Genomic DNA, 245963 nt, shown 5'->3' with positions numbered 1-245963 from the left:
TAATCAGACAATTTGGGGTTTGTCTTTTATCTTTGCCAGCTTTTACATGAAAAACGTCTTTACTTCTCTGTGCTTAGTGTTCTCTTCAATATGAATAATATTGTAGCTTTACTAATATGGTAGTACTGTGAGAAGTCAAGAGATAATACTGCATTTTCACATGCTAAGTACTCCAGAAATATTGCTAGGATGATGTCGATGGTAATGGAAAAGACAAGAAAACCAAGGTGGTAATGATGGATTGGAGTGCTAGGTGGCTTTGACAAAGAGTTGAAGGTGTGAGAAGACTAGAGATGGTCAGACACTTTCCAAAGGAGATAGAACATAAAATAATTAATTATGAGTCTGGTTAACTATATCTCCAAGAGCTCAGCAGTGTAGGTTTTAAAGGTTACTGGTACTTAAAATAATGAAAAATCAGACATTGAAACCTGGATGAGAGATGATGCATCCATTGGTCTCTATATTGGGCTCTGGGAAGTTTTAGATTCTGACAACACGCTTCGGGTCCTTAAAGAGAACGGAAAGTCTTCCCCTTCTTCTTTTCATTCAGCCCAGCTTACTTTGTATCTATTTAATGCATTTTGGTTCCATGTAACACTTTGTGGTTTTTTTAGGGAAAAAGAAAGCTTTTGCCTCAAAAAGATTTAGACTTCTCCATCTTATAAATCAAGAGAATGCCTGTATTTCTTGGAGGGCAGGTATTTCTGGGGATTGACTTTCTTACTCTCTTGACTCAGATCAATTGACAAGCATTGCAAACCTAAGACGGTACCCTGTGTTCTGATGCATGTCAGCCCTTCATTTAGAATTCAGGCTTCAAAAGCACATCCACCCTTTAAAAACTACACTCCATGGTGGGCAAGTCCAAGACAAGCTTCAACCTTTCACGGAGGATAAAAGAGGGAATTAAGTATTCAGTCATAACAAGCTGACTGTGTCCAGGGAGAAAATGACACAGGATATTGTTTCCTAAACTTAACTCCTGGGGTGTTGGCACCATTTGCAGTTTCTAGGCCTTCCTAATTATAGATGTGCTGGGTAACGTTGCACCTATAACAAGATTCAGCACTCAACATTATCAAAGACCTTTCCAGCTTGAACTAATTAATTCATACAATTCCAACCATCTGGGACAGATAGTATTATTATCTAGGTTTTATAGACACAGAAAACTTCCAAAGAGGTTTGTTTAAGGTCATATAGTTGTTCGAATGGGGCCATGAGTATATCTTAGAGGGACTAGATTTTTAAGTTCATTAGAAGTTGACATCCTTTCACAGATTGTTCAGATGTAGGGGAACTTGAAGTTTTTTTTAAATTCAGCATGCTAAACAGATACCTTGTTGGATTGTAGCTCACTGTTTGGTTTCTGCTGTTGCTCCTCTCCCAGAAGGGGTGATTATGCCCTCAGGACTTATCACAAACATCATAATTCTGCGAATACCAGGTAATTGTGGAGCTCTGGAAGGGGCTAACATATGCCAGCTGTTTTGTCTCTTTTGCTTTTCCCCTTTACTACATTACAGTATCTCTTTTCAGTTGAGTGATATTAGAACACAGAGTTCTTGAAATGTAAAAAGAGGCCTTAGAAAAGTCAGCTAATTATAAAATCTTCTCTGCTCTTTTCTGATGACCAACTAATTGAAATTCTTAGAAATCACACAAAGGAGGTTCTTAATAGATATATCAGCCTTCTTGTCACTAGTTTTTCTTTTTTTTTAAGTTAAAAATAGCCCATGTTACCCTAGTTACAAGAAAGTTAAATTTGAAACAATACTACATAGCTCACTGGTAGAAAATCACTATTCTCTTTCATCCTATTTTGGTGGCTCTGTTTTGAACATCTTACCTCTTCATGCATTTGCTCATGTTGAACAGGCAAGAAATCATGTTGTTGTTCTTTGTTTTTTTGTTCTGGCAGTACTGGGGTTTGAACCCAGGGCCTTGCACTTGCTAGGCACTCTGCCACTTGAGCCACGCCCCTAGCCCAATCATGTATTTCTTTTTAAACTTTCTTTCTAAAAAGTTGAAAGCAAATAGGCAATGATTGTGCAAAAATGAAAGAATACCAAATTAAAATGAAATATTAACAAGAGTTCCATGTTGACTCGGAGACCAGAAGGACCAAGAAAAAAAAAGAATAATTTGGAAAACATTCAGAATATGAAAGGAATTTGGTGAATGTGATTAAGGACTTTTCTAAACACAATCTTTTGAAATCCAGGTTCAAAGAACATCTATGTGTTGTTTGCATGTGAGTCACCACGCAGTAAAACGAGTAACTCAGAGGGACTGTGTGGGTTACACTCAGGCTGTTTTTAATATCAAGTTTAGGCCTGGGCCACTTAGTTTTTAACAAGTTCCATAAATCAACGTGATTCACTCCAAAGTTTGAGTATCCTTGGTGTCATTCCTCAATCCTTTTCACTAAGAGAAGCTGAGTAGTTTTGAAATTTTAGTTTCAGTTCATGGACAGTCTTCTAGGGTGAACTTGAAAGTGACAAAAGTTTATGTGAAAACTTTGGATCTGTATCTTGTACAGTTTTCCGAAACAGACCAATTCAATGGTGTCTGCAGTCTGCAGATGGTCATCAGGTGTGCTTCCAAAATGTTTCAGCAGCCTGTGGAGTATCAGTTACCTCAAACCAAGATGCTCAGACAGCTGGTAAGCAACCCACACTCATTCCTTCAGTCTGCAAGCCTGGATTGGACTGTCTGCCAGGGACCCTGAATGCTAGCTGTTTCATAATTTAACAAAAAGCTAATCCCTGAAGCTCTCTGATCACTTTAGTTTTTTTTCGTAGGAAAATATTCATCAAAGCTCTATTTAGGCCAACTCACCACTTATATTTATACCATTATCACTATCATCTGAAACTTCTTAAACAAGTATATTTAGAGACTAGAACTTTTCCTTGTTGGGCTCAGGGCCAGAGTAGGAAATTATTATATATATATATATATATATATATTTTTTTTTTTTTTTTTTTTTTTTTTTTTTTGGTTAAGGTGTGTGGCAGTCTATTTAGCCAATTTCAGTTGCCCTATTTTTTTCCCCTAGATTCGTAAATAAAATCTGCCAAAACACAGTTTTCAATAAATACCAAGATGTGACAAGTCTTCCATAAAGAATACTTTGTGGGTAGAGAATATGTTAAAAATGTAAATATTTTAAAATAAATATTTGTATATTGTACCTAAAATTTTGTTCAAATTTTCAAAAGTAACAGAAAATGCAAATGGCCTTCCTCTGTTTAGGAAGGGATTTTATGAACTGGTTGATTCCCCAAAAAGCTTCAGCAGTGATGAGATATGAAGATACATTTGTTGGCTTTTTCCAGCACTGGTGTTTATGAGTTTGGTAAGAAATTGGTACCAGACATGAAACATGACATGACATGTAGCAGACATGAGGCAGTGGGCAGCTATGACCTCTGTTCCATGGTCTTCGTGGGAAGATACTGTGGTCACTGTTTACAGAATCATCTTTGGTTTGTGCTGCCTCTCCTGCTGCACAAATGTGCATCTGAGTGACCACCTCTAATTTCTGGCTGGAAACTTTGTGGGTCTCTTCCTGCTGCCTCCCAGGCGGGCTGTTGTTATGAATTCACAGCGTGCATTAGCTTTCTCTAAGAGCTGCAAAGGACACCTTTTCTCACAGATCCAATCCTAGGTGATGTCAGGCTACTTCCTCTCCTTTCTTTAGACCTACATCTCTGAAGTGCTGGTCAGTTCCCTGGGACTCCCTCAGCTTTGGCCTGGGGCCTCTTGCCTTACCACTACTTAATATTCTCTGCATCAGTCTGCTCAGAGACTTCAGAGAGGCTCCATATGTGGGCGGGGCCAAGCTCAGTCACTGTGTGCCCCCTGGGAATTGATCACTAGATACCCAGTCCCTCAGGTGGACAGATTCTTTATTGTAGCTTTTCAGGTGTCGATTTACTAAGGTGCTAACCAGGCAGGGCTACAAGGCCTTCCCTTCCTTCTAAGGTTGTAGAAGTACTCTTCAATAATAAAGCAATAGCTTTATTCAAGTTTAACTTCACCAATGGGGCTTGTTTGACAGAAAGGTGGGCCCCATGCTGGCCGTGAGGTACATACCTGTAATCCCAGCACTTGGGAGCCTGAGGCAGGAGGAGCTCAAGTTTGAGGCTACATAGACCCTGTCCAAAAAAAGGAAAGAAGGAGGGAAGAGAACTATAACTTGATGCACCTTGAAAATCACATCAAAGATATGGACATGAACTTTTCCATTGCTCTATGTCATACAATGTACACTGGACCTCATTGTCAGAACTTGCTGCAGTAGTTTCTATTTACTATCAGTTGGAAATATTAATATCAAGGCTGAGCTGGAAAGTGAATAGCGAGTTTACAAAATCCAGTTGAAATAAGATCTTGAGGTATCTTTTCCTCTGTGATCAATATAGCAGTGATAAGCAAGGACTATGGATTAACCAAAGACAAATTAAGGAAGGACATGCTGCAATATAAAACAGAAACAACATGACAGGACCATAATCTTTGAGACTCCCAGTATTTAGTTTAAAGTCAGTCTCCTTGCAGTCTCCTGAAAGGCATGCTTGTGCTGTAAATAAGTTCTCTCGTCCAGAGTGTTGGCTGATATGCAACTGCCAGGGCAGCAGAATTCAACTTCCAGTATCAGGTTACCTTGGAGCAGACTTGTATATGGCTTCAGTCTTCCAAAGCTGATTTCTTTGCCATGGCGGGTGCTGACTCTGCATAGTAATCTATCTCTCCTCTTACATACTGTTTCCAATGTTGTATAGTTGCAGGTGCGTGCAGGGCGCACCCTCGACTAAGCTATCAGGTTTAACAATCCCTTTTCCTAATGTTCATTAGATTTAAGTCCTACAAATTTAGCTGAATGCTTTAAAGACAAGCAAACCTCGAGGAAAGAGGATGGGCTTATTAATCCCTGTGAGTCTTTGATATCAGAATTTTCATGTTACAGTGTACACGCTACCTTAAAAACACCATCAAGGGATTCATTCAATATTTATTCAACAAATATGTTTGAAGTATTATTAGATGCATTATTTGTCACTACAGTGAAACAATGAAAAACTCAGCAGCATTTATAATCAAATGTAAAATACAATAAAATACTTAGAATAAAAGCATAAAGTAATTAGAATATTTTTGCAATTTGACTTTTTAAAAAAAATTTAGCATGCTAAACAGATACTACTTGTTGGATCTTCCCTCAGTGTTTGGTTTCTGCAATAAAATACTTAGAATGGAAGCATAAAAATAATTAGGATACCTTTGCAATTTGACATTTTTTCTTATAATAGTTGTCTATACAAAACACTATAAAATCTCCAAAAGATGAGTTGTAATTAGGTGTGTCATGGGACAGGAAAAATTCAACTAGACAAAATTAATATGATATTAATTCACAAAAATTATGTAGCTTCCAGAAATAAGCTAATATGCTGGAATCATAGATAGAGGTAATAACACTCTAAACTTAGAGTGGTGTACCGGATTCAATTTGGAACCAAACTTAAAAGCATATTAATAAACCCTGAGCTGGTTCAGAATAGACCATCCACACTGGAGAAAGTAATGTTTGGCTCAGAGAACACTTGAGGAAACATGATAGCAGTTAGTAAGTATCTGAAAGGTTTTTGTTGTCTGTTTTGTTTTTTTGTAGCAACAAAGTTACATTTATTTCATAAGAATTTGAAAGTCAAGTAAATTAGTAAAACACACCATGGATAGAAATTGCACATGTGCTAGTTCTGAATAAAGTTAGAAGGAACTCCTCAAAGATCAGAGTTATCTAAAAGACAGAATAAATTGCTTTTTGAGTTGAATGAGATCCTCATGGCAGAGTTTGCTAATTGAGGGTGGAATTTTGTGGAGAATATTGCAAATGTACCTACACATAACCTGAATGGTAGAATAACCAATCTGTTATTCTCTTTCCAAAGCTTAGATTTTATAATTCAGGGTTGCAATATTTTTTTGTTGGTGGTGGTGGTACTGGAGTTTGAACTCAGGGCCTCATGCTTACTAGGCAGGTGCTTTACCACTTGAGCCACTCCACCAGCTCTTTTTTTTTGTGATGGGTTTTTTTCGAGATAGGGTCTCATGAACTATTTGCCTGGGGCTGGCTTTGAACCATGATCCTCCAGTTTGTTCTCTGTCTTCTGAGTAGTTAGGATTATAGGCAGGAGCCACTGGCACCAGAGGGGTTTGCAATTTTTAACATTACACATTATTTCCAAAACTCATTAGTTAAAGTAGATGCTCTGCCCTGATCATCAAAGTCCTCAAGTGACTGCAAAGAATCAGAAATAAACAGAAAAACATTAAGCACAGTGGAAATATCATTTCTGGTAAAACAGTCAATGTGTTCTGACAGATGTGGCACTGATATTTAGCCAGAGAACTCTCTGGAGCTGTGGAAAAGACCCTGGGGACTGCTCAGTCTGTGGGCTGCACTGCCAATGGCTGTCTCCTTCGTGACACAGATGACATTCATGGCGGTGCAGTGGAATGCCCAGCTAGTTAAGAAGTATAAGGAGAACATTTCAATAAGGAATCATCTAACAACCAAAAATAAATGAGTAAGAGAATAAAGAAGATTAGTGTTCTTTTTATCTGTTCCTTTTTGATTGTCTCATGACAATTGCATGACAGCAGAGGGAACAAATGAATAACCTAGCAAGTGACAGTCTTTTTCTTTAACTTCTTAATCCCTTGTTTTTGGACATGACAGCATAGCATACTATACTGAGGTCTTGGTAGCTATATAATGGAGACCAGCAACAATCTCCTCATTCCTACCACCCAGAGAATCTTACAATTCAAAACTTTCAAGGAAGATAAATACCAAGAAATAAACAAAGTAAGAAAGTTATTGTAGAGTGAAGCCTAGAGTTAAGACCAGGGGAGAAAGTGCATCAGGAAAAAACAGTTTTGGGGCAAAAAGCATAGGGGAATCCTTTAGCAGGAATAGGAGCACAGCTGACACTTAGCAGGGTGTTTTTGTAGCAGATGCTGTTCTAGGAGCTTTGTCTCTGCTTACTCATCCGTTCTCTCAGCTACTATATGAGCTAGACTTTGTAATAATCACCTCCTTTGATGAATCAAGAATCATAGGCACAGAGAGCCTAAAGAACTATGCTCTAGATGTTACTGCTAGTAGACTGGGATTTGAACCTAGGTATCCTGGGTCTAAATCCACACACTTAATAAATGTCTCTAAGCTGAGGAGAAGAAATGAGTCATGGAGAAAAGAAGAAAAAAATGTAAAAAGCTAAGGAATAATGAACAAGAAATTTTTTTTTTCCTTTTTGGTGGAATTGGGCTTGAACTCAGGGCCTACTGCTTGCAGGGTGGAAACTGTACCTCTTGAGCCACACACCAAATCCCTTGTTCACTTTAGTATTTTTTTTTGACAGAATCTCACATTTTTGCCCAAGGCCAGTCTTGGACCATGATTCTCCTTCCTTCAACCACCAGTGTAGCTAAGTTACAGGCTAGCATCACACCTGGCTTATCAAGCAATTTCAGTTCTCTAAATTCCACTTTTAAAAGAAAGGTAAACAACTATTCTACATAAATGTATTACATAAAACCAATAAAAAATGCCCTTAGCACAGTCCCAATTCTCTGTTATAATCATTTTATTAAATCCACTTTTTACTGCCCTGTAGCCACTTATGCCTTATGGGTCTGACCTAATACCCCAAAGATAAAAACCCAAAAAGATGGGGCCCTGGTGGCACACTCCTGTAATCCTAGCTACTTGGGAGGCTGAGATACAGATGATTGAGGTTCCAGGTCAGCCAGGGCAAAAAAAGTTTGCAACAAAAGAACAATGCTGGAGGTATCACGATACCTGACTTCAAACTATATTACAAAGCAATAACAATAAAAACAGCATGGTACTGGCACAAAAACAGACATGAAGACCAGTGGAACAGAATAGAGGACCCAGATATGAAGCCACACAACTACAACCAACTTGTCTTTGACAAAGGAGCTAAAAATATAAGATGGAGAAATAGCAGCCTCTTCAACAAAAACTGCTGGGAAAACTGGTTAGCAGTCTGCAAAAAACTGAAACTAGATCCATGTATATCACCCTATACCACCATTAACTCAAAATGGATCAAGGATCTTAATATCAGACCACGAACTCTAAGGTCGATACAGGAAAGACTAGGAAAAACTTTGGAATTAGTAGGTATAGGTAAGAACTTTCTCAACGAAACCCCAGCAGCACAGCAACTAAGAGATAGCATAGACAAATGAGACCTCATAAAACTAAAAAGCTTCTGTTCATCAAAAGAAATGGTCTCTAAACTGAAGAGAACACCCACAGAGTAGGAGAAAATATTTGCCAACTATACATCAGACAAAGGACTGATAACCAGAATATATAGGGAACTTAAAAAACTAAATTCTCCCCAAACTAATGAACCAATAAAGAAATGGGTAAGTGAACTAAACAGAACTTTCTCAAAAGAAGAAATTCAAATGGCCACAAAACACATGAAAAAATGCTCACCATCTCTAGCAAGAAAGGAAATGCAAATTAAAACCACGCTAAGATTCCACCTCACCCCTGTTAGAACAGCCATCATCAGCAACACCACCAACAACAGGTGTTAGTGAGGATGCGGGGAAAAAGGAACCCTCTTACACTGTTGGTGGGAATGTAGACTAGTACAACCACTCTGGAAAAAAATTTGGAGGCTACTTAAAAAGCTAGACATCGATCTACCATTTGATCCAGTAATACCACTCTTGGGGATATACCCAAAAGACTGTGACACAGGTTACTCCAGAGGCACCTGCACGCCCATGTTTATTGCGGCACTATTCACAATAGCCAAGTTATGGAAACAGCCAAGATGCCCCACCACTGACGAATGGATTAAGAAAATGTGGTATCTATACACAATGGAATTTTATGCAGCCATGAAGAAGAACAAAATGTTATCATTCGCTGGTAAATGGATGGAATTGGAGAACATCATTCTGCGTGAGGTTAACCTGGCCCAAAAGACCAAAAATCGTATGTTCTCCCTCATATGTGGTCATTAGATCAAGGGCAAACACAACAATGGGATTGGACTCTGAGCACATGATAAAAGCAAGAGCACACAAGGAAGGGGTGAGGATATGTAAGACACTTAAAAAATTAGCTAGCATTTGTTGCCCTTAACGCAGAGAAACTAAAGCAGATACCTTAAAAGCAACTGAGGCCAATAGGAAAAGGGGACCAGGAACTAGAGAAAAGGTTAGATCAAAAAGAATTAACCTAGAAGGTAACACCCACACACAGGAAATCAATGTGAGTCAATGCCCTGTACAGCTATCCTTATCTCAACCAGCAAAAACCCTTGTTCCTTCCTATTATTGCTTATACTCTCTCTACAACAAAATTAGAAATAAGGACAAAATAGTTTCTGCTGGGTATTGAGGGGGTGGAGGGGAGAGGGAGGGGGCAGAGTGGGTGGTAAGGGAGGGGGTGGGGGCAGGGGGGAGAAATGACCCAAGCCTTGTATGCACATATGAATAATAAAATAATAAAAAAAAAAGTTTGCAAGATTCCATCTCAACAGGAAAAAGCTGGATGTGGTGGCCTGCATCTGTCGTCTTAGTGACAGCAGGAAGCCTAAAACAGGAGGATCATAGTTCAGGCTGGCCTGGGCAAAAAGTGAGTCTCTATCTCCAAAATAACCAGAGCAAAAAGGGTTGGAGGAGTGCCTGCCTCCTCAGGACGAAAGCCTGAGTTCAAACCCCAGTACTGCAAAAAAAAAAAAAAAAAAAGCCCAAAAGATTCCCTCTGTAATCATCTGCAGGGACAAAGGGAAGGAAGGGCTGGGATTGCAGAGGTCCTTGACCCAAAAGGGCTCAGGAAAGGAATGAACAGACAAGACACATGAGGGCCAGAGGCTGATGACCAACTGGCAATTTTAAAATTTTTCTCAGCAAGCTTTATACAAAAGAGGAAGAGACTTAAACATCAAAAATTCTCTGACCTGGTTACAATCTTAGTACCAGTGTCCTTGACTAAGTATAAACTTCTTTTCAGTCGAGGGAAATCATTTAGCATTCCTTCCCACCATGATAGAGACATGGTGAACCTGCAGATTCCAACCTTGTTGGAATGCTGCTAAGCCTCAACAACTTTGTCAGATTGTGGGTCATGGCTCCCAACAAGGAAATATCTTTATTCATCATTGTGTTTGTACCAAAACCCAAACTCAGCCACAGAAGAACGAGGATTCAGGCATCTGCAGACTCAGAACAATTAGAAAACACTTTTTTTCAGTATTGGGGTTTGAACTCAGGGCCTACACCTGGAGCATTCCACCAGCCCTTTTTTGTGAAGGGTTTTTTCAAGATAGGAGGGTATCATGAACTATTTGCCTGGGGCTGGCTTTGAACCATGATCCTCCTGATTGCTGCCTCCTGAGTAGCTAGGATTACAGGTACTAGTCACCAGTGCCTGACAATTAGAAACTAATATGTCCTGGATGGGGCTAAGAATATTTACAATATCACAAACAATGTTCTGCCATGTAAGTGCTAATATGTACTTGATGCTGTAAGTCAAGATAATACCCTAGCTATTTCTTTCTCTGGATTCTAGCTATTTCTTTCTCCCTAACTTAGTATAGTTAGGGATATGGAAGAGAGGAACTTAAAAATATCCTTTGCCACTTGTACAGCTCTGCAGAAAAGCTGCACAAGCTGCTATGCAGAAATTTTAGGTGTTCCCTTCTACCTACCCACCAGGAAGTATCCTTGAACACGAGGGTGGGAGCTGACTGAGTGCAATTTATCAGATACATTTGATATGTCTCAGGTTCATTTTATAGAATGTAGCAACTTTTACACCAACATACTGTTATCATGTGTAGGAACATCACAAAAATTTTACTTGTGAACTTTCAAACAGTTTCTAAGAGTTTGTTAATTACAGTCCTTGGGTTGTATCCTAATCGCATCCCATTTAAAGCCACTGCCACAACAGGCAAATGAAAGCTGAAAGTAAAAATTCCCAGTCCAAATGCCCAATCTGTGTTCTGTTATGAAAGGCAGGGATCTGAGCAGCAGGAAGGTGGAGAACTGGCTCATGGGGAAGTCTGAGCAACATCTAAAGGCATCTGCAGTTCCAAAGCATGTGTCATTTATTTATACAACGTGTATTTTAGAATGTGGAAAACCATAAAATCTGACAGAAGCCCTTTAATAAGAATCAAAGCCAAGGATTTGTGGGTGCTGAGTAGGAGAAAAAGCAGGCGGGGTGGGGGGTGGGGGGCACATTCCCTCTTCCCCCAGGTTCTGACTCACAAATTTAAAGCTATTAGAGGCAAGTGTTTTCCAACAGACAGCATATTCACTGCACAAAAGTTATTTATTGTTCTCCCCAGATGTTCCACTGGTCATTCATTGCATATAATTACATGCTAATGCTACATTTAGCACTGCTGTATCAGTCTGATTAGACTAATACTCAATGTTTTTCAGACTTTTAATCTGCCAGAATGGGAAATTATTTAGTATGGACATATGTATTTCATAATATTAATCAGAGAGATTAACTTTGTCTTCTTAATTTAATTGAGGCTTAACATATACACAATAAACTGCATAAATCTTAACTTCATGCCTTAATGAATTTTAATGTGTACTCACTGTGCAACTACTTAAAACAAAATACAGAACAGTCCAGCACCCCAAGGATCTGTCACATAGCTCCCCAGTTACTGCTGCCTACCATCCAATACTATAGCAATTTCTCTTCTATTATTGTTTCTGTTCTTGAAATATATATATATATATATATGCATATATTAAGATATAAATATAGATGTAGGTAAAGATAGGTAAAGTCAGTCCCAACTATATATATACATCTAGCTGCATGTTCAGCCAAAAATTGAAAATAGTAAACAAAAAATACATCCATACTAAACATGTAAAGACATTTTTCCCCCTTGAATTTATTCCTTAAACGATACAGTACAACACTGATTTACATAGCATTTACATTGCTTTAGGTATTTATTATAAGTAACTTAGGGGTGATCTAAAGTACACAGGAGAATGCACAAAGGTGCTATGCAGGTACTGTGCCATTTTACATAAGGTACTTGAGCAGCTGTGGATTGTGGTACACATGAAAGGTCCTGGAGCAAAGCTCCTGTGAATACCAAGGGACAATAATATATGGATAAATGTGTGTATAAATAAATACACACACAGAGAGGGAGAGAGAGAGCAGCAGAGTGGGAACTCTGTGACTGGCTACTTTTGCTAAACATTATGTCGGTGTCTTCAAACTATACTACTGAGCTCTAGCAATAAAAACAACATGGTACTGGCACGAAAAGAGACATGAAGACCAGTGGAACAGAATAGAGGACCCAGATATGAATCCACACAGCTATGCCCACCTTATTTTTGACAAACTTGCCAAAGACATACAATGGAGAAATGACAGCCTCTTCAACAAAGGTTGCTGGGAAAACTGGATATCTACATGTAGAAAAATGAAACTAGATCCATGCCTGTCACCCTGTACAAGTATCAACTCAAAGTGGATTAAAGACCTTAGTATAAGACCTGAAACTTTGAAGCTAGTGCAGGAAAGACCAGGAAAACACTGGAATTAATAGGTATAGGCAATGACTTCCAGCTGTACAACTGGTAAGGATTAATAACCAGAATATACAGGGAATTCAAAAAACTAAACTTTCAAAAAACCAATGGCCCAATGAAGAAATGGGCAAATGAACTGAACAGAGCTTTTTCAAAGGAAGGAGTCCAAATGGCCAAAAAAACCCCAAACAAAACAAACAAACAAAAAAACACATGAAGAGATGCTCACCATCCTTGGTCACACAGGAAATGCAAATCAAAAACCACACTGAGATTCTACTTCACTCTTGTTGGAATGGCTACCATCAAGAACACAAACAACAACAAATGTTGGCAAGCATGGGGAAGAAGGAACACTGCTGGTGGGAATGCAAGCTAGTACAACCACTGTGAAAAACAATATGGAAGCTTCTTAAAAACTAAAAATAGAACTTTCATATGATCCAGCAGTTCCACTCCTAGGGACGTTTCAGAAGAAATGTAAGTCAGGTTACAATAGAGGCGCTGCATGTCCTTGTTTACTGCAGCATTATTCACACTGGCTAACCTATGGAAACAGCCAAGATGCCCCACTACTGACGAACAGATTAAGAAATGTGGTGTTTATACACAATGGAGTTTTATTCATCCATAAAGAAGAATGAAATTTTCTCACTTGCAGGTAAATGGATGGAACTGGAGAGCATCATCTTAAGTGAAGTTAGCCAGGTTCAAAGAGCCAAAGGCTGCATATTTTCTCTCATATGTGGAATGTAGACCTAATACAAACACAGCCTTATTACAAAAAATAGGTCATGCTAAGTGGAGGTCACATATGAAAGAGGGAAGGTAAAAGAAGGAAGTTAAGAAGTGAATATGGTTGATGTACTTCCTATGTAAGGGTGAATACAGAATTTTTAAACCTGTTGAAATCACCATAAGAAGGGAACTAAGGTAGAAAGGAGAAAAACAGATGAGATGAACCTATTCAGGTTATAATACATATACACATGCGAAGGTCATAAGAAAACTCACTATATACTTATCTTAAACAAACAAAAATGTCAGTTTTTGTTTTTCTTCTACAAAAATCAGAGAACAGAAGGGCAGAACAGGTCCTGCCTGGGTGGGCTGGTACCAGTGAGAGGGGGGAGTAGGTGGGAAAATGGTGTAGGAGGGTGAGTATGGTGCAAATACTGTGTATAAATATATGTAAATGGAGAAATGAGACCTGTTGAAACTGTTTGAGGAATGTGGGGAAAGAGGATGAAGGAGAATGATGGAGCTGGGTAAATTCAAGTATGATGTATTTGATATATTCTAAGAACTTTTGTGAATGCCACAATGTACCCTCACACAGCACAACAATAAAAAAAAAGAAACCAAATACATTTGAGCCTAATTAAATATGACTGCATTTGAACAATGCAGGGAGTGTGATTTAATTTGTTTAGGAAATGGATTTTTAAAAAGATACATCTATTTGTTATCATATGCATGAAATAACACTGGAAGGATACAAAACAAACTGGGAATTTTGGGTTGTCTCTAGGACATAGGAGGGAAGGTGTTAGGGTACAAACGTTAGGGTACCTTTGAGGCTTGCAGCCCACTCAGCCTGAAATCCGCCATGGCTAACATGACCCAAGCCACCACTTACTAGAACAAAGGGAGGTGGGACGGTTTCTGGGAACAGGGACTGTTTCTGGTTAATCTTGCTAAAATGATATGTGAGTCAATGAGTTGAGACACCTGGTGTTTACCAAATTCCTGATAAATAATCTTCAAGTAATCTGGCCCCACCACCAGGATGTGGGAGATATCAGAAATGTGTGACCCCAGGGACCATAAAAATTGCTGTGTAACCGTGACTAATGTCTAAAAAAATATAAAAGCAGCCTGAATTTTGTATTCAGGGTCCGTGTTGAAACCCACTGCGTCGGGCGGATACTCAGACCCCAGCTGGCTGGAAATAAACCTCGCTTTGTGGCTTACATTATCGTGAGTGTCTTTTTGTTCCTCTGAGGGGTGGTTAACTCTGGACCCCAACAAAGGGGAAATTTTTCTTTGTGTACACCTTTGTATTTTTTTATTTCAGTCATGTAAGTGAATTACAGACAAATCAAATGGCCTCAAATATAGTGGCTATCTTTGACATAATTTCTAGAGGTTAGAGGTTCTCTTTGTTAATAAATAAATGAATTTACTTCACATATTTAGAGAGGGATGACAGTAATCCTTCTCCAGGGCATTCTTCCCATACCTCATCAGGCATCAGAATCACTGGCAGCAACTTAAAAACAGATTACTTGGCCTCACCTCCCAGGTTTTCTGACTCAGAAGGTCTGGGGAAGAGCCTAGAATTAACATATCAAATGCCTTCTCAGGTGATGCTACTGCTGCTGGTCTGGGGACCAACATTTAAGAACCACTGTCATAACAGTTACATCAGCGAAGAATTGCTGGTGCTGTAAAACATTCCACACTTCTAAGCAGGAATAAAAATGTATGATAAGCCAGAAACCATCAGGCTATTAAAAACATAAGCAAGTCTTTACAAGTCTACAGTATAACAGGATCTGAAGATAATACCTCAGTTGTTTCACACAGTCTTCCAGGAGATTAGTAAATCAACACCATGACTGGAATTCTGCAATTTATTATGAAAAATATGATCACACAGGATGGTCCTCTGCTATCAAGAAGCTTTGGATCTCGTTTAAACTAATAAGAGTCCTTTTACATGGATAATCCGCTAAAATGTCTGTCCGCATACTGAATTACATAGAAGGTGTAAATCAAGGAGTTTTGTGACAAGATTTAGTATTCCTTGCATTTATTTCTCACTAACTTTTAACCCAATGTTCAGTGAATAGGAGACAATTCGCAATTTTGACATGGTAAATTGGAAACACATAAAATACAGATGTGGATTTGAAGATGAGCCTTACTACTAAGGCTATATAAACAATGTCTCTCATACTTTTTCTTTATTAAACTACCCAGTAGCTAGACAAACCACCCAAGTTTGGTGCTCTATAAGGGTAATAATAAAATCTAGTATTTATTGAATACTTCCTATATAACTTACATACATGAGGTTATTTATGCTCTTCACAATAATACTACAACATATGTCCTATTGCTAGCCCACTTTCCAGATGCAAAAAAGTGAAGCTTGGGGAAGTTAAGGAACTTGTCCGAGGTTAGTGGACAGGAAGTGATAGACCCAGGATTTGAATAGGACATATACGTGGCCTAATATTTTTAAAAAATATATCGCCTGGTATGAGTTTTTTTTAATGTGGAGAAAACACATATGCTTATCTGATTGTATAATACAGCACATGCCCGAGTTAGTAACGCTCTACAGAAGGCTGTCACACAGAAGGTTGTTACATTTATTATTGCAAAAGGTAAAGACAGAAGTTTACTGAACATATAATACAATTTTCTAGATTTTATTTTTTTAGAGCAGTTTTATTTTTTCATTTTTTTAGAGCAGTTTTAGGTTCACAGCAAAGTTGAGCAGAAAGTGTAGAGAATTCCCATATACCTCCTTTCCTTCCTATATTCAACCTCCTATATTATCAATATCTCCCTAAACTATTGTGCATTTGTTATAATCAATGAGGTGTGCATGTAGGTTCGTGGACACATCATTGTCACCAAAAGTTCATAGTTTAGGGTTCACTATTTTGTACATTGAATTTATATAGTGGCATATATCCACCATTGTAGTATCATGCAGAATAGTTTTCTTGCATAAAAGTCATCTGAGTTCTTTCTCTATTCATTCATCCTTCCATCAACCCTATAATTTTTATATTTTACTATACAAATCATATGTAAGAAAGAAGAAACATTTCATCCAAATAATATAGTATGGCCTGACCATATTTGTGTAGTGTACACATGAAAATAATTATCAAGAATGTCATATAATGCCTAAGGACTTAGCCAACTAAAACTAAAGGAAGTATTTCATTAGTCCACTTATGTCTTTATAAAAATTCTTTTCTTGGAAAATGAGCAGTAAACAATCTATCAAGCACTATAGCTTCAGAATGATAGGATGATCCTTCATGTATCTTATATTTAATCAGAAATGCATCCCCTTCTGAATATAGGTGAGAATTTCTTTAACTAGTTGCAAAAAACACTAACTGTAAAAACAAGATTGATAAATTGAATTAAAAATGAAGAACTGATCATCAAAAAAGAACAAGAAGGCAAGCTACAGACTAGGAGAAAATATTAGACAAACTTACATTCAACAAAGTCTTTTATCTAGAATACACAAAGAAAATCTACAAATCCTCAGAGAAAGACTTGATTAACACATACTAAAAGAAGAAACCCAAAGATCATAGTAATATAAGTATATGAAAAGGTGCTCAGCCTCTTAGTATTAAAACGAAGGAGCCAAGGCAGTCATGGTGGTGCACAGATGTAATCTCAACTACTTGGAAGGTGGAGATAGAAGTATGATGATTCTTGGCTAGCTTTAGAAAGTTACTGAGGGGCTGGGATGTAGCTCAGTGGTACAGCGCTTGCCTAGCTTGCTCGAGGCCCTGGGTTCAATCCCAGCACCAAAAAAAAAAAAAAAAAAAAAGAAAAAAGAAAGTTACTGAGACCCTATCTCACCTATCTCAAAAACAAGCTGGGTGTGGTGGTATACAGCTGCTCAGGAGGCAGAGGTAGGAGAATCACAGTCCAAGGCTAACCTAGGTGAAAGGATGAAACACTATGTGAAAATAATAATCATAAATAAAATTTTTTTTAAAAACGGAAAGAAAAAGGACTGTGGGTATGGCATAAGTGGTTAGCAAGTACAAGTCCCTGGTTCAATCCCCACTACCACCCCTGTTAGAAATGAAAGAGTCATGGAAGAGGCAGAGAAATGGATCAAATGCTAGCACAAGGTTTATTGTTTGGGAGCCCCAAGCTGCTTACAGACTTAGAATAGATATCAGGGAGTGGTCTGGAGGAGAAACCCAGCTGGGTGGGAATATTCTTCTGGAGTGAGTCAACCATGGCTAAGGGAAGCTAGGGGAGATAAGTGGTAATTAGGTAGATGAGTTGCTCAGCTTGGACCCCCTGGAAAAGTAATGGCTTTCCATTTCCTTGAGGCTAGATGTGTCCTTCCAGTGGGTGGTGGGGTTTCAGTAAGCTGCCTTGCAGGGTGGGAGTTCCAATCCTAAGGTGACTTCTTTTTGTTCACCCTAACATGCCCTTGCAAAAAAAGACAGCAAGAAAAAGACACAAAAAACATGTTAGTGATGATCTGGAGCAGCTAGAATTCTTGCTTAGTGCTCATGATGGCACAAATTGAAACAATCAATTTGAAAACCTGTTGGCAGGAATTACTAAATTTACACATAAGCCTATTCTGTGACCTGGGTACATATGCAAAAGGCATATAGAATAATGTTCCATGAATGTTCATAGCAGCTAAATTCGTGATGAAGCAAAACTGCAAACAGTTCAAATGTGTATCAAACATAAATGGAGTTGGGGGGCTGCAGCTCAGTGGCACAGCATTTGAGTAGCATGTGCTGAGGTTCTGAATTCAGTTCCCAGCATCACAAAACAGAAAGTAAGACAGGCAAGTAAGTTGAGGTATATACATACAATGGAATATGATGTAAGCAATAAAAACGGACTGAACATATTTACTGTTGCATGCAACAAAATGGATGACTCTCACTGACAAAATGTTTTTTTTTATCACTCTAGTTTGTTGTTATCTCCCCTTTTGCATTCCTGATTCTACTAATTTGGGTTTTTTCTCTCCTCATTTAATCAGGTTTGCCAGGGGTCTATCTATCTTGTTTATTTTTTCAAGGAACCAACTTTTTATTTCACTAATTCTTTGTATGGTTTTTTTTGGTTTCTATTTCATTGATTTCAGCTCTTATTTTTATTATTTCGCTCCTTCTATTTGTTTTGGGATTTGCTTGTTCTTGTTTTTCTAGGAGTTTGAGATGTATCATTAGGTCATTGATTTGGGATCTTTCAGTCTTTTTATATATGCACTCATGGCTATAAACTTTCCTCTCAGGACTGCCTTAGCTGTGTCCCATAGATTCCGGTAGGTTGTGTTTTCATTTTCATTGACTTCCAGGAACTTTTAATTTCCTCTTTTATTTCATCGATGATCCATTCTTCATTAAGTAATGAGTTATTTAGTTTCCAGCTGTTTGCATGTTTTTTGTCTTTACTTTTGTTGTTGAGTTCTACTTTTACTGCATTGTGATCAGATAGTATGCACAGTATAATTTCTATTTTCTTATATTTGCTGAGACTTGCTTTGTGCCCTAGGATGTGATCTATTTTGGAGAAGGTTCCATGGGCTGCTGAGAAGAATGTATGTTGTGTAGAAGTTGGATGAAATGTTCTGTAGACATCAATTAGGTCCATTTGATCTATTGCATATTTTAGATCTTGGATTTCTTTATTGATTTTTTGTTTGGATGACCTATCTATTGATGATAATGGGGTGTGAAAGTCTCCCACAACCACTATGTTGGTGTTTATATATGCTTTTAGGTCTTTCAGGGTATGTTTGATGAAATTGGGTACATTGACATTGGGTGTATATAGGTTTATAATTGTTATTTCCTTTTGGTCTATTTCCCCTTTTATTAGTATGGAATGTCCTTCTTTATGTTGTTTGATCAATGTAGGTTTGAAGTCTGTTTTGTCAGAGATAAGTAATGTTGACCCTATCCAGTATCATCTCTATAAAATTCTCATTGAGTACCTATAATATGTCTTCTTTTAAATTATTCTTGTGGGCTTCATTGGGTCCTTTGGCATAATTTATCTTCATTTTGTTGGAGTCTGGATCTGAGTACCTGTTTTCTTCATTCCCTCCTGGTTCCTGTACTAATTTTTTGCTGTGGGGAAACTGGTTTCCCTGTTTTTTCTGTCTTCCCATCATTGTCTTTGGTGTTGTTACTGTCCCTGTACTGTGTGCAATTAAGTATTTTCTAGCTTGTAATAATAACAATGGTAATATTTAGAATGGAAGGGTGAGCTGAGATGGAAAGCAAGAAGTTAAAGAAAAGGAGAAAACAAATATACAGACAAGAGGGAGAAAGCAGAACAAGGTATCAGACAAGAGAGTTTCAAAGGTATAAACAGGGAGTGTTAGTGTACTAATCGACAGTAAGCTGAACAGACAATAGAGAGACAGAGAGAGGATTGAAAATCAAAGATAAAAAAAAATAAGTAAATGAAAGTAATATCTATATATAAAAATGAATTAAAATAAAATGGAAAATAGAAAATTAAAAAAAAAACAAAAAACCAAAAAACTTCCAAGTTTATATGCAATGCAGTTTCAGTCTTAATAATTTGGGTGTCCATCTCAATCTCCAGTCCTGGAGTTGGTGCCTCAGATGTTGTTCTGTAGTTGTCTCATCAAAGGGGATGCATAAAGTAGAACAAAACTGCACACACACACACACACACACACACACACAAACACACAAGAAGAAAAAAAAAAAAAAAGCCCCACCAAGTGTCCCCAGTTCAAATGCAATACAGTTTCAGTAGTAAGTTTTTCGGCTTGCAGGTGTAATTCGGTTGTTCTCTCATCAAAGGTAGGGAGAAAAAGAAAAAAAAGCGTCTGGAGACAGTTCTGAGAGTGGTATCTGCAACTGTGGCTTGCCTGCCTGCTGCTCTCAGCCTGTAGCTGGCGGCGTTATTTATGCAGATCTCTGGGGTGAGCTAGCACTCACCTGGTCCCACAGGCTTTGTTTGTTCAGAGTTCTCCTGTGCGGGAGCCTCTGCTACAGGCTTTCCCCTTTCCAAGCACTGGGAAAGGTGACACTGCCCCGCGTTGTCAAGCCTTTGTGTTTATTTACAGTTCATGTGGGAGGTGGGTCTTCCCCCTCTCCTCTGAAGTTTTCCTCCCACTGCCACTTTCAGCAGCTTTCCTGCTCCTGCTTACTGGGCAGTGCAGCTGCTCCTGCCGGCCGCCATGTTTGTTTACAGTTCACGAGGGAAGTGGGTCTTTCCTCCTCCACTCTCACAAGCTTCCCCACTCCTGGTTGCTGGGCACGCGCCCCGCTCCCGCCAGAGACTCTCCGGCCTGCCTGGCTTGTTTATTTACAGTCCCTGGAAGGATTCCCTTCCCCCAATCTTCAGCACTCAGGGCGCCCCACCCTCTTTCCAGCGTGTCTTAACTGTTCTTACTGCTTATTACTCAGTTTCTCTCTCTTTTTTTTTTTTTCCCGGGTGGAGGTCAGTCTGTCCAGGGGGCTATGCTGCTCTGGCCCAGGCTTGTCTGTGGGGCTACCGCGGTAACGTGAAGCTCACCTGGTCCGCATCTTTCCAAGCCGTATGGGCGCCAGCCACTGGCGGCCCCGGGGGCCCTCCTCGTTTCTCCGTTTAATGTGAAGTGGAGATTCTCTGCACCGGCTGGAGATGTGGAGGGGTCAAAGTTATGCCTTTTCTCGGTGATTATGCCTGCAAAGTGTGTCTCCAGCGTCTCTCCAAGATTTCACTATAGGAGGGTCGCTTTCTGCTTCCTACCTCTAGCTGCCATCTTGGAATTCGTCTTTTGAGGTTTTAGATAACTCAGAGCTCTGTTTGTCAAAAGCAGCACCCCCAAAGCATCTTCAATTTTATTTTAATAACACATATTTTCAGATAGCATCTTAGTAATGAATTACTATCATTCAGGTCAATTTGGGGATAATTATGGCTCCACTTGCTTTCACCTTAAAGTATAGATTATTCCTTCTGATGTTTTACTTTATTGTAGCTATTTAAAAATTATCTGCTAAACATCCTACTACTGTATAGATTTAATTATTACCAATAATAATAAATTGGTAGCAATGAAGCAAGTTTAACAGTGAAGTATTAAGAAATGAGAGTAGCAGCACTACAAAACCGTGACCAACTTTTCTGTGACATTAGTGATTTACTAATTTATAAAGGCCCCTTTCTTTATGTTCTGGACATCTCACCAGAGTGGGTATAATTTGGTAAGACCATGGCAGGTAGGACCCATAGTAGAGGACAGAATTAGAACCCAGAATAAGCTGAATTTATTCTTATGAAAACCAAGCAGTGGTAGCTCCCTAGCAGGCCGGTGGTAAGTAGTTCTTTTTTTTTTTTTTTGTCCTTTTTCTTTTATTATTCATATGTGCATACAAGACTTGGTTCATTTCCCCCCCTGCCACCACCCCCTCCCTTACCACCCACTCCGCCCTCTCCTTCTCCCCGCCACCCCCTCAATACCCAGCAGAAACTATTTTGCCCTTATTTCTAATTTTGTTGTAGAGAGGTATAAGCAATAATAGGAAGGAACAAGGGTTTTTGCTGGTTGAGATAAGGATAGCTATACAGGGAGTTGACTCACATTAATTTCCTGTGCATGTGTGTTACCTTCTAGGTTAATTCTTCTTGATCTAACCTTTTCTCTAGTTCCTGGTCCCCTTCTCCTATTGGCCTCAGTTGCTTTTAAGGTATCTGCTTTAGTTTCTCTGTATTGAGGGCAAAAAATGCTAGCTAATTTTTTAGGTGTCTTCCCTATCCTCATATCTCCCTTGTGTGCTTTCGCTTTTATCTTGTGATCAAAGTCTAATCCCATTGTTGTGTTTGCCCTTCATCTAATGTCCACATATGAGGGAGAACATATGATTTTTGGTCTTTTGGGCCAGGCTAACCTCACGCAGAATGATGTTCTCCAATTCCATCCATTTACCAGTGAATGATAACATTTCATTCTTCTTCATGGCTGCATAAAATTCCATTGTGTACAGATACCACATTTTCTTAATCCGTTCTTCAATGGTGGGGCATCTTGGCTGTTTCCATAACTTGGCTATTGTGAATAGTGCCGCAATAAACATGGGTGTGCAGGTGCCTCTGGAGTAACCTGTGTCACAGTCTTTTGGGTATATACCCAAGAGTGGTATTGCTGGATCAAATGGTAGATCAATGTCTAGCTTTTTAAGTAGCCTCCAAATTTTTTTCCAGAGTGGTTGTACTACTCTACACTCCCACCAACAGTGTAAGAGGGTTCCTTTTTCCCCACATCCTGGCCAACACCTGTTGTTGGTGGTGTTGCTGATGATGGCTATTCTAACAGGGGTGAGGTGGAATCTTAGCGTGGTTTTAATTTGCATTTCCTTTATTGCTAGAGATGGTGAGCATTTTTTCATGTGTTTTGTGGCCATTTGAATTTCTTCTTTTGAGAAAGTTCTGTTTAGTTCACTTGCCCATTTCTTTATTGGTTCATTAGTTTTGGGAGAATTTAGTTTTTTAAGTTCCCTATATATTCCGGTTATCAGTCCTTTGTCTGATGTATAGTTGGCAAATATTTTCTCCCACTCTGTGGGTGTTCTCTTCAGTTTAGAGACCATTTCTTTTGATGAACAGAAGCTTTTTAGTTTTATGAGGTCCTATTTGTCTATGCTATCTCTTAGTTGCTGTGCTGCTGGGGTTTCATTGAGAAAGTTCTTACCTATACCTACTAACTCCAGAGTATTTCCTACTCTTTCCTGTATCAACATAAGAGTTCGTGGTCTGATATTAAGATCCTTGATCCATTTTGAGTTAATGGTGGTATAGGGTGATATACATGGATCTAGTTTCAGTTTTTTGCAGACTGCTAACCAGTTTTCCCAGCAGTTTTTGTTGAAGAGGCTGCTATTTCTCCATTGTATATTTTTAGCTCCTTTGTCAAAAACAAGTTGGTTATAGTTGTGTGGCTTCATATCTGGGTCCTCTATTCTGTTCCACTGGTCTTCATGTCTGTTTTTGTGCCAGTACCATGCTGTTTTTATTGTTATTGCTTTGTAATATAGTTTGCAGTCAGGTATTGTGATACCTCCTGCATTGTTCTTTTGACTGAGTATTGCCTTGGCTATTCGTGGCCTCTTGTGTTTCCATATAAATTTCACAGTAGATTTTTCAATCTCTTTAATGAATGTCATTGGAATTTTGATGGGAATTGCATTAAACATGTAGATTACTTTGGGGAGTATCAACATTTTTACTATGTTGATTCTACCAATCCATGAGCATGGGAGCTCTCTCCACTTTCTATAGTCTTCCTCAATCTCTTTCTTCAGAAGTGTATAGTTTTCCTTGTAGAGGTCTTTCACATCTTTTTTAGGTTTACACCTAGGTATTTGCTTTTTTTTTTGAGGCTATTGTAAATGGAATTGTTTTCATACATTCTTTTTCCATTTGCTCATTGTTAGTGTATAGAAATGTTAATGATTTTTCTACGTTGATTTTATATCCTGCTACCTTGCTATAGCTATTGATGATGTCTAGAAGCTTTTGAGTAGCGTTTGTTGGGTCTTTAACGTATAGGATCATGTCATCTGCAAATAGGGATATTTTGACAGTTTCTTTACCTATTTGTATTGCTTTTATTCCTTCTTCTTGCCTAATTGCTCTGGCTAGGAATTCCAGTACAATGTTGAATAGGAGTGGAGATAGTGGGCATCTTTGTTTGGTTCCTGATTTTAGAGGGAATGCTTTCAGTTTTTCTCTGTTAAGTATAATGCTGGCTGTAGGTTTTTCATATATAGCTTTTATAATGTTGAGGAACTTTCCTTCTATTCCTAGTTTTCTTAGAGATTTTATCATGAAATGATGTTGGATCTTATCAAAGGCTTTTCCTGCATCTATTGAGATGATCAAGTGGTTTTTGTCTTTGCTTCTGTTAATGTGGTTTATTATGTTTATTGATTTTCGTATGTTGAACCACCCCTGCATCCCTGGGATGAAGCCTACTTGGTCATGGTAAATAATCTTTTTCATGTGTAGCTGAATTTGGTTTGCCATTATTTTGTTGAGGATTTTGGCATCAATGTTCATTAAGGAGATTGGCCTATAGTTCTCCTTTTTGGAGGTGTCTTTGCCTGGTTTTGGGATAAGTGTAATACTGGCTTCATAAAATGTGTTTGGCAGTTTTCCTTCCCTTTCTATTTCATGGAACAGTTTAAAGAGGATTGGTATCAGTTCTTCTTTAAAGGTCTGATAGAATTCAGCAGAGAATCCATCAGGTCCTGGACTTTTCTTTTTGGGGAGACTCTTGATTGCTGCTTCAATTTCATTTTGTGTTATAGGTCTATTCAGGTGACTAATTTCCTCTTGGTTCAGTTTTGGATGATCATATGTATCTAGAAATCTGTCCATTTCTTTTAGATTTTCAAATTTATTTGAATATAGGTTCTAAAAGTAGTCTCTGATGATTTCCTGGACTTCCATGGTGTTTGTTGTTATCGCCCCTTTTGCATTCCTAATTCTACTAATTTGGGTTTTTTTCTCTCCTCATCTTAGTCAGGTTTGCCAGGGGTCTATCGATCTTGTTTATTTTTTCAAAGAACCAACTTTTTGTTTCATTAATTCTTTGTATGGTTTTTTTGGTTTCTATTTCGTTGATTTCAGCTCTTACTTTTATTATTTCTCTCCTTCTATTTGTTTTGTGATTTGCTTGTTCTTGTTTTTCTAGGAGTTTGAGATGTATCATTAGGTCATTGATTTGGGATCTTTCAGTCTTTTTATATATGCACTCATGGCTATAAACTTTCCTCTCAGGACTGCCTTAGCTGTGTCCCATAGGTTCCGGTAAGTTGTGTTTTCATTTTCATTGACTTCCAAAAACTTTTTAATTTCCTCTTTTATTTCATCGATGATCCATTCTTCATTAAGTAATGAGTTATTTAGTTTCCAGCTGTTTGCATGTTTTTTGTCTTTACTTTTGTTGTTGAGTTCTACTTTTACTGCATTGTGATCAGATAGTATGCACAGTATAATTTCTATTTTCTTATATTTGCTGAGACTTGCTTTGTGCCCTAGGATATGATCTATTTTGGAGAAGGTTCCATGGGCTGCTGAGAAGAATGTATATTGTGTAGAAGTTGGATGAAATGTTCTGTAGATATCTACTAGGTGCATTTGATCTATTGCATATTTTAGATGGTGGATTTCTTTATGGATTTTTTGTTTGGATGACCTATCTATTGATGATAATGGGGTGTTAAAGTCGCCCACAACCACTGTGTTTCATTTATGTATGCTTTTAGGTCTTTCAGGGTATGTTTGATGAAATTTGGTGCGTTGACATTGGGGGCATACAGATTGATGATTATTATTTCCTTTTGGTTTATTTCCCCTTTTGTTAGTATGGAATGTCCTTCTTTATCTTGTTTGATCAATGTAGGTTTGAAGTCTACTTTGTCAGAGATAAGTATTGCTACTCCTGCCTGTTTTTGAGGGCCATTGGCTTGGTAAATCTTCTTCCAGCCTTTCATCCTAAGCATATGCTTATTTCTGTCGGTGAGATGAGTCTCCTGTAAGCAACAAAATGTTGGATCTTCTTTTTTAATCCATTTTGTCTAATGGTGTCTTTTGATGGGTGAATTAAGTCTGTTAACATTAAGCATTAGTACTGATAGGTATGTGGTGATTCCTGCCATTTAGTTGTCTTAGTTGTTTGAAGGTTTGATTGTGTGTACCTAACTTGAGGTTACTCTCCACTGTCTTGCTTTTTCTCTTCCTGTGGTTTGGTGCTGCCTGCCTTTTCATGGTTAAGTTGGGTGTCACTTTCTGTGTGCAGAATCCCATGCAGAATCCTTTGTAATGGTGGCTTTGGGGTCACATATTGTTTTAGTTTCTGCTTATCATGGAAGACTCTTATTGCTCCATCTATTTTGAATGATAGCTTTGCTGGGTAGAGTATCCTGGGGTTGAAGTTATTTTCATTCAATGCCCGGAAGATCTCACCCCATGCTCTTCTTGCTTTTAATGTTTCTGTTGAGAAGTCTGCTGTGATTTTGATGGGTTAACCTTTGTATATTACTTGTTTTTTCTCTCTTACAGCCTTCAATATTCTTTCCTTAGTTTCTGAACTTGTTGTTTTAATGATGATATGTCTTGGAGTAGTTCTATTTTGATCTGGTCTGTTTGGTGTCCTGGAGGCCTCTTGCATCTGTATGGGAATATCTTTCTCTAGATTTGGGAAATTTTCCGTTATTATTTTGTTGAATAGATTACACATTCCCTTCGCTTGCACCTCTTCTCCTTCTTCAATGCCCATGATTCTCAAGTTTGGTCTTTTGATGGAGTCGGTGAGTTCTTGCATTTTCTTTTCACAGGTCTTGAGTTGTTTAATTAATAGTGCTTTGGTTTTTCCTTTAATTACCATTTCATCTTCAAGTTCTGAGATTCTGTCTTCTGTTTGTTCTATTCTGCTGGATTGGCCTTCCGTTTTGTTTTGCAGTTCTGTTTTGTTCTTTTTTCTGAGGTCCTGGCAGTTTTCCTCTTTAATGTTGTCTATTATTGTCCTGAGTTCATTTATCTGTTTATGCATTGTGTTGTCTCTTTCACTTTGATGTTTATACATTGCTTCCATGGTTTCCTTTATTTCTTCTTTTGCTTTTTCAAATTCTCTATTTTTGTTGTCTTGGAATTTCTTGAGTGTCTCCTGTACATTTTGGTTGACCCTATCCAGTATCATCTCTATAAAACTCTCATTGAGTACTTTTAGTATGTCTTCTTTTAAATTATTTTTGTGGGCTTCATTGGGTCCTTTGGCATAGTTTATCTTCATTTTGTTGGAGTCTGGATCTGAGTTTCTGTTTTCTTCATTCCCTTCTGGTTCCTGTACTAATTTTTTGCTGTGGGGAAACTGGTTTCCCTGTTTTTTCTGTCTTCCCGTCATTATCTTTGGTGTTGTTACTGTCCCTGTACTGTGTGCAATTAAGTATTTTCTAGCTTGTAATAATAACAATGGTAATATTTAGAATGGAAGGGTGAGCTGAGATGGGAAGCAAGAAGTTAAAGAAAAGAGGAAAACAAATGTAGAGACAAGAAGGAGAAAGCAGAACAAGGTTTCAGATAAGAAAGTTTCAAAGGTATAAACAGGGAGCATTAGTGTACTAATTGACAGTATGCTGAACAGACATTAGAGAGACAGAGAGAGGATTGAAAATCAAAGAAAAAAAAATAAGTAAATGAAAGAAATATCTATATATAAAAATGAATTAAAATAAAATGGAAAATAGAAAATTAAAAAAAAAACCAAAAAACTTCCAAGTTTATATGCAATGCAGTTTCAGTCTTAATAATTTGGGTGTCCGTCTCAGTCTCCAGTCCTGGAGTTGGTGCCTCAGATGTTGTTCTGTAGTTGTCTCATCAAAGGGGATGCATAAAGTAGAACAAAACTGCACACACACACACACACACACACACACACAAAAGCCCCACCAAGTGTCCCAAGTTCAAATGCAATACAGTTTCAGTAAGTTTTTCGGCTTGCAGGTGTAATTCGGTTGTTCTCTCATCAAAGGTAGGGAGAAAAAGAAAAAAAAAGCGTCTGGAGACAGTTCTGAGAGTGGTATCTGCAACTGTGGCTCGCCTGCCTGCTGCTCTCAGCCTGCTGTAGCTGGCAGCGTTATTTATGCAGATCTCTGGGGTGAACTTAGCACTCACCTGGTCTCACAGGCATTGTTTGTTCAGAGTTCTCCTGTGCGGGAGCCTCTGCTACAGGCTTTCCCCTTTCCAAGCACTGGGAAAGGTGACACTGCACCCGCGTTCTCAGGCCTGCGTGTTTATTTACAGTTCGTGTGGGAGGTGGGTCTTCCCCCCTCTCTTGTGCAGTTCTCCTCCCACTGCCACTTTCACAACTTTCCTGCTCCTGCTTACTGGGCGGTGCTGCTGCTCCTGCCAGCCGCCATGTTTATTTACAGTCCACGTGGGAAGTGGGTCTTCCCTCCTCTCCTGTGAAGTTTTTCTCCCTCCATCACTCTCACAAGCTTCCCCACTCCTGGTTGCTGGGTGTGCAACCCGCTCCCGCCAGAGGCTCTCCAGCCAGGCTGGCTTGTTTATTTACAGTCCTGGGAAGGATTCCCTTCCCCCAATCTTCAGTGCTCAGTGCACCCCACCCTCTTTCCCGTGTGTCTTTATTGTTCTTATTGCTTATTACTCAGTTTCTCTTTTTTTCCCTAGGTGGAGGTCAGTCTGTCCAGGGGGCTATGCTGCTCTGGCCCAGGCTTGTCTGTGGGGGTACCTCGGTACTGCAAAGCTCACATGGTCTGCGTCTTCTCAAGCCATCTGGGTGCCGACCACTAGCGGCCCTGGGGGCCCTCCTCGTTTCTCCGTTTAACGTGAGGTGGAGATTCTCTGCGCCGGCTGGAGATGTGGAGGGGTCAAAGTTGTGCCTTTTCTCAGTGATTATGCCTGCAAAGTGTGTCTCCAGCGTCTCTCCAAGATTTCACTATAGGAGGCTCGTTTTCTGCTTCCTACCTCTAGCCGCCATCTTGGAATCCCCCTAGAAACTTCTTAAAGAAGAGTTTTTTTTTTTTTACATTTACACTTAGCATAAACATATGTTATTCTAATGATGCATTTTCCTTTTAATTATCAAGTATCTCTTTTAAATGATCAAATATATAGAATTATCATCACTAGTTACTATTTCCCCTATACTATGCTTCAGAAGCTCAACCTTCCACAAATCCATAATTTTATCTTATAAAACTGATTTAATTTTCATCTTAGATTTGAGCCATGTGCTAGTCAATCAATAATGCTGAAATTTATTCCAAATTATGCTGAAGGCCACTTGCTTTTCAACTGCCATCAAAGATTTACCCTGAAACTTCTTTTAAAATTTAATTCTATTTTTTTCTCCTACATATGGCATAATGCCAATTCAGTTTTACCTAAAAAATACAACCATATTTTCCTTCTACTTTTTTGGTAATATTATCATTTTGACACTTGATCTCTGCAAGCAATTGTCTAGTTTCTTCAAGTCTCCCTTTCATATTCTTTAAAGGAGATAAAGCATTTAAAATAGCCCTTTTGTCTATACCAAAATGTTCCCAGCTGTTTCAAAATATGAACCAAATTATACCAAGGGGCTTATCTTTTTAAAATAAAACTCCACAGTAGTGGTTCTAGATTCCCTAACTTAGAATTCAAGGCCCACAGTATTCTGATTTTTTAGATATATCTCTCTTAATTAAACTTTCTGTTTCATAAAGATTGTTATATTTAGTCTCCTGTGTCCTACCCACATGCTAAGTGAGGTTCACAATGTGATCGAACCCCCTTTGATCTCTTAATAAGACTATTTCTCATTTGCACATGGGCATATATTGTCTTAGTGAGTTTCACAACTACCCTGTGAGATAAAAAATACAAGCACTATTATCCCAAGACACAGATGAGGAAATTGAGGGCCAGAGGTCCCCATTGTTCTGAATTCCTACAAGCTGCTCTACTCAACACTTATAGTATACTATCTCCTAATACAGTTTTCATGTGTCTGTGACTTACAACTAACTTTCTTCCTTCCTTCCTTTTTTTCTTCTCTTGTCCACAATTCAATTTCTTTAAAGCCTGATAGTTTACCTCATTATTCTTTGTATTCTCACCTGTGACTTAAACAGGACCTCAGTAAATATTATATGTTTGACTTTTTAATATCAAAGAATCATAAAATGTTGAGCTAAAAGGAGCTTTATAGGTCATTTAATAGATACTTGTGTTTCTTAAACATGTTTGACATTTGGATGGCCCTGGGGGCGTCATGTGTACAATACTATTAATTTTTATTAGAGTATTTGAAGTAAAATATTCTAGTGCTAAATAAATACTAAGATAAAATAGTATGGAATGTAAAATTAAAAATTTTAATATACAAAAGTTTCAAAGATGAAATATGAAACCTCAAAGAAACGAAAAAGAAAGATCAGAACTATAATTGACTATTTTAGGGTACTCTAGATTTCAGGAAGTGCATTTGGTGTTATTTCTATTGAAAGTGTTGAGAAGTTTGAAGTGTAATAATAATTGAGATCTGGAGAGGGTAAGCAGATTGCTCCAAATCACATATTAAATCAGTCAACATTGATACAGCACCTGTTACTAATTCAAGTACTAGGGTTACAAACATGAGCAAAACAGGCAAGGATGGTGACCTTAGAAAGTTGTGTGACAGTGGAGAGGAGGAGACAGTCATTAAGTTGATATTCAATATGCAGAAATGATATAAACCCGCCACTCTCTTGGTTAATCCAACAGAAAATACTAAACAAAAGCAACTCTAATTTGTATTGCAGTTCTCCGCAGAACACCCAAGAGAACGCACTCATATTGTACAACACAAGATCTTTGACACATTTTCCTATAGCTTACATTCTTAGTATTTCTCTCAGCAGTTGCTCCTGGTAACAGTTGATTTTTTTCCCAAAATTCTGCTGCCCTTGGACCAAGAAATTCCTACCTCTTTGAATTCCTACCTTTCCTTGCTTTTCATCTAATTTTATTTACTTTTTAGTTCTTCAATTTGATTTTTAATCTCTTTTTTCCCCTCTCTCATACTGTCTCTCCCCACCTCCCTCTCTCTTTCTCTATTCTTGCTTGTTTGTTCATTTTTGTTGTTGTTTTATTTTGAGACAGGGTCTCACTACATAGCTCAGGCTGGCCTTAAACTTTCAATCCCCCTGCCTCGCCCTCCTGAGTGCTGGGATTACAGTTGTGTACCATAATACTTGGCTTCTTCTTTCTCATTTTTTCTTTGTTTTAGTTTTTAATCTTTCTTCTTCCTCCTTTTTTCCATTTCCCAACCCATTTTTAATTATTAATTTTACCTTTGTTATTTGTTAACTTTTTAGTTTATTCTATATTATTTTCCTGGACTTTCTTTGTTGGGAGACTTTTTATTACAACTTCAATCTCATTGCTTGTTATCGATTTAGATTTTTTTTCTTGTGGTTCAAGTTTAGTAGGTCATATGAATCTAAAAATGTGTCCACTTCTAGAGTTTCCAATTTACTGATACATAATTTTTCAAAATTTTCCCTAATAATCCTATGGATTTCACTGATATCTATGATAATAGTCCCTTTTTTTGCCTTTGATTTTACTAATTTGTGTCTTCTCTCTCTTTCTTTTGGTTAGTTTGGCTAAGGGTTTATCAATTTTGTTTATCTTTTCAAAGAATCAACTTTGTTCTGTTAGTCTCTGCTTCATTTATTTCTGCTCTGCTTCTTCTTATTTATTTTTTTCTACTAATTTTGCATTTGGTTTGCTTTTATTTTTCTAAGACCTTGAAACCATCATAAGGTTATTTATTTGAGCCTGTTTGGTTTTTTTTTAGACAGTGTCTCACTATGTAGCCCAGGTTGGCCTTGAACTGACATTCCTTCTTGCCTCAGTCTCCTGAGTGTTAGGATTATAGGTATTTGCTGCCATACCTGGCTGCTGCTGTTTCTCCTTCTCTTCCTTCTTCTTTAATGTAGGCAATCACAGATTGCCTCTTAATTGCTTTTGCTGTTTCCCACAGGTTCTGGTATGTTGTGTTTCCATTTTCATTTGATTGTAGGAGTCTTTTGATTTCCCCCCAATTTATTTGATGATCCATTATTTGTATATTTTCAAAAGTATATTGTTCAATTTTCATGTGTTTGGAAAATTTTTGTAGTTTTTCTTTGTGTTGACTTCTAGTTTCATTTTGATAAGATCTGATAAGATGCAAGAAATTCTTTCAATTGTTTTGTATTTGTTAAAAAGTGCTTTCTGGCCTAAAATATGATCTATTTTGGAAAAAGTTCCACTTGCTGATGAAAAGGTATGCATTCTACTGCTATTGGATCAACTCTTCTGTAGATGTCTATTAAAATCCATTTGCTGTGTAATTTAACTCTGAAGTTACATTGTTGATTTTGTATGGATAATCTATCTATTGTTGAGAGTGGGGTATTGAAGTTTTACAATATTGTTTTTGGGAAGCTATGTCCTTGTAGTGCTAGTTTTATAACTAATGTATGGTGCATATGTATTTATAATCATTGTATCTTCTTGATGTATTGTTTCCTTTATCAGTGTATAGTAGTTTTCTTTGTCTCTCCTGACCAAGTTGGCTTGTAGTCTCTTTTGTTGGATAAAAGTATAACAACTCCTCTTGCTTTCAGATTCCATTTGCTTGGAATATAAGTTTCCATCTTTTATATTCACTCTATCTATGTCTTTGTGGCAAGGTGAGTTCCTTGCACCTAGCAAATTGTCAGGTCTTATTTTTAACCCAATCAGTTGCTTTCTCAATCTCTCTCTCTCTCTCTCTCTCTCTCTCTCTCTCATGCTACTAAGATTTGAACTCAAGAGCCTCATGGCTTGCTAGGCAGGCATACCACCTATTGAGTCACTCTGCCGGCCCTTTTTATGTGTTGTGTTTTTTCAAGATAGGATCTCACAAACCATCTGCCCTCTTTGAACATTGATCCTCCTGATCTCTGGCTCCTGAGTAGCTAGGATTATAAGCATGAGCCACAAGCATCCACCTAGTGTCTGTTTTTAACTAGAGAATTAAGACCAATTATATTCAGTGTTCTTATGGAAAGACACATTAGTTCATATCTTTTTATTATTTTCTTCTGATGATTTTGAATAGTCTATGTTTGTTTCTTTCTGAGTTATTTATCTTATTGATTTGATAGCTTACTGAATGAATAATGTTTGTTTGTTTTTGTAGTGCTGGAGATCTAACTCAGGGACTTGTGCATGCTAGGCAAGTGCTCTAACACTAAACTACATCCTCCTGATTCTTTCCTAGTTATCATTTTCTAATCTGTCCTTCTAGTGAGATTTACTCTTTCCCATGCTCTCATGATTGTTTTATCTTGCTGCCTCTTCTGAGTATACAATTCCTTTAAATGTCTTCTATAATGCTGGTTTAGTGATCATGATCCCTTTAGTTTACACTTATCTTGGAAGGTATTTCTCCTCCATTTCTGAAGGATAGCTTTGGTGGCAGTTATTTTCTTTCAGGGCTTTATTATATTTAATTCCATGTTCTCCTATCCTTAATAGTTTCTCATGAGAATTATCTGTTATTCTAATGAATTTGTCTTTATAAGTGCTTATTTTCTTTTTCAGATTCCAATATTTTTTTCTTGGTTCTGTGCTTTTGGCAATTTAACTATAATATGTAGTGTAGAGGTTCTTTTCTTGCCACATCTATTTGATGTTCTAAATCTTTCCCAAGATTTGATGTCCATATCTTTCCCAGGATTTACAAATTATTTCTACTATCATTTTATTGAATAGGTTTTGTTATGCATTTAGCCTGTACCTCTGTTCTTTCCTACAAGATATTCATGATTTTGGTCTTTTAAAGGTGTTCATCAATCTTGTACGTTGTTTTCTTTTTTTTTTTTTTTCTTTTATTATTCATATGTGCATACAAGGCTTGGGTCATTTCTCCCCCCTGCCCCCACCCCCTCCCTTACCACCCACTCCACCCCCTCTCTCTCCCCCCCACCCCCTCAATACCCAACAGAAACTATTTTGCCCTTATTTCTAATTTTGTTGTAGAGAGAGTATAAGCAATAATAGGAAAGAACAAGGGTTTTTGCTGGTTGAAATAAGGATAGCTATACAGGGCATTGACTCACATTGATTTCCTGTGCATGGGTGTTACCTTCTAGGTTAATTCTTTTTGATCTAACATTTTCTCTAGTTCCTGTTCATTAATCTTGTATGTTGTTTTCATAATATCTTTTTATTGTTGTTGTTGGCACTGGTGTTTGAACTCAGGGCCTATACCTTGAGCCACTCCACCAGCCCCCTTTTTTTCTGTGATGGGTTTTTTTGAGAGAGGGTCTTATGAACTACTTTCCCAGGTTGGCTTCAAACTGTGAACCTCCTGATCTCTGCCTCCTGAGTAGCTAGGATTACAGGCATGAGCCACCAGTGCCTGGCATCACTTTCTAATACAATTCATTAATATTGCCTTCAAGCCCTAACATTCTTTGATCCACTTGCTCTAGTCTATTGGTGAAGCTTACAACTGACTTTTTAAGTTTCTGTCATCATCATCATCATCATTTGGTGTTCCGTGGATTTGAGCTCAGGGCCTTGTGCTTGCTAGGCAACTGCTCTACACTTGTGCTATGCCCAAGGCCCTTTTGCACTTAATCACTTTTCAGATAGGGTCTTGTGATTTTGCCCAGGGCTGGCCTTAGATCACAGTCTTCCTACCTCTCCTGCATAGCTGGGATTACAGGTGTGCATCACCATAGACAGCATGTCTTTCACATAGTATCTCACTAACTTTTTGCCTGGGCTGGCGTCAAACTGAGATTCCTGTCTTCACCTCCCACGTAGCTGGGATCACAGTCAAGAGCCACAGGTATGAGCCACTGTGCTCAGAGGCTTATCTGACTTATTGAGCTTTCTCATGACCAAGATTCCTATTTAGTTCTTTTTTCATAATCTCTCTTTATTGAATTGCTCTTTCATACCCTGTACTGTATTCCTTCCTTCCTTCAGTTATTTATTTGTATCCTCTTTGAATTCATTAATCATTTTAAAAAAACAGTCTTTCAGATTCTTTGTCCAGTATTTCATCTACTTCACTATCTTTGGATTCTGTTACTGGTAGCTATGGACTTTTGGAGGAGTCATGTTGCCTCATATTTCTTGTGTTTCTACATCTGAGATTTACGCATCTCTTCCACTTTTATGTGAGCGTCTTCTTAGCCAGCAGCCTTGAGTGCTCAACCCCCAGTACCGCTCAGAGGAAGAAAACAAACCACAGTAAGAACAACATCACAGAAATAAACAAGATGTAGAAATACAGTGAAAACAAATTCAAAACAACTTCTACACTGACAGTAGAAAAGAAAGTAATGGAATTAACCAAAAAGTTGAAAATCAATGTAAATAAAATGAATACTTATTAAATAATAAAAAGAAAACAAGGAAAGAAGAAAGATAAAAATCTAAGAGTGAAATAAAAAGTAGAAAATGAGAAAGGAAGAGAAGAGAGAGGTGAAAATCCAGTTAAAGAATTAGAAATAAGTAAATAAAATTAGGCAAATTAAGAAAAAATAATGAGAAAGAAAAAAAAAAAGAGTCAAAAATTCCACCTAACTGAGCTATTTGGATAGGGGAAGCTCCTTTTCCAGGTCCTCTAATATTGGAACCTGTGTGGAGGGGAAGTGGGTCACAGCTGAGGCCTGTTGTAATTCCTCTCAGTTCCTGCCAAGCAGGTGGGTGCTGTATGTAGGCTGAGCCTTGAGCCGCATTTCCTGCCAAGCCAGGTAAGGGAAGAGAGAGTGAAGACATATGGATACATTTACACTTGTGTCTCATGTGCTTCCTGACTCTGGCCTTGTGAAGTCCTGCACCACCTCAGACTCTGCCCTTAAGAAGGCTATCACCAGATGTGGGCCCTTGATCTTGCACCTCCATAAATATGAGCCAAATAATCCTATTTCTTTTTAAAGTTGCCTGTCTCCGTACTTCATTATAGTAACAAAAACCAAACTAATATAGATGAGTTTTGATGAATGAATACTCCCATATAACAACGGACATCTCTATCAAAATTTAGAACATTTTTTCACCTTATATGTTTCCTTATACCTCTTCTTAATTATCACAGTTGCCAGAAGCAAGTGATCTTTTGGGTTCTTTAAAATCTTAAATCAATTTTTTTCCATCACAGATTTTCAAAATAGCTGTTTTTCATATAAATGAAATCATGGCATGAATTCTTTGTGTAGTTTCTCTCACTCATCATAATGTCTGTGATGTTTATCCATGTTTTGGGGATGTGTTAGTAGTTCTTTTCTAGTGGATAGTTTTGGGTTTTTTTTTGCAGTACTGGGGTTTGAACTCAGGACCTCATGCTTGCTAGGCAGGTGCTCTACCACTTGAGCTACTCCATTGTACCATTTTGTATTCCATTAATGAGGTATGAGAGGTCCACTTGCTCTATATCTTGGCCAATATTTATTATTGTCAATGTTTTTAATTTTAGCCTTCTATTTGGTTATGTATACAGCTCATTGTAGTTTTTATTTGCATTTCTGTAATGACTAATAATATTGAAGACTTTATCATGTGCTTATTAGACATGCATAACATTGACTTTGTTGTGAGTCTTTTATTTACTTTTTTCTTGGATTAATGCTTTTCTTAATGAATTGTTGCTGTTACTTGTATATTCTGGATATGAGACCTTTATCAGATAAATGTTTTATAGATATTTTCTTTAAGTTGATGAGTTCCGACTCATTTTAAGTGTCCTTAAATGAGAAGATTTTAATTTTGTTAAAGTTTAATTTAGCTTTTTAAAAATTTGTGATGGTTTTACTCACTGTTCTAAGAAATCTTTGCTTACCCCCAGGTTGTGACAGTCTACTGAAATTTCTCCTTTAGAGTAGTTATAGTTTTAGCTTTTATAGTTAGGTCCATGGTTTTCCCTGAATTAATAAGGCAGAGGTTATGGTTCTTCTGTTTCCATACCACTATCCAGTTTTCCTGCAAACTTCACTGAAGACTTTCCTTTCCTCACTGAGTTACTTCAGCACCTTTGTCCAAAATGAAATAACCATATAGGGATTGGTCTAGTCTACTCTTCATTCTGATCCTGTCTGTCCTTTACCAATATCACACATCCTTTTTTTATTATCATATTATTATACTGGAGGTACACTGTGACATTACAAAAGTGCTTGCAATAGATCTTAGTTAAATATATTCCCTCACACATTTTGATTCATTTAATTTATATTAAGCTTTGAATTGAATAGTATAAGTTCTCCGTCATCATCTTTTTTTAATTTCATTATTGTTTTGGCTATTCTAGGCTCTTTGCATTTCTACCTAAGTTTCAGAATCAGACCATCACCTTTATAAAAATGCCTACTGATATTATGGTAATGATCACAGTAGATCTCTAGATCACTTTGGAAAATATTGACAGCAATATTGGGTCTTCCAAAATATGAGTATGGTATATTTCTGTATTTACTTAGATGTTATTTAATTCTTTTTTCAGTGTTTGTAATTTAACATGGAGCTTTTACAGATCAATTTGCTCCTAAGTATTTTATTTTATTTTTGAGACTGAGTCTTACCATATTACCTAAGCTGGCTTTTATCTCTTGGGTTCAAGAGATCCTCCTGCTTCAGCCTTCCAAGTAACTGGGAATTGTTACTTGTCAGTATGTGCTGTTGTGCCAAGTTTGTTTTATGTTTTAATGCTGTTGTTGATGGAATGATCCTTTAGTTTGATTTGCAGAATTATTTAGTACTGCCCTTAAATTCTGAAATCTGAGTAAATTCACATATTATTTCTAATGACTTGCTCATAGAGTACTTTATGATTTTCTATTTTAACACTTACATTATTTGCTGTGTTAGTCAGACTTTTCGTCACTGTGACAAATACCTGAGAATGAGGAAGGATTTATTTTAGCTCACAGTTTCCGATGTTTCTGTGCATGGTCACTGGGCTCTGTTGTTTCTGGGCCCATGTGTGGCGAGGCAGAACTTGGTGGTGGGGAGTAGAGAGGGAACAAAGTGGCTCAGCTCACAGCAGACAGGTGGCAGAGAGCACTCACCTGAAGCACAGCATGAGAGGAGGCTTAACTAGAGCCTCATGTGACTACGTGGAAATAATTCACACAACTTTTTTTCTGTGTATGTGTTACTGGTGTTGAACCCAGGGCCTTATGCATGCTAGACAAGCACGTGAACCACGCCACAGCCAACAACTGCTTTCTTAAAAGCCACTATTGAAACATTCTTGAATGATTAGCTCAGGGAAATATACATTAGGACAATGTTCTTAAAAAGAATTTATTGAAGTTCTTAAGGGAAATGGAGTGAGAGAGGAAAATGAAGGCTATTTCAAGGTTAATTGCAATTTCAGATTACAACCATAGTAAGAAATGAATAGGTGAAGTCTAAATAATTTAATAACCTACTAAAAATAATAAAGTAGAACAAAATGTGTGTGTGTGTGTGTGTGTGTGTGTGTGTGTGTGTGTGTGTCTGTTGCGACTGGACCTTGCTATACGCCCAGGGTGACCTCTAACTTTTGATTCTCTTGTCCCAATCTCTTGAGTGTTGGAATTACAGGCATGTGCCAACACACCTGGCAAGGAAATGCTTTGTATGAAATTCAAATAATTATTTCCTCAACTCTTTTAGAGAAGAAACTACATTTTATACTTTGTTTTATGCTTTATGCAGTATATTTTAAATTAAAGTATGTGCATATAAGAAAGCACAAAGGAAGAAACAGGATCTGTTTAATAAATATTTTTGATTATTATAAAGCGTAAATAACTGTGGTGTATTTTTTCATAACAATAATTGGTCCCTTTTAAATATTTACCATATCAGATACATAACTAGTATGTCTGAGATTACAGTTGCACTGTTTTATTTAAGTCTGCTTAATGGAAGATAAGACACATCAGACACATGAGCCAAAGGGGCTCTCATAACTTGGATAAACCTGTGATAACCATCCTATAAAAAAACAGTTTGGAGCCAGTTTGGAAGGAGTCTATAAGTCTGAAGTACATGTTTAAGCCAGCTTTAGTAAGTCTTGATAAAGGAGATTTTTTAGCTAAATACAACTATTTAATTCTTTTCTTTAAGAAGGCAAGAATATACGTGAAGCCCTTAACTTCAGGCCATTCTGAGGACTCCATTCTTCATTGGTTGCATAACTTCCTTTTAAGGTGATTAAAACCATGTCTGGTAAAAGCATGGGCAGTTGCAGAGTTTTCTATTGTAATAGTCTTCTAAGAAGATCAGTTACCATTCAGAACAGTGTCGATTGAGGCCTTCATTAATAATACAGATAGCATAGACTAGGTGAAAAAACCACAGATCTAAGTTCTAATATTCTACTATGAAATAAGAAGAAAGAAGTGTATTTGTTAGTCATGAAGTAAGCCTAAGTATTATTCAAAACTATTAAACCTCCTAAAAGCTTTTCCTAAGGACAACCCAGAAATCAATACAAAGCAGTAAAGTGGCTGCTTTCTTTGCCTTCCAAAAAAGCACTGTAGACAATAAATATTTAATGGCAGACAAACTAATACACTGAATGTGTGTAAGGAATAATGCCTTGGAAAAGTAGATGGAAGGATTTTGTTACATTGGAGGATCAAGTGAATTACAATTAGGCTAATAATGAAACCTTTTAAGTCTTTGCTTTAAGGCTATTGTCCTGAAATACTAGCCATGGTTTTATTATAAATAAATCCCATGTTCATAGCCCACAGAGCTCATTGCAGGCACACAGATACTACATGTAATTAATTATCCATGCTGGATCCATGAGCCCAAGGTTGATTTTAACCTTATTTTCCTTGGCTGATCATTTTTACCTGAACACAAAACAGAAGACATGTTAATATTCCCGAGTACTATTTAAAGTTTCCCTTAACTATATCCTGGTTTCTTATTCACTGAGCTCTCTGAATGGAAGATAAGGAACAATCAGGATAGCATCAACAAAGGAGTCTGACAGGTTAGACTTGCCTAGGAATCAATGAATTTGTTGATGTGTGTTTTGAGAAATGAAATGGCAGTCTTTCTATTCTCCCCACCCTCAGGATTTTTTTTTTCTTCCCTGAGGGTTTTAACCTTTATAGGACAGGAAGCCACTTGGTGTATCTTAGAATTATTCAGGCTCTTGGGTGTGTGTCTGTGAGATGTTGAGTCTGGGAATGAGGAGACCATGATTTTATGTGTGTGTGTGTGTGCGTGTGTGTGTGTGTGTTAATTCTTTTGTCGGTTTTCTTCTTCTGTGATGCTGGGGATCAAACAAGGACCTTGAGCATGCTAAGCACACCTCTACCACTGATCTTTACCACCAACCCTAAATATTAAAAATTGTTGGACATTTGAACATTTGGCTAATTTCCCCAATTATAGGTAAAATACTGCAAGGAAATAGCTATGTGTTAGTTTTCTTTCTTCAGGGGCAAAGAATGTGTAATAGACCAAAGAGCATGTTCTAGCTTGTCCTCAAACCATGTAACCATTTTACATTTCTACTATCAAAGAATAAAATCTAACTCCTGACTCCCCCTCACAGAGATTTGTCAATGTTGGGTTGTACAATTTTAAAATTTCTTACAGTTATTAAAACTATGATTTTTTTTATTGTTCTGGGTGAAGGTACATTGTGACATTTACAAAAATTCTTACAATATATCAAATTTGTCATACTTGAATTCATCCCCTCTACCATTCTCCTTTGTCCACCCCTCCCCCTTTTCCCAGACCAGTTACAATAGGTATCATGTTTCCATTTACATACATGCTTACACAGTATTTGCACTGTATTCACCCTCCGATGACCTTTCCTCACCTCCTCCTCCTGCGACTGGTACCAACCCCCCCAGACAAGACCTGTTCTGCTCTCCTGTCCTCCATTTTGTAAATGAAAAAAAAATTACATTTTTGTTTGTTTAAGATAACTACACAGGGAGTTCCCTTGTGACATTTCCATGTATGTATGTATTATAACCTGAATTGGTTCATCTCCTCTATTTTTCTTCTTTCTACTTCAGTCCCCTTCTTATGGTGGCTTCAACAAATTTAAAAATTCTATATTCATTCTTGTATAGTGAGTACATCATTATATTCACCTTCTTAATTTCCTTCTTTTACCCTCCCCCTCTCATATGTGACCTCCCCTTAGTGTGACCTGTTTTTCAAATTTAAAATTGTGATTTTAAAAAATATAATGATAAAGTCTACCTTTTCATGACTGTAGATATTTTGACCACTCATCAAGTGGAAACTGGTTATTGACTTCCATAACCATTTATTTCCTTATATCTTTTGGGGAGAAAACTATTATCAGGTTATATTTGCAGCATATCTACTCTACACTAAAGTTTTCCTTTGAGATATTTTTCTTTTACATTTTGTTGCACGGAAGTTAAAAAATTTAGATGTATTTAATTATTCACTCTTGCTTTTTCTTCAGGGATTAGAAGTGCATGCTCTTTCCACATCTGAGATAAATAAGTCACCCTTCCCCCTTTTTTTTAAATGCTTTTACTTTGTTGATGCAGCTGTTCACTTGTATATATGTCTTTACATTAATTTTTTCCCACCTGTTAGTATCTGGAAGACAATTTTTATGTGGCTATCCCTTGCCCTGTGTGTATTTTCTCTTTTTATAAGTTAGGTTCTTACTTCAAACTATGATAACTCAAATATTGTATGATTTTGATCATTGTTGCACTGTGTTTAGTTTTCCAAATATGCTAAATCCATCTTTATTACTTAAGAATTTTTTTGGCAGCACTGGGGTTTGAACTTAGGATGTTGGCTTGCCAGGCAGGCGCTCTACCACTTGAGCCACACTCCCAAGCCTTTTTTGCTTTGGGTGTATTTTGAATAGGGTCTCATATCTGTGCCCAGGCCAGCCTGGACCATGATCCTCCTATTTTTGCTTCCTGCATAGCTAGGATGACAGGTGCACACCACTGTGCCCAGCTTTTTATTGGATGAGATGGGGGTCTCATGATCTTTTTGCCACACTGGCCTCAAACCATGATCCTCTGCCTCCAGAGTAACTGGGATTATGGGCATGAGCCACTGTGCTTGGCTCCTCAGAAAATTTTTTTGTGGTACTGGGACTTGAACTCAGAGCCTATACCTTGAGCAACTCCACCAGCCCTTTTTTGTGATGAGGTTTTTTCCAGGTAAGGTCTCATGAACTATTTGAACTGGGTTGGCCTTGAACTGTGATCTTCCTGATCGCTGCCTCCTGAGTAGCTAGGATTACAGGCATGAGCCATTGATATCAGCTTAAGTCATATATGTTTTAAGGGTTCCAAACTTTTCCTATCTTTGCCTGCTTTGAAAGGACACATTACTACCAGTGATATTCTCTTTCCCTTCCCAGAATCAAACCTGAATCTATCAAGCTTGTAGGGCCAGTTACACAAACTGGAGAAAAAGATAACCAAGGAGTGGAGGGATACAGTCAGCAAAACTTGTACAGTGGCGAACTCTACCAGGCAAATAAGCCCACTTCTTCAACAAATAAATTGCAAAGAGAATGAAAATAAGAGTGAGAGAACACATAGGTTAAAATAAACATTGAAAAAGAAGCAGGAAAAATTGTGTTGATTGATGTGTGGATGTTAAAACTATAAAGAAAGACAAGAAGGTGAATAACAATAAAAGCAGAATAGGTTTACTGTTAGGGATGAAGGAGAGGTCTTGTTTATCTATGTATGTATGTAATTATATTTCAGTGTTTGGGATCAAATCCAAGGTTTCATGCATGGTAGGCGAGCATTCAAACACTGAGCTACACCCCAGCCCCCAGGGTCACGATTAGGATAGATTGTTGGCCACCTTATGTATATTTCTTGACCAAGGTAATAGTTTAAAAGATGTTTACTTTATAATATTTATTAAGTTATGAATTTGTTTTCTGTGTCTGTGTTATATTTTCAATTAACAAGATTTTAAAAATTCACTTCTGTCTTTCTGACTACAAGTTTTAAATGAAAGTAATACTCAAAGTACTCCTTCTAGGTACATGACTGTTTGTTTGGTGGTATTGTGGTTTGAACTCAGGACCTTGTGCTTGCTAAGCAGGTGCTCTACCACTTCAGCCACTCTGCCAGCTCCCAGGTACATGACTTTTAATGGAAACCTATTGAGGATTTTCCCAGAATGCCAAAATGAATTCCAGCACTCAGGAGGCAGAGGCAGGAGGATCCAGAGTTCCAGGCAAGCCTGAGCTACATAATGAGTTCCATAATGAGTCTTAGCTAAGGGTGAGATTGTCTCAAAAAACAAAAACAGAAAGCCAGTCAACCAACCAACAGTATCAACAAAAACCAGACAACTGGGTGTTTATACTGGAGGTGATTTTCTTTGTATCTTCTAATTCTTTGCCAATGGAAAAGACTCACTAAAAGGCCATTCAGAGAGCAATGGATCATTTCTTAGCACCAAAGAGTATATGGAGAGGTGTGGGAAGAAAATACGAGTTCTACTTACCTACCTATTTTGAAATCTTAACCTTTTCTATTTTGCTGTACTTTGCTGTGTATGTAATGTATGAATTCTCAAGTGCTATATAAGATTTTAGTAGTGGTGTAAGCCTGCACTCCCAACAATTCCAGGGTTGGAGATAAGAGGATGGCAAATTTGAGGCCAGCCTGGGCAAAGTTAGCAAGACTTTATTTCAAAAACAGAATATGACTGGTGGAGTGAGAGGCTCAAGCAGTAGAGCATCCGCCTACCAAGTGCGAGGCCCTGAATTCAAACCCCAGTACCACAAAATAAATAAAAGTAAATAAATTAATTAAGTAAAAACGAATAAATAAAGACAAAACAGTCGGGGTATGGCTCAAGTGTTCAATCTCTAGGAGTGCTGGGGAAAAATTGGTCATACAAACTTTTTTTTCTTGTTTTGATAGAAAGTTCAATATTTTAGAGGCCTCTCATTGGTTCACTTGAGTCACAAAGCATGAACTGAAGTTCTGAAAGGCTGACAGCCGTGATAGATTAAAGGGAATTTTTTTAGAAAGGTGAGTCTTTGTACAACCACAGGTTCGTAGACCAATGAGAAAGGAAATGAGTGATCCCAGTGATTGCAAATACGAGATAACTCACAAATCATAAATATATTAACAATAACTCTTTGTGATTTATCCTCACAACAACCCTATTAAAGAGACCTTTGATCATGACAGGTCAAATCAATTAAAAAATATTGAGATGGCAAAACTAAAACTTCTAGTTCCAGTTTGTGTCCTCAGAGATAGAATAATAATGATGTCTTTGTATTTTATTCTCCCATTTAAGATTTGTATATACAATAACCATTTTGTAAATTGGTGGGATTAACTGTAATTTTGTAGGTATTTAAAAAGAGTCAGAAGTATACTTTCCCAAAAAGATAAATCTTTGGAGGTGTTAAATTACTTTCTGGATTAGCAACTGGACTTCTCAGCATCCTAGATGCCCAGAGGTAAGATCGTCTTACTTTCTGGTAACTAATCCAGCACTAATTTGCTAAATTGGCACACCACATTATGGTTTAGGTAAACATAGTCCATACTCACTGTACATAGAAAAGAATGGCGATGGTGTTTTCAGTGGCTCTTTCCTGAATTGCCAGCCTATGTTTAGAATAGTGATTACATTTTCAGGAATGCTGAGTAACAGCATGAGGACTAATTGCTGTTCATTTAGTTTAAGGCTCTTCCTGTATCATTATTGTTTGCAAAGGCTGTTAGAACACAGAGCACTTTGGTCCACTTGAATGCACACCACTTGCAAGTCAGAGTATATAATGAACCAGGACCAAAAATTGTGAAAGAAACAAACCAAAAGTCAATCAGCAAAGTCAACTTACACTGCAACAAGATCACAATGCACCAAGATTGATCTTAGTCTTTAGACTCTTTTCACTGTTTTCAGGTGATTGCTGATCTATCAGCAGGGCTTAAAGGGCTGGGGGCAAGTTGGAGGGCTACCTGAAACTCTCAGGGATTATATTTGGTCAAGAGAATCAGGCCAGAGGCATAAATTTAAAGCAAATTAAAAAAAAACTAGGTGAACTATAATGAAGTAGCATTCAGTCATAAAGAAAAAATAAATTATTACATTATCAGGAAAATGGATACAACTGGAGATCATCATGTTAAACAAAATGAGCCAGACTCAGAAAGACAAATGTCATGTTTTCTCTCATAAGCATAATCTAGATTAAAAAAGACATGAAAGTAGAAGGCAGTTATAGGATCGGGGGTCACTGGAAGAAGGCATGAGGACAAGAAGGGGAAAGGGGGGTAAATGTGATCAAAGTGCATAGTACGCAATTATGAAAATTTCATAATGAAACTCATTATTTTATATACTTAATTCAGAAAAGAAAAACATCTGTAATATGAAAAACAACTAATAATCTCAAAGGTATGAGATTGCAAAGCTATAGATCTGTTATTATTTGTCATAAAGCTGTAAATGCTTTGAAATTGAAAATATGTCCCCCTTTTAAGGGACTTCTCCATCTGATTGGAGCAAAGCCTCAACAAGTTCCAGTGTGACACAGTTATGATTCATTGTCAAGTGCAGATCACACAGAGCAGTAGTTTCTTTAGTCATGACATTTTAAGCACTCAAAGTCAACATTTTCAAAGTGGTTGCATAACAATCTGGTAGTGCTATATTTTTCTTAATTTCTTCCTAATATGAGGAGGTCCACAGCAGAATTACAGAACAACTTGTTTGCGTGTGAACTAAAATAATTTTGGCATCATGCTATAAGAACGTTTCTTTCTACAGAGTCTATAAATGGAACAGAAGGAGATGCCTTCCAGGGTTTAGGGAAATGGGAGAGTTTCTCAGATGTTCTCGGATTATTTTTGATAAAAGAAAGCTGTATTTCCTCATTATTGCTACTCCTGTGAACTCGCAACAAGAAACTCTTTCTTGAGATGTTTTATTTACAAATTGGTATACTAATGCAAGAATTACTCCGATAGTTACCCTTCTGGAAGATTAAGTAGAGTTCAATTGATTTTTCAAGCCTGCTAAGAAGAATAGGTAATCAGAAACTTGAGAGTTGTTTGTAAATAAATCAGGACCATTTACTGTGCTTCTGCTCTCACTTTCTTGCTATGGAGTCATTGCTACAACTGGTTGGTCTGTGTATTTGATCATGTGTCACCATTCTGGGATACAGGAATTAAAATTCATGTGGCTATTTGTAATGTACATGTTCTCTGCACCAAAATAGACAAGAAGAGTCATCAGCAGTATCTTAAAATTCCAACATACTAAAACTTTGTCAGAGATGAAAACAACTTCTCATAATTCTACACCTATAAAATGACTTTATGATTGGAAAATTTCTGGAATGTTGTATAAAGCAATTTTGTCTACCCCTGGGGCAAGAGATTTGTGGAGAGGTAAGAATTTTATCACGATCTTATTTGACTCTCAGAAGTATATCCAAAGGAGCTGTTAAACATACACATATCTATTTATAGCCAATCTCTGATTTCTGTTATAAGACTGGGATGAAATTACTCTGGTCCCTGACTGAGCACCTTTCTCCAGTTGAGTTTATTATAATAATAGTTTTTGTTTTTATTCAAAGCCACTATGAAAAAATATACAAAGATCCTTATAGTATTCTAATCACACACACACACACACACACACACACACACACTTTTCTTGTAGTACTGGGATCAAACACATTGCCTCACACATACATACTAGGCAAGTGGTTTGAGTTTATATATATATATGTATATATATATATACACAGATATGCTATACATACAATATACATATATATAATATACAAATACATATATATGTTTTTCTTATTCAGTAATCTTGGTCTGAAAAAATGAGTAACAAAAAATTTTCTTGGCATTCAATGCTGGGAAAAGTTTTGCTTCCTTTAAGGAACTATCACACCCTTTTGAAAATAGAAGTTATGTTACTGGTTGGAGCTCCTGGCTACTAGGAAACTCAGTGTCTTATTTGTTCCTTAACAGTACTACTCTTCCAGGGACTCTATTTCAAATAAAAAATTATTTAGCCTTCTAAATATTTAGTTTTAAAATCTGTCCTATCTTTTAGCTTCTTCAAATCCCTGTTCAATGAAGTGGTGATAGAAACAAATACAAAAAAAGTAACAAAAAGAGAGACCTGGATTGGGAAGAAAGTAAAATACAACTCCATGGAATTCCCATGGAATTATTTTTTCTCTATTCAAATAAATGTACTGGAGTTTCCCCTTGAGAATTAAGCCTGTGTTCTTTATGCCTTTCTGCATAAGTGTGACCTTGGGAAAGTTGGCTGGAAGCTTTACCTTGGGGAGATGTCACGCTTATAAAATTCTAAGGAATTTGCTGTAGCATCATTTTCACCACACTCACAGCAAGATTGTTACAGTTTTTGTATTAATGTCTCCCTGTTAAAATGAACTAGAGATGCAACAGAGTTAAAAGCATCTATTGAGCATTCTGCTTCTTCCCTCATTAATGCATGAAAATTTTGATCATTTATTTTATTTACAACTGAACTTCATTGACAGAGAAATTTAGCCAATATTGATAGCAAAACTTCAAGTGATGAAAAAACTTTAATTGGAATGGGTTTGTCATTTACAGGATTCAAAACACAAAAAGAATAAAATTATATCAAGTGAAAGTTTCCCTTCCAAATTTATCCTTCAGTGATCCAACACCCCTTCCAAGATGCAACCATGTTTATCATGTTTATTGTAATGATACAATACTGGTCAAACAAAAATATATGCATATGTATACAGTGTAAGTACATATAACCACTATTTAGTGGAAATAGTTGCATACTATTAGGTAATTGTTTTGTATTTTAAAAATTGTACATAGTGAAGCTTGGGGTTATTTCATAGTGGTATAAAGCATTTTCTCATTTTTAAGCTTTATACCTTATGGCTGTATCATGATTCTTTGTAGTAGATCCTTTATTAATAAGTTCTTAATTATCGAGCATTTGCACTGCTTCAAATCTTTCATTACTATAAACAATGCTGAAATAAACAAGGCTTTACATACACATTTCTCATGTGTGCTCAAGATAAACTCTTCTATGTAGGCTTACTAGCATAAAGAATATGTGCATTTGTAATTGTTAGGTCTTGTGAATTGTGGAGAGCACTATAATTTATATTCACATCTGCATCTGCCCTGTCTACACTTCTACAAGCACACAGTATATCAAATTTTCTAATTTTGACAATATGACAAGTAAAAAATGTTTTTTTAATATAGTTTTTTTTTCATTTCTCTCAGATGAAAAATATGCTTTTTATTTTTTTTTAAGGACAAAGGACCACAAAGTTATGTGGTGCTATTATCTGATTCTTAATATTGTAACAGGTCAGCATTAAGAGTTCAGAGATCAGGAACATGGCAACCTGCCCAGAACCAAGATGGAAAAAAAAGCCAATAGGCCCCATTTCAGGAATATTTGCCTTGACAGGGTCCCTGATGGTGTCCCTGGAAGATAATTTCTGTTTTTATGTGGATGCAATTGAATCTAAGTTTCAGATTTCCCAGTGCCCACAAATGTAGCTCTAATTACTTAGCAGAGGGAGTTTTCAGTTTTCTTTTCTTAAACTATCACATTGAAAAATGAAGTAAAACAGGTTTTATATTTATAGATATAACTAAACGAAGCAATAGAACTATGTGTGTGTGTGGGGAGGGGGTTGGACCAAATCATCCGGGTCACATGCAGGTTATACAGATTAAACAATGTGTTCAACACAAGGTGAATTCTGCTTGGGGAGGAGTCACATTGCTAATTATCATAATTGTCCCAAGGCTTGGCAGAAACATCAGGGCTTGTTTTGTGTGTGTGCTTTTGCATAAGGGAGAATCATCTGGTGGCATTTTAATGCTGTATATCTTTAAAACTAATCACATGCCTTTTCCTAAAGTCATAGATCATGTTAGTTACCTGTCTGAACAACAGGGACTTCAAAAGCAAGTAAGAGGTGTTACGTAATGGGTAAAAGATTGGGAGTTAGGCCTGCTGGGTTTGCCCTTGTCTCACCCTTCACTAGTTGTATGATCTTGGGCAAGTCACTTGACCTTTCTGAGCTTCAATTTCCTCACTTGAATAATTGAGATAATAATCTGACCTATATACACCTGGATCTCTTTGGGAGGAATAATGGATCATTGTCCACGTGAAATGGTTTTACAACTATAAACGGCAAAACGTTTATCCGGTATTCAGGGTAGAGGCAACTTTGTGAAATACGCCATCTTCAGGTGTCCTCTCCCCCTTCACCCCTCTTTTCACCCCACCATGAAGAAGCTTGCTTAAAATGACTTTAACAAACCCAAGTGCGATAATTAAACTATTTTTTGTATTTTTAAATTTAGGGCTCTGGTTTTCTGGCACTTACTGGTGCAGTTAAGTATCTTATAGCAGAATATCATCTTTGGGAAGGCTTTGGATGAAATTTGCTCAGTTTAGCAAAGAGCAAGGATTTAGTTTATATTTAAAGAAAAGTGAGGCAGGCCTACTTTCTTCTGCTGTTCTCCGCAACTTTCCACTTTTTATCTGAAGATCCAACAGCTGGAGTGCTCATTTCTTTAATCTTTAATAGATGCTCATTAATAAACGTCTTGGCAGTATGAAGACATCACAGACCGCCAGTGCGACCCACAAAGAAACAATCACTGCAAGTTCTTTGTAAGTCTCCGCCCTGACAATTCTGCAACCTTCCCACCTCCAAAGTACCCAACACTCTGGGACACCAGAAGCTCTGGGAAAGAGAACACAGGTGGCCAGAGGGCAGTAGGCAAAGACTGATGCCCGGGGGGCTCCAGCACTGGACACCCGCAGACCTTTGTTCACCCGCGTGGACTTGTGTGGTCTGGGGACGCCCGGCTCAGCCAGGTGCGCGAGCAACAGCCGGGGGCTCCGCGTTGCACGTGGCAACAGGTGCAGCACCAACGCCTGGGGCGTGGGGCGGGTCCGCACTTAGCCCGGGAGCGCGCGGGGCTTCGGGATTGGGACCCGGGAGCGCGAAAGGAGGGAGCGAGCTGAGCGAGCAGCGCGCGCCAACCTGCCGAGCGGAGCTCTGCACGGCTGGCGTCTCCCGAGCCAGTGCCCCAAGGTACTGCCTCGCGTGTCTTCCAAGTTTCTGGGGTGCAGCCCCTCGGACACCGCCTGGCCTTGGTCTCCTGCTGCGATACTCGGGAGGGGTCCGCTCAATAGAAGCTGCCGCGGTGAGGAGACCGAGGCCGCTGAGCTTTCCCACTTCCAAGTTTCCCGAACTCCCCGCCCCTGCTCCACCCCCTGGCGGCGGGAGGCGCGGAGACTGAGGCACCCCAACTCCGGGTTCTCGCTTGGCAGCCGCTGCCGCCGCTGGGGTGCTGGTTGGGGTTCGGGGCTGAGCCGCGCGCCTCCCGGGGTGCCCAGGGCGCGCGCACCGAGTGCGGGGCCCCGCGCCTCTGCGCTCCGCTCCGCTCCCGGGGGGCAGGGCCCGCGTCGGCGTGGAGACACTGCGGTAAGTGGAGCTGAGGTGACGGCAGCCGCCCAGCCTGGCGGCCGTGGACATCTCGGGAGAGGTGGAGGGAGGGCTGGCTGAATGCCACTGCCTAACCTGGACGGGACAGGCTTTTGGGGACGGGTAGGTGTCAAAGCTGGGGGAGCAAGTGGGGAGACAGGTCTCACGTGGGGTCAGCTGCAGAATGGACGAATGCGAATCTTGTGGCTGTCACCTTGAAAGTGACCGGAGGGTGGGCTTACTGTAGACTCGGTTTTGCCAACTGGTCAGCGTGTATCCCGGAAGCCGCCCACTGGGCACTTGACCCTCAGGGCTCTGCAGCCGCAGCCTTCTCTTAATCAGGGCTGAAAATGTGGGAGACCATGAATTCCTGCAGTTCCCTAGGTCCTCTCTCTGGGCCCTGCTACTTCCTGCTGCCCGTTGGTACTGCTCAAGCTCTCTAGAAAAATCCTTTTCTAAGGTCACCTTATTCACCACTCAATGGTAGTTAATGGATTTAAGGGTTTACTGACTTTAGATGAACCCTTTTGCCCTCTCCTTGCAAAGCTGCTCTCCCGCTAGGTTGTTTTGACTTATAATAGTTTACATGAGAGTAAGGATGAAGAGGTTAATTTTTCGTGTAGCCTGTGTAGTTGCACATACTCTGTTAAATACTATTTTAAGTTGTCAATGTTGTAAGAAAGGAAATCCAGTGTATTTTGTTTGTTTGAATAAAACCAGAGACTTGGGCAAAACAGGGGGAAAGAAAGCTTTCATGTTTTGCCAGGTGCTTGGAATCTTCATACTAATCTCAGTTCTGGGGTGGCGGTGGGAGGATTCCAGGGAGAGGGCGACTGCCTCTGAGTGAGAACACAGAGGCCCTGGATCCAGTGACCTCTTTAAGGAGTTCAAATACGCCCAGATAACAGTGCATGGATAACTTTCAAAGGAATTGCATAATCAGAGTTGCAATTCTGTAAACAAACTTTTTTCATTGATAAGAGCAGGAAATGATAGACTAAATTAAAGTGATATTTGTATAGTGCTTTACAGTACAGAAAAGTGCTTCTATCACAGGAGGAGGGGGTTCCCTCAATGTCCCAGTTTCCATGCAGAAATCACAGGTACTTGAGATTCATAGTGAAAAGCATTTCAAAGTGTCTCACAACAAGAAGTCTGGAAAGGTGGAAGTTTTAGCAAGGATTTATGTATAACAGGATAAAATTAGGGAGAAACATTCCCTGCTCCCCATTCAGGAAATGGGAGTAAAGACTTCAAGTGGGGGTTCTTATCTGTGGCCTTTATGCTTTCTGAGCTGGGATAATACAGGTGCCCATGTCATCTAGCAACTCTAAATCATTAGACATTGGTTCTGGGTGCCTGAGATGGGTGCAGTTTGGTTTTTCTAAAACATGGGGGCATGATCTAGGCCTACTCAAAACACAGGGAGGTTAATTGAGTTTTAGGTTCTTTTTGCCAAAGGTGCTTCCAGTTTTCTTTCATTTAAGGAGCCTTGCAGCTTCAGGAGAGAGGCAAATGCACATAGATAGCCCTTTACATCTCCCTGTTCTTATAACTTAGTCTCTCAAGGATGATGAGAGGTGAGCTTAATTGCTCTGTTTTTAGTCTTCACTTCCTAATTCTGATGTCTGAGTCTGGTGGTCCTTTTACTAATCAAATAAGATAATGATTTTCCTGTCTCCTCTCCTCAATCTGTCTTGCCTCATTTCTATAGAATTTTTCTTAATTGTTCTTTTCCATATGGATTTTTTTTTTCTTTGCTGGGCTTGAATTCACGGTCTACAACTTGAGCCACTCCACCAGTCCCTTTTTTGGGGGATGGGTTTTTTTTGAGATACAGTATTGAGAACTATTTGTCTGGGCTGTCTTTGAACCACTATCCTCCTGATCTCTGCCTCTTGAGTAGGTAAGATTACAGGTGTGAGCCACTGGTGCCGGCCTGTAAGGAAAATTATTACCTATCCTGCCCCTCCTGAATTATTTTCTTATCCTTAAAAAAGGAATGGAATTTGGTTTAAAATAACATACAGTTATTTATGTAATTTGCACTAGCTTTTTCCATCTGTTTTTTTCCCTTGTGCTGTGGATCAAACCTGAGGCTTGCATATGCTAAACTTGGTTTATCACTGAAGCACTCTCAGCCCCTTCACCTGCAAAAGTAGGTTTGTGTGGAGAAAAGTGTTGTCAAAGGTCTGTACCTTTACATTGTCGATAATTCAGGGTTAACTTTCAGAGTACTTAACAAGACTATGAAATTCTGCATACATTTCTTGAAAACTAAACTGAGGTTATTAAAGTGTTTAAGAAGCATGTCACTTAATAGCTCAGGGTTAATACTTCTGTTAACCCCATTGATTTCAAACGATGTATAAAGTGGGTAGATTCAGAAAAGTGTAAGTTAAGCAATCCAATCCAGAGACAATTGGTTAATATTTTCTTTATACATGTTAATATTCATAAGTCGGTTTATTTTCATAATAATAGCGTTTATACAAATATATTGTTACATGCCAGTTTTTGTTTCTGCTTAACCTATCATGAAAAACTTCCCATGGCATTAACTCTACAAAAATCCTATTTTAGTGTTTGTATAATATTACATTCTGTAGATGTGTCAGTTTAAGCATTGTTACAGTTACTTTCACTAAATACATGATTGCAGCAGTTACCCTTTAAAAAACTGTGTGCAGGGAGTATTTCTTTAAGGTAGAGTCCTTGAAATATAGTTCATGGCTCAAAGGTCTTGTGATACCTGTTGACCATTTGCTTTCCAAAGTGTTTAACTGGGGTGTGATTACTAGCGTTCCGAGAGTATTTATTTTTTTCTTGTCAACATGGACAATTATCTTTAAAAAGTATTTTTCTTGCCAGCTTTATAGGTGAACAGTGCTATCTCAATATTTAAATTTGCATTTCTCTGATTACAAATGATGTTGAACACCAAAAATTTGTTTTAATATATGTATATATGTATACACACATACATATATACATTTCAATGTAGTGCTAGACTTTTCCTCTGGAATATTATTGTTTTTCTATTTCATAAAGGCCATTTGTTGATAGTAAACTTCTGGTACTCCTGTCACAGATATTATTTTTCCCATTTTTGTCTTTGCCTTATAAACATGTTTATAGTGGTGTTGACATATATATATGTGTGTGTGTGTATGTATATATATATATATATATATATATATGTATAAAAGTTCTGAACTTCAATACTGCTGAATGTGTTGACGTTCTAAACAATTTTACAATTTTTTTGGGCAATACTGGGGTTTGAACTCAGGGCTTCTCACTTGCAAATCAGGAACTCTACTGCTTGAATGACACCTCCAGTCTTTTGCTCTGGTGATTTTGGAGATAGGGTCTCACTTTTTGCCCAGGCTGGCTTGAATCTATACCTGGGATGACAGGCATGCCACCACATCCAGCTTTTTTCATTGAGATAGAGGTTTGCAAATGGGTTTCCCCCAGGCTAACCTGGAACCAAGATCCTTTGATCTCAGCCTTCCACCACTGCTCCCAGCTATTGGTTGAGATGGGGTCTCACAAACTATTTGCCCAGGCTGGCCTGGAACTGCAATCCTCTTGATCTCAGCCTCTCAAGTAGCTAGACTTATAGGCATGAGACACAGGTGCCCAACTTCAAAACAATTTTTAAACTTCTAAATCATAGTTTAAGAACTGTTTGTGACTGTGGTAGACTTTAATTATTCCCTAAATTCTGAATTAAATTATTTTTAAATTCATTATAACAACTTCTGTGTCTTACAAGTAGAGATTACCTTAAATTTTTGGCATGTGTAAATTGTCAAGATATGTACCAATAGGCACAACATTCATTGAAATCAAAGCAGAATATTTTGGAGAAAGACCCACCTGCATCTTGAATGAGTGTCATCTTCTGGGCTTCTTTGGAGCCAGAGGAATCATATCAAACCATGGGTTGACCATGTATTCTTTGAGGCATGCTTTTATTTTATTTTCTGGAAACCTTGAAACTTCTCTAAAAACTGAATATGTTGTAGATAGACCTGTGATAAAACTCTTGGAATGTATTGTTAAGCTTGATACACCTCACTTCCACCAACCCTAAAGTTCATACTGTGATAAAAATGACACTTAAATCCTATGGATTCCCCCTGCTTTGCCCCCAACCCCATGTCTCTGTTCTATGTATTATGTCATGGTTATAACTCTAGCTACTCTGGAGGCAGAGATCCAGAGGATCATGGTTCAAAGCTAGGCCCAGGCAAATAGTTCTTGAGACCTTATCTCAAAAATAACCAACACACAAAAAGGGGCTGGTAGAGTGCCTGCCTAGCAAGAATGAAGCCTTGAGTTCAAACCTCAGTGCTGACAAAAAACAAAAAAAAAATCCCCAAATCTAGAAAGTTTTAAATCCAGGGTTTGAAAGTCTTTCAGATTTGTTGCTCTGTGGAGAATACGAATCCACATATCCAATGGTCTGTAGGGTTGTCACATTCTTTTTCTATTCATTATTGTAGTTTCATACTGAATTGTTGATATGAAACTTCTTGATGTCCAGATCAATGTATATGTAGTTTAAGATTTTTTTTTTTTCAAATCCATTTCCAGTGCTCCTCATAGATTAAGCTGTTCGAAGGAAGCAAAAACTTGGTGATTTCCCAAGCCTGAAAGGTCTTACTTAAAGGAGTGTACTCTCCATCGGATCCGGTGCCCCTTTTTTTCATTCTATCTTTAGAGCCCAGCAGTAAACCATAAGGCCATGTCCAAGCTGTGAGGAAGAGGTTGGTGTTCAGGGCTTATGTTTTGGGGCACTTAGAAATGGCCCCAGAGTTTATCTGGAAGCAAGTGGGCCTACAAGGAGGTGACTACTTAGCTTGCAAGTGCTTGGGCAGTGGTGATGGTGACCTCCAGAGGAAGTCAGCACTAATGACTGAGGATGAGTGATCCCACCTAGAGGAAAAGAGAGACTAAGTGGAATCATGACCTCAGTCAGCCTGAAATCTAGTTCTGAAGGATTTGCTTTGACCAGAGGTCCCCATGCTTGGCTTAGGATAGTCCAGTATGACCAGGAATTGGAGTAGACTAGTGATTTCTTCTTCTAAGCCAAATTTTATAAAAGATTTTCCTGATGATGCTGTTTTAAAAACGACCTCAGTATTCTTTGAAATCAGTTCTACCCTTGCATGTGGGCAGTTTTCCACAATAGTAGTATTTCTGCTTTCTCTGTTCAATTGGCCCAAAATGAAGAATTTTTTTTTTTCCATTTTGGGGATGACAGATTTGGGGGCTAATTTTTACTATATAGACAAATACAATAAAATTTCATTTTTCATAAGTTAATTTGCATCTTGTGATTGCCCTGATGTCTAAATGTTACACAGTCAAGAAAAATATTTGCTCTACAAATTGAGTGTAAATAAGATTGGACAGGGAGATTGACTCCACTTAATAGCTTTCAAGCAACTCAGAAGTATGTATTTACATATATTTAATTTACAAAGCAACCTAATTTGTTCATTGAAGCTAGTAGGCTTCCCTTGGACTACTATTTGAATTCCAAATTGAAGAGTAAGAAAAATATATTTAATGATAAAATGCATTTAAGTCTTGCAAGCAGTTCCATGTCTAAATTAAGAATGTTCATATGTACACATTACTTACATGAATAAAAGTAAGCAAAAACACATCTTGCCTCCATTGTAATTTAGAAAACTATTTCATTCTGAAATTGTAAAACTAATGACAGTTTTAAAGTCACTCAAAGTTTCTCTTGAAATATGCTTGTTTGAGTAGATTTGACTAGAATGTTTCTGAGCAGTGAAGGACGAAGTGCAGGTTTCATAAATTTCTCAAACTAGCTGTAGAGGGTCAAAGAGGTGGCAAAGACATGACTTCCAGGTAATGTAATTGTGTCTGAAATTTTACTGAGTTCATGTTCCGGTTAAAGGTTGTGCTGAGTGAAGGGCAGGCCTCTTGAGCCTCCCACAGTGCCAGCACAGCAAAAGGGAAGAATAGACTGGGAACACAGTCTTCTAGGTAAAATGCCTTGGAAAGTTGTTTGTTTTTCCCCCTTCTAGCAATAGTGTTTAAACTCAGGGTTTCACACTTGCTCTACTGCTGAGCCACACACACAGCCCTTTGGGAAGAATCTCTAAACCATTGCATTACCCTGTTATCATTCTTTTAAACATAATACTTGTATCTTGTAAATAAGTTGCATTTTAAGCTAGATACGGAAGACAAGAAAATTAATGTTTAAGTTTGCAGGCCAATCAGTTATAATTACCCTGATCTTCTACAATTAACTAAAACATTTTTGAAAATTTGTGCTCTAAATTGGCACCCAAAAAGGAATACTTCTGGGATATGCTCATAATTATCTGAGGAATGGGAATAAGAGGTATAAATATACTTTTTTTTTTTTAAAGGATGGGATGACTGCTTTATTATCAAAGTAGACTTCTCAGAGATGAGAGATACTTCCTAATGATTAAAATATTAATTCATTAGGAAAATGCAACAATCATAACATTAAAACAATTTATATTACTTACAGGTACCTAATAACAGCTTTGAACTTCATGAATAAAAAATGAACAGAATTAAAAAGGAAATTCCTTTTTAATTTTTGAATTAGATAATCCCACAAGTATTGTTAGATCTTTCAGTATTCCTACCAGTACACTGATAGAACAGGTAGACAGAATATTAGTAATGATGTAGAAGTCTTTAATAGCTATCAACTACCTTAAATGAATTGATGTATATACAATGCTTAATGACTACAGAATACATATTGTTATTTATTAGCGTATATTGTACAAAGGGATTTCATTGTGATATTTCCATACGTGCATGTAAATAAATATACATTCTTGTGTAAATAAACATGACTGTTTAACAGGGTACATTAAGTCTTAACTTGAGTTGTTAGCTTATCTTTACTTTTTTGGTGGATCTGGGGTTTGAACTCAAGGTTTTGTGCTTGCTAGGCAGTCTTACCACTTGACTCATACCTCTAAATCATTCTGGCTTTAGTTATTTTTCAGATAGGGTCTTGCACTTTTTGTCTGGTTATGTACTGCAATCCTTCTATCTCTGCATCCCAAGTAGCTGAGATTACAGCCAGGCTCTTCTATAGTCTTCATTGGAAGCTTGGTAATATTTAACTCGGGTGTTATTTACACACATACCAATTCTGAAGGAAGAGTCTATATTTCTTCACCTTGTTTCAGATAAAGCAGTTCGTAAGAGGTGTTTAGCAAAGTTCAGTGACGAATGAGAAATTAATTTTCTTTTATGTTTATCTTGTAGATTTTTTGGTGACTGTTAATGATTAGGATATCAAGTTGAAACTACGTGTCTTTTAAAAACATAGCTGCGTGGAATAAAAATAGAAACCAGTATAAATGTAAGCAATTTAAGAGATGGCATTAAAACATAGACCCAACCTTTTCCCCTACCTCTGTGTAAAGTTGGTTGAATTGTACTTACCAGAATACTGGTTAAGTCACCCTGTGCTATAAAAAAGTCTTATTTTTTTTTTATTATAAGTAAATTGCTATAATCATCTCATTCTTAGGCACATTATAGAATCCAACCATATTTGCCTGTCACTAGTAACCTAACCTAATACACTTTAATTAAACGGAGGATTGCAGAAATCTTACTTGCTGGTGACAGAGTTAAGAAGGATTGGAAAAACAAGAAGTGGGTTAAAAAGGCTGAATCGTAAAGGTTAGATCAAAAAGAATTAACCTAGAAGGTAACACCCACGCACAGGAAATCAATGTGAGTCAATGCCCTGTATAGCTATCCTTATCTCAACCAGCAAAACCCCTTGTTCCTTCCTATTATTGCTTATACTCTCTCTACAACAAAATTAGAGATAAGGGCAAAATAGTTTCTGCTGGGTATTGAGGGGGGGAGCGGGAGGGGGTGGAGTGGGTGGTAAGGGAGGGGGTGGGGGCAGGGGGGAGAAATGAACCAAGCCTTGTATGCACATATGAATAATAAAAGAAAAATGAAAAAAAAAAAAGGCTGAATCATGCAAGGGCATTCAGTCATTTTATCAGATCCTCAGTCTAGACCCCACATGTGGAACCAAGCCACTTAATACATGTAGTTAGGACTGTGTTTTCATGTTACGTTGTAAATACAAGGCATGAGTAAAAATCCTTGCTGTTAGGATATCATGCTTGGACTTCATCCATTTAAAGCTCCATATTGAGCACTTTTTATGACCTAGAGATACTGCACAAGTAGAAGGGGACAATATGGAAAGAATTTGGTCTCAGTTCTCAGAGGATGTTAGTATTGTATTCCTAGAACTATTCCCCCAGGTTAACATTCTACCATATGTTGAAAATTCTGCCTGCTATCTTGACCGAACTTAAGTAATAAGTTTGCTATAAAGAAACCTTGACCGTAATCTCTCCTTCTTTTTCTTCTCACTAGAAGAGCTGAGAAGCAAGACACTGAGCACTGAAGCCTGTGACTTTCTTAATTTCTCTGAATGCTGTTGCATAGTTGCCTTTTACAATACCTTTTTATTAGATTTTGTAAGCCTTTTGAGGATAGACTTTAAACCTGATGATGCTCGGGTGCACTTGTATTTTTATAATTATTCATGAATCTAGAATTCTGATGGCATGGCAATTTGAAGTTCTTTTTGTGCAAGTAGTCACAGCTGCTAGACAAAAGGTCTTTAAAACCATATATATTAATTTTCTTGCTGCTTTTCTCCACTTTCCTCCTCTCCTTCTCTTCCCTCACCCCTCATTCAACATTATGCCCTCAGCAAGTAAAGAATGCAAAGGCAGCTCAGCCTGTCATGTGTCCTAGAAAAAGGGTGCCATTAAGAGTGGAGTAACATAGAGATGGAAGGTGCTGGGACCTCTTCCTTCTGTACTGTTTTGTTATGAAGAGCCAATCTCAGAACATCTGGTATACCCATGTGCAAATACTTACATAGAATTAATTCCACTTGTGATAATTTATTACATTTGACATTTGTGCAATCACAAGTTGACAATTTCTCTTGAACAGAGACTTGAGATGTTTTTCTCTCTAGAAAACTATGTATTTACAGCCTATGGAGGAATTAAAATGACTTTCCAGACTAAGGTTCTTTCTCCTATTACATTTAAAATGATTTGTGTTTCAGAGCAGCTTTGTATTTCTGAAAAACTTTCGGTAGTTCTGTAAAATTTCTGATTATTGAACTGTAGTTAATGCTGTCAACTGGTATTAAATTTCGTATTTCATGTTTAAGGACCCAGACAGGACCTGCTTTGCCTTCCTGTTCTCTATTTTTTGAAAAAGATCTTTTTTGTTTAAGATATCTATACAGGGAGTTTCGTGGTGACATTTCCATGTGTATGTGTGTTATCCAAATTGGTAAACTGAACACTTAAAACATAACCTTGTAGATACATAATCAAGAGAAAATTATTTTCTACTTAGACAAGTCTTTATTTCGAAGGATTAGGTCTCTTTTCCACCCCCTCGTGCTGGAGTATTGCTTTTATTCTCTCCTCCTTCCTGTTTTTTAATTGAATTTGGACTAATAAAGCAAATAGAGGGATTTCAATATTTTACTAGACTTTGCTCATCCTGAAGTCAGCTATGAGACTTTGGAGATATATTTTGTTATAGAATTGGAAAAACTTATCAGTGTTGGTACAATTGGAACAGGAATATAATGGAGAGTCACAGTTAGACAAAACTGGATTTATGTCTGAAATTTTCCAAATTAGCTGTGTGATCTGAGGTAAGTTACTTCATTACTTCTGCACCTTGGTTGCCTCCTCAGTACTTTAGGAATAGATAGTACCAGTCTCTTGGGGTTAGGTTGCCACCATGCCAGATACATAAAGAGATCAGTAGGTGCTAATAACCTTCCTTTGTCTCCTGTTTTGTTTTTTTACCCCCAGTACTGGGGTTTGAACTCAGTGCTTCATGCTTACTATGCAGGTGCTCCACCACTTGAGCCACTCTGCCTTCTGATTCATAAATGAATGTTTCATGTAATTTTCATGACTCCATTTTGGGGGTGAAGATGTTGCTTGGATCTGCTGGTACTCTGTTGAGAGTTAAATTCTAGGCCCAGGAGACTGATAACGTTCCCTCTTCCTTTAAAATAACTGGTTTCTTCAAGAATATTTGACATTATTCCTTGACTACAGTTTTTGTCACTTCTTGGTTTTCTTTTAGTTTTGAACTTAATGAACTGATATTTTGTAATATGAATTTCTTTTAAAATCAAAGCAGATAATTTCATCTTTACTGAAGTGTGTAATTGTGTTGCCAGTTTGCTATCAGCCCATTCTAACAGCACTTAGTGTTGAATTGTTACTTTGAACTAACAACACACTGGTAAATTTTAAAGTGCTAAGGGCTCTGGCTCTAATTTTTTTTTCCCCGGGCTGAGGTTTGGCCTCAGGACCTCACACTTACTGGCAAGTGCGCTGTACCATTTGAGCCATTCCGTTAGTCCTGTTTTCGTGTTGGGTTTTTTAGAGATAGGGTCTGTGCACTACTTGCCTGGACTAGCTTTGAGCCACAGTCCCCCTGATCTCTGTCTCCTGAGTAGCTAGGATTACAGGTATGAGCCACTGGTCCCTGACCTAATTTTTAAATTTTTAATTGTGTACAAAACATTTATTTTTAATTCAATTGTAAAATATTACTACTTATATATTTACATATGAAAGCAATTCTGAACTTTCATCTTTGAGGCAAAGTGAAATAGCAATTCCATGTTTTTGGAAAGTACTTTGTAAATATAGCACATTGTGAATGGTTTCAACAGTTAGCCCATCAGTCCTATGAGCTGGGCAGAACAGATCATGAGAGTTCTGTTTTATATGTGAGAGTGTTGGGGAGCAGAACTAGTTGTGTAAGTGTTTTGTCTTATGGTGAATAAGTTAAATTACTAGGACTAGTATCCAAAGCTTCTATCCCTACTAGTAGAAGCAATAAGTCACTAATGCTAGGACCTTCTATGTATTGGTGCTGAAGTGAGATCAAAGTTGTGCAATAATTTGGATATGCAAAAGTTCAAGAGACATAGCCTAGAATTATAGTTTGCTATTTTTCCATTTTCTAACCACAGAACATAAAACAGAGTTTTAAGTGTTGGAAGCCATTTAAATTAGGAGCACAAAAGGGAAATTGATGGCTGTACATTATTACAACATATTCTTTTTGATTTTATTTATTTTTCTGAGACGGGGATTGCAGATGTGAAGCATCGTGCTCGGAGACATTGCACATCTGTGGGACTTTATAGTTTTCAGACACCTAGTAAAATTCCATATGAGCAATCTTTTGAATCACTTGATTGTCTCCTATTTTACAGATTAGCAGTCTGAAGTCTTGAGTGTTGAATAAAGACTTTTTTTCTGGAATATCTTTTTCTGTAACATTCTTGAAATTTTTTTTTATAAATTTCTATAAGATTCTATGCAGAGGAAGATAATTAGTGGGGCAGATGGGGGTAAATCACAGATGGAAATTTATTTACTTTTATTTTTTGGTGTAATGGGGTTGGGGTGGATTGCATTTCCTAGGCAAGATGTTCTACCACAAGCCACTCCCCCAGCTCAAAGGTTAGAAGTGGTTATCTCCAGGTTAATGGTGGGTTATGGGTGATTTTTATTTTCTTACAATGTTTTTCTTTATTTTCAGCATTTCCACCATGAATGTGCAATAATTTATTCATTTTGACTGTACTGGGGAAGTTGAACTGAGGGCTTCCTGCTTGCTAGGCAGGTGCTCTAGCAGATGGAAATTTAACTAGGAGATGAGGCTTGCTGTCAGTTGGAGCTGGAATGAAAGTAATTCCCATAAAACTGAAGTTACACCTGAGTCTCATGATTTCTGCCCCTGAAGTCATCAGTGCTGTTACCCAGTTGTGTTCTAAGGAATGTATGGTGTTAGGACTTTAAAAGTAGGCCTTTTGTTGCTTCTGTGAGTTGGATATGTACATATGTTGCCCTTCTGCTCAAGGACTTTTATTAGCAAATGGAAAGCCTGACAGGTAATCATTTTCAAATAAAGGGTACAGGAAGTTGATGTTTAAAAAAGATTGCAAGGTACAACGTGAGTGCCAACTTGCGTAACTGCACACATATTATGACATTTTTCAATTGGCCTTGGCATGATTCATATAGAAAATTATTTCCTTTTAGCTAAGTGGACTTTGAAGAGATGTGACTGCAAGTTTCTGAACAAGGAGCTGCTCATGGTCATTTACTACTTTCTGGAAAAGATTTTATTTTAGCTTTAAACTCTGCCCTGCCCACCTGGTCCACCCCTATTTATCTCAAACAACCTGTGCTACCTTTTAGGTAATTTCTGTAATGAGCAGCATACAGTACACAAACAAAAGGCACACAAAATCTTTATATCAGCTCATTTCCTTAGCCCTTGTACAATCTGCAACAACTTCTGATAGGCACTGGGTATAAATGACTTGGTTTTAGTTATTTACTCTCATAAGCACTGTCCTTTCTATACTGGCTTAATACTCTCTTAGACCTGAAGTCATGTTGTCTTGAGTGTCACATGTGTTTATTGATTTTTATGGAAAAATTTCTACTTTTTGATGGAATTGTGAAAATTTTCTACAATATGATGTAGTAGCCCAAAGAACATTGATTTAATTATTGAACTTTGTTCACCTCTGGACCAAGAGTATTTAGAATAATGCTATTTATTTAGTTGCCCAATGAATTGTTGAAAGAACAGTGACTGAGATTCTCAGAAGTCTGTTGGCTTGAGACTGTAGGCAACTGGTACATGATCCTGACCTGCTTTTCAAGGCAGTCTGTGACTCTAGTGCCCCATATGTTGTGGCCAGAGACCTACACTTGTAGGAGGGTCTAGGTGAAAATATTCCGGTGCAACAGTATAGCATTGCAGTTAGTAGGTATAATCAATATTCAAGGGTTTCAATTTGATGGAAAGGATTAGTTGGAAAGCAGATTACAGAACAAGAGCCAGGAAAAAAAATTCTTAGGTTCCAACATGAAATAATGGTTACATTCTCAAATATAGACTGCTGTTTACTAGCCATATGATCTTTGAAAAACTGAGATAAAATTAGGTATCATGAGAGTATATGTAATGGCACAAACCTGTGTTCCCAGCACCTGGAAGGCTGAGGCAGGAGGATCCTGAATTTGAGGCCAGTCTGGGCTACATAGTGAGACGCTGTCTCAAAAAAAAAAAAAAAATATCAAGTTTCATGAAGTGAAATGCATGCAGCTTATGTTTATAATTATGAGTTCTGATAAGTATACATCTGTGTAACCAACACATCAATCAAGATTTAAAACACATTCCCTCACCCCAGAAAGTTCCTTTGGCCAAATGAACAAGTCAGGAGTAAAGTGAGAATAATAGAAGGTTGTTAACATTATAACAATAGCAACTAATAATTGTATCTGAGTTACAAAGTTTCTAAAAAATTAATTTAACTCTAAAACAACCCTACCAGATGAATTGTTATTGTTACAACCATTTTTGTAGATGAGGAAAATGAGGCCAAGGTTATTTTTTGGCTTCCCAATGCAACCTGGTTACTGAGTCTTTTTGGGAGCTCCGTGAGTAAGGTATACTCCTATGTGCAGGTGGCTTTGGGGATGGTGGCTTTGGGTATTGTGGCTGTGTAGAGGGAGTTACCAAATGTTAGGTGATTCTGTTGTTTTGGAAAGAGATAGAGGTTATATGATTGAGCCAGGCATGTAGTATGTGCCTGTAATCCCAGATACATGGGCAGCTGAGGCAAGAGGAATGCTTGAGTTCAGAAATTCAGCCTGGGCAACAGAGACTCCATCTTAAATTGTTTTGTTTTACTGGCTGGTGAAGTAGCTCAAATTATAGTGTGCCTGCCTAGTAAGCACAAGGCCCTGAGTTTTAACCCCAATACCACCAAAAAAAGAATTTTTTTGTTTGACACATTTGAACTAGGTTTACTGTCCATTGCTGCAATTTATTAACTCTTTTTCTTGGGCAGGTACTACCCTTCTAGAAACATCAAGTTTAGTTTCTCTAAAAGGGGAGGAGGGACGGGGACAGTGACTGTCATGTGATCTAAGGGACCATCAGTGTGAGAATGCTTTGTGGTCTTTGGAGAGCTGTGCACTGACGTCCTTATCTCTGTCCATGGAAGAGTAGCTGCTTATTCCCCCATCCTGACCTAACACACTGCTGACCGTAGGCAGATAAGTGGAACTTGACAATGTGTCAGAGGTCCTCATTTGTCAGTGCTTCATGTACACTGTGTTTATATAGCTTTCTCTCACAAGTCCTTCTGATAGTCAAAAACTTCAGATCAGTGTTTAGCTATTATATCAGCCTCATGGCACAATATTTGTCAACTTATTGTGTAGGAGTTTTTTTTAAAATCTGTTTTTATTTTCTTTCCAAAAATCATATCCTTAAGTCAAGTTTTTTTTCAGGGCCTCACACTTGCTAGGCAGGTGTTCTACCACCTGAGCCACTCCACCAGCCCTCCAAAAGTCATATCCTTGCTAAGAAACAATATGTGTTGGTTCGAGGTAGGTGACTTCCTAAGTGATTCAGAAAGCTGATGTTCTGGGCCTGAACTGAGTTATCTTGTGCATCTTTCTTGAATTCCTGAAGACAAGCCTCTCCCACAGTGTGCTTCCGAAAGTCTTAATATTAAACATAGAACCCTGGCCCCTTAACAGCGCTTGGGAGAATCTATTTCTTCCAGCCCCAGTCATTCTAGCAACTACAGAATCAGTTTTAACACATACTTTATGACTCAGAAATGGAATTTGATTTCTTTATAACCCAGCTGACTCACAAGTCTCTGTTTCGTCTCTCTTGCAGAGAACACATGATATAGCAACCACACCATAATTTGGTTTCTTTGGTTTAAAAATAATTCTCAGGTAAAATTCACTTCCAATATTTAAATTTGGTCAGTTCAGACTTCATATCTGTGGCTGTCCTCTCGGTGAAGGATTGTTTTCCCCTCCTCACTACACCCTTTTGAGTTGTACTGGGTCCTGGAGGAACCTGATACATCATGGTGGTGGTGAGGGTTGTCTTGTCCTGGTACTGCTTCCCAAGTCTCTCTGGAGGCCTCTGCTTATGGACACTTTTTGGATACCTCTGTCCTTGTGCATCCCATGGGGGTTCTGTGCGTGTGTGCTGGAGAATGTGTCTGTTGTGGCTTCTACTGACAGGGTCAGCATACACTGTCCTTCTCAGAGTGTCTTAGGCCCTTTCTGATTCTTTGGCAATCTCAGTACTCTTCTTTGTTCACATCTCTCTGGGGCTCCTGCTTTGATTTTCCTCAAGGGTGGAAAACTGCCCTCTATACCCCATTGCTGCCTTTTTGCCTTTTCTCAAAGGTTCCAAACACAGATCTATTGAATCAGGGATGTTTGGTGACAAATGTTTACCAGGATGCAGTGAAGTGGAAAGAAAAAATACAGTGTACCGATTTTCATAAAGCAAAACTTATATAACCCAAACTGAAGGAATGGCCTTAATTCTCTACATTTGTTTTTATGTTAAAATGTCCTTTATAATGTGTTAATTATAGTAAAAAGTTGTGTCTGTGCACTTATGGTGAACTTAAAAGCTGGTGTCCCCATGTTGTCTCTCCAGTTTGGGAGGAAAAATTTTACTAGTCCATAAAAATTGGAAAGGCTCACCTGTCTGCCCTTTTATCCAAGGCTCAGGTTTCCTCACATTCGGGGAGCTACTTAACATTCTTTCCACACCTATCTGTTTTTTTTTGTAATTATTTGCTTGTACTTTGTCTTCTTGGCTGAATTGTAGGTTCTTTAAAGCTTCTTGAAGGCAGGGACTGTCTTGTTCATCACTGTGTCCCCAGAACCTGGCAAAGCAGCTGGCATGTAGTAGCAGGTTAATGAATGAATGAAAACTCTTGTAGATAGAGTTCTGTAACAGGGATCAGGAAACTGGTAGAAGTGGTGTGTGAAGAAAGCAACCTCCATTCTATAACCACGTAACTTCTCTGGGACTGTTTTTAGTGTTACTGTATAGTTATCTCCTTCCAGAAGTAATTGGAGGCTCTGGATATAATTAAAATTACATAAGAAATTTTTTTGCAGTCCTGGGAATTTAACTCATGGCCAGGTATTTATACTCTCCCAGTCCCTTTTTTCCCCCCTCAGGCTCTTTCCTGTTAACTTTGCCCCGGGCTGGCCTCCAGCCATCCTTGAACCACCTTTCTGTCTCTGCCTCCCAAGTAGCTGGGATTATAGGTGATTACAGGAGTGGGCCAGCAAGAATTGCTTCATTCTTGGAAGTTTCTAATATTAAGAGAATAGGTCTGAGGAGATTGATAAGGTTTAGATTGCTAGTTAAAATGTCTTTACATTTATATAGTGGCAGACAATAGTGTTATTCTCAACTCTAATCCTCACTGGATAAGGTAAAATACACTGTCATTTTGCCTCTAACAGCTAAACTAGGAAATGAGTATTCAAAAGGACAGATGTTATTTTATTTAACTTCTGTTGTGGGCAGGGGGATGGGGGGGAAATTACCCAAACATTGTATGCACATATGAATAAAATTAAAAAAACAAAAAAAAAAAACCCCAAAACTTCTGTTGTTTGTGGTACTGGGATTTGAACTCAAGGCTTCTACCTGCTAGGCAGGCACCCTAACCACCTGAGCTAGACCTCCAGCCCTTTATTTAACTTCTGATTAAAATAATTTACACAGGATTGAAATCATTTAGAGAAAGTCATGAGTGGATTATTCATTTAAAAATTAGAGATTTAGAGGTCAGGTGTGATGATGCATGTAATCCAGACTACTGGGGAGGCAGGGGTTTGAAGGATTGTGGTCCCAGGCTAGCCCACACAAAAGTGAGAGACCCTATTTGAAAAACAAAAGGACTTGGGCATGGCTCAAGTAGTAGAGTGCTTGTCTAGCAAGAATTAGGGCCTTAGTTAAAACCCCAGTACTTCCAATAAAAATTGAGGGGGTGGGTGTTCGGGGTGGGGGTTAGTTTTCTATAGTTCTTAATGGGGTAAGCATGGGTAGGACATTTCTCTCCCATCTTTAAGTGAAGACCTTTAGTCTTTTTTGGGGGGAGGAGGCAATATTGGGGTTGGACTCAGAGCTTTGTGCTTAAGAGTCGGGCACTCTACCACTTGAGCAACACTTCCAGCCCTTACTCTTATTGTCTTCATCTCTTTCCTTAAACTCTGAGCTGCCTTGTCATGCTGTCAGGAGCCCACTGATCTGTGAGACTGGGAGCAGTAGCCCTGGGCTTGGTCAGTTCAGAACTTGCTGGCCACAACTGAGATTGCCTTTAAGGATAGAGTCAGCATATTGTTGAATTGTTTTTGTTGAGAATATATTGTCAAGGTTAATTACTGATTTACTTTCATTTACCAGTGATTTTTAAAGACTATCATTTTTAGGCTGTCATATTAATTAGGAGCCAGACCCTAGGGCCATTTTCATGGAGCTGAAAGCTTTGAGTCAAACACATTGTCCTTAGAAATATAAAGCAAACAAAACCCAATTTATCAACTTCCAAATTCTTTCATAGCACAATTGCATATTAAATTTTTTCTTTTATAAAATTTTGATATTGGATCATTGATCCTGAGTTCATATCCTGGCAAAGTCAATGATCGAAGACCAAACCAGGAGTTAAGTGTAAAGCCAGAACAAAGTTTATGGAAAAGATAGCAAAGCTCCCTACATGGGAGGGACTTAGTGAAAAGAGCTAAGCCAAGGAATGACTGAAGTCTAGGAATGATATAGGGCTCCGCCTGACTAATTTTGAAACTAGTTTGTGATTGAATGTCATTTTAGTTGACTTCTCACTAAACACAACCACCTGCCCTCTCTCCCCCATCCTTATTGAACTGGACATTCCAAGAGGGTCTGCTCAGCTTGTCCTGGCCTTGAGGGCCATCATTTATATTTTATAGTTACCTATTGCTATCTTGGTGAGACATTTGCTGTTTTACTTTCTTTGAGGAGCCTGTTTCTCATCTATTTGGATGTTCATTTTCAGTGATGCTTCCTTGTCTCTCTCATCTAGTAGAAAGACCACTGTATTTGTTATATTGGTGAGAGGTCTGCTCCTCACTTCTCCTTAGATGTTACTTTTAAGGATGCCCTCCTGTCTCTCTCATCTAAGACAAATTTACTTTTGCCATTTGCTCCCTTCACATTATGACACCATTTATTCCTGCATGTATATTGAGGACAGATTCTAAGATTTGGAAGTTTCCTCTTCCTACACTCCCATCTAAGAAATGTAAAAAGTAGCCAGTATTGGAGCGGTGAGATTTTGTTCTGCTTATGAGGGTATGGGAGGAAATTTGGCTGGGTTTCTTGCTTCCTGAGGTCCATGTTATTTTCCTTTGTTCTCTCAGCATACTCCTACACTTAACAGTCCCTGGAAAAGCCCAACTCTAGAATAGATGGAAGAGAGGGTACCTGACAGGTAGAGGTGTTCTCATGTCAGAGCCAGAAACTCCCATAAGCAGATGTCAATTGCTGGGGCTAGGACCATTGAGTAAATCTTTAGTTTTTGGATCTGTAACTTTAAATCAAATATAAGAACTAATGTGTTACCCTCAACATTTTTTTTATAAGTTGTTCCTTCATTTAATGTTACCAGCAGAAATCCAGAGAGCAATTTTTTTTGATACCATAGAAAAGATACGTTACAGAAAAGATATTTCTTTTTAAAATACAGCTTAGGGATAAAAAAAAAAGATCAATTTTCATATGTGTAGAGGTCCTTAGAGGAAAGGTGCAATATGAAATCCATAAACTAATTTTTCTTTCCCATTTTTTTGGGATGTGCTCTTCCATGAAAATCTTAAGAGTTCAGGGCTGGCCTTGAACTCTTGGTGGTGCTGGGGTTTGAACTCAGGGCCTCACATTTGCTAGGCAAGCGCTCTTATCACTTGAACTACTCCACCAGCCCTGATTTTTATGATGGGTATTTTCAAGATAGAGTTTCACAAACTATTTGCTCAAGATCCTCCTGATTTCTGCCTCCTGAGCAGCTAGGGTTACAGGCACGAACCACTGGTGCCTGGCTGGCCTTGAACGCTTGATCCTAATGCTTCTTAAGTGCTGGCATTAAAGGCAAGTGCCAAAATTGAGCCTTAGTTTAAGTTCTTATGCTCATTTTAGTAATGGGACGTTGAAATCTTACAGGCTAGAAGACTTCAAATCATGAAATTAAGCAGTGGTCAAAGGCCAAGAGAGGACTCTCTTTTCCTTACGACCTCAGGGTAACTGTGGAGGTCTGATTAGATAAGGGGAGGCTAGTATTCTGCTTGAACTTACATTGATTTAGGAATGGAAGGTCTTTGATTTTTGGGAACTTTGCCAACCCAATATTCATATTGTAGTTATTAAAATTTATGTTAATGCATTTGTCTCTTAGAGAGGTACAGCAGTAGATCAGGGATAGTTTTAGCATCAAATGTTTTTAGTGTTTCTAGACGGCCTGTTCTAATTAGAAGTGAGGCAGTATATGGTTGTATTTGTAAATAGCACGGGATATTTAATGGGATATTTAACTTCATCGTCTTGGTATGCTCTTCTTTTTTTGAAGAGTGATGAAGTTTTCTTTGAACATTATTTTTTCAATATCTCTCTGCTAGGCTGTTAAACAAATCTGAAATCTCTGTTGGTAAAGGATATGAACACAAAAATCTCAACAATGAGTTGTTTTAAATTTTTTGGCACATGGGTCAAAATGCCTAAGTGAATAGCAAATCTGTTTTAGCTTTGATTTGTTAACTTGATGAAATCATCGAGGCTTTGTATTATACATTTCAAAGTGGGGCTCATGCCTTTTCTGGCCAGCTAAGGCCAGGGTGTCCTCTAACCCAGCTATCCTAGCAGGTCATTCTCCTCCTGTGAAACCCTTAGGAGATTCTCGCTGTGTTAGCAGAGGAGTGTGGCTAATCCTCCTGGGACTTGCCTGGCTTCGGAAGGGTTTCTCTCTAAAGACTGCTCATGATTTATTCACGGCTATTAGGAATCAGAGAGGAGCCGCTGGCCTAAAAATAGTCATAGCTTACAAAGAGGGCCTAAGTGGCACTGATCCACCACTGTCTTCCTGCTGCCAGAAGATGGTCACATGAGGAAAGGAAAGTAGGGAGGGAATGTTGTCCAAAGACAGGTGTGCGGAGAGAGGAACCTGAATGTTTTCTTCCTGGCTCACATAGGGGTAGGTGAAAGTTTTAGTAGTCAACTTTAAGTAATGAATGTTAAGGCTGTTCTTTTTATGATGCAGGGTTCATTGGGAAATATTTCTAGATGATTGTAATTTTCAAGAAACTCTTATGTTAATCCCAGTAAGTCTGATGAATGGAAACAGTAACCGGTCTTGTTTCCTATACTGCCTGGGAGTACAAAGTGAAGCATTGTTTGAAGACTTGCAGACAATAGGATATTTAAACAAAGGTCCACCCATACATTTTAAATGGAAGTTTATGGGAGGATCACTTCACATTCTTACTTATAACTCTTTGGATACAATATGGTACAAATTTTCTGTTGAAGTCAGTCACAAGGCTAAAGGACATCAAATGATGAAAATTCAGCAGTGGTCAAAGGCTAAGAGCATACTTTTTTCCCTCACAGCCTCAGCCTAACTGGAGGTTTGATTAGATAAAGGGGAGGGGAATATTCTGCTTGAACTCATATTGATTTAGGGATGGATAGTCTTTGATTTTTTTGGGAACTCTGCCATAGCATCTGAGGGTTTACTATTAGGGAGGGTGGCAGCAGGATTCCCTAGCCTTTGAAGTTGTTTCTTGTCACCTTTATCACAGAGGTTAATCTGTTGCTGGTTATTGTTTGTGTTAATCAGCTTTCCGTCACTATAACATAAAACCTTGTTACTGGGGTGAGTTATTGAAGAAGACTCTAATCCAGAAGATACCAAGTTTTTGTGTCACCTTAACAGAGAACTGGACAGAGACACAAGTTGCAAAGCAGTAGCAAAACTTTATTGAAAGAAAAATAGTAAGAGGAAGCACTGCAAGAGAAAAAGCGGTGGCCTCCTACCAGTGGTACTGAAGCATTGATACCTTTGTTTAAAGATCAATTTATAAGTTGTAAGGCTGGAAAAATCTGGTCAGTCCTTAGGGAGGGGCTAGGGTGGCTGGCGTGTTTAATTAACACAGCCTTATCACATAACATGCAGTATTCTGCTCCTGTGCTTATGCTAATTGTATGAGATGCAGCCAATATTCATAAGGTCTTAAGTAGAAGACTTTGAGAGGTCAAACTGGGAACAGATTTCCCTTTACCAGGCAAGCCTGGCTCAGAGGTGCCCCTTTGGACACTATCTTGCAAAGATATTTATGACTGCCTGGGTATTTTCAACTTAGAGGGGATTTATTGCTCTAGAGATGGCTCAGGTTGGTGCTAGGGGAGTAGTAAAAAAAAAAAAAAAAAGTCTAGCATAGCGATATCTGTTTGCCTAAGAGAAGGGAGTCTCATGACAGGTTATTTTCCTATTGCTTGCCTCAAGCTGAGGCAACTTAGAAAAAGTTTATTTTGGCTCATGGTTCTGGAGTTCTAGTCCAAGATCAGGTGGCTCCATTCATTTGGGCCTCTGGCAAGGGTGGCATATCATGGTGGGATTATGCGATAGAGCAAACAGTTTATGTTGTAAACCTGGAAGCAAAGAGAGAGGATGGAACCGGGTCCCACAGTCCCTTTCAGGGTCATGCCCTCAATGATTTAAGAACTTCCCATTAGGCCCCACCTCCTAAGGGTCCACAGCACCTCCCAGTCATGGATCCTGGGAATTCAGTAAGCTTTTAACACAAGGAACTTTGGGGAAGACATAGTTACACGATAATATTGCTGTAGATCAGTTGGTCCCTTTTTGTGGTGTGATAAGAGGCCATTTGAAGGCTTGGAGTGGAGAAAGGCATGAACTGAGTTATAATTCAGAAGGATCATTTTGGTTGCAAAGTGGAGAATAGTATATTTTAAGGAGGTAGGGGGATAATGGTTTGCACAATTAGTAATCCAGGAGAGAGAATGGTGACTTGGGTTAGGGGAATAATAGTGAAGGTGAGAAATAGTTGCATTTGTAATATATGTTTTAAAAAAATTGGGAATGTACTTTGAAGGTAGCACCTCTTGGAATTGCTTTTGGGGTGAGAGGGAAAGAAACAGTGAAAGACTCACCCTTTGATTTTTGGCCTGATCAACCTGGGTGCATAGTGGTGCCATTTATTGAAAATGGTAAGCCCGGAGAAAAGAGGGAAATTGGCAGGGGATCTAGAAGCCTGGAGGTCACTTTAGACTTGAAGTTTGAGATGCTTGTTAAATATGTAAATGAAGATGTTCAATGACAGTTGAATATTCAAATCTGGAATTCTAGGGAAGGATCAGGGCTAGAGGTTATGCTTTCAGGAGTTTATCAAACCTCGTGTATTTAAAACAAGATGTGAACTAGGAAGAGAAGAGGCTGAGGAGCCAAGACATGCCTTACTTGAAGGTTGGGAGTTAGAAAAGAATCTCACAGAGGCATTTGCTGAAAAGAAATGTCTGAGTGTTGGAGGAAAACAGGGTAGCAAATCTGAAGCCAAGAGAAGGAGGTGTTCTTGAGCTTGATCCCCATAGTGCAAAGACTTTTGCCGACCATACCTAGTGTGAATCTGTGTGGCAGAGATATCCATCATTTAGAATCTTTGATAAGCTGCAGGAAACCGTGGGAAATTCAGCAAAAACTAATAAGTACAGTAAACTTTTTAAAAAACACCAGAACATAGGATCTAGTTATCTTTAGGCCTCCTCATTTTAGGGAAATAAATACATTCTGTTAAATCATTTTTGATTTAACATCAAAAATCATTTATTTTGGGTGAAAGTAATATTGTTTGAAGGTCCCTAAAATCCCAAACACTTCTTTATATCTCCTGGTTACTGCCTGTAGTGCTGGTTTAAAATGTTTGTTCTCACCATGCTTCTTATATTTAAACAGTTGACTTGCTGTTGATGTAACAGGTACTTAGAAACTGCTTTTGCTAAAAATCATTGACTGCTTACTTGGGCCTGCAAATGTCCAATGGGTAACTAAATGTAGGAAAAAAGCTTGGTATTTCTGTTCTTTTTTTTTTTTTTTTTTTTTAATCTGTTTTTGCTCTCAGTCATTCTCTTCTGGGTCAGCTACCTTGGAATCTAAAAAGGATAGGACTGATTGATAACATCTTATGACAAGGATCTAAGCTACCACACAGGCAACAGTAACTTTCTTATAATTGTGACTAGGCCCTGCCTGACCAATTCTGAGAATTCTGTTTGAGGTAGGTGTCCATACTAGGGCTGATCTACTAGTTCATAGAGTAGAGCCCACCTCAGGGAGTAGAGGGCCTGTTTTCAGAAAGAGGAGCTTGTGGTGAACTGAGCCCATGTTCAAAACTTTCCATGTAAAGTAAGATAAGATAAAAATCCTTTCTCCCTCTGGTTGTTGATTATTTTCCAAAAGAGTGGTTACAGTTAGATCTTACCTGTTTGTTTGCTTACTTATTTATTTATTATTTAGAGAGGGGATCTTGCTATGTTTGCCCAGGATGGCTTTGAAATTCTAGGCTCAGGCACTCCTCCTGTCATGTCTGGGACTACAAGTATGTCACCATGCCCAGCTACAATTATGTCTTAAAAGAGAGGGGCCAGGGGGCACTGTACATATCTATACTTTAGATGCTAAAAATAATTGCCATTCCTTTCATTTTTCTCTATCACCTACAAGTGATACTTAATGAATAGCTAAGGAAATCTAATTTACAGTCCATGTTTATTGAATGCTTACTTTGTGTAAGCATTGTATTCAAGACATCTATAAATATAAATAAGTCTGTAAGACAGCTTTTTATACTGAGAATCACACATTCTTATTGAGGTTTATTTAACCTTGGATAAAGAGTTCCTTATGGGCCTGGAATGGGAATGTTTGGATTTTAAGCCACAACTGAAGGTGGCCAGACTGTTTAACCTGGACTCTACATCTGAGTTTTCCTGGGACTTGTTCAGTATCTGTTCCCCATAGGTCCAGGTGTTTGTCCTAATAACTTCTGAGTTCTAAATAGCCATGTCTAAAACATCTTTGTTAACAAATTTTCCCTTGATAATTTTTCTCTTCTCTGGAATCATTTCTCTTTTATGACTCTTAAGTTGGTTAAGTGACAATTTCAGGGAAGATTTGAATAGAAATTGGAAATTTAAGGAGTTTGTTCATATGTCCCTATGTATTCTATGTGACTGACTAGCTCAGAGAAGCTTCTGGCTGGTGCTGTCGTAGTGCTACCATAGTTACTAACAATGCAAAGTGCTGTGGTGTATAGCACTTGTAGGTTTAACATTGAGGTCTAAAATATTCATGAGGCAGCCCAAAGTTCAAGGACAGGTGGTTTAGTATTTTTCAATCTATCCCATAGGATAGGAAAATTCAGATATGAAGAAAGTCAAGCCAAGTTAGCTGTGGGTCTTTTAGTTTGTGGTGTTGCCTTTATAAAAAATTGTGGCAACATACACCTACCATAAAGTTTGCCTTTTAAACCATTTTAAGGGTGCAATTCAGTGTATTTAATTAAGCATATTTACAATGTGTGTGACCATCACCACTATTTCCAGAACTTTTTTCATCATCCCAAACAGAAACTCTGTACCTATTAAATAGTAACTTCTTATCTCCCCCACCCCAACTCCGGTAACCCCTAATTTACTATCTGTCTCTATGAAATTGATGACTTAGGAACTGTCTATACATGGCACCAGAGACAATATTTGTTCTTTTATGACTAGTTTATTTCACTTAACATAGTGTTTTCAAGATTTATGCATGTCGTGCATATAATGGAATTTGTTTTTTTATGGCCAAATATTTCATGTATGTATATACTACATTTTGTTTATTGTTCATCTGTTGATTGGTACTCTGTCTGCTTCCACTTTTTGATTATTGTGACCCCTTTTGCTTTGAACATGGGGTACAAATGTCTATTGGAATCATGGCTTCCTGTTCTTTTATGTACTGAAGCAGAATGCTAGAACACATGGTAATTCTGTGTTAGATTTTTGAGGAACCATAAATTATTTTCCACAGCTGCTTAACCATTTTTACATTCTCATCAACAAGAATGCCAGATTTTTCACACACTCACCTACATTACAATATTAGCTATCCTAATAGGTAGGAAATGGTACTCATTATGAATTTGATCTGCATTTTCTACAAGATTAATGCTAAGTGTCTTTTCATGAGATTTATCCTGATGCCTAGTGACAGTGCCTCTTCCTCCCTTCAAGTTTGAGGAAGAAGGAAAACTTTCTTTTCTTCTTCCTACCTTCTTCTGATTTCTGAGACCATGGTGGCAGGCAGAATCAAGTAGGAAAAGTAACTTCTTTGATTTACTTTTCCTATTTGGAATGTGTTCTACTGTAACAGCTCAGCTTCTTGGTCTTTACAGAGATTACAAGGGTTGTATAGGCTTTTCTGGACTAGTAGTAGCTGTATTATGGACTAAAGGGGTTTCAGTTTGGGGACGAGCCTGGGAACCTAAGCACTGTTAATAGCATTTCTCTAAGAAAATAAGTTTTGAGTTAAGATAACTCTCCATATGGTCTTTGCAAGATTACATGCTTATGAGTCAGGGATTCCCTTTACTAGCTTTACAGTTGAAGGTTGTGTAATGAGGTGATAGCATTGAAGTAGGGAGAATATGTGAGGGCTGTAGGGTAGAGAAGAGCATGGGCTTTGGAACAAGCAGGTTAGCATCCCAGTCTTAATTCCATATCATGTGCTTTGGGGCTAAGTCTCCACCACAGAAGTGCTAACTGTTGATACGTGAGTGTGGAGATGTGTGTAAGAGCTGGTTGCCAAAAACAAGAGTGATTGAGAGAAATGTCAGAGTTCTTTCTGAAAAGTCCCTGCTGGATTTTGGTGTTACATGGTAGTGAGGGATCTCATCCTAATTTTGTCCTTATGTAAGAAGGCCACTGACGTAGACACTGGGCTACCAGACTTGCTTCAGGGAACCCTAATATATCTCCATTCCAGGCTACCTCTAAGAACAGTGTGGCCAGTGTGACTCATGAAACCCTTCCCCTACTGCTACACCTGGATTTGGTGATATGTGACATTTGTGAAATGGCTTAAAAGTTTGATTCAGGAATGGACGTGTAGCTACATTTGCCTAGCATGCACTCAAGGCCCTGGGTTTGAGCTGCAGCTGCTCACCCCTCATCCCTCCCCCCCCCAAAAAAAGAAAAACTCCACCTGATTCAAAGACATTACCTTTTTTGGGGGGTTCTGATTCTTGATCTTTACATTCCTGGATCCTCACTGACATGTCAAAAGTAAACTAAAATAATAGTTGCTCAACCTAATTTAACTTTTCAGAAACACCTAGGTGTGTGTGTTTGTCTCTGTTGGTGTGTGTGTGTTGCACAGATTGAGGAAACTAGAAGGATAGTTTTGTTCAGAGCAATTGTTCTTATGAACTTGTCTTTGGGGTTAATCTTCTTGTGATTTTCTAATGTGGATTAATCAGCCTTGTTATATAATTCTCAAGTCGGTTCCAGGCAAGAACTTTCTCAAGGGCACCCTGTGTCCACTTTGTTTCTCTCTCTCCACTTCTTACCCTTTGCAATGACTCACAGGTGGTTGTGCAGTTTCAGGAATTGGAAGAACTACTCTGGCTGTTTACCAAGCAGTGGTCTGAAATGTTTGTACTTAAATCCCCAGATCATCTTCATCATTGAGTGATGGTAGATTATTAAAAAAAAGGTTGAATATACTGTGTCTAGTTTTTGGCCTGGTTTCTCTTTGTAGGAAAATTTAATCTACTTAGCAAGCCAGTAGAGTACTGAATGTACTGGTGTCTTATCTTAATTGGCATCATGGATTGTAGCTGAAAGTGCTTCCTTGGTATGACATCAGTGCAGATGAAGCTGCTTTTGCTGGGAAGCAAGACCAGATACTTTTGTTTTAGCAGACACAATATGATGGTCATAATTATGAATCCCTTTATTTAAATCTTCTGTGGTATAATTGGTGTATGGATATCAAGTTTGGATTATACAAATGAAATATCCCCACCTGTTTTTTACTTGTAACTTTGGGACACAGACCATTTAATATATTGATGTAGGATATCTTTTAATACATACATATGTAAATATATATGTGTGTGTGTGTGTGTGTATATATATATATATATATATATATATATATTTTTTTTTTATATTTGTAGGAAGTTCCACTAAGCAGCCCAGAATGGCCTAGAATTTGGGATGTTCCTGCCTCGGCCTCCTGTATGCTGAGATTACAGGTATGCACTACCATGCCTGACTATTTTTTAAATGTTGTTTTCTGCGGGCTTGTCTCTAGTTCTGGCTTTCCTTTTAACATCTATGATGTTCTTCATTTGGCATTTGACTATGCAATTCATACCATTTCACCTAAGGTAGTTAAGTGCACAGCATTAAGGAGAATAAAAGTTAGTTTTATCTTAAATGTACCATTTCGTTTTGTTTTCTTTCATACTTTTATGAGGAAGATGATGGTGAAACAAAGAGGAGGTGGGTGATAATTCTGATTCTGTCTCTAAGTAATTGTGAGGACTTGAAAGTCACATGGATGTCACATTGCACAATTCTCAGAGCTCCATCCCCTTCATCTTTAATGCAAATGGAACCCTGTGTGAGGCATGACTACCGGAGTTAAACAATGGAGGCACTGATAGAAACTCCAGCTCATTCGCCTCAGACCTCAGATTTTTCATTGTAGAAAAGGTGGATTATATTAACTGAACTTGGATACTCTAAACCCTGGGAAATGATTCATCATTGTTAATCATCTCTTCCACAAGTGGGCCCTGCTTACAGGAGAGTAGTAAAATTATCTCTGAGTGGTAAGAGTACTGTATTTCAAGAGAAGTTCTTCTGTTGAAGTATTTGTTTTCATGTGCAGACTGCAAGACTTCTTGGCATGCATTTGGTGTCTGAATCACACAATCTGTTGGAATTTGGCAGACTTTTTTTGTTTAAGGGACCACATTGACTATTTTGTAAGGTAACAGCTTTGTTTACTTGTTGTAGAGAACAGATTTGCTGGCTCACGGTTCTGAACATTTTTCCAGATCTTTTAATTTCAGTTCCTATGAAATCAGAAACTCCAATCCATATGTGTGTTATGCCATTGGAGCATAATTTTTTCTTGGTTTTGGTGGTACTGGGGTTTGAACTCAAGGCTTTGCATTTCCCAGGCAGGTGCTCAACTGCTTGAGCTGTACATCCAGCCCTTTTTGCACTGGTTATTTTGGAGATAGGTCTTGCTTTTTTCCCAGGCCTTCTCTATTTTACACTTGCCAGTGTGCTCCCCCATGCCCAGCTTTTTCCTGTTGAGATAGGGTCTCACAAACTCTTTACTTGGGCTGGCCTCAAACCATGATCCTCACTATCTCAGACTTCCAAGTAGCTAGGATTACAGGCATGAGTCACTGGTACCTACACTGGAGCATGTATTACATTTTTTTGATATTTAAATTTTCAAAGAAAATAGAAATGTATAAAGCAAATTTGTAATGTGGTAAGTCCCTTTATTTCCTTCCCCTACTTGAGGTGGTGAGCCATTGTTATTAGTACAGTATTTTCTAGAACTTTTCTGTATATTTCTTATACTTATTAAAAAGCATATTTGAGCATTCAGAACTTCCTAAGTTTAGAGGCTATGAAACGCTTCAAAATTCACTAGTATAGGAATTGAGACATAAAATTATAGACAGGTTAACAAAGATTACACCTTTAGTCTAAGTTCTAGTTGTGGAATATACTTGATACCTTTCCTTCAAAACTTTTGTATTCCCTGAGTCACTAGAATACTCTGGTTTCTTTAATCCAGAAGCAGTCAACAGCACCAGTGCATGCTGATTTACTCTGACAAGCAAAAGTCCCTCCTGTTTTCGGAGGCCCTCTGGATAGGCCAGTAAGTTGCTTACTTTATGGAACTTGTCATTTTGCTTTGAGTTTTACTGTAAGTGATGGACAGGATAACCTAGAAACATCTGGGAACAAGTTTTTAGCCTATAAAGCCTCAGAAAAGTCATAATGTTTTATTGGCAGAGTCTCCAAGGAAAATTCTTTAGTTTGGGGGGGGGAATTCATTACCCTCTATTCTTTTACTGCTGTTAGGCTGAACTTGTCTTCAAATAACTGTGGTCTCTAGAGAAGATTCATTACATGGTCTGGTGTTTGGATTTCTTTTGGTCTGGTCATAGTTTCTGTACTGCTATATGAAAGAAGAATGCTTTTAGGTATAGCCAAAAAGTCTGTTTTTTTTTTTTTTTGGGTCAAGTTACTTGAATAAGACATCTTATGCTGACTTCCACAGCTGCCGATTTTTACATTCTGAGAATGTTGGTAAGTTAACTGGATATAGTTGACTTTTTGCATTTAAATTAAGCAAAAATGCTAGAGTTGTTTAAGTTTTAAGCGACACTTAAAAAATAAACTTTCTTTTGAATCTTATGTACTTTCTACCCTCTTATGTTTTGTTTGTGGTATTTAATGTACTGAATTACTATTACTTCATGATAAATTATAGAATGTGTCAAAATGTGAAGCTTATTATGAACAAATAATATCTACTTTTGGAAAGGATAGTAGTCATACGTGGTGCTCTGCTTTGGGTATAATTGTTAAATACAAAAGTTCTGACTACATCAAGATTTTTATGTATTGTTACAGCTAACCATGATTACACTGACAATAGCATGGATTGTGGTAGGGGACACACACACACACACACACACACACACACACACACACACAAACTCAGATTGTTACATCATCTGAATCTTTAGTCACCTTCACATTTTGATTCTGGTTATAGTACTTTCTCTCTCTGCGTGTGTGTGTGTGCATGTGTGTGTGTGTGTGCGCGTGCGCATGAACACAACGAATGAGGCAGAATAGGAGGGGGAAATGGAAGAAAACTGGAATGACTTCAGTGTTTGGTTTAAAGTATCCTGAGCGTGTTTTACTTGGCAATTTGGATTTCACACTATTTTAGCTGCAAGAGATGAGGATTGGAGGAAACACAGTTTATATATGCTGCATTTTATGATGTTTAAAGAATGTAGGAAATCCTAAAGAATTTATAAAAGGACCAATGTTAAAACATTTTACTTTGTAAGATTACTGGCTAAGCTCTCAGGAATGCAGTTTGAAAAGTGTTAGAGTGTGTGTGTGGTGGGGGGTTCTTCATATGCTGGTTTGGCAGTTGTAGGAAGTTCTCAAGCCAGAAACTTCTGGAATAAAAGCATATTTTTGGAATAAGCTGTAGGAATCAGAATTCTTGCATCTCAGTAGGTCAGTTAGTTGGCTTTGCATTGACCTTTTATGCTTCCAGCAGACTTTAGCGAGGAGCTTTTTCCAGTGGTGGTGTCCTTGGCAAGTCAGCCAAGGCCTCCCTCTTTCCTGCTGCCCCGCTCCTGAAATAAAAAGGCTTTTTACTGTGAATTATGTAAAACTGACTATACTGTACCTAACAGAAGGAGTCAGTTTTACAGCACCAGTGCTCATTTAAATGCTAATAATGGGTTAAAAAAGTCACTTTGCACATGAGGCTTAAGGAGAATGTGATTATTAATGTAAAGATGGTTATTCCCCTTTGGATGGTGCTTTTATTTTTCTGGTGTGTTTTATATCCAGTTTAGAGGACTTTGGAATGCTATCTGTCCACCACTAGTCTCTCTTCTCTGGTCATCTTGTAATGGGTCTTTTTCCAGAGGTAACATTTGGTAATTTTTTATTATTCCTATAAAATATTTTAATTAGTGAAATGTATGTCCTTAAAGGTATTTTAAATATAGACTTCATTATATGGTTTTGAGGGTGGGTGGGGAGTGGGGGGGGTGTATGTTTTTGTTTTTGTTGAGATAGTCCCCACACACACACACCATGGCATAAACAGTTTCTGTAGTATCATTCTTTATTAAGTAGTATTTTCCCTAAAAATTCTTAAATTTGTGTTTTAAAAAGAAGTGAATTGCTTTTCCTTGGACAATTAAACTCAACAGTATCTGTCTTGTATTTTAATATATTGCTTATTTTAACCCAGATCTCTTTCATTCTTTGAGTCTCTCTTTTATTTGTTTTTTGGAATAACTGTTTATCCCCTACTTGTATGTGCAATTAATATCCTAAATTTGTGTATTAGTTTATTAAAAAGAGATCATAAAATTCTTCTAGTTTATCCTAAGAGCTTAAATCCTTTTTGTATCTACCCTTATATGTGATAGATTATTTATGCAACTTTCCTACACTATCTGCCATGGCTTCCTTCTTTAAATATTAATACAAGTGAAGTAATCCTTTAAAATGTTTAATTGAACAGACATTTATTGGGCACTTACTGTGTGGCATGCTCTCTGCTGCTTGGTGCAAAAAACACATAGGCAAGCCTTTTAAGCTTGTCTGGTTTTTCATCAACTTTTTCTCTCCATCAATGCGTTAGTTCAGATCCATCCCATTTCTTGCTTACAATCTCTCCTCATTAGTCAAGCCAAGTGTTAGTACCCATCTTCTCAGCTCTGGCAGACTTCCATTATCACATAGAATAGAATACAAACCCTTGAGCTGACCCCATGGCTACACCTTATCCCACCCACCTGCGTCTTCTTGTCTCTAGACATTCCAGACCCTTTTGTACATTAGACCTTGTGTGATTTCTTCTGGCTGCATTGCCTGCCTCTCCATTTGTACTTAACAAATTTGTCTCTAGATAAAGCACTTAACTCACTGTTATGCCTCACTTATTACGAATCTGGTCTGTAGCAGCTCCAGAATATCCCAGCACATGGTAGCTGTCAAATACACATTTTAAGTAGTGTCCCTTATTGTACTCACTGTGATACAATATTACCCATATTGCCACTCTTTATTTTTGAATTCGAATTTTAGTCCAAGTTCCAAAAAGCACACCTGCCATTAATCACACTTAAGTGGACCATTAAAGTGTCTTTATTCGTTGAAAACCAAAACTAGACTTAAAAAAAAAAAACTGGGTCACTTTTATAAAAAGAAACTCAATTTTTTCTGTACATCAAAATGGTTCAAAGTCATTTATGAACTTTCCTCCAGATCTGCAAGTCCGCCATTATGGTTATCATAACTTAGATGCCAAAGGACCATCCTTTTCGAAGTTCTTGTCCTATGCGCCTGGCAGGGTACCTTCAGAATAGGTCTGTGTTTAAGGCATCTTGGTTTCTAGAAAAACCTCTATCCAAGTGTAAATAGATATTGGGGTATGAATGGAAATGTACTGTCTTACTAGAGAAGAGCAGTTGAATAGAGCATTGATTGGGTCTGTGGCCAAGTGTGGCAGAGATGGCTATTTAATCCCCTAAATTCTGTTGTTTTCCTTCCTGTGGTGATAAAAGTACTGTACCTACAGTACAGGTAGCCAGTATTACTGTGATGCATATCCCAGCCCATCTTCTAGGCAGGTAGGGCCATGTGATTGAGCTATGGCTACTGGTGTAAGTGTAATGTGCTTGGTAGTAGTTTCTGTGCTCGTTGCCCCTCCACCTCCTCCTGTGTCCCGTGAGATGCACGTGATGCTATTTTGGCCCACAGGTCCAGGTCATACACAATAGGGGAATGAGAAAAGTAGAGCCTGGGTCCCTGTCAGCTAGCTGGGTGTGTTAATCCTGAACAACCTATGCAAACTTCATCATGAGACAGAAAACTTTTGTCTTTTGCCACTTGTTTGAGAGTTTTCTCTCATTTGTAACTAGGTGGCCTTTTGAATTCCAAATTTAGTCATGGTTTAGGACTTTGGTCAGGGACTGTCTAGACTGGAAAAGTACATCATACATTCTCTGGAGTAGCGATTTTTTTTTTATTAGAGACTAAAAGAGCATTAAAATGTTGGATTGGTATTAAGAGTCTGTAGATTCTTTAAGTCTCTTCTAATCCTGAGAGTCTGTGGCTTTGGGTAAATTTTTTTCAATAAACTATTTTTTAAAAATCTGTTTCTGGACTGGGGTATGGCTTGGTGCTAGAGTGCTTGCCTAGCATACTTGATGCCCTGGGTTTAACCCTTAGCACTGCCCCCCCCCCCAAAAAAAAAGTCATTTCTAAAGCACATGTTTTCATATTTTAATGCTTCTGAAATTAGGATATGCTTTATAATTCAGTCTTTAAGCTTTGGCATATAATTAGAGCAGAATTTGACATTTGACCTTAATGGTCTATAGGTGTATTGCCCAGAGTGGGCTAGAATTAGAAGTTTCCAGCATGAATGTTTGCTTAAAATCAGCAGGTTCCAGTAGCTAGCTCTGATTAATAGCATAGAGCAGCAGCTGAAAGAGCCACTGGTGGTGGTCAGAAAAGGTCACTTGTAGCCCAGGTTTCCCAGTTTCTTCACGGTACCTTGTCCATAGGCTCGTTGAGCATTTTCTGAGGCTTAGACTAGAAAAGCTAACCTGTTTGGGTTTTTAAAGGGCTAGGAATGTGGCTCAGGTAGAATGCCTGCCTAGCTTCAATCTCTAGCACTTAAATAAAATAAGATGCAAAGGATCCAAGCCAGGAGCCTCATTTGGTAAGGTGATTTCTAAGTGCAAAGAGAAAATAGTACAGAGAATAAAGGGTCAGTGTTATTCCTTTACATGTTTTTTTAAATAAAATGCTTATCATATGCATACAGTTTAAGAAGACAAGTTTGGGCATCCCTCTTGCACATTAGGGATCAATTCCAAGACCTCCAGAAGATACTTGAAACTGCAAAGAGTACCCAGTCATATATATGCTATGGTTTTTTTTGTTGTTTTTATATACACACCTATGATAAAGTTTAATTTATAAATTAGACACAGTAAGAGATAAAAACCAACTATAATAATAGTTATAACAATAAGTTGTAATGAAAGTTACGCGTTATATATTTCTGGAATTTTCCATGCAGTAATTTTGGACAGAGGTGGACTAAGGTTGACTGTGGGTAATTAAAACGGTGGAAAGTGAAACCACAGGTCAGGGAGGACAGCTGTAGGGCTGAGGGAATTCACACAAGAGCAGCCCACTCTTGTGCTCAGAGGCAGTTACTTTTTACTCTCTTCACTCTTTATTGTGTTTATCCCATATTTAAACAATATGCTTATGTTTCTAGCTCTTAACATCACTTTTTAAACATGTATTAACTTACTGTCATAGATGAGGTTTTTTTTTTTTTTTTTTTTTTTTTAATGAGACAGGGTCTTGCTGTGTAGCCTAGGCTGGCTTCAAACTCACCCTTCTCCCTGCCTCAGTCTCCCCAGTGCTGGTATTATAGATGTGAACCATTGTGCCTGTCTAGATGAAAACTTTTTTTGTTGTTTATATTCATTTATTCACATGTGCATACATTGTTTGGGTCATTGTGCGCCCCCCCATCCCCTCCCCCTCCCTCTCCCTCCCAACCCCCCTTGCTTCCAGGCAGAATCTGTTCTGCCCTTATCTCTAATTTTGTTGGAGAGAAAACAAAAGCAATAATAAGAGAGAGAAAGCATTTTTGCTGGTTGAGGTAAGGATAGCTATGCAGAGAGATTCCTAGCATTGTGTCCATGTACCAATGTGTTACATCCCAAGTTAATTCATCTCTTACTGACCTTTTCACTAGTTCCTGATCCCCTTCCCATATTGACCTCTGTCACTTTAAGGGTTATGTATTAGCTCCTCTGCAGTGGGGACATCGGACACTTTTCATGTTTTGGGTTTCCTACCTATTCCTATACTCCCGTATGTGCTCTCCCCTTGTCATGTGACCCAAGTCCAACAACACTGCTGCATTTGCCCTAGATCTAAAGTCCACATATGCGGGAGAACATATGATTTTTGATCTTCTGAGCCTGGCTAACCTCACTCAGAATGATATTCTCCAGTTCCTAAATGAAAATTTTTGACACCATTTAGTTTACCAAATTTTTCTGTTATAGCCGTAGACAACTTTTGGTGAGATTATATTGCTTTAGTTAATGTCACGAGCCAAGTGGTGTAATGATTGTTTCCTTTCTTGTACAACTATTTTTTTTTTAAGATTTGTATCATTCCCCTTTATCCTTCTATGTACTTTGTTTTGTTTGAATATCCTGTAAAAAACAATTTCACATTCTCCAAAAGCTTTCTAGGATTTCTCTGTTCACCTTTTCTATTTATTAAGACTTTCCTATATTCTATATTTTTTTTCTGGAGACATCCTTGTTGGACCTCTGATTTCTTGTTGCCCTGTGAGCTTGTGTAACACATAGCAATTACACAGCATTTCTCCTCTCTTGGATTCTTTGTGTTTTGGATCCCTATTTTGGTAGAGCTCATTCTCCACTATTTCTTAAGACAGTGTCTTGCTGTGTTGTCTTGGGCTCAATCTACCAGCCTCAGACTCCCCAGTAGCTAGGAAGGACTAGAGGCAATGTGCCACCAATCCTGGCCACACTCATTTCTGACTCATGGTTTGGCAGAGTATAGGATTTTAGTTTGAAAAAAATTTTTCTCTCAAAAATTTGAAGATATTGCTTCATGTCTTTAATGAAGCATGCCATGCTGTGATATTTGATCCTTCATATGCCTCTTATTTTTTGGAATTTATTTGTTTAGCATAGCAGTTAAAAGATGAGCACAAAACTTAGTACTTAGCTTTGCTGCTGCTTAACTAGGAAACTATGGCAACATATTTAATTCTCTATGCTGCACTTTCCTCTTGTGTTCTATTGAGATGATACAATGTTATACCTCTGAAGAGTTTGTGAATTATGTAAGACTTCACAGGGAGCACATAGAATAGCTCTTTGTGAATAATTGATGTCATCTGTTGACTATTAAGTGCTCTCAGAATTTTTTAATTCTAAAACATCACAGTGGCATGCATTTGAATCCTTTATAGCAGTTAATGAGTTTAAAATCAAAAAAGGTTTTGTTGAAACAGAATCTAAGTAGAAGTCTTGATCTTTTGACTTATTATGTTTATATCCATTAAAATTCTAAGTTGAGGTATTAAAACATACTCTTTAAGCACAGTAAATCTTTAAGGACCCAGATTTTCTGCTGATTTGCCTCATAAACTCCATGGAAAATCAGGATGTCATAATTTACATAAATTAGAATTTACCCCTAACCTAGGGGTGACATTTTTTTCTAAATTCCATGGGAGGAATGGACATCTGTACAAAGTCAGGTTTCTACTCACACAGGAAAAGGTAGAATGAATAATGGGTGAGCACCTACCAGTTCGTGGTATAAGGTCTTGAGTTACAGGAGCATGGAGACACAGGGCTCAGTGAAGGCTGGAGAAGCAGGAAGAGATTTAAACTGATGAATGGGACTTGCATGTGGCCTTTGTGATGGGTGGGAATGATACATTTTCCCATTTGTCAAGGATGGTGATTACTTGTGTACTGGGTGTACTTACATATGGTACTTTGTAGACATTTAATTACTTATTAGTTGCCAAGTTTCTGTTCCTGTCCTTAAAACTACACTGATACTGGTAAGATTTGTTTTTGCTAATAAAGTGTGCTTTCAGTTTTAGGGTGTCTGACAGCTATGCCAAACTTAAGCTTATTGATAAAAATTCACTGAAGGGGAGCTCAGTGTCAAATATGCTTAAAATGGCTCTAAAATCACAATTAGGCTTTCTTTTTACAAAGGTCAACTAATACTAGCACAAAGATCTCTTAATTTATAATATAACTTTATGATAATTTGACAATTGGTACAACTTTCTATTTTTGTTAGCAATTTAGAAGCCCTATTACACCTTTGTGGAAATAAATATTGTACCCAGAGAATTGAGTCTATGCTAGCCTTTCACTAAGATAACCTCTCTGAGTCAAGAAATAAAAAATGAAACAAAAAGAAATATATATATATAATATATATATATAATATATATATATAATATATATATATATATAAAATATATATTTTAAATCCACAAATATTTATTGAAAACTCTGTATACTCTTCCAACCCTGCTGGAGCTGACATCCTGGAGACACTGTGCAATGACTTGCAGACAGCCACTGCCCAAAACCCCATGTGCTTTGGTGGATGGCTACTGCTCCTGCAGCCTGTTATGGGTAATTCCTTGGACTTCCCCAGGGTCTAAAGGCAGAGGCCTGGCTATAGAAACCTGCTTCAGTGCTGTGGCCATCAAATCTTCAGGATCAATTCATAATTGTTTAATATTATTTCTACCTTTTTTCTTTCCTGATCACGAACTACTGTGGATATGGTTTGTGTGTCCTGCCAAGGGTTCGTGTTCCTGGCATGGAAGCTTGGTGTGCCCAGCAAGGCAATATTAAAGGAGTAGTCTTGTGGGAAATAATTAGGTCTTTGGGGCATCACCATTAGAAAAGATTAAGGTAGTTCTCGAGGAACGCCAGTTAGTTCCCATAAGAGGAGGCTGATATAAAAGAGTGAGCCTGGCCTCTGAATCTCTCTGGCTTCCTATCTCACTATGTGGTGTCACTGATCTTCCTTAAATTTGGTGACTCAGATTAATGCCTCTCTCACCTTGCCCTATTGGAAAACTCACTCCCAAGAGGAAATGGAAGATGTCAGGCTATTCTGAGTTTGTGCAGCTAGTTCTGCCTATATTTACAAAATCTGTTGTCATTTTATTTCTGAGTGAAGTGAGTAAAAAGACAGAGAAAGGGTAGGAGTGTTGCACTAATTCAGCTTCCTCCACCTGGAAGGAGTAGAGGCATAGAAGCACATTCCCCATGACTACACACATGTCTAGTTACTAGCTATCTGAGAGGAAAGTTCAAAAACATGAATTCAGCAGTCAAAGGTAAAGAAAGTTCATTTCTAGTTAGAGTAAGACATTACACAGTTGGATGTGAAGGCTGCTGGCTCTGACATCCACCAATATTATTGATCTGGTCAGTTCTTTTCTGGAGCCTTTTGCTACATTCTTGGTACTCCTAGGTGATACCTGGGCCAAAAGCATCACTAGCACCAGGGAGATGATAGAAATTGCAGAATTGCAGCATCCCTACTATGGAATCAAATTTATTTGATTGTATGTACTATAACATCAGAGAAGCACATTTTAGAAGAATAAAAAGCATATGGTTTCAAATTTGTATTTATTTTCTAAATTATTTAAAATATAACTCTGGCGTTCCTTCCATAACCTTCTATTTGTAATCCATTAAACCAACGCTAGCTTCTTCCTGTTCAAATGACTTCACAGGAAATCATTGTGCTTTAAGGAAATTGACTTTCAGTGTGCTTGTACTTGGCTTCTAGATGTATGGCAGGCTCACTAAAGTTAGTGCTTGAGGAGGTTGAGTCTGTTGAAAGGTGGGCTTCAGGAGTCATTCAAGAATTTAATCTTGCATTGTGAAAATAGTAATAAACTGAGGTTTAGAGGAAGGCTATTGACTACCTTGTGTGGTTTTTAACAGGCAGTAGAAAAATGACTATATTTTTAAATAACACATTTCTATTTGTATTCACATCTTAAGATTGGCAGCCTATACATTGACATAACTAGGAACAACAGTAAGTTCTATGTGACTATAAAGCAATGAAGCTTGTTTTTGTGTTTTATTTTTAGAAATAAATTCTTCATAATTATCATCTGATGTAGCAAATTTAGCAGTATGAAGTTCAAATGATAGGGCTAGATTTGGTGGGTATCAGGAAGATGTAGAACACATCCACTGATACATAAGCCTCTGTTGAGTTTATAGTTCAGTTGGCAAAAATCAGGCACACAACTAACTATTGTATAACCTAATCTGCTACAAATGATTTGACTGTATAATGTTTGTTTCTCAAAAGTTGTTTCATCATTTGTAAAATGAAGGTACTTGAATTGGATCTCTAAAATTTCTTCCATCATTAGTATGGCAGTGATAGTGAATTCAATTATATGATAATATAATGATTCAGTTTTTCAGATGTATCTACTCACTGTAAGAAATAATGAAACTTTTGTCTTTGGAGAATAAATATACTTTGTAAAAGCTAGGATTTAGAATGTAATCTAAATTATTATGGCCTAAAACACTTTTTCAAAGGCTTTCACCATTTCTTCTAGTTTGTATTTACCCATTCTTAACCTCGTAAGTCATGGGAGTCCATATTCTTGCAGCCTTTTTATTGAAGATGAGCTGCCTTACTGTATTCCCCAAACATAGTAGGTGGGGAATTTTTTCTCTCTTGTTCGAAATGTCTTCAAAAAAGATCTCTCTTCCAAGAATGAATCTCTTAAAAAGGAAACTTGATCATTCTGCTTTGTTCTAATAGACTACTGAAAGAGAACATGAAAAATTACCCCTTGGGGTGAGAATGATTTGTTCCAAGTTTTTCTTCCTCTTTTTAAACTCTCTGCTTTTGATAAAAATATTTACAAGACGGTAACTTTTTTTTTTTTTTCCTTCTTTGTAGTACTGGGGCTTGAGCTCGGGGCCTACACCTTGAGCCACTCCACCAGCCCTGTTTTTTGTGATGGGTGTTTTTTGAGACAGGGTCTCATGAACTCTTTACCTGGGCTGGCTTTGAACCATGATCCTCCTGCTCTCTGCCTCCTGAGTAGCTAGGATTACAGGTGTGAGCCACTAGCACCCAGCTAAGACAGTAACTTTTAAGGCTTTCTTTTATTGAGGCAAATTATATTGCAGCTGCAGTAATATGAAGAATTTGCTTAATGAATCAGGTGAGATTAAGTCCAAGAATGTGTGTCTAGCATACTGTTGGTAAAAGATTAGGTACCATTCTTAAAATGGGGGAAGATGAAATTAACTGACGAAAACTTTTAACAAACTTTTCAGGGAATGCTGGTCAATCCTTTAGTGTCTTGGCTTTATCTTCATGATGATTTGAAGGCACTGTTTTCTGTAGTGAATGGTGGCAGTTGACAGTGTAACTAGTCCTGGAACCTATAAGTTTAATTGTAGAACCATTTTGGTATCCAAATCTCTGCACCACAATTCTTATCTACAATGGCAGAGAAAACATCAGTAAATTTATATCATACTGAGACTCCTCACGTTTTTCTTATGCATGCATTTTTATGTATCTAGCAATAACTTTTCTCACCAGTTTGAAATTTCATTGTTTCTATATATTTAAAAAAGAAAAACAAGTAAAAATAAACCCTAGGGTACTAAACAGTCAGGTGAAAGTTGAATGCTTAATGAGCTCATTTTCTTCTGTAAACCACTGACTAGTAAACCAAAAACATTTAGTCTTGTCTTTAGAGGAATTTCACAATCTTTTGAAATGTTTTTATACTATATTAACATGGGAGAATTCTTGTGAGATAGTGCTGAACAAAATACATAAGCTTTAAAAGCAAAACTCAGGTTTTGCTTTTAAATAATATTAATATGTTATACATATTATTAATATTAATATGTATATTAATACATATATTTTTTCTAAGGAATCCTGTATCTTCATTTAACAATTTGAAAAACTATTCATTTAACAATTTGAAAAACTATGAATAGCCTTAAGCTATAATCATGTCCTTTGATTCAGTAATCTTCCAGAAAGATTCTTCAAAGGAAATGATCAGAAGTTGAAGGTCATAAAGATGTTTAGTACCATTTTTGGAAGAGAAAAACTAGAAATAAATATTGAATAATATTCATCTTTTATGGTTTTAGAAGAGGGAGCTTAGGTAACTAAATTTCCATTAATTGACTCTAATGTCCCTGTTTAGAAAGACACGTAACTTCTGTGATTGTCCTAATAATGCTTACATTTTCAGTGTTCTTCACTCATATTTGCTTATACCAGAATCTCATAAATGAGCATTGGCCTACACAGGAGCAGAAAGGTGTAACATATCTAGTGCTTTTGAAATTACAACCCATGTACCTAAGTCTGAAAATAAATGAACTTTGTAAAATTTAAAATATTTAGCTTGAATGCATTTTATGCCAGAGGCATAAAGTTCATGCTTCATAAAAGCTTTTATGAAAGTCCTAGCCTACAAACTATTATTTCAGTGTTCCTTTTAAGAGTTGTGATGAAAAAGTTGGCTGATTTGCACTTTCCATCCATATTTAAAACCACACAGCCCTTATTTTAGGATTCCAAATCTTTGAGTGTGTGTATGTGGGTGTGACATGATTATTTTGAGGCTTTTGGCATAGTTCATCAAATTGTTAAATGTTGCTGCTGTTGAGATAAACATTGTAGCCTTTCTTTACCCTATTAAAAGCTGGTTTCAGGATGCCTGGCCAGAAACACACAAAGCACTGTTAGTGAAGAATACTGATCTTGTCACTTTTCCATAGTTTCTATTCTGGTTTTATTCAGGTCACTGAAATTTGAATGCAGAGAAGAGATTACAAAATGGAAAAATTCAGAAATTTATAGGTCAAACACACTGTCATTTTTCCCCCTCATGGATATTTTATTCAGAATAGCACTGTGATATTTAATTGACATAGAATAAGAAAGCTCAACTGAATTTATATCTGTATAATTTGAACTTTGAACATTTAGACCTTTCTTAAGCATTTAAATATGATTAAAAGCAAAATTTTAGTTTTTTGTGAAATCCTTGGATTTGAAAGCTTTTATAGAGTTTTAAAGTTTTCTTTTAAGTACACAATTCAGTAGTTTTCAGTATAATTAATAGCATTTGTGAGACTATCAGCAAAATCTAATTTGAAAACATTTCATTGTCCCCAAAAGAAACACCAACCCACTTAGCAGCCTCTTTAGTCCTTCCCCCTGTACTCTTTTCTAGCCTTAGAGAACCACTAATCTGCTTTCTGTGTCTACAGATTTGCCTATTCTGGATCTCTCCTATAAATGGTATCTCATAATAGGTAGTCCTTTATGACTGGCTTTTTCATTTTCAAGTTGTAACACTATATCCACATTGTGCCATGAGTCAGTGTTGCTTTCCTTTCTATGCCTGTTGTGTCTATGCACATTTTATTATCTATTCATACTATTTGATGGGCATGTGAGTTTTCTACTTTGTGGCTATTGTAAATAATGCTTCTATTGAGAATCATGTACATTTGTTTATAAGTCTTTATGTGGATGTGTTTTTATTTCCCTTTATTAGATTGCTTATGAGTAGACTTGCTGGGTCATCTGTCATCTTAGTTTGCTTGGGCTGCCATAACAAAATATCATAGTCTTGGGAGGATTAAGTGACAGAAATTTATTTTCTCACAATTGTGGAGGCTGGAAAGTCCAAGATCCAGGTTTGGTCAGGGTTTGCTATCATGTGAGAACTCTCTTCCTACCCTGTAGAAAGTTGCCTTCTCACTGTGTCCTAACATGAGGGGTTGGAAAAAGTGAGTTTTGATGTCCCTTTGACTCATAATGGCATCAGTTCTGTTGGATCCGTGTTCTATCCTTATGATCTTACTTAACCTTAATCACCTCTTTAAAGATCTGTCTCCAATACACATACGGGAGGGTGGGCTTCAACGTACGGATTTTGGAGGAGGTGGCATAGTTCAGAATATAGCATTTTGTAACATTTTGGAGAACTTCCAACAGAATACTACTTTAACTCTTAAAATCAACAACTTTCCCCCTCCCCACTTTACTTTAGAAACTGCATATGTTTAAAATAGGATGAGAACAAGGGAAAGAGAGATGCTAATTCTCTAAATCTCCTTTGATTTGTAGCTAACTTGCTGGGCCTGCATGGTCTGTTTGGTAATCATTCTCTTTGGACACAGTGGGAACCCTTCTGAAAATGAAAAGGACATTATTATGAATTATTCTGGGGCAATAGACATAGATTGGGACTGTCTAGGGAAATTTGGATAAATGGTTTCTCTGTTAACCAACAAGAAGGAATAGCTGTTGTCAGATGTAGCTTCCTTCTGTGACAAGTGAGAGTCCTTTTGGAGTAGGGAAGGAAGCATGTCAGTTGTAACATCAGCACAGTGACTCAGTAGCAACTCCATCTTCTGTTGTACTCCATTCCCTCAAATTAAAAAATGATCTTTGAGCTAGGCACAGTGGCTCATGCCATAATCCTAACTACTCAGGAGGCGGAGATTGGAAGTATTATGTTTAGAGACCAGCCTGGGTAAAAAGCCATCTCAACCAGTGGCTGGATGCAGTGGTACATGCTTGTCATTCCAGCTGTATGTCAAGTATAAATAGGAGGATCATGGTCCAAGCAGTTGGGCATAAACTTGAGACCGTATTTGAAAAATAACAGAAGCCAAAAGGGCTGGTGGAGTGGCTCAAGTGGTAGAGCGTCTGCCTAGCAAGTGGTTTGAGTTCAGACCATAGTACTGTCAATAAAAGAAAAGTCTTTGAAAGGGGATGATAGATTAGCTAATGATACCTTAATTATCCACATTAAGATTGAGAACCTGTAGTTATAAGTTCTAAATGTAAAAATTAAGTGATATTAACATTAAATAAGAGTAACTTATTAATTTTTCTAAAGTTTACTTGAGTTAAATATTTTATTTCTTTCAGGGTACAACATATCATTTCAACTTCAAAGAATCTTGGACTAAAAACTTTTCATAGTGCTGAAAAAGTCAGGAGAAGAACAACTTTTCCTTCCCTCTCATTTGAGAGGAATTGAAGAAGAAATAAAATGGCAGCGGTTTAAAGTTTAATGTTCAGGATGAATGATGATAATTCAGATAAGACAAAAGATGAATTATACTCCTTATTTATTAGCAATAAAAATGGAAACACACATGAATACAACCAAGAGTCACCATCTACACACAGCTCCTCAACCAATCATGTGAGTTGGAATTCTGCCAACCCAGATAACATGGTGGTGGATTATGAAATGGACCCTGCTGTGGACAGTGATGAAAGTGTTTCTTTAAATCATCAGTGCGCTAAAGTTCTTGATCACCAAAAGTCCTCAAGAGATTTCACTAGTAAGCAGGTATTAGAAACATATGAACATTCCAAGTGTCAGCCTTCTGCACTGGTAAATACAGAGAATTCAGAATACCTGCATAGTCATTGTCATTCCGTAGAAGCAGTTCAGGACCAGAGTGTTAAACCCTCTCTACCTTTAGTGTGGAAACCTAATGATGATTTGAACTGCATAGACTACCCTACGGCCTTGGAGCTAAACCAAACATTTGACGTCACGGGGGACAAAGTTAATTGCACCTTTTTAACACATCATGTTATTGACAAGGATTGGGCTTCCCCTGCCCCTGGAAGTCTGCAACCAAACAGTGTGAGAAGTGGAAATACATCATCTTTAACCTGTTCCACTTGGACATCATCCCATTCTGCCAAGATGCCTGTGAGAGAAATTAATAGTAATAGAGAAAGCCTTAGAAACCTTCAAATCACACCATCAGACACCCAAAACACAACTTACACAGCATTTTCTCATGTGGTGATGCACACTGATGTTCCAGATACTGGGGATCAGTGTCAATATTCTTTAGGAAAGGTTACCAGCAAGTACACAGATGGGTCACTGCGAAGACTAGTTGGAGAAAGAGAAATACAAGGCCTAGCACCAGTTTCTGATGGCATGGAAGTCCCCAGTGGGTCTGTATTACAAGAGTTCTATTGTTTATCTAAAGATGAACCAAATAGTGAGACACAGTCACAAAGCTCATGTGGACAAAAGGAAATGGGCCAAAATCTAAAAGAAACAGTGTCCAATTGTCTTACTGATGATGAATGCCCTTTATTGATGCCAGCTTTTGATAAAAGTAAAGTCCAAGTGCTGGATTCAGAGCATAAAGTCACTGTGACTGAAGATCCACAAATTGCTTCCAATGATAAAAATTTGGGAACTCAAAATAATACTGTAGAACTGATACTAAGTAACTCACCAGGACAAAAGAAGATTTCATCACTTGAAATGACTTGGGATGCAAATGATGATTTGGTCATTCACACAAGAAACACAGTTTGTATGTCGACACCAGTTCTACAACAGCCAAGTGCAAACTTTACTTTTTCTCCTGTTGAAGTGACAGAGGAGTGTACCGAGGAGAAGTGTAATCGAGAACCTGAAAATTTACCAAACTTGAAGGGAGCACCTATGAACATGTCTAAGCCTAGTCTAGGAAAATCAGCAACCAAAGCTAACACCCTTATAGGCAGCAAAGTTAGAAAAACTGAAATTATAAGTTACCCAACACCAAACTTCAAGAATGTCAAAGCAAAAGTTATGTCTAGACCAGTGTTACAGTCCAAGGTCATAGCCAAACCTCAGTTGGCCAATGCCTCATTGCCCTCCTCACTGGCTTCCTCAAAACAGTTGACAGTTTTGAGCAAAATACCAAGATCTGACTTTACTGCAAACAAAAAAGCAGAAATTCTAACTAATAAGACACATAAGCAGCAGTTTAATAAGCTCATTACTGGCCAGGCTGTGCAAGTTACAACTCATTCTAAAAATGCTTCACACCGGCTTCCAAGAACAACATCTGCCATGAAATCGAATCAGGAAGATGTTGACAAAGCAGGTTCTTCTAATTCAGTGTGTGAGACTGGGTCTGTAGCTGCATTTTTTCAGAAGATCAAAGGCATACTCCCTGTTAAAATGAAAACTGTAGAATGTTTGGAAACGACATATGTTTCCAGTGTCGATCAGATTAGCCCTGAAAAGAAAGGTGAAAAAGACAATGGGACACCCATGGGAAAACAAGAGCCACAAAAAGAAACCATGAATGAGACTTTTGAATATGGTTCTCTGTTTATGGTAAGTGAATGTTTCTACATGCTTCTGGGAGTGGTGGAGAAAACTGAGATGTATTAGCAGATAGTTATCCATTAATAGCTAATCCTATCACAGAGCTAAATTTGCAAAGTTGTATTCTTTGTCTTATTAGTACATATTAGAGTTGATAATAGTCACAATATAATAAGCTTACATGTTGAAAACCTAATTTTTCAGTATTTTAAGTATGTTTTCTTGGTATATTCATATGTTAGCATAATTAGTTATTTGAAGTTAAAAACCTGAAGTAATCAAGTTGTTTTATTTTTCTGGAAAAGTTTGAAAATTTTAAGTGTATTGGTCTACATGTAAGAAGTGGCTAGGGAGTACTGATAAACATATCAACATAAAAATAACTCCTGGTCTCTTCTTGAGGAAATAGCTCTGGGAAGTTTCTCCTGTGAACAGGAGTGTTTGTGATTCTGCCTCTAACTAGCTAATATGACTTTGGGCAAGTAATTTTTCCAGACCCAAAGATGAAAAGATTGGATTTGTGGATGTCTAAGGTTGCTTGTAGCCCTAATGTGCTGATTTCTAGTACATAAACAAAACTCAATTTATTCATATCTAATGAAAAAGCAGTTTCCCATCACAACAGTTAAATGCCTAATGGGGCTTGATGGATCCATTTAAAGAATAAAAACTAATACACAGTTTAAGATTATTTTTCTTTAAGTATGCATATGTGTTTGGCAATAGCATGAAAGAACTGTTTTGTGAGTTTTAAAAACATTTGACAGGCTGTTGAGGTGTATGTGTCCTCACCCCTGTTTTTGGCAGTGGGGACTTATGTGTATTTTCAGCCCCACACAGGCTGTCCCTGGTGCTTGTTCACTGGGCCAGGAATGTATCTGGGTGCAGGGGAGGAAGGTGGATGTGACACAGCAGCCTGTCCCTTGGAGGGGTCTTATCTAAGAGGAATGGATCACAAAGTGTGGCCAAATGCTAAAGTGTTGAGAAGAATTTTTCAGGGTGCATAGGGCCACACAGGTGAGACTTATCAGGACCTTTTAGGTAATAAGGTAAAGAGAAACTGAAGATGTTCTTGAGCTGGGTCAGTTTAGAGATGCTTTGGCTTTAACACTAAATCAGTTGGGAAGAATGGTACACTATAGGAATTTCTAAAGTAATGAATTTGCATTGTTTTATGACTCAAGATTTTTCAAGTTCATTTGATGTCAAACTGAGGAAATTCATTTTATATCACATAACTTTAATATTTTGCTAAACTAAATTTCAACAACCTTAAAACTAATCAATGGTTCTTGTTTGGTGTTTATAGATGTACATAGAAATAGGCATTGATTCCTCCTTGATTTACTGGAGACTCTTATTGAATATCAATGCCCAATTATCAGAAAAAGTAGTGCAAAGTTTATTTAAATAACACTGGTTTTGAATATGAATTGGTTGCATAATTTTGAAACTAGAGCTCTTTTTCAGATTTGTGCATTTAGTCTTAGTCTTATTCTTCCCATGTTCAGAACAAAAGTCTGTTTGTCAGGTTCATGACACAGTATGGAAGTAAGGTAATAGAGTCATCAGGTTGAGATGGATCCTAGCACACCATGGAGAAGGAACATTTTGCACAAACTGAGGTATTTTCCAGTTACAGTTCACAATTAACTATGAGGTGCTTTGTTAGTCCTTAAGGACTGTCATATTCTCAGCACTGGCACTTTTACTGTCAGCAGTATAAAGAACTCATTCTTTTCTATGATCTTGTCTTAAAGTGCTCTGTCATTTGGCTTAGTTCACCCTTTACATATTTCCACACATCTCTGGGAGGGTAGGTGGTGAAGGCGCCAGACTGACTGTCAAAGCCATTGGCTGTGACTTACTGTAGACAGCTGAATGGGTGAGTGAACGTTTGCTTCATGTTTTACTTGAGCAGTACCCAGCGGCTCTGTCTGCCCTGGGTTTGTGAGGACACAGTTCTGGAGTGATGGTAATTTTCAATTTGCTCTGTTGGTCTTAGGCTAAATCAACTAACTCAAGGATTCCTACAGTCTCATAGCTATTTGGTGGCCTGAATTTATCTGAAACTTCAGAAAGGTTTTTATTTGGAAGAAAAAATTTGATTTTAATTTGAGATAGAGGGTTAAGTATAGTTAACCCTCCATTAAAGAAGTTATTTGTGAAAGTTTATTAGATGAAGGGAGTGGTAAATTATACAGAAAGACAGGAATTGATTTTATTTAGTACCTGTTCTAGACTAAGCACTTTGCTGAGGTATCTTCCATATAGGATGTCATTTAATTCTCCTAATAATGTATAGGAGAATTAAATGACATTTAATTCATTAAATACATTGTCATTTATTCTTGTCAGGAACAATGGGACAATTGTTATCTATGTTTTAATGCTTCAGAGAGGTTATTTAAAACACACCTGTTAAGTAGAAAAACTGAGGTTCACACTTGGATCCCTGACTCAAATCTGGCACTCTCCACTACACACATCACAGGATTTCAAAACTGTGGAATGTTGGCTCTGAAAAGCAGAACAGGTGATCTGCTGAAGATTTACTTTTGTAAGTTGATGAGAAGCTTGGTTTACTTTTTAAAAGAAAGTTTCTCTAGGGGATTAATTTAGGCAGCTTCAAGGTAGAAGTAGAGGATCCTTGTGAGTTGGTACATAATCTTTTCTTGGCCAAATCTATATTTTTCTCCAGTGCCAAAAAAAGGTAACCTGTTGTTCTCTGGGATACTGACCAATCATATTAGTTTGGTGTTCACCTAGTATATGAACTCAGCCATCTGCAGAGGAGTTTATGTGTCTTTATTGGAAACAGTCACATGTGATTTATTAAGCAAAGAAGGGTGATGGTGGGAATATGCAGCACTGAGGTTAAGAGCATGGATTTTGGAGTCAATTCAAATTATAGCTCCATCATGTAGCAAAGTGACTGCCTATGAGGCTCAAATTTTCTTTATGTCACAGGAGAATACAAATTGTAGCTTACAGTGTTGGAGAGTAAGGTTTAGGCTTCCATTTCCTGTATGTACAGTGGGAGCATTTATTGGGAGCCTGCTGTGTTCCACATATATGGCAGTGGTGGTTAGGACATGAAGGAAGACATAGTCACTGCCTGCATGTACTGCCTATGGTACCGGGCAGTATTAGAAAGTAAACCAGTAGGTCATGTTCAATACCAGGTTGGGAACATGAAGAGATCCTTGTGTTTTAGGTCAGGGAAAGGAGTAGTGGCAATGGAGAGAATTATCTGAGGGAAATGCCATAGTTATTTACAGGGCATGTATTCTGGGTGGAGGGAACACCACGTATAAAGATGGACTATAAGAAGGTACTCTGATTTAAGGGATTCCACATAGTGATGAGAGTTGGCAGAATAGAACCATGAGCAAGCAGTAAGGAATATACTGAAGACAATGCTGGGTCTGCAGTATCCAAAAGGCTCTGGTATACTTTTAAAAGAGTTGACTTTAGCTGGGCACTGGTAGCTCATGTCTGTAATCCTAGCTACTTGGGAGGCTGATTGGGAGGATCATGATTTGAGGCTAGCCTAGGCAAATTGTTCTTGAGACCCCCTCCATCTCCAAATTAACCAGAGCAAAATGGACTGGTGACATGGCTCAAATGGTGGAGCACCTTCTTTTTAAGTGCAAAGCACTGAGTTCAAACCCCAGAGAGCTGACTTTATCAGAAGGCAGAAGGAAGCCATTCCACCCTACTTGAATTTTAGATTCCTATGACAGGGGAGTGGAAGACAAACTGAAAGCTGAGACCAGAAAAATCCTAAGGGCACAGTTTCAGTAATCCTGGTGAGAAATGCTACTGGATTTATCCTAAGACAGATGGAAGTTAGGGATTTCGAAGTAAAACCAGAAATAATTTTCATTGTTTGAGTATCTGGGTATATTGTGAATATGAGAAAAATAAGTTCTGAGATGTCTGGGTAAAAACAAGTTTAATTTTAGAAGTGCTTCATGTTCTTCTGTAAAAAAGGGTATGGTAAAAGTACCAACCTCAAAGGATTATTATAAGGATTAAGTGAGTGATATACATATTTAGAATTTAGAGTGTTATTTTGTATAGGTAAGGGCTGTATGTTAGTAAACACCAGCAATAATTGAATTATTGTCCTTGTTAAATAAAGGTTCTGAGTGGAGAGGTGCATACAGAAGCCAATTTAGGTAAGAGTGGCAACTCAGGTGAGAGTGTTGGCTTGGACATGTGGATTTTGGATGCACCAGTGTAGAGGTGGTGGTTGATAGAGCAGATGAGATCATCTAGGGAGAGTACATTGTGAGAAGAAAAAAGGACCAAATTTGGGCTCCACTGAAGGCTAGCATTCAAAGGTACAGAAGATCAGGACCCAGAAAAGGAATAACCAGACAGGTAGAAGGAAAACTTCCCTATTGAAGAAATGAAAGATGCCAGGGCAGCTCCTCTCTGCAAAGGGACTGAACACTGTGGCTCAAATTCAATTTGTGGCATGGGTGGCCTTTGAATGGTCTCACTAATGAGGCCAAAGTCAGATGAAGGTAAAAAGTCCTTTGTGAAGAGTTTTAATTGTTTCATAGTAAAAATGAGAATCAAACACGTATCTCACATAGCCATTGAGACAAAAGTTTTCTCTCATATAGCTAACACCATAAGGAAATGGTTTAGGAAAAGTGTGATCTGGACCGAAATCTTAACTGTTTTTTTTTCCCCATAGGCTTCTCCTCCCAAAACTGCCACCACCTCAGGTAGGAATATATCCAAGCCTGACTCCTGCAGTTTGAGGAAAACACCCAGCTCAAAAGCCAAAGTGGGGCCTGCGGTTTCCTGTTTGAGGCGGAAGAGCGACAGTAGAAACCCCAATTCTGATCGAGCCTTATCTCCTCAGAGGATCAGGCGTGTGTCTAGCTCTGGTAAGAATAAAATAATTTAACTGTGCTCATAGCAGCTTATGAGCCGTTTGAATGTAAAAGTAGTCTTTTCAGAAAACAGACAGTTTGGTTAGAGCACTTAACATATTCTGTTAATAAAGCATGTATCTTCTGTGGTCCCAGCACCCTGTGCAGCAAAGGTCGAAAAAGAAGACCACAGCAAACCTTGTCCTCTGAACAGTGCAAAGCCTCCCTGGGGAGAATTTTGTGTGCATAAACTAACTACCAAGCTATTAAGAAGGATACGTGCATAACTATACACTTGGGTAGCTGTTTTCAATACGAATCATTTTTTTTAACAAATGATTAAAATGTTTATCAATACGCCAGGGTTAGTCAGGAGATCCATAATGTGCCCTTTACACATGTGAAGAGATTGGTTTTGTGTTTGAATTTTGCTGAAAGACAAGGTTGCAGGGGTATGAAAGTAACTAAAAAGTTAAACTTTTCTAATACGAGCTTTCATTTTTGTTGGCTTCTTTCATAGAAGTTGTAGTTTGAAAATCATGTTAGTCTGATGAGCTAGCTATTAAGAGTAGCTATTAAGTATCATACTAAATTTGGCACATGTACAGATTTCTTTGTGTTATGAATCAGAACAGGAAATGGAAAAGGCAGCCTTGTTTCCTAGAGACTTAAGACAAAAAGCCTGCTAACCATTCCAGCCAACTGAGAGCACTCTGCGGGGAACGCTCTTATTTCGGCAGGTACAGCTTTGAGCAAATGAAAAAACATGTCAGATAGATTTAGGTGTTCCCTTATAAAAATAGTGATCATTAACTGGTTTTTGAAAAATGTGCCTCTAAAGTTATGTGTCCACACATGTGAGAACATTTCACAGAAACAAATAAAACCAGCTAAATCCCAGAGGATCGCTTTACTTCACTATAATTTAGCATTTTTAGGTTTTGTTTTCCAATCCTGTCACAAAGCTGCTAGTGTGAGAAGCCTATGCAGTAAGCCCATCTTATTTGCAGATTTATTACATGTGTTTTTGACTAAGACTGGTAAAAAAAAAATAATAATAAATTTAAAAAATTTGAAACCAAAAATTTTGAATTCCCACACATACTACAAAGCTCAGTGGATGCAGAGAAGCTCTTAGTTAGTACCACATTTTCATCAGTTGTGTTTAAATCATTGCGTGATCTGTTGAATGTTTTCCTGCCTTTAATTTTGTGAAAACCTGCCTCTCACAAAGCAAATGCCCAAAAACAAGGCAAAAGTTAATGTGCTTAATTTAAGTAATCAAATAAAAATTAGAGATTTGTTGAAAGGCAGCATGGCCTTAGTGGAAGCTGAGCTGTGTTATGGGAAAAATGAATCAAGCATGCATAATACACTACTGAACTCTGCATCCTGAGTATTTGCAGTTTTTCCTCCACAGCAGTCTTCTTGGAACCATATACCTATAGATACCAAAGGTCTACTTAATGCACAGAAGTGTCTCAAGGGGTGTTTATTTACATTCATAACTAGTGTCAAGGACATGTGGTTTCGGGGAGAAGACTCAGGTAGAGGTCTGAGTAGAAGAGGTGGTATTCACAGCACACTTTCATTTCCATCCTCAGAGGGGCTGAGTGGAAGGAGGAATTCATCAGCTTGACATGTTCATTAGAGGGGAGAAAATCAGAAGAGAAGCTAAAAGATAAGGGCAGAAGCTATGATCCTTTTTTGGATATTGCCACAACTGGGAGTCAAGCATGAGTTAGATTGAAGCTGTGGTCCTCACTGTTGCTGCCTGATAAGGCTCCTGGTGTTTGCCAAGGGATGGGGAGCTCCTTTCCTACTTGTATGTTAGGAGTACTATGCGTGGCATGGTGGCCACTGGCATCCTGGCTTGTAGTTAGGAGCCCTGTGTTCTGGTATCACTTGGCACCAATGATGCATGGGCATCAGCCTTCACGTTTGTCACTCGAAAGGACTTAGGAGTCTAAGGCCCTGCCACCTTTTGCAGGCTCATCTTTCTAGATACAATGTGAAGTCCATCGAATTTTCAAGTCACAGTTGTTGCTGATACAATTCTCTGAGCATGATCAAATCCCAGAAAACCTAAACTTACATATTTTTCAGAAATTAGGTCAGCACCCAGGGTATATATTAAGAGATGGAATTTTTTATGTAGATGATCAGTCCAACCAAACTGTGAAGTATTTTTTCAAGTTGTTTTACCATGTGCAAGAGAAAAGGTAGATCCATCTAGTCCTAATGAAAAGAGAGGGAAAGCACTGAGCTGTTACTGTCTTGTGTCAGTGAGCTTGCTGCCTGTGCATTTGAATTTTTCATTCTGAGACAAAACTAAATTATATTTTACCAGGTGGTTTTCTGTATATGCATGGAAGATTTATTGAATTTGTGTTGGTTTTCTTTTTGGCAGCACTGGAGGTTTGAATTCAGGGCCTCACACTTGTGAGGTAGGTGCTCTTTCTGCTTGAGCCACTCCATCAGCTTTTTTTTGTGATGGGCGTTTTTTGAGATAGGATCTCATGAACTATTTGCCTGGGGCTGGCTTTGAACCAGTCCTCCTGAGTAGCTAGGATTACAGACATGAGCCACCAGTGCCCTGCTTGATTTTGAGTTCTATATTTGAACAGTTAGAAGACTTTCATGGACTGTTTGTGTCAGCCCAAATTTGTATGTGGAATCTCCCAACTTTCAGTGTATTTGTAGATAGGACCTGTGAAGAAGTACTGAAGGTTAAGTTAAAGCCTGAAGTGGGTCTCTAACCTGATGGGACTAGTGCCTTTATATGAAAAGGAAGAGATACCAGAGCTCTCTCCACCATGCAAAAAGGTGGCCATCTTCAAACCAGGAGGAGGGCCCTCCTTAGGGTTGGCACATTGATCTTGGACTCCTTAGCCTCCAGAACTATGAGAGCATAAATTCCTGTTGTTTAAACCATCCAGTTTATGGTATTTGTTATGGCAGCCTGAGTAGACTAAGACAGAAAACTAGCTTGATTATGCTGTACTCTGTTTCAAAAAAAAAAAAACCAAAAAACTAATAGCAATTAACTTGTTTGAATGGTCACAACAAATTGAAGCGTGTTTGTTGTGGGGGACAGGAAATGTAATCGGCACATAGTTAAAAGTAGAACAGAAAACTCAAGGAGCAAAAACAATGTGTCTTTAGCTCACTGAGAGCCTTTGGCCATTGATTGTACAATGAAGTGTTTGTGTATTTGAAAATTGAAACCACATGGATATCCACTGTACTCATACAAAGTTACTCTGCTGAAAGGTAAGCAGCAGGAATGTTCCAGCCAATGTAGAGTTTTCAATAAATCCTTTCAGAAAACTAAGTTGAAAAACAGACCTAGAGTTCAAATAGCCATTTTTTTTTGAAGCTTTAAAATAAAAAAAGAATTATAATTAAATCTAACGGAGTTCCTCCGGTTATGTGTCAAAATGTGAAAAAATATGAAACCAGATTATACAAGATAACATACTTATGTATGCACTTTTCAATGTGTTTGATTAAATAAACTGAGATAATGATGGAAATTAGTCCTAATAATTATTACAATGCCAATGATAGCATATACTATTAGATATATACCAATTTCCAAGCTCTCTTAATCATTTTACATCTGAATTCATATAATCCTCACAGTAATTTTCTCAGGCTTACTCTTATTTAATAGGTTAGGACACTGCCACAGAGAAGTTAAATGATTTGTTTGAGGCTATGCAGTGGGGAAGTGGCAAAGGTACGACATAGACCAGGCATCTGTGAGGACTCTGGAATCCAACCAACCTCTTAATGCTTCTTTAGACATAATGTGAAGGCTATTTTTCAGACAATTTTGAAGAAATTTAAAAGTCTTGTGCTCAACTGAATGGTTTAGCAATTGTAGTACTTTTCAGTACTTGTTTTAAAACTCTGTTTACTATGATGTACGTGGTTTTATTGGTTACTGCAAACTATTGTTGCTGAATAAATGAATTCTTTCAGAGGCAGTACCAGTTTTTACCAGGTTTTAGTTACGTGCTAAGTGCTTGTTTTCTCTCTGCACTCATGCAGTGCTTTCTCAGTGAGCATCCCGAGCCAGGTGAGATTTCAGAAGTGGGGGAGAATAGCCTCCCTGCCCTGTGGTCCTATCCTACCTATGGAGGGCAGCTAATACACCTTGCAAACAAACAGAAGCACAAAACTGTGCAGAGGGGTATGGAAAAGGCCTGGAACAGATAAAAGCCCTCATGAAAGAGATCGCTTTTAGTTTTCTTCTGGGAAAAGAGAAATAGCATTTCCAAAGGATAACTCTTTAATTCAGTTTATTGTGGGTTAATGAATTTCTTTCCAGACAGTAGTACATACAAAGCTTGTAATGACTTGTCTCCATTGTTACAAGTTTCTCTTCTTTCCTGCTCAGTTGTACAACTTCTTGGTTTATGTAAACTGATTTTTAAAAAATTTATTTAGTATTAAAAGGAATTTAAAGTCTTTTTCAAATTGCTTTTAAATCCTTTTCTAAAAGTTTGAGAGGTAGTGAGCAAAAGTAAATTTTTTCACATATTTCTATACATTATAAAAAAAACAAATTATCACAGTACATTATTCTGAAGGCTGTCTTTAATGTGTTGCTGATAGTGTTTCTATATTTATATGTACTAAGGACACACATTTTAGAGCCTGTCTTAGGATTTCTTTCCATAAAGACACTGGTAGTAGCTAATTTGGAGAGTTTATATTCTCATAAATACATAATCTCACAACTAGTGAGGAATAGGTACTGTGCATGAGACATTTGGGGGTTTGAAAGCCCAAGTAACCTGCCCCAAGTTACCCAGTTGAAAATGAGTGAAGATGGGGAATGGGCCAGCAGTCTGTCCCCAGAGTCGTCGCTCTCACCCCTGTTCCTCATTCATGCTGCAGCTCTGAGACACTCACTTTTCACTAAGGAATGTGAGTGTGTTATTAAAGGTCATGTAACCTGGCCACTATCTGGTGAGTGCTTGCTGGTGCCAGGAACTGTTCTTAGTGCTGGCGATAATAAAGTACACAAAAGAGACAAATTCCCATCCCGAGGGAGCTTAAGTTCTAATAAGGTCAGAAAATACATTAAGTAAACAAAATGTTTAGTATGTAAGATCCTAAGTGCTAAAGAGAAAAGGCAATAAAGAGTTAGATTTTAAAATAGGGTGGTCAGGAAAGACCTCATGGACAGCCAGGTGCTGGTGCCTTACACCTCTAATCCCAGCTATTTTGGGAGGCTGAGAACTAGAGGATTGTGATTTAAGGCCAGCCTGGTTTAAAAAAAATTGGTGAGACCCCCCCCCCACCATCTCAGAGGAAAAAAAACTGAGCTTGGTGGTTCATGCCTGTCATCCCAGTAACTGTGGGGAGCATAAAATATAACTTAGGTAAAAACTAAGACCTTATCTCCAAAATAACTAGAGCAAAAATGGCTGGAGGTGTCGCTCATGTGATAGAGCACCTGCCTAGCAAGTGTGAAGCTTTGAGTTTAAATTCCAGTACAACCCCCTCCTTCTCCAAAAAAGAAAGAAAGAAAAAAAAAAACCCAACTCAGTGAAAGGGTGACATTTGAGCAAACAGCAGAAGGAAAAGGGGGAAAACTCCTATATGTCAGGTTCAAGGGTTTTCCAGGCAGGGAGAACACTGAGTACAGAGATCCTCACCTCAGGATCTCTGTACCCATGGTACCCATGGGATCATGAGCTGACCATATGTGATGAGGACTGGAGAGTGAGTTGGAGAAGATGAGGCTGTAGCAGGTAGACTCTGCAGACACCTAGGAGCCAAGTGTTCTTCCCTTTGCTTTTTCACTAACATAATCACTGTGAATCCTTGATCTTTCTAAGTATTTCACCACAATTCTCAGTAGTAATGCTGAGATGAAATGATTCATAGACTATGCTGAATGTGTCGGTATGTAGTCTTTTTATCTGTTCAAGAAATGTTTGGAGTACCTGCTGTATGTTGGGCAGTCTACTAAAACTCTCAGAATACAAAATAGGATTCAGCATATTTACTCTATAAGAAGCTCAGTAGTTGGAGGATGAGGTAGAAAGGGGTGTCCCAGTAGATAATTACGATACAAGCTCTTCATTCTTCAGCTCTCAGCTGAACTGAACTCTCTTGGCCTCTGTGATAATCTGCAGAGTACACTCTACTGTAATGGCAGATTTTTTTTTTTTTTTTTTTACGTAACTGCTGCCAAACCGTGAGATGGGTAGGACAGAGTCCAGGTCTTAATTATTTTTGTATTTTCCAGTGTTTAGTACAGTGGACTAGTTACACAACATGTATTTAAGATGTCATTTAGTTTGACTTGATTGGAGACTTGCACAAAGCAGTGTGTATCCACAGTAAAAGAACAACACTGAGTTGGCCTAAGGGAAGACTGGAGAGAAGCGTGGACATTTGAACTGTCTTGGGATGTGCCTGAAGGAATTTTCCAGAAGATGTTTGCCAGCATTGCTAAGAGTACAGATGTAGAGTTGTGAAATGATGTGATATGTTTGGGTACCACTGAGGCCAGGGTCAGCAGCCTAAGAATCTTACAAGTTTTGAGGAATAGAAAGTAGAGCACATATTTAAAATATTTTGGAGAAAGACTGTGTAATCAGCTCTGTTGGTGGCAAATAGTCCTAAGTGTATCTCCAGATTTCTTTTTCAGATGGCTGGATAAATGTTGGAACCATGATGTGAAATGGGGAATAGAGAAGCAAGAACAGGTTTTCAGGAGAGTGACAGGTTTAGTTAAAGGCATGTTAACTTTGAAGATACTAAAAGCTGGGAAGCACCTCAAAAGGGCATGTGCATGTTTGAGGTTTAAGATAGTAAGATGTTGAGGAAGTCTGATAAGAGCAACAGGGATAAGCATGAAAACCAGGAGATGGAAGAATTGGAATGTCTCCACCATATGGGCAAGCACATCTTTGAAATAAAGAAGGGGATGCAGAAGTGTGTAGATGCAGGTGCATTTGGAGGTTAAATAGGGAAGTTTAAAAATAAGATTCAGAATAACAGCAGATGATGGGCCAAGTATTTTCTTTCATATTTTCTAACTTTTATGAAGATAGGTGTTTTCTTCCAAATGAGTCTGTGCAAATTTCATTGACCTGTACATTTTTGTGACATTAGGAAAGGAAATAAACTTAAGATAATGCTCAATTTCAGTCTCAGTGACTTAATATTCAGAGGAGCTCTGCCCATGAGCCTTGGTTTCTAGTGAGCTGGGAAGCTGACCATGCACCTGCCTTGTATTTTTGGTGTTGGGGATGGAACCCAGGGCCAAATGCATACTAAGCACCTATACTACCTTTGAGCTACCCCTCTAGCCTCTTCCTCCATTCTTACCAGGAATTCTCAGCACAAGTGCTAGATTAAATAAATTTGTTGATGAACATATAAAGGTCTTATTTGTTATCTTGGCATGGTAACTGGGGAAAGGATGCAGTACCTCCAAGTCTTTGGTTTATTATACTCTGAATCTTAACCATTCCCTTGGTTATGGGGTACTTTTTGCCAGACTTTGTGACTAAGGAAGTTATTTTTGTTTAATCTCCATCCAAAGCAGCAGGAATCTTGTGAACCGCAGAGGCAGGTACTGACAACACCACCATCAACGCTGTGCTTCTGTGTGATTCAAGTCACCGTGAGAACCTCGCTTTGTGGGATGTTCTTGTTTTTCTGTCAAATTACTGCTGTCTTGGGGCTCACTATGTTTTTGTTGTGATTCACCTGTACTGCTGTGGGTTTATAATATGAGGTTACACTTGAATGTAAGCAAGTGGTGATGGTTATAGAATACAGTTTCTTATATCCTACTAGTAAAGTACTGTAGTTATATAAGAATGCAGAATACTAAAATCACATTTCACAATATATAAATATGCAGCTGAAATTCTATGTTCTGGAAGGTAATTCATTCACTTAATATGTAGTTTGAGAGTGAGTATTATGTAGGTTATATGCCAGACACTGAGGAATTGTAAGGTAAGCAGGACATGGAATGGGAGAAATGAGTTCTTTACATATTAGTCCTTATAATATTAACTGTCCCCCAAACAAAAAAGACTCTGAGATTTAAGAAGAAGGCAAGGTAACATATACCAAAATGTACTCAAACTCTTTCTTTCTGTAATGTAGGTTATTCTATAATCCAGTAGAGATGTGCCCTTATATAGGTAAGGACCAGTTTTGGTTTAGTATCAATACTTTCTGATGTTTAAATACCCCTGAAATAAAAAATAAGGATATACATGGATTGAGGTTTTTTGTTTTTGTTTTTTTGTTTTTTGTTTTTTTTTTTTTGAAGTAGGCTGGACTATTAGGAAGTAGAATAGAGAGACGATTTGATTCAGAGTATAATGTAAATATGGAGGACAAAGGACAGGTGGATGGTTGGCAGTAGATTGGTGTTCTCACAGTCAACAAAGATGTCAAGATACATATGGGTCTGTCATAAAGGAACATTGGGACATTCTATCCTTCTTATAGCTTAAACTTAATCAGTTGATTTGGCTAGTTTTCAGGTTTCTACAGCCCCCATCACAGCAGGCTCTTTTAAAAGTATAGCATTTTAAGTGAAAAGTCAGAATGAAAAAATAATCACCTTTAGTTCTACCACCACTGAATAGTTTTTAATATCAGAATTTGTAACTGTTCAGTGCCTTTTCTTTTTGCGCATTATTCACATATGTCTGCAGGTTTGATGGGTCAGTTTCTATTGTTAGAGATCTCGTACATAACAATAGGCACCTAATTGATTGAGTTTTCTTTTTTGTTTGAGAGGTATAGTACTTCTTTTCTTTTCTCCTCCTTCCCCCTCTTCCTTAATCTTCTTTTTGTTGTGTTTTTCTTTATTTGAAACACGGGCATGCTATGTAGCCCAAACTGGCCCCAAACTCATGATCCTCCTACCTCAGCCTCCTGATTGCTAGGGTTACAGACAGGTACTACCACACCCTACACATTTTTAAATATTTCTTAGTAACATGGTTTTAAATGACTATAATATTTTTTCATCTGAATGTACTATTGTCTTAGCCTACTTTGTGTTGCTTTAACAGAATACTACAGACAGGGCAATTTATGAGCAATAGAAATTTTATTAGACTTACAGTCTGGAATTTGGGAAGTCCAAGAGCCTGGTGCTCAATGTTGTCTCATGGCAGAGGGCAAGAGAGCCAGAGAGAACGGGCAGAACTCAGTTTCATAACAAGTTCACTATCCCAGTAACAAACCCATTCTCTAGTTAGTATTAATCCATTCCTGAGAGCAAGGCCCTCATGACCTAATCACCTCCTATTCGGGCCCTCCCCCAACACTGTTGCTTGGGGGATTCAACCAAACATAGCAGCCATGATTTATTATATTTCTTCAAGTACTTTTGAATGTTAGGGTGGTTTCCAGCTTTCCCCCAGTATATTTAAACAGCTCTACACAGAACTTTGTAAGTACATAAGCTAGTCAGGTAAATTCATGACACATTCTTATAGATAGGCTCACAGGGTGTGGACATTTTTAAGACTTTTGATACATGTTGCCAAGTTGCCCTTTGGAAACAGCATACACGTCTGTGCTTCTATTCTTGAGTATGCAAGACATTTTTCTAAAAACTTTGCCAGTATTTTTTCATTTCTAACACACTTTCCAAGAAGTTATGTTTAAGAAGGTGCAAAATGGTATATAGTTCTAATTAGCATATATGTGGTACTCAAATACTTAACACACTTAGATTTGGTTGTCATAGTGCTGTGGTACAGTAGTGAAAACAAGACCCAAATGGGTCCTCTTAGAACTTCTATCAGGGTGAGGGAGACAGCTATATATGAATAAAGCGCATAGTATGTTTGATAGATTTGTTCTAAAAAGACAAAAAAAACCCAACAAAACAAAACCCCATGATAAAGCACAAGAGAGTATATGAAATGCTGAGTGGGAGGTGAAATTATAGTGTGGCCAGGGAAGAGGACTTTGAGTAAGGGCCTGAAGGAACCAGCCACATGGATATCTGGATGAGAACCATTCCAGCTGTAGTGAACTGCAGGAGGGAAAGGGAAAGACCCTGATGTGGAGCTGGACTAATGTGTTCTAGGAAGTGGAGGGATGAGGTTGGAGAGCTGGAGTCAGATCGTGTAACAGTGTTTACCAATCATAACAAGGACTTTGGTTTTGAACTTCAGTGATTTAAGTTGTGCCAGTACCACTCTGATAAATGTGTTGAGAATAGATTAAATGTGAGTGAGCTTGCGAATAGGGAGACCAGTGAGGAGGAGATATTGCTACAATCACAGCAGAATTATGCTTTTTTGAACCAGGTTTGTGGTGCATTCCAGACATGTGCCAAAGGTGAAGCCAGCAGATTTGCTTAGGTTGGATGAAGGGTGAGTGGCGAGGAGTGAGGGATGACTATAAACATTTAGTGTGAGCAACAGACAGATGGTGTTGCCATTACTGAGATGGAAAGCTTGATAAAAACAGTGATGTTGGGGGGGTGGGTTTCAGGAACTCAGTTACAGAAATATTAAGGTGAATGATAAGAGGAGGTGTACAGTAGAAAGTCCAAAGTACATAAAAGTCTGGTCTAGGGATATAAATTTGGGATTTAGCAACCTATAGATGATACATAAAGCCACCAGACTCCAGTCTGGACACCAAGACAGTGAAGTATAAAAAAGCAGGTTCTCTGGGGTATACCTAAGCTTGTGGGGAGTGGAGAAGTGAGGAGAAATCACAAAGAAGACCAAGAAAGAACAGCCAGGAAATGTAGAAGGGAAGTCAGTGAAGAGTAATGTCATTGGGCTAGGTGCTGGTGACTCATGCCTATAATCCTCGCTACTTGGGAGACTGCAATCTGGAGGATGGCAGTTCGAGGCCAGCCCAGGCAAGTAGTTCTCAAGACCCCCATCTTCAAGATAACAAGAGCAAAATGGACTGGAGGGGTTGCTCAAATAGTAGAGTGCCCACTTTGCAAGTGTGAAGCTCTGAGTTCAAACCCCAATGCCACACACACACAAAGTAAATAAAAAGGAGGAATCAGCTGTGTCAAATATTGCTGACAGAACTGGGCATTTAAGATCAGTTTTCAGCAGGTGACCAAAAACTCAAACCAGTTGGCTTAAACCAGAAGGTTGTGTGTCTATTATTTATCAGGAAGCCTAGGGGTAGGCCATTCCAGGTTTGGGTGACTCTTGTCTTTCTGTTCTGTCCTTCCACTCATCCTGTCTCAGGATTTTTGCTCAGTGACTAAAATCAGTTAAAATATGGTCGCCAAGAGTTCCATGCAGCACAAACTCCTGCTACTGTCTTCAAAGACTGGAAGCCAAGGACGGTGTCTCAGAGTAGAGCGAGGGGCTTTCTCCTGACATGCTTTCCTTTGTGTATCAGGGAGGAAAAGACTTTTTCAGCAGCTTACCCCCTAGCATTTTTATTCTTATGTCTCATTGGCACAAGCCAGATCACATGGGCACCCCTAACTGCAAGAGAGGTTAGTAAGCTAGTATTTGGCTTTTAAAAACTTTCTATGTGTGAGCAATGGAAGTGGGGATTAGGAATGACAGTTGGGTAGCCAGCAAAGATGTTAGGCACAGTAAGGTTACATTTAAAAAAATTGCATTGACTTTATTTACTCTTTAGTGCTTTTTGCTCACTTATATTTTAGGGCACATGATTCTTAAGGATTTGATACTGTCATTTTTCCTTTGTTTTACTAATGCCTTTAATTGTGCATATGGTGATTTTTATTGTTTTGTAATTTTTGTGTCATCAGGCATATTGTTCCATTTAATCTTTTTTTTGCATAGAAAGACCTTTTTTATACAAAGAAGATCGACTTATACTTAATTGCTGTTTTCTATGATTTCATCATAAATTATTTTTTAATCCAACTTTATGTTGGTGAATGGTGAGAACTGGGAGCTAAGCTAATATTCATCTGTTAGGTGCTATTCTTAAATTCATTTAACTCTCAGGAGAATCTATGAGATCAGTACCATTATACTCACCCCTTTTTTAAGTGGAGAGGGTTAGGCTCATAGCCAGTGTGTATTAGAGCTGGGTTTGAACCTAGGCTGTTTGCTTCTATATTGTCTACTTTTAACCACTAGTCATAGTGCTTCTCAAATTTTGATTTTAAATTTTAAGTATCTTAACACAAATGTTTTGTGATTTAAATTATCTCCCTTGTCCGGTCCTGAATTTATATATTTCTGAGATTTATATACTAATTCTTAATCTGTCAATATAGTTTTTTTTTTTTTTTCTTTTGGGCAACACTGATTTGAAGTCAGGGCCTCACACTTGCTAGGCAGGAGCTCCTACCACTTGAGCCACTCTGCCATATCTTGTCAATACAGTTTTATGCCAGTAAAAGTAGGCTGCTTTATTATTTTAATACTACTCTATACCAGATAGTTGCATAAATTTCTTATTTTTTAAATTTAAAACATTATAGTAAAATGTACATTATATATACATTTGTAGCCATTTTTAGATGTACAGTTTTTATGGCATTAAGTACATCCACATTGTGCAACCATCATTGCCATCCCTCTCTCACATTTTTGTCTGCCCCAACTGGAATCCTATATCCATCAAACCTTAATTCTCAAGTCCTTCTCCCAGCCCCTGGCAATCACCATTCTTTTTTCTGTCTATATGAATTTGTCTACTTTAGGAACTTCATAGAAGGGGAATTATACAATATTGGTCTTTTAGTGACTGATTTTTATAACTTTTGCCTCATGTCTTCAAGGTTCATCCACATTGTAGCATCGTCAACATTCCCTTCCTTGCTATGGCTGAATAATACTCCATTGTGTGTATGTTCCACACTTTCTTTGTGCTGTGAACACTTGGATGGCTTTCACATTTTGGCTGTTGTGACTAAGGCTGCTATTAACATGGGTGTACAGATACCTGTCTGAGTCCCTGCTTTCACTCTGGGTGTATACCCAGACCTGGAATTACTGGATCATATGGTAAATTTGTTTACTTCATTGAGGAGCTGCCATACTATTTTCCATAGCAGTTACACCATTCTCACCAGCAATACACAGGATTCCAGTTTCTTCACATCCTTGCTAATGCTCACATTTATTTTTTATATTAGTCATCCTAATGGGTGGGTATCTCATTGTGGTTTTGATTTACATTTTCCTAATGACTACGGATGCAGAGCATCTTTGACCCTGTCTGCTGGCATGTGTGTGGCATATTTAGAGCAGCATCCGTTTGTGTTCTTGGCCCATTTTCAAATTGTTTGGATTCTTTGTTGTAGTTTTTTCATTTTTTCTCTTCCAGAATTTTTTTTTTTTTGGTTGGGGAAAGCAGTACTTGGGTTTGAATTCAGGGCCTTGTGATTTCTAGGCAGGCACTATACCATTTGAGCCATGCTTTCAGTCCTTCGTGCTTTAGGTATTTTTAGAAGAGGGTTTTACACTTATGCACAGGACTTCCTGGACTGTGATCCTTCCATTTACGCTCCCGAAGTAGCTGGAATGACAGATGCATACCACCATGCCCCTGATGGAGTCTCTCTAACTTCTTATGCAGTCTTGAACTGTGACCCTCCAGATCTCCACCTCCCAAGTAGCTGGAATTACAGGTGTAAGCTATCATGCCCCACCCTGTTCTTGAAGTTTTAAGCTATTTTTTTTCCTATTTTTGTAATTTTCATATGGGACTAGCTTATTCATAGATGTGTGTACATTTGTGCAACTCCTTTTTTGTTAAAGGATAATTTCTGTTTCTGTCAGATCTATAAGGAAGCTTTTGATAATGTGTAGTATATATTTTATAAGCAGTCTATCAGGTTTAATTGGATGGTATTTATACAATACTCTTCCAGCAAAGCTAATTTCTTTGACATGACATTATTGCTAGCAAAAGCATTTGGCTTTTTAGAGTTAGTTGGGAGTCTGCAGCCACTTGTAGGAGTAGTATAATTTATTTCTGTTGTAACTTATTACTAATTTTTTGTTGCTTTGGGGAGACTTACTTAATTTTATAATTCGTAGTTATTGTAGATAATTACTACACAGGTCTCTATGTAGTTGCATTTAAAGAATTATACTTACAGTTATAAACATGCTCTTATCTTTAACTGTACTTTTAGCATTTTCTCTTCCTAACTCCAGTAGTGAATAGCCCAGCCACTTGCATGTCTTGTTAATGTTGGTTACAGGCCGACCTCACTAATCTTTTCTTGGTGAAGTTAAAATTCCCAGTCCTTTAGCCCTGGTTGATACTCCAGCCTCCTAACCTGTGTCCTCCATTGCACTCTTCATTTCAGCCAAGTTCTGCAACACGTGATCAACTGATGCTTCCCTTCCCCATCTTTCCACCACACTCACCCTCACCAATTAAGATCTGAAGCTCTTAGTCTGGCATTTAATGCTATCTTTCTTTAGCCTCATTTTCATTTTCTTCCCCATGACACCTGTGTTCCCAATAAGCAGTGCAAACTATAGAACAACGTACCACCTTATTATAATGCAATGTAGTGCCTTTTCTAGTAGTTTACTGTTTTCCTGCGAACATTTGGTAGTGATATCTATGGAAAGACGTCAGGTGTTTCTAGCACTGAACACACTTGAGCTTTGTGATGACTTGCGGTTGCCTGCCTGGGTGAGCAAGTCAATACTTGTGTAACACATCCTTTCACATGAGTCCATTGTTCACATTTTTGTTAAGATGATCTTTGTTTTTTACTGTAAGTAATATAGTAGTTAACGGGATTTTTTGTGTTTAGTCTCATCCTCATAATTTTATCAAATATAAAGAATGGCATTCATTTTTTCAATGCAGGGTAGTCTTAGGAAAACTATTGAAGCTGAATTTGTTCATGTCTAGTTGGTAATTCACAGATGAGAAATTGCTTTGACCGGGGGGGATATTTTTGCAGCTCTGGGAATGGCTCTCATTCCTTTGAAAGTGTTTCCCAGGCCTTTCCTTAAAGAGTGGAAGAGGCCAAATTGCTACACACCTGTGAAGCACCAGTAGCTTTCCCCTGAAGAATGAAGCATTTAATAGAAGTATTGAGTTCATTTTCTGGTTTTAACATCCCCATTACTGTATCATGAGGAATTTTCTAGTAGTAAAGTGACTGTCTTCATAAGTTATATAAAAGCACCATTTAAGGCGTTGACTTGTTTCTTTTTCTTAGTAAAATAGAAAGGATTAAGGTACAGCTGCTGCTCACAGATACACAGGAGTAAAGTGAGCCAGTTTATTCTTTCTTGACTTGTCTGTTTAGTATTAGGAGTTTTTTGTTTGGTTAAATTTGGCTCCGTTAGCTTTAATGTTTGTTCGTTTTTATTATAAAAATATTCTCATCACCCAAAGAAAATTCATGCCAAGTAATGTGTAAATTCTAATAAAACATGAAGAGAAAATTTCTCACCCCTGACCCTCTCTTTTCTAACATATCCCACTCTGCTATACTTCATAACAGTCCCATGATATGGCAGTATATTTTTCTGGAATTTTTCAGTATAAAGTACAAGCTTTTAAAATGTGATTTCCCCCCCCCCACACACACACCTTTGGAGGAGTCATTCAAAAATGGAATTTTACTCTTGGCTTTGAATTCTCAGGTTACCTACTTGCAGTCCAATTCTAAGTTTCAGTGATAATTTCTCAGTTGTGTCTGATTTATAATTTGATTGGATTCATTCATTTCCCACCTCTTTTACCTATCACTGTTGCTTTCAAGACTGTACTTCTTCTTTCTCTCTCTTTATCTTTTTCACTCTTTCCTTCTTTCTCTCCCTTGCTTTCTGTCTCTTTGTCTTTTTGCCTATATTTCTCTTCCTCCTCTCATCATTTCCTCTTAACAAATCTAACATGTACAATGCAGTTTGTTAAACATAGACATTATGTGGTACAGCACATCTCTAGAAACTTACTCATTTAGCACCACTCAAACTCTATACTGTTGAATAACTCACCATTTTTCTCTCATTCTACTCTTTATTTCTATGAAATGGAATAATGCTAACATTGTCCTTTGTTTTACACAATAAGTCGTTCTGTTGGAGTTTTAGTTTTTCAAAGCATCCTTAATTTTTTGTTGTTGTTGTTGCATACAATACTCTTAGTCAGGTTTTCCAAGGTGGTTCTCCTAGTAAATTGGTGATTAGTGAAGATATGTATGTTTCAAACCCAGGAGATCCTTTCTGTATTACTATACATAAGGGAAAGTGCCAATGTTATTTCTTTCAACTTTTCTCCAGGAAAAAGATGGTTATGATTATTAGAATCAAAACAGATCTGTTGTCTGTATGTAAGTCTGTGCTATGAGCTTAAAGTGAATGTCTAAGGTCAATGATAACCTCAACAAGTAGATCTTACAGTTTTACCTTTCACATCTATGATAAGTTACATGACATGATATGAAATGGCAAATGTCGTAGAACTGTAAGACAGAGAAGTTCTGTACTGATTTCACTGATGAAGAATTTGGTTAGTACAGTCTCTAATTTTGCTGATATTACCATGTGTTTTCTATATTGCTGATGATGTGTATGTTCTGTATTTCTTGATATGAGATCCACTTAGTGCTTTAAGTCAACTTCATTAAGTTAAGCATACATATGGCTGTCAAAATAATTGGGCACCTTTTCTATGTGCTCACTGCTTTTGCCATTCCACTATAGAAACTTTCTCCTCATAAGAGATAGAGCTCAAATTCGAACTTGTCTGCCTCCAAGACTTGTTCATCTTCCTTTTAACTGTGATGCTGCTTTTTCTAGAATACAGCAGAGGGAACATTGGGCTGGTGGTTAGATCAGATGTGTGATCCAAATAAGTAACTTAGCTATCTGAGTATGTTTCTCTTTTATAAACTGGGAAAGTGATAGTGATACATGGTTGGAATTATCCTCAGCATCAACACACTAGGCAGGAGCCAGGCATGGTGATACACACCTGTAGTCCTAGCACCCATGAGGCTGAGCCGGGAGGATCACTTGAGCCCAGGATTGGGCAACCAGATTGGGCAACATAGTGAAACCTTGTCTTAAAAAAAAAAAAAAAGTGAGGTGAATTTGATCAAAGTATATTATATGCATGTTGTACGTGTCACAATGAAACCCCTTTGTATAATATGCTAATTTTTAAAAGCTATTTTTTGGTGAAATGGGTATTGTTTAGTGCCCTCAATGTTTATCAAGAGTAATGGGTGCAGTGGGAAGACTGGTGAGGACAAGGAGCTGCTCTTAGTTGGAGGGGATAGGGCTGGATGGACATAACAAGAAACTAGTGAAAATGGAATAGGACAAGTCAGGAATATTTTGGGCTTGGGGGAGAGCATGTTTCCGGGACAGGCTGTGTGCTGGAATCAGTTACAGTATAGGCCTTCTACAATAATTGTGAGGCACACAATTTGCAGTTACAAACCTATAATGCTTTCAGAAACCATGCTGTGAAACATGCTTTCTGAAGAATCAGGGCATTTTCAGAATTTGTTGAACCTTGACTGCATTGTGACTGTGGCCTGGAAATTTTAATCTGTTACTTTCCCTGGACAGCTTATTGTTTCTGATGTTGACTTAATCAGGATGTTTTTGATGAAAAGGTAGTAGTTTGGTAAATATATATTTTTCCTTTGCTACAAGCAAATGAAACTGGTGGCAAACACGAATAAAAGACCCACTGGGGATTTAATATCTAATACCATTTTAGTAGTTGCTATTATAAAGGATGTAAAGAAGAAAGTCTTCCTTTATCTAATTAATAGTCTGAAGAGTCAAACTGGCTTGTAAAGTGGGGTTAAGTGTTTAATGCTTCGGTATAGACGGAACATGGTAAGATTTGGCACTGAAAGAAAATTCATTCAGCAAACAGTATCACTTCATACTACACACTTTGCTTAGTCTAAGGGACAGAACCAAATCAAGTCCCTGAGAATAGGATTTGTTCCTATTCTCGGGGACCTTAAAAACTAGTTCAAGAGTCAGGAGGGAGCAGATACTGATATGGGGAGTATGTGGCATGAGTGTAAAGGATGGTGTGGTCCATTGTTCACAGAGAAGGGTGGCCTGTCACGAGAGGCTCATAGAGAGTTGTGATTCTCAACAGTGCTTCTGCAATACAGTGTGTATTTTAACCATTTGGGAGATTTTGTCAAAATGCAGGTTGTGATTCGGTAGAGCTGCACATGAGTAACAAAGATCTAGAAGAAAATCATTAGCTAACTTTGTATTCACTGGGTGGAAGCAGGACTGGATGGAAGGGTGCTATTTGAGTCATGGGAAGTGTATAAGAGGATAGAGCAGAATGACCTGTAGAAAGACAAATAAGGGTGTGTATATAGAGGGGTGGTGGTACAGTATAAGGAGATAGAAGTTGCTCTAAAATGTTAATTAGGATTAAAATATCATCATTCTGTGGATAATGTGGAATCCCAAATTTTAGCTTGGGTCATGACCTTCATTTTCATGCTCAGAAGGTCAATATACTAGAGGTGGAAGAGAAGGAAGGACCAGATTTTAGGAGTCCACGACAGTTGTCTAGCAAGATAAAAGGGAATAATATGTAGGAGTTGGATTGAGAGGAAGAACTCTTCGAGAATCAATGACATGTCTCCTAAAGTAGGCTAGCATATGGCTCCAGAAATCTCTCTGATATCAGAAAACTAAGTTGATTGAAACAGGGTACAAGAGTAGTATAATGTAGGGAAAGCCTTAACGTGGGTGGTTTCAGATGCCAGACCCAAAGAGCTTGAGCTTCTTTTTCTCTATTTAGGTGAAATTTTTATTATTGAAATCACTAGAGCAAGGTACTGAGCATAATATACTGGCAGCATTACTTAAGGTGCCATTATTAAGATGTAGCTATTTTCATCAAAGGTCATTTTTTCAATTCTTAATGTTTCTCAGTTATGTGGTGCTAACAGCATTGAGAGAATTGGAGCCAGATTAGATGGGGACTTTGGAGAAAAACATTTCAATGTGTGGAAGCTTGTTTAAAAAAAAAGATAAATGGAGCTGTGTACTTGGCATTAATAAACAGGAGGGTGTCTGTCCAAGTTGAACCACTCAATAATGAATTTTAAACGTGAGTTGCACTGGGATTCAGCAGGAGGGTAGGGCTTCAGGTGAGCATTTGAGATGCATTCATGTAAGGCATTGGGTAGAGAGTAAAGTAAATAGACTTTCCAAAATAGTTTGGAGAGAGTTGTGAACAAAGAATTGAACGTGGGAAGTGCTAGTTTAGACAGTAGGTGAGGGCATCAGAATAGTGTGGTGTCAAAGATCTCAGAAGAGAGGAATAGTACATATTTTGTATCACTGAAAACTCTTTTGTGTCACAACAAATTAGAAATTTGAGTGAAGACCATCTAAGTTTGGCAAAATTGTGATGAAAAGATGAGAAAAGAATACCAATAATAATAGCGCCACCTGGTGTTTGGCAGTATGCATTTTTCAAAATTCTCAGGTCGAATTTTTCTTTGTTTTCGTTACTTTTAAATATTCACAAATTTCTTCTTTATATGGTAGCCTCGTGTGTGCATGAAATAATTTGTTTAATTTTGAATTAACAGTATGCAGGGGCTCCTGCCAGTTTGTTTCTGCTTTGATTTCAACTTTGCCAAAAGCTTCTTTATCACGATTCTTCTGATCTGTCTGTCGCTTGAGAAATGTGTGAGTTAATTACTTCATGTTACAGGGTTACAGCCACACTTCTCATAGCCTACTTGCCTCATCTTTTCTGTTCTTCTCATTCTAAATTATTCATAATAAATAAGACTGTGTGAAGCTTTCATCTTTCATCAACTTCATGATTCTGAAAGTTCATTTTGCATTTCCACAGTGCAATTAGTGCAGAAGTTTGAGTTTACAAGCTTAAAGCACCAGCTTTCAAAGTGAATAGCAGTGGAAACTTGTTTTTGCTTTTTTTTTTTAATCCCAAGGAAAACCTGCATCCTTGAAAACTGCACAGCCATCTTGGGTGAATTTGCCTAGAGCACTTCCTAAATCCAAAGCATCTTTGAAAAGTTCTACCCTGCGGAGAACAGGAAGCATCCCGTCTGTTGCCAGCACCCACAGTGATTTGAGCACCTACAGCAATAACTGTAAGTTGGTCTTATGTCAGACTTTCGAAATTGTTGAAGGAGTAGTTACGAGAAAGACCAGTGCTGTACAAATAACTAGTGGAAGTTTTATTTCTGATTTAGGAGAAATTTCGTATACTGCTTCTTTGGAATTGCTCAGAAAGATTAGAAGAAAAACAAATTCTTTAAAAAAAAAAATCTCTGGATGAATGTGCTGTGAAACACTGAAATAATTCTGTGTTCAGGGCACCTGTTGTATTTTTGCATGAAGGAATCTGAAGTGCTTTATTTGAATTGATGTTGTTTTTCAAGTTTAACAAAAGAATAACTACAGGCTCTTGGAACCCAACTGGAAATCAGAAAAAAGGATTACTACAGTTTCATTTACTTTGTAAAAGACTGTCTCTCATAGTTTTACAACAGTTAACCAGTGCAGTATGACTAATATAACTTCAAACTCAATTCAGAATAATTTAAGCTCAGAAGAATGTTTTTAGTTTTCAGTTACTGCATATTTTGTCTTGTGTGTATAAAGTTGGGCGAATGAATAAAGCTGCCCCTTTCACTCAAAAGATGTATTTGGACTGAGTTCTTCTTTTCTCATTTCCTTCTTAAACTTCCTCACAAAAATAATTCATGAATTAATTGGTTCAAACAATTTTGGAGTGCCTGCTATGCCCAGGCACCGTGATAGGTATAATGAGGAATAAAAGGTTTAAATGAAATGGTCCTTACTCTAAAACATACTTGACAAGAAAGAAGATATTTATATGAATGACTAGAATACCAGATAAATTAAGGCATAAGCACTGGGGATGAGTGGAGAACTGACCTCTTTTCTTTTGGGTGAGGAAATGTGGACGAAGCAGAATAATAGTTACTGAACCATATGTATCATAGAGCAATCATACATTATTTAGGTTTTTTTCTCAAGTAACTTCTGTTACCTTGGTATTATATATGGAGTAACTGGAGCTCAGAGACATTATTACTAACCTGAAGTCACACAGCAAATGTGTGATTGAATGAGGTATGGAGCATAAGGGAGTGACTTAATAATTAATGAGCACATTTCTCTTAAAGCAGTAGCTGGTCTCATGGACAAGTAAGTACAATATACCTGCATGTAGCACTTTAGGAATACTGGGATATGTTAAAATTAACCAGGGTTAATCAACTCCTTATTATTTGAGTTTTGAAGTTGTGACAAAACCCAGAAGGGTTTGCATGTAACAGATTTCTCTATGAACTTAAAAAGTAATTCACACGTGTTATTTTAAGGTTATTTCGATTCCAGCTTTCTCTGTTCTACGTTATGAATTTTGAAAAAAAACCAAAAACTATCAAAACAGAGTTACCAAAGTCATAGTGATGGAACTTGTGACACATGAAACAGACACATTCTGTAGCCAGACCAAGTGTTTTCCTTCTATGGACAGCCATGTTGACTTGGCCACTGTTTGAGTACCGTGTCTGACACTCCTAAGGAGGTTGTAAAAATGCTTTTGTCTGTTCCTTTTTGTCTGTTAACAAAGGGGTTTACCATACACCCACAGAGCCTGTCTAGTGGCTATGTGTCCCTGTTGCAGATTGAGCATTCAGATCAGTGAGTCTTTCTTAGTTTGATTTGCTAGCTGGTTTAATCTGTTTTGTGAAGTGCCTTGGAGCTTACACATTTTTCCCCCCTCCATTCTAATTCACTAACAGCAAGCATGAGGGCTAGGAGAGTGAACATGGCTGCAGTTGTTCCTGCTTGAGCTTGCTTTGATCCTTTTAAATGACTGTACCAGGAGGATTTCGCAGTTGTACAGAAACTGATATTTCTTCAAGAATCTTTATCAATTCTACACTCACCCCACCGGCTGGTTCAGAGAGGCACTATGATGCTACCTTATTGACACTGCTGGTCGTGGGATCCTACAGCCTTTGTATAATTCCTTTGTTAGCCACGTTTACTGGGAAAAGAAGTAGGTCGACGATTTCTGGTTTGATTCTTTTCTTTGTAAGCATGCTTAAATTTTTGTTCAATAAATTGATTTAGGACCTCGCAATTGTTAGTTTTGCAATGTGTAATTTATGTTAACTGTAGTATTTCTTTTTCATATTTATGCTTATTTCGGATGTGAATGCATCTGTTTGGAACCAATTTTATTGTGTATTTTGTGTGTTTTGGGATTATTACTAAATATAAATCGGCATTGTCAATGTCCTTGGCATATAATATTATCCTATTATCCAGACGATTTGATGGTTTAATTTCTGGTTAAATAGTAGCTATTGTGTATCTAGCTTATAATTGTGTGAGTATAGAAGAATACCTTCCTAGAATTAAAATTGAAGCATCACATCTTTAATTATTTTCTTCAATTATGATTAATGTACAATTCCTATAAAAGTATGAAACAATTTTTTAAAGACTAGCTTAAAATATGAAAGAAAAGTCAATTTGAGCTGCAACATATCTGCTTCTGGTAATGAATGGTCATGCTAGGAAATTAATTATCTTTCGATCAGTGTTTTGATTCTGTTGACTTAAGCATTTGAGCCCTTTTTAAGTGTTCTCTTGCTTTGTCTGCTTGTTTCTTTGTGGTGTGATATTGTTGGTGGCATTATTTAAGAACCTCTGAGATAGCATAGTGCTGTTGTACCGGTTCTCAGTACTTTGGGATCCTATAGGAATAACATTACCTGGTTAAAGATGACTGAAGGAAGACATGTGAGACAATAAATTTTTCTCATTGGGGTTTTTTAGCAGGTTCTTTGTGTGTGCTTTTAAGCACAGAAAATTTTCATGTTACAATAATGATTTCCTTTGGATATTAGCATAGACATGGCATGGTGGTTTCTGTGCCAAACATGCTTGTTCATGGAGGTTGAACATTACAGGCTGTTTGATTTACCTGACATTCAGTTTTGTAGATCATTAAAGTAAGTGCACAAAGATAAGTGATATGCTGTAGGTCTTGAATAGAGCTGAAGGTTTACAGCCCATTATGCAATTTGGAAAGAGGTCTTGAAGGAATGTAATTTTGCCATGCTAGCAGGAATGGGAGGACCAGAGGCTTCCTTCCTTTTTTGCTTTTGCCTCAAAAGCATGTTTATTTTTGAGAGACAGATGGTGTGGAGTGGTAATGGGAGAGATGCAAACCTAAAGTATTTCCACTCTCTTGGAAATAGGAAACCAGAAGGAGACTAAAGAAATAGAGCATTCTTTTCTTTCACCTTTGAGACAGCTCTGGGTGAGTCCAGTGAGATGCAGAAGAAGGTACTCATCCTGGTTTTCTGCTAACTCATGTGGAGTTGGACAGTCATTCTTTTAGCCTCTGTCTGCTCATCTGATGAGAGGGGAGGACTGGATCATCTCTAAATTCCTTCAGCAACAAATGTCTCTGACCTCTTACTTTCTTCAATGCCGTATGATGTTTTATAGTTTGAAAAGGAGGATGTTTTGAGTTCAAGTGATTTAAGCTGATAAAAAGGATGAGTCTTACCCTGAGTTTTTTTTCTTTTTTCTTTATTTCTTGTGATGGGAATGGTTAATGAGTATGGTCTCACCTGTCAACACTGGGTAGTTGATAAGAATCAGTAGAGTATTGACACTTTCTCAGGCTGCTTCTAGGTTCAGAGGAAAAGCTTTGTTTTTGACTAGTGATGTCTGCCATAGGTGAGGAAGAGATGAGAGATGAGCAATATATACTGCTGGCTCCATGTTACAAGATATGTTAGTTCTTACACACTTCTGAATAGGCTTTTTAATACCTAGTCCACTATTAGTTTTGTTCCCATTCTCTTTTTAATGTTTTCTGGGGTGTATTCAGACATTCTTATTACAAAGTATCTGATTTGGCACAATGGGGAGTGTCAAACTGATGCACAAGGAATTCAGGAAATGAACAGAGTATTGGCTCTGTTTATACTTACATAATTTAATAAATAAAACAAGCTCTGACTTCAAGTAGATGTTAGCATGTAATAGGAAATGCTAGCTTGCAAATGAAATTCAGAGCAATAAGCCATTTTCCAGTAGGAAAATTATTTTTGCTCAGACACTTATGAGAATATGTCTTTTTCTTAATTCTGTCCTCTGTCTCATTGTGTATTTTATTGGCGCATACTTTGGCCTGGTGAAATGAAAATATGGATTCCAGAGAATGTGTTGTTGTAGGATGAGACAGGACTAAACACCATACCAGGAGTGATTTTAAACTATTATTAGAGCCGAGAAGTAGGAGACTGCATGTAGAATTTCACATTTGGACTTCACAGACCAACTGTCGGGCTGTGGCCCCCTGGGTATGACTGAGCATACATCTGGCCTCAGAGTACCATACTCAGTGTAATAGCATATGCACCAATATCCAAACCCACTGACTGTATGTAGAGGTGAAGTGATTCAACACATCTGGGCTTTGGCCAAGTCAGGACTGGAACTTGGGTATCCTAGATACTATTTCATTGGTTGAAACTGTTGTGCTTCTCTTACTATGTTGGAATCATTGCCTCTGAAAAGCTTATTGTCTGGGTATAGTAGCTCTGGGTGAAGGAAAAAAATTAGGTATCAGAATATCAGATCAGCTGCCATGTTAAGAACTGAAGTAGAGGGCATGAGAAAGACTTTAAGGGCCTCATGCCTCATAAACATCCATAAAGTTAGGATTTGCTATGGAGCAATGGGCCAGCCTAGAATAGAGTCATAAAAGGATGTTCAGTTTAGCACTGTTTGTGCTCGCTGTTAGGAAGGTGGAGCACATGTACAGTAGAGAGTTACAGGATGTACATATGTCATGTATATGTGTATATTTTCATATCAATCTGTAAATATGTATGTAAATAGTATATGTTTCTCTGAGTCAAATACAGACATTTTATCCTTGAGATACGGATTTTTAACTCCTGTGTGTTCTGAAGTTGATGATGATGGATCTGGTGCTAGAGCCAGAGCTAGATCTAGATCATGGCTAGAGCTAGCCATGGCTAGTGGTGGCCATAAGACAACTTACTTATGGGACAAAACCCCTCTGTGTGCCAGAGCCAGCAGACAGAAGTATCAAGCTTTGTGAGAAATGAATCATTGCTTCACTGAGAAATCGTTTTACTAAATTCTTTGTAAACTAGAGACTTTTATGTCTAAATATTAGAAAAGCATGAATTTAGAATCATAATGTATATATATGTAAGTATATGTAAAAACAAAATAAAATTACAAAAAGAAATAGAACAATGAAAAAGAAAGTGAAATTAATTTTTCAAAATCTGAATAAATGATTTATTTGCAGCTGAGTGTAACAAAAATTTCTTCCAGAAAAGCAAGACTAAAATCCTGAGTATTATAAAACAAAGTTGAGAGTCTAATAACATCATTTTACTTCCTTTATTGGATCTGATTCTGCAAAAGCTGAAGTGCCCATTGAAACACAATATCCATTTTGTGTGAAAATCTAAAAAATATGCTCTGTGAAATTTCGGTTCTGTTATTTTAAGACTTTGAAGTTGTTCCTTATCCATCCTATAGAAAGTTATGTTAAATTTTATAGCACTAGGGTCTTTAATACTATCATTTCCACTACCTTCTGGCCAATTTTGGAAAAAATAAAGTCTCTAGGTTCTTTGGGGGAGGGGTGGTAAGAATTGGAGGAAGGACAGGAAATTGACAGAAGCTTGTCAGCAGGAGGACAGTCTCTGTTGATTTGACCTAATATTTGAAGTGGTATCTGGCATAAGAAGACTTAACAGATGGCTCATTGTACAGGAATTGGCTGAGGATCAGGGGAAAATAATAGCATGTCTTTACAAAGTTCAAATGTGACAGCTACTAGCACTGTTGTAGGAGTTGGGATAGTTTAGCATAGTGAAATTTTCTAGTTGTTTTTACACTTATAATGTGTTTGTAAATGGGGGTAGGCACCTCATTAGGAATCAAAGTTGGCAATAAAGGAATTTATGATTGTGGTATTGAATAGCAGAATAGAAGTGGAATTAGGTGTTGAAGATTATTAAGAAACAAGCAACAATTAAGCCTGGGTTGGTGGAGGGGAAAATTTTACATGGAGTATAAAAGATAAAAGATGATGTCTTTGGTGGTACTGGGATTTGAGCTCAGGGCTTTGCACTTGTAAAGCTGATGCTCTACCACTTGTGCCACATCTTCAGCTTTTGGCTCTGTTTACCTTGGAGATAGGCTGGCTTGGACCATGGTCCTTCTGTTGTACACTTCCGCCGTCACCGGGACTACAGACATATACCACCATGCCCAGCTGCTGCTTCTATCCAGGTGGGGGGCGGGGTCTTGCAAACTCCCCCCCCCCCTTGGGCTGGCCTACAACTGTGATCCTCTGGATCTCTGTTTCCTAGAGAGCTTGGGATGACAGGCGTGCACCACCAAACCCAACTATGTATTGAGATGGGGTTTCACAAACTATTTGCCCAGCTTGGCCTCATACTGTGATCCTGATCTCAGTCTCTCAAGTAGCTAGGCTTACAGGTGTGAGCCACATGGCACTTTGTTATTTTATTATTAGGTGAGAGTCCCTTTTTTTTTTTTTTCTTTCTCTTTGGGGCTGGACACCTTTGTAATAAGTCAGATGTTGGCATTTCATCTTGTTGCTGTAGAAGCTGGAGGTCAGGATTAGAGCTCATCCTTACAGCTACCAAGGAGTTTGTCTGTTATTGTTCTTGCAAATTAAAATAGTGGTCTGCCTGTACTCTGCCTGACCTCACGAGATGAGCACTTCTGTCTACGTGATGAACATGGTTGTTGCATAGTCAGGATGGCTTAGATAAGATGCGTAAACTTGGACCAGGCCAGGCAAACTAGAGTAGTCCTGCTGTTGACAGCATACAGTTTGTGTCCCTGAGGATGGGAGCTACCATTGTATTACATATCTTAACACTCAGTAATTGATTCAGGGCAGAAGGAATAAATGTTCTGTATTTATTTATAAAATAAAATGTCCTTTTCTCTTTCATTACAGCTGGTAGTGCTCCTGTCATCAAGAATGAGGAGAAACCTCCCAAACCACCCTTTCAAAATGGCTCAGGATCCTTATATTTGAAGCCTTTGGTACCCAGAGCTCATGCACACTTGCTGAAATCTTCTCCAAAAGGTATGATCTCCTTGTTCACAGAATGAGGGCAAGCCTTTTAAAGTTCTTAGCAGGTGGAAAGTTAAAATTTGGCAATTATATTTCTAGTATATTTAGCAATTATTTATTTTTTAAAAGTCTGTTGACTAGGAGAGAGAATGCATTTTTAGACTGAGTTCTTGTTCTGAGAGTCACTGGGTTCTATGGATAAAACCTTTTAACATACAAATTGGCAGAACAAGAGTATCAGGTACAAGTGACAAAACTTCTAGTGTAAAATTATTATAAGACAATGCTCTAGATTGAAAGGAATAGCAATGGAAGATGTACTTCCCATCTGTGTCATTGTTTCACGTTTATTACTTTCATGTCTTTGATGCATGATCATGTTTTTTTTTCCTCTTTTTTCCCTCCTCTTTATGTTCAGTCTTCCTCTGTCACTTAGTTTGAAAGTGTTGTGGTTACTAGGAATAATTTTCATGTTTACAAAATGTGATATGTTCATAACATGAGGTGTTTTTTATGTAATCTTATGGTGAGTCTGAAGCACATCGGAACTTTTCTGTGTTCATAGTGAATTGAAAGCTTGCTTAACTGAAAGAATAATTGTGAGAAATTTGAATTATAAAATGAGACCCATATTTATATTAGAGAATTTGGAAAACAGAAACATACAAAGTCGTCCTTATTTTTATCAACCACCAGTTATCATTGCATTTCCTTCTCATTTTTCCCTCTGCATCTAAATTTGGAATATATGTTCCAAATATATCTGTGTGTTTGTGAGGTGTATGTGTGTGTGTGTGTGTGTGTGTGTAAATGATCACGTGGTAACTTAGGTTACTGACCTAGGGAATGTTATCACCACTTTTCTTTCTACTGGATTGAAGAGAAAATAGGCAAATACTGGAGAAAAGATTCTTCATTGTGCCAGTAGGTTCTCTTTTGTCCAGACTCCTATATACATTTCTGAGGCATCAAATGCCCTCCTGCTGGGGTGACATGAGTATGTGAAACTGTGGTTTTTGTTCAAGATGTTAAAGTCCACAAGCCACACAACAGTAGCTAAAAATGAACCCGTGGAACTTTGATCCTGAGGTAACTTTCAGAGAAGGAAAATTTAGACATTGCACTGGTAACTTTGTAGAACAGAGAACTCCAGTATTCCAAAATGCCTCACTATTGAACTTGTAAGTTTTATATTACAGAGCTTTTATTTTGAGTGGGAATCAATGCTTTCCATTTGTCATGGCCACATACTTTGAAGAGATTATCATCTCTATAAACTTTCACATAAAATACGGTGGCCCATTCTAACCAGCAATGTACACATGGTTATTTGATAAAAATGGCTTAGGGAATATCAAGTACAGGCACAGGCACTTTTCTTCTCCTGATTTATTGCTGTGTACCTACTCCATTCCTGGTTGCATTTTATATTTTTGTCAGTGTGGAGAAAAAGCTTAAGTATTTTTTTTCACAGTTTAAGTATGTTTTTCTTCACAGCTGAGAATAAATTGGCACTTGCATAAGCACGCACTAGAGGCTGTCTTTCATAAAGCCTAGCTTGTTCCTCTACCAGCAGGGGACTAGTACTACGTATTTAGTAAATGTGTGAATTCAGCACTTTAAAAAAGGAAGTTCAGAGGGCCGTGGGTGTGATTCAGTGGTAGATGCTTGTCTAACATGTGCTCGGTCCTATTTCAAGCACAGTATTAAAAAAAAGATGAAAAATAATGAACTTAAGTTATTCTTCTGGTGTGGTGTGCAGTGTTTTTATTTTGGCGGTGGTTCTGAGGTTTGAACTCAGGGCCTCCTGCTTGCTAGGCAGGTGCTCTACCAGTTGAGCCACTCCACCAGCCCTGAAATTCAGTTATTCTTGATTTAAAAAAACATACTGTGGCTTTTCCTAGTAAAACTGATAATTGTTTTTTGATGAATTTATATCGCTCTTAAACTATCATTTTGATATTTTGGATTTTACATTTAACGTATACTTGTTAAAAGTAGATTGCATGTTGGTGGTTTTTCTTATCTGGAACCCAAAATGTAGAGGTTAATGGGTTTCTTTTGAAAATAAAAAAAATCCAAACCATATTTACAAAATTTTGTAAAATGTATGCATACTTTACATATTTTTTTTATATTTTAGGTCCTTTAAGAAAAAGTCTGTTTACAGCCTTTAATGCAGGTGAGTGACCACTTTGAATGTGGATGGATTAAAAAAGAATCTTTTTTTAAAGTCGTGTTATTAAAAGTATTTTTCTGTAGTAATTTCTCACTTGTATGCTTACAAATAGAATTTCAGGTTTTGAGGTATAATGTGTGCCAGCATAGCATCAATATTTGAGGAACAAGATTGACAAGCCACCTGATGCATAAAAGCATATTTTATAAGTAGACTTTTAGTTTAAAAATGATTGTCTTAATATGGCTCATATGAAATAGAAACCACATCTTTTCCCAAGATTCATGCAATTTTAAATTGAATGATCTTTAATTGCTAAATAGCCTTAAGGTTTCATTTCAACACCTCCTCTCAGCTCAGCAACTTATACTTTTCTGCTGTGTTCTAACACTTCTCTTGGACATACCTCTCTCTATAACATCCTGCAGTTTCAGCCATTTGTACCACACTGAGAATCAAACACTTTGCCATAGATTTCACACAGTGTGCTCACTACTCCCATGCATCGTATGTAACTGATCAGGTCCCCCTTATACCACCTATATCTTTTATTTTATATGCACTAATAATACCATTAGTGATGCCTCTAAGTCCATTGCAGGTTAGAACAGGAAATCAAAGGAGAGAAATGTACTGTCATAGCACATTGAATGCAGGTTGTTCCTGCTCTGTGATAGTGTCAAATCAGGATGTGGTTTTTCACCATAAAGGAGCAAGTCCTTGCCCTTTGGGAGCTTACAGGATAGTCACAGAAATGCAACAAATAGTCATGAGTCCCAGTTGTAATTAGTTTTAGGAAGGTGGGAGGGCTACATGCTTTGGATTGAAGGATGTGATGTTGTGAGAGGAAACCTGGGCAGGAAACACATATATGTGAGTATGTTGTGTAAAGAAAGTAGGATGGATGACATATTGGGAAAAACTAGTCATCTTTGATGCCTACCAAATGTATTCGGTTTCCTCAGTTTAATAGGGAAGGGAAGTATGAAGGAATTGAATCAAAATTGTTAACCTGATCCATACAGAATGATTTAAACTTTAAAGCTTCCTAACAGGCTGAGTGTGAATCATGGCTACTAAAACTTTTGTAATTAAAAAAAAAGCAAAAGGAACTGTTCTGTATACATTGAGGTAGTTACTTTGTTTACAATCTCTAGCACATCCTAATATTTAGGAGAAAAAAATAGCTTTATGTTAGGAAGTCAACTCATGATTATCAGAAAGCTGGATCAGAATTCTATGTGTAACAGAAACTTCTAGACTGTTTTCCAAAGAGACTGTTCATTTTATATTCCCTCCACCAATGTCTGACAGGTGTCCACATTCTTGCCAGTACTTGATTTTGTCTGTCTGTCTGATTGTAGCTGTCCTAGTGGGTTTGAAGTGCTACCTCATTGTGGTTTCAGTTTGCATTTCTTTGTGTGCTTATGATGTTGAACATCTTTTCACGTGCTCACTGGCCATTTGTATATCTTCTTTGAAGAAGTGTCTATTCAAATCCTTTGTCCCTCTTTTGAATTGGGTTGTATAATTATTGAATTGTAGTTCTTTATATATTCTGGATATGAGACCTTTACCAAAGATAAGTATTTTCTCTCATTTTGGAGGCTTTTTAATTTCTTGACAATGTCCTCTGAAGCATAAATGTTCTTAATTTTACAAGGTCAAATTAATCTATTCTTTTTCTTTTGTTGCTTCCCTCATTAAAAGTCGTGGAGATTTAATACCTGTTTTTCCTTAATATTTTTGTACTTTTAGCTCTTAAATATAAAGCTTTGATCAATTTTATATGTAATTTTTTGGTGCTGGGGATTGAAACCAAGGCCTCCAGCATATTAAGCATGTACTCTACCATGGAGCTACACACTGAGTCCCATTTTTAAAAGATTTTTTTGAGACACTCTTGCTATGTAGTCCAGGGTAGCCTGGAACTAACTCATTGTATAACCCAGGATGGCCTCAGGCTCTCGATCTTCCTGCCTCCCAGCCTCATTTTGAATTAATTTTTTTTCTATGGTATTTGGTAGGGGGCCCAACTTCATTCTTTTGCATGTAGACATCTACTTGTTGAAAGTGTTATTTTTTCCCCATTGAAATATCTTGGCACCTTTCTTTTAAATAATTGGACATAAAGGAGGGTTTATTTCTGGGCTTTATATTTCATGGATCTACATGTCTTTATATGCCAATACGACAGTGTCTTGAAAATAAGTTTGAAATTTGGATGTATGAATCATCTGACTTTGTTCTTTTTCAAGCTTGTTGTGACTTTTCTGGGTCCCTTGAATTTTCATGTAAATTTTAGGATCAGCTTGTCAACTTCTACAAGGAATCAGCTGGGATTTTGATAGGAATTGCATTGAATCTGTAGATAAATTTATAGATTATTGTCATCTGTGAATATAGGATGCTTCCTCTCTTAGATGTTCTTTAATTTCTTTCCATGGTATTTTGTACCTCTTAAAATAAAAGTTTTAAACATGTCTTTTGTTAAATACTGTTGTACTTTAGAAACTATTGTTGATTTGGGTCGTAGTAAAGTACCTAGTGAAATCTAATATGCTTATTTTAATTTATATTAAATATTAAACTTGGAAAGAGTCTAATTCACCTCTCAAGTCTGTGGTCATGTGAAAGTATATTTCTCTTGAGAGGTATAGTAAATACTAATACTCAATATATATCTTATATCTCAGCTATAGAGAAAAATCTATTAAGAATCATTAGGAATTTTCCCTTGTTAGGGTTTTGGATTGGCATTCTACATTATTTTGGCAGCTCTCCACAAGTAAAGTTTATCATAATGGTGAAATAACTCCTGGTTAGGTGAGAAAGAAATAGGAAGTGAGTAAACATGTTGTAGGTTGAGAGTTCTGGGATACCAATCTCCAATTAGCTGCTAACCCTTTAACTCACACTCTAGTATTTACCTTTTAATCATGATGGATCACAGGTTAATGTAGATTGTGTGAGATGTCCATGTGCTTTCCTCAAATCGTTAGCAATACTGTGCCAGATTCTTCTACTTGATGGTTGCTTATACAACTTCAGACTGACTTGGGATTAGCATGAGTCCAATGTGAATAAGTCACTGTGCATTGGTCTTTGGAGGAACAACTTATGGTGTCCAAGGAACCAATAACTTTGGGTCACTAAGTCTCCTTCATAGTGGTTTTCTTTTTTGTGTGTGTAATTCAAAGGGTTGATCTCTAAAGTTTTTCCCCCACTATGATACTGTGTGATGCAGAGCACCTTGACTTTCTTTATATTCTGCCAGTAGTCATGTTTAGATGATATAGTGACTCCACTGAGCACTAAATTTTAAATCATTGCACTATGGCTTTGAGGTTATTCTATTGATTTATTTTTTGGTGATATTTGATGGTATTTATAATAGGTGGTTCTGGGGCTTGAACTCAGGAACCCACGCTTACTAGGCAAGCAATCTATCTCTCGAGCCATGCCCATAGCCCTTATTTTACTTTTAAGAAGTGAAAAATGGTGGAAGTTATACTTGACCAACTTCATGTCTTGAAATTTTAGTAAAATAATCACTTTTACAGCAGGTGGTTAAATTCCAAAAAGTTTAAGAAGTACAAGTTTGTAGATCACCCTTTTGTTTATGTGTGATTTTTAAACAAAATTAAAATAATCAAATTCTTGTTTTGTAACTTACCCTAGTGATCACTTTTAATGATGTGGCCACCATTAGCATATGTAGTAATGTTTAACCACTTGAATATTTGGGATGCCTCTGAATCGCATTCTAAATGATTCTGAACATCTTTATAATTAGTGCTTCATAGTTTGGGGAAGTTTTTTGTGATAGATCCCTCCACCTCCTTTGATCTAGGCTTCATGCTTGCTAGGTAGATACTCTGCCCCTTGAGCCCTGCCTCCAGCCCTATTGTGATGGATTCTCAAAAGTAATATCAGTAAGTGAAATCATATGCCTATTATAGTCACTCCCCTCTAAAAACTTCCTATCAGTTTATGCCATGATTGACTACATAAAAGAGTTCTAGCTTCACCATATTCTGGTCAGCATTGGATATTATTTACAATTTTTAAGTGGGATAATATTTGAAAATGTTACATTACTGTTTAATGTTTAATCAATTATTTTAAAGAAATTTCATGATCTTCTAAGACAGTGAAGAAGAGTAAGAAGAGGACTTGTGAGGCATTGGGTGTTGGTGTAAATCTTGGTCCTGTCACTTTCTATTTGTTTCCTTACCTTGAGCTAGTTGCTAAGTCTCTCCAGGTCTCAAGTTTCTCATTTGGCCCTGTGTGAATTTTTAGGGAGTAACTCGCAGTATGGAAATATTTTTGACATCGTAGGATTTTTGTATTCAAGGTTCTCAAATGGCAGCTACTTCTGCTGCTAGATATTGTGAGGATAAGGTCTTTGCCATTGTTCTTATAGTTCTAGTGGCTTATTTTTAGTGTTGTTTTCTAGGAAGTTGAAGTTATTTAAAATCCTAAGACCAACTAAAGCCAAGCTCCTTCCTCATGGGGTCTAGCTATGATAATTTATTTAAAGATTATGATGCTACAAGATTTTAGGCAACATTGGTTCTAAATAAAACTTGGCTTACGGTTTACAAAGGAGATGTCACACATACCACAGCATACTATTATTACCTTGGATCTACCACACATGGATGCTGTTTGGAATGTCAGAGGCTTTGGAGTTGTGTATATCCAGCTCCTTGATTATTTTATACAAGGTCATCAGTCTCAGGTGCCATGGTGTCTGCCCTTGAAGTATAAATGCACCTCTCCTCCCATGTCCATATAGTAAAGATAGCACAGAGTAGTGTGGCTTTCTGCTTCTTCTTTTTCTGAGTGTTGGAAAATGGTTGAGGATTACAGACCTGCCCTGGTGAGGTGCTGCTGATGCTGCCAGGCTGTTCATTGGCTCTCTTTCATTGTTATAACTATCATAAATTTCCTCTTACACTTAAGAGACAGATGTTGTTTAGTTATGGAATGAATTTGGTGGGAAGGAAGGAATGGATCATTTAGTAAATCTCCTTGAGACAACGTCTACCTTTTTGGCAGGAGCTAAATCTCATCATACATTGCACACAAATGTATTACAGATGGGTTAGTTTTAAACACAAAAATTATTATTATTTTTTTAAATTATTTTATTATTCATATGTGCATACAAGGCTTGGGTCATTTCTCCCCCCACCCCCTCCCTTACCACCCACTCTGCCCCCTCCCGCTCCCCCCCCTCAATACCCAGCAGAAACTATTTTGCCCTTATCTCTAATTTTGTTGTAGAGAGAGTATAAGCAATAATAGGAAGGAACAAGGGGTTTTGCTGGTTGAGATAAGGATAGCTATACAGGGCATTGACTCACATTGATTTCCTGTGCATGGGTGTTACCTTCTAGGTTAATTCTTTTTGATCTAACCTTTTCTCTAGTTCCTGGTCCCCTTTTCCTATTGGCCTCAGTTGCTTTAAGGTATCTGCTTTAGTTTCTCTGCATTAAGGGCAACAAATGCTAGCTAGTTTTTTAGGTGTCTTACCTATCCTCACCCCTCCCTTGTGTGCTCTCGCTTTTATCATGTGCTCATTAAACACAAAAATTAAAATAATAAAAGCACTAACAGTGTATGTAATCTTGAGTAGAAAGGACCTTTACAGGAATACCAGTATAATAGAAGTGATTAATAATTATGATTATACATGTTTTAACCTTTCCCTTTGTCAAAAATCATTATAAACAGTATTAATAAGCAAAGAAACTGGGACAACACAGTACCATACATAAGTGTGTGTAGAGCTCTTTCAAATCGGCAAGACAAAGACAACTCCACAATAGAAACTAAATGGACATACTACCCGAAGAGATATACAGATTCTATGCAATCCCTATCAAAATCCTTGTGGCAGTTTTTACAGAAGTAGAAACAGCAATCCTAAAATTCATCTGGAACCACATAGTACCACAAATAGCCAAAACAGTCTTATAAAAGAGAAAATCTGGAGGCATCACAAGTCTTAATTTCAAAATATATTACAAAGCTACAGTAATTAAAATAGTATGGTATTGGCATAAATATAGACATATAGACTAATGGAATGAAATAGCCTATGCATGGCTGGTCAGCTGATCTTTGACAAGGGTGCCATGAATACACAGTGGAGAAGTAATAGTCCCTTCAACAAGTGGTGTTGGGAAAACTAGATGTCAGTATGCAATTCAGAACCTTCACTCACACCTTACACAAAACAATTCAAAATGCATTGAAACTTAAACAGAAGGTTGAAACTGTAAAACTCCTAGAAGAAAAGACAGGAGAGGAAAGTTTTACGACATTGTTACCGGCGATGATTTCTTGGTATGACACCAAAAGCATAGGTAGCAAAGGCAAAATCAAACTAAAACTCTCCTGGAGAGCAAAGGAAACAATAAAAGCAGAAAAGACAGATTACAGAATGGAGAAAGTATTTGCTAACCATATATCTAATAAGGGTTTATTTACCAAAACAAAATAAGGATCTGGAAGAGAGATTTGCCCTCCCATATTCATTATAACACTATTCACAGTAGCCAGGATGTGGCTAAATGTCCTCAGTGGATGAGTGGATAAAGAACATGTGGTACATACGTACAATGGAATGTTATCCAGCTTAAAAAGAATAGTTGCCGTGTAACAGCATGGATGAACCTTTAGGACATTATCACAACCTGCTAGCTGGGGCTTCTTTTGCTCTATACTGCTAAGTAGAAATTACAGATAGGTGAGGGGCAGCTCCCTTACCACTGATGGCCCGGAGTTCCAGAGGCTCACAAGCTGGACTTCCAAATGCAGAGGCTTGTGGCTCAGAGCTTAGGGTTCTAACATCGGAGGCTAAGTGTTAACATTTCCTGAGCACTGTGTCGGGAGCCGTGGCTCTTTAACTCTCGGCAGCGCTCTCCAGCTCTTGTAGTGACCAGGGCTCTCAGTCCTCATAGTCTCAGCTCCCACCTTCAGCTTTTCACAGCCTCTCATCCTCCATAATCTGTTTCTTCTCCATCTCTTGCCTTTTCAATACTTCAATACCGTATTTCTTAGCTTTTAATAGATTCTGCCCTTGGTTGCTCTCAGGTACTCCTCAGCCACCTCCTAAAGTTACAGCTTTAGGTATCAGAGCCCTTAGCTCCTAATGACTCTGAAACCCTTTGCTGTTGCTATCAGGGCCGGAAACCCTGGGGTTTTCGTGTAACAGCTCAGCCTGCCCTACCCATGATAAAAGACCACGAGTAGGCAAAAGACCATTGGGAGAAGTCTTTATAGGGGCCTAATGTCACAACAGGAGATCATCGCACGGAAGAGAAGCTTCCCAAACTGACCCCAAAAGAGTGGCAAACAGCTTACTTATATAGTCAGAAGAGGGGTGTGACACACTTGTACTCTGATTATAATTCTACCAGTCATAGCCATATATACCCTGGGGCTTCCAATACCACCAATCACAAGCCTTGCATAAGGATCAATCACAAACTTCACACTGTACTAAATCACAGGATTTTTGCTGAGTCAGAGGACAGAGTTCTGCCTTGTCTCCTGAGAGAGAACAGCTGGAGGGTGAGCAGGGACATCTAGAGTTTGCCAAGGCTGATCTTACCCAGAATGGAGTCTTACAGAGCCTTCAAAAGCTGGTGCGAGTTGCCTGGAATGGCCAAAACTGGAGCAAAGCCTCCTGAAGCAGGAGTCATGGTTTCAGCAGATGTGGTTGGAGTGGAGTTTCCATGAATTGTTCAAAGCAGTTGGGAAGTCATGATGGGAAGATGACAAGAGTGATTGCTGGGGACTGGTGGAATGGCTCAAGTGGTAGAGTGCCTGCCTAGCAAGTGTGAGGCCCTGAGTTCAAACCCTAGTGCTGCCAAAACCAGAAAGGATTGCTGGGTTGACAGCTCCACTTAAGGCAGATGGGCACAAGGGAAGGGCCAAATGGGCCCAGCCCCAATAGTGCAGCTGATTTGAAGGGAAAGCAAATGGTAAAGGATGCTTACAATAAAGACATTCTGAACAGCATTTAACAGTGCTTAACTCCTACCCAAATATTCTCAGGGAGAGTTAAGTCCCTCTGATCCATCTCAAAATGTGCTAGTTATAGGACAAATACTGCATGATTTCACTTGTGAGCAATCTAAAATAGCCAAAAATCACAGAACATAGAATACTGGGTTCTGGGAACTGGAAGGTCGTTGCCAGGAAATAGGAAGTTGCTGTTCAATGGATAGTTTCACTTATGCAAAGTGAAAAAATGTTGGAGCTCTGTTGTATAAATTTGTGCCTGTAGTTAACAGTACTGTACACTTAAAATTAGTTGAGAGGGTGAATCTCATCTTAAGTATTTTTTGTTCATTGTAGTATAGGGGCTTGAACTCAGAGCCTTGTGCTTGCTAGGCAAGCACTGTACCACTTGAGCCATACCCCATGCCCCCTCCCCCTTTTTGCCTTATTTTTCAGATAGAGTCTTGTGGTTTTTGCCTGGACTGGCCTCAAACTGCAGTCCTTCTATCTCCCCTCCTAAGTAACTGGGATCACAGACTTTCCCCACCATACACAGTTTATTTTAGACATAGGGTCTCACTGACTTTTGTCCAGACTGGTCTGAACTTGGATCCTATTGTCTCCCCCTCTAGATTATAGACATGCTGTTCTTACTCCAATAATAAGAATAAAAGACTAATACACAAAAGAAAAATTAAGTGGACAGAAAAGAAATATATGTAGGACTAAGAAACATGAAAAAAGCTTATTAATTTAATAATGTGCTATCAAATCTTAATTTTTAATGGTAACACCTAGTTTGGGGACTGCATGAGGAACAGGTAATTACACATATTGATGATTGATTATAAATTAAAACGCCATAGCCTATAGCAAAAGCCTTCTACATAAGAATGCCATGATCAAAACTGACTCTAGGGAAATGATTGATTTATTTAATTGCTTTTCAGAATTGTTTAAAATGAGGAAAAATTGAAAACAACCTGAATGTGTTACAGATGTTTAGATCCATGTTCACTGACATTTTTGAAGCCATTAAAATCACAACATAGGAGGTTATTTAATCCCTTGGGGAGAACAGTGAAAATTTTAAGTTTACTAAGGTTTCATTTTGTGTTTTTTGTAGTGCTAGGGATCAAACCCATTGCCTTGTGCATGCTAGGCAAGCACTCTACTGCTGAACCACACTCCAGCCTGTGTTTAATAGGTTTATTAAGCTTATATTAAGTTTAAAAACCAGTTGCAGAGCAGTATGATATACAGGTAATTTAAATTTTATTTTTAATTGCATAATGAATTTGTAAGGATTTTGTTTTTTAAGAAGGTTTTTAAGAAAACAAGCTTAAATTAAAACCTGTGCATGAAATTAAAAAGCATTATACTTTTAAGCTGTTATTTTCGGAGATCAAAGAAGTAAAAGTTTCACTGTTCTTGGGAAAACCTTATAATCTTAAGAGTGGATAGGGTTTGTGAAGTTTTGTCTTGTGAAATTTTTTTTCATAATTACAGTATAGTATATTTTACTATTAAGGAAGAGGATGCTTATAGACAAATTGAGCCTTGAGTTACACATCCCACAGTTGAGATAAAGCCTTGAACATACAACATTAAAGATTGTGAAAAACAAAAATGAAGAATGTGTTGTAGTTCTGTGTTATGATGGGGAAAATGAGATAAAGGCTATGACTAGTACTCTATTAGGCTAAGGGAGGCTGGTTGGATAGAGATGCTTGAATCTCTGAGCAGGTCGTTTGGTTTAAAGTTGTTTTCTGATTCTTTGTGATCATGAACAGCAAACCATTTGTACTGTGAATGCATTTCCTAGCACTTAAGCATCTCTGCCAGCATATACTACAATCACATCTACAACTGGGACATTGTTTTCTAAATCCTTGACTTAAAGCAAAACCAAACCAGGCATGCATTTGTAAAATACAATTTAATTTATGCAGTACGATTTGTGATCCTGTTGTTTGAATATGTTGTAATATTACAACATTTTGACCTTAAAAACACTTTGTATGGCTCTTCTTTTGTTTAAGATTTACTTTACACAATTACTTTTGTTTTCCTTTATCTGTGTCATTAATGTATACTTACCTTATTTTGTAGGCTTTCTATAAATTTATTTTAATGTTTAAAAAATATTTAAAAGTTTATTTTTCCTGCCTGATAGTCCTGTGAAAAAGGAAAATGCAGAAACATATAAAGAAAATAAAAATCCTCCAGAGCATTACTGGCACTTTGGCATATTTATTTTGATAGTCTTTGTTCTTGGGGTCCTACATTGCATAACATTTAAAAATATTCTGTTTTTCTATTTAGCCTCCCATGAGCTTTGGTTGACTTCATAAAAACGTAGTTCTAATTTTTATGTCTGTGAACTGCTCCATCTTAAGGACCAAAGTGTTCTTGATTTCCCCTACCATCCTTGGAGAGCCTTCACTTAAATTAAGATGTAAAAATAAAACCTGACACCTAGCTATCTTAGGCATTTCTTCCCTTTTTAGTGTAATTTCAGAAACTGTGAGTGGTATGAGAAAGTGATAAGAGCTGATTAGTCAAAGAATTTTTTGAATCATTTATCTTTGCTGCTCCAGAAGTATACATGGTGTAAAAATAGTGGAGATTTAAAAATAACTGCTTATTCGGTTATTTAAATGAGTAAATGGACGTAAAGTGTGTAGGAGAGCACCTGGAACAGGAGATGGTCCATAAGCCTGGGCTGTTACTGTTAATGGATTGCCAAAGCAGCCCCTTTCCTGTGTGCCCTCATGCTAGACGGCCACCAGGGGGCAGAATATGTTTGGGAAAGAATTGAAACTCCAGCAGCCCTTGGTCTTGCACACCTTTGTACTTGTGTATGCACTTTACATACAAGAACTGCTTTCAACTTTGAATTCTCCTTGTTACTGGCACTCACATTTATTCTTGCAGTTTTTCTCTGCTGTTAAGAAAACAATCATTAATTCTTTTAATGTATGTGGGATAGTTTAGTGTAGTTCAGGTAAAAGTTTTAATGACTATTTGACTAGATTGCTAAATTCTTTTTGTTTGGATAGTCTAGGCTAACGGGTATCCCTTTTGATAGGGATAATTTAGAGTTTAGTATCAACAAACAACTCCCCACACCAAAATAAACAACAAAAAAACACCAAGAAACCAAACCAAACAAAACAAAAAAAACTCAGAAACCAAAACAAACTTCCGACTGCATGAACTGTATGGACTATGAGTTGTTTTTAGTAATGTCAGTATTTCAGTATTTATAATTCAAATGCTGATTGATTTCTTTTTACAAGAGTTGGAGGGATTTAGGAAAAGGTTATAGGTATTAAAAGGTCCTTAATATTCAGAATCTGGGGGAAAGGTTATCTAGATGTTCTAAAGATAATAACCAACTGTGATAAAGTAGACAACACCTAGAAGTGTGTTTTCTTAACTCTATTTCCTTAATTATTTGTGCTTTGGTTGCCATGGGTGCAGTGTGTTTAGGAAGTTCCTTGTCTGTGTAGGAACATTTTGCCTCTTTCTCACAGTGATTCTGGGCAGGTAGTTGGGGCTGTCTCTCTTGTGGACGATCCCTGGCATGAGATATGTGGTGCAGTGAGGGAAGTGGGAGGAGGAATTATTCAAATTTTCCTTTCCAGCTTGCCTCCTTCCCCCTTCGCATCCTATCTGCTCTGTGTAGTTTCTAAAAGAAATTCTCCTTCCTATTTTAACGTCACTTAGTAAGATTATTTGTGGTTAACAATTTCTGCATTTCTCTGATTCTTATTATTTAGTTAATCTTGGAAGTGGGCATTTATTATTTCAATATATTTTGTTATACTTTTTAAATTAAAAAAAGATTGAGTTCAGATTATTCCTGGCTTGGTAGAATTCACTTTACTTAAGTGAGCATATTGTCAGAGTTAATTTTCTTATATTCCTATCTTCTTCTTCTTCTTCTTTTTTTTTTTTTTTTTCCAGTGCTGAGTGTCACATATGCCGGGCAGGTGCTTTATTACTGAGCTACAGCCTAGCCTCACCTGATGTTCTATAAATGCAGTGCATGTGATCCTCCAGTACTGCCTGACTGCCCATTCCTCTGGAATTATTATGTTATACTGATAAGAGAAATTACGTTAACCTTTCATTGTTCACTTTTAGTGATGTCCTCAGTACACGTGGGTTAAAATTGAACTTTAACCTTTTGTCCATCTGTGATTAGCAAGTTAGAATAGGAAGTTTGTTAAAGATGGAAGATATTTGTGGCTTGAAGGTTTTTGTTTTGTGTTTTCTTTATTAAACGTATCGGGGTTATAGGTAAAATGTCTGCAGAAATGTTCAGTATTACTAGCATGAACATATGTAATTAAAACTTTTTGAATCAGGACACAGATTACTTTAATGAAAGGTTATTTTTTCTAATTGCTAGATAAACATTAGACACATGAGGGACTTAATTTCCCTTAAGTATCTTCCAAGTAGTTACAAGATCTGCGACATTATTGGCTGTTACATAAAGCTCATAAGACCACCCACTTTCTCCTCCTCTTTCCCATCTCTGATGAGAACCACAACAATCCATCGCATGTAGTGTGGGATGTAGCTCAGAGGCTGCTTGCTTCGGATTTGCTAAGAGCAGATCTTACTCAGAGGAAGAGCATTGTTTTAGCAACATCTGGGAGTGAACACGGAAGCCAGAAACCCTTGGAGAGCTGATTTTTTTCCTTTTGAGAGCCTCTAGTGGCATGACATTAGTGATGTAGGCATGTTTTCTCTCACTGTGTCTCTTGGCATCAAAGAGAATTGACTTTAAAAAGACAGCATGTGATAGTCCATGGGAGCTGCTTCCTCTGTGAAATTCTCCCACCTGCTCTGAAGACATGTTGTTGTCTCCCAAATTCTCCTTATCCACCATTCACGTCCGGCTGACTGCCAAAGGATTGCTTCGAAACCTTCGGCTTCCTTCAGGGTTTAGAAAGAGCACTGTCATTTTCCACACAGGTTGGTCTTGTGGATCTCTGTTTGGTGTTGCACGGGGGACATCTTGGTTAACTTGCAGATGCTTATCAGATTTGTAAGGAGGCAGATAATTGTGGATGTAAATCCCTCTTTAATTAGAGACAGAGGCTGGCTTAGTTGGTAAAAATAAGCAGATTTTGCTTGTGTTTTAGCACATGAGCTGCTCTTACTGTTTGCAAGTGGCCGTGTGCTCTGATTGTGTTTATGGCATGCAGAATTGTTGCCTTGGTGCTCCCTGTCTCTTTCCTGTGCCACCAGATCTGTAAAAACCAACAGCTGGCAAATTACATTTGACTTCAAAGGATTTTGGAAATAAGACATGGGTAAATTAAGAATTTTTCTTTTTCCACTAAAAAAAAAAGGCAATGACAGTTTCTGTGGTTTTTCGTCATGTCTTTTCTCACTGAGATTGATACGTTATTTTTATATACCAAAAGATTTCTGTATGTAAATACTTCTAAAAATGAATCGTCCTAATGCTTGTGGAGAGGTAATAAGTGAGCCAGAAATTGAGTTTTCCAATCTTTGTAGTAGAAATGTTTGTGTCACATACTGTACTTCCCCCTCATGTCTGTCTCTGCTTTTCATTTGCTGTGCCTAAGGTGGAAATCAACTATGTGTATCTTTTAGTCAATGCAAAGCTGCCTGCTTAACTCCCCAAGGATTCGGTTTTCTCCCGTTGCTGCCTCTGTTTGAGCTGATAATCACAACTATGGCAATTCACTTGATTTTATTCTGTGAAATCAGTGTGCTGGCTAGTGTTGACTTCAACGGGATTGTTTTATAGGGATGTAAATAGATCTGTTTTTTCCTTCTGTTTTATGTGTGTGTCAGCCTTGTTGTGTCTTGTTTTTCACTTGGTTCATCTCTGTCTCCAGTGATTTATTTTTTTCCAGCTGTTTTTAGTTTCCCAGTGGCATCTACCTCCCTTCTCTGTGGGATAATTCTCATTTTTTTCTAGTACCTCCTTCTCATGTTTCATAACTCTCCTTGACCTGGCCTTTGGGATTGCCAGCCTTTCCCTGTGGGTCTGAGCTGACAGTAGAAGGTAAATGAGATGAGTTAGGGGCACCTGTGGTCCCCCTTCTTCCAGCCAGATGCTACTGTAACTCTTTCAACCTTAGAAAAATGGTGGGGGGACTGAGGGTATGGCCCTGTGTTCAATCCCTAGCATCCCCAACAAATTAAAAATAAGAAAAATAGGTAAAGAGGTGGGAAAACCAATAAAAGGGCACTCTATATTTATAATAATTTTAATGATCTAAGATAACTTCACATAGCTTTTAATTTTAACAAGCTTATTTTTTAAATGATATTATCCACCCTATAAATGAAGAAAAAAGCCAGGAGTGTGTAGAGTCGTAAGTAAATCTCTTTCTAACCCTGGCTCCTTGCCCTCTCAGTGGATACCAGATCCATGGTTTCTTGGGTATCTGCCCTGTAATTTTCTAATCATACGTAAACATATGTAGCTCTTTCATTTCCTTTTTTTGTATAGAAATGGAAGCATATGTTCTTCTGTTTTTAAGGCTAACATATCTATTTTTAAGGCTAACATATCAAGGTTTCATGTACATTATTTTTAATAGTTAGACATCATCCTTTTGTTGACTGAGCCATGGTTTATTTAACCAGCTTCCTTTTTATTTCCCCCAATGCTGGTGGTTGAACTCAGGGCCTCACACTTGGTAGGCAGATGCTATACCATTTGCACCAGGTCCCTGTCCCTAACCTGCCCTCCATTGGTTTACGTTTTAGGTTGTTGGTAATGCTTTCCAAGACGGCTTGAGAAAAAAACTCAAGGCTTTAATTATTAGAGCTTAATGGAAATGTTTTAGACACATTTTATTTTCTGAATTTATATAAAAATACTTTAAAAACTTATTTGATGGTACTCATAATTCTTAAAGTTTGAGTGTCTACATAGCCGTAATAGCATCTACCTCATTTTACACCAAGAAGTCTGAGGCTCAGAGAAGTGAATTAACTTGCCCAAGGACACACACAGTAAGTGGCAGAGATGTGACTAAAATCTGTGAGCTCACTTTAGAATTGTTACCCTCCAGAGTTTTTCTGGCTATGAATGTTGCTATAATTCCGTCAGACCCAGGGAGTAGTGGTGATAGAGAAAGAGTTCTGTGTGAGAGAAGCATTTTAGAATTATGTGAAGAATATAGTTATCCCCACTAAGAATCTTTTGTGAGCTTTTCCACATGTCATTTTGAAGTTGGAGAATTTTTTCAAAATGGATATTTAAGCCATTGCATGCACTCTTATCTAAATAGTCTATAAGCAGTGACTTATTTGTATTCCTAGAAAAGGAAGTAGCCTTGGGTGCCTTAGTGACTGTGCTGCTGACTTGGATTCTAAGAGTCCTGGGTCACAGCCTTGGCTCTACCAGTAACCAAGGGAACGGCCTTGTTCTCCTAACCTCACAGGGCTACAAAAGAGGGGAATCAGATGAGATGCGTTCCAAAGGCCACCTTAGCCTCAAACTCTATGAAATTCCTAGCTATAGATTTTTAAACCCTGGATGTATTATCACACCTGGAAGTTAATCTTGTCTAACTACCTCCCAAATCTGATTAATACTCTTGACTTATCTATTTCTCTTCATAATACCATGTTATTTTCTTTCCTGGTCATCAGACATGAGGCATCTTTGAATTATTTGTCCTCATTGAAATCTCTGTTGGTTTTTGCCCCTGGGCACAAGCCTCTTTCAGGCATTTAGGTTGAAGCATTTGAAATTGCTCTTCTAATCAGTAAAAAAATGGCCAGATATTGACAATTTCCTATCATCCAACTCAACAACTGACAGGGCTTTCTGTAAAGGGTTTCACATTTGGTCTGTGCCCCCAGCCTTTCCCCTGCTTCTAAACTACTTCTTGCATTATAGAATTCATTCATTTATTTCATAATTAAGTGGCTGTTAAACAAGTGCTGTGTGCCAGGCACAGGGCTGGGTGCTGAGAATATAGCCAGGACTAAGTCCCACATAGCTGGTGCCTTCACCAAGCCCCCAGCTGAACAAAAAGAAGCATATAGAATAGCAGATATTCATGGTGGAAAGTAGCCTGGACACTCAAGCATCTGTTAGCAAGTAGAGCTACCTCTATCCAGGTATTCTGAAAAGAAGCCTTTTATATGCTGGGTCCTTAGACTATGTGGAATTAACTGATAAATAAAAAGAAATAAAGATAAAATAGCACATGAAAGTGTAGAGGTGAAGGACAGGATGGTTCCTTCAAGGAAACAAAAGAATTGTAATATTTCTGAGTGGAGAATGTGTGAGAGAGGGGACAGGTGATTATAGAGATCCAGTCAGAACATGGAATATTGGTATTGGCTGGCACCTACTGACAAAATGTGTTATTGGACTCTAAATATAATTTTTTCTGTAAATAAGGGTGAGGAAAGAGAATGAATTCATCAGGAGTCTCTTGTGATGTTTCATGAGGATGTCCGGCATAGTAAGAATCAGGATCTGGGAGTAATCTTAGAAGTCCAGAAGCGACTTCATTGATTTGCCAAATTGCTTGAATTAGTCTTTCTTGCCAAAGTATTAAGCTCAAGTGTATTTCAGATTTGTTCATGACATATTAGTTCCAATTTTATAATTAGTCAGTATAGGGAAGATAATTTTTAAAATAAAATATTTCTTGTCACTTAGAATTCAGTTTTTCTGGAAGCTAGAAATACTTGTTTTACTATGAATAGTGTCATTTGAACCTCAAAGAATTAATTTTCTCTTTGACTCAAGTGAAAGCAATTTACTGCACTAAGGAAAAACTCTTTGCTGAGCTGGTTAGGTTTAAAATGATTACTATAGCAAAAAGTGCGTATATATATTGAAAGAAAGAACTATTAGAAAAAACATTTTCATGTCCTGAAAGCAGTATTAAAGAGAACAGTTTTGAATAGGTATTCAGGAAGAGTTAGGCAGAATGGTAATAAATTTATTTAAATAGAATGAAATTCACCAAATTATGTTCTTGTATTTGGTATTCACTTTTGAAACTGTTGAGTAGGACTGCTTTTAACTACGAAAACAAGCAGCTTAACTAAGAAGTAGCTTCTTTGTCTCACCTGAGGAGAAGGAGGTCTAATGTTCAGTGGCTCAGCAATGTCAGGGTCAGCATCTCTGCTATTTCCTTAGCCCTTCCCTCATGATTATTGCCTCCTCTCACAATGGCTGCTGCCAGTAGGAAGAAAAGAAATAGGTAAGGAGTACTAAATCCCTTAAGCTTACATCTCATTGGCCACATCCCAGTCACATGGCTGTTTCTCCTTGCAGGGAATGCTGGGAAATTGAATGTTTGGTGTCTCTAGTCTCTCTAGTACAGGTAGTTAATTTTATAAGCTCTTCTACAGGTAAGACAGTTCTTTCTCAAAAGCTGTTATTGGCCACTCATAAAAGGCCAATGGAGTAAATTATTTAACAAGTTGAATTTTGCAACAGGCTTTGCTGGTTTTGTCTCTGATAGAGTTTTGGAATAGTGATTGCCTATTTATAAATAATTTCAATTAACTTTTCAAACTGTTTTGTGATTGAGGTATAAGCCTTAATATTTGTCTTGATCACTTAAGTGAATTAAATCTCCATTATAAAATAATATATTGAGAAAAATATTTTCAACCTTAAATGTGGCTTTTATATACTTAATATTTTTTTAGTAGTACACTTATGGTGGGTATCTTATTCATACCCTGTTAAGGTAACAGTAAATAAACCTCATCTCCCCCACCCACACATGCATGGGTTCAGCCACAGTGCTGTATGAGTGATCTTTTATAATAAACACAATTGTATGGCCGTGAGGATTGGAGTTACAACCAACAGTGTGGCCTCATTGCTGTAACAGTGACATCACCTGAGCTGGCCAACTCAGGATATAAAAATCATAGAAGAGACAGTACTCCAAATTTTGAAATAATAAATGTACTGGAACAGTAACTAGGAGGAGGACCCGGCAGGCTTTTTCTTCTTCTGGAATCAGATTCTAGTAGTAGCAAGACATTGTTTTTGGTATTACAGTCTTCTACTTATTAAATTAGAATGGACCTATTGTTGGTGCATGTTGTCATTGCTGAAATTTTTAAAAAAAGGAAAAACTTGGCATAAGCAAGCTTTATAATCAGAGCAGTTTTTAGGTAACTAATATAATTTGCAAGTCAAAATAATCATAAAATGAAGAATAGAAGTCCATACAATGGCTACTACTTAATATTTTAAGACGAGAAACTATGATTTGTGTAATAATAAAGGGGGAAAAAAAGCAGTTACCAGTTGCTTCTATCTTGTGAAACAGCACCTTACTTACACCATAGCTTCTGGTTATCTGTTTATTTTTTTCCTTGTATTCACATACAGTGTGCACAAGCATGACACAGGATATCTGCTTTCTAATTTAAAAGAATTTAGATTTAAAATTAAAATTCACATTCTTAATGGAATTTGATACATGATTAGGATGAAAATATTTTCATTCTATATTTTTGAAATATTTAATGTTAACCTAAAATTCTTTGTTGTATTCCATTTTCATGGTCTGCTCTTTTAGGCCTAAAAATCCAAAGTCTGATCATTTTAAGATGGTCTTTTCAGTTATTCAGAAAGTGTCTGAGACAGGTAATACCTCTTAAAGGACTTTCAAATTAAGGAAATTTTTATTAACTCTTCTTTGTAATGTTCTTTGCCTATGTTAGATACATGAGATTCTCTTTTTTTTTTCTTGCCAGCTACATGGTGTATATTTAAGGTGAGGTTTGGACTGTATTTTTTTATTCAGGAAAAATATTGTAAGCAAAACAGCCACAAACAATAATTTGTTCTTTATTTGTATTTTATTTTTTGAGATAGGCTGTTACTGTGTAGCTCAGGCTAGCTTTGAACTCAAGATCCTCCTGCCTCATCCTTTCACGTGCAGCGTTTACAGGTAGCCACCATCCACCTGACTTCAAACAAGAAATTTTTATGGGAATAAATCTTCTCTTTTCTAATCTGCTTTTAAAATGAAAAACTTAAATCCTTTTAAATACAGTACAAGCCATTGCAACAAATTCCACTAATGCAGTAACATAAATTTTAAATGCTAAGGTGTCTTAAAGTCTACTCCCCTCCAAAGAATTGCTATGTTGAGTGATTTTAAAGCTCTAAACATTGTGTTGTATTGAGCTTGAAATATTCCATATTAGGCAAATGGCATATCTATCTAGAAATAGGAAAATATTATGTCTCCTAAATTGTGGTTATTTTCTAGCGTAAACAAATAATGAAAAGTAACTAGAAGGCCTTCTACAAATTTAAACTAATATTTGATGACATCAGTAATAACAAAGAATTTTGGTTATGATTGTACAGGTTGCTGTGGGTTCACTGATTAGTTGATACAGCCAAGTTTGTGTGTTCATACTTGAGTGTGTTGGGGACAGTCTTCAGGATGAAGGAAAATAAAGAGTTGATTGCACCTTGGGAAAATTGCATTGCAGGTGATTACATTTGGAGAGCTGATGAGTTTAGAATAGATTTTTTTTGAAGACTCAAGAGCAGAGTGTTAGAATGTCCTAGCACCTTCTACACATCCCACCCCAAACTCTTCCTCCCTAAGCTCTCGCCCTCATTCCTCATGCTAATCTCCTCCTGATGTTATTTCCTAGCTGGAAACCTATGACTCATCCTGGATGTGTCTTGATCCAACTGGCTACGCAGTCCTCCTGTTCTGCCTCATAAGCACATTCCTCTTTTCAGCCTCTTTCACTGCCATGGACCCCCAAGTTCTTCAGTCTGAGCCTCCTTCCTGTCCTCTCTGCTTCTGTTCTTGCCCCTTCAGATTTTCCTTTTCCAGCCTGTAGGACCCTGCTGTGCATTGCTGTTTGTTCCCTACAAGATAAAACCTGGTATAGTACACACATGCTCTTAGTCCTGTTTATTTCCATATGCTTTGGTTTACTTTAACTTTATTTTTTTATTTATTACTTTAACTTTGGGTCACTGACTCTGGGCATCCAGGGACTTTGTACCCCTCTGCCTTTGTGTTTGCTGGTTTTACCTCCCTGCAAGGCCCACACTCTGCATCTCCTGTGCTTCTGCTTATCTGTCTTCCACATGTGCAAGTGTTCATCCCAACTCAGCTTCTGGGGATTCTGCCCTGGATCTGGGAGTTTCCCTGCTTATACTCCCACCATACATAATTCTAATATCTAATTATACTGCCACTGATGATGGCATATTTCTGTCTCTGCTGCATGGGTTTCTTGAGAGCAAGAACCAAGTTGTTAAAAAGACATTTATGGAAGGAGCACTAGTCCTTTGGGTAACCATTGTGTACCTAGGCACTTCTTCTTATTAGAAAACGTAATTTCTAATGATTCCCATTTTAATGCTTTGCTTCCATAAGCTATCTTGTGATTGAAATCTATCATCAAATGCTGAGGAAAAAACTTCTGTATGGGTTTTCCTAGTATGACTTTTAGATGTGTTGGTTCAGATTAAGAAGAGAATTGTCTATTTTTCCAGGATGGTAGAGATTGAGACCCCCTCACCAGCACCTGAGTTTGTTACCTATGCTTTATTAGATCACAAACATTAGTTTGCAATATGTAGTGGAAGCACTTACCATCCAGGGCCTGTTGCCCTTGTACAGGCCGATTGGTAGAGTGGAACAGGAGGAGATTAGTACTAGGGAAACATGGGTCAGAAAGGGTCCCATGTGTCTTCCTGCACCCTGGGCAGTGCTGTCTCACACATGTGATGCCTTCCTGGCCTCTAAGGTGCCTCAGCAGTGCTATTACAGTGGATTTTCATAAATACTTGTTGAGTGAATAGGTCAATGAGGATAGGAAAAATACCAGGCAACATGAGTTCAAACCCCAGTCTAAACCCACCAGGCAACATTATGTTGCTAAGTCCATATTTCGTTTTGTGTTTCATGGTACCTAGGTCAAGCCCTTAGAGTCTTATCTCCAAATGATTTTAGTAATTTAGAAAAGCCAGCAGATGAAATAAACATACAGTGTTGGTATTAGGATGGGTGTGTCCTTAACTCTCCATGTGATGACAGTTAGTCTGTGACTTGATGGCCAAAACTGTTTTTGGGGGTCATCTGCCTGAGGAGCTTGAACCTGAAAAATGGGCCTCTTCCTCCTTTCCCAACTGCTTTCTTTAAAAAGATAAGTCATTTCATTTTCCTACTTTTTAAATCGATGAAACTGAGGTCTCTAAGTAGAAAGAACAAAGCAAATAGTGTTGTTCAGCTGTTTTTCAAGTGGCCAACTGTCGTCAAGACTTGTTTCCCTGATGGAGGTTTCAGTTTCATTAGAATAAATCCCAGTGAAGTTGGATCAGAAATGATAGTGATAGGCATCTTATTGGGAAACATCTGAATTGATGTAGAGGTTAACATTTAATTTTAAGGTTTCTGATTAAATTGGTTCTTGAAATTAGAACATGTTCTGTTAATGGAATCAAAATTATGTTTTTAAATTCAGCTGCATTATCAAAACAGTGATATCTTGAGACACATGTAAGCCACATAAAGAGAAAAGGGCAAAGTTTAGCTCGTATTATACTAATTTCATGTAAATAATCTTGCAGGACTTAGGGAAACTCTTCACTTTTCAGTATTATGAAGTTCTGTGTTTATTATGAGCCTCAGGGCTTTGAGCACCATTGGAGATTTTTGTGTCATCTCTGATCTTCAACTGAGCCAGGAGTGAGGCAAGGGAAAGATGCAAACTGGGTCATAAGTTGCTTTGAGCTACAATTTTGTCCTGAGGGAGCACAGAATGTGGAGCAGAAGATTGAGGTCACAACATGCTTTTCTTGCTCCAGGTAGAGAGTATTCTGTGTAATTGAAGGCATGGACTTGTAGGACAATAATATGTCAACATGGTTTTCCTCCTTGATCATAAATTCCAAGTCACTAACAAAACTTATGTTATTTAGATTCCTGTCTAGATTCCACAAGGAAGAATTCTGAATAGATTATTTTAAAGAGATGGTTAAAATTAATTTTGCACACTTATATTCTTATTTAACAATGTTCAAAATTCATTTTAACTACCTTCTAAAAATAATTTTATTTGTGCTTTAATTTTATACTACTACCCCCCAGTTATAAAGTATAAAAATGCTTAAGGATGCACTTTATATCTGCCTGATTCCTATTCCCTAACTTAAGAAGCTAAATATTGTTAGTATTTCTATAAGTATTCTGTGGTATTTTTGTCATACTCTTAGAAGCAAAAAAAAAAAGATTCTTTAAGAATATTTGCTTCAAAAATGTTACTGTTAAAAATTTACCTCACCAGAGATAAAGCTCAGTGGTAGGGCACTTGGCTGGCATACATGAGGCCCTGAGTTTGATTTTCAGTACCACAAAAAGATTTACCTCTTAGGTTTTGTAAATAATTATAACTTGACAGTTTTAAAGCACTAAAATTGTGTTAATAGTAATAGTGAACATAGAAATTCTAGAAAGAAAATTTATTGAGTACTCAAAAAACAATAATGCAATGTATCAATAAATAAATGAATTTTTAAGTATCAGTAGGACATAGAGCAATGATAATCCCTCAGGAGAATGAACTTCTATCTATCTTGAACATATTAAAGTGACATTTTAAGTTTCTCATATAAATTTTTATTTTTATTTATGTAATACATTACATCTCCACCTAAACCACTTTCCAAAAAAGTGTGGGAACAGCAGAGACTTGCATCAGAGTCTGAATTCTGGCTGACTCTGTCTCAAAGAGGTGGTCTACACCTAGGGAAACCCTTTCACATCCATTAGCCTTACCTTCCCTTATCTAGGTGACTGGGAGGATCAAAAGAAAAGGAAGCCAGGTAGTAATGTGGATCCATAGACCCAGCTACTTGGGAGACTGAGGCAGGAAGATTGCTTGTGCCCAGGACTTTGAAGTCAGCCTGGGCAGCACAGTGATGCCATCTCAAAAAGGAGAGGGAAGCTGGCACTGGTGGCTTGTGGTTCATGCCTGTAATCCTAGCTGTTCAGGAGGCAGATATCAGGAAGATGATCATTGGAAGCCAGTCGCAGGCAAATAGTTCAGGAGACCCTATCTTGAAAAAACTCCTCACAAAAAGGGCTGGTGGAGTAGCTCAAGTGGTAGAGTGCCTGCCTAGCAAGTGTGAGGCCCTGAGTTCAAACTCCAGTGCTGTAAAAAAAAAAAAAAGGAAAAGAGGGAAAGAGGATGCTTTGAATGGAACATTGCATAATTACTATGTTCTGTTTCTTATAACGTGTTAAATATTTAGATTTTTTAAAATAATATGGTATGTTAGGCTTTTTATCTTGGGGGCAGAACCATGAACAGCTTACAGCTTTGGCTCACACTTTTAGGTTTCAGTCCATGATGGTTGGGAGGGCATTGACAGAAGAGCATCTCACATCATAGAAACCAAGAAGCAAAGAGAATGCTGTGCTTCTTCCCCTTTTATTTCATTGGGACCCCAGCATTATTGGGTGGTGTTGCCTACATTAAGGGTGGGTCTTCCCACCCTTAGTTAACTGTCTCTGGAAACACCCTCAAAGACACACCTGCGGGTGTGCTTTACTAATCTCCTAGGAATCTCTCAATCCAACCAAGTTGACAGTTAAGATTAACCATTTGATAATGAATCACATAGTAAGTCACTCTATAACAATTTGTTTTTCTGGACTGTCATGACAATGTTGTCAAATCTTTTCTCCGTATGCTAGGAAAGAGGAAATTATTGATAAGCAACTTATTAACTACTACTAATAAACAATAACGAACAAATACTTTCTCCTCTTTAATTATTAATAAAACACAACAGATATTTTAGTTGTTTTAGAACTGAGGATTATCAAATTTTAATTCAAATGAGTTGTTTAACCATGTAAAGCAACCACAGGAAATGAGACCCATTTTCCTGTTTTATACTTAAGAGTGTATTGAGTGTGTTTTGCCATTGGTTCTTGTAATAGGGATATTGAGGTTTTTTTATTTTCCTTCAAGCAATCACAATAGTAGTTTGCCTCTCTGTGAAAAATTAGAGAAAATAATCACTAACTTCTTCAAAAGTTTTCTAAGATTTGTTTGTTACCACAGAATGTGAACCCCATAGGGAATTCCTGTCATAATAAGGAGACATTTCTTTTTTAGTTTCTGTGTTTCTTTTTCATGTTGAGATTTGTTTTGATTATTTGGCCTGTTGATTTCATGAAGCTAAACAGTTTATTTCCTGCTTTTCCAGTTCTGCTTAATTATTTAAAGTGACTGAAATATTTGGAATGGTTCCAAAACCGAACAAAATTTTCATTTAAAATAGAGTTATTCCCAGGGCCCAATGGCACAGGAAGTGAATGACCACCTCATGTGGTATCACTGATAGATTTGGAGCATTACATGTGCTTGCAGAAAATACTTCACCCATTATTACTACTTGGGGGGAAAATGAAAAAAAAAAAGGACAGGAAATAAGATAGGATAGTCAAGCATATGGCACTCTTAACGATGAACTTAAACTTAAGGGCACAGTGTGAGTGGATTTTCAGTGTACATGCTGATTTATTAGAGATTAGAAAATGACAAGTCTGCAGTATAAATCTTTGTAATAACCAGGCTGTCCACATGGAAAGGAAGAGACGTTTGTAGAGAACGTATAGGAGAGAAAGGCATTCAAAGACCAATCAAAAAGAAAAACAAAGTCCAATCATTTGTGGGGTTTTTTTTTTTTTTTTTTTTGCAGAATATGTTATCAGAGTAGTAATCACACATCAGGTTTCTCTACTAATTTAACTAGAATATTAAAAATTATGGAAAAAAATATTTTCCACACAACTTTCATATTTCTGGGTAGCTAACCTGTTTGTTTCATGTGCATAAGTCTCTGGCCCACATAAATCTTTTAAATTCAGAACGAAGCCCATTGCCTGTGTTTATGAATTCCAAACATCTAAATCTTTGATCAATTCCAGTTCTCATCCGTAAGTGTTCCTTATGTAAACATCACTTAAGTGCGTTTCTGTGGCTTAGCTATTTATTTTTGAACCCACGTGGTGGTGTTAGTAAAAATTAACCTCCTCACATATCTTTGTGTCTACATTAATTCCTCTTGCAGTTGAAAAGGGCAGGCAAAAGAATCCCAGAAGTCTCTGCATCCAGACCCAGACGTCTCCAGATGTGCTGTCCTCCGAGAAAACACTTGAATTGGCTCAGTATAAAACGAAATGTGAAAAACAAGGTGGATGTATCCTGCAGCTCAAGCAGCTTCTCTCCTGTGGTAACGCCAGATTTGAAGCACTAACGGTTGTGATCCAGCACCTCCTGTCTCAGGTAAGGACGTGAACCCTCTGAGGACCCTCACTGAGGTGCGGGGGAGGGGTTTGAGAATTGATGCTTATAATCTTGTCATGTTAATACATTTTAGTTAATGATTGGGAAGATCAAGTAAAATTCACCTAATTGTGTTCTTGTCTACTCACCTGATTCGTGAGTCAGGCTCTAGAAATTTGGGATGGAAACATTTGTTAGTGCTTCCTTGTCTCCCCTAGAGTCTCTTGTTAAGGACAACAGCAGATATATAATTGCCTGTAGTATTCTTACACAGCTGTAGACCCCAAAATAGCATTCAGGTTTTTTGGTCTAACTATATGTAGCTTTCTGCATCACATTTGATTTATGCTTTGAAAAATACTAGGTGGGTTATACTTATGGGTCAATTCTGAGGAAAGTCTCAGAATCATGTCTGGGGACTTTTCAGAATTTCCACCCATTCCTAAAATAATTAGTACTACAACAAAAGCAAATTTGCTTCATTTACTTACTCTTCCATGATATTCCCCAGGGATATTAATTTAGGACCTGGTTAAAGTTCATTGAGAAGTTTATGTAAATATGCATAGAAACTGAAGTTACAATTTTTCTAAGGGGAGAATTAGGATGGGGATATAACTTGAGTTCTTTAAATATATTTCAATCACAGTTTTAAAGATTGAGATATATATATATGAACCTCCAAAGAAGAAAGTTGTTCAGTTTGGTTCTATAAATCTTTTTAATCCAATAAACCCAGTCATTTTATACAGAGGCCACTGAGCTGTGGATGCTTGTGTAGGAAGGGGGAGATGAATGAATGAGACTTGTTCTGTGTCTTTGAGGAGCTACAAGACTACCTAGAACCTTGAGTGTGCTAAGCAGATGCTAAACTACTGAGCTATATTTTTACTTGGTATTTTAGTTACAGTCTGATACAGTATTTTTCTCTTTAATATGTAAAGAAGGAAATCAAGAGTTGGCTTATATAATCAAGTAGGCTAAACTGGAAACCATATGATATCAAGTGAGGGAAACATTTAGTTTTCTATTTAGAGATAAACCAATTGATATATTGCATCCAACCTAATTACTCCATCTTCACTCTTTTCTGTCCTTTGTCTCCCACATTAAGTCAATCTTAGATCCAGTGAACTCTGAACTGATACTGTTTCTCCCCTTTATCCCATCTTTGCCAGTCCTAGTAATGCCATCCTTGTTTCAAACTCTGAATGGCTGTTCACTAGGTTCTGATAGCAACTTCATAGCTAGTCTTCATGCTGGTATCATTTCTCCCCTAGAATCTATGCCAACCACTCCATCTTTCCAAAGGCTTCCATTATGCTAATTAAATCTTCCAGTGGTTCCCCATTTTCTACAGCTGATATGTCCAGTATAGAATCTGCTAGCCTTAGGAGGCTTTTAAGCATCTGTAATAAAACCAGTCTGAATTGAGATGCATGGTAAGTTTGAAATAACTTGGATTTTAAAGACTCAGATTGGAAAAGAGGATGTTAAATATCATTGATAATTTTATATTGATTATTGAAATGATATTGCAGATTTTTGGGTTGAGTGAAATATACTGTCAAAATTAACTACCTTTTAAAACTTTAAACAGTGTGGCTACTAGGAAATTTTAAATTACATAAATGACTAACATATTCATTTTGGATGACTCTGGTTTATACTTAGAATATAAGGCTCTATAATTTGGCACAACCATCCTTTTTTTTTTCTTTTATTATTCATATGTGCATACAAGGCTTGGTTCATTTCTTCCCCCTGCCCCCACCCCCTTCCTTACCACCCACTCCGCCCCCTCCCTCTCCCCCCCACCCCCTCAATACCCAGCAGAAACTATTTTGCCCTTATTTCTAATTTTGTTGTAGAGAGAGTATAAGCAATAATAGGAAGGAACAAGGGTTTTTGCTGGTTGAGATAAGGATAGCTATACAGGGCATTGACTCACATTGATTTCCTGTGCATGGGTGTTACCTTCTAGGTTAATTCTTTTTGATCTAACCTTTTCTCTAGTTCCTGGTCCCCTTTTCCTATTGGCCTCAGTTGCTTTTAAGGTATCTGCTTTAGTTTCTCTACGTTAAGGGCAACAAATGCTAGCTAATTTTTTAAGTGTCTTACCTATCCTCCCCCCTTCCTTGTGTGCTCTCGCTTTTATCATGTGCTCATAGTCCAATCCCATTGTTGTGTTTGCCCTTGATCTAATGTCCACATATGAGGGAGAACATGCAATTTTTGGTCTTTTGGGCCAGGCTAACCTCACTCAGAATGATGTTCTCCAATTCCATCCATTTACCAGCGAATGATAACATTTCATTCTTCTTCATGGCTGCATAAAATTCCATTGTGTATAGATAACCACATTTTCTTAATCCATTCTTCAGTGGTGGGGCATCTTGGCTGTTTCCATAACTTGGCTATTGTGAATAGTGCCTCTGGAGTAACCTGTGTCACAGTCTTTTGGGTATATCCCCAAGAGTGGTATTGCTGGATCAAATGGTAGATCAATGTTTAGCTTTTTAAGTAGCCTCCAAATTTTTTTCCAGAGTGACAACCATCCTTTTTAATGTAACCCTCACTGCCCTAATAATCAGCTATATATTAGGGAGCTGAAGGGGAAGCAAGAGGGATTTAACATTTATTCAATATTTACTAAGTACTAGATATGATTACTTATTAAATCCTCTGCCAGACCACAATGAGTTGGAATTTATAAATAAGAAAAATAAGGCATGGTGTTGTTAGGTAACATCAGACAGCAAGCAAGAGGAGGAACAGTAATCCTAGTAATCCAAAGCTAGGCCTTTGAACTTAAAAATTTCCCATAAACTTCCTGTCATTTTTCCTTTGTTACTGGGGTACTGCTCGTCCCTCTAATGCATACATGTTTAGGTCCTTCTTACAGCATCCTCACACCACTACCTGCATTTGATTTACACAGATTTACTTCACACATGATCAAAGTAAAATGCAAGTTAAAAAGGCAGTCCTACCTTCCATTATCTCCATGGAAAAGATCCAGGAATAGATTTTGAGAAGAAAGCAGGAGTCTACTTGTCATGCATCTTCTCAGTCCCTAAATACCGCTTACGGCATGAACATTCTACACTGTATGCTAACTTAAGATACTTTTTTTCTCCATGTTGATTTGGACCCTAAGCACATGCCAAATACTTTATTATGTGCTTGCTCAGTTGGGGAAAGAATAGCTCCAACACTAGATTAAAAGTCCACTAAGTTGGATATACTGAAGGGTATTTTGTTAGTCTACAATGTGGCAATCTCTTAGTGAGTTTCTAGGGCACTTGTCACATGTGAATTTCACTTACACCTCAATGTAGGTCCTAGTATGTGTCTGGGGGCACTTGGATCCATTGCTTTAGGGCCTATATGTGGTGAGGCAGAACATCATGGTGGGTAGCATGTTGTACAGGAAGTGGCTTACTTCATGGTGGGCAGGAGGAAGAGAGAAACACAGGAAAGGGTCAGGGACAAAGACATACCCATTAAAGCCATGCCCCCAGTGAACTACTTCCTCCAGGCTCCACCTCCTCATAGCCCATTTAGCTATGAACTCATTCATGGATTAACCCATTGATGAGGTCAGCAACTTTATGATCCAACTACCACCAGCTAGGGACCAGTCCTTCAACACATGAGTCTTTTAGGGGAACACTTCATATTCAAATAACAGTATAATGCCTATGTAATTGTGACTCTACTGATTAAAACTCAGAAACTCTCTTCTCAATGGACACTCTACTGGGTCTTGTAGCTCTATGATTCTATCCATCCTTCTGTGGATTCTAGGAACACTTATACTTCCCTTTCATTCTCCATATGATACATACCCATTTAGTGCTTGTTTCTTATTTTTAACACAGGAAGTTCACTGAGAGCAGAATCTGCCTCCAGTTCTTTCTTATAAAACCACTCCAGCAGACACACAGTATATATCTGAGTGAACAAATGCTTAGAGAGGTTGGAATCACAAATGTAAGATTCACCGAAAGTCTTTATGTGAATGTTCTTTGCTCCTTCTCTCTTTATTTTATAATCAGTAAATGTTTAATGATTGCCTAATATATACATAGTACTGTTACAAAACATTTGGAAAGATATAACCAGGGAGGAAGTTAAGTAATTAAAAAAAATTTCCCTTAACTTTTTAGTTCTCTCATGCCCATTATAGAAGTCTGGTATGTGTGTCTACAGGTATGTTGTATATGTATTTTATATATGTATAAATGTATGTGTAAATTGCATATATATGACTTTGAAACATTAGAGAATGGGTAAAGATATATTAATTATAGGGAATCCCAGAACTATCTCTATATTTCTTTTGCAAGTCTAATAACTACAATGCATTATGTAGCAGAAATTCTAGTAAATGTATCATCACTTTGGAAACTTACATCACACTATTTTTCAAGAACATACCAATGTTAGTTTCAGTTTGTAATTCGTAGTTCCTCCTGGCATGATTGGATAGTGTTCTGCACAGACAGCCAACATGAACAACAGTGTTGATGGTAGTAACCCCCATGTCTCCATAAAAGGGCCTTCCGGTATCCCTAAACCTCTGATTCATTCTTAAAGTGTTTCCAAATCCTGATTTGCAAGTGAAATCTGACCTAGGCTAGCACCTAAACAAAGGTGGATTTTTGAGTGATGCTAACCATTTCCTTTAAGTAAAATTGACCAAAAGAAAGTGGCCACACTAAAAAATCCACTGTGTAGTTGATGGGAGGAGGTGGATATAGCTGCCACTGAGCTCTCTGATGTGGCTTTTTCTGCAAGGTCCTTTGTACTGTTGATGCTGTTCAGGAGCCAGCAGAATTCAGGCGCACTGATGGGATGACAGCCAGTGACTAAGTGCCTGTGTCCCAGACACTCCTAATTAAATTATGGATGGGTCCATTTTTTTTCTTGGAGCACTTCATATATTTATATTTCATGCAGAGGTATAAAAATATCTCTATATATGATTCCCACCTATATTATATGATGGGGGAATTCTACATGTTACAATATAAAGGGAATCAAATAATAAATCTGTCATTTGGACTATAGAGAGCTTATTATCTGAGACAGAAGCACTGAGGAGCATCTGAATCAAAAGAAACACTGAATCAGTATCTTAACTGACAATATTATTTTGTCATCTACAAGTAATGCAAAGCACATTTAAAGGACAAGCTACCAGGAGAAGTGGGGTAGAAACTGACAATATTAGTCTATTATGGTATGGGCACTGTGGTTGCCATTTCACATTGATCATATTTAGAGCCCACAGTTTTTCCATTATTCTATACTACTTCCCCTCAGATGAGGTCATTTTCTTTGTTCGATGACCAAAGAAACTGGTTCTGGACATTTTAGTTCTACCTAAGTCCCAAGCTCTTTGAAGGCAGGGTCTGTATCTTAAACTTCTTACATATTTTATAGCATAGGTAGGTAGTATTGACTAATCACTTGTCAACCAATGCAGAAGGATAAATGTCCCTTCTAGGCACTTGGATGGACCGGGGATGGTGTCTCTGATATTTAACATTCCAGAAGGCTTAGATAATAGGTCAGGTGAAAAAGAAGCCAGGCATCAAAGAGAGTGCCATTTACAAGATTGTGAAGGGAGTGGTAACAGTGATGCCTGTGACTTACACAGAACAGAGGCTGAGCATCTCGACAGGAGCTGGACAGTTCAGGTCCACGAAACTACCTACAGTGACTTTATTTTCATTTTGTTCCGGGAACGGAACCCGAGGCCTCACACATGCTAAGCACATGCTCTGCTATTGAGCTATACCTCCAGCTCTGTTTTTGTTTTTAATGCTCTCAGTGAGAGTCTTTTTTGAACAGGATGGTTATGTGCATAAATAATATGGGCTAATCATGTAGCAGCCATCTAAAAAGTGAAGAAATCCTTTCCGCAGTCCAGGACTGGGTGAGAATTAAGACTAGACACAGGTAGCATCAAGAAAACAGTACAGAAGATTTGAGACATGGCATGAAGGAAGAGTTATTGACTTTCAAACAACTACTGACATAAGGAGTGAAGGATGACCTGAAGACCCTCTTGCTGCTACTATGATTGGCAGGTGTCCAAGGCATAAGTGGCTTCTGAGTCTCTGAGGACAGGATGGTAGAGTGCAGAGGAATTGGGGGGAGATGTTCATACACATACTGAAATTCCTTGTTCCCCAATCCAAACCCCTATAATAAGCAAAATGTCACCTGGTGTGTATTTGTGATAGGACATAATGGTTTTTTATAAGATCATTCTTTGAAATTATGCCACCTGTAGTTTTATATTTTGTCATCTTCCTTTTAGTTCCCATAAATTTGGGAAGCAGTTTAATTTTCTTGCCATCTCTTTCTGTTAGCAACTTGGCTATTATTGGAAAGTGGACTTCAAGCAAGTTCGTTGAATGTATTTTGGGATTATAAGTGGATAGCTAGTAAAGCTGTCTTCTGGGTTTTTTTTGTTGCTGTTTATCTGAAGTAGAGTAATAAATTAAGGCTTAAATTAGTGAGATTAATAGAAGAATATATGTATATTTTTTTCCATAGTCCAAGCTGGTTGTTCTCAATTTTTAATTTTTACAATAGAAGACCACTTATTTATTATACTTAAAACTTGGATTCACTGACTGTAATTTTAGAACAAATTAAGACCATTTTTTTAAGGCATTAAGGTCAAAATGTACTTGATGAAAAAAAGAAAGTATTTCTTAAGTTCCAATCACCATTAACCTATCTACATGATAGTGCTAATGTTTAGAGTTAATTTCCTTTTTTCCTTAGCTAGCGGAGACAGACTAGTGCAAAACAAAAGTGTTAAATATATATAATTTCCAACTCTTAAATCAGCACTTCAGAGTTTTTTAAACCTTAAAGGACCGTGTTCTATCAATCAAATTAAATTTTGAGGGAAACAATGTACCTTTCATAATGTCATTTAAAATTCCAAATCATAACACGCCCCTTTTCATTGCCCTTCACCTAGTTCATAACCTCATTTAGTATATGGGTTTCGAAGAACAAGATTCCCTTTTCTATAAGTAAGTGTGATAATCCAATGACCTCAATTAGAGAGGGGAGCAAAAAGGCTCACAAATCTAAAAATAACTCCATTATCCATGCAGAGAGGGTCAGTTCTTGTTTCTACCATCCCAGCTGATATTTAAGTAAGTGGCAATCGATCAGTCTAATGTCTGGCTCTCATTTTTCATAAATGAAGGGCTGTGGCTTTAAGTAATCACAGGCTGCTTGTGCCAAAGGCAGAAGCTGCAGTATCAGCTTCTGTGGGGAGAGAGGAGTCTGAGGCATACGGTAACCTGCAGGACGTGCTGGATGGCCGCTGAGGGCCAATGGCGCTCCTCCTGGTAGAGCATTGAATGGAGACAGACCCAGCTGGTGGGAGGCACAGCCACCTGTGTACTTCTTGGACAGTGAGGGGGGTGGGAGAGTTGGAGACAGAAGCTGGAAAATGGGCTGCCCCAGCAGCAAAATGTGCCTCTCTCCTCCATGTGCAGCATCAAGGGTAATTAGTATTTGTTTATAGTGCTTTTCTGGAAGAATGTCAGGGACTCCTGTGGAGGGTGTCTGGAATTGGGGAAATGCTTTGAATGACAAGCAACTCTTGCCTGCAAAGCCAGGTCTCATGATCTCTGCAGTACAATGATCAAGGTGCGGTGGGAGCTCTGTCCAGGAGATCCCAGTGAGGGCATTTTCAGAGAGCTTGGACATTCTGCATCTTCCTTAGTAATGCCCTGGTGCTAGGGAACCTACCTCGTGAGGAAATGTGTCTCATGACTATGTTTATAGAAGGTGAATGTGTGATTGCTACGAGTTGCAGGTAACTTGAAAATTATTCATTATCGCAAGGTTGATAAATTGCTTTTTTAGAACTGAAACAGCTGCCTGGTTTCCTTTGGTTCATTTCTCTTAGCATCTATTTAGAATCATAGCTGCTCTAAGATATAATAATTCTTTGAAGCTAGTGTGCAGCTGAGTAAAATCAATTTAATTTTGTCTTTAAATAATCTTTTTCTTTTAGGTTGTAGCTTTGTAGCAAACTTTTTTTTTTTTTTGTCTTTTAGAAGTAAAGAATTGACCTTGTAACAAAACTTTCTTATTTGCAGATATAGGACAAAGTCCATATAAGTGCCTATGTTTAGAACATTAAATATTTATCTTAAGCTCATTTTGCCTTTATTGCTCTTGGAGGAGAACACATTATGTCTTAAGTACAGCATGCATTAGCTAAAAGGTTCTATGGCTCTGCTCTGAAGCATTGGCTCAAAGCAAACATTTTTAAATGAGCCATTCAGTTCCTCAAAGGAAAAGTTTCACTAGGACCTGAGAAAATACCTATGTTTGAAACACAAATTTCCTCCACAACTAAGGGACATCTGTATTTTTTTGACAACACAAACCTAAATGATTTGTATCTTGGCTTCTCAATTCTGGGTCTCATTTTCTTAGTGATAACAAATTTCACTTACTGAAAGGGGCCCTCTTCAAAACATTAGTAACCTGATGTGTGTTTTCCGCAGCAGGAGGAAGCGCTGAAGCAACAGAAAACCCTATCTCAAGAACTTGTTAACCTCCGGGGAGAGCTAGGTAAGATCTTTTTTGTTTGTTTGTTTTTGTTTTGGTCAATGTAACAGAGCAAGGGGAAAATTGGAAAATGTGGTCTTCCCATCTGTGTTGTGGCTGGAGTTGCATGCTGGCAGTCATCAGCTCTCCCACTCCCTTATCTGTGCAAACACTTACTGTAGACATTTCTTTTGAATCTTGGCAGCTTGACCTCAAGTTCCCAGAATTCCTGGCACTGATCTAAGCCTAGCAGAACCTCTGATGACCAATCCATGTCTCTTGCTGAAGAGAGACAGACAAAATGATTTTTGTAATTGTGTGAATTCCTGTTTAATAATTCTGTCATGTTTTTTCCTAAACCATTTTTCATATTAAAAAGTATTCATATTCCCTCTATGATAACAGTAGTTACGTTACACTTCCTAGGGATGTTTTGTGAATAGTGAATATAGTTCAAAGAATGAAGCTTGTTAGGACTGCCCATCTGAAAAAGGCATATTTTATGGTAATCTTACAAATTGGATAGGGCTAGGGTTAGAGTGGATTAACAGGTAGCTGTGTGCCTGCAGCTCTTAGCACCCACTGTCACAGGTCAGACTACTTTAGCTCTTGTCTGTCCTAGAGGTCCTAAGTTTGAGGGGCAGAGACAATACTGCCTCTTCTACCTTGACTACTGAGTTGGAGTGAACTGACTTCTGTGGGGGCTCATCAGCCTAGAGACTTCCTATTTGCACTTCAGCCAGACTGTAGTTGTTCATCAGAAGGTGCTCTCCTTGCTCTTTGTGGTTTCCTGTGTATGCCAGAAATCTCTACTGAAAGTATGCATAGGTATGAGGGTAAGTTATGCCTAGGTAACAACTGGAGAAGCAAATTGTGTTCAGCCAGTTCTAAAAGGATATGCCTCTTTTTCTCTGGACAAGACCACAGTTTAAACATTACCTATATAATGCTGGACTGTAACTTCTTAAACCAACACCACTGCTTCCACTCCTGGCCCAACCAGGGCAAAGATCAAGGGCCAGTGCATATGGAGTTAAGATTTTCTCTCTGCATTCCTCTGCTTTTTTCACCTCCCAGAGGGAGGTGAGACCAAACTCCTGCCTAAACCTATGGATTCATGAACCTAGCTAAAGGCATCAGTTTTTACCTTATGAAAATGAAGGACCATTTATGGAAAAGTAATTTCAAGACAAGTGAAACTTCCAAACCCCAAAGACTTGAGAGACAGCTGTGGTGAGGCAGCCCAGCCCTGAGACTTCAATGGCTTTCTGCCATGTTACTTGACTCCCACCCCTTTGATTGCCCAAAGAGCAACTTAATTTGCTTTTGACCGTGCCTTAAATACTGTAATGGGTGCAGAGTTAGGAGATCAGGAAAGAGAGCTTTTTGTGTGTTTCAGAGTTCATCAGAATCCAGTGGAGTTGGAGATGAACCTGCCTCGTTTTTCAGGTTTCCTATCTCTCCAAGGCCAGGCAGAACCAAGAACAGAACACTGTGCTCATTCACTCTGCTTGAACTGGTGATCCTCTTTTTACTTTTTAGTGTCTGGCACAATTAAACGATTGAGGCCTAGGTGCTCAGCACCTCTAGTTAGTCACATAGTCTGACAGGAAATAGCCTTCAAGTTGTACCCAGTCTCTTTTCAATCTGTGATAAGGAGAGTGTGCTCTGGTATGCCTTTCCTACTGCTGCCAGAGTGTCAGGATGCAATGGGTGGCCTGTCCATACAATTCTGTCACCTAGGCTGGACTCAGGGAAGGTGATATTGTTGCTGTTGAATCAGGCAAGGTTGCTCAAATAACAGTGTAAGGCATTTGGAAAGGGTTTGGTTCTGTCAGGGGAGAGAAGAGACTTCTTTAAACACTTGTGATGAAACTGGCTAGAAGACTGCACTCAAAGCTTCTAGATGGGTTGTTAGTTAGCACAAGCTGAGACAAAAATAGATGGGTTTACATAGCAAAACTTAAAACTCAGTTTTCAAGTTTGAGGCAGTAAAATGTTTAAAACTATGCCATTTGAACCAGTAATCCAGGTACATGGCCTGGAGCAGGTCACAGTATACCTCATCTGTCTCACTTTCATTCTCTGTAAAATGGCAGGAATAATTGTCCCCCCCAAAGGATAATTATGAGGCTCACATGAGGTAACAGCATAAAGTGTCCGGTATCTAGTATTAACTGCTATTAAATAATAGGTATTAGGATGTATGCAATTTTGTAGTGTATAATAATTAAACACATTTACTGTTTTGTCAGGGCATATTATGGAAAGGAAAAGTAATTAGATGAAATATTACTAGAAATTCCCTAGGACAGGTCTTAAGACTCAAATAGAAGTGAGACCTGATCTGATACAATGAAGTTTAGTGTGTGGAGTTAGTAGTATAGGTTTTTGACCATCTACTCCTAGTTAGAAGTTATCTGACTTCTTGAGTATTGTTTCCTCCTTAGTAATATGAAGTCTCTGTACATTTTGCTGGGTTGCTATGGAGTATGGATGAAATAGTAAGATAAATAATAGATAAATAGCAATTACATAGTACATGGCCCATCACAAGTATCTCAAGAGAAAGCTTCCATCATCATTGTCCTCATCATCACCCTCAAAGATAGATACTAAAAGTATCTATCCTTGCCCTCCAAAAAAACAGAGGAATCGTTGGTGTCACTTTCCAACTGGATGACTTTTCTTTACCTTTCCTATAAAAATTGGGATTAGGTTCCCAAAATACTAAGAGCTACAAAGGATAAAAGACAATTCATAAATTCAGCAGCACTGGAACCCAAGTAGAGTCTGTGCTTTTGACCCTCAGAATTTAAATGTTTCCATTTGTCCCCACCATTGACTGACCATCCCATTGCCATTTCATTAGCACCCTGACAAATATCCTCTACTACCAAAGGTGAGCCATCTTATCCAGATACAACCAGCATGTTTCTGCCTTCTGCGCCACACACCCTCCTTGAATGACTTACTGTCTGTATCCGCAAAAACTCTTCAATAAAACCCATCTCAGTCTCCTCAGAACAGAGCTATGAGGCTCCCCTCACTCATTCTGTGACACCATGATATTGTACTGTATCTTGTGTTTTTCTGTTACCTTCACACAATAGGGTCCTACTTGCAGAGATTCTTATCCAGCTTCCTATGGAAAAAATGTTGTTATTTCACATCTTCATGGACAATTGATAAATATTTATTGGAATTTGAAGTTTTAAAATTCCTTTGTATTTAAGAACAGTGATTGAAAGTAATATTTTTAAGCAAGAAGAAAATAGCCTCTAGCTCTCCTATTCTGGAATAACTTATTTGCATGGTACCTTATCTTTGTATTTTGATTTTTTTTTAAAGTAAGGTGTAATTTATATATAATGAGATTCCTATTCTATCTGGTTTATTTTTATTTCTTGAGGCAGGACCTCCCTATATATCCCAGGCTTGCCTTGACCTCCACATTAGTTTTGAGAGGCATATATGCTCATAAAATATAATCTACATCTTCATCAATGCAAAGAACATTTTCTTGATCCCAGAAAATTCCCTTATGCCTTTTTCTAGTGGATCCTTCCCTTCTCCAAAATCAAATGCTGATCTGATCTTTATCACCATGGGTTAGTTTTGTTTCTTCTAGAATTTCATATAAATGGAAAGTGTAGTATGTTCATTTTCATGTATGGCTTTCACACAGTATCAGGTTTCTAAGATGCATCCATGTTGCTATATGTGTCCTGTGATCTTTTTAACAAACCCAGCACTTTTCCATATTGCCTCATGCTCTGTGTTGTGGTCATGTTTAATTACTATGAGAATGTAAAGTGGGTACACCAGGAATTCACTTACACCATAAGTAGTATCATAGTCAGTGGTTTCCTCATTCCATTCCCTGGGTTTTATCCCCTAACTATGGAATACTCACAGGTGTATTTTCCTAGGCCTCTCCTTCCTGAGCTACAGATGCATGCATGGCCTAAGGTCCATAATTTTTTACCTGAACTATATTGCAGTGGCTTCCAACTGGTTACCTGGCCTCCAGGCCTACATCTCTCTTCTCCACATGCTCCCAGTACTGTACTTATAAATTTAACATGTATCCTCCAGAGTCTTACTGTGAAGTCCAGCCTGGCCTTGAACTCGTGATCCCTCTGTCTTAACCTCCTGAGTTCTGGGATTACAGACATGTACGACTGTACTCAGCTTCCTACTAGACATTTTTAACAAGTGTAAATGATTCCATTTGGCTTTGGATAAAAGTCCACACATACTAAAACACACCAATAATCTGAACAGCTATGACCTTTCAACCTGACTTTGTGTCTGGATGCTCTTTCCTTTCTTAATACTTTCCTTGCCCTCTCAGGGCCCAGCCGTTGATTTGTTGTTATCTCTACCCACTTCTTTTACATGTTGTCCTTTCTGCTTGGAGTGTTCTTTCCTCTCGATACTACCCTCTATTATTGCCTCTCAGATTCCTCTTTTACTCATTTTTTAGTCCTAAGTAAAATATCTTGCTTGAAAGATGTGGGTAAAACTCAATTAAAAACAAGTTAATTTTGTCTTTTATTATATCCGTCAAGGTACTTTGTTCTTATAATTATTTGTTTATATACCTCCTCTCTCCATCCAGAACTGTGAACTCTTCAAAGGTGCAAGGCCAATGTCATCATCATTTTTGTAACTCTTCCACCTTGTGCCTGGCACATACCCAGTGATTAGACTGCAGTGAATGAATAGATTTTTGCAACAAAAGAAGGAGGTTTTCTCTTTATGTATGCTAATACTGGATGGGTTTTGTGCATAAATGCTTTTCTATGAACTGCTTTAAGAATGCCATTTCTATCTTTCAGAATAAATGATAATAAAGCTATCATTCTCTTGGAAACATATATCTGACTATCCCAACTCATCAGTAGGTAATTTTGAAAGTGTCAGCTTTTGAAATTGTTTACAAGTAAATATAATGGTCTATACGTACACAAATTTTTCTAGAGTCCTGGTGAATAAAAACTGGCATATAGATGTTCATAATCATGGTCTTTTGGGGTTCCTGTTGCTGTTTATTAATGTTAGTCATTGGAATCATTTTTGCCTCTAAATTAATGAAGAGAAAGGTATTTTGTATTTCAAAATTTTTAGCCATAAGAACTTACAGCTGACTCTGACATCTTTCAATACATTAGTCCTTACTGTTTCAATTTCATGAACCAAATGGGGTTTTAATCCTTAATTCACTAACCATTGCTAGAATTTCCATGGGAACTCTGTAAAAGTTCAGTTAATTTTGTTCTCTGTGTGGCTGTGGCATTTGATCATTCCTTACAAGCAATGTTCAGTTCTAAGTACTTTCCATTTTATAAAAAGAAGGAAAAAAGTTGAGTGACAAACTTATAAGTCAAGTAACTTTCCTACAGCCAAACAGTAGAGAGCCAAAAGCAGAGAGTTTGGTAAGAGCCAGGATGACAAGACACCAAACTCCTGTCAGTCACAGCAGGGAAAGCTTCATGTAAGTTTTCAAAACACTGGAAGATCATTTGAAATAAACAGTAGATTGTATTGATGACTACTGTTGGGATCTTTTGTGTAATCAAGAGCAACACAGTTGTTATTAAGTTAGAATATCTTATGTCCTTTAAAAAGTAGCTTGTCAAAAGCAGTATACAGATCATCTAATCAACACTTACCTGGTGTCTCTGAACCTAAGGGTAGTTCACACCTTATGGAATGTGTTAATTCTTTCACTGTTCCAGTTCTAACTATGATTTTGGTTTAACAAGGACATGCATTTAAAGTAATTTAAAAACTCTTTATATCTAATTCACTTTTGAGTTACAAAATTCCAGAAGTGATTTTTCTTTTTATGTGGCCTTTAATGAAAAATCTTTTAGTATACTGAAAACCAACCCAGAGCTCTTTATCTTGCTGAGTTATTTGAAGTTGTGGTTGATAGCCACCTCAGATTTAGGTCATACTTTTCCTATCCATGTTTGTTAAATTTGGACGTTGGCTCATTGTATTTGTAAGTAGGGCCATGTTCTTTTACCTGCAGACGTACAAAATACTACCAGTGATGTCTGTTTTTGAAATCCCATTGAGTACTGTTTCTTGTCCTGCTGTTTGTTCCCTTCCAGATGCTCAACTTTTGATTTTCCTAATTGAAAACCATTTGTCTAGAACATTGCTTCTCAAACTTCCTTGTGTGGTGCAGTAGACCTGGTTAAAGATTCCCAGTTCTCACACCCAGCAATTCTAACTCAGTTGGCTTGGGATGGAGTCCTGTAGTCTGTACTTTGGATGTCATGCAGGTAATGCTGAAGCAGGTGCTCCCGGAACTATACTTTGGCCACACCCTAGCTTCTAGTTTCTTTAATGTAAAAATCTATTTAAAAATCAAGTAAGCATAGTAATGCCAAATAGCTCCAACTGAATTGGATCCACTCCTGTAACGAAACTTCCAAAGTTTATGCACAACAATGACTTTTACCAGTTCTTATAACCCTTGTGCCCTAAAAGTAACTCATAAGGGAGGACAAATGACAGAATAGTTAGTACCTGACTTGCAATCACCTTTTAATTAACATATGTATTCTTTTTATTGAAATGTGATATATTTAAAACCAAATTCCTTTTTCTAAGCCTGAATCTTGGAACACATTGTCAGTTATTCTGCTGTGCTTTTGCCTCTGATCCACTTTTGTTCGTAGATGTGTTTATTTGTACATAGATTATTTCCTGTTGTGAGAAGTAAAGCATCTGTTTTGAGGCTGTCATTGGCCTGTGAATGAGATGAAACCAGCAAGTCATTTCAAACCTGTTTTAGGGATGGGGGAAAAACACTGGCAGGGAGAACCTTGAGCTCAGTGGCAGCCAGCTGGCACCTTGTAGGAAGATGGAAGATAGAGTAACTGGCTGGGTTATCACCCACCTGCCAATAAGACTTTGTCATAAATAATCAGTTTGCAGGAGAAAAAAAAATCATTTTAATCTGCCTTCTCTTGCAGTCTTGTCAGCAGTAGCTCCATAGGAGATCCTAGTACTCCTAGGGTCCTTTGTAGGTCTGAATTAACTTCTCCCTTCTGCATCTTATGTTGGGAAAATGGTCAGTCAGCTCTTATTTGGTGTTCTGTGCTATGGCACTGGTGGTGGGCAGGGGGAATGTATGGGCTCAAGATCTCCACCCAGGTTTGCCATCTAAGTTCTTTGGTAAATGAGATTCATGACAATACCTATTTGTCAACTTGTAGTAATCATATTGCATGAAACAATAAATTGAGAGGCCTTTGTAAAGTCCAAACTGAGTTTTAAAGGTAGAGTGCTGTTATTTATGGGAGAGTTGATTTGATAGTGCAGGCATTTTGTAAAAGTCGGTGATTCCTCATGAATTATGAGTGGGAGGCTTTGATGTTGGTCCCTATCAATTCATGTTTGTAATACCCAAGAGCAACCAGAAAGCCATTTGCAGCCAATTTTGAAATTTAGAAGAGACCCTATCTCAAAAAAAACCCATCACAAAAATGGGGCTTGTGGAGGAGCTCAAGATGTAGGCCCTGAGTTCAAACCCCAGTACTGCAAAAAAAAAAAAAAAAAAAAAAAAAAAAAAACAGGTGATTTTGCACAGTCTGGGAAGTCTTGCTTTACAAAGTATAATAATCACTCTATTTCAGTTTATTTTCATCGAACTGTATAGTTGTCAGAACAGGTGGAATTTATTGCTACCTTGCTAATCAGGACACAGAAGCCCAGAAAATTGGGAATGCCTATTTGTCAGAGTCTGGGTCTTACCTTTTGTTGCTCTTGCATCAGGGGCTGTTGCCTTTTAACAAAGTTTCCTTTTTAAAAACCACTTCTTAGTTACTTTGTTCAGTGGTATTTCTACCTCCAATTTTTAAGTAAGTAGATCTACACTTGCCTTGGAAGTGTGTTATAATAGAATTTTTTTTCATAGAATGACACTATGAAATAATCACATGATTGTGGTAGAAGGTTGTGTCTTTATTCATTGTTCCAGAGTCAGGGTTCAGGAAAAGTAAGATAAGAAAGTTATATTTACCCTGAAAATTATACTGACTGTGTGCTATTGAAGAAAGAAGTGAAGAGTCCAGAACCAAGAGCAGGTGGCTGGTTCCCAGGTGGCTACCCTCATAAATAACACAGAGAAGGAGAGCTCAGGAGAAGGGTCCATATACAACAGGCTTGCAAAAAGCATCTTAAGAAAGTAGGGGTACATGGTTGAAGAATACAGTCATTTTATTTTCCTGTTTATCTCTTCTTTCTGTCACCATCTCTTCCATGGCACCATAAAATTTGCCTGACTTTCCAAGTGAACCTATTTCTCCCATTTTATCTTCCTTTCTTGTATTTTAGGTCTGATTTAGAAGGGACGATATCTAAAAGACAGGAAAAATTCTGTTGTATGTAATGTCAAGAACAACACTAGAAGTAGGTAAAGACTTGAGGTAGATACACACTACACTAACACATTATCTATGTGAATGCATGCATATTGATTTCTTTTGAATACTAGTCAAAGTGTTTCTTTAAGCTAAATGTCTGCATATACATGTATGTGTATGTACATATTGAACCCAGTAACTACTAGAACTTATTATGGAGCCTCAAGTATGTCTCCATTCAATTCAGCTAGTAATAACAATAATGTTTACCATACATTTTACTTGGTTAGGCACATAGTCAGATGCTTTAGGTGAATTATCTTTTTTTAATCCCATAAGGAAAGCATTATATTATCTCTATTTTTAAAATGAAGTGTAGCCTTAGCTGAAGTTGCTCAAATCACATAGCATATAAGTGGTGTGGCCGAGATTTGGACCAAAGTATTCTGGTTGTATTCTATGAAGACATTTATTTATGTTTTTGAGCATTATAATATTTCATATGGAACATGTTACTCAGATATAAAAATTAAAGTGCTGTGTCAGATATAAAAATTAAAGGCCTGTCATTACACAGGCAGTGGCTATGTAACATTTTGTTCTGTAAACAGAACATCAGTCAACAAAGGGAAGTTTTCTCTGTGAGATGGGATCATAAGTCTAACCTTCCCCTCGTACCGAAACCCATGAGGACTAGTTAAGTTAACAGCTCACTTCTGTTCACCAGGTTATCTGCTGGAGGACCTCGGAAGCCAGTTCTGTTTTTCCAAGGTCACATTTGACTGTGGCATGGCACCTTCTCTATGTGTCATCCAAATGATTATTTGAGAAGTAAAACTTCAGGCATTTCTCCACTTATGGAATGATCTTTCCTTGCTTAGGTAGCCATGTTTCAGAGTGTCACGACAGGTCTAAGTTTTCCCTATTCTGTCCTTGGACTGGGATTCTTCTCAAACAGTGAAAGTATCCACTTGTGTTCTTTAACATGGACTTGCATTTTAGAGATGATTCTTTAAATGAGTTAGTGGTTTTTTGTTTGTTTTTAATTCTGAAAACTGTTTCTCATCTTAAGATAGGTTGCTGGGGCTAGCTTTTGTAGGTTACAGCGGTGTGTACAAAAGTCATAAACAGCTCTGTAGGCCATAGTACTTTGGTGCCTTTAACTTAATTGTGCACATGCTTTTTAAAATGTTTAAAACAAAGTCAAAGGACTTTGACTTTAGCAGATGGATTTTGGATGTGTGTAGCAACTTCCTTTTTTTTTTTTTTTTTTGTTTTTTGTTTTTTAATAACAATTTTTATTTATTTATTTTTTTTCATTTTTCTTTTATTATTCATATGTGCATACAAGGCTTGGTTTATTTCTCCCCCCTGCCCCCACCCCCTCCCTTACCACCCACTCCACCCCCTCCCGCTCCCCTCCTCAATACCCAGCAGAAACTATTTTGCCCTTATTTCTAATTTTGTTGTAGAGAGAGTATAAGCAATAATAGGAAGGAACAAGGGTTTTTGCTGGTTGAGATAAGGATAGCTATACAGGGCATTGACTCACATTGATTTCCTGTGCGTGGGTGTTACCTTCTAGGTTAATTCTTTTTAATCTAACCTTTTCTCTAGTTCCTGGTCCCCTTTTCCTATTGGCCTCAGTTGCTTTAAGGTATCTGCTTTAGTTTCTCTGCTTTCTTAAGAAATGCTTTCTTAAAGCATTTGCTCCTACATTTGTGGGAAAACTCCATGCTTATTCCATATTCTGGATGATTTACATTTGGTTTTGACTTTGTTGGCTGTCTGATAAACTGAAAGCAAGTGAAACTTTGTAGAATAAGCAAGAAGAGGTAGGCTGAGGACAGGAGTGGGAACCAATGCAGGTGGCACTGTAAGTCCTTACATATTGTGAGAAGTACAGGTAAAGTTCATGGCCTAAAAATGTGGGAAGATGGCCTTGCTCCCACACACACAGTATGTCCCAGCAGACAAGCAGCACTCTGAGATCCCATAAATACAAGATTTACATGTAAATCCTTTAAAAAATAGTTTGGGAGTCTCTAAGGCAAATGAATGTTTCCTTAGGAGCCGAGGCCAGTTGATTCAAGCTACAGCCACTTATGTTAGTGGTAATTGCAGCCCGACTCTTCTGCACACAGCACACCACAACCCTGTAAACAGAGCAAAGGTCTCGGCACAGCTGCAGGTTGATGTCACTGTCTGGGGCTGGACCTGTCCCTTTGGACTGTTGGAATAACAGCACTAAAACTACCCACTCCCACACCCGATCCATTTTCTCCCTTTTTCCTTTCTCATTCTCCCCAGCTGACCTCCCTTCACCTCTTCTGCAGTGGCCAGCAAAATTGCACACTGTTTGAGCTGCTTCTTGTTTATTTTAAACAGAGGAAATAGCTCTATCCGGTAGTTAATGTGAAAGGACTTCCTTATATCCTATTTGATTTTAAACTCTGATATACCATAATTATCTATTCAAGCTGACAGTAGTTTGATTATAAGCAGAGATGACAAAATCCATCAGGTGTAATGTATTGTCAACTTGCACATAGAAGGTCTTCTGGCCCAAAGCACAGAGACAGGCTTTTTGTTTATACCTGAGTCACGAGTTCACTTGGATGCTTCTGCTTCTAATATGAGCTTCAGTTGGGCTCAATCATGTTATTATTTTTAAATTCTGGTATCTGAAATTCAAAAGGAATTAAGTGAAAAGGTCATGTGAAACCAAGATTTCTCTGAGTAGAAAGTTATTTGATGACTTCATTGATTATTTGCAAACTATTTTTCTATTGCCTATTTCCACATAAAGGTCTAATCCTGACATATAGGACTTAAGGAAAGAAAGATTTATTTTAGTGCATGATTTCAGTCTGTAGTCCTTGGCTCAGCTGATTCTGCACCCATGGTGAGGGTAGAACATCATGGCAGTAGAATGTGTGGAGGAGGAGGCTGTTCACATCATGGTGGACAGGAAACAGAGGAAGGGACCAGGTATAACCTTCAAAGGCACGACTCCACTGGCCTACTTCCTCCAATGAAGCACCACCTTCTAAAGTTTCTACATCACCACCCAAAATATCACTGACTACCACTTGAGTCACACTTCCCAGTCCTTTTTGTTTTGGTTATTTTAGAGATAGGGTCTCACTCTTTGCCTGGCCTGGACTGCATTGCAATCCTCCTATTTTATGCTTCCTACCATAGCTGGTATGACAGGCACATGCTACCATGCCCAGTTGTTTTTCATTGAGATGAGGTCTTGTGAGCTTTTTTGGCCTGGATCTGTGGTGCTCCTGATCTCAGCTTCCTGTGTAGCTGGGATGGTAGGAGTGAGCCACAGGTGCCTGACTTGTTCTCTTCCAATAGTCTAATAAAAGGACAGGTGAGTGCAGAGAGGGTGTTCTTTAGCAATCAAGGAAGTCATTGTGTTTTACTTTTTAAAGGAAAAAAGTAAACTTCTAATAACTAACCCTGAAGGACTAGTTGATGGCAATATTCCTTGCGATGGGCCCTGTCATCTGGCCTCCGTCTGCCTGTTTGGATGTTAGTGCCAACATTTCTGCTTTGTAAACTTTTTAGTCCTCAAGGCATACTGTGAAGTCTCTTGCTATTGCTTATGTTGGAGTATAGTTTTCACTCTATTAGAATTTTATTTATATCAATTTTATTTATTTGTATACTAGTAAATGTATCAATTTAAAAAAAATCTGTTGACCAAAACCACAATGTATGCCACCTGCACCTTACATCCATTAGGATGGCTACTATATACATTTTTTTTTTGTGGTATTGAGGTTTGAACTCAAGGCCCTGTGCTTGCTCTACCACTTGAGCCATGCACGCAGCCCTTTTCTAGGTTATTTTGGAGATAGTCTTGCACTTTTTACCTAGGCTGGCCTTGAACCAAGATCCTCCTACCTGTGGCCTCCTGCATAGCTGGGATCACAGATGTGAACCACAATACCCAGCTTTCTGATAGAAATGGGGTCTCACAAACCTTGATCTATGATCTTCCCAATTTCCTGTTCCCAAGCCACTGGGATTTATATATAAATATTTAAAATATTTTTGGTGAGAATGTGGGGAAACTGAAACTTTTATATAGTTCATGGTAGAGCCACTATGGAAAACACTGTGGAGGTCCATCAAATAATTAAAAATAGAATTACTACATGATCCAGAAATTCTGCTGGAAAGTTGAAAGTAAGGACTCAAGCAGATATTTGTATACTCACATTCTGAGCAGCGTTATCAATAGTAGCCAAATGGTGGAAGCAACTGAAGTGCCCATTAGTGGGCAAATGTCTAAAAACTGTGATCTATACAAAGAATGGAATACTAGTCAGCCTTAAAAAGAAAGGAAATCCTGACAGTGTTACAGCATGGGTAAACCTTAGGGACAAGATGCTAAATGAAATAAACCAGACAAAAAAGGACAAGTGCTGGAGGATTCCACTTACATAAAATTCCCAGAGACATCAAATGCACAGAGAACAAAAGAAAAATGGTGGTTTCCAGACAGGCTGGGAGGTGGGGGTGGGAGCTACCTAACTGATGTGGAGTTTCAGTTTAGGGGTGGGGCTTGTGAGAAAAAGTTAGAGATGGACGGTGGTGATGGCTGCATAACAACATGAATGTACTTAACGCCACTGGATCATACCTAAAAATGATTAAAACCAGCCAATTTTATGTTTTGTCCATGTTATCACAATTTAAAAAAAAAACATTATTTTAAAAATCCTGACCAAGGGCTGGAGGTATGGCTCAAACAGTAGAACTCCTGCCTAGCAAGTGTGAAGCCCTGAGTTCAAACTTGAGTACCATCAAAAAAAAGAAAAAAGAAAATACAACCAAACCTTCTGGTCTACCCTGACTGGATATAAGCTCTGTAGGTGCTCCCCATGGGCCTGTTGGTGCTGCCCAGCATCACTGCTTTTCCTGTGCATATCGTCTCAGATAGGCAGTGATCCTGCCAGGGAGAAGCCCCTCGTGGGCCTCACCAGCTCCTGGCACAAGAGGCAGCTTGTGGGGTGGAAGGGGCATTGGCTGTCCGTGCAAACGTGATCAGAATGCAGATTGTTTACCACAATCCAGTCTTCTACCATTCACTAGCTCTGTGGCTCTGGGCAAATCATTTACCCTCTCTGCGCTAGTCTCCTCACTTGGGCATTCAGGAGTGAGTGTCAGACCACACAGCATGTATGGAGCCCCATCCTATGCCAAGCATCCAGTAGTGGGATTTTTGTTTTGCTTCATTTTGTTTAATGTTATTTCCTTTCCCCTTGTGTTGATCATTTCTCTGTTACTTTAACAAACATCTGAGACAATTAACTTAAAGAGAGAGAAGGGTTTTTTTGGCTCATAGTTTTAGAGATTGTAGTCATGATCAGGTTGGCTCTGTGGCTTTGAGCATGGAAGCACGTCATGACCAGGAGCATGTAGCAGGACAAAACCCCTCACCTAACAGCCAGGAAGTGAAAGAGAAGACAGGTTCCACAATCCCCTGTGAGGGCATGCCCCGAGTGACGTCTCCCACTAGGCCCCACCACCTGAACATTTCACCACCTCCTGATCACACCAAGCTGGGGAGGAAACCTTCAACATATGGACCTTTAGAAAACACTTAAGGTCCAGAGTATAGCACCATTTCAATAAATACTCATGGATTTTTTTTCTTTCTTTCTTTTTTTTTTTTTTTTTTGATAGTATAGGGTTTGAACTCTGGGCCTCACACTTGCTAGGCAGGCGCTCTACAACTTGAGCCATGCTCCTAGCTCTTTTCTACTGTAGTTATTTTTCTACTGCATTCTTGTGTTTTTGCTCAGGGTCAGCCTCAGACCAAAATACTCCCACCTACACTTCCTGCATACCTGGAATTACCTGCATGTGCTATCATACCGAGCTTGTTGAGATGCAGGTCTTGCTAACTTTTTTTGCCTGGGCTGATCTGGAACCGCAGTCTTCCTATTTCTGCCTCTTACATAGCTGGGATTACAGCCAAACACTACCACACCTGGCCCCTGGGTTTATCTTATTTTAAGAGTTATCTTTGGTAGACATTTACTTTTGTCATGATTTCAATGTCTTCTTTTACCTCTGAAAGAATACTACTTGAGACAGGTGATTTTGGTTATTCCTACTGCCTTATGGCATGTTCCCCGAGAAAAGTCTGTGCTATTATATGAAATTCATCCCAGGAATCAGCCAAGTTTATATTCCTTAGGTAGAGTAATCATTGGTTTGAACTATCCACTTCTCTGGCATCAAATAGTCTTTTTTCCTGTTACAACTCCTGAAATATAAATCCTTAACAAAAAGAGAAGTATTAATTTGACAGATTTACCAGTAACTGTTTTATATTAATCCATGGTCGTTTGGGGATGTTCAGAGCACACACCCTCCTGAAAGTCACAGTGCTCAGTTCACCTGTATTTGCATGTTGTTGAAGGAAGGCTGGGAAAGCTTGAAGTCAAGCTTCCTGAGAAATTTGAGGTAATAGGATTTACTACAGTGTGTGTAAATACATCTATGTATATGTTCTCCAATATATTACATATGAGAAATTCAATTTTTGGTGGTTGTGAGGAAGAAGATAGGATGCTCTGATTTTAAATTGTGTGCATCAAATTACTTCACCTTTTAAAAATACTTTCACTTTCAATTTATTCATATTATATTGGAGCTTTTATTTATTTTTTTGTGCTTGCTAGGCAGGCACTCTATCACTTGAGCCACTCCATCAGCTATTGGAGCTTTTAAAAAGCTTTAAAAGGCTTATGCTCTTAGTAATTGGTGTTTAATATGTACTGATGTTTTGTTTTTATTACTATATGTAAGCATATATATATGTGTGTATATATACTCCCACATGTATATATATATATATATATATATATATATATATATATATATATATATATTCTTTTTTTGAAGGTCTCACTTGAACTCAAACTTGTGATCCTCCTACCTCAGCCCCCCAAGTGGAGTACAGACCTGCACTCCCATGCTCAGATCATTGCTGTAATTTTTAAATGATGAATTGAAATCAGCTTGAATTGAGTACAAGTTCAGAGTCTGTTTGTTTCTTCTGTGTGATCATTCCTGTTCCTCTGTCTTAGCTTGTACCCCTGGCTGATCATGAATGAAGACATTTGAGATGTCTTGAACAATCTGGGGCACTTCCCTGTGGCCACTGTACTGATTGGTCATCATGCAAAGGGTGATCTTTACTGAGAAACCCTGCTGTTCTTGAGTACTTCTCTTATTGCTTGGTATAGTTTTGGGGGATCTTTTGTGGTTATTTGGGTGTTTTTTTCCTGAGATAATCAACTTATGAAGAAGAAAGGTTTGCTTTGGCTCACAGTTTTGGAGGTTTCAGCCCATAATTAATTGGGCCCACTGCTTTGGGCCTGAGGTGAGGCAGCACACTATGGTAGGGAGGGAATGCATGGAGTGAGGATCGGGAAATGGAAGGGGGAAGGAGGAATTCACTTGTGGGGACCACTCTCCCCCTTCAAGGGCTTGCCCCATTGACCAAAGAATTCCCACTAGGTCCCACATCTTAAAGGTTTCTTTACCTCCCAGTGGCACCATGGACTGATGGCACCATTTTCCTTTATCAGATGGGCCTTTGGGGAACCTTTCCTATGCAGACTATAGCTCTGGGAGAATTGAGGCCTTATTGTGTTTGTGCTCCCTCAGGCATCACAATGGCATGTGAACATTGTGAGATTAGGATATTAAACAAATGGCATCTTCTCTTTTCTACCTCACTAGTTGCTGCTTCCACCACCTGTGAGAAATTAGAAAAGGCCAGGAATGAGTTGCAAATAGCATATGAAGGATTTGTCCAGAAGCTAAACCAGCAGCACCAGACAGATCGGACGGAGCTGGAGAATCGGCTGAAGGAATTTTACACTGGGGAGTGTGAGAAGCTTCAGAACATTTACATTGAAGAAGCAGAGAAGTATAAAACCCAGTTGCAGGAGCAGGTCTGTGCTTCAAGACTGGAGCATGTTCTCTGGTGTGGCTGACCACTTTTTTTTTTTTAATTTTTAATTTAATTTTTTTTTCTTTTATTCATATATGCATACAATGTTTGGGTCATTTCTCCCTCCTTCCCCCCATGGCTGACCACTGGAGTTGTGATTGTTGCTCACATTTTAAGCTTCTCTTTGCCTTTTAGTTTACCGGGTAAAATGCTTTTTTGATTGAATTTTTTCTTGTGATCAAGGCAATGTACATAGGTTAAGCTACGGAGAAAAGAAAAAAAGAAAGAAGGAAAAGATAAAATTATCCTATCCAGAAGCACCCTGGTATTGTGTTAGAAAGCTATTTTTGTGCTCTTTTTTTTTTTAATGACACTTTTTAATAACACATTTTTCCTACTTATTAGTATATCAGAAGACTCTTTAATTCTCTTGCTCCTTTTTGAGCTTAGTTTTCATTTAGCAAATATTTACGTAGTGTCTAGTTGTGTATGCTGGACATGTGCTAGGAGCTGAGGATGCAGTGGTCAGTGTGACAGTCATGAGGCTTAGGTGGCCCTGTCTCTGTGAACACTTCCTCCTTTTGATGGACTGAGCTCTGGCCATCAGTGAACCACACAGAGCTTGCAGATCTGTGATCCTGGGAGGATAGAATGGAGCTGTGGGAGTCACAAATCCAAGTCAGGTTGTTCTTTACGTGTGTTAGGTTGCCCTTAAACACGAATAGAAGCTTATGTGAAAAGTTTCCTTTCCCAAACCAAACCCAGTTTGCTGCTGGGTTACTCAACCAGGACTCTGAGTTTTATGGTTAAGCTATCCTTTTGTTTGTTTCTTATAGTTCGACAACTTAAATGCTGCCCATGAAACCTCTAAGTTGGAAATTGAAGCTAGCCACTCGGAGAAAGTAGAACTGCTAAAGAAGGCCTATGAAACCTCCCTTTCAGGCAAGGATGCTTTTGGTTACTTAAACAGAAAATGATATAATGGAAAAGCCTGATATTTTTTAAAAATGGAAATGATTAATAACTCTGGTATTTAGCTTACAGGGTTCTTGGTTTATTTTTTCAATTGTTCATTATTAATGGATGCCCTCTCCCCCAAGGATACAAATAATAGTTTGTTATGAATGCCAGTTTTTTAGGAAGTAGGATGAATTTTTAAAGGTTTGAAAATCCTTTTTGGTGCTGGTTGTGGTTGCCGTTTTAGGTTTCTGGGAAATCGAAAGTGTCAGTTTATAACCTGGCTACTGTACAGGATCCATGCTACACCAGCACTGTGGTGATGAATCGATGGCACTTGTTGGATAAAGAAAGAATCTTTTGTTGTTATCTTTCCTATCACCATCAGCAGAAAGATTGCAGAAGGAGAAAAAGAACAAGAAGCCACTTATTTCAGAAGGCAGTCAGTGAAGTCTTTGGACCAAACCAGTTGCAGCTTACAGAGTAGCATAATGGTGGACACATAGTAGGAACTGACTGTGACTTTTGGCAGGGACTTTTCTCATAAGAAAAATAGAAGTGTGTGACATCATAGATGGTGATAGGTAAAATAGGCATTTAGTAAACAACTGTGTTCCTTTTTCCTGATAGGACTGAGCTTAATTTTAGACTTCTGTTTGATTCAGCAAGAGCAAATTGCAAGGAGCACAGGGGCTCCAAACCAGGAGTCTGAGACTCATGCATTGATACCCTGCCCTTCGTTCTATATTTTCTAAGGTCTCTTGGCCTCTGTGGCCTCAGTGCTTCCAGTCATAAAACGAGAATCTCTGCCCTGCCCACCTTGTTAGGCCATTCTGAAAATAGATTGCTTAGTTTATCTGCAAGCATCATACAGTAAAGTAACAGAGTCGTAACCTCATAATCGATTCCAGCATCTATCTGCCAGAACATTTGTGGAGTACAGTGATCTTATGGAGTGTCTTTGTCCCCCAAAATGTCCCTTCTTTCCAGAAATCAAGAAAAGCCATGAAATGGAAAAAAAGTCACTTGAGGATTTGCTGTATGAGAAGCAGGAATCGCTAGAGGTGGGTGAATCTCGGTACTCTTCCTGCCTTCCCAAAAATCATTATTCTCGATGTTCTGTGGTTTTGGTGAATGTCTGTGTACCTTTGCTCTGTTTCTCCCATCTGCTTATGAATGTGTGTTCCACATGCCATCATTTGTGTTCTAGAAACAAATCAATGATCTGAAGAGTGAAAATGATGCTTTAAATGAGAAGTTGAAATCAGAAGAACAAAAAAGAATATCAAGAGAGAAGGCAAATTTAGTAAGTTACATGTTCCTCTGTTGCTACTACTACAATTTTCTTCTGTTCAGTTGCCTTTTAGAGTCAATTTAAGTGATCACCCAGAGAAAAAAGGCAGGTTTAGAATCCTCTTCAGGTCTTGCAGTGTTTCTGGGTTTTTTTTTTTCTTTAACTATATAAAACAGCTTCTTTGTTTACTGGTGTCTGTTTATATATCCTAAAAACTGACATACAGATGAAATCTAATATATTTTGGGTGGTCTTACCAAATACCTAAAAGAAAATCAGGGCTGGGGTTTTATGTAAAGATCTTACTTTTTTGTTGTTGTTAATAACCTTTGTATTACAATGTAATTTACACACTGCATAGTTCAAACCACCTTAAAGTGCACAACACAGTGATTTTTAATATATTCATAAAGTTGGCCATTTGTCACCAATATCTTAAGGCTGGAATATTTTTATCCGCTTAAAAAACCCTCTGCTTATCAGCAGTCACTCCCCATCTCCCTGCAAATGCCCCAGAACCAAGCAATACCCGCCTACTTTCCATTTCTGTGAATTTGCTTATTCTGGACATTTCATATAAATAATCATACAGTATGTGGCTTTTGTGATCATCATCTTCACCTAGCATATTGTTCTCAATTCTCATTCATACAGTAACGTGTCAGCACTTTATTCCTTTTATGAATCTTTCATTGTATGATAAACATCACTTTTGAAAAACCAATTTTTCAAGATTTTTTCCTTGAAATATGTGTCCTTACTGTCCTGCCTCTTCCATCTCCTTTTTGAGAAATTTTTTTTTCTTACTGTTTCTGTCATTGGTACCATTGTTTTTTATTGCAGGTATTTGTGCTCTGGGACTGGAGAAGTAAAGCTTTTTTTCCCACTAAAAATCTGTGCCAGCTCACAGAGTACATGTGTAGATCTCTCAATGAGATATTTTGCTGGTATCATTGGGTGACCCTTTAGACATTTGATAACATGAGATGAGATCACATTCAAGGAAATTTAAAAGCTACTTATTTTGGAAGGTTCTTAGGAAAAGTCAGTGCTTTCAAAAGAGATCTAGACTTACACGCAGAGTATAGACGTGGCCGATGGCTCAGTGAACAAGTTTTGAAAGGGGTCCTCCTACTGCAGCCAGCTTTGAAAAAGCTAAGTGGGAAGAAGAAAGAGGGGAGCAGTAATATGCAGTGCTTCCCTGTCTCAGCGTGGGGGTTGGAGAAAAGGAAAGCACATGTAAGTGGAGTTGGAAGGGACAGGCTAGCAGAAAAGCAGAAAGAGATGGACATGGTATAGGCTGTTAAAGCTGTTATTTAAAAATTGACAGAGGACATTATGTCATTCCCCTCAAATATGTCATTTGGTTTTTCAAGGCCAAAAACCAAAACAAAACCTTGCTTAAAAGGACTACATTATATTCTGGAGTTGAAGATCCAGGCATTAGTCCCTATCCTGACCCTTTCAAGCTCTGGTACCTTTCCTGACCATTTTTGAGTGAGTCAAACACGTTTCCTTTTCTGTGAGTAAGGGGTGTGAAGGTTCGGATTCAGTAACACTCAAAACCTGTTCCCTGATTCTAAGAAGTTTTCCAGAAGGAACCACTGCCACAGAGAGTAGTTTGGATCATCCAAACCACTGTATCCTACTAAGAAATTCTGTCATTAACTGGGCATGATGGTGCACCCCTGTTACTCCTGGTGGCCCACTTTGGCCTCCAAGGCTGAGGCAGGAGAATATTGATTTCGAGGCCAGCCTGGGATACAAGGTTAGTCTGGGTCATTACAGTAAGATCATGCCTCAAAAAGCCAAAAGAGAAGAAATTCCATCATTAAACATCTGATCAATAGATCTTGTTGATTTGTTACCAAAATTTTGGATGATTCAATTGAAATTCCATCAATAAAGCAAAGGGGGATTCATACTGGTGGTATGCTTCAGGTGTCTCCCCTCATGAATGTTCATTCTGGGGAGAATTTTAGAAGATTGTGTGCTATATGCCATGTAGGTGTTGGGGTGTCACAACACAAAATGGTAGTGTTACAGATCCCCTAGAAGTATGGCCAAGTCAACATAGAACCAACATACAGAAAATCCAGAGACTTTTTATCTGTAGTTTTCCAGAGAGCCCTATTAGTGACTGCCTTTGGTTTTCAAACCAGGCACTAGCTTTGTTTAGAGAGAACTTTTCTCCCTCCATATACCAGTTTGAGACTTGTAGGTTGCCTAACATTCACCCAGCACTCTGTTTTGTATTGTAAGCCATGGTTTTGCTCTTGTTTCCAATAACATGTTTGATGCAACCAATATTTTCCCTATTGGGTTACTGATAAATGAGTGGAATATTTGTTTTCAATATCATGACCAAGGTCTTTGAGATTAAAATGATCTTTGAAACTACTGTAAGAAGGAAGAAGTCACTCAGTACTTGTTTATCTAATGTGTAAATCTAATAAAAGATTCTTTAAGAGTTTGGGCTCTGTGATTATGTGAACTAAGAGCAGTGTCCTTTCCAGAAAAACCCTCAGATCATGTATCTGGAGCAAGAACTAGAAAGCCTGAAAGCTGTGTTAGAGATCAAGAATGAGAAACTGCATCAACAGGACATCAAGTTAATGAAGATGGAGAAGCTGGTATGTCTCCTTCAGCAGTAGATTGAGTCTCTTTTCAAATGGGGTAATAGAATGGCTCAAGTGGTAAAGCACTTGCCTAGCAAGCACAAGACCTGAAGTTCACAAGGCAGTACCACTGAAAAAAAAAAAAAAAAGACAAAGAAACAGGGTAATACCTGTGAAAGAAGGACTGAGCTCTGAGCTTTAGAATTGTGGAGTTAGGTTAACTACGCTTAAAGACATTTGGAAATCATACAGACAGTAAAAGCTGTATTTTCTTTTCCAAGTTTATTCAAGGCAGATTTGTTGCTGCCTTCTAGAATGTTCGTTTTTGAGGAATGTGTAGTAGCATTTGATTATTGGAGAAACTCCAATAAACAAATCAGGCTCACCATGTTTCAATAGTCTCTGAATTTCCACCTGCCTAAGGAAAATGTTTAAATAATATAAATTCAGTATTTTAATCTACCACAAACTCTGGGGAGGTTTATAGAACAGTTAGATGCATACATTCCGTTATATATGCAAATTTAGATAGATTATATTGAAGCTAAATTCTTCAGCCTTCCTTTTATGAGTTAGAATATGATAAAAAGAATTGTGCTCTAATAAGATTAGTCTAGTTGGACAAACAGCAAGCATCATGAAAGACAGGAATAAAATTTAGTTTACAGCTTCTAGGACAGAGAACGGATGTTTGTGCATGATGATTTTACCCAGCATTATGTGTTTGAGAGGCAAGCACAGTGTCAGTGTCTGTCTTGGCCAAGTCCTGAAACACAGCTGCTACTAGCCAGGACTCTAACCAAGCTGGCAGGGTTTAGCAAGGCAGCTTAAGTGATCCCAGCTGTCACTGAACTTTTCTCCTACCTTGCCAGCCGCCTAGCACTGCTTGCCTCTTCTCCGCCCAGTTGCCAATGACTCATTCCTTGAATAAGTGCCTCATTCAAACTCAGACCATCCCTGAACAATAGGGAGCATAGAAGTCACTCTGGCTTTTTGTGTGTGTAGTTTGGGGGTTTGGTTTAGTTTGGTTTGGTTTCCTTCTGTAGACTATAGAAGATTTTGATCAAAAACACTGTAGATTGATTTTTTTAAGACGGTAATGGCTAAGCCCCTATGTGAATTATAGGCATTTTGTTTTATCAGGAAATCTTGAATTTTTTTTTTTTTTAAGGAATGCCAGGAGCTCATGGTTGTTAATGGGCCCAATCTAGTAGATGTACCAGGTCTTGCCAAAGGTCATCCTGTTCTGCCAGTTTGGCATCTCTGCTAATCAGGCAGTCTGTGATGACTCAGAGAACCCTGTTAATAAGTTGTTGTTCCATACGCCATTCATCATCAAAACTTCTCAGAAGGTCATGTGTAATAAAAACCCTGCTGTAAAAATACCAACATGTTTTAATTTTTGTTGACCTATAATAGCTCTGATTCTTACCACACCCAAAAAAGGTATCATGACCATATCAGTCAGCATCAGCATCAGTTGTTATATGTGTAGCAGAGTAGGTTGCTATGATGACAGGTACACACACTGCTACCTTACTTATTTGTAAGAGTCCCAGATGTTTGAAAAAGTTAAGGTACTTAGTAGGCATAAAGAGGTTGTCTAAGAAAGAAAACTGTTATAAAACAAGCCCAGCCAATAATTATCTGTGTGACATAACCAAATCTAGTTTCTGTTTCTATAAAATGAGTTAGATGGGATGATGTTATAAGGTCAATCACCACCCTGTCTCTAATTCCAGAATTTTTTTGTCTCATGTTTTTATCTTGAATTCCTTTATAATTACTAAGCATTTCAATGACCCTTTTTCCTTTTATTCTAAAGTCATTTTCTGAAAAGTTATTTTACCATAATGGCTTGTACTGGGCATTTTCTGGATATGTGAAAGAACAACAGGGCTCCAAACTAGGTGCTTTAATCACAGTAGATGAGTCATACGCTGTATGATAGAGACTTGGGATTAATTCTGACTGAACTGTGATGTTGTATCTCAAGTAATAAAATCATATCTTTGGAAAGTGAGCTGGGATGGAATCAGCTCTCCATCATATTCAGTGATTAAATATCTTCAGGGATCTTATCCTTTAATCTCTCAATTGATCAATTTGTTCTCTGTGAAAGTTTAGCCTGGGCAGGCCAGCAGGAGAACAAAAAAATTACCTTCAACTGAAATGAAGAGAGGCCTTGTGTAGAGTTCTTTCTTTTGTTCAATACTCAACACAGCTTTGTTGCATTGTACTTTTGACTATGCAGAGGTAAATACTGAAAAGCAACCCTGAAGTATGTTTAAGGTCTTATTTGACATGGCCAGGAACTATGAACTCTTAACCTATGAGTTTCCATCAAATGTGAGAATTTTGGTTCTCATAAAACTCACCATAAGATGTGGGAACTGCTATAAACAGGCTGTTTATCTGCAGTTTTTGCTTTACCACCTTGCAAGGGAAAGAGGCCCAGCACCCATGGTCACCCAAGGCAAGGGACAAGTTCTTGGGAGAGGGACCTTTAAAATGTGATCTGGAACAAGAAAGCTACCACCTGGGTGTGTCAGCTTTTAAGTGGCCTGGTGTATGTGTTTTGCTGGTTTACATTCTTTTTACAGTGTGTCAGTGTATAAATATTTCAGTATGCTATTGAATTTTCCCTAATTAAATGTCTCCAAAGTGTGCTTGCATCAGAAATGTGACTTTTTCAGAGAGTTTATCTGTTATGTTAGTACTGTATAAATGTCAGATTTCCTGTTTACATCAAGGTGGACAACAACACAGCATTGGTTGACAAACTGAAGCGATTCCAGCAGGAGAACGAGGAATTAAAAGCTCGAATGGATAAGCATATGGCAATTTCGAGGTATTTTTCCTGAGCTCCTCCAATCCTTGAATATCTAGTATTTCCTTCTTACCATACTCCACCATGTGCCTTCTGGAAATGTGATTAAAGTGGGTAAAGAGCCACTAATTTCCATCTGGAAAATATGATGATTGCAGGTCATGCTTCTACCAAAGTGGTCTGGACCAAACACAGCAACCTAAGCAAGCAAGCTTTGTCTGAGAACCCCTGGCATACTGACTCTGGAGAATGTTTTTGGAAAAAATAACACAAAACCAAATAGAAAATAGTCCCAAAACTAAGATAGTCAGAAAACATCTAGAATACATGTACATTTCTTTCTTTCTGTCTTTTGGCATCTCAGGCTGATGCTTCCAGTATTTCGGTTTCTTAGCCAGCTTAAAACTTGCGATCCTATGCAGGACTCTGTTGTCTTCCACAGAGATTGGTTTTTGTACTCCCCAATTTAAAATGGCAAGAAAAAAAATGAGTTATTTTTTAACTTAGATTCACAGTTTCTGTTTTCCATTTTTCAGGCAACTTTCCACTGAGCAAGCTGTGCTGCAGGAGTCCCTGGAGAAGGAGTCAAAGGTCAACAAACGGCTCTCCATGGAAAACGAGGAGCTGCTGTGGAAGCTGCACAATGGGGACCTGTGCAGTCCCAAGAGATCTCCCACATCCTCAGCTATCCCTTTTCAGTCACCCAGGAATTCTGGCTCCTTCCCCAGCCCCACTGTCTCACCCAGATGACACTTTCTGAAAGCCCAGAGACTCTCCAAAAGCATTGGGATGCAGGTCTGCAGGACTCATCAGGATCATGGGAGCAAGAACGACATTGGCTTTCATGGAATTCCTGCAGGATAACTGGAAAGCAATCACCACCAGAACCGGCTACTTATGAGACGGGACCTCTGGAGGAAGACTTTTGACTTGGTCTAAAAACCTCCTCCAAAAAGATTTTGGAATTGAAGTAGACGTTGTTGCACAAAGCACTTAAGGAATGAGAGAATCTTGTTCTTTTGCCTTTTTTCACCTAAGCATAAGGGGAAAAACTCTCAGGGGCCTATTAAGATAAAAATTTATAACCTTTATAATGTTCTTCACCACAGACACCTTCTTGTGATTTTTATTTCCGTCTTGACTGTATTGGGGTGTGTGAATGAAATGGAAGTAAGAGAGTGTCTTGTGTCTGGTGCAGCCTTCTTTGCTGTGTATTAAAGATCAAAAGCTAAATATCGATGGATATGTACTAATCAAGTCATAGTCAGTATACACATTTCAACAAAAGCCATAGAAGAAAAAGCAATAGTTGCTTGAGTTATAGTTATTTACCACCAACTCCACTCAGCCCTGTGATATGGCAGGTAGAGAGTATGACAGGAAAAACTTTTTGACTTGTCACTGTCTATACATTTCTCTTTTTCTCTCTGTTTTTCAATATTCAGCCCTGTCAGTTGAAACTAGGTAGATTTTTGTGAGCCTAATACTATTCTATGATGCATTTTCTCAGGCTATGAGCAAAAGTAGAACCGTAATTTTTCTAAAAACAAAACAAAAAAACTTTATGAAGAAAAGGTGGGGGCAGTACCAATGGATTATTCTGCCTTATTCTTACCTTGATCTAAGCTGTCCTTACAGATTTAAACCTTCATCTTCTCTCCCATTTTCCTCATTTATCCCTTTCCTTTCTCTGTCATCTATAGCCACAAAAGCAAACCTTCTACCTCTTACCTACTTTTCTCTGGGACAAAGGTAAAGGAATATGCTTTTCCGGAGCCAGCTCATCTTTAAGGTGCTGAACCCATTTCCCAAATAAACTAAGGCCTGCATCTGATATTGCAAATTTTAGGGAAAACAAATGAGGAAAAGGAGTCATTGGCTAGATAGGATTCAGCATGGACAAATGAATTGGAAGCACCTTGATTAAGTCAATGATTAAGGGTTCAACAGAATAAAACAGTCTAAGAGAGAGATTGTGAGTGTTGGCATACCTTTTGAGCACTCCTTCTGTCTTTGGAAAAGTAGCAGAATGGCCAGCCAATGAGTGCAGATGTGGTTTGTACAACTCTCTTCCAAGTTGCATTTGAATTTCTTTTCAAAGTTTCACTTGACACCTCCCCCACCTCCAGCTCTAGCTCTAAGACTTTGGGGCAGGTGAAAGGACATCTGTGTCTTTCCCCCTCTCCCTTGCATGTGTCAATATTGTGAAGTCAGTATTTACTAATCTGCGTTTGATGGCTGTGCAAATAACCCCTAGAGTAAAAACAGATTGAGGATACTAGAGGTGGATATTTGAGTCATCATGTACATGTACACTTACATAGTGAATTGGTATTCATAATGCATGTTTTTTTTATTAGTGATTGTGTTTGAAGTTTTTAGCCTCCAGGAGTTTATTACATATGTAACCTTCCATGTTTGCTTCCAGTGAATGGGAATGTAGGTTCACTGCCACCTCCTGGAGTAGCTACTCCTGCTCCCAAGTTGTTCTCAATGACATTAGCCAAAGTTGGGTTTGCCATTCATCCCTGAGCATGGTAAATTTCATGCTGTTTCCTGCTGTCCTCAGAATCATTTAGGTATCTGGGAAATAAATCTTACAGCAATTAGTATAAAATGTCTTCAGAGAATGAAAGACAACTGGAGAAAAAATAGGAAATGAAATGGAAAGCTTTTAATTTTTTTCAAACCAAATGTTTTATGTAGGATGCAAAATGTTGGCACATCATAAAAATATGGGATGTGTGAACAATGGTAGTTGTGCTCAGTTTATAGTGACGGAAAGTGTATTTTACTTTGGTCAAATAAATAATGCTGGAATACTCAACATAAGAATTGCATCCTCTGACATACTTGACTCTTCAAAATGTTATGTGTATAGCCAGTCTCCTAGCATGGTAGTTAAGATTGTGTCTCTCAAGCTTTTTTATAGGAATTTCCAAAGCAGCCACAGAATTTGTCATGGGCCGAAATTTGGCTCACAGAGCTAAGCTTTGCTAAAATCAGAGACATGTATTTTGAGAAAATTTTTGACTGGTGTGACATAAGAAAATTGGGATGGCTGTGGTCTAAATATTTTTGAAGAATGGGTTTAGACAAAGTTAAATCTTCCATAATCTGCATCTATTTTGTTAAAAGTTAAACTTGAAAAAAAAATCACACGTTCTAGTTCTGAACAGATGTATCTGATTAGTACTTTTGAGTGTGGTAGTTTCAATATAAAACTAAGTATATATGATTTTTTGATCCCTTCCTAAATAACTCACATTAGCTTTAAAATTGCTACCAGAGATAAAGTAACATGTCCAAACATTTGAATCTGGAGTTGCTAGTTTTGGATAAGGAGTTGAACTATATATCTTATATTTTAAAATTCTAATATCAAAGAGAATACTAGGTATTGACCCAAGTATTGCTGCCAACAAGTCCTTTTGGATTTATTTCAAGACAACTTAAAAAACAAGCACATAGCCCATTTTTAATTTTTTATAAAAACTTGCTCATTTAATGATTATGTAAAATTATTGATATGCATGCTTTCTTAGTATAAAAACTAGAAACACATGGATGTAGGTAAGCAATCAGAGGACATGCTTTCTGTTAGAAAAGTTAACACTTCTATTAATAGACTGATGAGTTCCTTTTAGTTTGGATGTCTGTCTGACTCCAAAGGGAGAGGCAGGGGTAGGCACTTAGCACTTGACATTGGCTTCTGGGACAGCATTAATAAACAGATCTCTGAAGCCAATTGTGTATGCAGATGGGCTTTCCATCAGTTCATTATATTTGATTATATTTTACTTTCCAAGTCAGGAAAACTCAATGGTGGTAGCTACTGTAGTTTGTCCTCGGAGATTTTGAGCAGTGCAAATATAATATCCTGCATCAATAGTCTCAAAGTCTTCAACAGTGATGACACTCTGGGAGATTCTTGTGGTGTGTCCGACTCCCCTGTGGACCAGCCTCCAAGTGTCTTGAATCATCACAGGCCTTTCATCCTATATAACGACACCCAGACAGACTGAAACGAGTGACAAGCTTCTCTAAACAGCTCCTATGCTCACATCACCACCAAATGCTTCTTTCAAAGTGCAAAGCACATGCTTATAAAAGACTATTTGGTATGCAGAGCTCATAGGCTCTGGGAGCTTTTTCACTGTATAATCATTGAAGGCTGCATTTTTTTCCAAACAGTCTTGAATTTCAGGATGCTACTTGGTGATTTCTTTCTGTTGTTCAGTAAGTTTCTACTTAATATAAAATATATTCTTTTGGAATTCCAAATGAAGCTGGGTTATTAAGCATACAAACAGGGACAAAATTTTCCAATGTTCCTATTTTCACATTGCCCATTTTCACTCCTAAGTGGTTCTTACAGAATTTCAAGTTAGAAGCTAACAGCACTCACTGTATTAGTGACCTCCTGATGGCTCAGATTTGGGAGAGGGAAAAGTGTGATTAGGCAAAATGGTCCTTCGGACTCCAAAGGGAGAAAAATTGTACCAAGGATGAATAAAATAATGCTCTGACCATATGACCTCCCTTTCTAGAAAGAGACACTTGAGATATTTCAGCCAACTTTGGTGATTAGAGCATAGTCTGAATTCATTTAATAAAAGCAGTATTTATAATACTAATACTTTTTCTGTTCATAAAGTGCCAATTAATAATGTAAAAAGCATAGCCATCTGTTGAAAATCATTAACGTGTTTTAAGTGTGGCAATACTTTCAAACAAGTACCAGGATGCCAGAAAATACTATTCCCTAGGGATACCTTCCACTCATCACAGCTCTTAGGCCAGGAGCATACTGGCTACTGAGTTTGTCTCAGGAAGCAAAATCTCTTCTGGCAACAAAGGAATTATTCCATGTTGGTAGCAGAGCTGTTTATTTCAGTAAGCAGAACATCCACAAAGGCTAAATATGCTGTAGTTGCTTTTATGGAAAGTCTATTTTTAAATAGTCTCTGGCCTCACAGTACCTTTGTGACAGGGCTTATATTTAAGTGCCCACTTTGTGGATATCTGCTCGGAGCTCCTAACCACAGAACATGACTTGGATAGAGAATATTGAGAAGGATTTCAGAGGGAGGTTAGGTTAGCCTCAAGTAGACCCAGAGGATGGGACTGAAGATTAACAGGTGAGGAATGAAGAGGGTGGTACCTCCTTTTATACCACTGTCCCATTCTTAATTAGGGGTGATGAGGAAAAACTACATATGAAGCAGATACATTGAGTGAATTGCTTAATAGAACCATTCACTTTTTTCTTGTCCTTCAAAAAAAGTCATTTGTAAATATACTGAAGCAGAAGAAAGCAAGCATGTCCTGGCTCCTACCATAGTGCCACATTATTTCTTGCACTTAAGGTATGGCTTATGTCACTGGGTGGGGTCAAAACTGTGCATTACAACCATCAACTAAGGCTGAGATGTGGCGCTTACCTTTTGCCCTGGATAGATCCACCTGAATTCCACCTCAACATCAGGCTCCCCTAGAACAGTGCAGAGCACACTGATGTCATCCCCCCCTTTCACTTTGTTTGATGAGGCCAAGATGGTGGTTGATGGAGGACCACTGGGAACTGGAAGTAAGCAGGAGATAGTGAGATGAGATCTATGACATTTAATGACAAACCCACAGGCATGTGTGTGTGTGTGTGTGTGTATATATATATATATATATATATATATATATATATATATATACACACACACACTATATATTTTTTTTTTTTTTAGAACTGGGGCTTGAATTCAGGGCCTTCACCTTGAGCCACTCTACCAGCCCAGTTTTTTGTGATAGGGTCTTGTGAACTATTTGCCCAGGCTGGCTTCAAACTGCAATCTTCCTGATCTCTGCTTCCTGAATAGCTAGGATTACAGGTGCGAGCCATTGGCACCCGGCCCACAGGCATATTCTTTCCTTTGGAGATAGATATAATGTTTCTGCCTTTCTTACAGCTTCATAACCAGCAGCAGATGACACTAGCCCACCTCTCTTGGTTTGCTTTGAAGCCACCTCTGCTTCTCAAACTTGATGGCCCGGAATGGGGTGATCATCCAGAACTCTAAGGTGGGGCCATCATGCTTGGAATCGAGAGGAGCTAACAGTCCAAGGGTCAGATGAACATAAAGGTAAGGGGGAAGAAGATACTTGGGGAAAGAGCAAGTAGAACATCTCGAAGGCAGGCTGGACGGCAGTGTCTGAGATGTGAAGGTGGAAAGACAGGTGTGTAACCATCCATCCATGGAAAGAAGAGGTCTAAATACACAAATGAGAAAGATGTCTGCAGGACGGACACAAGTGTTTTCCCTTTATAGCATTTCAGAAACTTATTTCTTCGTTATGGTCAGTTCACTCAAGTAATTTTGATGGTAGCCTCAACTAAGGTCACGTGTGAGGAGCTGGGACCACAGAAGCAAATAAGACAGGCTTGGGCTCTTGAGCTTTTGGTGCCCATATTCCAGTGGAGGGGACTGCCACTAAGCAAGTAATTGGGTGGTTCATTTGACTGTGTGAGGATCTATGAAGAAGCTGGGAATGCTTGGAGAGTTCGGAATAGTTTGAGAGCCAAAAAGGCTTCCTTGAGGAAGTAATATCCAGTGTAAAATCTCAGAGGTGAGCTTAAAATATCTGAATGGGAAGAGAGAACGGTATTGGCAGGCCATGAATCCTTGTGTAAAGCTTGTGAAGTGAGATGGGGTGGCCCTGAGCGGAAGAGGGTCTGGAAAGGCAGCAGAGAGGAACCAGAACAGGCTAGTGAGGCAGGCAAAGGCAGGGTAGGTCACAGAAGACTGTCAGGTCACGCGGAGGATTTTGACTGTGGTCTAGAAAAAATGGGAACTACAGAATGATTTAATTATCAACAACAGTTGGAGAATAGATTGGAGAAAGAGAAGGTAGACAGAGGGGGATTAGTTAGAAGGGTATTCCTGTTAGTCCTAGACACTGGTTGAACACATGAACTGGTACTCCCAGCTCTGGGCCACAGATGCTCATTTAGGAATCATTAGGGTACAGATAGGAAATGGTGCTGTGGATATGGAAGCGACACTCCAGGAAGAGATCAAGGGGTGAAAAAGAAGAGCATCTTGGGAACTCCAACATTTAAAAGAGAAGACAAATAGCTGACCAAGCAGAGTGAGAAATGGAGCCAGGGAAGAGGGGGGTTCAGGCAGGACAGGTGGAATGTGGTAGGATGAGGGCAAATACTGCCTGCAGGAGTTAATGACATGGGTGGCCCTGAGGGCATTGGCAAGAATGAATGGGAGTAGGCTGAGGGGTGGGTGGGAGAATTGGAAATGGAGACAGGTAATACAGAGAGTCTTTTAGGAGTTTGTGGTGGGAGAGAGAAAGATGGCCTTAACCAAGACCAGAGGGTATTCTAAGAAGGGTTGTGAGAGTTAGAGAGTGTTCAAGACATGCCTACTGAATAAGTCCCATTGCAAATTGGAGGTATCAAGGAACCCAAATTCTGATTTTAGAGAACTAGCTCTGGGGCCATGCATCTCTGTACAGGGCTGTCTAAGAAGCACCACTACAGTAAAAGGAACTCTACTCTCTCCACCCCCACACATCTCTCCCATCCCCTGTCAGCACATGAGTTCTCAGAGAAAAGTCATCTTGAAGGCCTGTAGTGCACAAAAGAAACCATGCCTCGCCTCACTTGCAGCATGGCTGGGAAAACTGCTCTCTCTAGGAAGTCCAGGGAGGGAAAGCCCAAGAGAATCACTTTTCAGGGATGCAGCATGTGGTTCTGCTGTAAGCCATCAGCCCAGGGCAGAAAAGCCCTGAGAGAAGGGAGAGTGGGGAACTACAAGAAGGTGAGAAGTTCTAGTTTGTCACATGCTCAACAGTCAAAACCAGAGGGACACAAAGATTGCAGGGTTCCCACCTTTCTGAGACCACACTGCAGTAGGATGCAAAGAAGTGCCCACAGAGAAGGCCTGCAGTGGAGGAGCCAGAGGAGAATGAGGCTGTATCTGAAGAAAGGTCTATGCACCCTGAGGGCTGCTTAGGGATGAGTCTCTTATCATATATGACAAGTGTTGGAGCCACCTCTTGTCCCCATCCAGTTCACAGACAACAAGCCAGGTCAGCATTTGCTACTAGGGGACAACCACCTTGGGGTTCCAGCATCTCTCCTCCTTCCCTCAGGCTAGCATCACAGCAGGAAAGGGAGAGGAGGGGAGGTTAGACTTCTTACCCTCCAAGCTGCTGCCCTCAGGAGTAACTTGCATGCTGAGCAGAGTAGAGCAGGCTTTGGATCAAATGTGGAGTTAAAATATTAAATGAATAATTTTAGAACCAGCATGAGGTCTTTTTAGCCTATAATGCCTGTTTGATGTGAAATTGGGCTTAGCTATCACTAAGAGGATCTCATTACTAGGAGAGGGAGTTTTAGTACAACAGAACTGATTACTAGGAGGAAAAAAGTATTTCATATATGAATGCACTAAGTTGAAACTCCTCCATCAAAAACTACTCCCATTTTAAAACTCCACTTTTAATGGAGGATTTGATCAAATTTCAGTTCTGTCAGAAGGGATGGAGGCCACTTGGAAGCAAAGAAGGCAGGAAGCCTTTTGAGGACCCCAGGTTTACAGTACACATTTGGAAAGTGGAAAAGACTGGGAAAAATGAGGGTCTGCTAGAAAGTGGGGCTATAGACCATGGGGTTATAGTGGTACCACCTATCCAACATGGGATTTTCCCTGCAGCTCTTGCCTCTCCCAGTATGGGTATGGAGAAAAGGCATAACTGTGTTCATCTAGGAAGAGTGTTTTCCTGTACAGGTGGGAGGAAAGTACCAGAGGGGCAACGGATTCAGAGCATCAAACAGTCATAGTCTCCAAGCCAGGCGGAATGGGGAGGGTGGGAGAACCCTGGGAATAGTGGAAAGTGTAGAGTAGAAGTGAGAATCTGTGCAGAAGCAGCCACTGAATGAACTTGGGATGGTTGGAGTCTGTAGTAGAGATGGAGGTTAAATTCTGGAATGCTTATTTTGGAGCAGTTGTGATGGCTGATGTGTTAAAGCTGTACCTGAGGGATGGGATGTCTGAAGTGGATGAGGCCAGCAGTGAACAGGCCAGTGGGTTACAAGTAGACAATGAAATCACCCTAAAAATGCAGTATCAAGGAGGACAGTGAGCTAAGTGCTTCATTGAGTGGCTGGGAGTGACAGGAAAAGAGATGAGAAAGTTGGTGGAGCCACATGCAGGGCTGAGGAGGGTGAGAGAGTGAGGGTGGGAAAATGAGAATGGGAACAAGAAGGACACTGACCTCAAGGGGAGAATGGATGGTGCTCCTAGAGGATGGATTCTACCTAAAACAAGTGGCCGAGAGGATGCTCTAAGGGGAGGCTAAGGGAAATAGGAGATTTGCTAATCAAACACAAGAGACAGAACCAGAGAGAACAGTGGAAAAATTTGTAGGGAAGGGAGTAGAGAGGTATTGGATGAGTCAAGGAAGGGCAGTAGAGGAGCCTACAAGAACAGCATTGCATGTATCTCTATGTCCATCCATAAGATGGGAACAGCAATAGCTGATACCTGACAGCTGGAAGTGACTGAGATCTGGGCCCTGGGGTGGGAGAGGGTGGGGGGAAGTAGGCTTACCCTCTACGTAGAGCAGCTGATACTTCACGGAGATCTGAGACTTGCCACCAGCCTCCGCCTTGCAGTAGACCACCCCCTGGTGGTCAGAATGAGGTTGCAGGTACACAAAACCTCTCTTCATGTCATAAAGAATGTCAGTCCCATTGGCAGGGATTTCCTTGGCAGGAAACTCCCTGTGAAGCGTGACTTTGGCTGACAACACAGTCACTCTACAAGGAACCACAGCCTCTCTGTCTGGGTTCAGGTAGACAACATCGAAGTAACTGGGAGAAGGCACAAAGAGTTCTCCTTTCTCTGCAAAGAGGAAGACATGGGCTCATTTATTCTGGAGAAATGTAAATTCTTAAACTCTTGGGGGCACAGAGATGATAGGGGAATGACAATGTGCTCAGGATACTGGGTCCTTATGAATAGAAAGAGCTGGAAGGATGATTTCATGTCCTGCTGTAGTTTGGATGTTGACTGTCCTCCAGTCTAAATGTCTAATCCCCAGGGTGGCTACTGGGAGGTGGTGAAGCCCAGTGGGAGGTCCTTTGGTCATTGGAGGCATGCTTGAAGGGGATTGTAGGACCTTGGCCTCTCTCTCTTTGCTGCCTGACCATGAGGTGAACAGTTTTGCTCTACCACACGCTCCTGCCTTGATATGTTGCTTCACTACAGAACCAAAGAAATGGGGTGAATTTTTCTTGGACCAGAATTTCCAAAACAATAAGCCAAAATAAACATTTTCTTTTTATAAGGCCATTATCTCAGGTACTTACAGTGATTGAAGGCTACCTAACGCATTTCCCATCTCTCTAAAGGAAAAAAAAACGGTTTTGGTTTGACCCAGATCAGATTTATGGCTTACAACAAGGAAGCAGAGAAAGAAACCGATTTCCCTAAGTTAAAAGCAGTTTTTAAACCCTGAAATAACCTGCTGCTTCTGTGTGGAAAAATTAGCCCCGTAGCCTACAGTCAGGAACAACCCATTAGGAGGCATTTCTCAGCACATGGGAGTTCTGCTGGGGCCCAGCACGGTGACAGGCTTGGTGTTCTCACCCTGCCCTCCCAACCCAGAGGACCTAGTGCTTGTTAAGGCTAGTAGAGGAAGAACCTGCCGGTCTCAAGTCTGTCCTCCACTTGGCCACTACCTGTCTGGGGACCTTCAGCCAATATTGTATTATCTCCCCTGTACTCTCAAAAAGCACTCTGCCAGATTCTCTAGGCCCTGGATGGTGGCATTTTTATCTTACAAAAAGGGGGGAAATGAGAACTGGCTTGCCCAAACTGTCTCTAGGATGGTGAAGGGATTCCAAGTTGGGCTTTTTATTTTGTTTCTTCCATGCACTCGTGTGTTGTTTGTTTTGTTTGGCACGACACATTAAATCCTTTGTTTTCTGAATCATTCTGTGAGGGAATATTATAGTAATTGCTGAGAGAAATCTTTGGGGCTAATCACACTACAACACTTGTTAAATTGTTTCCTGTGTTTTCCTTGCAGTGTTCCTGAAACAAGTAATTTTTCTTGGCTTTCTCCTCTACTAACCTTCTGTGTCACAGCTGTGTAATGTTTTAGGTAGGGCACAGGATTACTGGAAACAAACTGAAATATCTTCATGGCCAAGAGTTCTTTGGCTGAGTGCCAAGTTCACTAACATGGAGGCCTTCTCTCTGGCTCCAGGAAGAATGAATCTGCCATGACTCAAAGGGTCTCCATCATTTCGAGGATTTATATCCACCAGACTAGGTGATTTATGTCACTTTATAAATTGACTTTCAGGCTTAGGTAAGGATACCTATCTACTGTTGTGCCTAACAGCCATGTGTTCAGACAGAGTAAGTCTACGTGTCCTTGCATATGTCATTTAATCTCTGTGCTTCAGCATCCCCATTTATTAAGAGAAAAACCTGGAGTAGATAACATTAAAGATATCTTTTCAGCAGTAACATTTAAGAATTTTATAATTGTAGAGGAAAATCTGTTTTAAGTTTGTAGAATAATCTGAATCAATAAGCAAAGCCAGGAGAATTACTGAACAATCTAAATTTCAGAACAAAAAATGGTGCCTTATTTCTTGTAGTATAATACATGCTTGGAAATAAGTGACTCTACCAGTCACTTTTAAAATATATGTATAGGGGCTGGGAATGTAGTTCAGTGATACAGAGCTTGTCTAGCATACACAAGGCCCTGGGTCTGATCTGCAGCATCTCTTTCTCACACACACACCCACAAACCCCCCCACAAATGCAGATTGTATTCCCACCCATCACTTTGTCCTAGGAAGAGTTCCACTGGATCATGGGTTAGAAAAATAGTGTTTGACTCTTAATATATATTGCATATATATACAGATATATATGCATTCAGTAGCTTCCATCTACAAAGAGAAGAGTGTTGAAGATCATTTTTTAAATTATAGGTCACATATGTCCCCTGAAAATGTTTATATCCACACATGTAACTTATCACTTTAAGAAAACTAAACACACACTGGATTTTATGTTCCAAAAAATTAAAGTTAATAGTCTATAAACTAAAATCTAAATTACAGCAAACTCAGTATTTAGTAAAGTACTTGTTAAATGTGGTTTCCATACATATGAAAATTATTGCCAAGCCTTTTACTATGAGAAAGTCCTCCTGCTGTCAATGTCCTCCTCCTTGATCCATCTGGGTGGGGGTTATTGTGTGTCTGCTCCCTTGAGGACAATTTATTAAGCTGTATTCTTAGAATTTGAATGTGTTTCTTTATGTATGCTATATTTCTTTTTTTTTTAAATTTTATTTTTTATTCATATGTGCATACAAAGTTTGGGTCATTTCTCCCCCCTTCCTCCGCTCCCTCCCTTCACCCCCCCCCGCCCCCTCCCTCCTGTGTGTTATATTTCAATAGAAAGAGAAGAGAGAAGAAAATTCCTCTGAGAGCCAGGAGGAAATATAGTTAATCAAACACTGAACAAATTAACAATCAATGCCACCCCTCTCCCAAAAAAAGGAAGCCTCCCAGTGTTTTCAATCAAACTCTAGTAAACATGAAATATAATGAATGGCAGATGTTTTTCCACATGGGTAGCTGGGAGCATATGCTCTGAAGGAATCTGGAGCCAGCAGCAGGAACCTCAGCTTCTGTAACAGCTCATCTTCCAAACCCATCCACACTTGAAAATAGAAATTACCAAATCCTATACTGAATTGAACTCTTAGTTTGGTGTGCTGAGGAATTAAAAAAAAAAAAAGATACAATACTTTAGGTTACCTCCTTTTCCTGACTCAGGTTTCTTGAACGTCAATTCGTTAGCCTTCTTTTGGCTTACAAAAAGACTTCCAGAAATTTAGAGAACCCACCTACAAAACTCAAAAAGACCCCATAAACCTAATAGGATATTCTGTCCACGTGGAGCCTTCAGTTCATAACCCAACACTCTCAGAAGATACAACAGTTCTAGTCTTGGCAAAGAATCTTCATGCTGCAACTTGAAATGTGGCACCTGTACTTGTCTGGAATAACAGGCTGGTATTAATATTAACTGGTAGCCTTTTCCACTGTTGCTTTCTAGTGTGGTATAATACAAAAGGGACAGGGAAATTCTGTCTAGCATATTTCAAAATGAGGACATGAAGGGATTGCTATGAACATCTGTTAGCACTTCTCCTGTCCAGAACCAGTGATGCTAGCTAGTGTCTATCTGTCCATCTATCGGTACGCCAATCACTTTGTACTAGGGCGGGTTCAAAGCAGGAATAACACTGAATTGTGGGTCAGAGAAACAGGGTTTGACTCCTTACTCTGCCACTCACTACAAGAACACTGGGAAAGTCATCTTGCCTTTTTGAGTCTCAGCATCAGCATATTACCTCTAAAGCAGAGATAATGAAGTAGCTTTTACTCATTTCCTAGGGATTTCGTGGAACTGAAATGAGGTACCTGTGCCTCTAGAATTGTAGCATGCCCTGCTAGTGTATTATCTTGTCAAGGAGGAGCTATTTGGGAAGGAAGGGAAAAATACGTGAGATGTTGCTAATCAGTTAATGGCCAGAGTGTAAGATCATTTGGGTCACAGCCCCAGGTCTGAAAGGCAGAAGGATTCAGAATAAAGACAAATCTCGTGAAAACCCTGCCCACACCAAGAAAGAATTCTGGCTTCAGCTGAAGAGCCTTGGACAACAGCAGCAGCAGAAGGTGGGATTTGCAAGCTACCTGAAAGTTGTTCTGGACCTCTGAACCTTGTTGGAGAAGTTCATCCTCTAACTTCAGAGCTTAGAGGGCTCAGCAGAGGAGGAGGTTGGGGATGTGTGGAGGAAGCCGGGCATACTGCAACACCTGTCTCTCAAAGTGCAACTTCCACCTTGCACAGAGGAGACGAGTTCTCCACTGTGACCTGCATGTTCCAGCCTCCTCACTTAGGCTCAGTACTGCAGCTGGAGCCACAGGAGCAACAACCTTTGGGAATCCTGCCCCTTACACCTCAGATCAGGGTACACATAGGAACAAATTTGAGAGGCCTTTAGCAAAGCTTCCTGTGACTATGGAGGCTTCAGAAAGGAGGCCGTCATAGGTTCTGAGAGCACAGTAATGAATAGTCAACAGCGTGGCTATCTGATAGAACTTTCTGCAGTGATGGATATGTTCCTATGTGGCCAATATGGATCGAGAACACTTTAATGCTCCATGTCACAACTGAGTGATTAAAATGTGGCAAGTGTGACTGAGGAAATGAGTTTTTAATTTTATTCAATTTTAATTAATACTCAGTTATGTTTAGGTAGCCACATTTGCCCAGTGGCTACCATATTGAACAGCACAGGTACAGACCCTGGAATCAGACCATCCTATGTTCAAATCCATGTACTTGCTATGAGACTTTAAGAATGTATTTAAGCTCTCTAAATCACAACTTTCCCATTAAAAAAAAAGAAAAATGGAAATAACATTCATACTTAACATAAAGGGTTGTTGTAATATTTACATGAATTAATTGACATAAAGCATTTTAGCACAGAGCCTAAACACTGAGAGGTCTTGGTTCATTATTTGCTATTTGGCATATGGTGGGAACCCCAGTTCTGGGCCAAGTTCAGAAGTCTGAAGAGTTCCACTAATGTACCAAACACATTACCTGTGAAGAAGATGTAGGTGGAACCTGTTTTGGCCTCGTCCCTCTGGCAGATGTAGCCATTGCAAAGTTGCCCCCAGCAACTGAATTCACCCGTGTCAGCTGCAGTAGAGTTGACCAGGGTCAGCTGGCCGTAGCGTTCATGCTGCTTCACGCTATGAGTACAAAAGATACAGGAACTCAGGGCAGGTCAGAGCCGGGCCAGACCCCCACCAGCCAGCACTCTGCTCCATTGTTCTCAGATAAAAACACTCCAGTGAATGCAACAGACTGTGCCTCTCTCAGATGGCACAAAGCTATCAGAGTGTGTTTGGGGGAAACAGTGTGGGGAAAGCAAAGAGAAAAATCATTTCCTAAAAGGAAATATTAAGTGACAACTATATTTTCCAAGCAGAGGAAATTCTCTTTGGACTCAGAACTGGGGTTTCCCTTAAGTAAGATGATGGGTGCATTGGAAAGCTCAGCCAAAAAGCCTGAGGCTGGTGTTTTGCTTTTAGCTTTTGTTTTTAATGAGTTCTTTTCAAAGCAAACATCATGAATGAGAGCATACAGAATTATCCAATATCCAACATACTTTTCATCAATAAGGATAAGTTTGCAGATATGAGCTTGCAATCTGAGCAATGCAACATTATCATTATTAAAAATGAAACCTTGCTGGTGGAGTGGCTCAAGTGGTAAGAGCACCTGCCCAGCAAGTGTGAAGCCCTGTGTTCAAACCTCAGTACTGCCAAAAAGAAAAATAAGGAAACTTTTCTTTAGGGAAAAAAATGCATTGGTTGTTATGATGCTGAACTCCAAGTATGCAACCCACCTGTGGTAAAGAAAGTGCTTTCCCCCAGAACCTAAACAGTGAAGGGTCCTGCTGCTGTTATTTCTATTTAGCATGCAGTGCGAGCCCTAGTTCTGGGCCAAATCTTGAAGTTTATTTAACTTTGGACCTGTGTGCTTTCCCTATCATTTCTACCTTTAGCTTTTTTTTCTCTTGTGCTTTTCTCTTGTTACCAGGCAAATATGTTTGCAAATTCTTCAATTCCTTTTTTAACTGAAGAAAGGCATAATTAATATTAAACACTAATATTGGCCAATTGTGATGGTAATTAATTACATTATATTGTGACAGGAATCTAGATGTACCATCTTTGTAACAGATGCTCCCTGGTGGCTTATGAGTCTCGGCATAAGGAGATGTCAAAATAAATGGTTTTCATCTGAGGATTCATCTCAAACATCCAAATATTCCACTCCACTGAACCCACATAGTTTTCTGATGTGGTTGAGATTCTCCTGTTTTATCTTACAACAATGTCAGTGTGGTCACCAATTTAAATTTAGCACATGCAAAATGTCTGGTGGGCTGGTTAAACACTGCCCTTTTCCAGTTCACTGCGGAATAACTTGTGTCAAGAGGTGTCTTTGTACTCCCACTGTCAATGGCCTCCTAAAAGGGAAATCTCTCCTCCCTCAGGAAGCTTCTAATTACAATAGACTCTCAGGAATCCTCCCACTTTCTGCTAATGAAGTAACTGGCTTCCTTGTTCTCTACTCCTCAGACACCCTGGCTTCCTGTTATTGCACTAGGTAGTGATAAGGGAAGGGACCAGGGACCGAGCCATGTTTGTTTCATATTCCCTGAGTGACAAATCTGTGCTAAGAACACAGTGAGGATTCCCCAGATATGAGTGAATTGAAACTGAATTGAACCACAGAGTTGGAGATGGCAGAACCTTAAAAAGCAGACACACAGTTACCTATTTTGAAGATGCTGTAGTTTGGATCTGGAGTGTCCCTCAAAGGCCCATGTCCTCAACCCATGGAGCTACTGGAAGATGGTAGAACCTTTAAGAAGTGGGGCCTAGTGAGAGAGATCTTCTAGTCATTAATCACTGGGGACATGTTCTTATGCAGGATAGGGGAGACTCAACCCCGTTCCTCTTCCTTTTTTCCCACTTCCTGGGCATTAGAAGAACAGCTTTGCTCCACTGTGTGTTCCCATAATGATATGCCACCACAAGCCCAAAGCAATGGGGCCAGTCAACCAAACTGGCAGCTCTAAAACTGTGAGCCAAAATAAACCTTTTCTCTTTCAGGCATTTGTAATAGTAACAAAAACCTAACTGACATGGCAGATGAAGACACTAAATCTCAGCAGAAGTAATTCCCCTGACTCACACAGCTGGTACAACTGAGCAAATCTTCCTAAGTTACTTAACTATGTAATGAATATATACTCATTAGATAATAAAATGCACATAAAGTACATCAAGCAATGCCTGGCTCAGTGTATTATCCTAATTAGTTCTAGTTATACATAATTAGAGATTAAGAGTAGTTATTATGAATACTGTTATAACAATGACGATACACACCCAGCACTGAGGAGAGTTAGCACAGCAAATAAAAAAGTGGACTTTAAGGACATTATAACTATCCAATTAAGGAGCTAAAACTGATACACATGAAAAGATCCAAGAATAACTAAAGGGGTCCTCATGCAAAAATGGTAGAAATTCTCAGATACTCCTTGCTGTGGGTTGATGAGGTTGAGGTAGCTTTGAGGAGATGAGACAATATAGACTTGTTAAGGCAGGGGGAGGAAGGGAAACAGCAAGGGGACTAATAGACAGTGAGCATAGTATGCTTGCTCAGGAGACCACGAGCCACTCCAGAGTTGCAGGGGACCTGGTGTTCAGTGGGTGCAAGGAAACTGATAATGACTTGGAGATTTCATCCATTAATTACAGAACTAAACTACAGCAGGGATTTGAAAAGGAATAAAGAAATTAAATAAAAGAACAAAAAGAAAAATCTGCTAAGGGATTAATAAAAATAGCAGAGGCTTGGAAGTCACAGGCATATTGTTGAGAGAAGTGAGATGTTTACTCACTAAGCAGCAGGGACCAACCCTAAGTTTGGGAGGTGGGAAGTGATGGGTCCACCATAGTTGGGACATGAGAGAACCAGAATGGCAAGGGCAGGGAGAAAAGGAAGAGCCTGAGAGTTGCTGGCAATGCTGTAATGAGGAGCAAGAAGGCTGGGGCCTAAACAAATCCAAGGAAGATTTACAACAGACCGACTCTAAGGGCTGGAAGAAAGAGATGCATCATGAATGACCTCTCAGTTCATGTTCCTGTATTAGAAAGAATGGAGATTTTGAATTTGTGATCTATGTATCATTTAAGTATATCTTATGGGCAGTTGGAAATAGAGGTCTGGCACAAAGGAATTAAAACAGCACCAGAATGGTATTTGGGGGAGTCATCCACATAGAGGTAAGAGTAGAAACCAAAAGAATGAATGTGATCAACAAAAGTGGAAGAGAAAGACAAGGTTGAGGCCAAAAATCTAGAGTCAAAACTAGGATTCAGCTGGGAATTGTGATACATGCCTGTAATTCTAGCACTCAGGAGGTGGAGGCAGAAGAATCAAGAGGTGCAGGAAGCCTGGGTACAAAGTGAAACCTTACTCGAAAAGAAAAGAAACCTCTGAAAAACCTAGGGATTCAACAGGAAAAGAAAAGGGGATAAGGGGTGAAGAGATCATCAAGGTCACAGGAAAGTCAAGGAATGGATGCTCAGCATAATCAGATGCCTTTAGAGAGCTCCATCTCATACGCACACATGCACACGCACACACTTCATTTGGCAGTGTGAAAATCTCAGGCAACCATGAAAAGATTGGTTTCAGGGAAAAGGGAAGAGAAAATGAAAGTGGAAGTCTCCCCATGGAGACTATCATATCTGGTCATATCCCTGTAGGGCTCAGAACCAGGGTACACAAATCAGACACCTTCTCTGTGCTTGGCATTTGCTTGCACTGTAGTGACAAAAAGCATAAGACACCACTCCTATTTGGAAAGCAAACAGGCACATAAAAATCTAACACTTCGGAATAACCCCTACTGCCACCATGAAATCGGCACACTGTATCTTTAGCAGGATTGGGGGTGGAAGGAAGGAAATGCACTGGAAAACATTTCTGCATTTTTCCACCCCCTCTTCTATGCAAACCACATAAAACAGGAAACAAATTATTTAGCAGGATTACCGTTTAATGCCTGGATTTAAAATGTCCATTTCTAATGGTCCTGCATAGTTCAGGCAGCAAGCTGCTCAAAGGATTGGGACATGACCTAAGGCCTTTGAGTGCTGAGGCTGTGCCATGAAATGGAGGAAAGGATTCACTGAGCCCTACAGAGCCACTGCCTATTCAGAGAGGATTCATCCTTCCTTTCAGGGTGAACAACACCCTGAGGGCTGGAAGAAATGGAGGATGAGAAGTTTGAGTGAAGCAAAAAGAGGTGTTACTTCAAAAGTGCCATTAAAAAGTAGCAGAAAGCCAGGTATGGTGCTTCACATTTGTGATAACAAATGCTAAGGAGTCAGAGGCTTTGGAGGATCCAAAGTTTAAGGCTGACCTGGGCTAAGTCATCAAGACTATGTATCAAAAATAAAACACAAAAGGCCTGGGAGCTATTACAAGATGAGCAGGATTTGCATTAACTGCAGAACCTCTAAATATCAGTTTACTTCAGGCATTTTTCTTCCAAACTGACACTTTTAGCCCTGCTGTACAGAAAAATCAGTGATCAACAAGGCTAGGATACAAGAAGCGTTTGTTCAACATTTAAGACTGTGTGTACATGCAAGACTTTTCCAATGGGCACCTGTGCAAACATAGTCTTATTCCCATCAGTGGAGGTCTGAAGTTTCCTGCATTCAACCCAGTCTACTCTCTTTTGGAGGTGACCCAAGTCATGGGCTGGGACAAAGAAAAGTGCTAACAACTCTCAAAGTTAGGAGTTTAACTTAGGGACCTCTCACCTGAGGCAGCAACCAGGTAACAATGGTGGAATCCGCCCTCCAGACTCTGCAAACCAAGGGCAGAATGAGCTCTGGGTTACAAAATAATTATTCATGAGTCCCATAAATATTTTATGACTGAAATTAAGAGAGAGACTGGGTGGAGAGGAGGGATGCAAAACATCTGTTCTCAAATTCCCCTATACAGCAATTACCATGGGAACCAGGAAAAAGGAAAAGCTTCCAGGCCCAGAGGTCTTGGGAAAAGGGAAGGATTTAACCATGGACAAATCAGGCTGTGCATTCCAAAGGAAGGAGATCTCCTAAGAGGGAAAAAAAAGGAAGATTGGTGCACAACAAAGAGAAGTTTTACTAGGATACCGTGGGCTGGCCTGTGGTGAGAGGCAGTGGCCATAGGAGATTACGATCACAGACTTTGGAGTCACTCTGACCAGATTCAAATCCCAGTGCCGTCATGACTTTTGGACTCTTGAGGTAGAGCACCTGCTTTCCACAGTCTGGCTCTACCTATCTCTTCAGATTTGCAGAGACAACAGTGATTAACAGCTGACATGGAGCGCTGGCATCGCACTAAGCTTTTCAAATAAGTTCCAGGCTTAGCCAGGATCAGCACAGAGTAAGTGCTCCATACATTTAGACACCACTGTTGTTGTTATGACCCTCTTAATTCTCATAGCCACATCAGCATGGCTAATCCTTTTACTAATGATGATGCTGAGGCTTAGAGAAGTAATTTGTCCCAAGTCCCCCAGCTAATAAGCACAGGAAGTGCTGGAGCCACAGGAGAATTGGGAGCTAATTTTAAGTAACTTTCCCAGATTTTCTGCCGTGGACACACTGTGTTGCCTTTGCTGGTATAAAAAAAAAATTTAAGGGATAAGATACAAATATGCAATTGAATATCTGCCTTATTCAACATTTATTTTAAAAATTATGTGGTTAATTTTCACCACATGGAAGGAACTGTGCCAAGAATCAAGGGAAATAAAGACTCAAGGGTTTTTGCTTGTCTGTGTTTCAAGTGTTTGTAGAGGGCCTGTATTTATTCTCAGTCTCGATTTAGAATGTGTCAGAAAAGAATTGCTTCATGATATGCTGGGAATGAAGCCATATGAACAGAACGCAAATCCTGGGAAACAGACAGCTGGGTAAAACATATTGAAGCTTGTCAACATTTTGGTTTTTTAAGAAAAGAAAATATGTTTGAGAATTCATAAAGAACCTAATATGCAAACTAAGGAACTTCAGAGTAAATATAGTCCCAATATCAGAATTAGGCTGTTTACCTATGTATGTATGTATGTATGTATATGTATGTGTCTATCTATCTATCTATCATCTGTTGTCTATTTATCTGTCATCTACCTATTGATCCTTCTTTTATTTATCTCCATGTCTGAGTATTAACCAAGAAACCAATTCAAACCATATACTATGGTATTTCTATCCCAACAATTGTGTGTGGAATTTGATGCAGGTCTTTTTACTACCATTATTTATGCCAGATTCTTCTGTGTTGTTGAGAAGAAATAACACTAAGCAGTCTTCTGCTCAGCCTGTATGTGACATTCCTCTGGTCCTTGGCTTGGCAGTGGCCAGACTGAGCACCATGCTGGACTATTCCCCTTCCTCTATTCCTGCCAACCTGCCAAGTCTGCTGTCATCATTCTTCTTGCTTCTCTGACCAGCACACCTGGCTTCTTTACCAAGATAAAGTTTCTGTTCTATATTGAGAAATTTTCCAGACTCTGAGAAAATAAGAATTGGATATCCCTTTAATACCACAAGCCAAACCCAAGTCTGATACACCAGAGATTTACTCAACAGACAATTCTATCAGGTCACCTGGAATAATGTCTTAAAACAAATGTACCCTGAGGTCTCACCATTCCACAAATAGGAACAGATCATTGCTACCTTGATGTTAGCTACACAATGACAGTGATCTAAGCCTCCAAGAGATCCAAGACATTTAGTTGACCCTCCTATGGTATTACAGGCATAACATAGAAAAGTATTTACAGTATTTGAGGGAAAGTTCCTCATTTAAGTGTGCATACATTTGGATAGCTTTTTCTTCACATATAAAAATAAACCTGGAAGATTCTACACTACAGAATTACAGTGTATCTTGGAATTTTCAGTAGACTCTTCTTTTTGCCTATCTATCATTTTTTTAAGTTTCTAAATCCAATGAGCATGGATTAATCAGAAAAACTATATCAAAACAGAAGCATAGGGCTGGGATGTAGCTCAGTGGTACAGTGCTTGCCTAGCATGCGTGAGACCCTGGGTTCGATCCCAGCACCAAAAAAGACCAAAAAAAAAAAAAAAAAAACAGAAGCACAGGTTAGACCACTGACAAAACTGCAGAACAGGTGCTCTATAAATGTGTAATCCTGGATGGCTCATGTATACTTTAAATACCTAGAGGTAACTTTTACATCATGTCACTTCTTAAAATGTTAATTTCCAATAGACAGGCTCAGCAGGAATTCCTTTGGAGGCCTACAAAATTCAGGATATCATTTTATGCTTTTATGTTGGTTATAAAAATAATGCCCATTGGAGTTTAAAAAGTAATTAGGAGTGCAACCTGACTTTGCACATATGGACCTCCTCAGGCTGTGTCACTTCCCTGCAGCTTAAACCTGGCCTCCCACACTTACTTACTGGCCATTCTGTTCTTACAATGTAGAATAAGGTCAGCACTTCTCTGTGGGTAAATGAGAAAAAGATCTCTCAGTTCTGTTTAGCTGAATGCCCATGGCTAAGTATTCCAGACAGAAAAGGTCTGGAAGATGAGTGAGGGACAGAAAAAAATGTTCCACCACCCTTGTTAGGAAACAAGGATTGCTAATGGGGCAGGCTACAGCCACAGTGAATATATTATAGCCACTCTAGAAAATTGAATGCAGAGACCATAGGATTTCAGTCCACTTGCACATGGCACAATGATGTCACAAGAAAAGAGCTCCACCAAATCTCGCTCTTACCAACATTTTCTTTTCTTTCTTTCCTTCCTTCCTTTCTTTCTTTCTTTTTTTTTTTTTTTTTTTGTGGTACTAAGGCTTGAACTCAGGGCCTTCACCTTGAGCCACTCTGACAGCCCTTTTTTTTGGTATGTGATAGCTATTTTCAAGATAGAGTCTTGTGAACTATTTGCCCAGGATGGCTTTGAATGGTGATCCTCCTGATCTCTGCCGCCTGAGTACCTAGTATTACAGGTGTGAGCAACCGGTGCCTGGCTTCTTACAAACATTTTCAATTAATGTCACTTTGATGGTGAATCTTCTGAACCAACATAAAAAACCTGAAGAAGTAGACTGATTTCTTGGCCTAGAGACTTGAGGAGTGTTGGGAATTAGGCTCAAGACTACTTTGCTTTATTAAAAGCTGTAAACTTGAGACAGCCTCTTATCCTCTTAGTCACTTGTAAAATGTAGGGTTCATACCAGATAAGTGGTTCCCCCAAATTGGCTGCATATCATAATCCCTTCCTCCTTCTTCTTATTTCCACCTCTCTCCATTTGGTCTTCAATATCTGGTCTCCTACAACAAGGAAATCACTCACTGAAGCAGTCTGCCTCTGGCCCCTGTAGACAGCTGCCTTCTCTCTTCCCTGTCAGCCTCCACACACTTGCTCCTGACCTACGTTGTCTTAAGTTGTTTTGCAATTGTATTTGGTACTTTTTTTATATCACTAGTTCATAAGCAGTTTGTGGTTGGAACCATTTCTGGTTTTCTTCTCATATGCCTTTCAGACTTAGTGGGCTGTCTTTATACATAAATTATCCAAATGATAACTCTATATGGCATGTACTCTGCTTAGTTGAATACCTATTAATCCTGAGTTGTGACATACTTGCTATGGTCACCCCTTCTGCTCTTATGTGGGTAATTTCAAGTCTCTGCCTCTTTCCCCAAGTGCCCAGCAGACATGATATATTATGCCATTCCATGAACCACCTAGGTGAATCATGTATGGGGGTGCCCTCTCATATCAGTTTTGGTTGGTACACAGGGTCCTGTGTCCTCTGCCTTGTCCCAGCTGCTAAGTCACGTTCATAAGGAAGAGCAGAGCTATAACAAGGAAGGGAAAACTTGCACTTAGGTTTTCTGACCTCTACTCCAAGGCAAATGAGACACCAGGTTTCACCTGGGATCTAAGACTTGGGGCTGCAGGGTGCAGAGAGTGGAGACTTTGGGGAGCAGGACTGATCTAGAAGGCAGAGTCCATGTAATTTTCAGGATCAAGCCTAAAAGGCAGCCCAGCCAAAGGGTGTGGACAGTAAGGCACCAACCAAAGCCGGAAGACAGAATCCTAAGGCCCAGAGGATGCAGGATGCAAGGTGAAACCGAGATTCTGGAAAACTCCCTAGGGCAGTGTCTTACCACTTGTTCACCTGTAGCTGCTTTGTAGGTGGATAGAAATGTCAAGGAAGCAGAGCCCAGATATTGGTGGCAAAGCCCTAACATTTTGGTTTGCTGCTCCTACACCATTATACACCAGTGGTCTATAAAATTTCTGATTCTATCTTATCCTTTTTTCTTGCTCTCTTCTTTAATATACCCTTTAAAATGGCTTTGTTTAGATTTACATACTGAAATTCTGGTAAAAATGTTCATGTCACAATAATTCCAATTTTCATTTTTATACACATTAAACCCCAGACCTCATCCACATGTATGTGTATTTGTTGAGGCAGGATTTCATTAGTAAAATACATGTGATCACTATACATATATATACATGTGATACCATAAACAATGTTCCATTGTGCAACAGTCTCCAAAATTGTCATCTAAAGTAGTTTTGTGATATTCCTATCGTGTCCTTGGTTTGGTACATTTTCTTCACTTTATTACAGTCCTCTTAACTATATTTTAATACTGTGTAAGACATCTGGGATAATCAAACCTAGACTAACCAGCAGGTTTAAGAAATGGAATGCTTTGGTTAACATTCTTTTAAAATAAGTTAGCAGAAAACATTTTCCTCTCTTTAATGACTAGATTGTGGTGGGAGGTGGGTTGCTGGATCTTAATTACTGAGACTATTAGTGTGAACATCAGTCACCCCTCCATAGTGCTATGGATTTCATGGTGTTGGCCAGCTTTCCATCAGAAAATACCTGAGATAATCAACTTTTAAGGGAGGAAAGGTTTATTATGACTCACAGTTCCAGAGGTGTCAGTCTATGGTTATGTGTGACCCCCACTGCTGTTGGTCCTATGACCAAGGCAGGTCATGGTGGGAGCCTGTGGCAGAGGAAAGTGTTCACTCCATGAAAGCCAGTAATCAGAGAGAGAGAGACCCAGTATCTCTTTCAAGGGCCTGTCCCCAATAACCTAACTTCCTTTCACCAGGCCCCACCTCCACAGATCTACTACCTCCCAGTAGCACCACAGACTGGACCAATGACCAAGTCTTTAATACATGGGCCTTTGGTGGACATTCCAGATCCAAGTTATAGCATGGATATATAGAGTTTGTAAGAGATTGAGGCATGACTTTAAAATATTTTCCTAAAACAAAATCCCTGGAAAAGTGGTTGTTTTCTTGTGATTTACCTCTTTAGGATACAGTAGTATGAATAAAAATAGTTCAGCATTACTGAGACAGCTTACTACGTGTGCCAAGGATTTTACACACATGACCTCACTGTATCCTGACAACACAATAAGACTGGCTCTATTATTACCCTCTCCCACCCATGTCCTGAAAAGAACAGAGCTGTGTTTTTCTCCAACCTGAACACTGTCAGAACACTTAGTACACCCTGAGAAGCCTTGCATCCTGCACCCCCACCAGTCCGTCTCTGGGGACATGGTGGGACTTGGTGCTGGTGCCATGGAGTCTGGGAAGACAGAGCTCTATCTTCAGGGTGGGACAAGTTTTTTATTTTTTAATTTCTGGGTAGAAATACACTTGAAGGTAAGTATCAGAGTTTGGTTGCAGCATTTGCTGTTGATTTGACACTGAAAACTGGACCCAAACTGCACCTCCAGGTAAGGAAGAAGGCCAAAGGAGGGCTTCAGTATTTTCATTTGTTCTGCCCAGAAAACAAAGAAAACCCACTTTGAAGGACAACGAGTCTGAACTTAAAAGACATCTGCCTAATCATGTGAATGTACTTGTGTGTGTTGAATGGTATATGTAAAATGATAAATTTTACATCATGTATATTTTACCAAAATAAAATAATTTGGGAGGAAAAGGTACCAACCTCTTAGTACACTACCAGAGTATTCACAGTATTTACCAAAGTCTGTGCAGATTGATTCTCAACAGTGGGTTCTTTTGATTATAAATAATTCTTAGTATCTTTTTCCTTTTAGAACCTTTTAGAACCACCCTCCCGCCCAAGTCCCTCTCCTTACCCATAATAGAGAGGAAGCCTGCATAGACTGGCCTGGAGCCTGCTGTCTGCTTCCTCAGTCCACCCTCCTTTGTGTTGTCTGTGGGTGGGGTGACTGTTGCCAACAGTGTCCAAATGAAAATCCAGATGCCTTCTCTTCTTGCTAGAAGCTATTTATTGTTTTCAGAGGAACCAGTCATCAAAGAGCTCTGTGCCCCACCCACTCCTCCCAACTTCTAGTTCTCCACTGAAAAATGCTATCATCCCACCAGACATCACAGACACATCCTGAAAGACAACGCCTGGAGCCTTATTTTCTAGTGAGCAGGATCTAGTGAGGGTGCACTATTTCATCAGCCCAGCTTGTTTTTAATTGTTGTGAAGTTGCTAACAATGTAGCTCAAATCTCAGGCACTGATTTATTTAAGTCTTTGGCAAAGTCACCTATTTTAAATTTATTTTCCTCCCTAACTAGCATTATGCTAAGAATTCCCCTGATCTTGACTTATGGCAAGATCAAAGAAATAAAATATTTCTAGAGAAGATGGGAATGGACCACAATGACGTACTAGTAGGGGCTGATCAGATGATCTAGAATATTCTTATATTAATTTTTTATGTTCATTCAACAGAATGGACATAGAAAGTTTTTGCGAAGAAAACTTTCTATTTGTATTTCTATTCTAGGTCCAAGAATATGTCTATAGACCCCAGTTTGAAGAAAGCAAGTATGGGGTTGCTGGAGGGAGTGTGGCTGGCACAACTAAGGTGGAAAGAGCTGTTATCTTTTTCCTAAATTCATGAGGAGTACTAATCTTGACATTATGGCTTATATGCCTTTGCATATTCTCTATTTTCTTTCTTCTCTCTCTCTCTCTCTCTCTCTCTCTCTCTCTGTCTCTCTTTCTCAATGGCTCATGATTGCCTTAGATTTTTCTCTAAATTGCCTTACCTCCCAGCGTTCTCTCCCTTCCTCTGTAATGTCCTTTCCCTTCTCTAGCTTTTAGCTATCTCTTCTTTCTCACCTCTAGGTGGTTCTTGCATGTCTGTTCCCTTTTTCTATTCTGCTGGGGTTTTTTGGCAGTATTGTGGTTTGAACCCAGGGCCTCTAGTCCTCCTTTTGGAATTTTTTTTTTTACCTTCTTCTACACTTTCCTTAACCTTGAGTTTTCTGCTTTCTAGTGCTGTATTTCTGTTGCTAGGCATACACACAGCTTTTTAAAAATATCTTCCTGTAAAATTAAAAGTTCCATGGACACAGAGGTTGTGTCTATTTTGCTCATCATGGCATCTCCAGCATCAGTCTAGCACAGGACCTTGAAAATAGTAGACACTTCAAAAAATTGTTGAAGGGGAAGGGGACAGGACAGAGGAGTCAGGAAATAGAGCATTCAATAAATGATAAAATCTAGTGTCAGAAAAAAATGTCTTTGGTGTTCCAATCTCAGAAAGGGGATATCTATGTGACCTTGGATGGATTAAGGGTAGAATTGAAATGTGAATCAATTTTAGCACCTGAAAATACAGAGTCCCTAGCATGTTATTGTTAGCTTCTGCAGGACAAACCAAACTGTTCAAAGTAGTCATTGCTCTTGAAAGATCCAACAAGGCTCAGAGCTAGACATGAATTTATCCCAGTGTGGGCATGTAAATTTACAGCCGGCCACCCTCTTTTAATTTGTTGGTAAATTGAATTCCTTATCATTTAAAAGACAACTTGAAACTGACCACTGTGTAGCCTAATCAGATGAGAGGGCCACATGTGTGTGAAAGGCACAAATGTGTGCTCATTTTACCCACTAAATCCTTACTTGACATCTTCTACTGGTGAAGGAAGACAATGATAACACAGTTGAAACCTGCCACCTAGTGGACTTTCTAATGATGGCATGGTTTTGCAAATGCATCAATTCACAGCTATCCCAGCAAGAAATCAACTCAACACGCTGGATAAATACATTCTTTTCATTTCTGTTTTGAATCTTAAATTTGAAATAAAATTTATTTATTCATGCCTAGTCTAGTGCTAAAAATAGGCAAAAAAAATCTATTGTGCAGAGTCCTGGAGCACGGCAGCAGCTCAACCTCTAGAACCAGGAGATTCAAGTTCTAGGACTCCTGCTAACACTCACAAGCTTCTCACAAGCAGGTCTGCTTATCTTGCAGCAGATCTCCATCCTCTGTGACTCAGTTTCCTTATCTGAGTGGTTACCACAGGCTGGTGATGATAGGAGCAGAGAGGGAGAGATTGTAAGTACGAATTACAGTTAGATAAGGAAGAATGTGTCCTGGTGACTATAGTTGACAATATTGCATTGGATATTTTGAAATAACTAGAAAAGATGATTTTGAATGTGTTCTCATTACAAATGAAAAAAATGTATGAAGTGACAGATATGCTAAATACCTTGATTTAATTATTACACAAATGTATATAGGCATAAAACATCATACTACACCATACGAATATGTACAATAATTATGTGTTGATTTAAAACAAAAGAAAAAAGGAGTCAAGCAAAATAACCACTCAGGTCACTTTCATCTCTAAAGTTCAATGACTTTAGACTTACTCTAGGCTCATTCACCCAGCACCATTCATTCTCTGAAATGTTTTGGAGGACCTGCAGTGTGCCATCACTGTGCTGGGTGGTGGGGAAACATAGGGAAGAAACAGACACTATCTATGGTAAGAGAATAAAGTCATTGACATTGTGGGAGGAAGAAGTGGAAAAATTTAAGACATAATTAAATAGTAGTGTCATTGATAGGAAGTGAAAAAAAGATGCCAGTGTCCAAAGGGATTCCCAGGACTCTCCTCAAGGGCAACTGGATGGGTTTGTACCATTAGCTGAACTGAAGAATACAGGAGGGTGTCCAGATGTGGAGTAAGACCAAGAGATCAGTTAAATTTAAAGAGAGACTCATGAAAAATCCAAGTGGATATGGTGAGAGATGGTTGAAGAGATTAATCTGGAGCTCAGAAGAAACATTTAACTATAATATATGATAAATTGAGGACATTTGACAGAGTCCAGTGAGAAGAGAAGTGGGCACAGAAACAAGGTTTAATGTCTGGGAAGCAGAGGATTAGAGTTTAGATTTGGTGAAGGAGAGTGCAAAGGAAAACAAAAACAATAATAACAACAAAAATCAACCCATAAGAACATTGCTATAGAAGTCAAGAAGAAAATGCTCTACTCCACTGAATGGGCCTAGTGGAGCAAGTCACCCAGGGATTGAAAGTCAACTCTGGCTTCGGTAACCTTATTGACCTGAGTGATGTGATCCCTGTGGAGTCATGAGGAGTCATGGGGCTAGGACGCAGGTGGAGTAGTTAAGAGTGAGTAGGAGAAAATAATGAACACAGTGAGGAGAGAGGCTACTTCAAGGGGTCTGGTTGAAGGTGAGAAGAGAGAAGAATGTTAATGGAAGATGCATGGGGTCAAGGAAGAATTTATTATGTTGTGAAGACTTATGGAAAGGAACCAGTCAAGAGGGAGAGTCTGAAAGCCCAGATTAGAGGCAATAACTAATGTGTTATAGTTCCTGAGAAAGTTTGTAAGGATGAGATCCAGGGCACTGATAGAGTTTTGGCCTTAGTCAAGAGGAAAAACACTTTTTCCACTGCAATTGCAAAGCAGAGAAGGAGAACTAAGGGAAAGTTAAAGCATCTAGGGCTCCAATTGCTGTGCAAACTAGGTGATAACTTCATTAACTGAAAGTGAGAAAGGGGGAGAGATCAGAAGTTTGAGAGAAAACATGAGTTTGCTAGTGAAATGTATTCAGCTTTGCCAGGCAGAATGGAGGAGATCACAATCCTATGGCAACCTATCTGGACAGCTGTGTGGCTTCCTTCAACAGAATTCAGTAACCATGTGACAACAAGATTGGGTACGTGAACAGGTTCAGTTGGGGGTTAGACGTTTCCCCGTGGGAATGAAGGAAGAACAGAGAGCAAAAGAACTTACAGTTTAGTGGAAAGATTCCAGGTAAAGGGGAGAAAGAAAAGGGAGTTATCGGACTAATGGCTTCATGAAGTCAAATAACGATAGGATGGGACATGAGAATGTATTCAGGTGGCATAGCACCATAGATATAAAATATGTTAATACGTTCTTGTTTGCCTATCAGACCCTCCTCTCATCACATGCAATGCACACACTGGCTCTAAGTAATTATTTTAAAATCTTGAATGAATGAGTGCCTGCCTAGGAACTGACTTCTGACATGAGCATGAGACCATGGCAAAACTAAAAAATATTTCCTGGTTTCTGGCATGTGTCAGACACTGTTCTAAGTGCTAGGAATTTGATGATGAACCAAACAGATGTTGTATTTGCTTTCAAGAGGCTCACTTTTTCATGAGCAAAGATGGACACAGACACTAGATTACAAAAAATTAAACAAATGAATATGCGCACACGGTTGAGAAAGAGGTGTAAAGTAGAAACCTGTATCAGCACTTGGGGTGGCTGCCCAATTCCCACATTTGTGTTATCCTGGTCAGAACTAACTGTCCCAAAGGTCAGTGAATTAGTGTTCTTGCGAAAAATGCTTTGCCTGGTAACAATTAGTTACAATTTATTGAACACCTACCTACTGTGAATCATGCATTGTATTGGTAGCACCTACCATAGGTAACATTATCTTCATATCCCAAGTGAGGAAACTGGGCTGTAGGAAAATTACTAATCAAAGATCACATTGCTTGTGAGTCAATGCCCTGTATAGCTATCCTTATCTCAACCAGCAAAAACCCTTGTTCCTTCCTATTATTGCTTATACTCTCTCTACAACAAAATTAGAGATAAGGGCAAAATAGTTTCTGCTGGGTATTGAGGAGGGGGGAGAGGGAGGGGGCGGAGTGGGTGGTAAGGGAGGGGGTGGGGGCAGGGGGAAGAAATGACCCAAGCCTTGTATGCACATATGAATAATAAAAGAAAAAAAAAAGATCACATTGCTGATTAGTGCTAAAAGCAGGATTCAAATCCAGTGGTGCCTCTGCCTGGCCTCTCTTTCCATAACATCCAACCTGTTTATACTCATGGAAGGAAGGATATGGAATAACACAATTATCCTTATGATTTAGTTGATGAAATTGAATATTTCTTTCAGTGTTAGACGCATAAATAATCTTAGCATGTGATTTATACAAAAATAGTTATAGTTATACTACCTATGATACTAAAACTTCTCAGACTGGAAATCAAGTGAGAAAACAGTGCTATATTACATTAATGGAACTCCATATTGCAATTAAAATTATAAACAGATTAACTATAGTTAGACTTCTGTAAAAATCTAGATGTAATTATTGCTGACTAAAACATATTATGTTAATGTACTGAAATATTGATTTAAAAGTTGATTTTCTCAAATCCAAGATTCATAGTTGAGAGGGATTTTAGGGACCATTTTATTTTATAAGCCAAAAAACTGGGACAACGTCTATGCTAAAATACCAGTGTGAAAATCAGGAGGCACAGAGAGATTTCTGCATCCTCCAGTCTTAAAGAGAGGCCTAATTATATTGGGGTGATATTAGTTTTCTTTTCTTGATATCATGTTTTAATCATTTACCAAAAAGTGTTATGCCTAAATGAATACAGCTAAATATATTAATTCATTCAAGTATTTAATAAGTGATTATGATATCCCCAGAACTTGGAGAAAAAAAAATAAGCAACATATGTGGCATTTTTCTCCAGGTGGGTGTTGCTTCATTTATCTGGGACTCTACAAGTTAGACTCTTTTCTTTTCCACAAATTACTCCTTCTGTTGACCTGCTTTTATAGAATAGTGATAAGGAATAGCTCACAATTTAATGGAAAAATGTTAAATTTGGACAAATGTGGTAAGATATGAACTTAGTTACAGAAAGCTACCAGTATTGGTTAAAGATACCAGACTTTGTTGGACGTACACCTGGGGAGTTTCCAACCCCAGCGCTGTCATAATGCTGGGAAGAACTCATTCCACAGGAAAAGAAAATACAGGATGAATTCTTCTCTGCTGTCCAAAAGCACTATGTTCTGGGAAAGATGTCAAGAGTTCATTTCTTGAATCTCTGGTGTCAAATAAATTATGATTTTCTGTGGTTGTTTGATATAGAGTTATGGATAGATGTTTTCCATATTTTCCACATGTTTCATAAGGTCCTCAGGAGCCCACATCTGTCTTTACTATTTTATAAGGCTTCTACTGTGCATTAAATGAATGCTAATTAATGTTAAAAAGTCAAAACTTTTTTTCAGGTTTTGAATATTCCTCCTTAATCCAGCTTCATACTTCACTTTGAGTTCTTAAAATGTTTTCAAGCATATTTCAACATGTAACTTAGATATAATTTTGAAAGTACTCTCAGAAAATACTAAATCTTTAAGCACCAAACCTTTTAGGTTTAGGATACTTTGCAGAAGTCAAAGACTAAATGTTCAGAGTAATACAATCTGTCTCAATTAAAAAGTGTGTAAATTTGACTTTAGTAAATTAAGTCATTCAAAATGTATATTGCAAATTCCATTTCTGGGTATATATACAAAAGAACTGAAAATAGGATCTCAAAGATACATGCCCACACTCAGGTTCACTGAAGTATTGTTCAGAACAGATGAAACGCGGAAGCAACATTGAAATGTGAATGGGTGAACGGGAAAAAATGTGGTGTATACATATAAATGTACTATTTGGCCTTAAACAAGAATGAAAATGCTGTCATATGCTACATTGTGGATACACTCTGTATAAATTGTGCTAAATGAAATAAGTCTGTCACTCACAAAAAGACCAAATACTATATAATTCCACTTATATGAGGTATCTAGAGTAGTCAAACTCATAGAAACATAGAGTAGCATGGTGATTTCCAGAGACTAGAGAGAGGAGAGGAGAAAACAGAATTGTTCAGTGGACATAGAGTTTCAGTCATACAAGATGAAAACGTTCTAGAGACCTATTGTTCAACAGGAGCATGAAGTGAAGAATACTGCTCTATACTGAAAACTTAAAAATTATTAGGTGGCTGTGAGCATAACTCTGTGGGTCTGTTGGGGGGGAGGGGATAAAGGAGAGTGTCGGAGGGGAGTGAATTCAAGTATGATATATTTGATATGTACCCCCACCCAACACAACAATAAAAAATGATAAAAAATAAAATGAGTACTATAAAAATTTACTCCTTCTATAGACCTGCTTTTATAGAATAGTGACAAGGTATACAGGGCTTGCCTATCTATCATGGGTGAGGCCCATTACCACACATACACACAATTACGAAGAGGATAAATTTCTGTTATGTGTTTTACCCCCCACACACACAAATTAGTGTATATATTATTAAATCTTTCCAGATTTGTTCTAAACACAGCATACGTACATTCTCTCTTACACACACACTTCAAGTGTAGAGAGGAAATGGGGAAATTATATGAAATCCTTCACTTTTCATTCCTCATCTAACCCATTAAACTGTAAAAAGGACTTTACACTGTTACATTTCTGATGCCAGAGTGTACAGTCAGAATAAAAATGTAAAAGGGGTCTTAACACAAGAGGACAGACAGACAGATACTACTTCCACATGTATTTTAATTTATTCTCTAAGATCTGTGTGTGTGTGTGTATGTGTGTGTGTGTGTGTAAGTGCAAGAAAGGGAGAGTACTGTCATTTTGATAACACTAAATGCCAAGGAGTCTGCTAAATCTCAGTGAGAAATATGGGTAGAAGAAGAAGAAGAAAGCCTAGGCTTTTATAGAATAGTGACAAGGAATACCTCACAATTTAGGCTCAATTCTATAATCCCAACTACTTGGGAGACAGAGATCAGGAAGATCACAGTTCAAGGCCAACCCTGGGCAAAAGCAAGATTCTATCTAAAAAAGAAACTATAACAAAAAGGGCTGGGGGTGTGGCTCAAGTGGTAGGTTACTGGTATCACAGTACCACATGTAAGGAAGGTAAGAAGAAAGGGAGGGAGGGAGGAAGTGAAGAGGGAAGGGAGGGAGGGAAGGAGGGAGGAAAGGACGAAGGAAGAATCTGGAAAGAGGAAATAGCAGGGCCATGGGAATATATACCCAGAGAGGCTTGCCATGGGTTTCCCAGAGAAAGTGTCACCTAGGCCGAAGTAAGCCAGGTGAAGAGTGGCCAAGAGTGAAGAGAGAGCTGAGCTCCAGCCACAAAAACATTGAGTTCAGAATCCAGGAGATTGATGCTATTGACTGTCTCCCAGGATCCCAGGCCAGTGAGAGCAGAGATCAGAGGGAACTCTAAAAAAGATAGCAGAGTCAAGGACAGTGTCATTGGTGCTGGGAGGAGGTTGGCCTGCATCACAGTAGAATCAACTGAGCCTGAGAAGGGGACTGGAAAGGATGGGTCTGGGTATGGTAATTGTAGCATCAGAAATGAGAGACCAAAGGGAATAGGACAGACCCATGACTCTTAAGAAGGCTGACTTGACTTCACCTGGTGAATGCTTGGATAGGGGAAGTAAGGGAGAGAGTGAGAAGGTGAGGATGCTTCTGATTTTCTACCTGAGCACAAGAGAGGATGGTGAGGTCCTTAAGAGAGACAGAGAGAGAGAGAGAGAGAGAGAGAGAGAGAGAGAGAGAGAGAGAGAGTGTGTGTGTGTGTGTGTGTGTGTGTGTGTGTGTGAGTGTGTGTGAATTTCTGCCCAGGTGGAGTTTGTATGGAAATACAGATCTGTTACAGACATGCAGGTTCAAAATGCCTGCATATTCTTTGTTCTTCCCATTCTAGCCATCTCAAACAGAAAATACCCTAATTTTCTCCATCACAATCTAGAAAATAAGGCTGAAAAGAGTATTAGACATCATTTCATTCCATCCCCTTCATTCTATGCATGAAGAAATCAAATGCCCCCAAATTAGGTGATTCCCCAAAGATGCACAACCCCTCACCCCAGAACCAGTATCCAGTGCTCCCCCAATACTTTCTGAAGCATGCTCTCCTTTCTTGCTTTTCTCAGTTTTGTTTGTTTGTTGAGGTGCTGGGGATTGAACTCAAGACCTCATGTTAGCTCAGCAAGTGTTCTACCACTGAGCTACAAGCCCAGTCCCTTTCATAACTTTTCTAGTCATCATCTTAACCACTTTTCCTGAATAAGTCCAGCCTCCTGGTGGCATTCGTTTGAACCTGAGAAATCTTTGGTCTTCCTACCAGTTGAGGCCTCAGAATATAAAAGCCATGTATTCATGAAAGTAAAAATAATCAGAAGCAGTTGAAAAGGTTAGAAGTAGCTAAAATTGTTCTCTGGTCAGTTTGTTCATAGAAAACTCACTAGGTCATTTCAGCTTTCATTATGCTTACTTCAAAAACAACATAAAATATTGAGTATATTATTTTATATCAATTTCTATGTCTTATAACTTCCTATGAAAGTTTGGTTTCCTATAAAATTTCACTCTTGTCATATAGTTTCCTATAAAACTTCATTCTTTAGATGAATGTTTTTAACTATGTGGAGACATAAAATCTATGGGTTTTGTTCATTGACCTTCCATTTTTATAATCTATTAGGGTGAAATGGCAAATGTCAGAGACAGCATAATATTGAAAGTGGGAAGAAAACCAAACCCTTGACCCAACACAGGTAAAAGAGGACAAAATGCTTACCTGAGGCGGGAGTCCTTAAAGGTATCAAGGTATGCAGGATAGCTCCACTCAATTTTATTTCCTTTACATCGAAGTTCTACAGTCTGTCCTGCCATCACACTCAGGGTGGCTGCTGGTTTCTGGAAGCGACCTTTATCCATCACTTGGATCATGATAGACTGAGTTTTTGGTGTTGAATCAGTTGAGTCCCTGTCCTTTGTTTTAGGAATTTTGGGTTTCACCTTTTTGTTAGTAGGTTTGATTCTATTCTCTCCTTGTTCCTTTGGACGCTTGCTCTTGGGAGGGTGTTGTCCAGCAACTGTACAAATTTGAGGGGAGAGCAATGGCTACAGTCACAGCATCCAAAGAACATGTGAGACCCAGCTAAGGTAACTTCTTAATAATCCCCACTTCATATGTCAAATTTATTTCCAGTAAGTCATAATAATTGTTTCCTTGATCCATTCTTTAGTTTTAAAACAATCATTAAACAGGAATATATTTCAGCTTCAAAGATATTACATTAAACAGGAATATATTTCAGCTTCAAAGATATTATTCAAAATCAGCAAAATATTTCATGTATGAACTAAAATTTGCCCTTCCAAAATGAAAACATTATTAAGTTTGGGTTTGCTATTTAAATACAGAAATACATAATCTCACTGGACAGTATATCAAATAGCACTGGAAGTATACTCAAAAGGTTTGGACCCTTTCTGAACTCTCCCTCAAAATGAAAGTGTAGAAGGGAATTTACGTCTGTCGGAGGCTGACAAAATACAATAGAATACAAGATTTACTAAAGAATAAGTACGAGCTGGGTATTGGTGGTTTATGCCTGTAATCCCAGCAACTTGGGAGACTGAGATCATGAGGATCTTAGTTTGCAGCCAGCCCAGGCAAATAGTTTATGAGTCTCCATCTCCAAAATAACCAGAGCAAAATGGACTGGAGGTGTGGTTCAAGAGGCAGAACTCTTGTGCACATGAAGCCCTGAGTTCAAACTCCAGTCTCACCCTCCCCCCAAAAAAAGAATAAGTGCTAAACGTATACTAATTTGAAGCTTACATAAAACTTATTAAAATTCAACTTTAGCTGTAGTGATGAGTTAGAGTTTGGCCAACAAAATATTTTTGGAGGGGGGGTATCTTTATCACCAAATTGTTGAGAGTTGCTGGCAAATAATGATAATAAAAAGCTGACCTACTTTAAGTTGGCTTTATTATTGTTTTTGTCATCTCCACAGACAATGCACCCCTTATTGCTTATAGCCAGGGAGGGTTGTGCCCACAGCCTTGCCCTTCTGCAGGCCTCTGGACTTCAGAAATCTCAACTATGGCCCTTGCATTTGTGCAGTTGTGTCTACCCTGCAGGGATGAAAAAGTGACTGTGTACATCTGTCTTCATACACTCAAAGGTCACATTGTTATATGTCCACAGAATTACAGAACATCCAAACTTATAGGATCCTGAGAAGTTATTAAGGTAAAGGCCTCATGCTATAGATTAAAATAATAAAGGATACCCTGAAAAGTTGTGTAAGTTGTACATAGTCATTCAGCTGATTAGTGGCAAGTCTCCTGACTCCCATTCCAAAGTGTTCATTTCACTTTATGGAGATAAACATTTTATGTCTCATTTAAATAAATGGCTACACAGATTTTAGGCTGTTGAGAGACTTGCGGGGTATTTGTATAAAATGGGGAAAGTATATTAGGTGAAAATCATAGTCAAAAATTCAATTGATTGGGACTCGAGCATAGATGGAGATGGTCTTGGCTTCCTTTCTGTGTTGCCCTTTGGTCTTTGAGATGGGAGGCAATTAGCCTTCACTCTCAGTTCAGTGTGGCCCGGTCCTAGGAATGAATCCCACTATTAGAACTGCAGCTCAGTGTCCACATCTGGTCCTTCTTTGACCCTGTACACATTGCTCCCTGAAGCCTGCTCTCTTTTCTGTGGCTCAGGATCAGTTGGGATCAGTCTCCTTGTCTAGGTTTGAGTCTTATTTCCCTTCCTTCCTGTATTCTATTGGTCCTGGGTCCCAATGCACTTTCTAAATCCTTCAAAGGAATACAGTTGTGTCCTTGAGCCCTAGTTAGTCTCCAAGGTGCAGTCCCTAGTACCTGCTGTTGAACCTGCTGTTATCCCAGACTCCCTCCAGCCCTGAACATCTGGTTTATTCACCTCTGGTTCTAACAACAGGATAGACAGTGGCTCTCATGCACAAGATCCCAGTGTCCTAGAAGGAGAATCACTGTAGCCATTGGGAACATACCAGACTGACAGACGTAAGAAATTCAGCAACATCAATTGTGAAGCAAAGCCTCAGCTTTCACTGGGGCAAAGATCATATGTTTTTCCACAGCTAAAAAATAAGAATGTTCCTCTATAATGTCCATCTTTATATGTGTCCTATAAAGATTTTGGCTACCCTGTGCTTACAAGATTAAAGAACCTCTGGATTGATGTCTAACTTGGTATGTTTTCTTTATGTTATGAGAATTCAAGCACTCAGAAATGCCAATAACATTCTTTAAATCCTTTGGAATTGCCTAACTTCTGAGACATTGGATCCTCCTGAGTGGCTATGCTACTCAGGAACACTGGATTATCTGACTATGGATACCATGCTTTCAAATATTTGTTATTGTACCTGCAAAATAACTTGACCTTTGAACCAAATAGACCCACCAGTTGAATTAACTGTATCATTGGTCCAGTTGTCTGACTGCAAAAATTGATCTATGGTTTGATGGTAATGATACTAAGTTAAAGAAGCCAGCCTAGGGGTCAGGGTATAGCTCAGTGGGAAAGCATGTGTTTAGCATGTGCAAGGCTCTGGGTTCAATCCATAGCACAAATAATGCAATAAAACAAAATAAAAAAACCTAGTCTAGTGGTTCCACAAACATCCAGAGAGTCCTGGGATTGAGTGATTCCCAAATCCATATTTAACTTTTTAAAAGAATATGATATCAGCCTAACTTTGTAAAATAGTCACATTACCAAAGCCTTAAAAAAGTAAGAATTTATATTATATGTAAGTGAAAATGAAAAGCCCTTACCATTACATTTTTAGGACAGTTGCATAGTATATTTTATAGAGAAATAGGTGGCAAAATTCACACACCATGAGTTAACATTATTGACTTCGGGTCCCTGCTTGCCAACCGCTAGCTGTGGTCCTGGGTCTTTATTTGTCCTCTCTCTGTCTCACCTTCCTCATTGGTCAGTTGAGAATAGTGGCAGTAGTAACTATCTCATGGATTGCTGTAGGAATTAAATGAGTCAGTATGTTTAAAACGCTGAGAAGGTGTCTAACCCATAGTGTGAGCTAAATATTACTGGTTTTGTGCTTATTTAATGTAACTCCATAATAAACAGGTGGTGGAGACAAGCAGCTGTTATCTTTGTAATTTACAGATGCTAAGTAGCTAAACCCAGATCTGGGAAAAGCCAGATCCTTTGCCTCTAAGTCTAGAGCTTTCTCTGGCTTATGTCATTACCTCTCCAATCACTTAGAGATTAGCATACCTTGCGGTTTCACTTTATTGGCCCAAATCTCAGGCACAACATTATTGTCTAAGTGGATTCTTTGTATGATAGGCCAGGCCCTTAACGAGGAGTTCCAAGTCAAACAGAACTTGATGCTGGGGATGTGAGCACAAGGGCCGGAGATGATTTTTCATAGCATACATTAGCATCCCCAAGTGAGAAACGCTGATCCAAATCTCCCAATGAATGAACAAATGAACAAAGCAAGAAACAAGCAGGAAAAGGACAGTGTTTATTTGGCATCACCTGAGGATTAGAATCAGGCCATATTCATTAAAAGTAAACTAGTTAGCCTCCCTAATTCCACAGACTCGTTAGAGGAGAAAATAAATTCAATAGAAGAATCACTGCTGCTTGGAGGATTGAACCACAAACACAGTCATTAATATCACAAGCTGCAGCCGTTTAAACTCCCTGACGGGCAGCTGAGGGTTAAGCCCAGCCCTGTGGGTGACATCAAATAACCACACTATAAACTTTCTGAGCAGTTCAGGTGTTCCCCATTTAGTTGTATAGACTGAGAGACAGCCTCTCTCATTTTTCTATTCTGAAACACTCCCACAGTACACATACACTTTTCTAAGAACACAGCTGAGAAGCTGGAAGAAGTGACACAAGGGAAACAAAATGGCAGAAAGATCCAGGTCTCATATGACATCTCTGCAGTAGTGTTGGGAGCTCTTCCTGCTCTTTCTTTCCTGCTCAATCTGAACTCACAGGGCTTAGTCTTGAAATTCTAAATGCACTTCCTGTCCAAGTGATCTCACACCATCCCTGTGTTGAGCAGCATTTGCATACTGAAAGATGCCCTAGCTCCTGGCTGAACTGGCCTTTAATCTCCAGATTTGAATATTCAGCAGTTTATTCTGCCACTTGGAAGACTAGCAGGATTCTCAGATTTAATCATCCAAAGCCGAACTCTGGATGCCTCTTCGAACCTGCTCCTTCCCCAGTTCCCTTTATCAATAAGTGGCAACTCCAGTCACTCAGTTGCTCTGGACAAAACCATCAGTCTCACTCTGTCCTTTTCTTCCTTTCCTAAACCGCATCAAACCCAGCAACAAATCCTTTTGGTTTCAACCTCAAAATAAACCACGAACCCAGGCTCTTTTTCTTCCAGCCACTTCCACCACTCTGTGCCAAGCCACTTTTCATCCAGACTATGAAACTGTCATCTAGTTTAGAAAGAGCTAACTCTTTTATGCCTACAAGACTTTACCATTCCTATCTTAGATCTTATGGTCTTTCAGCCACCCTGGCCACTGAAACAAGCCCACCTAGGTGTTGCACTTCCCATATCATGGCCTGCACAGCTCTTCCTTCTAACATCTGCAAGGGTTGCCTCCTCACCTCAGGTGGCCTGACTCTCCACACAACTTGACACCCTCTTGATCCATGCTTTTTTGACCTTTAGTCTAACATGGATTTGTTTTCCATCTTATGAAAGGGTTTCCTTTCTGAGAGAACTAAAATAATTCGTTATGTTTGAAGGCAACATAGCCTGATCTGTAAGAAAGTAAGGAGAGCAATACGATGCCCGTGATTCTCTAACCAAAACCGTACATCGCTTTTGTGTCTCAATTTATTCCTTGAAAAAGAGAGTAGAAATTAGTTCAGAAAACTTTTTAATGAACAAAGAACTGTAAAGTTCCTCCTTGCTTACAAGTGCAAATAATGAATGTTTCAAATCATTTAGGATCTCAGCCTATATATTTGACATGCAAAATAAGCATCAATACTTAGGGCCAAGAAAGAGGAAAGGACAGGAGGGAGACCTGGCTGCCAGAGGTGTGAAAAAAATCCTGAGGAATGATGGTTTTCTCTGGACAAGGTTTAAAGGCTCTTTCTTCCTGGCCTCATAATCAAATGGCAAGGACAGATAATAAATAACAAGTAAAGATATAATTTTAGGAAGTGATAAGTGCCATGAAGAATCATTAATCAGGGCGTTTTAGCTCCCTAGAGCTGCTGCAAGAAAATATGGGTTCAGTACCCCTTAACCTGAAACGCTTGGGACAAGAAGTATTTCAGAGTTCAAATTTTGGAATGTTTACATGCACATAATCAAATATCTTGGGGATAGCACCCACATCCAAACACAAAACTCATTTATGTTTCATGTACCCAAAACCTAAAGGAGATACTGTACAATGCTTTTAGTGCACCTGCATTTTGACTGTGTTGTGCCACATGAGGTCAGACATGGAATTTTCTACTTGTGCTCAAAAGGCTTTGGATTTGGAGCATTTTGGATTTCAGATTTTCAATTTAAGGATATTCACCCCCTACTATGAACCAGGTGGCCTAAAACAACAGAAATTTATTCTTTCATAATTCTGGAGGCCAGAAATGCAAAATCAAAGTGTCAACAAGGCCCTACTTCTTCTGAGACTTTGAATAGACTCCTTCTGCACCCCCTTCCTTGCTTCTGGTATCATCTGGCACTCCTTGGCTTTCAGATACATCACTCTAATCTCTTCTGTTGCCACATGGCTGTCTTATCTCTATGTGTCTCTGTCTTCATATGGCATTTTCTTCTCTCTGTGTGTCTCTTCTTAAAAGGACATAGTCATACTGGATGAGCACCTATCCAAATGACCTCATCTTAATATGGTTACATATGTAAAGACCCTGTTCTTGAGGAGGCCATAATCATAGGTAGCAGGAATGAAGATTTCAACATAACTCTTTGAGAGACACAATTCAACAAATTCCCAGGGTGAGACATGACAGAGGAGTGAGGGTATACCTCAACAAACAGTCAATAACAAGTCAATATTTATGCTCCTGATACTAAATACAAATACGTAGATAAATAAAAGTTAGTAAGTGCATGTGATTTCAGGCTTTTGAATGTTAAAATGCCAGTGCGTTACCAACACACACAGTGGCATATATTCCACAGAAATGCTGAAAATACGGCTGTGAGGAGTGCCTGCTTCTAACTGGGATCTTGGGCTATTTACTGTTTTCATGCTTCTGTTGAATATCATAGGTGGAATATGTGCCAGTCCAGCTCCCCCTCTTCATGAAAAAAATTACATTTCTAAAAATGTGATCATTCTAGAATTGGGCTAGGCAAACTTCCTTGGGTTCAGACAGATGTCTATTCGCATAAGCATTTTCTTTTTCAAAGAAAAAGGCTCTCTGCCAGATGTGGTCACCCAAACCGAAAAAGGCAGTGGGATAAATTAAGTCATAGTCTTATGTCCCCAAGTTTGTGCTTGGGGATAACAGCTGGCAGCATATCCCAACCTGCCAATCAGAGTCTGGCATGGAAAGAGCATGCTGCATAATCCACTCACACTGCTATATAACTTAATGAGGCAGATTTGCTTTAACAAGGATGTGTTCAACATTTTATCCATAGCCTATAAATTGTATATGCAAACTTAGAAAAAAACCCTGGTGCTTTTATCACACCTAAAATGTATCCATTACTTCTTACAACATATCTCCATATGTGGGGCTGGTGGAATGACTCAAGTGGTAGAGCGCCTGCCTAACAAAGCCTGAGGCCCTCGTACTGCAAAAAACCGAAACAAAAAATTACCTCAGTCTGTATTCAGCTTTCGCTAATTGTCTCAGATTGTTTATTGTTTGTATGAATTGTATTTTATTTAAACAGATGCTAATTTAGGTAGGCAGATGTTTGCAATCATTCACGTGGTCTTGAGTACACACACATTGGCCGAAGTCACTTCCTGAGATTCAGGTTGGCATTGGGTTTAAACAAGTGAATGGACTGTTGAAAGTTATTTAGTCTGGTCATCTCCTGTGCTACTCAGGTTTGTAGTTTACAAACTGAACTCATGCCAGTTTCTCTGTGGGCAGAGTCCATGTTCTTTTCCCAGGAGCAGTGCTACCTACAAAACTTTCTTAAGCAGGGCTCTGGGCAGAAGGATCCTTATGCTCAAGGTCAAGTCCCACAGCCAGCTTAGACTCTGAAAACTAGAACGTGGTATTTTTCAGCAAATGATTGTAGTCTTGTAGGATAGAAAGGAATGGTCAGGCTTGAGGACTGGATGAAATGTGAGCCAGGTTGAGCTGGCTCCAGCATGAGGTTGCATAACAGTAAAAGCTGCTTTTCAACCCAACCCGACCTAAGCAAATTTGTGGCTATAGTCGAATTTCAAGGGAGGTTTGAGGATTTCAGGATGTAATCAGATGAAAGATGTACTGTACAAATGACACCAGTTAAATAATTAATGCAGAAAACAGAAAGAATTAGACAACAGTAATGTACCATAATATGCATATCAATAACACACACACACGAATATACACATAAAAATCAAGCCTGACCCTGTAGTTATGAATCCACATTACAGGGTGGATCCAGGACAAGCACACATTTAGAAAAGTGCACTGATGCACGGTCCCCAAATGAGGTACAAAAGAAAAAAGAAAGTATTTCCTCACATTTTCCCACCCGATCAGATGGAAAATGTAAGAAATATAAGAGCTGTAGAGTTTTAAAATTTCTGTACATAACACTGAAACCTGCAGAAGTCATTTTAAGAAGGGGGAGGGGAGAGGGAGAATAATGAGAGGGATGAACCAAACCAGGATACATTGTGCGCACACATGTCACAAGGAAACCCCGTGTGCAACTAATATACATAATTTAAAAAGTGGGGGCTGGGGGGGAGGCGAAGACCTACACAGATCTTGCAGGATATAAGCTCAAGGTGGGATACAAAAACCCAGGACTGAGGAAGGGAGGGGAGGCCACAGGCAATTTTGCACAAGAATTGCCTTGCTTAGGTGGCTCCCGCCCTGGGGAGCAGAAGCTGGTCCGCCCCACCTCCCCTACTGACACGTTGACACGCGGCTGGACCAGGCGCGGGTTGGGGATGCTGGGCTTGCCCACCGAGGGCTTTCCGGGGAGGGCTGGAGCTGTCTGATGGGCTCCTAAGGGTCAAAGTAGCTGCTACCCTCCAGAAAGGAGACCCCAACTAGGAAACCAAGTGCAGGGGGCAGGGAGGCGCGGGAGCAAAGCGCACAGGCCAGAAGTTAGAGGAGTCGCTGGCCGGAGGACGGGCTGGGGGTCCCGGCCAGCGCCACTCACCATCCTGCAGCGCTTCGTGCACCAGCAGAAGGCCCAGAAGCAGCCAGAGCTTCATCTTCAGGGCTGGGTCCCGGGCAGGCTGCGGGGACCGCGGGTCGGGGGCGCGGCGGGCAGGGCAGGGCAGGGCAGGGAGCCGCCTCGGGGCGGGAGCCGCGGGTGAGGATTCGGTTTCATGACGAGGAACACAATTTGGGGGAAAAGTTGGCTTTTTTTTTTTTTTAATTCTCTGTATAATGTGACCTCTCCTGCCTCCTGGTGGAGAAGTGAAGCACAGCCCTATTTTTCAGAGCAGGGATGAAGGTCTAAGGGCAAAATGTCCATGATAATAGTCACTCCTTGATTTTCTCCACCACCGGACTTTTTTTTTTTAATGGCCACCAAGTTCAAGACTGCCTAGTGTAAACTGCGGATACTGATGGAACCACACAATTGTAACTGTCTAGATGTCACCAGTGCTCACCCCCACCTGCTCAGGCAGGCCTTGGTGCTTTTTAAGAAGATTCCCTTAAATATGTGTTCATTTCCATAAGAAGACCTCTCTCTCTCTCTCTGTCTCTCTCCTGTCTCCTCCCTCCCCCCTTCTCTCTCATCGACAGGACTACTGCCCTTCATTATTCTTACTCTTGTTTCTCTTTTATGTCTTGCAAGAGTTGGACTAGATACCAACCCTGTGCCTGTTGGACTGGGCATCTCCCTGAAGCTGAGACATCAGAGAGCTGGAGGTGCCAAACATGGCCATCTGTCGTCCAATCAGAGGGGCTCACAGCAAGCCAGATCCTTCTCCAGCGTCCCACAGAGGTTTTGAAGAAACTGCTTTGCACCTCTAGTATGCAGTAACCCCATTGCTCTACATAAGACATAAAGTAGGTGTTAGGAGGGTCTGTGGGATTTATTTTCTCCCAGGAGGCTCTTCAGTTCTTATGATCAGAGTTCACTCCTATACAGATTAAGAAAATCCAAAAGTTAAGTGACATCGCTGCGGACTCTTCTATGTGCTCATTGTGAAGCATGCTGAGGAGATGACCAAGAGGAACAGGAAAAAGTAATTGGAATGAAAGTGCAACCCTAAATTGTAGGATATATGCTATTAATACTAGAGAAGTTTAGAGAGGCTGGAAGAGAGGTAATCACAGGGAGCAGAAGAAGGGGAGGAGAGTGAGCAGAGTGTATCTTTTTGGTCTGGTCAGCCACTGATCAGGAGGACATGGGCTGAGGTACAAAGCAAGGACTGGCCCAGTAGCACTGACTGACCAATGAAAGGGCAGATTCATTGTGAAAGCTGAGCAGGAAGTGAGACTGAACTGACAGTCTGGGGCTGTGGTGGGGCAGAGCATTTAGGCACTGTGTGCCCCTCAGCAGAGAGCCCTATAGGTTCCTGTGTTTGCAGACCCACAGATCAAAGTGATTTGCATGTGGGGATGCTAGCGTCTGCTTCCAGGTGAGAAGCAGGGCCTCAGCTGGAAGCCAGTCTCATTGTCGCCTTTAGCACCTACCATTACTTCTAAAGAGAGCTCAATTTGCAGTAACAGGCTAGGGACTTCTCCCTCAGCACCTTGGGGAAGAAGTGTTGCAATATAGGATAAGCTAGTGCTTCTCAGCCCTTCGTGCAGGAGAAACCAAGGACACTAATGTTGTTGCCAGCTCTAACCTAGCATTACTACGAACTTGCATTACTGTGGAGGAAACAGTTGCCTTGGAAGAAAGACCAAGTTCAGGTCTCAGTAGTGCCTTGGACTCTCAACATCTCTCACAACACATTAACCTCTTTTATAAGGAAGGGAGCCAGACCTGATGATTGTTTCAACACATGCTTGCCATGTGTTAGAACTATGGATATGAAGGTCAAGATACTATCCATCATGACCACTTTTAATGAGTGGGCTGCAGCCTGAAGACAAGTGTGCAGACCACTGCAATGCAGTGTGCTCGTTCTGGGGAAGATTCTGAGCAAAGAACTCCAGGAATGTGCACAGGAGTGGCTGCCCCAGCCCTGAGATCCCTTTTCCTTCAGACTCTGAGTTGACTACTTTACTCCCTCTTTGTGTTGGAAGTGGGGCTGTAGTCTAGACTCCCCCTCTTGCCCTTCCACATGGTGACTGGGTCCTGCTCCTCCATCTGCTGCCTGTGCAGCAAATCTACCCATCTTTTGCCATTAGCATCAAGCATCACTGCCTGGCTGGAGCTATTATCCTCTCTCAGCCAGAGGCTGGAGAACCCTAACTGGTCTCACTGTCCCTCCTTCCTGCACTTCAGTCTACCTTTCCCCAGCAATTACATCTATTTTCAAATAAAACTACTGGCACCCTTCAAAAGCTCTCCATTGAGCTCACAGACTAGAATTCTTGGCCTCTGTTTGCCTCTCCAGCTTCCTCCCTCTGTGGTGACTCTTTTCATATCACACTCCATTACTGGCCCCCCTTTCTACACCCCCAGGCACTATGAATACCACTGCTTCTGTTGCTTCCTCTGTGCCACAGTCTCCTCTTCTGTTTTACCACATTCTCCCTTCTCACCCCACTCCAACCTTTAACCTCACTCATCCTACAAGATTTAGCTTACCCCTCACCTCTTCCCATCTGGCCTGAGCACTTCTTTGGTATGAATACTTCTGTTGGAGCACAAATTAAAAAAATTCAGCCAGGTGTAGTGACTCAAGCCTATAATCTTAGTTAGTTGGGAGGTATAGATCAGGAGGATGATGGTTTGAGGCCAGCTTGGGCAAAAAGTTTGCAAGACCCCTATCTTAACCAATGGCTGGGAGTAGTGTCACACAACTGTCATCCCAGCTACTTAGGGGAAGCACAAATACAAAGATCTTGGTCCAGGCTGACCCAGGCATAAAAATCTCAAAAATAACTAACACAAAAGGAGCTGGTGGAGTAGCTCAAGTAGTAGACTGCCTGCCTAGCAAGTGTGAGGCCCTGAGTTCAATACACAGTTAAAAAAAGAAAAGCAAAAAGAAAAAAATTCAGAATTTAGCCATGTATCTGTTTATGCTTTTCTCCTATTGTCCTATAAGTTTAAAAGTAGGAAGTGTGTCTTCTTAAAGTTTGTTTCTAGAAAGTAATAGTCATTTATTAGGAATAAGCTACGTTCCAAGAAGAATGTCAGAGCTTTAGCATGTTCTTATTGTTGATCCTAGCAACAGGCTTATGAGATAGACAGTATTATTATTATTCCCATTTTTATGGATGAAGATGCCCAAAGTCAAACCTGCAGTAAGTCTAAATCCAGGCTTTTTTTCTGACTCAGATGTCTGTGGGTGAAAGCCCTTTCTGGCTAAAATGAGCTGTTGAAATCATTACAAAAGAAATCTCTTAAACAGAGTTCACTGGACCTAAAGGCAAGAGAGCCCCAAACTGTCCTTCTTACATTCCTGCAACTGGAAGTGAATACTTTGTGGCTTACCTCATAAGAACTTAAGAACAAATGCAACCAGACGAACAGTGTTGTCAACTATTCAGGGAGCGATGGAAGGCATACTTTGTCTCACCTTTCGCAGCAGTAAGGAAGAATGGATAATATCCTGCCATAAAAGCAGCCACAAGAAGATAACAGCTGAAATTTTAATGAATTCTTAAAAGCTGAATGCAGACTGACATGAAAGTTTAGGGTTGCTCTGAGTCTCAGGCACAAGAGGAATCCAAAATCACTTGGTGGCTCTTTTCCACAAGAACCACAGGAAGCAGTACATAAGACCCAAAAAAACTTCCTCCAGGGGTACGCAGGGATGAAACCTTGCCTTTTTCCTGAACTTTTGGCTCATAGGAAGCAAAAGCTATAAAGCCACCAGAAGAGGGACAAGTAGCCCTCTCTGCTATTAATGGGGGTTTAGGAAGAAAAACCAAACACCAGTGGCAGATAGCAGGAGACTCCAGGCTTGGAGCCCATGAAGACACATGACAGAGATCTGCTACCTCTTCATGAGGGGCAGAAACTTGTTCCCTGCCCCTAGAAGAACCTCCACTGATACAAAGCCAATTTCTGTGATTTGGGGAAAGAGGGACAGGTACACTAAGAAGAGATATAAAATGTCCCCACAAGCTCATGTGTTGCAGGCTTGGTTCCCAGCTGGTGACGCTGTTGAGAAGTAATCGGGTCACGAAGGTACTAACCTCACCAATGGATTAAACCACTGATGACTTCCTAGCTGAGTGGGCTTATAGGAAGAGGGACCTAGTTGGAGGATCGTCACTGGGGGTGTGTCTTCTAAAGGTGTAACTTGTTCCCGGACCCCTCCTCTCCCACTCCCTGGCTGCCATGAGGTTAGCAGGTGTGTCTGCCACATGTTCCCACTGTCATGGTGCACTGCTTTGCCTCAGGCTCAGAGCAATGGGGCCGGCCAAGCACGAACTGAACCCTCAGAAAAAGTGAGCCAAAATAAACCTTTCCTCCCTTAAGTTGTTTTTGTCTAGTATTTAGCCTTAGCAATGAAAACCTAACTAACACAGGCTCCTTTGGTGAGGCCCAGACACAAAGAGTCTGCACAAGACTGAGGCTGACACAGGAGAAACAAAAAATGACTCCTACCCTCTTCAGGAGGCTTGAAGTGAGAAACAAGCAACTGCTGTCATCACTGATGACGGTAAGAGTGCAGAGACTTCCTGTGTAGCCTGGGCATGTGGTCAACTTGTTAGGAAAAACGCTGCTGACAAAGAAGCTCATGAGAAAAGTCTCACGTACATAGAGCAAAGGAAAGCTTGTAGTCAGCCAAGAATATGGTGAAAGGAGTGTGATTGCCAGAGTATATGGCAAAAAAAAAAATGTCTTTTACAAGAAACTGCAAGCTGTCTTTTAAAGTGGCTGCACCATTTTGCACTGTACTAGCAATGAATGAGAGTTCCTGTTGCTCCACGTCCCTGTCAGCATTTGGTGTTGTTGGTGATTGCGGTTTTGACCTTCCATGGTTATATGATTGGGTGTACAGTGGTGTCTCTTGTTATAATTTGGAAATTTCATTTTTAGTGACATGATGTTGAGCATCATTTTATATGCTTATTTGCCATCTATGTATCTTCTTTGGTGAGGTGTCTATTCAGATCTTTTGCCCATTTTTAATTAGGTTGTTGTTCCCTTATTTAGGGACAAATCTTTCCCAATAAAGCTGACATAAAATGGGGGGGGGGGGTAGACTGCAGATAACAGACCACAGACAGGATTTGAATTATTACTTAGTAATTGTGTGAACTTAATTTCTCTGTGTTTCAGTTTCCTTATGTCTAAAGTGAAAATAGTGCTACCTATCTCATACACTTGTTTTGTGGATTAAGTTATTTGATACACTAATTAAATTAACGTGTATAAAAATACTTAGAACAGTGCCAAAGTGCCCAGAACTTTATAGGAAGCACCATACAAGTGCTAGTTTATATGTGCAACAGATATGTAACAATCTACACTAAATGATGGTAACGAGTATTTCGCAAGTGCTTACTATGTGGTGTCAGGACTGTCTAAGCATTTTATGTCTTATCTAATTTTATCCAACATTTTAGTGTGAGGGTAAATGGACTTATAGTTGTAAAATTCTTAGAACACTGCAGGACACATTGTAAGGCTTTAACTAATTATTATGAATCCTCACAATAAATATTTTATGTGAGGAAACTGAGCCAGTTTGAACTCATGCATCTTGCCTGGAGTCACACAAGGTTGTAAGTGGGGAAGGCAACTGGGAAGCAAATTGGCGTAGGGTTGAATCCACTGCCTAGATTCTTATCTGATCCGATGTTGTTCTATTGCCTCTGAATTGCTCAGTGAAAAGGCAGACCACAAAGAAATGTATGCAGAATAGTTCCATTGCTGTGGGAAAAATATTTGATGTTTATGTATAAAACTGACCAGAAAGCAATAAACCAGAATGAAACTCCTAAGGCTTTCTCTGAATAGTGTGATTACAAGGAGCCTTTTAAAAATGTGTATTTCTGCATTGACCAAATATTCTACAGTGAATAGAAATTGTTTTTATAATCAGAAAAATGATTTTTTTTTAAAAAAGATACATTAGCCAGAAAATAAATTCAGCTGATGTCTCTCCACCCTCTATTTTATGTTTAATGACCAATGTATGATTCAACTATCACTTATTAAATTAAAAACATATTGCTATCTTTTAGGTAAATCTTTTTGTTTTAATTGTTTTTCTGAAGAGTGATACCCAGAAGAGGAATTTCTGGGTGGCACACAAAGCCATGTGGCCCTCTCTTGGGAGCATGTAGAGCAGATTGATGTTGGGTAGATGGATTACGTGATGAGAGGCAAAACCGCATGTGTTATGAAGAGGTCTGGCACTAATGAATAGTTGCACTCAGTGGGCTTACCTGTGTGATGGTTAATCTTGGTTGTCAACTCTGTTGGATTAGAGATGCCCAGGAAATTAGTAAAACACAGCTTTGGGTGTGTCTGTGTGGGTGTTTCCAGAGATGACTGGCATGTATATTAGTGAACTGAGTTGGGGGAGACCTGCTTAGAATGGGGGTGGCTGGTAGTTGGGATGGAACAAAAGTAATAGCCTGGCAGTACCTGTAAGCTTGATTCCTTGTGAGCAGATGTGGTTTTTTGCGGCTGCTTTTGTCTATGGATATCATACTCTAGCTTCTTCAGCCTTTGAATGTGAACTCATACCAGAGAGCATCAAGGCCTTCGGTTGGACTGGGGCTGCATCATTGTCCCCCTTGTTGACGCTTCCAGCTTCTCCAACTGAGCAGCTACGTGGTTCTCTGGCTCTGTTTGCAGAAGGCTGTTGGATTACCAGCCTCCCACTGTGTAAGCCAATTTAATGAATGCCATCTTATAATTATGTACATTCTATTGGTTCTTTTCCTCAAGAATCCTAACTAATTTAACCTGTATTTTCTTTTTTAGAAAAGAGCACTAAAAATTTTCTAATCAATTCAAAAATATTTCAATAGAATTTAAATATTTCTGTGGCAGAATTATACGACAGGAAATGGTGAAAATAATAAAATATCTGTTCACATCTCTTACCCTTCTCTTAGCTGCAAAGTATGCCACGGAAGAGACACATTTTAATTTAATTTTCTCCTGTTTGTAGACTTTGGTTGTTTAAAATTTTTTTTTACAAAAAATTACCATAAAAATTACCATAATGACTATCTATTCAAACTTTTTTGTGTCCTTGAGTATTTCTGTAAGACAGAGACTTAGAAGTGAGATTATTCAGCCAAGGGCCATGATATTTATTTTTCATAAACACTGGTAGTTTTCCCTTCAACAAAACTGTCTCTATTTATAGGCAATTCTGCTTTTCTCAGGAGCACAGACACCTTCCTATTTCTTCATATCCCCTGCAATGTAGGATGTGATTACTTTTTTCAATTTTTATAACCTGAGGGTTGCAAAAATCTCAGTATGTTCTTCTTATTCCTATTCTTTTTATAACTATCAAGGCTGAGCATCCTGTTATGTGTTTTATTAGCCATTTGTATTTGCCTAGTCTTGAAAATTGGGTTATTTTTGTCATTGCTTCATAATAGTTCTTAAAATATTCTGACTATCGAGCTTTTGCATGTTTTATATACTGCAGACCCTTTTCCCAAATCCTTTGCTTGTGTTTCAGTTTTGTTAGTGGTGCCTTTATTCTAGAAATTAAAGCAAATGTTTAAGCAATTTCATTTTTCAGTAACTTTCTTCATGGCTTCTGGGTTTTGTGGCTCCTTAGGTAGAAGCCTCAAATTATCAAACTTTTATATTATTTTTGTCTAAAATTTTTGTAATTTTGTTGTTCATGCTCAGTCTTTATATTCTCTCTCTATATAAAATATATATTAAACATATTAGAAATTATTATAATATATGAATTATATATAAAAATTATTTATATAAATAATTATATACAATTTATACATATAAATTTTTATATATGTTATTTTGGGTAACTAGAAATCTAACTTTGTGTTTTAGTTGGGTAATAATTGTTATATCATTTGGTTCTTTTTTCATCATTTTAATTGACTTTTAGTATTTTTCTTTCTTTCTTTTTGGCTCTGTTTGAGACAGGGTCTCACCATGTAGCCCAGGCTGACCTTGAACTTGTGACTCTCCTGCTTCAGCATCCCAAGTGCTGAGATTACAGGTTTCACCACCACGTCCTGTAACTTTTAGTATATATTAAATACTCATTTGTACGTGGGTCTGTTTCTGTATTATTTTATTCTGTAGATCTCTTTTATCTATGCTTATGGAAACCCCACACTGCATTCATTGTTACTGATGTGTAATTAGGTTTTGTTCTTGTCTGGGCAAAAGATACCCTCCATCATTATTCTTCTGTTGATTATCCTGGTATGTTTTCTCTTCCAGATAAATTTGGAATCAGCTTCTCAATCTCCACAAAAACTTTATTGTGTCTTAATTATGATCGTATTGAATTTATGTTTCGGGAGTGAATGGATATATTTACAAGGCTGAGTCTTCCCATCCAGGAATGTCACGATGTTATGTATCTTTCATTTATTAGGTCTTCTTTTGTTACATTTTCCAATTGATTAATGCTGTACCTAGACAACAGTTTTGGAATTCTGCTTTCTGATGCCCCCTTTATAATAAATACATTTTAGCTATAGTGAAATTTGTGTGTGTGTGAATGTGTATGTGTGTATATATATATGCATATAGTTGTATAAACTCAGATATAGGTATATAGCTACATAGTTGGTTTTTCTCTATGTAAGTCTTACTTGTTAATTGTTAGGCTTATTTCTTACTTTTTTGCTGGCTTATTTATTTTGCTATTGTGAATACAAATACCTTCCCATTACTACTGATGATGATTTCTGTATATCAGGTTACTACTAATATATAGAACACAAGTTTGGAATTTTGTTTTTCCAAGCCTCTTCTATATCACATACACTTCAGCTAAAATTAGGTACTTAAGCTTATCCTAGGTTTGTGTTATGAATGTGTCACTCACAAAATCTGTATGTTGAAGTCATTCAGTGCCTTGGAATATGATCATGTTTGGAGAGAGAGTCTTTAATGAAGTAATTAAATTAAAATGGTGTTATTAGTTTGGGCCCTTGTGTCATTTTAAGAAAATTAAATTTGGACACTGATACAGGAATATAGGGAAGATCATGTGAAGATGGAGTAGATGGGCATCTAAAAGCCAGTAACTGAGGTCTCAGAAGAAACCAACTCTGATGACACCTTGATTTCAGGCTCTTAGCCTGCAGAACTGTGAGAAAATAAGTCACTCAGTTTGTGGTATTTTGTTATGGCAGCCCTAGGAAACTAATACAGGGCTCTGTATTAGGATGAAGCAGGGCTACAAGAAGTATAAGGGGCTTTCCAAAACACATAGTTGATGCTCAATCACAAGACTTATGGTCCTTGAGACAATTCACGATGACTTTGAATTTGAAAACTAAAACTGCAGAAGCTATATTTTTAATAGGTTGTATTTCACTACAAAAACCAATGTGCTTCACCTCTAGGGTGAAAATGAATTTTATTATCAGAATCTCTGTATTGATCTTTTACATTTTTTTCCAATAATTGCTGCAATGTTAACCAATTGAAACAAGTATTATCTTGCAGCTGTAAATCAAATACAACTTGATTTTCTAGTTTTTTAAGGCCTGATTAATTTTTGTATGTTTAGGTTGTATTTGGTCACCTTAATGAACCTTCTCATTAGTCTAAAGAGTTTTCAGTTGGGCTCTTAGGTTTTTAGATGATCATATTACCAGTGGCACCCACTTTTTCCCCATTTATTAGCTGTTACCTATCTTCTCACATTACCTCACACTTACATTAGCCTTTCTACTGATTCTCTAATCCCACAAAGCATAGAAGTTTCCACTGATTCCCTAATCCCACAAGGCTCAGAGAAGGAGCAAACAGGGGATCCACACTTCTCCTGAATCAGCTACTTCTTTATGTGGTTCAGATTCAGAGCTGTTATCTTGTAATTGAAAGCTCTAAGCTAACATGCAAAATTGGAAACTTCTCAGTTAAGACCTGCTCTCCTTCCTTTGCTCTTTCTCTTATTTAATGGTATCCATTCTTCCTACTTCATCAGTACCTTGCATATTTGCTTTCTCCTGCTTATTTATGCTAAGTGCTCCTTTTGAAACTCATCTCCTACCAGTAATTTATAGCATGGTGTCAATTCAAGGCAACGGTCTGGTTCAAAAACTGGTGTTTCACTCATGCTTTCTCCTGGGCAGTGAAAACCTTTGTCCTTGTGTGAGAACTATCAGGCATCAATGAGCAGGTGAGGGTAGATTCTGGCATCTTAGAGACTCAAACATTGGGAACTGCAGAACCCTGAGCCATGTAATGTGGTGGTATTTGTGGGCTAAGGAGCACAGAATCTAGAATTCAGTTTGCTTTTTATCTAGATTTGGGTCACAATGTAGTTCGGGCTTCTCCTGTATAGTGCAGTCTCTGTCTTGTGTCTTTCTCGTCCTCTTGACTGCTCTGATCTTAGAGTAACCAGGACTCTACCCAAGGCTTAGGACATCTGAAATTGCTGGTACCTAAAAGTGTTTAAGAGTGATTTCCACTATGTTACTAGAAAGGTTCATAAAAAGCAATGCTAACTGCATTAAGCTGAGTTTCTTTCATCGACTCTTTGGCCTACTTTAAAACACAAATTGAGGTAATGTGTTAATGGGAGTTATTTTTGAATGTTTTTGAGAATTTTTTGAGTTACTTTATGTGATCTTTACACAGAGATGGAGATTTACCATAGTCCATTAGCAGTGTGTGGATTTTGAGCCCTTAGCCCAAAGAGATTTAAAAAAAAAACACCCGTGAACTGGGCATCATGGTGCAAACCCATTGTCTCAGCTTCTTGGAGCTGAGACAGTAGGATCTCTGGAACCAAGTGTTCAAGACCAGCCTGGGCAACATATAAAAAACCTATTTTAAAAAACAAAACTAAAACAAAACAAAATAAAAATCCCCAAATAAAACCCACTAAGGAGATGTGTTTTTATCCAAAGAGGTTCCCGACTATACCTACAATGCAGACATAACTCTTGGGAGATTTAACCTTTCATATGATCCCATGGAGCCAAAGCAGAGTGTGTGTGGGGGCGCACCCAAACACAGGAGAAATCCTAATCAATTCAACAAGCACATACTTTGCTTTTTTAGCTTGGTTTCCGGTGTGACTAAGTTATTAAAGTTTTGAAAACTTCAGTGGGTTCTCGTCAATTTACTAGAACTAACAGGAATTGACTAGCTAACAAAGAAACTTCACAATAAGTTAATTCAAGAATTTTAATTTAAAGAACTTAGAATGATGTTTAAAAGCTGTTTGTGATTGAGAAAGAATATATGGAAACAATCCCATTTACAATAGCTTCAAAAAAAAAAATCAAATACCTAGGAGTAAACTTAACAAAGGATGTGAATGACCTCTATAAGGAGAACAACAAACCCCTGATGAAAGAGATCGAGGAAGACTACAGAAGGTGGAAAAATCTCTCGTGCTCATGGATTGGTAGAATCAACATAATAAAAATGGCTATACTACCAAAAGCAATCTACATGTTTAGTGCAATTCCCATCAAAATCCCAATGACTTTCATCACAGACATTGAAAAATCTACCCTAAAGTTCATTTGGAAACACAAGAGGCCACAAATAGCCAAGGCAATGCTCAGCAAAAAGAGCAACGCTGGAGGTATCACAATACCCGAGTTCAAACTATATTACAAAGCAAGAGCAATAAAAATAGCATGATACTGGCACAAAAACAGACATGAAGACCAGTGGAACAGAATAGAGGACCCGGATATGAATCCACACAGCTATGCCCACCTTAGTTTTGATAAAGGCACCACAAACATATGAAGAAAAGACAGCCTCTTCAACAAATGTTGCTGGGAAAAGTGATTATCCATCTGCCAAAAACTGAAACTAGATCTATGTTTATCACCCTGTATTAGTATCAGCTCAAAGTGGATCAAAGACCTTAATATCAGACCTGAACTCTGAAGTTAGTACAGAAAAGAGCAGGAAACACTCTGGAAGTAATAGGTATAGGAAAGGACTTCCTCAGTAGAACTCCAGCAGCTCAGCAACTAAGAGAAAGGATGGACAAATGGGACTACATAAAATTAAAAAGCTTCTGCACAACAAAAGAAATGGTCTCTAAACTGAAGAGACCACACACAGAGTGGGAGAAAATACTTGCCAGCTCTCCATCAGACAAAGAACTGAGAACCAGAATATACAGGGAGTTCAAAAAACTAAAGTTCTCCCAAATCAATGAGCAATAAAGAAATGGGCAACTGAAGTAAACAGAACTTTTTCAAAAGAAGAAATTCAAATCACAAGAAAAAGTGTTCACCATCTCTGGCCATAAAGAAATGCAAATCAAAACCACACAGATTCCACCTCACCCCTGTTAAAATAGCTATCATCAAAAACACCACCACCAACAGGTGTTGGCAAGGGCAATATGGGAAGATGACCAGGAAGTAGTGAAGAGGTCAGGTAGAGATGAATCAATTCAGTTTGTAATACACTTGTGCATGGAAGCAATGCTAGGAATCTCTGTATAGCTATCTTTATCTTAACTAGCAAAAACACTATGTCTTTCTTGTTATTGCTTATGTCTACTCTTCAAGAAAATTGGAGAAAAGGGTAGAAGAGCTTCTGCCTGGAAGTGAGGTGGGTGTGGCAGACAGGGAGGGGGTATGGGCAGTGGGGAGAAATGGCCCAAACAATGTATGCACATATGAATAAATGAATAAAGAAAAAAAAAAGCTATTTGTGTTCTCCCTTCTCCTCAGAGGGTAAAAAAACTTGAGGTTGGTAAATATTTACTGTCCTTAAAAAGCTGTAGTGAAAATTTCACTATCTTATATAATATTAGAATATGACATAACTAATCACCAATTGTTACAGGCTGCTATGGCTTGGATATAAAATGATCCCAAAGGCTCACGCGCTTAAGGCTTGCTCCCTAGCTGTTGTGCTATGGAGAGATGGTTTGATCAGGAAGGTACTAATCTCATTGATAGACTAACACATCGCTGGAATGTGCCTTTTGGAGATGGGGCCTGATTAAAAGAAGTGGTTGCTGGGGGTGTGTCTTTGAAGGTTATAGCTTATCCTGGTCTCTTGTTCTCTCTCTCTCTCTCTGCTTCCTGGCTGTCAAAAACATGGCAGCTTTCTCTGCCATGCCCTTCTGCCATGACGCCTTATCACCAGACCCAGAAACACAGGTAAGTTAAGTGACTATGGACAGAAACCTCTAAAATCATGAGCCTAAATAAATCTTTTCTCTATCAACTTTTTCCTCATGCATTTTGTTACAGTGATAGAAAAACTGACTAATAAACAGTCTATGATTT

General features: G+C 38.6%; 2 protein-coding genes and 1 non-coding gene across 19 annotated transcripts; 1 reads left to right on the top strand and 2 right to left on the bottom strand.

Annotated features, from left to right (window-relative positions):
* Positions 1-49802: 49802 nt before the first annotated feature.
* On the top strand, positions 49803-189586 carry Mtus1 (microtubule associated scaffold protein 1). 17 transcript variants are annotated; one of them, XM_074054754.1, is made up of 18 exons: positions 50006-50122; positions 77797-77874; positions 78516-78617; positions 79446-79529; positions 94013-96233; positions 100936-101131; positions 121035-121196; positions 128147-128278; positions 130410-130448; positions 155584-155798; positions 164360-164426; positions 180566-180780; positions 181616-181721; positions 182727-182800; positions 182947-183042; positions 185547-185663; positions 188402-188499; positions 189015-189586. In XM_074054754.1, the coding sequence occupies exons 5-18, from the start codon at positions 94158-94160 to the stop codon at positions 189226-189228; spliced, it is 3807 nt and encodes a 1268-aa protein (XP_073910855.1). In that variant the 5' UTR covers positions 50006-50122; positions 77797-77874; positions 78516-78617; positions 79446-79529; positions 94013-94157; the 3' UTR covers positions 189229-189586. The 17 variants fall into 17 exon arrangements, with proteins under 17 accessions (XP_073910849.1, XP_073910857.1, XP_073910855.1 ...); XM_074054749.1 differs by lacking the exon at positions 50006-50122 and adding an exon at positions 50378-50515; XM_074054755.1 differs by lacking the exon at positions 78516-78617.
* Positions 130043-130115, bottom strand: Trnaa-agc (transfer RNA alanine (anticodon AGC)). Its single transcript has one exon. It is a non-coding gene; the product is annotated as a tRNA-Ala (tRNA).
* Positions 189587-191953: 2367 nt separating the features above from the next.
* Positions 191954-232813, bottom strand: Pdgfrl (platelet derived growth factor receptor like). The gene is made up of 6 exons (XM_020179344.2): positions 232627-232813; positions 224019-224316; positions 203202-203353; positions 198099-198392; positions 193923-194062; positions 191954-192476 (listed from the first exon to the last, which is right to left on the bottom strand). The coding sequence occupies exons 1-6, from the start codon at positions 232679-232681 to the stop codon at positions 192288-192290; spliced, it is 1128 nt and encodes a 375-aa protein (XP_020034933.1). The 5' UTR covers positions 232682-232813; the 3' UTR covers positions 191954-192287.
* Between the last annotated feature and the right edge of the window lie 13150 nt (positions 232814-245963).

The sequence above is a fragment of the Castor canadensis genome, chromosome 14 (genome assembly GCF_047511655.1).
Source record: "Castor canadensis chromosome 14, mCasCan1.hap1v2, whole genome shotgun sequence".
Taxonomy (NCBI): Eukaryota; Metazoa; Chordata; class Mammalia; order Rodentia; family Castoridae; genus Castor; species Castor canadensis.
This window is presented reverse-complemented; position numbering and strand designations above follow the sequence as displayed.

Bases quoted from the DNA above. Each gene is read 5' to 3' on its own strand.
- Pdgfrl (XM_020179344.2), bottom strand. From the start codon at position 232,681: ATGAAGCTCTGGCTGCTTCTGGGCCTTCTGCTGGTGCACGAAGCGCTG. The intron at 198,393-203,201 runs GTAATGTGTTTG...TCCTCTTTGCAG, and splicing joins CACCTACATCTTCTTCACAG to AGAAAGGAGAACTCTTTGTG. The intron at 194,063-198,098 runs GTAAGCCTACTT...GCTTACTTCCAG, and splicing joins TCAGCTGCTCTACGTAGAGG to TTCCCAGTGGTCCTCCATCA.
- Mtus1 (XM_074054748.1), top strand. From the start codon at position 94,158: ATGTTCAGGATGAATGATGATAATTCAGATAAGACAAAAGATGAATTA. The intron at 155,799-164,359 runs GTAAGGACGTGA...TGTTTTCCGCAG, and splicing joins TCCAGCACCTCCTGTCTCAG to CAGGAGGAAGCGCTGAAGCA. The intron at 164,427-180,565 runs GTAAGATCTTTT...CTACCTCACTAG, and splicing joins TAACCTCCGGGGAGAGCTAG to TTGCTGCTTCCACCACCTGT.